The sequence below is a fragment of the Gopherus evgoodei genome, chromosome 5 (assembly GCF_007399415.2).
Source record: "Gopherus evgoodei ecotype Sinaloan lineage chromosome 5, rGopEvg1_v1.p, whole genome shotgun sequence".
NCBI classification, from domain to species: Eukaryota; Metazoa; Chordata; order Testudines; family Testudinidae; genus Gopherus; species Gopherus evgoodei.
Window position 1 is genome coordinate 83,392,380 of NC_044326.1, and position 274,496 is coordinate 83,666,875.

The window sequence follows — 274,496 nt, forward strand, 5'->3', positions numbered from 1 at the left end:
TTTTCCCCTAGATCTTCTTTTCATGGGACATTACCTACCAGTTCTCGGAGTTTGTTAAAGACTGCTTTATTGAAATCCAAAGTCCTTCTGCTGCTGCTCTCATTACTTCCTTTCCTTAGAATTATGTAATCGATCATGTCATGATCACATTCACCCAAATTGCCTTCAACCTTTAGATTTGTAACAAATTCCTCCATGTTGGTCAGACTGAAGTCTAAAATGTTTATGCTCCCCCCCTCCCCATTTCCTCCAGTTTCTGAAACAAAAACCTCCCCATTACATTCTAGGAACTTATTCCAATAATACTGATTAGGAAAGAAACTTACCTTGAACGTTGATATTAAAACTCTTGTTAAAGATACTAGATGCAAAAGGAAGGTATTTTGCCTCTGACAGTGACCAGGATGCTGAGGTGGCATTTAATCTTGGGTACATATCATTACTGTATCCACAACAAGGCTTCCCTGTAATACAATAAGGCTGATGCTCTAACCTTTTGCATCTGAAAATAGAAGGCAGAATCAGTGTACGGAATCTCTTTTTTAGACAATATTGCAAGCACTTTGGGGCAAAGACTATCTTCCAATATTTTTGTATTACATTTAGCACAACAGGGATCTTATCCTGATTGGGACCTGAATGCTACTTAAATAAAATATTAAATAATCTTGCAATTACGGTAAGAGAGACACAGAAATAGAAGAAATTTTATTTTGTTTAATAGACTCTTCTGTTTGACTAAGTCATATCAGGAACTCAAAATCCTGTCCTTATTTCTTAGACAAAGTGTATAATACAATGAGAGTGGCAATACACCAGACATTAGATCAGCTGTTCATCACCCATCATCAAGTGGGTTAGCAGAACATTTTCTGTGTAGACACTCTAAAGGACATTAGAAAATAATGAGGGTAGAGCCTGGCAACATTGTATGGCACATTTTCTTGTATTATAAGATCACAGACCTGCCTCACAGAACACTCCAGTAAAGTTATTTAGTTTATATAAGAATTAGATGTGATTTGACAAGATTTAGCCAAAAGATAAGGTGAATGAATATACAACAGAGTAAGAAACCCATGACATAAATCTCCTGGGTTTTTATTCCTGAAGCCCAAGGCATTGATTTGAAATTACAGAGGAAGAGAATAGAATATAGGCGCTACAAGAGAGGTATCAGGGTCTGTGACATACCTGACTCAGATAAATGGAGAAAGAAATAGACAAACAAATAAATGTATTGATCATTGATAAATAAAGGTTCAACTCAACAGGGAATTTAAATGGACACTATGGCATTATTAAGAGAGAAAATTGTTTTATTTTTCATTGTGAATTGATTATTGCAATGACAGCATTTCTATAGAAACTGAGTTGAAAAATAAAGAGGTTATTGCAGAAACTGATTCTCTAAAGGTAAATGATGAAAAAGGAACAGCTGCTCTTCCTGACTGGCATCTGTGGAAAAAAAAAGAGAATCAAGGACTACCCAAAAGACTAAAATCTCTAAGTTATAAAATGACAGGGGGAAAGTGTGCCATATGGAACTTTTGTGACTTTGGGGGAATCACGCTTCAGACCTGGAACATTCTGGATACAGAATTCAAAAGAAAGATGTTGGTTGGAGACAATTGCAGCTGGAGGTAGTTGAAACAGACAAAGCCCAACAGTGAACTAAAGCTGAATGTAGCTTGTAAGCAAGCACTCCCCTCACTGTGCTAACTTGATTGGTTTGTTACTTTTATTTCCTTTTCTCTGACCAAATTAAAGTCTCATCTGTGGTTAAATTAAAAGGCATAATTGGCCAATTGGGTTTTGAGGAAGATAATTGCTTGAGAATTATAGTAGTTTTACAATAGTATTTCCTGTTTTTCTTTCCCAGGTTGTCGGGGTGGTTCTTTCATGTAACAACGTGGAAACTGACTATACTGAAGAAAACAGTGAAACTGACTGTACACAAAGTAAACCGAATAGAGAACAAAGTCCGCCCTTCTCTCAGATAATAATCTTAGGTGTTACATGTAAAAATAGAAAGTTTAAAAATTCAGGGAAAAAAGTGGTTTTTAAGTTGGTAATGTCTTTTTTAAACATAAATAGATATAGGGATGTACTACTTCTTAAACAGTGGACCCAATAATGGTTTTAAAATTACTGTAGGCCCTTCCCACTGAGACAAAACTAATTTGTATCTCTGGGTTTGCAAATGAAAGCATCTGAAGTGTCTGATCATGTATGAATGGAACAGGGATATCTTGTGATCCTTGAATAAGTTGCCTCATCACCAGCACAGCTGAACTTTCAGGTAACTAATACAATGGCATGGGGGGGCAGGGGGAACATTTCTTGGTAACCTGGGACAACCAAAAACTTGGTCCCAACAAATGAAATGTACTTACTGCCCACCAAACTAGGACTTACCTGCAGCACAACTTAATTAAAAAATATATTTTGGTTACAAAACTAATTTACTAAACAAAATCCTAGTTTCATGGTAGACACTCAGAACTGAGACCTAAGTTGTCTTTGGCACAAGTGCTTTCAACAACAAATATTTTCCTAGACTTCAGAGTAAACATTTTGCTAGCCTTGAGGCTTTTAGAGAAAACATTGAATTGAAAAAATCCACAACATTAAGCAAACAAATACTTGATACTACCAACCTGATGATCTACTCTAGCTGGAATGGAGGCAGAAATCCCAGAGTCCTTGCAACTCCCCTTATGCATACAGGTGAGGAGTCATTTCATGGTGCTGAGGACTACAGAACATGTAATTCCAGCCTCTAGCCAGCTGAAACAGCACAGCACTGCAGTTATCTGTTGGAAGGGCCTGCCACACCATTAGGTCATTCTTTACAATGGTGGGGATCAAAAGCAGATTACTGCCAGTAGTATCTCAACCCACCCTAATGATGAAGAAAATCAGAAACATCTCCTAGAAGTGGAAGACCCACACCTGAATTGGATAGCGTCTTTGTTCCTTAGTTTTAAAAATCCATCATGAGAGTTTTTACAACAAGTATGCGGTCATCAATACCTAAAAAACTCCTGTCAATCCCAGACTCTCATTAAGTCTCACTAGATGAAAACAGAAGGAAAGCTACTTGTCAGTATTCCCTCCAAGTGCTCCGCACTGGCAGTAGGCTGTGTAAGCCAGCAGAGCTACAAAGGGAAGAGACATTACTTCTGTAAGAACAGAAGGGCCTATCATGGATAGGTCTGGGAATCTGTGCCCTAGGCAGGTATAGGGAAAAGCATTTTGCCAGTAGCTTGAAGCCTGGAAACTTGTTTCCAAAGTAGAATCTTTCTTCCTCTGTCTTTGCTCTACTTTGCCTTTTCCTTTCATTTTTGTTGCTTCCATCATGGAGGGCTGGAGAGAAGAAAGAAATGGGGAACTAAGGCATGCACATGCTGTATGGTTACAGGTTGAAAGAAGCAAAAGAAACTTAAGAAATAGGTACAAGCCAGCCTTAAACAAAGTAGGTAATGCTACACTTCGTATTTTCATGAAGTCTTTCTTCCAGCAATCTCTAAGTCCTTCATAATTAATCAGGAAGGTATTTTCTGTTTTTTTTCCCACAAAGTAAATTAAGGGGCAGTATCCAAGATAACACAGAAAGTAATGTGCAGAACTGGAAAGATAATCTAATAGTCCTGACTACCAGGCCCAGGCTCTAGCCACCAGACTTGGAGATATTAGGGCACCTGAAAGATGGAAGGAATAAATATTCCACCTTGCTTCTTTGTAGGATATGAACAGAGGCAGTGGATGAAAAAGTCAGTCCAATCAGGTTTTGATCCATTTGAATAGATTCCAAAATCTAGCCAGCCTGAAGACACAGACAGCCATTTTACAGAAGTGTTGCTTTTTCTATTAGGCTAATTTTTTGAATCAAGTTTTTCCTTCAGTGCCTTCTAGAGCACTCAGATCTGGCACAAACGCTGTTTAATTTTAGTAAGGACTTAATCATCTGTCCTAACACCTCTTTGATAGCTCAGAGGAAAGAGGATAAAAGATTAGTCTTCCAATTCACTTTGGCTCAGTGTCTAACAAAAAATGGAAGGCACTGAAACACAGTATTGAAAAACATCTTCACACATATATACATGCTGTTATGAAAAAGGTTTCTGTTAGGGTTTCTCTCTATATTTAACATATAAGCATGTTCTGCGTTTAACGAATTTTTAAATGGTTGTTCATCTAGTTACATATCAGTTAATTACCCAGAAAATTAATATTACAGTGTAATTACTTATCAATCAATTGCCACAGGAGAGCACTGGCTAGAAATGTTGTGTCACAGACAGTAGGACCCTCTCTCAAAGTGCCAGAATAAAGAACCACTATTTATATATAGATCTAAACATAACTCTTGCTGATGTTCCTTAAACAGAGACTATTTCTTGCAAAGATCTTTATCAATCAGGGAGGGGAAAATGCCAACTACTAAAAAAGAAAAAGAAAAAAGAAAAGAAAAGAAATCACTGCCATTTCATACAGGCTCTGAGACACACAAACCAAAATGTGAGGAAGGTGGAAGGTGTTGGAATGAATGAAAGGGCGGTGCTTGTTCAGGGTATATGACACATTTGAGTAACATTTTAGTTGTAGTTCTTGGATCTCAGTACAAACAGAGCTCAGACAATTTCATTACACTGTTTCATGAATGAGGTGCTAACAGCTAAAACATCAGCTCAAAACAGGAGCAAGATTTGAAATTAAATTCCTTTTTTATCACCTCCTAAATTGTCATCAAGTTAGATGCAGAGTTTGTGCAGTAGTAGCAGAATGTAGGATATGCATGAATGGAACATTGTATGAGAATCACAGTTTGTATTATTAGAGAAACAGTATAAAAAGGATGAAAAGAGGATGCGTAGTCTAAAAATTCAGCAAACGAGAGGATGGAGAAGGACCAATAACAGTTTAATCTCTTACAAGGGGGCATGGTCTAATGGTCCTAAGTACAAAACCAGGAGCTAAGAACTATCAAATTCTAAACCTGGGTCTAGAAGAGGCTTTCTTTGTTGTCACAGGCAAATCACTCAACCTCTCATCTTCAGCTTCCCTATTTTTGAGGGCACTACTATTTACCTGTCTCCAAAGAGAGCTAAGAAAATTAATTAGGGGGTGCAAAATTCTTTGAAGAGGTAAAGTGCCAAATAAAAATGTTAAGAGTGGGTTTTTTTAAACTGCCTTTACTCCTCCTCTGGTCTTGGAGACCCTCATGTTTACTGTACAGTAAGAGATGATGCCAGGGTCCCTTTATTCTATCCCCAGGCCACCCAGCATCCTTGGCGCAAAGAGATTGAGAGAACGTGGGATGACATATATAGAGCTGGTTCCTTCCCTCCTCAAAAATAAAAAGTGGCGATAATTGTATATGAAAGCTCAATACACCACCTCTTCCAGACCAACACCGTGGGTGCCTTACTGAAATTTCACAATTATGGCACAATTGGAGCTGTTTGAGAAAAGACCCTAAACAGCTTTTTTGCTACAGCCTTAAAAGCAATCTAGAAGAAGCAACTAGATGTGGTTGGACATTTATTCTAAGTTGTCCACAGCAGTTAACCTGCTGAGTCAGGAAAACCAATGAATCTGTTGAAATGGAATAGGTGTAAGGGATCATTTGCTCTGTGGATAAAGGTGAGAAAAGAAATCTTCTAAAGCACCAAAACAAACTAATAAAGGCTTCATCTACTGATAAACTCAAGGAGCTAAAACACTTGGATGGTTTATGGACATTTCAAGATGGAGGGATTCCATCAACTAGATTTCCTTTCACAAAAGGGTTACCTACATTCTCAGTGCCAATGCAGAAACAGCAGAAAAGCTTAGTTTCCTTTTGGAAAGGCAGTTTACCAGTCCGCACCCTAAAGGGTTGTCACTGCTCGTATTGCCAACATGAGTAATGGCTATGCTTGGGCTAGAGGCCTCAGTAATTATTTTATTTGTCAAGCATCTATCATCCTGCTCAGACAAACAACTGAAAATACAATAACACTGTAGAGAACAGCATGAAAGCAGATAAAATACTTCAAAAAGCCAATGGATGGTGTGTCATTGCCCTCTTGGTATAAAACGTGCTTGCCTCGCCATTAAACAAGTATCTTACAGTTTTCAGAGGCAAGTGTCTGAAATGACATGTTTAAAAATTCCTTCCCTTGTGTTTTTTTCCTCTTGAAGAAAATACAGTAGTGGGTCTCAAGTCCCTCAGTACTCAAGGATTCCCCTTCTACTTGTACCCCTTTCTCTAGTCTCCATTTTCAGAAGGTCCCTAAATTGCAGCATCACTCCAATCAGACAAAGAGAATGTGTTTCCTCTCAGAGTCAGGTGATGCTACTCAAGTCAGGTGAAAAACAAAAATCACTAGACTGTCTCATTGTTTTGTTCTTTCCCCATCATCTCAGGTGATGAACATACTGCCAGCCCATGTCCTCCCATAAGTGGCAACGTTTGAGTGCTGAATTCCTATACCCTGCTTGGCCATGCATTCTATTCCCAGTAGATTCTCTCCCCACTCCTTCCCCGCAATGATTTCTGCATTTATCCAAAACAAAATAGACCCTTGATTTGAAGAAAAAAAGAAGATTTCAAAGCTTCAATAATCAATTTGAATAAAGTTAAGGTTGATCAGAGCTGTGAGATTTTTAATCCCCTTCAGTCCAGGGAGCGAGCAGAGTCCATGAACCAGTATTTTCAGAATATATTTATTTGAAAGGACTACAAAACAGTTTGTATGGAATTCTAAGTCAGATTTGTCATTGAATAAACTCCCAACACACGCATCATGTGAGTAAGGTGCAAACACCTGTGCATAAAATTGCTAATTTGACTGAAAACTCTTGATATCATAACTTTTCCGGATAGATGGAACAGATGATGCAGTTGCTTTCTATACAGAGGACTCTGGTGATTAATCTCCAAGTGAAACCAGTGCATCAATGAAAGAACCAAATAAAGCTTCTGATTTCTGTTTTCCACAAACTGAAAACTATAAAATTTTACACCAATCTCCTCCTCAAAGCTATATTCCAGATTCCTTTCCCAAACAGATTTGATACCAAATGACCTTATCTGTTGGATAAGACACAAACGTTATAAAACCTAGATATTTTTTGTTTCTCTTAAACACTACAGAAATGTCAGATGTTACATATCAATGCTCTCTTGTTTGACCTAGAATGAACTTCAAACTGCAAATAAGTACACAGAAAAGTTATTTATTATGCTTCCCAGGCATCCTTGATCAACTCAAAAAAATTCCTATAATTCAGGTGTTCTTTTTACAAAGTATAGTGAATCACAATCATACAACAGATAAGAAAAATCCTTAACTGAAATTACTGGTGGAGAACAAACTACAAAATCATCCTTCATCTGCCTTAAAAAAAAAAAAAATCTAATGTGACATGTCTAATGCTGATATTTTGCATGGCTTGTAGGGTTGAAGTATAAGTCTATATTTTTGAATTTTTTGGAACAGATAATGAGAATGCAAGCAACAAACACCTGTCTCCATTAAAAATTGAGTTATCCTTCAAGATACTCTAGTAAACAGAAAACCACAACTCTTGCATCTCTATTAAAAAAAAAAAATCTCTTTTACCAGTCTTCAAAACTGCCAGATGCTCAGTTACCACAGGGCCGCATAAGTAGTTAGAAACAGTTAGGTAGACGAGAAGTTTCAGTATTAAGAAACTTAAAAAGAGATGCACCTCAACTTTTGACATCTTATCAATGGTAAATTCAGAGCCTCAGAATGGAGTCTATGTTCAGACCACTTTCACTTCCAAAACACCTCCCCTTTCCCCAAAAAAGCTACCCATGTTTTTTTATATACCATAAGCCCCCACTAATCTTTTACATCTTTTCCCCAAAATATCATGAGCTTCATGACAGAGCTTTATCATGTTTCATAAAACACAGAGTAGGCCCTTAAAACTGGAGCTCTACAAGCCATCACATTAGAGCTGGTCAAAACATTTAAATCACAACTTTTTTTCCCCTCCAACAGAAAATGAGGTTTCAACTACATGAAAATGTTCACAGAAACTATTTGCTTTCCTCAAAAATATCGGATTCTTTTGTTGGAAAGCTGAAAACCAAAAGCTGCCTGGTGAAAAAATTTAGGTGAGAGGGGCGCAAGGGGGCAAAAATAAAAAAAAATTCTGACCCGTTCTACCTTATAGTATTTGGTCAGCATGTCACTGCTTCATATACAAAGAAAAGACTACATTCATTTGTTCAGGGAGCATGTCAAGGTTTTTAAGAGACCTTGTACAGAGCAGTGAGTATGTGTGTTTGTTTTCTCAGCTGCTCTCATACATCCGCCCTGCTTTACCAAGTTTCTAGCTGATCTCTAGCCTTCCTGACATATAACCTTCTGTATATACAATTTTAAGAGACTAATTTTATTTTTGCATGTACTGTGTCCTAGTCTGTGTCACTATCATTTCTACTGAATCCAATATGTTGCTGCTTCAGCCTACTAAGGGTATTCAATTCCTGGTAAGTAAAACAGAGAGAAAGGGAAGAGAAAGCAAAAGGAGGGAGGAGGGGAAAAGTAAAAGGGAGAGAAAAGGGAAAAAAAGAGGCGGCAGAATGAGTAGGAAGATGAGGAAAAGAGAAGGGAGAAAGAGTGCAGCTTGTAATGGCACAATCCCATAAACTCATGAATATTTGAGGGAATATTATACCCCGCTAGTCATAGCAGGGGCTGCTTATAAATTCTGAAGAATCCAGTGGTTTGGGGGGGATTTAACATTAGCCCATATATCTGTACAAGCTGAGCAAATGAGCTAGTCCTGGTATACTCTGTAGGGTTGTTTGTAAAACCATGTATAAACTTACAGTGCTATCAAGTTACTGTATAATAACGAAAGTAACAAGTGGTCAGTTCGCCTCCATTCTTAGAAATACCCTTTGGATGAGTCGGAGGGCAGAAAACTCGATAAGAATATCCTCAGCCATCTTCCATAAATGATTCCATGCTAGAGAGTGTACAGCCTTTGAAAAATGAGCCATAGTTTTCTCATGGGCTTCATCTCCAACTCTGCTACTGATTTACCACATGACTAGGGACAAGCCCTGCCTTCCTGTGCTTCAGTTTCCCCATCTGTAAAATGGGGACTATTACAAGCTTTGTAAGGGGCTTTGACATCTACATCACAGTATATATATAATTAATAATAAAAATTAAAAAGGAAATTAATACATTTACCTAAACATGCATTTATCTCACAGTATCCAGCCCTGTTTTCCGTACTCAGGCCAATCCCTTTGATTAAAATATTTTGATGCATGCTGGGGGAAGGTTTCCTGTAGTAGGACTGCAAAATCCAAGCTCAGAACTGTGCAAAGACTCTGTGTAATACCCTGAAAAGAAAATCTGCAGAAGCACAGATGATTTCACTGACAGCATGAGAAGACAACATTTTTAGCTGGAGAAGTCTATGGGAACAGCAACTTTAAAAAAAACAATGTATTCTGTACCTGGTTTTGCCTCAAAGTGTCTGTTAAAACTCAACGTGAAGTAGGTTTACCATAAGTCTGTATCTCCTTTTGCACTAAATTGTCATCGAGCTTTACTTTGAAAGGCTGACCCAACATTACTACAGAGGTGTGTAAATGTGATTTTAAGCACTGATGAAAACACATTTGCTTCTTACATGTTAGTGCCAATAGCTGTTTAATTTTAAACCTGAATCACAGTAAGGGCTTGACCTGCTGACTTTACTACAGCAGCTCAAAATATTTACCTTACATGGGCAAAGAAACCTACAGTGCAATTTAAAAAAAAAAAAAAAAAAAAAAGGAAGACATACCCAGTACAGCAAGTGACAGAACCACAACGGTGACTGCAGGAGTGAGTCTCTTTTTCACTTTCCTCTTATGTTAAACTGTTTGTTTAAAAAACCCTAGACACTCTCTTAGAAAATCTAAAGGAATCTAACTGGAACTCAGGATTGCAACTGCCTTCTTGTGCTAATTTTTATTATGAATACAATTAATATAGTCCAAAACCCTTTTTCTTTTCTTTTTTTTTGAGGGGGGGGGGAAAGGAAAGGAGGAAATAATTGTAATTATGGTATGTTCAGTGATTTTCAATCATCAGAATACAAAATCATCAAATATCCTTTAGAAAATGTTCACTTTCCACAATGCCCTTCCTCTAGTTCACATAGTCATCATTCAGACATTAATGTGATTTACAAGCTGACTGCCGCTCTAACAAGAGCACTTTCCAAATGTGAGCAGAAACAGTATTACCTCAAGTATGTAACCAGTTTGGGACAAGTGAGAGGTGTAAATTATCCATTCATCCCAAGCAGGTTTTGATTGACTTGTATTACTGAAAGGTACTTACATCAGAAATGCAGATCACAGAAAAATAGTTACTTGCGCCAAAGAAATGAGCATTTTAATTTCCTGCATGTATAATTTGTCCCCTTTTTTTTAGGTCTTTGTCACACTTTGCATCCCATATTTGGGCATGGGCTAGTTGAGTGGTGTGCTTCCTCCCTTCTTCTCTACCCTCACAACTTTGTCTTGTTCAATAGTAGGTTAGAAACAGGTCTCACGCTGCCTGTAACTATCTATCCACTACTATATCTCAACTTCTCAAGCTTGCACCACTTGAACAAAGCCTTGCATGCACTGCACATGCAACAGCTGCCCTTGATATCTAACAAGCACTGGTTGTAATGGCAGACTCAGAGTAAGCTTTTATCCTGAATACAGTTAAGCCGATGCAATCTTGTAATGATTTCAACCCCTCCCCCAACAGGAAACCACAAAGCATTGTGGTTGCATCCATTCTGCTGGACTTCCTAAATTTCTTCTTGAACTTGGAAATTACCCAAAAGCACCGCAATTATTTAAAAGTCCCTGTTCCAAGCAACTGTGCAAGGCATTATGCGATAGCGGCTTCAGGTGTCCCAAAAAGTTCTTGCACAACAGGTTACAAGCCATGTGGATGCACTGAAACTGCCGAAGTAAGGGCATTGGTGTGTTCAAACTAGACTACTGTACAGATAAGCAATGTAAAAATCAACATCCCTTAGTGCCATGGCTCCCCCTTAAAAAAAAAAAAAAAAAAAAAAAAAAAAAGCGTGTCTCCCTGACAGATATTTTAAAGCTTCATGGCTTCTCACAACCAAATACCTCTTTTTAAACCAACAAACAAAAAACTGACTCATGACAGATTCAAGAGGGACACAAGAGTTTGGACAATCCTGTGACTTTATTCAAATACACAGTTTGTTTAATTATGTAATGTGATCTAATCTAGGTTTTTAAAACTTAGACAAGTGAATTTTTATTAATGCAAAAGTACAGTAACATCTTAACATATTACATTTTAAATTACTTATTCAGGATCAGGTTAATATTCAAAAGAACCTGGCTAAAGATTCTGACTTACTGGATTTTTTGACATGTTTGGACACAGTCAAAGATTTTAGCAAGAAGAACAGGCTTGTTTCTAACTGCATAGCTTCACAATGTTTGGTGGAATCTCTGAGAGTGCCAGACAAATTGTTTTCCAGCATGATTTTTAGTTTTCACAGAAATCAGTGCTGAAAACTAAGACTCAAAGAGACAACTGGAAGTGAATGGATGCAGTACTTCCATAGTTTCATCACTGAATTCTCCCTACTCTCCTTTAACAGTAATCCAGAATTCCTAGTTGGTTAAATTTGAAAATTCGGTCTTGTGTGTAATCACTTAACAGTTTTAAGAGATTTTCATGAGCCAAGATACTTAAGGTTGGAACAGCATCAATGGTTACCGAGAACAGGTTTTGATCTGACACCTGAAGATTCACATTCAAACTCCAGAAACATATTAATCAAGATGAGACTATAACTCAGGCAAATGAGTTAATATTTGTTCTTTAACAGCATTTTGAACACTTTCACTCTGTTCTTTGAAAAAAGTCTGATAACGCCGGAAACATCTTGTTAATCCCTTTTCAACATGGCATCTCCAAAGACAAAGCTTCTTCATAAATCCCTCCATTTTCTCTTTCATATCTGTATTCCTACCTTGAAGTTCAGTGCATTAAATTTGCCAAATATGTTCACTAGGTAAGCTAATGTAGAGAAGAAGTCCACATTACACATGTAATCTGCAAAGTTTGTTTTCCCAAGGAGGAACATTGTCATCCAATTCAAAGACATGTAACACTTTCCCATATGACAGCCACCTGACTTCACTGTCAAACATAAGTGGAGTGTGGTCAGATCCCATCTCTCTTCACCCAGTATACTAAAACAATGCATGTTCACTGCTTGGGATTTTATAAAATTAACAAATTTAAGAACAATATTGAAGGCCTCCTATACTTCAAGTTGCAATTTCTTTGATGCCAAAACTTGGCAACGAATTTTGCAGTGAGCCCTCATTGCTGCTGCTGTCACTTTCTTTCTATCTGCTGCAACCCCACTGTTCTTTCTGGGCAGGGCTGCTGCCCCAGCAGTGCACAGCCCCACTTACAAAGCCTAGTTAAGACCTTCCTCCACTATGAAGTGAGGATTATTACCATTTCCTCAACAGTTGTTTGGGTTGGGATTTTTTTTGCAAAGTAAAAGTTCTTCACCTATTGTACCTGCTTTGACAAATCTCTCAAAACACAGAAGCTGAGTCATGTTGGCTATGTCTATGGATTCCTCAAGCTGCAATACTAAACACTGACTTTTCTTAAATTGTCAGCTGATCCTAGACGTTTTCTGCAAGGTCATCAGTGTGTCAGCGGATGGCATTATTTGACAGAGGAACATTGTCAGTGCTATGACTGCTTGTTCTCCAATTACAGTTCTGGATGTCTATTGCTGCTGGAAGTAGCAGTGTCTCACCAATGGTGATTGCTTGTTTGCATTTTGCAATTAGCATGGCCACAACATAAGCTGCATCTAAGGCTTTATGAGAAACAGTTGCTTCTTTAGACATGCCTGGTTTATTTGCTGCTTTAGTTTGTCTTGTTTCTGAATGAAAAAATGCAGCTCTTGTTTACAAATCCCAGAAGTTTGGTTTCCAAATGTCACAGTCATTTCCCTGGCCTCATTTACTAACATTTCCAAACAAATGAAATTATGGCTGTGGACTTTCCACAGTAACAAGACGACACAAAAACCTGAACATAATGTAACCACCATCATGTTGTCTACTGTCCTTCCTTTTCTGTTTATCCTTATTAAAATCATCATTTCTTCAGATGCATGTTGGCTACATGTAGGCTTAGCACTTGCTAAAACTCGTTTCATTAGAAAAATAAGACAACTGTGTCTCCCTCAGCCTTCATCCCTTATCTGCAAGTGCCACTGCTGCTGGCACTGGGAGCCTCTCTTTGCCATCTGCTCCAGCAGGGGGCCTTCAACAGAGACTTCCTGATGAGGTAAACATTCAGCAGGAAGCCTCTCTGCTGAGGGCTCTGTGCAGAAGTAGAGGGCACAGAGAGGCTTCCAATCCTGGGTGCAGCAGCAGCAGGACAAGATGTCAATGATTTCTAGGCCTAATTTAATAGTTTCTTAATTAGGAAAAAAGTTAATATCAATTAATTCTTGTCCCTAGACACTCATAGCTTCCCTCTGAGCCCCCTGTGACTCCCAAGGGAGCCATGGCTCTCAGTTTGGGAAGCACTGCCTCAATAAACACAGATCTTTTGAGCCATCATTCATGTGGCAGATAAGTGCTCTTAATTGGAATTATGACAAACAACTGTGACACCACTTAGGTTTAGCAGCAGAGAACAGTCTTACATCAAATGTTGACATTTCTCCAGTAAGGATGTCACCTCTAAGATAAATTCATTAAAGAGTAGGTAAGAAAAATAGCTCTTAATCTCTCAGTGTCCCACAGCACAAGGCAAAACCCAAGAAAAAGGAGAATCACTCAAAGCCCTGTAGACACAAACTGTGTGTCATCATTTTGTTTTCGCATCATTTAGTCATGATCGATAGCATGACACTTATGGGCCTATATCCAAGCCTGGAGAGAGCAATTGCAACTCCAATCAAGTCAACTGTCCTTGCCTTATACCAAGGCTGAATTTGGCCCAATGTAATTAATAGGAAAAGTTTTACCTACTAATTACATTAATAATAAAATCCAATCTTTTCAATTTTAAGCTAATGGAGAAAAATGTTCTCCTCCATTTTTAACTTTAATTAATCGCCAGATTTAGGTGACATTGTCAATTTAGAAATCACACTTCTGTCTGAAAATTTCCCAGTCTTGTCGCTTATCACACAAAGTTACAATAACTGAACAATTTTTCCCAGATTTTTTTACTTTGTGCTTTTGACTACACTTGGATTCAAATTAATTTCAGTGTTTTGCTGTAGTTGGTTTTGCCCAGTTTGTCCAAGTTTTCCACACAGCAACAGGGAGAATTTAAAAACACACACATAATGACCAAAACAATTGCCAGAGACCTTAGGGGCAGATGTACAACTGGGCATTACACATAACTGCTTTTTTTTTTTCTTTTTTAAACTGTTAGTTAACAGCATTTCTAAATTACACAGGAAATACACACAAGTGTTATGTGAACTAGAATGCTGCAAGGAAACTGCAAATGGACATAACAGAAAATGCATTTTTGCTTATTATACATTTTTTATAGATCCATTTTTCACTCATGTACAAGAACTCCTGTATTACTTAACTTCTCAAACTGATTGAGAACTTTGTTGAACCCCAATTTTAGCTCCCAAAAATACCAGACTATTAAAGAATAACTACAACCAAAAAAAGTCTTTATATTTTTAATTTAATACATTTCTAGCCAGAGCTTCTTTGTTAAGGAAGATTTGAGAATAAACATGATCATATAGCTAATAAAAGAGGAAACAAAATGAGAAATCTATATAAGGGCACTCAAAAGTCTGGTCTTCAAAGAATATTCAGATAGATGCCTCAATTTAACATTTTAAGCAAAAAGTGCTGATACAGTGACATTCACTGTATGTCATATCACATAACAATTGAAAAACCAAGCACGAGAGCCCATGTCCAGACTACGAAAATGATGCTTGTCCCTAGGTTCAATTGTCAAGATACTTGCATGAGAGATCAGATCCTCCCTCTAGGGAAGTGACACACCAAGTCCGAAAACCACGTTTGCAAGCTCATCAGACTCTAGAGAGTATAAACTACTAATCCTCGAATGGGACTAACAGTTGACTTAGTCCCACTATGCTCCTCTGTGGGTAACCTGCTCAGAAATACATAGAAAAGGAACTGGATCATCCTTTGATTCAAGTTGGTCCTCCCTCAAAACAGAGTCCAATCAGAGTTTCAACTACAGGGCCCCATCACTGACATCACACTGTTTGTTTCAAGCAATGCTGACATTTTCTCTGATTAATACTCAGAGTTCTGGGGAGATGCCAGTAAGTTTTTGGCTCAGGCTGTGGCACAACAGGGCACTTGCTTAACCTGCTGCAAGGGTTATTGATATGTGTTTGGGAGACTTACCACTGACTTGGAAAAAACGGTTAAAAGATTTGTGCCTCTAGGTCATTATTTTGTGCTGCAGAAACATGTGCAAATGTTAACTGTGCTCCCTATTTTCTATCAAAGGTGCAACTGGGATATAAGGAACACCCAATTATTGTTGCACTTGCCAGGAAGGATGTGTGAAGGGATGTCCACAAAAATTAGAATCTACCCCTGGAATTTTAAACACCTGCACTTGGGCATAAGTGGACACTGAACCTTTTGCGCCTCACTTTGCGCTGCATAGCCCCATTAACCATCATGTTTGAAGGAGCAAATGGAGGGACCCCAGCATTCACTGTTGCTTCACTGATGCACTGCACTGGGTTTATTACATGACAGTATGGGGTCATTCACAGTGCAGCTATATCTGGTACCATAAATGGCTATGGAAGAGAGAGAGAGAGGAAGAAAAAAGGTGTCCTCTGCCCCCCAAGGCCCAGACCTCCTGCAGGATTAGGCTTGCCACAAGGCCTATAGGCTACAAGTGGGGTTCATGGAGTTAATAGAGACAAATTACTCTTCAGGTTCAGATTTAATTTAATTTAATTCTCAAACCAGCTACACTTCAGAGGAGGATTTGAAAGAGCCAGACACAGAGGAGTTGTGTCCTAACCATGTCACCACCACCCTGGGGTCCATGGCAACAGGAAGCTTTCAGAGTTCTGAGGGTTACCACATGGATCAGACAAGTCTGCCACCTCCAGCTCTATTAAGCATTTCTCCATGGTATCTTCAGGAAAGGGTAGTAACCCTCTCTGGGAAAGGCTGCAGCACCAATAAGTCAACAAGAGAGTTCTTTGACACTGCAGTTTCTATATCTCCTGTATCAGTGACTGTATACATATTGTCCTTAGGCCAGGGTATGCTCAGCCAGCAAGGTCACCTATAGGAAGAAAAAAAGGTTCCAATCCAATTAAGATATATAATATATATATTAAAAAAAACCTCTCACCCCTATGGGTGGTATGTGTCTTCCTCAAACTCGGGTCCTCTACCAGAGGCCTGGGAGTTTGAGGGTTCTTCACAGTATCTTAGCTGTTCCTAGCACTGCACTCTTCTGGACAGAGAGCTCTGATGTTGTTCCTGGGATCTGTTGGAGCCACTCACCCAGTTTAGGAGTCACAGCCCCGAGTGCTCCTACCATCACTGGGACCACTTTGGCCTTCACTTTCCACATCCTCTCTAGTTCCTCTTTCAGGCCCTGGTACTTCTCCAGCTTCTCATATTCCTTCTTCCTGATGTTGCTGTCACTTGGCACTGCTATATCTATCACCATCGCTGTCTTCTGGTCCTTATCTATGACCACGATGTCTGGTTGATTGGCCAGTACCTGCTTGTCCATCTGGATCTGGAAGTCCCACAGAATCTTAGCCCTCCACAACGTTCTGTGGAATCTCCCATCTGGTCTTGGGAGGATCTAGCCCATATGCTGTGCAGATGTTCCTGTACACAATGCCAGCCACTTGGTTGTGCCGTTCAGTGTATGCTGTTCCTGCCTGCATCTTACATCCTGCCACTATGTGTTGGACTGTCTCTGAGGCCTCTCTGCACAGTCTGCACCTTGGGTCCTCTCCAGTGTGGTAGAACCCTGCTTCAATGGATCTGGTGCTCAGTGCCTGTTCCTGTGCTGCTATGATCAGTGCCTCAGTGCTGTCTTTTAGTCCAGCCCTTTCCAGCCTCTGGTAGGATTTCCCAATGTCAGCCACCTCAGCTATCTGTCGATGGTACATCCCATGCAGGATCTTGTCTTGCCATGGCACTTCTTCTGCTTGGTCTTCCTCCCATGTCTGCTGCTGCCTCAAGCATTCTCTCAGCAGCTCATCTTTGGGGGCCGTCTTACTGATGTACTCCTGGATGCTTCGGGTTTCATCCAGGACAGTGGCTTTGACGCTCACCAAGCCCTGCCCACCTTCTTTCCGGCTGGTATACAGTCTCTGGGTGTTGGATTTGGGGTGGAAACCTCCATGCATTGTGAGGAGCTTCCGGGTCTTCACATCGGCAGCCTCCATGTCCTCCTTTGGCCAGCTCACTATACCGGCAGGGTATCTGATAACCAGCAGGGCGTATCTGTTAATGGCGTGGATCTTGTTTTTCCCACTGAGCTGGCTCTTCAGGACCTGTCTTATCCTTTGATGATACTTGGATGTTGCTGACTTCCTTGCCTCCTCATCGTGGTTTCCATGTGACTGTGGGACACCAAGGTACTTGTAGTTGGTCTGTATGTCTGCTATGTGGCCCGCTGGTAGTTCCACCCCATCAGTCTTGACTACCTTCCCTCTCTTCACTACCATCCGGCCACACTTCTCCAGTCCGAATGACATCCCGATATCCTCACTGTAAATCCGCGTCAGGTGGATTAGCGAGTCGATGTCTCGTTCATTCTTAGCATACAGCTTGATGTCATCCATGTAGAGGAGGTGGCTGATGGTAGTTCCATTCCTAAACCCATACCCGTATCCAGTCCTTGTAATTATCTGGCTGAGGGGGTTTAAGCCTATACAGAACAGCAGTGGAGACAGTGCATCACCTTGGTATATGCCGCACTTGATGGCCACTTGTGCAAGCTGCCTTGAGTTGATTTCCAGTGTTGTCTTCCATAGTCCCACTGAGTTCTTGAGGAAGGTCCTTAGTATCCTATTGACTTTGTATAGCAGCAGGCATTCACAGATCCACATGTGCGGCATTGAGTCGTAGGCTTTCCTGTAATCAATCCAGGCTGTGCTCAGATTGGTCTGTCTAGACCTTGAGTCTTGGGTGACTGCTCTATCTATGAGCAACTGGTGTTTTGAGCCTCTGGTGTTGTTCCCAAGGCCCTTCTGAGCTGTGCTCATGTACTGGCCCATATGGTCCTGTAGCTTGGCGGCTAGGATACCTGATAGGATTTTCCATGTTGTGGGGAGGCAGGTTATTGGCCGGTAGTTGGATGGTTTTATTCCCTTGCAGGGGTCTTTCATGATCAGCACTGTCCTTCCTTGTGTTAGCCAGTTTGGGTGGGAGCTTGCTGCCAGCAGCTGGTTCATCTGTGCTGCTAGGCGTTCATGCACTGCTGTTAGTTTCTTTAGCCAGTAGGTGTGGATCATGTCTGGTCCAGGTGCTGTCCAGAGCTGAGATCCTGGCCAGCGGCCACCAGTCTTCAGCTGCTCAGCTCTGAAGGCAGAGCTGCCATCAGCACCAGCGCAGAAGTAAGGGTAGCTGTACCACATCCCCCCATACAATAACCTTGCGCCCTCCCCACAACTCCTTTTTAGGTCAGGACCCCTACAATTACAACACCATGAAATTTCAGATTTAAATAGCTGAAATCATGACATTTACAATTTTAAAAATCCTATGACCATGAAATTGACAAAAATGGATGGTTAATTTGATAGGGCCCTACACATCATTTTAGACAAAGTTGCCCAATACCCAGGTACATGTCTTAAATCTTTCAGTTCTCAGATACTCTTGGCTGTTTGGGAACATTGACTGGACAGATCGCCACAGACTGGCTTCTGAGCAAGTACCCAGATTAACATCACTTTTCCAGTAGAACTCTTGCTAAAGTTGGCAAGTTAACCAAGGTGGAGACAAAGAAGGCACGTTGGCCTAATTCTCACACTGTTTGCTTGTAGCAGGCAGAACCTATCTTCTGAAAACTTGGCTCATGATCTCTGTGGCAAACTCCCAATAATTTCCAAGAGTTAAATTGTAGTGCTGCCCATCAGGGTACCAGTTCAATCACAGATATCTTTCAGCATCCTGAAACTGAGATTCATATGTCTAGATACTCATGTGGCATGTTGCTTTACAAGACAGTAACAATGTGAAACACCATTTTGGGCTTGCTGCTTCCTGCATATTGCCTTAGGGTGCAGGATGCCATTGCCAGGGGGCTAGAAGTGGAAAATCATGAAGTCCTATCCCAGAGAGAGATTTTCAGATGACTCCCACACTCCTGGATACTGATCAAACAAGATTTCTGAAGTGAGTTACTAAAGAGATATTCAGGCTTACCAATAATGCTCTCACACATTCAGACAAAAAAAGAAGGGGTGACAGAGGAAAGGACACAGATGCTGCAGTTAATTGAAAGTTACCTTAACACCATGGACACTTGCTACAAGTAGTGAGAAGTAGATGTAGGTAAGGCCTGAATTTAGATCCATGTAGACAGATGGAAGAACAAACAAAGTGCTAACAATGTATTAGTCTGCCAAAGCAAAAATCGCTATGAGACTTGTAGTAAAAGCCATCAGAATGGCATATACAGAAACATATGGTTCACAAAGTTTATTTAGGTGTTGGCAAGGAGACTGTTCTCCCAGTACCCAGGGAAAGCTACACAAAATAGAAAGGAAGGGAATGACAAAAATAGTTGTTTGTATTTCCTTAAGCTTTCCACCCCTGCCTCTCATTCTTTTATTTTATATTTGATGCTGAGGTCTCTGAAAAAGCCATTCTGAAATTGGCTACTTCACTCACTCTCAACGTGTTGCATTGGCTCCTATGGGGCATGTGAGGCATCCCCTACAGCTGATGCTGCACCAAGATATTAATACACTTGACTCATGAGGGTAACCATCATGGAAACACATGACCTTACAATCAGTAGCACATCTGATGGTCTGGGATCAATCCTTTTTTTGTGGCCAAGCAATGATGCATCCAGTGGTCTATCACCAAGCTCATGGGTTGTTCGATATTTCACGTGCTGCTTCCTCTCAAGTCTTTTCAACAGCTTGTGCCCGTCACATTTCAGGAAGCAAGTCTACTCCCCAATCTGTTTGTCTCAAGGACTATTCATTGTCCCTTACCAGTTCCACCCTTCCTCCTACTTATTTCCCACAATCAGCCCCCGAATGTTGTCCACCTTCTCTACCTCTGGGATGATTAGCAGTTTTGGTCATTATTTCTTATGATGGTGTCATTATCCAGATCAACCTGTCTACCCTCTGCGACTTAATTATCCTGATTCACACTTTGGGATGCTGGACTAAGTCTTCTACAGAGTATGTGACTGAAGCGTCAACAAGGTCAGGTGGACATGTATTGGTTGACTGATGGTTTGTTCTCATCCAGATCAGTGGAAACCTTCTTACTTCCAAGTCCTCAATGTTATTCCCATTCCACAGACTCTTCAGCAGAGTCAAACTGCTGAACATGCCTAGATGGGAACTTCTTGGAGATTTTGGCTTCCTCTTGATTGGGCTCCTCCTGGTTCTTATAACAAGCAACCAGAAGCATGAAGACCAGGACCTTATGACAACTATCCTGCACAGCCTTCCTTAATACTTGGGCTGTCTCACTCTGGCACTGAGTGATTTTGAGTTCTGGAAGTAATGTGGGAGGGGGAAACAAAACTGACAATGTATTGTTTACATTTTATTAACATTAATGAAAAGCGCAACTAATACAAGGAGTGTTTATGTTGGTTTGGTTTTGAAAAGCAACACAGACAAATGTCAGCTGAGCAATATTAAATAAGATATGTACATTTGTGTCAGTATCACATTAATCAATATAGTCAAAGTCTTCTGGAATCCCAAAACTTTTGTCAATTCTGTTCTCTTCAAATCCAAATTTCCGTTTGGCCCAAGATTTTATTGCGAAGATATTATCTGTGAACAGAGTGAAAATGTTTCAGTTCACAAGCAGAGTGGGGGCACTAGATTCCTCACTACCGTAAACGCTTCACAATCTCTGGAAACATCCAAAAAAGCACAGAGCTGCAAAGCTTCTGAATATAATTTACTAGGTAGGGCTAAGAGGGGAAAGAGGAATCAATTAACTGAGCACTGCTACAAATGCTAATGAGGCAAATAGGGTTGGTAAAAATGTGTGCATAAAAATTATACTCAAAATGAGTTTTTAGTCACTATTATGTCCTTAGCTACAAATTCTGTAGCTATTTCATTTTATATAGTTAAAATATTACTTAACAGATTAGAAAAATTGGGTTTATGCAGTTATTTTGGGGGAGCTTCTTCATGGTTTATGAACAGAAACTTGAAAAGGTGTATGCTTTTAAAAAATATTCCTATCTGATTATTTTCACCCAAGAAATATTAGCAATATCAAATCTGTTCTTCCCTGATTATGCTGAGGACCTGCTGAACATCCTAAAGAATGTGCATTTTCTGTGAACTCTCACAGCTTAATTTGTTAAAGTGTTAATAATTGAAGCCAAATAGATGTAATAAAACCAAACTGAAGTGTTTCAGTCTGATAAAGAATCCTTTCTCCTCTCAATTATCCAAACGTCTCTTGCCTCTGATGAGGTCAAAATTTTACTTGCTCTCCACTCATTTTAGGACTGGTGTAGTCTAGCTTGTAACTGAGCCAGCTGTACTGCACTGGTATAAAGGTAAAAGTTCAGTACATCCACACTGAATCATGTTAACAACCTTCACAAGTTTTGCCATGCACCTGTAATGTGCTGTTCTAAAAAATTACAACTGCAATTCCATGAGGGTAGCTACTTCACAGTTCCCAATGCAGCTTCCAGAGGCAGTGTATTCTGGGTGACTTTTCAAAAGGCCACCAGTACACTGTGGGGCACTAATCAGAGGACTAGTTTAGTGGGCTTTTGGAGTCACTGAATACATTCTCCCACTACTACTGAACAGTTGAATAAGGGCTACTCTACAGTGGCAACGTTAAAGCGCTGCCACTGCAGCACTTTAACGTGGCTTGTGTAGTCACGGCACAGCATTGGGAGAGAGCTCTCCAAGTGCTGTAAAAACACACAAACACACACAAACAAACCTCAACGAGAGGCACGGCTCCCAGCGCTGGTGCACTGTCTACACTAGCACTTTACAGCGCTGAAACTTGCTGCGCTTGGCGGGGTGGGGAGGTCACACCCTTGAGTGAGAAAGTTGCAGCGCTGTAAAGTGCCAGTGTAGACAAGCCCTAAGTTAGCTAACATGAACCTGAACATGATTTGCCCTGCTACATGTTGACTGCTAAGTCCTGGTCTGTTGTATCATCTAGCTTGACAGAAGACAGCTGTGAACAAATACAGTAAAATTCTGTAACGCAGAAAACGCATATACTGTCATAAAGTAACAAAGAAGTGTCCAAGGTTTTTCCCTATTTAGAATTTTAAGTAAACTCCTGGAGTCAAAACTATGTAATTCTTTATTACATGTATTTTAACCATCAAAGAATGTGGTGCTAGTGTTCTATAAGTTAGTTAATTTTAGAATTAATGATAAATCTACTTGCTGCTAAAGCCATTATTTTAATTTCAGCAAAGTAAGACATTTTTTTTTTTTGGGTTGCATAATATGGATTTAGTTTGAAAAATTTGGGAAAAATCAAACTTCAAAATACTTAAGCTTCAGTAAGTGGTTTTATTTTGTATTAGATTATTTTATCATAATTATTCATTATCCTTTAATTATATTTTACATTACATCTTAGATTAATATAAAACTGATGATTTGATTGTTATGCTAACCTCTGTAATTTAGCAATTGCTTAGGTTAAGGGGAATTATCTATCAAGCTGTTCCATGACTATGTATCTTTGAAGTCAAGTTTTCACCAGCAGATATTTGATTATAAAATTGCTCTTGAGCACAGATATGCTACAATATGGAAGCAGGTTTACAGATTAGAGAGCGAAGTACAATCTCTCAAACACCTCTCAGAAACACTTAATACCCACACAGAACTGATCTTTAAAAATAAATACTTTTTCCTGTTTCACAATGGGGCAGTAATAACAACAATTCTGTTCAAATATAAGATACAAACGACAAGAAGAAATAACCATTAAAAGATTCTTCTTTTTCTATAAAATCTGGAATACAATTTATCGCCTACCACTTCTCTGTTTCTAGAAAAGATTGGGCTATTCACTTACTATACAGTGAACAGGGACAAATTCTGAAAAAATGTAATTTACAAAACACAATATTCCCATCAATTAAAACTCAAATGAAAAATACACATTGTTTGCTCTGCAAAAGGGCAATATGTAACACAAATCACCTGCAGAGCAAAAGAGAGGGGAAAATAATGGGTAAAATATTTCCATAAGAACATAATGCAGTAATCTTCTTCAAAACTGCAACAGCTTATAGATTTCATCTGTGACTCTGAGCAAATGAACTACATACTCTAAGCAAGAATAATTACTTTATCACGCCACATATATTTGCATCTGAATACACACCAGCGACAACAAAACCTCTATATAGCACTGTAAATTTAAAATGCATTAAAAAATGTAAATTAAGATTACATTCATAAAATAAGCCATGTAATTTTCTATGCCAGTGCCACCCACATCAACAACATTAAAGGACTCCTGCTATTGAAGTCTCCTGATATCAACTGTAGAAATTAGCTCCAGACTGAAATCTGGCAAACCAAGTTTCTACTAGGAGAGTAAGTCTTTTGTGCATTTAAAAAAAAATTAACCTGGTAGGTTGTGAATTATATACATGAAACACACATCTATCCACATGACAGTACATTTTTCTAGGGGAGTTATTTCCCTGCACTTCCAAAATCAAGGCTCATCTTAACTGAAAAATTACATATAATTTAAAAGCCCTATAAGTCACTGAGCAGAACTCCGAGTTGAGTTTCGCTACACTCCAGTGCCATAATTAGGATTGTCGTTGAACACTATAAATGCATACCCACCAGTCCATCTGTTGGCTGCTTCCTTGGCAACTTTGTTTGCTTGACCTGAAAGTGAGGAAAACCGTGTACAGTCACATAATTTAACAAGTGCAAAACAGTGAGATGATGTTTGTATTGACACAGTTCCTATGAATCCACTGACCATAATGAAGATACTCATCTGTGGCTTTCAAATATGTCTTTTTTAAGATTCAGCCATGCCCCAAAACTAGTTTAATGAAAAATCATTAACAAAGGACCATAAAAGATACCATTTGAAGTGTCAAAAGTATTTTTAAGAATGTATTTTAAAAGAAAATATTCTAGTTGAGCCTGCTTGGTGGCTCAGCAATAGTGCTCTGCATAGCTATGTGGGAGATCTGAATTAGGTCCATGGGCTGGAAATGCTGCAGGAACAGCTGCCTCTTCTCTGAGAGAGAATGCTTCGCATTACTCAGGAGCAATCTCGCTCACCTGTAAATATTCTTATTTCACAGGTGTGCATGATTCTTTAGAGAAAAAGCACATAGGAATGGTAGTGGCCTGTGAGGTAAATCCAGTTGTGTATCATGTACCTTAGAAGAGGGAACCAGAAAGGTTCTCAGGACTTCAAAGATACTAAGAGGTCTTTGATAAGACAGATAGAATAACGTTTCTGGATAACAAATGCAAAAATAAAGTTTAACACACTTTTTAAAAAACCCATCTCCACTGCAAGTAGCTTTTAAAGAGTTTTTATGACACAAACCAGTTTCTAAGAAAGTTTGTTAAATCTTCTTGTCCCCATTGGTGTAAATGCTGTATCAGCCTGGAAACTTAGATAATAGTAAAATGTAGTGGTGAAAGCTCTGAATTCTTAAAGATGGCTTAAAAAGGTGGGGGGGGGGGAATTGGACTTTGCCCTTTTTGCTTCTTTGTGATGTATGAAGGCAAAGAGAGAGTATGTTGTTTATTTTTTATATTGGAAATTCAGGTCATGTCTGTCCTGAGAGACACTATACTCTTCTCTGCACTGGCATTTGTTCCGAAAATTTTCCATTGTTGCTTCCACTGGTTCAGCAGCTCCATCAATGGGAATGCTAGCACTGACAATGTATTGGCAACATCAGCATTTTAAGCACTGTATGGCCTAACTCTGCTCAGAGCAGGTCTACAAAATAAGGGCTTGTGTAGTCTAATATAAAATGTTAATTTTTAAAATGTGTTCACTAAACCATTTTAGCTAGCATGTTTTAAACCCTAGCATAGATAGGGAAAGTTGTATCTGAATCTAGGGCTTATCTATACTTGCTTGTGTGTGCCAAAATATATATACACAACTTGCCCAGCCAACACCAGGGTTTTAAAACACATTAGCTAAAATATTTCAAAAATACACTTTTTCTCCAAGCCTAAACAAGAGCATATTGTATAGGATCCACTGTGAGCAGGGTTAGACAGTGTAGTACATAAAATGATGGTAGCCAATTACATTCTCAGCAACTAGAGGATAAATAGGCACATATATTTAATTACTATTTATTCAATACCAAGAAAAAGTACATTCACCTGTAAAAATCACAACACACCAGTCCAATTTCTTTTACATATTAACATTTGATAGACATGCTTGGTTTGTCAAATACGTGCAGAGATTTTACTTATTTTAATAATATCACCAGAAGCATATTATGGGTAATATAAAGATTCTGACTCTGTAATCTGGTAACACTCTGTTAAATGGAGAGATCTGATGATTATATTGCTGTTTTACTATATTAATATTTCTCTAAACAAATCTCACTGTGGTAACAATTATTGTTTTGTCTCTGATATTTACATGGCATGGATCTGTAAACCTGATAAAACTTCCTAAATAAAATAGTTTAAAAAAAAAGCTGGTAGCTGCCTGGAGCCTTGCCTTTGCTAGCACTCCCATTGCTGGAGCTGAAACATTGGTAGGTAGCACCTTCTGATAAGCGCTTAAATTGTAATGAAAGAGGTGCTGGAGCTCAAGCAAATTTTTTACTTTCATAACTGATGTGGCAAGCCCAGAGATGCCAGAGCTGTGACCGACAAGCTCAGAGGAGCCAGGGCTCAGCCCTGGCACAAATTAAGCATTGCTTCTGGATTGTAGAAGTAGAGAAATGACATCACAAGAGCTGGAAAGTGAAGGTTTAACAGTTAAGATGAGAAAGGACTTTTAGCCATGCTTTCTAACTTTGTTTTGCTAAAAAGTCTATTCAACTTCTATGAATGGTAACACTGTATAGAAAACTAATCTTGTCAAAGATTAAACAGTTAAGGTGTGTGAAATCATAATGTACATGTTCCAAGACATACATTAGGTCACTCCAGCAGAAGTAGAATTGACAATGACATTCTTGATGTTTTCATGGTAAAAAACCAACAGATCTTTTTAAAAGCCACTTTCAGGCTCTCTTTAGACATAAAGCAGCAAAAAAGGACAAGCCACTTTTTGTTTTAAATCAGTCATTGTTCATCTCTAACGGGTTACTGTAGAAACAATGACCCAATAATCAGTCCCAGCAATGTTACTAATAAATGCTGAAAACTCTCAGCATCCAGAACCTGCATACTGATTTTCCTTCTTCAAGTTCTTAAGGTGGCAAAGAAAGAATTGTACTGAATTCCCTTTCTTACCCTGACTACTTTATCTTATCAGGCCACCCTTAAGGCTTATCTTAACATTTTTATGTACAAAATAAGATCTCCAAAAACAGGAACCTCAAGATCTTGCCCATGAGAATAATGAAATGCCAAGTGTCCCACGACAAAGTAGCTAAATTTACAAAACAAGTAGCAGCTGGTGACGGTGTGAGCTACCATACTAACTCAGCAGGCATGTTTTATGGATTTCTTCACTGAAAGGATCAGAGATTGCAGAGAAAACTGGCAACTTTTCAAGGATATAGTCAGCAGTGGCCCCAGGCACCAGCTCAGCAAGCACATGCCTGGGGCGGCAAGCCGGCGGGGGTGGGGCGGGGGGCAGCGTGCCAGTCATCATGAGGGCTGCAGTCAGGGAGCCTTCGGCGGCATTTCTGTGGGAGGTCCACTGCTCCCGCGACTTCAGCGGCAAGTACATCGAAGGCGCGGGACCAGTAGATCACCCGCAGAAACGCTACCAAATCCACGAGACCGGTGGACCTTCTGCAGAACCACCGCTGAAGGCTCCCTTACTGCTATGCTTGGGGCGGCAAAAAAAAAAAAAGAGCTGCCCCTGGATATACTTAACAATCAGCCTGCAGAACTGTTACCAGTAATGCAAAATATAACTAACATCTTAAATATTTTTCGGGTAAAGTAACTTTTACATCATGAAGTGTAATTCTGTTGTATGGATCAACAGCAGGTGCAATTATTCTCACAGGCTAACAAGCACTGTTAGTTGTGGGCTTCCTAGTACCGCTCATGCAGGGAGGTCTCAGTGAATAAGAACCCTATAGTTACAGAAATGGAATTCATTCTGACGAGTCTCCCTTCCTATACAGTTGCATTTAAATATCAAAACAGTAGCTATAGTAAGAATTATCTATGAACTTTAATCTTCTATATTTCTTCCTACTGACAGAAACAATTTTGTATAGAAAATTTTCTACTTCCCTTGGTCCAAGGCCTCTGCTGTTGAGAAATTACACAAACATTTCCCTTACCCCCTCTAAGCACAATAGGCCAGATCTTCCTCTCACACTAATTCTTGACCTCTCTTGGAGAAGCCTCTTTAGGCTATTCCTGGGAGTTGTGTGACATAAGAAGATGCCTACTAATGAAAGCGTGCTCATGCAATCAAGTTCTGAGTTCACGTTTATTAGGAATGCCACTTTCAAGACCACTGGTCATAGTGCATTGCAGAACTTACACACTTGGCATACAGGACAGCACACTGCTAATTTGGGGTATGTCTACACTACAGAATTACTCCGATTTTATAGAATTCCATTTTTGGCAACAGATTGTATAAAGTCAAGTGCATGCGGCCACACTAAGCACATTAATTCGGCGGTGTGCGTCCATAGTACCGAAGCTAGCATTGACTTCCGGAGTGTTGCACTGTAGGTAGCTATCCCATAGTTCCCGCCGTCTCCCCCGCCCATTGGAATTCTGGGTTGAGATCCCAAAGCCTGATGGGGCAAAAAACATTGTCGCGGGTAGTTCTAGGTACATGTCGTCAGTCCCCCCTCTCCCTTCCTCCCTCTGTGAAAGCAACGGCAGACAACCATTTCACGCCCTTTTTCCTGGTTACCTGTGCAGACGCCATACCACGGCAAGCAGGGGGCCCACTCAGCTCAATGCAGCAGTCATGAACATTGTAAACATCTCGCGCATTATCGTGCAGTTTTTGCTGAACCAGAACCTGCAAAGCCAGGCGAGGAGGCAGCAGCAGTGTGGCGACAAGAGTGATGAGGACATGGACACAGAATTCTCTCAAATGCTGGCCCTGGCGCTTTTGGAGATCATGGTGCTTATGGGGCAGGTTCATTCCATGGAACACCAATTCTGGGCCCGGAAAACAAGCACAGACTGGTGGGATTGCATAGTGTTGCAGCTGTGGGATGATTCACAGTGATTGCGAAACTTTCATATGCGTAGGGCCACTTTCATGGAACTTTGTGACTTGCTTTCCCCTACCCTGAAGCGCCAGAATACCAAGACGAGAGCAGCCCTCACAGTTGAGAAGTGAGTGGCAATAGCCCTGTGGAAGCTTGCAAAGCCAGACAGCTACCAGTCAGTCGGGCATCAATTTGGAGTGGGCAAATCTACTGTGAGGGCTGCTGTGATGCAGGTAGCCAAAGCAATCACTGAGCTGCTGCTACCAAAGATAGTGACTCTGGGACATGTGCAGGTCATATTGGATGGCTTTGCTGCAATGGGATTCCCTAACTGTGGTGGGGCAACAGACGGAACCCATATCCCTATCTTGGCATCGGAGCACCAGGGCAGCCAGTACATAAACCACAAGAGGTTTTCAATGGTGCTGCGAGCACTGGTGGATCACAAGGGATGTTTCACCAACATCAACGTGGGATGGCCGGGAAGGGTTCATGACACTTGCGTCTTCAGGAACACTAATCTGTTTAAACGGTTGCAGGAAGGGATTTACTTCCCAGATCAGAAAATAACCGTTGGGGGTGTTGAAATGCCTATAGTTATCCTTGGGGACCCAGCCTACCCCTTAATGCCATGGCTCATGAAGCCATAAACAGGCAGCCTGGAAAGTAGTCAGGAGCTGTTCAACTATAGGCTGAGCAAGTGCAGAATGGTGGTAGAATGTGCATTTGGACGTTTAAAGGGACGCTGGAGCACTTTACTGACTCGCTCAGACCTCAGCCAAACCAATATTCCCATTGTTATTGCTGCTTGTTGTGTGCTCCACAATCTCTGTGAGAGTAAGGGGGAGACATTTATGGCGGGGTGGGAGGTTGAGGCAAATCACCTGGCCGCTGATTACGTGCAGCAAGACACCAGGACAATTAGAAGAGCACACCAGGAAGCAGTGCACATCAGAGAAGCTTTGAAAACCAGTTTCATGACTGGCCAGGCTATGGTGTGACAGTTCTCTTTGTTTCTCCTTGATGAAAACCCGCCCCCTTGGTTGACTCATTCCCTGTAAGCCACCCACCCTCCCCCCTTTGATCACAGCTTGCTTGCAAAGGAAATAAAGTCACTATTGTTTAAAAACCATGTATTCTTTATTAATTAATTATAAAAATAGAGAGAGAACTGACAAGGTAGCCCGGTGGAGTGTGGGAGGAGGGAAGGAAAAGGCCACTTCAAAACTTGTTGAATGCCAGCCTTCTGTTGCTTGGGCTGTCCATGGGGTGGAGTGGCGGGGTGCACGGAGCCTCACCCCTGCCCCGCGTTCTTGGGCATCTGGGTGAGCAGGCTATGGAACTTGGGCAGAGGGGAGGGCGGTTAAACAGGGGCTGCAGCAGCACTCTGTGATCCTGCTGCCGTTCCTGAAGCTCCACCAGATGCCGGAGCACGTCCGTTTGATCCTACAGTAGCCCCAGCGTTGCATCCTGCCTCCTCTGATCTTCCTGCCAACACCTCTCATCTTGATCATCCCTCCTGTCTTCACGTTCCTCCCTCCTGTTCTCATGTTCATTGGCCGCTTTCCTGTACTGTGATACTGTGTCCTTCCACTCATACAGATGAGCTCTTTCATTGCGGTTCAACTGCATGATCTCAGAGACCATTTCAGCACATGTGCATTTTTTTTTGCCACCTTATCTGAAATAGCCTTCGGGATGGAGAAAAGAGGCTTGAAAAATTTGCAGCTGCGGGAGGGAAAAAAGGGAGAGAAGATATATTTTACAGAACAATGGGTATACTCTTTCACAGTGAACAACACTATTCACATTACTTGGCACGTGTGATGTCGGTACAAGGTCGCATTTTGTATCTTAATATTGAGTGCCTGCGGCTTTGGTGTTAGAGATCGCAGACGCAGGGCCGGGCAACAGAATTCAGCTTGCATGCGGCCATGATAAGCCATACTCTTTCGGCTTCTGCAACCTTCATAAAAGCAGCGCCTTCCTTTCCCATACCAAGCAAAGCCCGTTGAGTGCTGCAGTTTTCATGTTAACGTGCAGCAGCAGAAACCAAACGAAACCACCCCCCCACCCATCCAATTCTCTGGTATGATCGCTTTACCCCTCCCTCCCCACGTGGCTGGTATCGGGGAAGATCCCTGCTAGCCAAACGCAAACAGCTCAGCACCAATGCCCGCCCCCCCGACTGCTTGGCTAACTGCAGGGAGGATTTCTTTTGAGCCACAGGCAAACAGCCCAATAGGAATGGCCACCTCTGAATGTCCCCTTAATTAAATTCCCGTATTTCAACCAGGTTACCATGAACGATATCACTCTCCTGAGGATAACACAGCGAGATAAAGAATGGATGTTGCTTGAATGCCAGCAAACACCGGGACCATCGCTTTCAAGCTTTGTCATGCAATGATACCAGATTACTTGCTAATAGCATGGTATGGTAAAGTGTCCTATCATGGAGGACGGAATAAGGCTGCCCTGCCCAGAAACCTTCTGCAAAGGCTTTTGGAGTACCTCCAGGACAGCTTCATGGAGATGTCCCTGGAGGATTTCTGCTCCATCCCCAGACACGTTAACAGACTTTTCCAGTAGCTGTACTGGCCGTGAATGCATCCCAAGTCCTCAGGGCAAATTAATCTTTAAAAAACACTTGCTTTTAAACCATGTTTTATATTTACAAAGGTACACTCACCAGAGCTCCCTTCTCCGGCTTCATGGTCGGGGATACCGGCTTGGGAGGGTATTTCAGTCAGGGTGAGAAAAAGATTCTGGCTGTTGGGGAGAATGGTGTGCTGTGTACTCTCCTCAAGCTCGTCCTCCTCCTCCTCATTTTCCCCGTCCACAAAATCCTCAGGCATGGCTGTGAATACCCCCTCCTCAGAATCCACGGTCAAGGGTGGGGGCGGCCCCTTCTAGAATTGCATGCAGCTCAGCGTAAAAGCGGCATGTCTTTGGCTCTGCCCCAGAGCGTCCGTTTGCTTCTTTGGATTTCTGGAAGTCTTGTCTGAGCTCCTTAACTTTCACGCAGCACTGTATTGAGTCCCTATTGTGGCCTCACTCCAGCATGCCCTCAGAGATTTTTTTCAAATGTTTTGGCATTTCATCTTTTGGAACGTAGTTCTGCTAGCACGGAATTGCCTCCTTATACAGCAATCAGATCCAGTACCTCTCATATAGTCCATGCTGGAGCTCTTTTTCGATTCTCGGACTGCATGGTTACCTGTGCTGATGAGCTCTGCATGGTCACCTATGCTGATCAGCTCTCCAGGCTGGGCAAACAGGAAATGAAATTCAAAAGTTTGCGGCGCTTTTCCTGTCTACCTGGCCAATGCATCCGAGTTCAGATTGCTGTCCAGAGCAGTCACAATGGTGCATTGTGGGATAGCTCCCGGAGGCCAATACCATCGAATTGCATCCACACTACCCCACATTCAACCTGGCGATGTCAATTTCAGTGCTACTCCCCTCGTCGGGAAGGAGTACAGAAATCGATTTTAAGAGCCCTTTATGTCGAAGTAAATGACTTCGTTGTGTGCCGGGTGCAGGGTTAATTCATTTTAACATTGCTAAATTCGACCTAAACTCTTAATGTAGACTAGGCCTTGATTGCCTAGCAATTATTGCTGACTCATCCATAGATCAACACTGACAGTGGTCTTGGACAAGGTTCTGCATTTTGCCATCAGGGACTATTTATAGCAATGAGAGGGAGATCAAAAAAGTTAATGGAAGAGGCAGTGATCATGAAACAGAAAGCAGGACAACAGCTCTTAAGTGAATGCCTATGCAAGTTGGGGTCCACAAAACTATCAGCAGACTCTATCAAACGCTGAAGAAATAAAAATCTAATTGTTTGATAGCATTGGGGAAGAAATGGATGTTCATAAGAAGCTTCCATCATATTCAGAGTGCAGAACATGACCCATGACCCCAATGCTCTGCTTTACCAGAATTCTTTGCACTGTTTCAGCCAAAATATCAAATATGCTGTAATACTTTTAAAGTTCACCACACCATAACTGGATTCAATGTACACATTTGATTTGTCATTTAAATTATGCATTAAATATCTTATTTAGTGTAGCTATTTACATTGAGAATGCTATCTTCACAACAAGGGCTAGAAATGTTTGAGTCTAGATACTGTAGAAAATTTTGCAATTACTAGGAAATTCACCTGGGAGTCACAACTCCTAGCTTAAGATCCACTGCATGTTAGAATGGTTTTGAAAGACATGGAGCAAGACATAGTGCAAGCCATCGGCAGTTCAAACCACCATGTATATGAATTATATTAGCATTGCTTTCTCAAAAAATGAAGAACTTATGCCTGAAAATAACCCCTGTGCAAATGCATACAATAGTTCCACCTCTGTCTCTATAGTGAGACACAGTAGCACATACTAAATTATTGGGAAGCTAATCCCCCTCTCTAGGAGTGTATTTTTTAAAGTGTCTAGGAGCTTTGTCAGCCTAATTTAAAAAAAAAAAAAAAGTCCATTAGTACATGCTCCCTATGTCCTTTATGAAAAGGTTAGACTGTCAAGTCTCATCAGTACATATGTAATGTGTCATTGAAAAATGTCTCTCATGTTTTGTCAGGACCGGTAACAAAAAATTTCTACAACCCACACATAACATGCAATGTACAGTGTCATGTACTCACACATACCACATTGTGCATGAGCACTCAAGCATGCGCCCGTGCACGCGCGTGCGCGCGCACACACACACACTTAGCTTTAAAGATATTTTTTCTTAAAATCCCACTCCTTAATTCTTGGTCTCATAACTCTTATAGCCAAAGCTACACCTCTTCTATTGCCCAAGCAGACAAGAGCTAATGCAAACAGGAAATAGTCCCCCTAACAAGGAGAAAGTGACCACACTGGCTTAGGGTATGATCAGTGAACACTGAAGTCAGTGGGAGTATTTCCCTTGAGTTCAATGGACTCCAAAAACAAAAACGAAAACATTCACTCATGATATGTCTACACTGCAATTAAAAATCCATGTCTGGCTTGCGCCAACTAACTCAGGCTAACAGGCTGTAGATTTTTGGGCTCAAGCTGCAGCTCAAGCTCTGAGACCATCCCACCTCTCAGGACCCTAGAGCCCAGGCTCCAGTCCGAACTTCTACACCACAATTAAACAGCCCCTTAGCCCGAGAACCACGAGGCAGAGTCAGCTGGCACAGGCTAGTCACGGTGTAGACATATCTACAGTTGTGATGTCTCAGGCACATCATCTCCCCACATAGGCAATTCCTTACTGCCCTCAGAGACCATCAATATTTGTATTAAATTATTGCATCTAATATGTATTTGTCCCCCAATATTTTCGTAAGTTACCTGCATTTGATGTTACCTGCTCCCTCCCACGTGTACTTTGCAGCCATGACACTAGTCAAGGGGAACATCAAGACTTTTATTCTGCTATACTGTATTTAGAAACTTCCATAGAGCCTCAAAGTTCTTCCGTATCCCTACATTTTGGGGTGTCACAAATCTAATATCCTGATCATTCAAGTAAAGTTGATCTACAAAGGAGGGAGGGAGAAATTACATCAATCCACCACATGCAAGATAGGACTTGCATCAATATAATCTGTCCTGGTACTTTACTGGTGTAAGCTGCACAGCACAGTGTGCCCACATTATGGGTTTGCCCTGGTATGTAACAATAAATTTCCCTCATCCAGACAACGCCATAGTTATAGCACATCTAGCTATAGTGAAGACATGACAAAGCTCTTAATATACATGAGACTGTTGACACATTTTCTATGGGAAGAGGAGACTTGAAAAATCCTGATATTTTAATGTAAAAGCAGAAAGAAGAATTTAAAAATCCAAAATACATTTCCAGGTCTACTTTGTACAGCATGAAACAGCAAAAAGGGCACAAAACCAATATTTTATATTTTCCTTTGCAGATCACCTTTAAACAACAGTCAACAATATCTGCATCAAAGAGCTGAGTGAGCTGTTTAGTGGAAAGCCAAGTAATCAAGGTTGTTCCATTCCTTTGTTTAACAGTGGGACAGTACAAGTGATGCAACTAGTCTCTCTCTCAAAGTAGTCTCAAACATCATCTCTCATTTCCTTAGCTTTTTTCTGGTAAATGCTGCTTCCATGTAATCTTTTTAAGACACTACCAAGTGAACTGCTGCTTATTCTGTGACTGAGAAGTGACTGCAAATTGTGATGCTCCCCATTTAGTCACCTGTAGCCATTTGCCCACATCACAAAACCGATCACATGTTCACCTAACCATTATATCAGCTCCACAAGATTGTTATGAAGATTTACCAGCTTAGGCACTAACCTACTTACGCTAATTTCATTCCCCATCTTCCTCTTCCATCCCTCCCCTCCAACATTTTTTTCCTCTTAAAATATAACAGTAATTTAAAACCAAAAAACTAATGATCCTTCCCCTTCCTGTCCAAAAACAGTTAAATACCAGGGCAAGTACAATTATTCAGGGTTGAAACAGAGAGTGTTGCAGGTGCTAGTTAAACATCTGATCCTGGAATTGGACCCATGAAGGTGAACCCCTATCCTGTGCTGAATCTTTTGAAATGCCTGTGTTGAACCCCATGGACAAGATGATTGCAAGATCTGTACCTAAAAGTCTGAATGACCTATTCCATTATAAACCCTTGTTTTCAATTGCTCTTACAATTTTTGTAAAGATATTCCTTACAGGATTAAAATTCTCCTTCCTTCTCTCAAAACAAAAAGAAAAACGGTTTTTGGTTATTTTTCCTCCTCTAAAGCTGGAACAAAATATAGTTAGCCAGTCATTGGATATATCAGTGTGGAAGAAAACATGCGTTCAAGCTTTAAAAACTGGTTTTTTGCTTAGTTAATTAAAACAGCTTCATTTTAAAATAAACTTGGCAGAGATACAAGTTCTCAGAGAGGATTAATATCACTTTGACTTGTTTGAATTTGTCTGAAGTGTAAATACCATGTATGCATCTATACACTCAGATTCACAGTATTTGTCACATTAGTTTCTACTCCAGATTGACTGGAGCAGACGTGAAACGTTCTCTAGCCCCTGAATGTGTACAAAAAATCAGACCGCAGTAGTTTAAGGTTCTCCACTTCTGTGAAGAATTTCTCTATTTATTCAAACTTGACTTCTCTGCTGAGTGTGCCAACAAAAACTGCAATTACTTGTGATCTATAATCTTCACCCAGTTTTTCAAATATTAAAAACTAGTGCATTCATGTGCAATTATACTCAGAAATGAGATTAACTAAAAATGACACCTGCTTACCAAATTGGTCTGTTCCCTATATATGTTCAGTGACATCTGCTTATTTCACTCACAGAACAAGACTTCAGTTAACCAGTAAAGCCAGTAACAATGTGTTTAGGTTACTTAACACTCTTGATTATAAAATAAAATGTCAGAAGAATTTGTAGAGCTTTTACAACTCTTTGGTTTGCAGCAGCAACTTGAAATTTGGCAGAGGGAAGTCTGCCTTTTGTGCCCATATGAAAATCCATTCAGCTGTGCCTGAGTTATGAGCTGTTGAAAAGCATCATTTTTCCTTCTGTGAAATTTTAACACATTAAAGCTACACAATATACAACTTACGGATTTCTTCAACAACATCTGGATCACATTCTTTGTATTTCTCTATTTCTGCCATTAGGTGCTCTTTTTTCTGCCGGAGAGCAGCAAGTTCCTTTGTTAGGGCAGCACGTTCTGTCTGGGTTCAGAGCATTTTGGGAGAAACCAACAGGAAATAAAATTAAATAGGCAGTGATTATACTTCTACTACTACCACCACCACGACCACCACCACCACCACTACATTTATGCAAAATGCAAATATCATTTTACTCTCCAAAACTATCAGATAGACTGTTGGGTGCTCCATTTCCTACTATTTTAAGGTAGGCAAACCAATCCTGCACTTTATGCACATTCAGAATGCCCTGTTTCAAAGTGGGTCTTCAGTGCATAATGAATGCAAGATCAAGGCAAAGTGGTTAAACAAATCAAAATTATTGTAAGTAATCAAACTGTTATTTGTTCCTAGTTATATACATGGGTAAATAAGGATTGGGACCACATCTCAGATCCTCACCACACTACCTATACACATTATGATATTCATAATCAATAACTAGCAATTGTTTCTTTAGTGTACTTCACTGCTTTCACTGAGCCCTTACTGTACTGTAAACACACTATTATAAGTAATCTTGATAACTATTTAACAACCAAAAACATGCCAGCACATGTATACCAACAGTGAAACAGTCAGTTTCCAGTTTAGATTAACTTGTGAGGCAGAAATATAAATATAGTGAATTAAATGCAATACTCTGTGACTTGAACTTGAACTTTATTGTGATAGTTGAGACTAGTGTAAATGAGAAAGATAATTCTAGCTGAAAGTTAAAATAAAAACACATAATATTAGAAGAGCCACACTTTTCCATTCTAAACACTTTAATGCAGGGGTTCTCAAACTGGGAGTTGGGACCCCTCAGGGGGTCATGAGGCTATTACATGAGGGTTCGTGGGCTGTCAGCCTCCACCCCAAACCCCACTTTACCTCCAGCATTTATAATGGTGTTAAATATATTTTTAAAAGTGTTTAATTGATAAGGGGGGAGTTGCCTAGAGAGGCTTGCTATGTGAAAGGAGTCACTAGTACAAAAGTTTGAGAACCACTGCTTTAACGTGTGTGGATATAGCATCTCTTTGAGAGAGTCTCTTTCTCACTACAGTAATTGATTACTCAGAGTACTGAATGAATAATAATAAAATGAAAAATACAGTCCATTTTAAAGAAGAGACGTGACATAAAATTATAATGTCACTAACGGTACCATACAGTAGACCACTTAGTGAGAATAACAAAAATCTATTACAAAGTTATACACATATATTGTAGAGTGTAGAAAAAATGTATGGTGTTATTTGAGAACTAGTATGCAGTCATGTAAGTCAAGATTGTATCATAACACATTAATCCTTAACTTTCACATTTTCTGATACCTAGATACTTGATTGTGCAATACTAATGTTCTCTTGACAGTTTTTTTAATGGAATTATTTTTTCCATAACAAAAGCCTTACCTCTGTTTCACATCATTTTAGGGCAGCAGCAATCTCCAAAGTACAAAAACTAATTCAAATATTTCAGATCTATACTGTCCCTCCAAAGAACATCATCTACTTCAAACATACTACTGATCAGTAAGAATCTAGATTTACCTGCCCCAATGCTGTTTAGGATACTGTATGAAAGACATTTCCACCTAACATGCCTATGAAGTGGCATGTTTTAAGTTTCGTTTGACTGTGCTCTTTCAACAGTTTCAACACAGAAAGGATCTTTGTTAAATTTAGCCAGATTAAAATCAAGATCCAAATTTTAAACAACCACCTAAATTCACAGATAGCTGGGTTCATTTGACTATTCAGCAGTATCTGGGCATTTCAGCACGTACCTACGATTAGTTTAGTTTGGGGGTTAGTTTGTTTTGTTTTCAGTCTGATCCAGGTTTACAAAGAGCAGCTCTCAAGCAATCACAAGATTTCTCACCCTGTGAAACACCCACCTGCTAGTCACCACAGATCAAAATCAGCTATGCATCAGCAAGTCTGATATTTTTCCATTCTGTTAAGATTTTCAATGATTTTATATAAAACTGTAACATGTTAACATCTACAGATTGTACATCCTCACAGATTCTTCAATGAAAAAATGAACAAAAACTTACAGTCTCTTTGCGTCCGATTTTTGATTTCTCAATGCTTTGCTGTAGCCTCTCTTTCTTCTGACTACTTTCAGCCAACTGAGGAAGGAAAAACAGAATCCAATCAACATATTTTATTAGGTATTTAAAGGTTGTATTTTATAAACATCTTCATAGACCAGGTGTATATATTGAGTTTTTCCCTTCATGGCACATCATTCTGCTACCTCAATCCAATCCATCACCAACAACAGCCCTGTTTCATATCAAAACCAAGAAGCCAACCTTGGTATAAGAGGTTTCATGATATAGAAACATAATGCTGCTGCTACCTCTCCCCCTACTGCATCCCTACTCCATGCGAGCAATGACTAATGTGTGCACATTTTGACAGATCCACCTGGTGTCTATGAACCTTCCCAAAGTCTGGTAAGCCCTGTACACTGCCCCAACCACCTGGTTTGTAGTAAGCCCAAAATCCTGCTCCCCTGTTCTGCTAAATTGCATTGATGATGCTACAGCTGGAGCCATCTGCCTGTATGCGTGTGGGAAGCTGCACAACTACTCACTTATTTATATAGCATTCACTTTCAAATATTACTTCCTATTCTGTACAAGATTTACCAATATACTGAGCAACTGTAATCACGCTCTGAAAGAATGGAAGATTCCCCCACTCCCATTAACAGTGATCAATTTATATAGAAGTTACACTAACAAGTAAGGCATATAAATTTTGGGTGAATTAAGTCCAACTATTCCCTCACTGCTGTCAGTGAAAATAACCACAAGCTCAGTGAAGACCTGGAAGAAAATTATTTTCAGTGCTTATGGATCAATGTCCTAATAGCAAAAGCACATAATGGGGTACTTGTTGGTGTCTGCTACAGTCCACCAAATCACATTAGGGAACAGGATGACCAGCCCCTGAAGCACTTATCTATACTGTTTATGAAAAAAGGCTGCATGATCATGCAGGGACTTCAGTCTGAGTCACATATGCTGGAGGGCTCAGGCTGCCAGTACTAAAACGTCCTCAGAATTTCTAGAAATTACAGATGACAATTTGCTAATTTAAGAAGTGTTGAATACAACATGGAAGAATTCTATAGGAGACCTCAAACTAAAATTTGGTGCTAGCTTAGGTACAAGTGATCATGACTTGATCAAATTTGTCATGTGCGAACAGTATTAAGTCCAAATAAGTACTTACACACACACTCTGAAGAAGAGCTCTGTGTGGCTTCAAAGCTTGTCTCTCTTACCAACAGAAGTTGGTCCAATAAAAGATATTACCTCACCCACCTCATCTCTCCGGTACCCTGGGACAAACACAGCTACAACTACACAGTGTGCTCGCACCTCCTCCTCCCCTAAACACACACAGAGCTATAAAACTGCCAATTTCTCAAAACTGAAAACAATTATGAACCAAATCAGGTGGAAAAATTTAAATAGAAAAATATGAATTATAATTGGGAATTTTAAGAACATTTTGCTACGTGTCCAAAAAGCCACAATTGAGAAAGGAGGCCACACTGGTTAGAAAAACAGCTGTCTTAGAGGAGTAGTGAAAGCAACAAGAAAAATAAATTATATAACAACTATAAGAAGCTAGAAATTGTAAGAAATGGATAAGGTAAACAAAAGGATACAGGGAGAAATCTATGGCCACCAGCAGTAAAGACAATAAGGAGGAGATTTTTTAATTAAAATTTGGCTATTTGACAGTGAGGAATCATCATCAGATAATATGTTTCTAGTGGGGTCCCACAGGGATCAATTCTTAGCCCTTTGCTACTTAATATTTTTATCAATAATCTGGGGAAAAAATCAAATCAATTGATAATATTTGCAGATGACAAAAAGTTGGAGGAGTTGCAAATAATTAACAGGACAGGTCACTGACACAGAGCAATCTGGATTGCCTGGTAAATTTGGGGCAAGCAAATATTTTGTATTTCAATAAAGCCAAATATAAAAAAATCATACATCTAGGAACAAAGAATATAGACCATACTTACAGGATAAGGGACTATCTTGGGAAGCAGGGATTCTGAAAATGACTTGGGAGGGTCAGGGTGGTAATCAGTTGAATAAGTTGTCCCAGTGCAACCACTGGGGCCAAAAGGGCTACTGTGATCCGTGGATACATAAACAGGGTAGTAGTAAATAGGAGCCGGGAGGTTATTTTACCTCTGTATTTGGCACTGGTGCAATTGCTGGTCTGTTCTGATGCCCACAATTCAAGAAAGATGTTGATAAATTGAAGAGGGTTCAGAAAATAGCCATAAGAACGATCTTCAAGGAGCTTAATCTGTTTAGTTTAACCCAAAGATGGTTATGGGGTGATTTGAACAGAGTCTATAAGTATCTACAAGAGTAACAAATATTTAATAATGTGCTCTTCAGTCTAGCAGACAAAGATATAACAAGACCCAATGGCTGGAAATGGAAGATAAACAAATTCAGATGGAAAAAAAGATGTAACATTTTTATCAGTAAGGGTAATGAATAACTGGAACAATTTACTAAGGACTGCCAAGTGATTCCCCATCACTGGCCATTTTTAAACCAATATTCAAAAAAATATGCTCTAGTTCAAATTATTTTGAGGAAGTTCTATAGCCTGAGTTATACAGTTGTTCAGACCACCGACCTTAGAATCTATGAACATGTACTGTCAGCACACTCAGGGTATATCTACCCTGCAAAAAAAGATGTATTCTTAACTAGAGGTTAGGTAACTTGGATTAAAAATAGCAGCAATGATACAGCAACTCAGTCTTTACCTCACACTGGCAGCTTGAGGTAAAGTCTAAAGCAGTGGTTCCTAAACTGGGGTTTGAGAAATGTTATGGGGGGTTCTCTAGAAAAAAATTTCTAATGGCAGACAGAGCTGTCCCTAGGGACCCCACAGGAAGCACAGGGCCAGCAGCACAGGGCACCTGGACTTCCAAGAGCTAAGCAGATCAAAGCAAGCATATGTGTCACACTGAGGAGATTTAAACTTCAAGACTCCTTATAAGAAATGGAAAGGGAGGAGGATTTTTTTTTGATGTTTTTAAAATTAAATAGGCAGCTAGTCTTGTTTTTAAAATTATTATGAAGAACAAGTTTAAGCTTTGTTGTAACATGCATTGTTTGCCTGGACTGCTCAAGACCTGAATGCTTGTGTACGAGGAATTCTTTGAGTTGGCTTCTTAAATACCTTCATGTTGTTTCATATTGATATTTCTTGATGAAACATAGGAGACTTGTCTTATAGCAGGCTTATTCAAAGTGATACAAGCTACAAAAGTGAGATCTTGGAAGAGTGTTGCCGTTTTCATAATGTAATAAAAATACTGTAATGATAAATAATAATTAATAATAAATAGTGTATAATAAGATTGTCATAAAAACAAATTTTATATTTTCAAGATCACTGCTTTTATAATTTATATTCAGGTAAAGAAGAAAATCCCTGGAAATTCCTTTTTAGGAGGGGGTTCGTGAGACTTGACATTTTAGTGAAAGGGGTTCACAGGTTGTTAAAGTTTGGGAAACAAAGGAAAGCCTAGGGTTGAACTCGAACTGATGACATGAGTTGACATGTCTTCACTGCTATTTTAACCCAAATTAGCTAACCTGAGTTTAGTACACACCTTTTTTTTTGGGGGGGGGGGGGAGGAACCACAGAAATATCCTCATTACTGTGACTGGCCACTGGGCTAGTGCCTTAAGCATCTCAATATATTCAATTAAAAGTTTGATAAAGCAACAGTAATCCCGGCCTTGCAGGGAGTGTTGGGGTGACCAATTACATCATGTTTGTTCAGCACTTTGGAAGAAGTACTATTGTCTACCTTCCAGTTCAGTTTATAATAAAGGATAAAAAAATAAATGGACAGTGAAGATTTACAATATACTGTATAAAGGTCATTGCTAGGATTCCACTGAGTCAATTGATATATGCTTTGAAAAGGAACATTTATACATTCCCCCTGCACAAGAACAGTAGTTTTCACAGTTTCACATCCCTTGCTCTTCCTTATAGTGCAGCCAAAGACCAAAACCTTCCTGAAATCTAGTTTAGTTTGAACAATATATGCATTATCTTAAAGTGCTGATCTCTCATTTTTCAGAGCAACAGTGAATTTTTTTCTTGAATATCTTCCTTCTAGAGCCCAAATTCTCAACCCCGCTAACCACTAATATCCCTCCAACCATGTAACCTGCCTATCACATTAAAACAGCTATAAATCTGCCATAAGTCATACAAACATAGACCCCAGTATGTATACTGGACGGGAATCAAACCAAAGGTCCCATATGCCAACCACCAAGAGTATTTTTCAGCTGTTACACTGGTATCATTTTGGTCTTTAAAAGAAATATTATCATAGTTGGTTTTCTTTTAGTCAAGAAACCTAACCAAAGATGGTAACACAACATAACTACCACAGCAGGTGGAGATAGTGCACATGATAGTTACCAAGTTCCAACAACCATCCAACATCCCTTTTTCAGATGCTCATAATTTAGTCAAATTAATTCCTTCTGGGTTTAAATTCTTCATGCTTTGTCTCAGTCCAGAGGTTAGCACTGGTATGCTTTTTAGTTTGAACAAAAAGCAGACCAATTTTTTTTATACACGCAGTTTCTTATACAAAACACTCTCCTTTCTATATTACAGAAACTTTGCTCATCACTGAAGAGATAAGATAAACTGGATCTCAGAAGGTATGGAGAAGAGGGTAATTTTACAGCATTTATTACACTATATTTTGTTCTGATCAGCAATTATATGCAAGAGTGACTCATCAGTTGAAGCTAGAAAGCAGTCTAACAAAATATAGATATACAGAACAGAGTGGAATCTAGTGAAATTCATCTAATAAAACATTAAAAATAAACCCATTAAGTTAAAAATCATAATCTTTGCACTAAAACAAAGTGCATACAACACTACAAAAACAGAACTCTCCAACTACACCTCTACCCCAATATAACACTCTCCTCGGGAGCCAAAAAATCTTACCGTGTTATAGGTGAAACCGTATTATATTGAATGTGCCTTGATCTGCCCTCCCCTCCGAAGCAATGCTTTACCACATTATATCCGAATTCATGTTATATCGGGTCAAGTTATATCGGGGTAGAGATGTATTATTAACTAAAGCAATAAGCCTATTTATAAAGTAGATAAAAGTCTGTAAGCCAAGTCACTATACTGAATTGGTTTCTGCTGTACTACTCAGAGTTACACTGAGCTGCAGACTCAAAGGCCTGTTGATAACAATTATTTCTCTTAGCCACATATAGTTCCAATCACACACTTGCTGATTACAGCAGGGTACAGATACTTAAGATATAAGTTTGCTTGTTAATTTCACTGCCAGGAAACTCACAACAGAAACAGTGTGTATCAGTGATAGAAAGTGTACCAGATAGCAGTTTTGCTCTGCTCTCCAGAGATCACTGATACCAAAGGCATTATCATCATTCATAAAGTGCCACTGCGGTACATAACACGCACAATAACTAAACTGAACCCAAGTAGGAACAGGTTCCATAATGACACACTGGATACAGAAAAAACAGTTTCAGGGAAGGTCAGACAAAGAATGGGACATGTTTATTATATACCACATAATGTCAAAAAATAGGTTCTTAAAGAAGTTTCTGAAATGGGAAGGAAAAGGAGAAACCTGAAATACATTAATTGGGCAGTTGTTCCAAGCCTGCTGAGCAGCATGAAAGAAGGGATGGAATCTGGACCTGGTAAAAGAGTCAAAGAAAGCAAGCAAAATAGTGAAGCATAGGAAGTATAAGATAAGATGAAGGCAGAGCTATAAGAAGAATCCTTGACTCCAGACAATGGAGTATACATAATAGGCTTCCATAGAAGGGGAAAAAATCATTAGAGGGATGACGAGTAGAATGGAAGAATGGAGAACAACAAGAGTAAGAAAAAAGAAACCAGTTCCACTACATTTCTAGACTCCTGAGGGAAGCCTCTTCTTTTGGGGGATGGGAGAGAGAGAGAGAGAGAACATTTAGTACAAAAGCTCTTTTCTTTTTGCATGTGTCTAATTGTACCATAAAAAGACAGATTAGCTCAGTTGAATGTAATCTTTGAAATGATTAATTTAAAAATCTGGAGAAAAATAATCAATGCACCTGTAGCAAAAATTTCATACTAAAAAGTTTTCTTACACTGCTCATAGCGGTACACAAAACAATTTCTCCTGAACATTATTTTTAAAACTGAACACAATGTATTTCTTTCCCAGCACCAGTAAGATTTGTTACTATTGAACTGCAAAGGATTTTTATAAATTTCTCAATGATAAAAAGTGAATGCTTTGGACAATTTAAGGATAATTAATCATATTTAAAACACCTATTTTGTTCTGTGATGTTTTACCTTAGGCATTTCAAATAAAGCCAGCAGGGAACAAGGGGAATGGGTCAAGTTGGAAAGTAATATTTGTTGTTTTCAGTAGTTCTCCATTAAATATTTTTGCAATGATGCTTTTAGTCAGTTTCATTTTGTTCTCTGTTCTTAATACTAGTTCCTAGAAAAGCAAATATCACACTCTTTGAAAAATATATGACAACTGACTAAAGAGCTGCATTTTATATCTGAACACCTATTACTTTCCTCATACATTGATTATGAGTTGGAAGTGTGCACTTTTCCATCAACAGCAATCCTTGAGTTAAATACTGCAATGCCAAATTCAATAAGAATTTAGCTGTCATTAGTAAATAGTGAAATAGCAGGCAACAAGTTTGAAGAGGCTTTCACTTAAACAGCACAGGTTAAAAAAAATTAAAAAAATAAAGTAATTAATAGCACTACTTAGCAGAACTGGAATTAATGACTTGGAAAATAATGAATGAAGAAATATTCATGCTAGCAGGAATTCCTGAATAAAGGAAGATATTTTTGCAGGGAATCATGATTGGAAAAATACATTGACTCCTTTTACAAATATATGATGGAGAGTTGTCAAGACCATACAACTAGGTGCCTAAAAGTTAGGCTCCTAAAACTGTAAGTGACCTGAATTTCAATAGCACTGAGCAGCCATGAACTCTTATTGAAGTCAATATAATTAGTACTACTGAAAATCAGGCCCCTTATATAGCCATCTAATGATGACTTAGGACTCTAATATTAAGTATCCGTTTTTGAAATTTTTGACCTCTCTCTCTCTCTCTCCTTGCCATAGATACAACAACCCTCACACTATTAACTGAATTCCAGTACTTGAAAGGAAGCAGTTTTTAATACTGTCATTTTAATCTGGGATTAATTCTTCTAACACTTAATCACTAATGCTTCTTCAGAGAAAATATTTTATATTATTTATTTTGCTATCTATCTGTAATGCTAGTTGTAAACTCTACAGTTTGGAAACAGAAAATAATAAATCCAGACCAAGGTTTTTTTTAATTTGACAAAAGATAGAGACCGTGAACTTGCACATGATTAAGTGGAAAAATTAAGTTTCTCGGACTGTTTTCAGAGTTGGTGTAATTGGCAAGACCTGAGGGACAGATGGTTGTCTACTCAGATATCAAGTATGCCAAATCAACCTGAACAAAAATGAGAACAAGCAGAAATGCCTCATTCCTTATCCTCGCTTCACAACTGCAAGCAATCTTACAGTAAGAGCTGAAACAGCAAACAGCCACCAGACACATCTGACAAAACAGTGCAAATTTTTAACATGTGCAATACCCCAGAAACTTGTGTCACTGTTTTTCTTAGTGTACAACTTAGAATTTGCTGAACTGGGAAATAAGAGAACAAGTGGGGATTAATAGTTACCAGGTCAGTGGACAGCAGAAAGAATGCTGAGGCACATTACCATTAAAAAAAATTAAAGTCTTCTTTTGACAACTTTTACGTAAAAGGCTTTTCAATGATTGCTGTTTCTAACCAGCTAGGACACATACTGCCAGAAAGTTTCAGGGAGAAAACACGGACAATCCCAGACACTGTATGTGTTACCCAAAAGGGACTATCTGATATAATTATACTTTATATCCAATTACTCTCTAAAGAGAGCACAAAAATAATTCAGGTTATTATTCTGGAAGCTGAATGCATAATAAATCCAAGGTACATATTTACATATTATAAGCGTATTAGAAATCTTGGAGTGGAACTCACACAGAGACTAAATCTCAACCTGAAGCAGATACTCATCAGCAACTACACACCACACAACAAAAAACATTAACCCAGGAACCAAATCCTGCAACAAACACTGGTGCCAACTCTGTCTGCATATCTACTCAAGGGACACATCACAGGACCTAACCACATCAGCCACACCATCAGGGGCTCGTTCACCTGCACATCTACCAGCAATGCCCTTCTGGCATGTACATTGGCCAAGCTGGACAGTCTCTATGTAAAAGAATAAATGGACATAAATCTGACATCAGGAATTATAACATTCAAAAACCAGATGAACACTTCAATCTCCCTGATCACTCAATAACAGACTTAAAAGCAGCAATTCCTCAACAAAAAAAACTTCAAAAAGAGACTCCACCGAGAAACTGCAAAACTGGAATTAATTTGCCAACTGCACACCATCAAATTAGGGCTGAATAAAGACTGGGAGTGGATGGGTCATTACAAAAACTAATTTCCCCATACTAATTTTTCCCCCTGCTGTTACTCACACCTTCTTGTCAACTGTTTGAAATGGGCCACCCTCATTACCACTACAAAAGTGATTTTTCCTCCCTCAGTATTCTTCTATTAATTGAACTGTATCATTAGCACTGACTCTCCAGCCAACTTGGTAAGGCAACCCCCATCTTTTCATGTACGGTGTATATATATATACACACCCCTATCTACTGTATTTTCCACTCCATGCATCTGATGAAGTGGGTTTTAGCCCACGAAAGCTTATGCACAAATAAATTTGTTAGTCTCTAAGGTGCCACAAGGACTCCTCGTTGTTTAGACTAAATCTGGCAATTTGACAGCAGCCTTTCACATCTGCATTTGTTACTCTATTTTATGTTGATTTCATAAACTAGAAGTAATGTTCAGTCAGTCAAGTCACTTCTAAAGTCACCTCTGATTCGAAGTACAAGGTACAAACTGTAAAGGAACTACATGTAGTGTAACAATTAGCTGTCCTATTATGAATGTATGCAGCATGCAGGAGGCTTTCTTAAAATAAGCATTTCTGCTTCAAACCAAGTTTTTGAAATTTAACTTTACTCAAGTTGGAGGATGCTTTATTCACAGATAGACAAGTGAATGTCCCTAAATCCTCCTGTGTGAACTTTTCATGTTGCACTCATTCCAAAGAGGGGACCTCTATCCTGTGAGCTTCCAAATAAAAACAGATATAATAATTGTATTAAAGCTAATGTTAAAAAATTATATAATACACAGGTTAAGAAAAAAGTGTCTGTATATCTGGGTACAGTGCTCAGATTATCCACACAATATAAAGTTTGTTTTTAAAAAGTCATAAGATACATATAGTGCATAATCAGCAATAACCCAAATTTAGGTGAATAAATTTAAGACTACAGTTTAGATATTAGCATCCAAGTATTCAGGTACATCACTCATGAAAAGTTATACAGAAAGTTGGTTGTGGAAAGCAAATATAGCAATGAGTGAAGACTGTCCCTTTTTAATTAAGAATTTAGGATAGGTTGTCCATTTAGAAAGTACAATCCATGAGGAAAGTATTTCAGTTATTTTCCCGACTGCGCTTCTCATCGGCACTCTACCTCATCCCTCCTGGTATTGCCAATGTCCAGTGATGTGTTCTATGTAGATGTCCCTCAACCACCTGATGGTGTCTGACACCATAAGTTGCTGCATCAGCCCGAACATAGTATTGACCAATTCCACATTCTCTCAACACTCGCTCGTTACTGGGGTCCCATGTGCCCAGGGCTCCGATAATCAGCATGTGCGTCTGAACCTGGTAACCCTTAGCTCTCAGGGTTTCGGCCAGAGGGATGTATTTCTCCACCTTTCGAACTCAGGCATCATGGAAAGCCAGGGTTCTGTTCTCAAAAGGCACTGTGATGTCCACCATCATGATCTTCTTCTAGTCCCTATTGGTGATGATGATGTCTGGTCGCAGTTGGCTGTCGGTTCCGGGGATGGCAGAGTGCACAGCCATCTTCCCTATGAGTGGCTGGACGGCTCTGACTAGGCAATTTTGGATGGCATTATGTTGCAGCTGCCAGGCTCTGGAATGGGGCTTGCAGCTACCTAGCACGTGGGGTACTGTCTCGCCGTTATAGTCACACTTCTTGATTCCCGTGCTGGATGGCCCTGTTCAGCGGAACGCATTTGAGCCGGGCCCGGTGGATGAACCTCCAGTTGGCAAATTGGGTGAAGCTGCTCCTAGGGAGGAAGTGGTTGCTGGCATCCCACTTGCACGTCACCTCGAAGGCCTAAAGTACCATTACATTTGTTAGAATACTAGGAGTTCCTCACTCAGGACCAGATTTTATCATCCTTAGTGGCATCACCTTACTCCACTGATTATTAAAATCTGCTTATTCAGTGGGACTTCACTCATGAAGTAAAGTACTATTTAATGCAAGTTGCAGAATCTGACCCTAAATAAGTTTTCCCACTATCAGTTCACATTGAAGTCAGGGGGACTTTTGCTTCGACTTCAGCATTAGCCGACGAGGCACATGTTTGGGCCAGTAATTCTTCGAAAGAGGTAAAAAAGAGATGTGTCATTATGTTAAAAACTCTGAATTCAGTTTCAGAGTCTCTCAAAGGCTAATATTTTTCAATGCAAAAATAAGGTAATGCACCTCTTTAACTTTAAACAAAAAAGAAAAAAACTTGCCCATAATCCCTCTATAATCTACATAAAACCAACTTTTAAAAAAAAAGTTACTATGAAATCACTCCAATTCTATTTTACGTCAACTGGTGGTGTGGGAATCCATACTTCACAGACACCCCATCAATTCTGGTTACATATTAACAGCTACTAAAAGTGTAAGCATGAAATTCCATTAATTAAACAGAATTAGTAGTTTGTGTAATTCTAATTAAAAAAAAAAATCTCCAGAGTACCACATTTTCAGAAGATCTGCCCATGAAGGCCATTATGAAGTGTTCTATCCAAAGTGTCAAAGCATGTCATTAGCTATCATGACAGAAGTCTGCAGTGATAAATTATAATATTAAAGGCTGTTCCCTACTAGTCATTCTGAGACTTACTAAATTCAGAGTCATTTTAAGCACATGTATTTTAAAATCTAAGATGCAAAAAGGTAACAAAATATTGGAAGACAATAGTTTAACTTTAAACAAAAGCAGTCTTACCATCTTGTAGGAAACGATTCCAGAGGAGTGAATTATACAGAACTTTATAAACACACTAATGTCAACATAAGAAAGATACCATCAAGTATATTCATAGCCCTAGTATCACCATAGGACAGCCAATAGTTACAGTACACGTAATTCCATTACTGGCCCAAACATGTGCCTAAGCTGCTCACACTGAAGTTGAGGCAAAAGTTTTAATACATTTAATATGTGCAATGTTAATTTTGTATCATTCTAATCATGTGGTACCAACTTAAATGCCTTACAAAAGTCTAAATATATTACTTCAACATTATTACCTTTATCAGCCAAACTTACAATCGCATACAAAAATACCAGATTAGTTTGACAAGATGTATTTTCCATAAACTTTTGCTGATTGGCATTAATTATATTAACATCCTTTTAATTCTTTATCAACTAAGTCCCATATCAGCTATTCCACTATTTTGCTCTGGATCAATATCAAGTTGACAGATTTATATTTATTCAGGTTGTTCCATTTATTCTTTTTAAATATTGACATATTAGCCTTCGTCCAGTTCCCGGCACTTCCCCAGTGTTCCAAGACTTACTGAAAACCAACAATGATTCAGAGAACTGCTTGGTCAACGCTTTTAAAACTCTTGCATGCAAGTTATTTGCACCTGCTACTGGGAAAAGTTTGGAAGAGAATAAAAAACTTTGTCTATTCCTATCAAAAAGAAATTGTTTAGAAAAACCAGTTGTTCAACTCTGTCAGTAATGTTTCTCTTGGCAGAGAGAGAGAGAGAGAGAGAGGGGGGTTGGTACTTCTTATGGTACTTCATTTGGTACTTCTTATTCTATGTGCTATTGGAAACAAGACTTGTTGCAGAAATCATGTGATTGAAGATGTTTGCCAACTTTACTATTCTCACTTCTTCCTGTGGTTCTCAAGAGGGAAGCTGGGTTAGAAAGAAGTGGTAAAATCCTGACCTTACTTAAGTCAGTGGGAGTTTTGCCAGGGACTTTAACGGGGCCAGGATTCTACCCTGGGTGTTTAGCAGAAAACCAAGAGCAAGACGGGAAACCAAAAAACAAAAACACACAAACAACAGTGACATCCACAATGAAAAGGGAATTAAAACCAAGGTTAATTGCCATGTCGCTGATTGCACAACAGGATCACTGCCTAGAATGAATTCAAACTGTTCACTAAGAACTGAGAAAAAAGGATGGGAAAGCATCTACTAAGTGACCAAATGCATCACTTTTGATAATCCAATGGAGTTTTCCTGAAAAACAAGCGTATACATAGCTGTAATGAAAGCTGAACCACAACACTGCAATATCCAAGAATAAAGTTTTGTATTTTCTTGGTTCTGAATAGATGAGTCACACTCCAAAGCTAGTGAGCAGCTGAATAATTCGGGTGTGGTTTAGTAATTCCTAAAAGACTGAATCAAGTGTTAAATTGCAAAAGCAGTTGTTAAACTGACTGTCCCTAGGCTTGTCTTCACCAGGATTTCAGTGTGTTAGAACATGTTAGCAAACACCTATTCTAAAACTCTAGTGTAGACTTTAACATATGCTAGTTGGTCAGGCAGAAGCATAGGCTTAATTGTGGACTTACACCAGGGAAGAATTTAGCCCACTGTTTCACATTTACAGACATGTCTGTGTCACAACTCAGTGTTTGTTTTGACTAATAGAAAAGTGTGTTACATCATCCTAGTTAACACATTCTAAAGCTGAAGAAAGAGGTTTAGGCCAGGTTTACAGTACAGACCTATACAGGCGTGAAAAGTCCACACACTTGAGCTAAGTAATTGTACCAACCTGCCCCACCTCATGTCCTCCTCCCCCAGAGACAGTGCCATGTTGGCGGAAAAGCATCTTCCGCCAACATAGCTACCATCTCTTGGGGAGGTTGATTAACTATGCCAACAGGAGAGCTTCTCCCGTCTGAGTGTCTTCGCTATAGGCTGCACTACAGCTGTAGCGCTGTGTGTGAGGAAAAGCCCTTAAGCTCACCACTTGAAAAACAAGTAGTTAAATCCTGCAAGCCTTCAGAGTTAACACTTCACTGAAGTAACTGGGGGTGAAAGAGTTCACCCCTCTCATACAACTATTTATTCAGCCTCTCTGCAAACAGTAAGAACACTAGAATACAAAGCTCTTAGAGTCCTATCTTCCCTACAACCAGATTTGTCACTACCAGGAAAAAATACAAGTCCTAAATACAATTTTCATAGCACTGACACAACCACAGACTGCATAGGGTCAGTTAAATTCAGTACACATGAGAAAGGTTCACCCTCTACCAAACCACTAAATATATTTTTTCTCCATAATGAAAGCCTACATTTTGCAGATTCTGAAACAGATGAAGGGAGGGGACAACAAATATACCATACAAATGGACCTGGACAAGACAGACAAAAGGGAAACATATCACACTGCACATTGTAGGCTGTAGGACTATAATCAAAAGTGTGTGATGTGCTAAAGAAGTGGGATGAGAACTTAAAATTATTTGCAGCTTTACATATGACATGAGAGACTTGCTGACTGGATTTGGAAAGCATTAAGAAAAACGTATGCAAGTGCTCATGTAAGGAAGAATATAAACACTTAGATGTAACTTATTGTTTTAAGTCTGTAACCATAGACAGAACATATCATCTAGTAAAAATAATTGTCCAAATTTTCTTTAGAAAGGCCTACTTACAGAATAGTGAAGATCCATAAGGAAACAAGCAAGTCCACTTGTCTTTTCTTACTAAGTACTATACAATTCCCTTCCCCTTCAATAATTCAGAATAATGGGTCCAAGAAACCTAAAGAATGTCTTGGGCCCAGCCTGTGCAGTTTTTGGACCAATATAATTGCATCAGTTGGGGTGTGATTTTTCTCCTGAAGTAGTTACACCAGTACAACCCTTATTGTGAATGCAGGTATACTTATATAAAGGGGCTCATACCAGTATAGTTTATTACCCTTCCCATACAAGACTAGCCATACTGATCTAAAGCACCTTTGTATTACTAGGTCAAATTGACATGCATCCGACAAAGTGAGTATTCACCCACGAAAGCTCATGCTCCAATACGTCTGCTAGTCTATAAGGTGCCACAGGACTCTCTGCTGCTTTTACAGATCCAGACTAACACGCCTACCCCTCTGATATTTGTATTACTATAACTGCATAGACACTAGGGTGGCAATACCACTTTAACTATACCAGTAGAGTATAAGCAGTATATGTAGATAAAATCTTAAATAATAAGTGTGATTTTAATGCAACTACTGCAGGATATTCCAGGAAAATATTCATCAATATGAGAGAGGGTTTATGATAAGATATGCCAGAGAGCAAAATAATGACTATAGCATATCAATTTCATTGTCCAGCTAGCAGGCTACATGTTCTTTTAAATAAACTACATTCAGTCAGACTTGTAATGATTTGTTTTTGGGTGAACAAGGCTGGAGTTTTGGCACACACTGATTTGGTTGCTCAGCTGCTTATTTACATTGTGGCAGGTTTTTTAATTGGCCATTCTGCAGATCTCCCAAGTTGCCTTGTCTCTATCTTATCTGGACACTCTAATGAGATGATAAATTTTACTACTTTCGCTAGGAAAGTAATTCAAGAATAGGTCAGTAGAGGAGAGTTAGACTGATCTAGTCTTTCAAAGAATTAAAAATCATGTTAAAACATCAAACAGGAACCAGCACAGCAATACTGCCATGTGGCAAAAATGGATTTAATTTCCATCCCCCGAAGACACTCAACCTGACACTGTGCCTGGAAATGCTGTAAGATCATCCTGCTGAGCATATGAAGCAGTTCATGTTATAATTTGCACTCACATAGTGCCTTTCATTTGACAGTCTCAGATGTCACACAAGGGTGTTGTGCGGCCTCACAACATATCCATGAGGGAGCTGTTGTTTAAACTTACTATAAAAATTGGTGATCTGAGGCACGAAGTGTGTAAGTGACGTGCCCTGCAAGAGATGAGGACAATAATTCTGACTCTGTAGCCATACAGTGTCATTGTCATTTTAACATCTCTTCCAACTCATCCAAAGCACCTGCCTACATGACTGCCAATACATCTGGAACACCGTGCTCCTATTAGTGATGGTCAGGATTGCAGTGCTTCCTCCATGCTGTCTCACAGCACTTTGAAAATTGTGCTGGCTTGTGAAAACCAGAGGAATTATGGGATACTAGAAAGGAATCATGGGAGCTTGTGAATCTGACCCAAAATCTCAGTAGGTTCCAACAGCTACCCTACAATGTATCAAAAGAAAAATCCCAGAATACATAGAGCCTGGCAGTAAAACACTGGACCCAGGGGCACCTGCCCAGAATGTGGTGTACCTATTTAAAGAAAAAGAGCAGTATTGTGTGGAAGTTGTGATTCACAAGGGAACAGCTTAAACCAGTTTACACAAAGCCATGTGGATGCAGAACTACACTGAGAAAACTCTCGCATAGACAAGGCCTCAGCTCATCCCACCTTTTGTTAAATAAGTAACATGCTCTGAAGCAAATAAATCCTCCTGGACAGAAAAATGACAAGGGACTAACTGGAGTCAGCGATGCAAAGTCAGGGTGAAATGAAGATTTCCAAGAGGAATGCAAAGGAAAACATAGGGGGATGGGGAAATAGTATTTAAGTATTGAAGATAAAACAAAAAGATCTGCAGATTAACACTGAACATGTACTGCTCAGGCAAAACAGGCACCCTTTAGTGCTTAGTTATTATGGTACCAAAAGAATGTGAGATCTTTGAAACTGAAACACCAGTTTATAGTGAGCAGTCATATTTCAAAAATAAGCCTTTGGATTCTTTAAAATTAAAAAAAAAAAAATTCAAACCCCCCAAAACACTGTAACAAGATCTGAAAATGTTTCATCAAAACCATTCAAGCCTTTTCTTTTTAAGTGGTTTTCTCTGAACACCAATGATAAGGAAGTCTCAGAAAAGAGCAGCAAAATTTAATTAAGCCTTGTGCAACTGACAATCGAGATTTTACTTGAATATTCTGCAGCAAGGAAATTAGAACAATTCCATCATCTTCAGATACTGTTGCAAAAAGAATCCCTGAACTGACAAGAAATATTTACAGTAGAATCTCGGAGTTATGAACACCTCATAACTCTGAACAAAACGTTATGGTTGTTCTTTCAAAAGTTTACAACTGAACATTGACTTAATACAGCTTTGAAACTTGACTATATAGAAGAAAAATGCTGCTTTCCCTTTTTTTTTTTTAGTAGTTTACATTTAACACAGTACCATGCTGCTTTCTATCCCCTCCGTGCTGCTGCCTGATTGTGTACTTCCAGTTCACAATGAGGTGTGTGGTTGACTGGTCAGGTCATAACTCTGAGGTTCTACTCTATGAGGAACTAATTATAATATGGACTACTCAACAGATGTGCCATCTGCTGCACAGCTAATTGCATTTATTTGGTACGGATTTTATGACTGTTTATAAAGACAAATGTGAAAATTGCTTTTCATTTCATACAAGTAAAGCACATTTTTAAATTTAATGTGGGTCTCAAAAAAGATAACTTCGTTTGGCAACACTTCAAATTGTACTGATGATGCAAGAGCCATGACTGAGAAATAAGTCTGTAAATATTTCCCATAAGTCGGGAATAAGAATTTTGTATTCATAATACATTCACTGAAGAATCAGTTAATTGTGCCAAATCAGGGAAAGATCAGATGAAAAGAAATGTCATGTGATCAGACCATGAAGTTGCTTATAAAAAGTTGCCCTCTGAGTTTTGGTTATTTTTATATTCTGAATAAACAAAACTGATGAGTAGAAGTGAACAGCGAACAGCAATTCAAACAAACAAGTAGAATGATTTGGTTTATTTAAAAAACAAATAGAATTAATACTGAAGATATAGAATAACAATGTTGGATCAAAAGAGTCATGCTCTCATCTGAAACATTGTGACCAATTTGGTCGACTCCCCTAAACAGGAGTGCAGGGTTGGTTTGACAGTGTACCTGAGGACTAAAGCTGCCAGACAGAAACAGATGCCCAAGTTAAGGCAGCACTCTGCTGGGATGCCCATTTTAGTCCTCAGAACAGGCAGACACTTTAGAACATCACCCAGCCACAACAAACAGTGGCAGACAAAGGAAAATGCATACTGCCCAATAATTTAAAGTTAATTCCCCAGGTAAAAATGTTTTGAATCAAAAGCAAATGGGCCACAATTTTTTCCTGCATCAATGGACCAGACAAAACAAAACAAAAATCTTCTCAACCATGGGCAATATTTTTTAAAGAATCTGTGATTCTGGTGGTGTGACCATGGCTCACGAACAGGCACTTTTGATGAAACAGTAAAATAGCAGAAAAAAAAACAACTTTATTAGCTAGGTGCCAATGGACCTGCTGGTAGCATTTCCTGTAACAAAACTGAGATAGATATGGCAAGGGCTGTAGGAAAACAGAATGCTAATACCATTCAGACAAACAAGTGCTTTTCTCAACACAAATATACCTGAGTCTCCAGTGCTTCCAATTGACGCTTCCTGGCATGAAGAGCTTTACTTGGAAAAGCCCAAAAATAATTGGAAGTTCCAATCCTATCAGTGTCCACCATACCATCATCAACTAAGCTTTGCAGGATCTCCTTTACCGACATGGCAGCTAACAAAGAAAAAAGAAAAAAAGGCACTTTTTCTTCAGTGTATGTGTTAGGCAGTTATACTTTATTTTAAAATGTGACTGAGTAGCAAATATGACAATGTACTACATCTGTTTTCATTTTCACTGCAGATTGCTTAGAACTACAGCAACATAAATAAAGCAGATAATCCACACATACATGTTTCTGAAAAGCTTATTCCTTTTTCATAGGCTATCTGGAAGACACCAAAAATAAAAATCTTGCGCCACAGCCACTCCATGCAGAGAATCCCTTTGAAGTCAATGGCAGTATCAGTTGCAAGTGAGGTTTTTTACCCACGAAAGCTTATGCCCAAATAAAACTGTTAGTCTTTAAGGTGCCACCGGACTCCTTGTCGTTAACATTGCATTAGTTTATATTCAGTTCACATACGGAAGGTTATCCTCCATAATCAAAAGGGCCAGAAACATTTAAGTCAATTCATGTTTATTCTTGAAAAGCTGATAACTTATGCCCCACACTTGGCAGGGAAAGCTTCCCACTCATCATAGGAAAGTGTTTTTTTTCAAGTATTATTTTATATTTACAATTAAGCTAACAAGTAATCTTCTATAGACTTGAAATTGCATTGTGTCAGCTTCCACGATTCTATTGGCAAAGTATTCAGTTACAGGTGTACAATAAGGGATTACAAAAGAAAGTGTCTACAGCAATATTTTTAAAAATTGTATTTAAAAATTCTGTGAATACAAATGAACTTTTTTTGCTCTATATTTAATATTGTTTTGCATTCCTTAAAATAGGAACTGCAAGTATGTTGAAAAACCAACTGAAACCCTATCTTGTCTCTATAGAGCTTTTGCAAGTGCCTCTATTCTCTGCTGAAATTTTTAAAAAATGTATTTCACCACTAAATATTTTTCAAGTTATAGCTGAGCTCCCTGCAGCTCTTACAAAAAAAACTACTTTTTTTTTAAAAATCCATTATTGGAGCATGATTATGTCACAAAGATGTGCTGATCAAGGAGGTGAACGTTTGTAAACCAGTACTAAAACACAGATCTAAAGAGGAGAAAACATACAATGAACATAGGAGCAACACTGGAAGTGAACAAAACATATAAAGTCATCTTGGTCCTGATCCAAAGACTTCTGTTGAATTCCATGGACTTTCCACCAGACCTTTGTTGCATAGAACAGTCTTGCAGCTTTGTTGGAGAAATACAACAGAGAGTTTGATTGTGTACACGTATGTACCAAAATTTTAAGATGTGGGTGACTGAAGTTGGACACCTAAATCCTTAGTTAAGCATCTAAACATATGGCATGATTCTCAGAGATGAAAGCTGTGGGTGCTCAGCAATGACTTCAGTAGGTGCTCAGCTCCTTTGAGAATCATGCCATGTATTTAGGTAGTTAACTAGGGATACAGGTTCTAGATTTTAGACATCAGCACTTGAAAATGTTGGCCTTAATGCCCAAAATTAGTTACAGCTACTAGTAACATAGGGTTGGGATGTGTGTGCATAAAACATACAGTTTCCAAAGTTACACTTGGCTAGGCCACCATGACAAACCAGTACCACGTGCAGCTAGGTATTTTTTCTTTTGTTTAACATTATTGTTATAAAGATCATAAAGTCAGTGTTATGTGAAAACATAAAAATTCACACAGTGTGACGGATCCACAAACAATTCTCAATGTCTAAACAAGTTTTAGGGAGAAAAAGCGTTTATACTCACTAATTCCTTTCTCTTTCGGAGCAATCTTCTCCATATCCTTTAACTGGAACACATCTTTCTGTTCAAAATACAAAAGGCACGTCACCTCTGAATGACAGTCTCATTTAAGTCATGTCTACATTCTTTACTAAATTAATCCCAACAAATACACAAGTAGCCGGGGGCGGCTCCAGACCCCAGCACGCCAAGCATGTGCTTGGGGCGGCATGTCGGGGGGGCACTCTGTCGGTTGCCGGGAGGGCGGCAGGCAGGCCACCTCCTGCGCCATGCCTGCAGAGGGTCCGCTGGTCCCGCGGTTTCGGTGGCATGCCTGCAGGAGGTCCACTGGAGCCGCGGGACTGGCAACCAGCAGAGCGCCTCCCGCGGCATGCCGCCCTGCTTGCGGCAGCGAAATGTCTAGAGCCGCCCCTGCAAGTAGCATATCTAATGTATTTTTTCATTTCTCCAGGAAAAATATTGCACGCTCCTCAAGATAGAGCTACAGTATTTGAAAATAAAAAGTGATTTTATTTTGTTGTAGGCTTTGTTATTTCCTCCAGTGTTTCTTTATTACTCAAATTAATTGCTTCATGCCTAAATTTAGACTGCTAGCTCCTCAGGGCAAAGAGCGCTGTGGCCAGATCCTCAGCTCCTAGTCTAGCTGCTTTTGCACTGCAGAATCACTATAAATTTATTTTAACAAACAAAAAAAATAATATTTCAGTTATGTCACAAACACAAAGGTGTCTCTGAGTTGGAGCTCCATTTCTCTTCCACTTCCATTGCTCTCTTTTAGGTGCATTCTCATCCTTCCCTTTCCTATTTCCCAGTTTCATCCCTCTCCCATACTGTCAAATTTGAGCATCCCTAACGACTCTCTCTGCCTTCTGTGGCAGCAAAGTGAAACTGACGAGATATGGAATCTGAGGAACAAAGCGAATACTGAAAATGTTCCAAATTCCTATTTAATTTTACTTTGCTCCTCCCTCGCATATGGACTAGAGGTTATTAAGGTACCAGGTCAGAAGGCTTTGTGTATCCATCTCTACTACACATGCCAGCACCTTTACAGGAAAAGGTTTGAGAAGTACTACACAGAAGTACATAAAGCACAAGCCGGTCCGCAGCAATTACTGCTGTTATGGGAAATCTAACTTTGGATTTCCTGACTATGTACCTAAATGTGAAAATGTTGCACTAAACAAAAAATAAACCTTTTTGGTTTTCCACTTAACTGTCAATAACTTATCCACTGCTGACAAAGGAAGCAACAAAAGTTCAGTTGAACTCATGTCAAACAATCTAACTAAAAGAGTATCCAAAACTCTACTTAGCACAAGCTCATCCGTACCTCTCACTAACACCTTCGATCAACAACTGATAGTTTCACAAATGCAAGTAAGGCCAATGTGTTCTAGGAAAAATGAAGCTGGCTAAAATATTTTACAGTTTGATGGAATCAAAAGGTATTTTCCCCTATGGTGCGTTAATAAAGAATAGTAACACAGTAACTCCTCACTTAACGTTGTAGTTATGTTCCCAAAAAATGCAACTTTAAGTGAAACAATGTTAAATGAATCCAATTGTCCAGTAAGATTTAATGTAAACGTGGGGGGGGGGTTAGGTTCCACGGAAATTTTTGGGTGTCAGAAAAAAGGTATTATACTGTACAGTACTGTACTGTGGTTGGGAAGTGCCCCGGCTGACCCCACATAGGCACAGCCCACTGCAGGCAAGGACGCTAGGAAGCACCCTTGCAGCACCAGCGGTAGCTTCCCCAGAGAACAGGCTCAGATTTTGCCAGTAATGCTCCAGGCCCGCCTCTTCCTGTCCTCGCTCCACTCCAGGCCTACCTCTTCCCACCCCCACTCCACCTCCTCTCTAGAGCACGCCACATCCCTCCTCCCCGCCCGCAAAGTCCTAAGGGGGAAGCGCTGAGAGGGAGGGGGAGGAGGCAGAAAAGCAGAACTTGTGCAATGCTCCCTTGTAAAGTTGCTGCACTTTCACAGAATCTTACAAGCAACCAGCCAAACGACATTATAAGGGAACACTGCACAACTTTAAAGGAGCATGTTCCCTAACTGAGCAGGGACGTAACATTGAAACAATGTTAAATGAGGAGTTACTGTATAGCACTTTTCATTTAGTCACACTCAAAGTACTGTATAAAGGAGAACAGTATCATTATTTGCATGTTACACATGAGGAAACTGAGGCACAGAGCAGGAACTGACTTCCCAAGGTCACCCAGCAGGACAGTGGCAGAGCCAGGAACTGAACCCAAGACTCCAGAATCACAGTCCCTTACCTGGGCCACTCAGCCTCTCTGGCTCCTTATGGATGCTCCCAGTGGCCAGGAAATATATGATAATTAAAACACTTACTTACTGTTTCAAAAAATATTTCCATCATACGAGTTCTCTTCTCTTCAACACTCAGTCCCTTTTTCTTGGACTACAATAGAACATGTATTCAGTACTTTAATACTATCTTTAGAATTAACATTTCATTCAGAATTCACATCTAGAAGAAGCATTTCCTGGACATCTCCCTTAATACTCTACTATACCACAATGCTTCCTAAAACAGGACTTCTTCACAAAGGAAAACCATGCCAGGCTAATCCATTCAAAATATATCAATTGTTTCAAAGATATTAAGTTTGGGATGGATTTGTTGTATAATCTAGTTCATCCCCTACCTCACTTCACTGCAAGGTAGTTTTCAATGCATTTTACTACATCCCTATAGTTCCTTGTCTGTCTTGCCTTACTAACTCTAGAAATGGCAGTTCCAGTCTCTTGGTAGTTGGTACCAATGCCCAATTGTCCTTAAAGTAGTTGAAAGAGTGATTTCTACTATTTAGGCTATAGTGTGAGACTTATGCTTTTTGTCTGACTCATTTACTGCCATGAATATTGTTCTTTCCTTCTTGTTAAAATGACATAGCCAATATGAAATTTAGGCCATTTTAAAATACAAGTTACAGTATCTGAAGACTACTCTATCTCCCTTCAAATCACCTTTCCAATGTTGTGGTTTAACAATCACATTATCTTTATTAAAAACATAAGAACAGCCATACTGGGTCAGACCAAAGGTCCATCTAGCCCAGTATCCTGTCTTCCGACTGTGGTGCATGCCAGTGCTCCAGAGGGAATGAACAGAACAAGTAATCATTAAGGGATCAATCCCGTCACCCATTCCCAGCTTCTGGCAAATAGAGGCTAATAGCCATTGATGGACCTATCCTCCATGAATTTATCTAGTTCTTCTTTGAACCCTCTTATAGTCTTGGCCTTCACAACATCCTCTGGCAAGGAGTTCCACAGGTTGACTGTGCACTGTATGAAAAAATACTTCCTTTTGTTCGTTTTAAACCTATAAATTTAATTTGGTGACCCCTAGTTCTTGTGTTATGAGGAGTAAATAATACTTGCTTATTTATTTTCTCCACACCAGTCATGATTTCATAGACCTCTATCATATCGCCCCTTAGTCGTCTCTTTTCCAAGCTGAAAATTCCTAGTCTTATTAATCTTTCCTAATATGGAAGCCGCTCCATACCCCTAATCATTTTTGTTGCCATTTTCTGAACCTTTTCCAATTCCAATATATCTTTTTTGAGATGCGGTGACCACATCTGCACACGGTATTCAAGATGTGGGAATAGCATGGATTTATACAGAGGCAATGCGCTATTTTCTGTCTTATCTATTCCTTTCTTAACGAGTCCCAACATTCTGTTGGCTTTTTTGACTGCCGCTGCACATTGAGTGGATGTTTTCAGAGAACTATCCACAAGGATTCCAAGATCTCTTTCTTGAGTGGTAACAGCTAATTTAGACTGCATCATTTTATATGTATAGTTGGGGTTATGTTTTCCAACATGCATTACTTTGCATTTATCAACAATGAATTTCGTCTGTCGTTTTGTTGTCCGGTCACCCAGTTTTGTGAGGTCCTTTTAACTATCTTGAGTAGCTTTGTATCATCTGCAAATTTTGCCCCCTCATTGTTTACCTCTTTTTCCAGATGAATCTATTGAATAGTACTTGTTCCAGTACTGAGCACTGGGGGACACCACTATTTACCTCTCTGCATTCTGAAAACTGACCATTTATTCCTACCCTTTGTTTCCTATCTCTTAATCCATGAGATGACCTTCCCTCTTATCTCAGGACAGCTTACTTTGCTTAAGAGCCTTTGGTGAAGGCCCTTGTCAAAGGCTTTCTGAAACTAAGTACACTATATACAATGGATCACCCTTATCCACGTTTGTTAACTCCCTCAAAGAATACTAGTAGATTGGTGAGGCATGATTTCCCTTTACAAAAACCACATTTGCTGTTTCCTAACAAATTATGTTCATCTGTGTCTCTAACAATTCTGTTCTTTACGATAGTTTCAACCAATTTGTCCAGTACTGAAGTTAGCCTTACAGGCCTGCAATTTCCAGGATCACCCTGGAGCCCTTTTTAAAAATTGGCGTTACATTAGTTATCCTCCAGTCATTTGGTACAGAAGCTCATTTAAATGATAGGTTAAATATCACAGTTAGAAGTTCTGCAATTTCACATTTGAGTTCCTTCAGAACTCTTGGGTCAACACCATGTGGTCCTGGTGACTTATTACTGTATAGTTATCAATTTGTTCCAAAACCTCCTCTAATGACACCTCAGTCAGGACCATTTCTCAGATGTGTCACCTAGAAAGACTGTCTTAGGTTTGGGAATCTCCCTCATATCCTCAACCATGAAGACTGAAGCAAAGAATTCATTTAGTTTCTTGGCAATGGCCTTATCGCCCTTAAGTGCTCCTTTAGCATCTCAATCATCCAGTGGCCCCCTTGGCTGATTAGCAGAATTGCTGCTTCTGATGTACTTAAAAAAAATGCTATTACTTTATGAGTCTAGCTAGTCTTCAAATTCTTTTTTGGCCTTCCTAATTATATTTTTACATTTCATTTGCTAGGATTTAACTTCCACTTTTTAAAGGATGCCTTTTTGCTTCTCACTGCTTCTTTTACTTTGTTGTTTAGCCACGGTGGCACTTTTTTGGTTCTCTCTGTTTTTTTAATTTGGGGTGTACATTTAAGTTGAGCCTCTATTATGATATCTTTAAAAAGTTTCCATGAAGCTTGTAGGGATTTGACTTTTGGCACTGTACCTTTTAATCTCTGTTTAACTACCTTCCTCATTTTTGTGTAGTCCCCTTTCTGAAATCAAATGCTACCATGGTGGGCTGCTGTGGTGTTTTCCCCACCATAGGGATGTTCCATTTAATTATATTATAGTCACTATTACCAAGAGGTTCACCTCTTGGAACAGATCCTGTGCTCCATTTTTCAAATATTTTTCTTTTCATCATGCTGTGTCAAACAATTAGCAGGGGAAACTGATTGAATATATAGGGACACACTGGAACTGATTATATACAAAGTGCTGTATAATACACAAAAGTAAAACTGAAAAGTATTTTCTTCTCCAATCTCTTTCAATTACATTAATTACTAGGATATAAAATATTTCTAAACAGAAATGTGACTTTTTAAGTTGATAGCATCCCTTTAAAGCCCATAAGAAAAACATGGTAGCTCATCACTTGCATCAGATTATATACTGGAAAATATTCTGCATAATCTTTATAAACACTCATCAGTGGGAAAGTGAATTTGGTGAGTTCCTAGAAAAGGTAGGTAGCATTCAGGGCACACAGGACTTTGGCAGGGGAGGATCACGCCTTGCCTCAGCTACCCATATCATATCAAAGCTTCAGTAGAGTTAAAGTGATGGAATTCTTGTCAGTTTCACAGTTTTTTCACTTTGAAACAGGTAATATGAAAGAGCAACAAATGTTTGAATTTATCATCTGTAGTCATGGACAAGGGCAAGACTGCTTTGGATTTTTTTTTAATTATATTGTACAAAATCTTAATTTTGGAAGTTAGTTTATTCAGCAGTCACTTATGCATCCAGCTAAAACAATATAATTCATTGTAATAAAAGTTTATTTGACTAAAGCCTTTGTTAAATTGTGTATATTTTTTTACATAAACTCCTCCCATCTGATTTATTCATCCCTGCCACATACTTATATTGGTGATATCACAACTAATTATTATGAAAGAAGCTGGAATTGCCATGCATAAGGAATTGCCATACTGACTAATCAGTCCATTTACTCCAGTATCCTGTCTTTGGCAGGGCAGGACACCAAATACAGACACAAAAAACCCCAGTAATGGACAATCATGGGATAATCTGCTCATTGTGGATGTTTCTTCCCAACCTCTGGAAAGTGGTGGCTATTTCATCCCCTACATAACATAACCGGGGTGGGGATACGCCTTATCCCAATAAATGGGGAGCCCCTTTTTTCCCCCCATCTTGTTCAGCTATGGGCCTCAATGAGATCTTGTGGTAGTGAGTTCCACAAGTTAATTATATCCCATGAAATCCCATTAAAAGTCCGCATTTTATAGATTCATAGATTCATAGACTCTAGGACTGGAAGGGACCTCGAGAGGTCATCAAGTCCAGTCCCCTGCCCTCATGGCAGGACCAAATATTGTCTAGACTATCCCTAATAGACATTTATCTAACCTACTCTTAAATATCTCCAGAGATGGAGATTCCATAACTTCCCTAGGCAATCTATTCCAGTGTTTAACTACCCTGACAGAAACTTTTTCCTAATGTCCAACCTAAATCTCCCTTGCTGCAGTTTAAGCCCACTGCTTCTTGTTCTATCATTGGAGGCTAAGGTGAACAAGTTTTCTCCCTCCTCCTGATGACACCCTTTTAGATACCTGAAAACTGCTATCACGTCCCCTCTCAGTCTTCTCTTTTCCAAACTAAACAAACCCAATTCCTTCAGCCTTCCTTCATAGGTCATGTTCTCAAGACCTTCAATCATTCTTGTTGCTCTTCTCTGGACCCTCTCCAATTTCTCCACATCTTTCTTGAAATGCGGTGCCCAGAACTGGACACAATACTCCAGCTGAGGCCTGACCAGCGCAGAGTAAAGCGGAAGAATGACTTCTCGTGTCTTGTTTATAACACACCTGTTAATGCATCCCAGAATCACGTTTGCTTTTTTTGCAACAGTATCACACTGTTGACTCATATTAAGCTTGCGATCTACTATGATCCCTAGATCTCTTTCTGCCATACTCCTTCCTAGACAGTCTCTTCCCATTCTGTATGTGTGAAACTGATTGTTCCTTCCTAAGTGGAGCACTTTGCATTTATCTTTATTGAACTTCATCCTGTTTACCTCAGACCATTTCTCCAATTTGTCCAGATCATTTTGAATTTTGACCCTGTCCTCCAAAGCAGTTGCAATCCCTCCCAGTTTGGTATCGTCCGCAAACTTAATAAGCGTACTTTCTATGCCAACATCTAAATCGTTGATGAAGATATTGAACAGAACCGGTCCCAAAACAGACCCCTGCAGAACCCCACTTGTTATACCTTTCCAGCAGGATTGGGAGCCATTAACTACTCTCTGAGTACGGTTATCCAGCCAGTTATGCACCCACCTTATAGTAGCCCCATATAAATTGTACTTTCCTAGTTTATCTATAAGAATATCATGCGAGACCATATCAAATGCCTTACTAAAGTCTAGGTATATCACATCCACTGCTTCTCCCTTATCCACAAGGCTCATTATCCTATCAAAGAACGCTATCAGATTAGTTTGACACGATTTGTTCTTTACAAATCCATGCTGGCTATTCCCTATCACCTTACCACCTTCCAAGTGTTTGCAGATGATTTCTTTAATTACCTGCGCCATTATCTTCCCTGGCACAGAAGTTAAACTAACTGGTCTGTAGTTTCCTGGGTTGTTTTTATTTCCCTTTTTATAGATGGGCACTATATTTGCCCCCTTCCAGTCTTCTGGAATCTCCCCCGTCTCCCATGATTTCCCAAAGATAATAGCTAGAGGCTCAGATACCTCTTCTATTAACTCCTTGAGTATTCTAGGATGCATTTCATCAGGCCCTGGTGACTTGCAGGCATCTAACTTTTCTAAGTGATTTTTTATTTGCTCTTTTTTTATTTTCTCTTCTAAACCTACCCTCTTCCCGTAAGCATTCACTATATTAGACATTCCTTCAGACTTCTCAGTGAAGACTGAAACAAAGAAGTCATTAAGCATCTCTGCCATTTCCAAGTCTTCCGTTACTGTTTCCCCCTCCTCACTGAGCAGTGGGCCTACCCTGTCCTTGGTCTTCCTCTTGCTTCTAATGTATTGATAAAAAGTCTTCTTGTTTCCCTTTATTCCCATAGCTAGTGAGAGTACATTTTGTGCCTTTGCCTTTCTAATCTTGCCTCTGCATTCCTGTGTTATTTGCCTATATTCATCCTTTGTAATCTGACCTAGTTTCCATTTTTTATATGACGCCTTTTTATTTTGTAGGTCACGCAAGATCTCGTGATTAAGCCAAGGTGGTCTTTTGCCACATTTTCTGTCTTTCCTACCCATCGGAGTAGCTTGCTTTTGGGCCCTTAATAGCGTCCCTTTGAAAAACTGCCAACTCTCCTCAGTTGTTTTTCCCCTCAGTCTTGATTCCGATGGGACCTTACCTATCAGCTCTCTGAGCTTACCAAAATCCGCCTTCCTGAAATCCATTGTCTCTATTCTGTGTGCTCCCTTCTACCCTTCCTTAGAATTGCAAATTCTATGATTTCATGATCACTTTCACCCAAGCTTCCTTCTACTTTCAAATTCTCAACATTTTCTCCTCCAGTAGGACGCCTGGTGTTTAGAATTGGGTTACACTAAACTTGTAACGACCTGGTTCTTGTCCGACTGCGCCCCCGCCGACATAAGACGACTAAAGAAGCTGGTCTGGAGCCCCTAAGAGTGCGTGTGGGGGCTGCACGCTCCGCCCGCGGACAGTACACGCCGGGCCAGGGCCAGGGCCAGGGCTAGGGCTGTGGCCCGGGTTTGACTCCGAGAGGCGCAGCAGGAGCCGGGGGAGGCCGTTTCTAGCACAGCTCAGCACAGACAAGGCGGCTCCGGGCGCACCCCGTCTGTCCACTGCACGGGGCGGCCCAGGCGGCCACGGGCTCCCCAATCATCCCCTCGGCGCACCCAGGCCATAACCCGAGCAGCGCCTCGGGCAGCCTCAGTCCCCGCCCACCCGCGCTAGCGGCTGAGCGCGGTTCCCGCAGGGACGCCCCGGCAGTCGCCCGCTGAGGGTCCGCGGCTCCCGGGCGGGAGGAGCCGGACCGAACGCCGCTTACCATGTCGCCTCCTTCCCGCTGGAGCTGGGAGTCAGGCCCGGGGAGGGGTGGCGGCGGCGGCGGCGGCGGCGCTGACGGCCCGGCCAGGCGCCGAAATTTGATTTCCGCGCCGCCGCTGCCGGGAGGCAAAGGGCAGCTGGAAGCTAAGGTGGGGGTGGCTCCGCTTCCGCGGCTCACAGCGCCGCCTGCCGCCTCCAGAGGAGGAGCGGGTGCAGGCCGGACCCTTTTCCCTTTGCTCCCTCTGCGTCTTCCTGCCTCGTTTAACCTCCCTGCTCCTCCTCTTCTCTCCCTCCCAGCCCCGGGTGCAGCCGCACAATCAGATTTTTACATACTCCAATTCAAAACGTACATCACGTGAAAATTGCCAGAATTAATTTCCCTGACTTATCTGGGGCTGCTTGTTCTCCCTATAGGTTTCCAAAAATGACACACACCTCCCTCAGGGTGCCTCTGATTTTCATAGCCAAGCATAGGAAAGTGCCTACAGTAAACCTTATTAAAGCTAATTTTGAAATTATCTAATACCCACATTAAAGAAAGCGTGCCTATACATCTGGGTATAATACTTAAATGATCCAAAAGTACAAAGTTAGGTTTTAAAGTCATAAAATACATAGGGAACATAATCTGCCATATCCCAAATTAAGGTTAATAATTTAACAATACAATTAAAATATTAGCATCCAAATATTCAGATATGTCACTCATAAAAATGTATACTCAGAGTACTAGTTTGTGGAAAGCTGAGTTCTTTAATTAGCCACACAGTAGAAAGTGACCAACCAAGCTTCCACATATTGCCCGATTACATGTAGTGGTTCTGGCCTGCAAGGTGTCCAGAACATGAGCCTTTCAGATATCCAGAGTAGCACCCCTATTATAGCTACAACAAGAAAAAGCCATAGGAGCTTTAAACTACTGTACCAAACTTTGGTTTTATCTCATCTAACACAGTGGTTCTCAGGCTTTACAGTCCACTGTACCCTTTTGAGGAGTCTGATTTGCCTTGTGTAGCCCAATTTTCACCTCACATGACCTGACTGAGCAGCTCTTTCTTTGGAATTACTCTTAGCAGCTGCTGAGAGCTACTATTATGTCAGGCACAGGAACTAAGAGCAGGGAGACTGTCTTTCCTATGCTCTCAGCCTCTTCCTGCTGGTGCCCAGGCAGCACAGAGGAGAATAGCTTGACTTGGATGCAGAGGATGTGTAAAGTCAGGCTTTGGGGCAGGGATAGGGGACTGTGGGGCAGAGAAAGATTGCACAGATGCATGCTAGGGCCCAGAAGCAGAAAAGGATAGGGGATGGGGAAAGAAAGATATGTAATAACTAGAGTACACTTCCCTCCAGCACCAGAAATATTCTCTCTGCTGTCAGAGGATAGCTGTGAAACCCACCAGCAAAAGTATGTCTTATATTTCTCAGTGGTGGTTGGTCCACACATTACCCTATTTACATCCATTAGCTCAAACGCTGTGGATGTAAATGCACCAAACTTGCTGATGATCCACATTGGGGGAATAATATACATGACAATTCATTTTATCAGTACTAAAAAAAAACAAAAAAAACCACACACACACACACACACCCACCCCCAGAAGGTTATATACAAAGCCACATTAAAAGGTTGCAAAGTCAAACACTCAAAAGTTAGGAAATACCAGAATTAAAGTTGCATTATGATTTAGATATGCACTAAAGTATGTGTTGTGATACAGTCTTTAATTACATAATCACATACAGCACTGTCAATTCTGTGCACTGAATGAGGAAGGTGTCATGTGGAAAAGAGTACAGTATGTAATCATGTAGTTAAATATCATAGTGCATAGTCACAGGAGAGTAGAGTAAAGTTTGCACAGGCAACCTTGATTGGAAGTTTCTTGAGACAGGGACCATCTTTTTGTATATTACCTCGCATGGTGGAGTTCTGCTCCATGAGCAGGGTTCCTATGTGCTACTGTAATACAAATAATAAATAATCTTAATTCTGGCAGTTCTTGTCTTTTAAGTGCTTTGCTTTGCAACTTTGTTAAAAATAGTTTTTGTATGTGAAAAAATTTTTTCATAAAGTATTTGGTAAAAGTTCCCCTAAAGGAGAAATTTTGGATACAGAATAAACCAATAGTTACACTATTTAAAAGTATTCAGTTTAGTGGAGTAAGGGCATTTGGTCTTCGTGGAAAGACTAATAAGAGTATTAGAAAAAGTTGCCCATGTTTGCAGAGGACTAACAGGTGGAACAGTTAATATAAAATAATGTACTAGTACTAAACAACGTATTATAATGAATAGCAAAGTAAGGTACTGAAGGACCCGGACATTGTCATTTAGGCAAATATTTCATTAAGCACTTTTCTGTTATTTAGAAATGCTAGTGCAAAAATTAAGAACGTTTTGAATAGGTCTCTGGTTTCTTTGAACAGATTTCTTGACTAAATTCTTCCCTCCCACCTCCAAAAGTTGTGTGTTCTCTCCTCTTTTCCTTTTCATGTTCTCTCTCCTCCTCCTCCACGGGAGTAGCAAGTGCTCAGCATCTCTGAAATTCCGGCTCTGCGTCATTGTGTTTTGTTCTAGCTGGCAGCCAAACAGAACGGATTGTGTACTGCCAAAACTTCAAAACAGATAGAGTGCTCTGGCAAGTTCAGTGTTGCACTGTTCTTCATAGCCATATATATATTAATTAATGTGAGACTTGATTAATAAGAACAAAGCCTTACAGATCCATTACACTAGTAAATTTTGTGTTAGGAAGAAAAACTGGAGGCCCTGAAATATGTCATCTGACACATTCTGAGATGTGCAGTAAAGAAAGGGAAAATGATGCCTACTTAGTGCTGGCCAAAGACAAGAGAAACTGGGTGACTGCTTCTGTCCTTCGAGGTGCTCTGCACTTTTGAGTGTCCTGCTATCAACACACTAGGCCTGACTCCCCATAAGCCTGTGCAACCCAGCTGTCTCCAAGCCATCCCTGCTGCACCAAAAGAACCCATGCTATTTGTTAAGTGGGTTGTTGGGCCAAACTGACTTTTCACAGGATCCAGCTTTCGGTGATTTCACCAGAGACTAAGAAGGAATCCCAAGTATTATCCAAAGAGAAAGGTAACATAGGCCAATAAGATGTAGGCATTGCGAGGGAGTCTGATTGAACTGGTCCATTATGCCAACTCTGTGCCTTTCTAATACTGTTATTTTTCTAAAATGTTGGCTGCAGTAGACAAAGTCAGTGTTAACAGAGCATACAGAACAAGTGGAAGTATGGATCTTAAAAGACTACTGAATAGGTACCACATTTTAATGACTTAAAGGAACAAGGCCTACAGTTCTTAATCATATTCCTGCTAATCAATAAAAACCATTCAAAAACAGAGGACAAGAGAAAAAAAAATCCTATTCTTCCTCTGTGTATGTGATAAGGACCAAAATACATATGAAACAGTTTTCCTGCCTAGTGATCTGTGGCAAGAGGTTCTCCTTTTAAAACAATTGCCCCTTTCTCAGTACAGTGTGGATATCTGTGAGAACAAGGAATATAATACACTGACAAATAAGTCCAACTCTGAAAATAAACAGAGGAAGCAAGCTTTATTTTTATTATTTGAAATTTTTGCGTGTGGTAAAATACAACATGTGAGTGATTTTTCCTAGGTTTCCAAGATGGATTAAATTTTATAAGTTTTTATTGTAGGCTAAAGCATCAAAAATACCACGGCACACATGAAGCTAAAACTACACACATACAAACGCTTTTTGACGCACATCTTTCATCCTCGACCTTAAGCAAACGGTTTGTATTTTGTCCTCGAGGAGGATGGGGGGAGAGTAGAGAAGAACAAATGGCTAGAATATTTCAATATCAGTTTGAGAATACAAGACTTTATATGTTCTATACACAAAACATATGAAACTGATTTACAAAAATGGAATGTACAAAACTTAAAATGTATATTCACTTCTAGGGCTGGAAAGGTATAATGTATTCAGTGATACGGATTTCTAGCACAGGGAATTGCTGTATGCTATGCAAAATATGGAACATTCCCATGTCATAAAGCAAAAGCATCAGGGTTAAGGCTGTTTTGCTCACAAACATTAACTGAAGTGCTGTAAATTCATCAGAAATATCATAACCAAATTTAGGATCATCCTACTCTAAGTACAAATATCTTTCATATAATCTCCACAAACAGACCAAATAATCACTGCTCACAATTCATCTTCAAGAAAGTTCTGAATGTATATCATGACTTCATAACTTGTCGTCATCCATAAACAAAAATAATTTCCTTATAACATAAAACTTACTGGGCACTTATAGTTTTCATTATGGCAACACTAGATCCTTATAGTTATAAAAAAATATTAACACAATTATAAAGTTGAAAGCCCTGTAACTTTTACAGAACATACCAGCATTTACTAATTAACAAGTCTCCAAACACCATTAGACAATGTTTGCCTCAAACCATCTTCATTTTCCTTTTCAGTTACATTGCTGAAACTTAATCAATGTAAAAAAATGCATTAGTGTTTGTTCAGGATTTAACTGAACAGATAATTTTTGAAATGGAAGAAAAAGTAATAAATATATAGTCCACTAGTTTGTCCTAAAATACTGCAGATAACATAACTCCCAGAAAACCATCTGACATTACTTTCATAGTTTAAACAGAACTCATACCTCCATCACTCCTCTGCTGTGTTGCCAATCTCCTAGCATTCCACTGAAGTCAATGGAACAGTTAGGGTGTACATAGCAGTACAGGAGGCGTGTTCTACCTGGAGCCTTTGATAGATGCTAATAGCTCAGTAGACCTAATAGTGCAATTCTGGCAGTTACTTAATTGGAAGAGAAAAGAATCTGTCACCATAAAATATTACTAAATTTCTACCATGATTGCTGTCTTTAGGGTCTTTTATCCAAGTGTTTTAGCTGACCAGGTTTCAAAAGCACACTGTGAAAACAACACGTTTCTCAGTTGTCTTGTTCTGAGAAGATAAGGTTGGCAGTGTAAAGGGACTGCATGATATCTATCACTGAATTTAAAACTGCAATTGGGAAGTATTTGCTGTGTAAGCTGAATTCAGATTAGGGGCAGTTGCCAGCACTGGTCAGCATCAGTGGGTGCTGCATTGATCACAGGTTCTGAAAACTCAACAAAAAAAATGAACAAGGATCTAGAAGGAGAAGGCCACATCCCTTTAATGTGTTAGTAAATGGATTATGTAAGAGTTCCATATTTCATCAAGATATGACAGATTGACATAGATAAATTAAAGCCTTATTTATTAATTAATATCAGATCAAAAGAACTCTTATTTTCTGAACATCTTTAGAGGAACAATGTACATACATATGAAATGGTATCTTGAGTATGTGTTTTATAGAACTTTTTCAACACACTGTTTAAGGACTGATCTCTGTGGGCCTCAGAATTTCTGTGTCAATGGAGGATTTGGACTGTACTGATTCCCCTCCCCACTTTCCCTTCTTTCCATGAAAACTCTTCCATTTATCTAAACGTTAGTAAAAATATTTTTTACAAAAATCTAAATTTTGGGTTAAATTAATACCGTCCTTTAAAAATAACCTACAGCAATAGATGTAAAATTTTATTCAAGGCCTTAACAGAGAAAATAGATGGAACTTTTTTTTTGGTTAATAAATACAGTTGAAATGTTACATATAGAATATTCTTTTTCCTTAGTATGTTAATAGTTTTCCAAGTGCTCCAATGACAGAGTGATTGTGTGTCAGTGTTGGCTAGAAGGATCCTTCTAGAAGGATCTAGAAGTTTAAGAGGATAATTCATAGTGAAATAATGGATGGAACTCTAGCCTTCTTGCAGAATTTTAGGACAAACTAAGTTCAAACACAAAATACCTTGCCCTCTTGATAATACTTGCTTGGTTTTTAAAATTTAGAAAATGTTATTACCGATTTTCAAGGTCTGCTTCTTTATGGAAAATTGATGTTATGCACATTTCTCAAGAAAGCTTGAAACAACAGATTTAACTTGTTAGAAACAAAATAATACAAGTAATTTAACAAAAATCAACTTCAATTTTGCCGACATACTTAAGATGGTCCCCCATCTACTTTCCTCTTTTAACAAAATAAAAAATTCCTAAATAAAGAAAAGGTACTACTCCAAGATTATTTCAGCCATTGGCACCATACTGACCACAGCCTCTCTGCAAAGGGTCAAGAGAGGGCATGACCCTGTATTCCTGAACAGTATCAACATCTTTTGAGACTCGACTTTACAATTCCTTATAAAATTAGTGCTTCTTAAAATGGGCAGGTTCACATTATACACAGGAAAATACAAAATTTGGCTTTATTTAAATAAGTCATATGACTAAGCATTTTAAATTAAATTGGAGTTTCAGAAGTATAGTAGAGATTGTGAGGGGGACCCGTTTTTAGAGTGTTGCCATCCTCAAATGGCTTGCTGAAATCACTGACACTTACTTTCTTTATTCCTGTGTCAAACAAACACACACACATACATACATAATGGGACAAATCCTGCAGTCCTTATTTTGTCTTCAGAAAAACACCTCATTGACTAAGGACTTCGGAAATTGGTTCAATTCACTCTTATTTGTAATGTACTTTTCTTGAGTTAAATAGCTTTGATAACCCTTGGCTATCACCATACAACATTTGTTAGCCACAGTTCCTTTGGTTGTACAATGTAGGTCCTCCAAAGGAGTACCTGTGTGGCTGTCTGTCCTGTGTGATATGTTGATGAATATACGGAGTTGCCTTTAGAAAGTATGCCAAAGAACATGTATGGAAGAATTGCATACATGAGGATATGACACTATAATGACCCTGATTCTAATGACTTTGTTTGGTGTTAATGGATCTGTCATTCTACAGAAAGTCAGCAGTAACTAATGTATCATTACAGTGCACTTTTTCCAAAGCTGTGGAAATGTTAGGTCTCTAGAAAGAGCTTACAACACACTGAGCAGTAGGAGGGGTTGGAGACAAGCACATGAAACAATCCTTCATTAATCTCACAAAGAGTAAGACATTTGCGTTGATTGGTATAATACTAAAAGTTGAGCTGTGTTAGGTCTGGCAAATAGAGCTGGAAGGATTTTGCATGACTTAACCTTGTATCTTTACTAACAGAGCCTATTTGTTATAGTTACTAAGACTGAAGAATGTTACATGTGCAATACCTACCATGATAATGAGATCTAAAAGACTCCCAGTCTTCACTGTTGGGCTAAATAATGCATAACAATGACACTTTTCAAATTTGGAAGTTCTGAATGGGAGCTACCCTTCACAGGTTAAATAAACCCCTTCAAATAGTTTAGATATTTTCATTTTATTTTATTTGCAAAATTAGTCAACTACTTAAATTTCTGTTCCACAAGCTGCAGTTCACATGTTTAATATTTTGTTGTCCTAATGAATTCAGCAAAGGAGGGTTTTGTTTATTAACCCGTACAATAAATTCAATGAGGAACATAAGAAGTGCAAGTCCTATGTAAACAAGGTAAGTTTGGAAATAAACATGAAAAGTCCACTGGAGACTCCTTCAGCATTAAAAAATAATTAAAGTACACATCCCCCACAGAGAGATCGATTAAACCAGTCGTTTGTTAAGGGCCAGGCAGCTCCAGAGCCCACTGTTACTGTAAGTATCGATAGACCTTGAAGCAGTGATTTCCAGAGTCTGCAACTACAACATGGCCATCTGAAGTTAGCGCCAGACCTTGGGGACCATAAAGTGGGTCAGCAGATGTGTTAATGTAGGATAAAAAAGATCCACTTCCATCAAAAACCTTTAAGGAGAGAAAACACATAAGTAATGTTATCTGTATTAATAGGGATAAAAATAATGGAGCAAATTATGCTCTCAGCTGGACAAGTGTAGATCTGTAATATTTCCACAGATTTCAGGAACTCTGGATTTCTACCAATGTAAATGGGAACAGAACTTGACCTCCTATTCTCAAATATAAAAATTCACATTTAAAAATACTTATTTTTACTTATAATAAATTAGAAAGCCTATCTATGGCTGTAGGTGCCTTTGCCAAAAAACAAACATATAATCAAATTAAAAATAAAACCAGCAGCTGTTCCTCATTCCAAAAATAACTATCCCCGATAAATCAAACCACCACTACCCACCTCCCTCCCCTAAAAGTATCAGCCTTCATCACACTTCTCTCAAATCCTAGCAGATCGGTCCTCAGGGTGCAGCAAAAGCAAGGAATAGATTACAAAATTGAAGGCCTTTCACAGAGAATTTCCTGCCAGCATCTTTCTTTTTTTATATCACATGAACTCCAGCTGAAGCATCTCTGCTGATACATATATTTAGTTGCTTATTAGATATTCTTTGGCAAGGGAGAGTATAAATGGAGAAAGGACTGTGATTCATACTAGAAACAGAGCAGTGCAACTTTCATCACAAATGCAGAATATTTTCTCAATAGGTGAAAAAAATATATAACAATAAAAAGCTACTGGAGATTTGTCTCAGTGCCTGAACAGAATATTTTATTTTTTCTGTTATTTAAGTATGTCCCCTACCGCCAGTTACAGGGGCTATCCTTTATTAGTACCTGTACAGTACTGTATAAACTCCCTTTGGGCAGTAGTTGTATATCATTTCTCATCTGACTTCAACTGATTTGTATAGTCCAGTGCATTATGGAGTATCTCAGCCCTAGTATTAAAAGGACCAGTATACACCAGTGGTGGCAGAAGCAGAGTAGGGTTTTCAGTCTGCTGTTGCAGAAAGTAGGAGCAACCAATCTACTCATCTCCGAGGAGGCAGATTAGGAGGAGCAGGCTCCCAAGTCACTAACTGAAGAGTCAGGATGGAGGAAATGGGTCTGCCAGAAATCCACGAGAAAGCCTAGGTGGAGACAGACTAGAAGGTTACTGTGCCTTTCTCTCAGAAGACAAGTTAAAAATAAAATGAGAGGCCCAGGCTATGAGAAGAAAAAGAATCTTAGGGAACATAGGCCAGTCCTATTGGAGGAAATGAAGGTCTCTGGCCACTCACATCTTCACCTTGTAGCCCCTTTAAGGCCCCCAAAGCACCATTTCATTCTTTTTGTCCTCCTCATGGAGGCTAGCTGATGATTTCTACTCCTTCCTTCACTGCTTTGATCAGGAAGAGAGTAGAATCCCTGCTTCGGCAGATGACTGAAAGGTTGTCAGCTAGGCCCTGCAGGCAGAACTAGAAGTGCTTCTTGGCAAAATAAAATATCTGGCAGCCCAGTATTTCTTGTGAGATATTAAAAAGTTATTTGGCTGCTCAAATAGCACCAATACCTGCGCCATTCAGCAATTTCATTGTTCAGTTTTCCCTACCCTGAATACTGCAATATGTCTGTGTCCCAGTTCTGAGGTACATAACATACGAAGATTAGTGTGAAATATCAAAGGGATAGGGTTGGTATTCATTCGAGAGAGCCATAAATCTTCAGATTGCTGTCAAAGTGTGGCCTATGTAAAATACACTGGAGTTGTTGTGGTAAAGACTCTTATTCTCTAAAGTGGACAAAAGAGCACCAGCCGCCTTGTTAGCAGTCATAGCAAAGATTCTAAGGACTGAAAGAGCATGGAGTTTGTCTATCCTACCACTCCTAAAAGTGCTCCTGCAGGTCAGCACTGAGGCATAATAAAACTTGTGCCTGTTTTGTGAGAAACAGAGGGCTTCATTGTCCAGGACTATCAATCCAGAAAGCGCTGTAATAATTATAAAAAATATATAACATTTTGTCTACCTGTATTCGACTGTTTCCCCAATCTGCTACAATAATATTTCCATTAGAATCCACAGCTACTCCTGTTGGAGCATTAAACTGTCCATTGCCTTCTCCATTAGATCCAAACTTCAACATGAATTCTCCTTCCTGGTTATATACCTATATGAAGTTTAAAAAAAAAACAAAAAGGCATTAGGTCAAATATTACTTAAACTCTAGCTAACCTGAGCAGTTTTGGTTGTCCAGTTCACTGCCACTGGAATGAGCTGAGAACAACTTTACTTACAAAGTACAAGACTGGGTATTAACCAGCACACAAGAATCTCTACCCCACTTGATAAGCCTGTCTTTTCTGTACTCCCTGATAATTCTGTAGGTAATTATTATGTTTCTCATTTTATTTTCTAGGGAAGTTTTGCCCTCATTTAGAAGCATTATATTTACCTTACCAAAAGGCATTAGAGTACATGCCATATGGTCAGAGTAATGCTTATATGTATCTAATTTTTAAATAGCCAGTGTTTTTTTATTATATCTACATTTCATTGTGTTCAGATGGTTAAATCGTTAACATTTCATTTTTTGGGTTTAGAGAAGAGGGGAAAGTCAGCCAAGAATGAAGTTATTGTTGTAATCACTGCCAATACCCAAACTAGCCTACACCCTGAGTAACTAGTTTATTAAAAATAAGTACCCCCTTCCCACAGAATCAAATATGAGCCAAAACCTTTCTAAAAACCACACATTTTCTGATCTTTAAAGATAGGACCCACCTTCACTCTCTTCTCTCTCCAATATGAAAATACATGGGAGAAGAGAGATTCTGCCTTTCTGCCTCGCACCAATCCTGTGATCTACTGACATACCTCCTCTTCTCACTTTAAGTCTGATCTACTATGAGTGTACAGGAGAAGGGCACATGGATCCTACACTAGGAGCTAGTGAGTGCAAACAAACGAGCAGTGGGATGAAGCAGGGACATAGCTGGTATGGATGTTCTGCATGGCCTTCAATCAGAGCTGGCTAGCCGTGGAGAACAAAGCATGCTGCACCCTCTGTATGGGTAGCACAGCAACTGTTCACTGTGAAGATGTGCATACTGTTTCTTTAAATCTATGGCTTCTTCCAACTGCCTGGGTCTCTGGTTGGGACTATAAATTCCCAGCATGATCCCAGACAAACCAGGACAGTTGCAAACTAAGAAAAATGATCCCTCTTCAGTATCACTCAACCCAAAGTGATGTCTCCTCATCACATCAAGATTAGTGATAGGACCTTTCCAGGTCTCTGTTTCATGGGTGGGGAAATCCCAATAACCTATGTGAGGGAGGAGGAGGAAAGCAGACCAGCTAAATGTAGAAAAGAAACAATCCCGTCTGCAAATGAGGTGCTTAGCTAATAAATAAAACAAGTCAGAAAAGATGACAGAGCGGAATGAAAGAAAAAGGTTGGACAAGAGACTTCTCTCAGACAGGTGGCAAAAGAAAACACCTGGAGCGGTGGAAGAAGAAAAGAGAAAACAATTAATGGGGGATGGAGATGAATTAGTATGCAAGGTTGGCTCCTGAGATGATTAAAAAAAAAAGTGGAGGGAGAAAGGGAGAGCGAGAAATCAATTGATGGCAAGAGAAAATGAGAAAAAAAAAGAGGCAGAGGTGTGTTTATTTCTGGTGAGGAACGGGACATCATTGAGAGGAAGTAGTCATGGTCAAATGGGGTGCTATGCAGGAGAGAAGAAAGAAAACAGAGATCCATGGGGGGATATGAGGGACAATTATTGTCAAGGGATGATTTTTCACTTAAGCTGTGGGGGCGGAGGCACTAGGGGAGGGTTTTTGGTGAATTTTATGGATTTACTCTCTGCTTTTCTCTCACCTTTTAAGAAGAAAACTTAAATATCACCAGAATGCACAGAACTTTCCAATATGTTGACAATTATATACACAAAAAAAGAATAAAAGGGTCAATGTTTTAATTTTGTTTTAATACCACCAAGATAGAACAAACAATATCGTTATGCACTGAATTACATCAGGGCTGAAAGGAACTCTTTAATCTAACAAGGAAGACAGTAATGTGTGCATTTTAAATTCATATTTAATCAATGAGATGCCATATTTCTTACTTCTCTTTTGACTAGCTTTTGGGTCTCGTAAGCTGCCACTAGTTTCTGAAGCTTTCTGCAGTCACCCCTATTACTGCAGTAAGCCCTGCTGGTGAAGATATAATTTATCAAATCAGAGCCCTCCTGCTGCTATACCATGTAACTAATCTGCTTTTTGGTTCCTGAAGTGCTCTTGCTTTTTCTGTTGTAATCCAAACCACTTGAGTTGCTATTGCCTCTCCAATTCCAAAAAAACTCACCCCACAAACATATGAAAAGTCACAATTGAAAAGCTAGAGGTTTAGTACCAGGTTAAAGACAGTAAATTACAGTACCTTTTATTATTCATGTGACAATAATCAGTAACATTTTTGAAGTACAATGTTAAAATCTGTGGCTCTACAATGTGAATATTGATCAAGACAACTAAATCTTGATATTCAGCAGAACAGGGAAGTTAATGGATGAAATCCCAGCTGCATTAAAAGTCAGTATCAAAACTTCCACTGACTTCACTGGAGTCTGGATTTCACCCAAATATATTTAATTTCATACCTCTGAGAACTTCTTGAAGCATAGCAGCATTCTTTTTGGGTGTGTGGGAGTGGTGGAGTGTGTTTGATTTATGTTTTTTTGCAGGAGAGAAGAGAAAAAACTAGCATTCCAAATTGGAGAGGAAGCTTGAAGTCCAGAAAAAAAAAATTATGCAGGGGAGTAATAGCTTCTTCCAAACTCAGTGGTCTCCCACCCAGCATACACCATCTCCGATATGCTACCTGAATGGTAACCATCATTCCTGCCCTATATATTACTAACCTGAGGCAACAGAAATGTAATGACTTGTCATAGGACTTTTTAACCAGTCATGAACCAGGACTCTTCTTAGGGCTGCAGTAGACATCACCAACCCAGTGACCAATCCTACTCAATGCAGGAATTACTGAGTGAAATTCTATGGCTTGTGTTATACGGGGCATAACACAATATGGTCACAAATGGTCCCTCCGGTTTTAAAACCTATGTATCTATGACAAATGAGATATACATTTAACATGTGGCCTCCTTTTACTATTCTTTGTTATACTAGTTTTAATCTAGAAGTGAGGGAAACATGTATTGAGAATACCTCAAGGAAGGGGGGCGGGGTGGGAAATCTTTCACAAAATAAACAGAATACAACATATAAGAAATTGTTTGACAGGAGGGCGAAATAACAAAACATTTGATAGATGTAAAAAAATTTTTTTTTATAACTTGTGTTTAAATGTTATTTCATTAGGGAAAAAAATCAAAATTACCCTAATCCAAGGAATCAACTCTATCTAGAAGAAATTATTTGTTAAATATCTCTAGATTCCTAGTCCTTAATGAAGCCCTTCTTTCTTATCCAACGTTGTGAATTAGACCTTGGACCAACAACTTCATTGTATTATAATAGGGCCTAATTTTTATTTTAGTTTAGGAGGGAAGATGTTAAAAGCTAATATGAACTGCCAGAATAGCAAATGCATTAATTGACAGTACCTTGACAGAATGGTTATGGAAATCTGTAACAATGATTTCATTGTTGCTGTTTACAGCTGCAAAATGAGGACCTGAAATACAGAAGAGGTAAAATAAATAAAATAATAAGAAGTAGTAAACTTCAAAAGTAAGGATTTTTATTTACTGGTTTAAGTTATGACAAAAATCCATTGCACTCTTTAAAAAATTAAGGTTGGCTTCTGAGCAATCGCTAGTCAAGTGGGAGGGAACAACAATTTAAAATCTTTTCATTTTCCAAGTAAGATAGAACATTATTTTTAAATTGGCATATGCTCTGTCCTCCATCCACTCATCTTTTATAGTTATCTATCAGTAATGCCTAATGCCCTCCCAGTTACACAATGATTATTATATGGGGTTATAAATCATTAACGAGCACTAGTACTTAAGGACACTAATGTTCAGGGATAGAGCAAGGTATAGAATGCAGAAAGGTTTCTGAAATATTGACACACATTTTTAATTGAAATCACCCATATACTTTGTGTTCACCCTTCACAAAACATTTGAGTCATCTAAATTTAGATGAAACACAAAACTGATGTTATAAGTAAAGCAAATTCACTTAAATATATGAATATTATCAGAAAAAAAAACAACACATTTTTCACCCAGCTCCATATATCAAAATTGCACATGCAAGTTTTGATTGAAACCAATTTGTTAAATCCAAAACACACAAATATTTGGGCTAGAAGATCTCAGTGCCATGCTACTTAAGTAATTAAAACAAGTCAACACAATACAAAGTTCCAGTTTTGTGATCAATTCATAAAGTAAATGTGAAAATATACACAATGCGTAAATTCAAATAAAAACTGAATTCAAGTAACTTGTGATCTGCTATGGATATTCCACCAGTGGAAAGAGAATGTTAATTGATCAAATAAATTGTTAGAGATTACTTGTTCAGCTGTACTCAGGAATTCATACCTACACATTTTAAAAAGAAAGGAAAACAGCATATCCAGAAAATTTTGGTAACAATATTTAGTAGAGATAGAGCCAAAACTCCAGTGAATAATATGCAGTTGTAAGTGTACCATAAAGTATTATTAGAATAGGGAATCTAATAAAGCCAAAACACATTCAGCTACCTACTCTACTAGAAAGGCAACTTTTGACAAGATTGTAACAGTGTACAATTTAAGACAGTATTCCTCCCATTCTGCACGCTTATTGAGCTCCAGTCTAACATTGGGAACTGTGACAGAGTCTGCTTACCCTGCACTAGCCCAGACAGGGTTAAGCCCGTGGTATTGACAGCGGAAGTCATGCCTGCCTGGCAAAACTGGGCATGCTTCAAGTGCTCTAGTAGTAAAGGGAGGGAGACCAGCTCATTCTGGGCTGCAGGGGAAGGACCTGCCTGGGAAGCTCCTGCGGAGGGCCAGCCACAGCCTCTGACTGCACCGGGAAAAGAAGCTGTCCATGGCCCACCTGCACCCCGGCAACTGGAGAAAATCCTGAAGATGACTGGCCCTGCCGAACACAGAGGACCTGACATCTCATGGGAAACCCCAACACAGGCTCTGGTAGGAAGTGACCCAGGGAGGGTGACGGAGTGGTAACTCCCATCCGGGGAAACTCAGTGTGTTTTGGTAGGACCCCCCACTGAGTCAGTGGCAAGCCGCTACACCACTGTTAGGGCCCTGGGTTGGGGCCTGGTGGAGTCAGGTGGGCCCAGACCCCCCTACTAGGGCTGCCCCACCCCATAAGGGGCATCCCAACACTTTGTAGACTCTGGCCGCTAGGCCACACTGCCCTGCACTGAAAGGCTGCTTCATAGACTGACAGATAGGCCATGCGGCCCCGACCCTAGGGGCATGGATCGTCACATGGACATTATCCAAAGTGACCAAACACCTGCAAAATGATCTAGACAAGTCACTTGGAGTTGCAAAGTTAGGTATGCACAAAAGTGCATGCCTAATTTTCACAACTATATGTGCAAACTGGATAATGGCATGTGCAAATGGCCAATTAGACATGTAACTGGCATTTTTCCTAAAGTAGACATTTCCTGTCACATGATTAAGTGCAAATTTAGGCATGGACAAAGTCTCTATGCCCATTTTCAAAGTGTCAAGAAGGGGAAAAAATTATTTACTCATTTATCTACATAGGATTAGTTAATAGTTGCATGGTTCTTTGATGAATGTAAAATGCTGTATAAACGTTAATTATCAGCAGCTGAGTGTAGACATTACAAGGCATTCATCAAATGTCTGTTATGATCTATCTTCCCTAGGTCATTAGCCTGAAACATAGCCAGGCAAAGGGAGTAGCTAATAAGAACTGGTTACAATTATTGGCGAAGAACAAATTTTTTAATTTTCCGGACTGATTAAACTAACTGCAGAATAGTATGTTAAAATGTGAACCCAACAAGGTGTAATAGTAATATTTCAGAGCTGTTTTTCAAAGATGGATTTACCTTTTGAAAAAGATTAAGATGAAGTTCCTAGAATGTAGCACCAATTAAGAAAATTAGCACGATGAATTTCTGAACAAACTTCCAGGTTTAAGAAAAGAGTCTCAAAGACCTTTCCTTTTCCTGGTGCAACTGCTGAAAGCTGAAGATCATACTTTGGCTTTTCTTCCCATCCATTTTTTAAATGACAAGGAAAAATAATTCAGATCTAGCGTCTTCCACATGCTCAAACATCATGCAAAATGTGAGCAGAAGCAGCAAGAAAAGGGGATTTACATATTACCGTCAAGTGTACCTGCAAACTGTTTGTCCCCATTTCCTCGGCTACCAAACCTGGTTACTATTTTTCCATTTGGCTGGAAGATAAATACACAGCATGCTTTGTTGTCCACAACAATGATGTGCCCATTACGATCCACGGAAACACCTTTTGGTCCCATAAGTTTTCCAGATCCAATTTTTGCCTGCAAGAGAAAAGAAGGAAAAAATGATTGAATTTGTGAGATACACATAGAATATCAGGCTTGGAAGAGACCTCAGGTGGTCATCTAGTCCAACTCCCTGCTCAAAGCAAGACCAATCCCCAGACAGGTTTTTGCCCCAGATTCCTAAATGGCCCCCTCAAGGATTGAGCTCAACCCTGGGTTTAGCGGACGGCCAATGCTCAAACCACTGAGCCATCCCTCCCAACATAAGCAAGTACAATTCAGGGATCTACTGTAATATATAATCTTTTTATAAACAGTGTGCCAAGTGAAACTTAATCCTCTAAAATTTACCAGACAGTTTAACTGCAGCCAGAAGATTTATTACAAACATTTTCATTACTTTTTTCATTTTAAGAAAAGTTGCTGAAATATAGCCCTTTCTAGCATGGAAAGCTATCAGCATTGAAGGCATAAGTAAGCAAACTTAACCTTGCATATACTAAATTCTTTGCACGCTGTGCCGCGTCAGCAAGTGTAGAAGCCAAGCACATATGAAGCCAAACACCAAGCTCGATATCAAATGCAAATACAGTAGAATCACAGAGTTAGACACCTCGGGAATGGAGATTATCCGAAAAACACTGAAATGCTCATAACTCTGAACAAAGTGCAGTTTGGGCTCCAGATCGAGCAGCTCATACTCCAGGCCAGGATTCAACAGAAGCTGAGCTCCCTACTCAGAGGAGGGTGGGGGTAAAAGCAGCAAGGCCCCTGGGGTGAACGCTGCACAGAATGCAGTGCTGCTCTTGCTCTGCTGGCTCCGGCTGCCTTGTTCTGGCTACCTCTGCATCTTGCTGTAAGTGGCTGTCCAGGGGCAGGGGTGGGTACAGACAGTGCAGATGTGCCCACCTTTAAGATGCAATCAAGGCACAGTATAGTATTTGCCTTTTGGGGGGGGGGGGGGCGGGGAGAGGGGTCTCTGCTGCTGCCTGATTGGTTACTTCTGGTTTCACATGGTGTCCGGTTGACCAGTCAGTCTGTGACTATGGTGTTCGTATCTTTGAGGTTCTACTGTATGTCAAATTTTATGTTGTCAATGAAACTGGAGTATCTTGGAGGAAAAATTGTGAGCCAGACTGTTGCCAACCCTTGTTCAGATGCAGGGGTGGGAGGAAAGTACAAAAGGACCTCTACCTTTTGGGCACCTGCTCCAAGTCCAGTTACCTGAAAGGAGTAGAGAAGGGCAGGGCCAGGACCTGATCCCCCCACCATCAGAGCTGGCTGGGAATATGGAGTGCGAAGAATCATGCTGCAGCCTCTCCTAGTGCCTGTTAGCACAGCAAAGGAATTCTGATGGAGTCAAAGCCCAATCTAGCTTCAAATATACTGTACTGGGCATCTGACGCTATCCTGCTCACAGCTTAGAAATGTGGGGTTACATTTGAAGTGTGCAAGAGAGACAGAGATCTTGATGGAAAAATTACAAATAAGTCACTGAAACACTGAATTACATACACGATCTGTTCCTGTCATACATGCAGTGAACATTTCAAACACAGTAAATATGTCTTGTGACAAAACAGTTACCAATAGAACTAAAAACTGCAAGGCAAATAATATTGTGACACTGGAAGGATGCTTCCACTCCTGTGCAGGCAATATAGATCAACTCTCACAGGCTGCAGGTGATGAGAAAGTGGCATAGAGTGCTCAAAATAAAAAGAAATAATGTGATCAAGGCACTGGAATAGGGTTAAAGAATATATTTTTATTTTGTGTGTTATAATGGGGAGACTGACAGGAGATAGCAGGTTAGACTCTTTTTTATCCTTCTTCCTCTTCCCCTTCTTCCTCCTGTCCTCTCCTGCTTTCCATGCTGCACTCCACACCAGCCAATGGAAGGGAACACCTCTGTTCTAACTCTGGTTTGCAGCTGCTTTCTGCACTGATCCTGCCATCTCCAGACTTGGAGAGCTGCAGAAATACTCTAGGCTCCACCTATATGGTTAGGGCCACTATAGGTGTCCTCTGGGAGCAGAGAGACCCCAGTCAGGAGGAGAAACGTGACAGATGTTAATTGCATTGCTTACTTCTGGAAGGTGCCCAGCTACTACAGTAATGAGTACCATATACAAGCCTATACAGAATAGAATATAAACTGTAACCATAGAGACACAGTATGGTCCTCCCCCCCCCCAAGTCACACGGCAACAGACTCAGAGATATGGCACAGTGGCATAGCATAACAAGTTAATCATGTCTTCTTGGCCGCAGGGCCTGCAAACAATAGCCAGGGAACAGCAACCACAGTCAGAACCCCTCCGCCTGCTAGGGAGCAAGTGGTAGAGAGCTGTCAGAGAAGGGCACCCAGCTAGGGGCCAGCAGCCCATCTATACCCCCTTACCAGTTCAGAAAAAGCTGCAGTCAGGCCCAGGGGATCCAGCAATCTAACCACAGCGTTTCACCCAGTCCAGGACAAGGAAAAACTAGGCCAGCACCTCAAGGAGCCATCTGGACATCAACCCAGGGCAATGCCAGGGCCATGCAGGAGCACAGCAACTCCCATGTTTCTAAAGCTTGGTCCATGCTTTCTCCTTCTTAGGCAGAAATTCTGATAATTAGGACTTCTGCTATCATTTTTATAATGAAGGCAATGTGTATTAATCAAAGACGCAAATTTGAGCATTGACTCATTTGCATAAAATCTCAAGATTTTGGAACCTTCAACTATTGCTGGTCAAAAAAATTCTGAAGAAAGATTTTTTTCATCAGAATTTGCCAATTCATTGAAATTGAAATATTGTGTGAAAACAATTCCATGTTGATTAAGTTCCATTGAGGACTGCCTGGTTTCCCTCCAGCTCTCCTGCCTGGCTCTTTAGCAACCTGACATGTGGACTGCCTCCGAGTTAGGGAACCCAGTGCTTCCAGGTTCCACAGGTCTGGGGAAGCCCTGCCATACAGATTGAAAGGGAATGGAGCCCTGCTGCTGGGGCAATGAGAATTCCAAAATTTTGAGAGTTTGTTCCAAATAGGGATGAAACTATTTCAAAATAGAAAATTCTGTTTCACAGATGATTTTGATTTCTCCATACAGCTCTACCATGTTAAGATTGACAGGTATGGAATGGGACAGACATACAACCTGCAAATATTGGAGTAAACAGTGCTTCTGTAGTATAATCCCCACAGGCCTCTTCCTTAGATCCCACAGGAGCAGCTGGGGATCTGTGGGTCTGGGAGCAGCCGTACCAGGATGGTAGGAAGTAGAGGCAGGGAGAAGGTGCTTTATACAGTATGTTTCCCTCAACTACCAGAGGATTTAGAAGCAGACATCCTTATGGTAGTTTGAGGGGAAGTAAAGACTACATTAAAAAGCCCATTTGCGTATACATGTGGCGTTGCTAGGGCACAGATGCAGAAGAAGAGGGGCAATCCCTTATGAACCATCCTGAATGGTAGTGAGTGAAGTGGAAGATGCTGAAGCTACCCTATACTCTGAGATAATGGAACCTACATTTCCCCAGGGAGCCTCAACCTCTACATGATTGCCTGAACCTCTCTCTCTTGAAGGGAGCATATGGAGAAAACTCCATAAGGTGAACCCTGCAGCATCCCTCCATACTTTTTTCATTTCTAGTGGGTTTTCTCACCACACAAGGAACACATGGCCTTGTATTTGTATGCTGTTAAAATTTTTTCTTAGATCATTCCACTGTAAATTTCTATTAGAAAAAAAGACCAATGATATTGCACTGAAAATAATTTCAATGAACATTTTTAAAAATAAGATTGTTTTGGCAATAGGGGGAAAAGTGAACATAGTCATAGCCTACTTGTGAAACGTATTAGGGTTTGCAGAGTGACAAACAAGCAAAGACATCAACTAAACCTTGTGCCTTTAGGGCGGCAGGCGCATTTCCACGGCAGCGGCAATTTGGCAGCAGCAGCTTCTATGTTTAGTTGAAGCCGCTGTGGACAGCTAAACATAGAAGCTGCTGCCGAATTGCCACCACCGTGGAAACGCACCTGCTGCCCTAAGGGCACACGGACTGCTCCCGCCGTCTGCAGCGGCAATTCGGTGTGATGCTTGGGAGCAAAACAACAGGGATTGCCGCCCCTCACAGATTGCCGCCCCAAGCACCAGCTTGGAATGCTGGTGCCTGGAGCCGGCCCTGCCCACTCTGCAGGATTTCCAGGATTCCTATGGAAAAATTATTCATTCCCATGAATACAACATCTTCCTGCCCATATTACGTCATATAAAATAACGAATAAAAACACAGTGTAGTTACTAACAGGCACTCAAAGAGTGAAGTAATGAAATAATTAACCTTGGGTCAGGATTTTGAAAATAAATTTGCAGACAGCACACAAGTTAAAACCAGCTATGGTTTGTAGTGCTTGCTGCTAGAAATACAGTTTTACGCTAAATATACTGGTGACATCATTATTCTGGAGCAACATACTTTGTGTGTGTTTGTGCTTCTTGAAGGTGTCAGAATTACAGGCTTGATTATTTAAAACTGAGCAGTATGAAATCTAGGCACTCCTGTTAATGATGGTACTGGAAGTATTCTCAGAGTTTTCTGCCACTAGGAAAGATAAAAGTGTAAGGACTCCTCTAATCCTTTCACACAAATGATGTGTTAAAATGGATTCTGTCAAGTACATTATGTTCCTCATTTTATATGCTATTATGAATTTAAGTTATTGATTTTCCTTTTTTCCTGAATTCCAAATTTCATGTGTTCTACAATCTCCCTGCTTATGTAGAAAATGCCCTACGAAGGGATGTGTGTGCACCTGAAACCATTAGTTGCTTTATATCTAAAGCTCAAAGACTTACCTCTAACAGTGTTCAATTTGTTAGTTTTTAATTTTTTTAAGATTTAATTTTGCTGATCATGTTGCTGTAAAGGGTCATAATACAGAGAATTAATTCAGTGTCCTTAGCTTTGTGGGTGCATGTGTGTACTGCTTTGTTTTTGTCTGATAACCATTTTTTTCAGTTACTCAAAGCAAGGAGACAGACAGCTGCGTAGCAAACTGCATATCATGCACCTCACTCACACTTTGCCCATTTCTCTTTACCCTCCCCCTTGCCCAGGATTATTTCTAACTATCCAAACCTCCTAGTAACTTCAAACGGCTTCCACTTTTTCTTGTTATTTAAAAAAAAATAAAACAATCCCCCCAACCCTGCCAGATACGTTTCCTTCTATCCCTCTTCACCCTTCTAATACCATCCTGACCTGAGAGGCCCATGGTGACAATATGCCATCCTAGACCAGTGATATCTTTAAGGACTGTTACCGTATGACCCAGCAGGGCTGGAAGTGAAGGGGAAAAAAATTTTTTCCCCCTCAGAGAGCCAGAAATCCCTCTTTTATTTAGCCTTAGAGTAGGATATCGAGGGATCTTCTAAGTCATGGCATTGCTATGCATAGAAAAGCTATTTTTGATAATCTTCAGCGGTATCTAAAATATTTGTCCATTTTTTCATCTCCTTCACATAGCATGAGTCCTTTACAGTTGGACTCATGGCACATAGAAAGGTTGGCTCTAGAGCAGAGAAATAAATAAAAACAGTATTAAATCAACATTTCTAAAACTCTCAAATATTTACTATATGTATACCCAGGTAAATGCTGGTGAAATATAAAGGCTTCACTGCCACTTGTTCGTAAGTAATGAAGATAATCCCATGTTGCTTCACCGTTTTTGAGTCATATGGCCATGCTAATACTACATCTGCATGTATTCCCTCTGTCTGAAATACCTAGCTCTTAGACAGTGCTTCTCATAATTAGATTTCAAAGCACTTTACAAACGGACACAAATGTCATTTCCCCTGCTTACAGAGAGGAAACCAAGGTACATGGAAGCAAAGTGACTTACCCAAGATTACCCAGTGGCCGAGTACACAGAACAAGTTTCCCAAGACCTAATCCAGCACTCTATCCACTAGGCCGCACCATCTCCCACTATAAGAAATTCAGGGTCTGTTGTTGTGTTACAGTAGTATTTTGCTAAGTTCTACTTTATGCGATATTCAAGTTTCACGCCCTTGAGAAAACTTCAGACTCTGTCCTTATAGCTAGTGGAGACAAACCATCAGGAAAGTGAAACTTTTCTCCTTACCATGGGAGTCAACTACAATAAACCAGCCGCGTCCTGTAATTATGGAAATGCTTGGCCATAGCTCCAAAGAAATTTGCTTACTGGCTCTCATGGCTGTTAAAATGGTGCAAAGGGAGGAGTGACTGGAATGGGGGGAAAAGAGTGATTAAAAATGACATACAGAATAAGATCAGAACAAAACTCTGATGTGACCGTCAATGGTGCAGCCTAACAACTAGCAGACTTCTTGCATCAGATAAGCTGCCCAGTATTTCATGCCCTTCTTCAAATCAAAATCATCATTAATATCTTGTATGTTTATCTACAGTCTCAAAGCGCTTGGCAAACATTGCTGACTTTAACCTCACAAAACCCCAGTGAAGGAGGGAAGTATTTTTGTTCCTATTTTACAGATAGGAAACAGACATAAGAGATGAAGCAATTTGCTCAAATTCCATAGCAAGTCTAGCAGAGCTAGAAATATATAACAGATCTTCTAAATCCTCATTCTGTGTTTCAACCATCAGACCAAGCCTGCCCACTATATGTAGAATACTTATGTAATAGTCTTGAATTTCTCTCAAATACAGTCCATTGTGTTTACATATAAAAAGTGTTTTACATTATAATCAAGTTTTCCTCTCCCATTTAATCATTCTGACTACTAGGACCATAAAGTCTGATGTATTGACTTGTACTAGATACACAAAGATATTGCCAACTTTTTTTTTCCCCCTTTGCAGAGCTCCTATAGTCCAACAAAAACACTTACTAAACCAAACAAAGCTGGTCTGTATATCATGTTAATGTCCTTAATATTAACATTTTGAATACTTGTCTCTGTTTTAGCAGGGAACACTGCACAGGATACTGATTCCCAGGATAACCATCCAGTTTGCTTAATTTATGTTCAGTCTAGGGGAACTAAAGAAAATGACACTCCAGCATCTTCCTCCAATCCAAGCCAGTTTACATGGAAGATTTTAATTTTTTATACAATGTTCCAATTACTCCAAAGGTTTGAATCTGATCCCAGTTGCACCTGTTTTACACCAGTCTATCTTCAGTTTGTTCATTGACTTCAATGGAGTAATTTGCCCTAGTCAGAGAGGAGAACCAGATCCCTTGAGTATCTGAACATTTTGGAAGCTATTTTACCTTTATAAGGGAAGTACCTTGTGTTTCATGCACACACCTGAGACATTCTATATTTTTTTAAAACAACAATTGGTTAATTACTGACCTTCAGGTAAAAAGTAGAACAAGTAGGAAATACAGCTGCACACACCTTAACACTATATGACTACACAATTTACTAAAAGGGGTGTCATTAAAGAGATAATAACTCATTCTATAGCAGACAGTTATATAGTAAATAGCAGCCAAAGGGAAGGCATTTCCTCCCTGTTAATAGCCACCTGGAGCAGCTCAGGCCTGAGATTTTGGGTTGTTAATTGCCAGAAAATGCCAACTAGAAAATTATGGTCCAAAACCAGACTCTGTGAATGAGAAAGTATGTTGGTAGTTTCTCAGCAGGTCTTTTATGTGACTGAATAGCATATTGCCATTTTACTCAATCCTGCAGCCTCTGTCTCAGACTTAGGGACACTGCTGTAATTCTCTCCAATTCTACCTGACCCTCACTACAATGCCTGCTAAGCTGCAGGTTGGTGAACGTCAATGGTCAACAAAGATGCTTGGTTCTAATTCCTCTAGCAAACAGCCCCTTGTTTTCTAAAGTGTTAGCTGACTTTTTACTCTGTTCCTTTTAAGAGCACAATAACCTATATGAACAGCAGGTTCATCAAACTCAGAGGTAATTATTGCTATGTCAAACCTAACAGTTTTCTCTGCCTTTTATTTTTCCTATGTCTGCTATGTTTCTGTGCTGCATTTAAAGACATTGTAATAAGTATGATCTACAGACAATCGTGTCTGTGATTTACTGTGGGTCAAATTCTGCCACCATTACCCCTGATGAGTAGTAACCTTAGTTCTTAAATAGCTCTTTGAAATCAACAGGGCTTTGTCTAAACTATGGCTTAAGATGTGATGTAGCACATTAGCTAACACATGCTAACTAATGTGTATTAGAAATCTAATACAGACAAGGCACACTGCCTTTAACATGTGCTAAACTGGCCAAGTTGAACTCTAGTGGGAGCCTACTCACATGAGTAAAGAACTACTTAATATGAGTAATGATTGCAGAATCAGGCCTTACATAACATTCACAGGAAAGTGGGACAAGAACACAGCCTTTTTTGCTTTAAGGAGAACACCTCTGTCTAACACTAATAGTACGTCTTATTCTTTAATGGTCAGCACATGGAAAGAATAAACAGCATGCACTCACATACAAAGTCAGTACATTACTGTAAACTTCATTTCACTGAGAATGAAGAAAAAAATCACATGCAGAAAGTTTTTCTTAAGCAATTAAGTACATGATCCAAAAGAGATTTTCTTGGTCACATCAAATTTTAAGGCCCAGTTTGTCTTGCCATGTGTGGGTGGCACATAGCTGGCATGGGTAAAATCTGTCAAGAACTAGAGGTTCTTCCTGACCACAAAGAACTGTGGGACAAGGGAGAATATCGATGTGTTTCTAGCAAGTTCATAACTTTTATAGCGTTTGCCCCTCTCTCTAGTGGAGATCTCTTTAGGTCCTGTTTTATTGCTACTTGAATAATGTAATTCTCTCTACTCTGAGATGCCTGCAAGTCAACCAGCACACAATATGGCAGCCCATAATACAGCACTCGGGTGATCTTTGGTGAAAATAATAAACCTGCCTTGCTGTCTTTGCATTGGCTGCCAATAGGACAATGGGTGAATTACAAACGTGCTTTGCTGACATGCATGTAGTAAACAGAGTAGGACACACCTTTCTGGGGAACCAATTATCAGTTTGGTATCCTTTTAAGACACTATGTTCTTTCTTTAACTGCCATTTGAAGGTCTCAACTCATTTTAAGTCATGGCCTCCAGGATACGAAATGGGCTACCACTAGAGGATCTGTTTCAGAGTGGTAGACATGTTAGTATCAGCAAAAACAACAAGGAGTACTTGTGGCTCCTCAGAGACTAAGATTTATTTGGGCATAAGCTTTCGTGGGCTAAAACCCACTTCATCAGATGCATGGAGTGGAAAATACAGTAGGCAGGTATAAATACACAGTACATGAAAAGATGGAAGATCTGCTAATCTTCCTGCCTAGTCTTAAAGTACTGAAGACTACTTAATGATCTGTCTATGGAACTGTCTGGAGTTTGACACTGTGTATTATTGTTGGGTGTTTTGCAATTCGAAGTTGTAGTGCGGCACCCAAGCACCTAGCTGATAAAAATTTTATTAAAAATATAATTCATATACTCTTGGTATCTCAGTTTTGACATTTTCCTATTTATTATTAAACTTGGTTTTAGGTGCATCATGGTTTTCCACAAGAAAAGAATGCATTTATTAATCTGTTTCACATCTCCAGTTCTCTTTCTCAAAACAAAACAAATGTATTCCCTTGTTAAATGGTCAAAGCTTCATATTATAGCCTTACCTTAAATTTTCCATCTGATGAAAATATGCTAACCCATTTGTTATCATAGTCTGCAATAATGATGTCACCACTAGGATGCACAGCCACTCCTGTGGGCCTCTGCAACTGGCCAGGAGACCTTCCTCTTATACCAAAACGACTTTTGAATTGGCCATCATTGGAAAATATCTGTGATAAAAAATATTTTTAAAAGTAATTGTACATTAATCACAGTAATCTATTTCTCATGACATGGTCTTTGGCAAACAGGAAAATAATTAAAGCACTGGAAATATTAAATTGTTACAGTTTCTTATCTGACTGCAATAACAAAACAATGTTACTGCACATATTTGAAACCTTTGGGCCCAATTTACAGAGAAGCTCAACCAGGACCCTAGCTTTACTATAAACAAGTACTTTGCATTTACATAGCACCATGCTTGCAATAATCGCAAAATGCTTTACAAACATTAGTGAATTAATCTTCACAACATCTCTCTGAGGTAAGAAAGCATTGTGATTCCCATATTATAAATGAAGAAAGTGAGGCACATAGACACTTAGCCAAGGCTGCACAAGAAGTCTGTGGAAGAGACAAGAATAGAACATAGAACAGAATTTCAACATCTAATTACCTGAGTTAGGGATAAATATTAGGCAATATCCTGGGAGGTGTTAAGGTGCTTATCACCTCTTAGAATTTAGCCCACTGGCTATGTCTTTAAGACAGGTAATTAGATATTGAAATTCCATTTGTGGCTGCAAATACATGAAGTGTGAGTGCAAAATTTTAAGAGCATGTTTAGAAGCAGGGGCGGCTGTAGGTATTTTGCCGCCCCAAGTACGGCAGGCAGGTTGCCTTCGACGGCTTGCCTGCGGGAGGTCCGTCGAAGCCATGGGACCAGCGGACCCTGTGCAGACATGCTGCCGAAGGCAACCTGCCTGCTGCCTTCGTGGCGACCAGCAGAGCGCCCCTCCATGGCTTGCCGCCCCAGGCACGCGCTGGTGCCTGGAGCTCCCCCTGTTTAGAAGCGACTGATGAAAATTTTATCCCATGTCTCTTTGAAAACGTGTTTAGTTTACTAATAAAAACAAGTTTTTACTGCAGTTGACTCTGCAAGTCCAATATTCTTAGGGAAGAGGAAACTATCACATTCATCTCCAACCATATGTGCAGTCAGAATGGAGCTGATAAATCCTTAATGGTGAAGATGATACATGATAGAACGGAGGGAAAAACCACCCATCCATCTTGATCTTCACACAGGAAATTGAATCTGAACACCTAAAGCCAGGCTATTGTGGTCATTGGGGCTGCTGCTATAGAAATCAACATTTGGATCATAATATCAGAGAGAAGAGTAAATTAGACTGATGTGAAACTAAAAGATATTTGAAAATGAAACCTACATTAGTTTCTTTTTTGTCAAAAAATCAGATTATGCAACAGAGTTTGGGCACTGAATTCTGGATTTTATTTGGGAACACTGATCGAAGTAATAAAACTTGTAATGCAAAGTCAATATTTTTCTAATATGACTGCTGATCAATCTCATCTTTACATTCAAATATAATAAAAAAGGAAGCAATTCTAGCACATGTTGTAGCAGATCTGATATGAATCTGAAACAGCTACAATATTTCAAAAAAATCAGTGATCCTGAATGCTGAGCAGAGCAGGCTTCTCTATATTTTCTAGCCATGCTTGTATCTTGCAAGATTTATCTTTAATACAGTAAAATACTGATATTAAAAGAGAGACATAATACCTGTACACACTGGTTGTTACTGTCTGCAATTAATATTTTTCCATTTGTAGATGCAGCTACCCCCTGAAGATTTGTAAATTCTCCTTTGTTTCTTCCTTTTGTACCTAAAATTGGATATAAAGCACATAATAAATCAGGTTTCAGAGAGGTGGCCATGTTAGTCTGTATCAGCAAAAACAAGGAATCCTTGTGGCACCTTAGAGACTAACAAATTTATTGTTAAACTTATGCCCAAATAAATGTGTTAGTCTCTAAAGTGCCATAACAAATCAGATTACACAGATCAGTTAGGGCTTTTTTAATTCTAACACTTAAATTAGGTTTTATTTTATCCTTGTACCCTAGTCACCAATCAAAAGGAACATGTATCCTAAAGCAACAAATCTCAGTAAAAGACAGAGGCATTGTCTTCTTTACTCCTCAGTCTGACTGCCATTTTAATCCCCTTCATGTAGTAATCCGTTTTCCCTTTCAGAAATTATGGTATCTTCATATTTTACATCTTTCTGCAACAGGAAAATGCTTCTCAAAAGAATAATGGCTATTAGACTTCACATTAGTTCAGACATACGATAATGATGTGTATTAAAATAAGAACCTGGACAGATGAACAAGTGTATAATATGAGCCTACAATGTCTGGACCAGTGAAATTAGAAGTTTAGTTAGAACATATCTGAAAGTGTGGTTGTGAGAGAGCTTTCCAGCCATTTCAAAACGGGAAGCTTGCCAGTCATCTGTACATATAATTTCCAGTTTATATAAGGTTTTCCAGACCTTATTTAGATGGTAAATCCTTTCAGGCAGGGACTGTTTTCTCTTAAGGATTTGTTCTGCATCTAGGACAACAGGGACCTAATTCTGATTGGGGTCTCTAATGCTACTGCAGTATAAATATTAAACAAACAAACAAACAAACAAACAAACAAACGATATAGAGCAATACATGTAACACCACCACCTTACAAATGCCTTGTAAAAATCAACAGAAATTCTCACAAATAGTGCTGTGATGTAATTAGGTACTATCCTGATTTTACTGGGGAAACTGAGAAATTAGAACAATATTTTCAGAAGTGTTCACTAATTTTAGGTATCCATTTTGAGACATGTAAGGGTCCATTCAAAATAAGTGGACACTTTTGAAAATGTTGATCCTACGTGATTTATCTAAGGCCACAGAGGGAGTCAAAGTTGTGAGCACAAGCCTCAGGATTCTCAGGGTGCCTACGTGGGTACTGAGGGATTCTCAGTGTCCTCATCCCACCTTGTACAAACATGCAGGAATGGCGAGAATTTGCACCAAGGTGACCTGTAGCTCTTAGCAATGAGCTTCTTTTCAAACAAAAAGATTCTATGCAATTTACTAAAAACTGGCCGTAATACTATTTCCACTGGGCAAGTATTTTTACAAACATTCATTGGCCACATCTACCTTAGATATTTCAATACAATTTTTCAATTAAAACAATATATTTTGTTTTAGTCAACCCAAAATATCCCTTAGCGCAATTCAAAATGTTCTGGCTAGGATTCAGATACAGGAGTGATGTATTAACCCTACCTTATCTTTGGCTCTCATTAGGGATGCACATTCAAGAGCAATGCATTTGGCACTACTCCTCCTCCCTTCAATGACATTTTCCGTTGGGAAGCATGGATGTTGAGTGCACAGCTCCAGTTATTGGTCAAAATGAACATCTAATTCCTCTGCATTTCCTGCTGAAACTGTATCTCTGTTTCTCTCAGTCTGTTCTTCCAACTACTGGGCACTTTCATTCTCTCAATAGGACACACTTTTTTTATAATTATGGCATTAGAAAAGTAAAGTAAATGTTATGAGAACAGTCACCAATACACCATTCATGCTATCCCCACTGGACTCATTGCTGTGTACTCTTTTAACGAGTGACACCCATAGGCATGCATACTGATATCATTTGCACATGCAGGAAGAAAATTACTAACTTGCTGTTGTGCCCTCCAGCCAAAGGATAAGTGATAAGCATTCCTTTTAACACTGGCAGAAGGAGGAAACCATTTGTCATAAAACGAGAAGGCCTAAGTTATAGCATCTGGAAACAGCTAACATGAATATTATAGAGCACACACTCTTTCCCTCAAAAAGAATGCTCTTGAAAGTTCAGGAATTTTCATTTTTGAGGTAACAGAGTATATAACAAAAGGGTACTTAGAATGCTTTTCAATGTGACCCTGTAAATATTCATGAGAGGAAAAAGAATGGCCATTGCAGTAGGAGTTATGAATGGCAATTTATTAAGCCAGTTCACAGGAGGTGAAATTCAACTCACAAAAAGCCTGCGAAACGCACATTGCAGCACGCAAGCCCTTCATGTGGGGCTTAAGTTGCACATGGGGCTTTGTTCAGTTCTTTTGTTCTGGGGTAAATTGCCATCAGGAAAAAAATTATGCTTAAGTAACATTAATTTCTAATTTACATTCAACAGGAAAATGAACAACAACTTTTAGGATAGTTATCTTAGTATTACAGCTCGCTGGCAAATTCTGACAAAATATTTGCTATGGGAATTTGCAGACTGGTTTGTTTAGAGCAAAATGGTTTGTGGAGACTATTTGATTTTGTTGAAGTTCTGATGGAAAACAGACATCTCTAGAAACTTGCCTGCCAGGCAGCTTTCTGTTGGAAATCTGCCTATTTTCCTGATGGCTGGCTGCAGGGGAATCCAGGCTTCCAGGGTCCACTAATCCAAGAGACATCCGCTCACCATGCAGACTTCCCTGGAACCAGAGACCCCAGGGCTTCCAGCATCCCTGACACTGGGACAGCTAGCTAAGCAGACTGCCCTGGAGTCCTGAACCTAGGGCTTTCCCTTTTGTAGAATTTCAAAATTTGGAGGTTTTTTCCCTAGACAAAATTTCAAAATATTGAAATCCACCAAAAAATGGAATTTCCTTTCTTAACACAGCTCGAATTTTGAGTGTTTCCTTTGGATCTGATGCACGTGGGAAGAAATAAAAGAAGATCCTGGAGAATCTCTTAAAAGTATAACTAATAATTTGGTATTTTCACAGCTGTTAAGTTTAATTATTTGTCAAACGTATACCCTTATCCATTCCATTGTGAAATTATTTGTCCGTACGATCAATTATCTAGGTAAACAATGCTCTGATGGTTCCAATCAGCATTTCACATTCAAATAAATTCTTAATAAGCCCCCCAGTAGCTTTCAATACATGTGAGGAATCAAAAGATCAGATATGTTCCTCAGTAGAAGGTGGAAACCAAAGCATGTGAGTTTTTAAATAAATCAATGTGATTACACATGCAAAAGCATCTACTTACACATTCAATTAGGCAACTAATCACAATCTGGGTAAGCTGAAAATTTCATATTTAAGCAGACACCCAGCCCACACTCTCATTCAGGGGACCAATAGTTTTTGCTACCTAATATTGCCTCTGGAAACTGCAAGTGCACATTTGTTGTGCAACCTGAAACCTACATGTATATTACTGAATATTTAGCCTTAAGAGTTAAAAGGAAGGATTTTTACAATGCTAGTAATATGCTCACTCGTTTTCACTGCTGTAATGCAGCAAGTTCCACTTCCCATTAGTGTTATCTGGTAAGGGATTTACAATAGAATTACATATTTGCTAAAATAACGTTTTGCTATTTTGAGCATTTTTGCACTCTGTAGCGTTTAGAACGCTCAAAATGTGTGCATGTTTCTAAAGCAAGCTAATCCATAGGCATAGAAAAATTAGCAAGAAATTTCACATGCAACTTCCCATGGACAGAGCGTTAATTAATACCACATTTGTATTAAGTTAATGGCCAGCACAAAAGCAGTCTTCTACCAGATTTTGATGAGTTTTCTTTTGTATAAAAAACTCAAATCCTGGTTGTAAACAAAATATCCACATGCTCCATTATGGTTCTCCAACAGAGCTGTATGAACCTTTGGCCTCAAAAGCCAGAACTCTGCTAAACTTGCCTAGTTTTAAATTACAAACCCCAAACTCAACCCAGGATTGTCAAAGGGTTTACACAAACCTTTTCCCTCTTAATGAATTCAAGAAACAGATATATGGTTTTATTAAAAACCATGCAAAACTTCTTTTCTATCACAACTAGATAAAATTCAGAATTTTCAAATGAGTTTGGAATTTGAAACTGAAACGTAAGTTTAAAAAAAAAACACTTAGAATAATGGGGCTGCAGGTTAAAATAGTAGGTAAAACTTTATATATGCTAATTAATTAAGGCCATTGAGTTGTGGCTGCAAGACCATTCAGTTAGTACTTTTGTTGTTTTGGAGCTCTCTAATGGACTTTACACATCTAGTACACATTATAGTCCAGTGGTCAGCAAAGCAGCTACTTCTCCATAGATTCTTTATCTGGAAGAGCTATTCTGTTACATAAAGAGATATGAATTCTCCCTAGAATGGGATGAAGTGATCCATGTATCCCAGTGGGGGAAACTCCAATGTTAGTAGACAAAGCTTCAAGTTCTAAATTTATTTTTTCAAGCAATCAAAACACAAAACAAAACCATCACATTATGTTGTTTCTGTTATAACAGAACGAAGCTGTGCTCCAACTTTCAAAATACATTTGGGTTATAAGTGAGGCCTGCAGTATATAGATAGGGCTGTGAAAAATTGGGACTGTTCCATGAATTGCAATCCAACCAGATATCAGGTTCATGGTACAAGCTGCTCACTTGAACCAAGATATGCTGCAGTGCTAACAGACACTATTGGTAGAAATGTGAATCTACAGAGATTTTTTAAAATAAATAAATAAAATCCAAGATATCTTGCAAATTATCTGCAAGGTATCATCTATTTTAGTATTTTAAAAAATATATTGAGCTTATCTGACACTCTAGAAAATAATTCATTTTAAGGATTGTCCAAATTCTTCCCTGGGTAAATCTACTGATTTACATCAGGGATGAATTTGGCCTTCCCGTTGTGTGCAGGTGAGTGAACATGCATGCATGCAGGAGCAACAGAGAAACTAGTGCTCATGAAAGATGTCAGATTGTTACGATAACTGTCAGAGGTCCCCTGTTTATTCTCAGAACTGGCACATCTCTGATAGGGAAAGCTATGTTGCCACTCTGCTAGGCCTCAACAATGACCCAGAGGGACATCCCTAGGGCCTTGTGTGCTCTAGGAAAGTTAGGACACAGCTGCAACAGCGAGAAACTTCTGCCACTGTATTTTTTAACCTTACTGCTAGTAGGGCTGGATGACTGTTAAAAATGTCTGAGACATGTCTACACTAACCCCTCTGTTGTTGCTTCCACCAATGGAAACTGCATTGGTGGAGAATTACAGATCCTGTAATTATCTAGGGCAGACAGCCTAGATGGAGGGAGGGGAAGGAGGTTTAATCTTCACAGCCCTTTAAATAACCAGTCTCTCTGATGAGACTACTAGTAAGAGTTGCATTGGTGTTAGTGTGGTAGTATTTTTTGTGAGAAGGATACATGCCCACTAACACTGGAGAACATCCAATAGGAACTAAATGCATTTCACTGAGGACAAACCATCAACAGGATACAAAGTTTGGCCACTACTGAAATAGGCTGAATTGAACCAGTGACCTAAATGTGAAGGGCTATGCATCTCATTTCCAATTTTCTGAGACTGCATGCCCCACAAAACAAACATTATTGCCTATAAAACGGAGCACCATCCTCTCCCTGAAAAGACTCCTTAATATATATTGAATCTGTTATATTCACAAGGTCATTTATTTCACACTGCAATATACTGGTCTGTTTCTTTACCCTTCTTTTAGGAAAGACTGGTGATCGTTAGGTCCATTTTCAGAAAGAGAATGTTAATTTTACCTACGTACGATGGTAATGAACATATTAAAAATATAGATAGATTACATACGTAAAACAAACAGACATGGATAATCACATGCAAAGAAATCATTTGTGACTGTATGTCCAACACAATTCTTAATGTATTCTGGTCTTTACCATTTGTTCAATCACTCTTCAGTGACTGGGCATGTTGTCTCATTAGCAAATTCCATACATGAACTTCTGTAGACTTGATTTTTTTAAATATTGTAAATCTTGCTATTTTTTCCCCTCCCCAAGTCCTAGGGAAATTTATAGATTTAGTATTTAGTTACATTGTATTATTTTAAGATACAGTAAAATAATTTATAGGCCTTTTTAGTTAGTGAGTTGTTATATTCACAGGCACTATATTAAAGACGAATTAAGACAGTAATTGTAAATGAGACTGAGATGATGCATTTATTTCCAAAACAAGCATTGTAAGCCCAGGAATTCAGAGATAAAGGTTAAACTAATAAAATAAATAATAATAATAATAGTCCAAATATATGTTAAAGTATAGGTGTCTTAACTGCACATTTCCAAACAGGTTTAACCTCTGCCCTTCAGTGACATCAAGAAATACTAAGAGTATATGATTAAGGCATTTAGCTTTTGTAGTCCCAGATTAGTTAAAAAATGTTTAAAGACACATAGGAGTCTTTTCTTTTCTCTTTCTGCTACTTACGATGTGAGAGAAATTTTAACAATGATGTTTAATCTAAGACCATGTAATCACGCAGTTACTGCAGGATGTCACTATAGCAAGGTTAAGTAATAGTTAAGACTGTAGCATACTTTATCCTAAATCATGATATATATTTTCTCAACCAGTCCCATTTTAACAGTTTTTGTCTCAACATTTCCCTTTATAAAAACAATTAACATTTTCACACAATAATAATAAAACAAGAAAACCAAAGAGATTACCACCGTGAGCTATTTCTAATGTCCTAAAGATATGTAATATCAATCTTAAATTTTAACTTTTGGGGCCAAATTCAGCAGTACACTCTGGGTGCTTACCCTGTTCTGGAGCAGCATGAAACAGCCGGTGTACACATCATCAATTCTGTCCTCTTTCCAGAGTTTTCTCCTCTCCTGCACCCTATATTCTCCTGCTCATACACCCCCGTTTCCCCTTTCTTCTGGCATCTCATTTTCCCTGCTCAGACATAAGACAGTTTCTACTGCCCTGTATTTCCCTAGACACACACATCACATTTCCCCCTTGAATCAAAAGCTTCTCTCCTTCCTGCAGATCTGATGCAATGGTTAGTTGTTGGGTTTTTGTTGTTGTTTTTTTGGGGAGAGGGGAGAATTAGGGTTAATGATCATTTTTGTGTCATTTTTCATAGCTTGAAGTTAATCTGGTTAGTAGAGGCTGAAGAATAAAATCTTCTATTTAAGAAAAACTCATGAAGACAGACTTGTCCTCCCAAAATGATTATCATATCTCATTGTATACAGTGGAACAGGGGCCATAGACTGACCTCAGTTAATACGCCTTCCTTCAAAATAACCACTACCTTCCATTGTTCTCAGTTTGGTGAGGGTGCGGGGAAGGAAGGAGTTAAGCTTTCTGCACAGAACATGGCAGCCTCCTTTGGTGTCAGGGAGGTGGAAAGGAACATTGTGAGAAGGCAAATTGAGGCTTTAGCTAGATAGTGACTGTCTTTTTTGTCATGCATCCGATGAAGTAGGTGAGCTCATGCCCCAATACTTCTGTTAGTCTATAAGGTGCCACAGGACTCTTTGATGTCTTTTGAGAAGGACATGTAAATGGAGAGCAGTATTTAGATGCATCCCTATTGAGAACAATAGAAAATCAAAGCCATTTTGAAAGAGGGGAATTATTCTTCAAATACTCTGAAAAAGAATTTGCTACTCAGCTCTGTTTTAAGGAGAACTTGAAAGGGACAGATTTTTAAAGATATTTAGGTGCCAGTGGGAGTTAGGCACTGAGATAATTAAAAAAACCTGGCCCTAAGTGTTTTATCCTGTAGGACTATAACTTCCTGCCTTTAAACCTCAAATCCCACTTACATCACTTAAAACCCCTCTCCCCAAACTTCAGATTATTTTTTTGGCATCAGTTAAATGTACTATTCACCTCACAGTACACAAGAGCCAATAAATTATGTTCTAAACCCAACAGTAAATATTAGTCACAGGAGAATTTCTATCCTTTCCCTTCTTTCTCTCTCCAGTTGTCACAGAGACAAACACATTGGGTAGAAATTCCAAGAACAACAGAGCTGGGGATTTTTTCCTTTAGGGACATATGGAATGAAATCCCATGCAACTCCTCATTTACTATTCTAACAACTTCAAAAACCTAGACCAGCATTAAATTTCACTTGTGTGTTGACAATAATTTAAAATTAGCTTTCTACCAAGTTTTCCTGAAGTGTACTTAATTACAATTTGAATGTCATGACCCTAGTTCCAATAGATAGAAAGTAATTTCCTTACCCACTCTGAAGATCAAGTCATCTTCAATAGGATTCTCTTTTCTTTTGCCAGTGCTGTACATACTAGCAGGCCTTTTCACAGCTTTCTGCTTCACATGGCCACTGCCAGGAGACTTAACACGCCTCTTAACTCCTTCGGTAGTAGGGGACACATCTGCTGATCTGATCACTTTAAGTTTAAATGGACTGCCCCTGATATGCTGATCATAAAGTCTCAGTGCGAGAGTAAAGTCCCCTTCTTTCTGAACAGTATACAAAAATTCGTAAGTGCCGTTTTTATTGTCAAGTATTTCTCCATCCGCCACACTCCCATCAGGTGTGCTCAGTTCAGCAGTGAGGTAAGCATTCCCAGATTTACACAGCTCCCCATCTTTGTCCTTGGTTGTTATGGTAACTGACATAGGCTGTCCAATCACAGTTTGCCTCAGCCCCTCACCTGTGGCAACTGTTTCAGATGCTACGGCATTAGTGGTTAAAATAGTACCCAGGTTGTGAATGGATTTCTTCAATCCTTCTGTTTCTACTATGAAGTCCAGCTGGTCATTTTCACGGGGCTGCAGAGGGAAGTCCTGGTCAGCCAGCTCATTCAGCTTGTCACTCATTTGCTTCTTAACCAGTAAAACTTCAGTTTCAGTACCATGGTTGAGTGCTTGGGCTGTAAAGTTGCTGCAACTCTTAATACTCTCTTGTCCTTCCAGCAGGGTATCCAGCTGTGTCTGTAGGACCTGAAAGTAATATGAAACACCTGGTTCAAGTCATGTCAGGATGAGATTGGGTGACAATCTGGAAATGCAAACTTATAGCTATGCAAATCCTTAAAGCACAACCTACTGTGTCATATGTTAAAAGGGTCAACTTTTAAAAAAGTGCAGTGTCTATTCCCTGGAACCCACCAGTAAGCTACGGCAAGATTCATGGAGCACCAGGACTCAGTCTGGTGTGGACCTCCTAATGTGAAACCCCACAGCACTGGCTTCAGAGGTCCACCAATAGCAAATTGTTACATTACCGCTCCATCTGCCTCACTACTGAATGTGCTGGTAGAGCTGCCATCCCTCTGTCTGACAGCAGTCATAGATTGTTTCACAACAATGTGGACAATGAGCTCTGCACACAGGGACGCTGGTATTTTGGAGTCACCAGACATCCCCCTATTTACACGGGAGGCTGCAGCAAGTTGCCCCAGAGATTTCCTCTTCTCCCACATTTACAGTGGGGAGACCCCTCTCCTCTGTAATACAAGAAGCACGGTTGTGGGGGGCGGGGGTCTCAGAATGGCTGAATGGAGAGATTGGCCCTCAACCAAAAGAAGAGAGAAAAGGAAAGAGTCTCCTTATGAGAGGGGTGGGCAAAATACGGCCTGGGGGCAGCATCAGGCACTTCAGATGTTTTAATCCAGCCCTCAAGCTCCCGCTGGGCAGCAGGGTCTGGGACTTGCCCTGTTCTGGTGCTCCAGCTGGTGGCTTGCCCCGCTCTGTGCAGCTCCTGGAAGAGCAGCATGTCCCCTGTCAAGCTCCTACATATAGGAACAGCTAGGGGGCACTGCACACTGCCCTCACCCCAAGTGCTGCTCCCACAGCTCCCATTGGCTGGGAACCACGGCCAATGGGATCTGCAGGGGCAGCACCTGTGGACAGGGCAGTGTGACAAGCTGCCTGGCTGTGCCTCCATGGAAGAGCCAGAGGGGGAACATGCTGCTGCTCCTGGGAGCTACTGGAGGTAAGTGCCACATGGAGTTTGCACCCGACTCCCTCCTGTGCCCTGACTCCCTGCCCCAGCCCTGATCCCCCTCTTGCCCTCCGAACCCCTTGGTCCCCACCCAGAGCACCCTCCTGCACCACCAACCCCTCATCCCCAGCTCCACCCCAGAGCCTAGGCTGTACCCTTAGCCAGAGCCCTCACACCCTACCCTCTGCCTAGCCCAGAGCCCCCTCCTGCACCCTGAACTAATTTCTGGTCCCACCCTTGAGCCCTCACCCCAACCCCCAAATTTTGTGAGCATTTGTGGCCCACCATACAATTTCCCTTGGGCCAAAAAGTTTGCGCACCCCTGCTCGATCAGGAACCAGAGAGGGAAGTCTACTCCCCAGTTTTCAACAGCCAGGAAGGTGGGGGCTAATAGGATAGTAGGAAGAATTGTTAGGGTGGGCAGGTAAGGTAGCCTGAAATTTTGGTGGATTCTAAATAGCCACTTCATATTTAAGGTTGCAACAGAGTATCGATTATACACTCAATTTTAACCTTTGCTCTAAAATCCACAAAGTCATATCAACCTCAGAATTGGTAAGTGAGGTCTGGAAACAAGGTAGAAATATTATATTTTACAAATTTGAAATGAATTGGAAAAGGATTCCTGAATTATGACACCCTAAAAAGAGGGATTTACTCAAATACAGAATGTCCAACTTTTTGATATTGTAGTGAAAATGTATGAAATATTGAAAATGTGCAGTTTACTACTACAAAGATGGGACTATAGCAGGCTGGCATCTCTACAAGGGCAGAATTAAGGTAATTTGTCTACCATTGGTGTGAATGTTTATACTTACAAATGTTATAGCTTCTTGTACATCTAGTCTAAATTTAGAATGAGTCTGACTTTATATACCTACTTCTATACCATATTCTTTTAAGAATTGTTACCTTTAAATTATTGACATGTACCATTAATCTTAACTTCACTTTGAAGTATTTTGTCCAGGAATTTTACATAGTTTACTGCTGTTCCCCACCCACTGCACAAAATTCAGGAATATTTGCTATGGATATGAACAGGCAGCAAAACAATTACAAAGCATTTTGTGATCTTAAAATTCTTTACTTACTTACAAAAAACTCCACATATTTTTTCTGTCTAGCCTTTATTCTAGGACATGCTGAGCTAAACAGATATTATAGCTAACAATCAGTCCCAATCTGACTAGGAGCCACATGTGGCTGTAACTTGCTGCACAGTAACAGGAACAATCCACAACTATGGAGAAAATCAATTTGCATCTATAGCTTTAAATTATTATATTCCAAATATTTTTCTGTCATTACATAGAAGTAAAATATTCAACCTCACCATAACTCATATTTATAACATATTTCAAATATTTAAAAAGAAATATGACTGTCAGCTTGGATAACTGCAATATACTGGTCAATTCACTTTTGTTTATAGTGTACTTGTAGTCAGTTTCATTTTTAATATTCATACTGTACATTAGCAGGATGCTGGAATATTTGGGTTTAAAATGAATAATGCTTCCCTGCAGTGTTTCAAAGTAAACTGTTTCTAGTCACTGTTTTAAAATAAATTTCATTAAAACATTTCTTCTAGTGTTTGCTTATACAAAAAAAACCCTAGATTTTACAAAATCTAAAATGACCTGAAAGTATACTTTTAAAGGAAAGTATGATAATATATGCTCTGTGGAAACTTTCCAAACTAAAGAAAATGTGATATCAGACATAATGGCTGCATTGCACATACGGGCCACGTCCAGACTAGGGTATTAAAATCGCTTTTAGATACGCAACTTCAGCTACGTGAACAACGTAGCTGAAGTCGAATTTCTAAAATCGAGGTACTCACCCGTCCAGACGGCGCGGCATCGATGTCCGCGGCTCTCCATGTCGATTCCAGAACTCCGTTCGGGTTGATGGAGTTCCGGAATCGATGTAAGCGCACTCGGGGATCGGTACATCGCGTCCAGACTAGACACGATATATCGATCCCCGCGCAATCGATTTTAACCCGCCGATGCCGCGGGTTAGTCTGGACGTGGGCTAAGTGGTGAAGGGCCATTGTCTAGCTTGCTGGAGAAAGGTATGTACCTCTTTGAGTGACAGAAAGAGATACAGACTAATTATGCAGCCTCAAAGCAGGTCAGAGTGAGGACACTGACCCATTCTCCCCCATTGACCAGAAGAGAGGGAAGATTATATAAGGACACGCTGAGTAGAAGTCCTCTTTTACCAGGAGCAGGTGGAGCAGTACCCACATTCCCACCCGTGGAAGTGGCAAAATACCAGGTTTGGTCAGGATTCACTGTGAACACTGCGCTAGTTGTTCTTTTCCTTGGGGGTGGGGGGCAGGGCAGCACTGGGAAGGAATTCTTCCCTCACTGCCAGATTGGCAAAGGCAAAGTATGTGTGTGCACGCGTGGGGGGGAAAGGGGTGTTTGCCTTCCCCACAGTGGGTTGTGGGAGGGGGAAGTTAGCTGGGAGTGAACACAGGAGTTAGGCTATGATGTTGCAACTCATTATGCTCACATGGGGCACTACTCTATAGGGAAGGGATACAGTGATCAGAAAAATGGACTGGTAAAGGGTTTAAAGAAGGTATTTGTTAAGAGCAGAAATAGGGGAGGTTGGGGCTCTTATGACTGACAACAGGGAGCCAATACCCTATTTCTTTTATAGCCTACCTTAACCCTCATTCGTGAAGCGAGAGCAGATGAGAGGGTAAGGTTCCAGCAGACGGGGGGTTGATAGAAGCCCCTGGGTATAAATTGAAATGATCATAGAATTACCTGCACAGTATGCTTTTACCTGAGAGGAATTCCCAGACAGTTAAGAATAAAGTTGCAGCTGCATTAAACCACATACAGTGTCTCCTGTCCTTCTTTCAGCATAACTGGACAATAAATTTTACCTGTTGGCATCATGTAGCCATTATAAGAATTGTTTTATTAAATTAATAACTGTCACTGGAAAAAGAACACCTCTCTTACTTTGTGTTTAAGGCCATAATTCACTTCCAGTTCCATAAGCAACACACTCTTTCGCACATTTAAAGTCTTCTGTAGTTCATCAAAAGTGGAATGAATGTCATCTACAATGCTAGCCTTTTGGTTGGCTAACTGACATATAATTTCGGATATGAAGTGAAGTGCAGAATCTATCTCTGGAAGTCTGTGGAGGAAATAAATTACAATGACTGGCATCTCAAAAAACAGTCTTGTCCCTTGTTCCTAAAATCCTGTGATGAAACAATCCCATTCCCAAGTGTTTTTTAAAGGCAGTATTTTTCAACAACAAAATTCTGCTCCTTTTATTACAATTAGGGCTGCCAATTTGGGTTCGATGTATTCCTGAGGTTTCATCACATAATATTAAAGATTCATCTTTAATTCCTGCAGACTACAGGACAATCCTTGAAGGTTGGCAACCCTACTTACAGTATAGTCGTTTAAACTTTTTTAAAGAAAACCAAAAGATTGGTGCATTATCAATGACATTCTAGGGCCAAACTCCTCTCTGGTAGAACTCCTCTGAAACCGATGGAGTTCCACTAGGGAGGACTTTTAAAGATAAACAGTCATTCATGCTTCTGTAGGGGTGCGGAAGGAGGAAATTGGAACTTTCCCACATCTTCCACTATTTTCCAAAAAGTTCTAATATATTTTTAAAGATCAAGTATCATTCATGTGTTCTGTGTCTAAATGTGCATACCAAATATTTTTCTCCCCAGCATTCTACATCGCTTCCTTAGGGTGTATAAACAAGACCCAGCCTCTACCATGCAGAAGATACCTAGTTATTTTTTTGATCCTCTTTGCTAAAATATTAATATTTTAAAATGTTAGTTAAAACCACATTGTAAAGGAAAACAAGTCAGGGGATCATGTTAGATGACCTAACAGTTCCACAAGGGGCAGCGTGAACTGATTAAGACAGCAATTTCAATAATAGCTTGACCAGTCACCTAATGCACAGCAGTATGTCATGGTGAAGCCAGAATAACTTGTGTACCTTTTGTTGACAGCATCCAGCTGGACTTGTAGTGAAGCCTTGTGTTGTTCTACCACATCCTTCAGAGGTACAGTGGGGTGTTCTGCATGTTCTCCCTCTGTACATTCCCGGCACATGGCTGTTTCACAAGATTGGCAGTAAAATTCCATCACCTGGTACAAGAGAGTGCAGTTCTAAATTTAACATTACAGCAACAGCATCACTTGCAGCATCTCTTAGGCTACAGGAAGGATGTTTTGAATATATTACCCAAATCCTGAGACTATAGCCTGGCACAAAGCATAAGTGTTTAAGAAAGTGGCTGTTTTAAAATTTGTGATACTCCTTAAAAGCTGATATTGCCATTGATTTATTTGAAACTACCAAATGCAACTGCTTTAAATGAATTTAGTAAGAAACATAAGATCAGCTCTAGAAACTGAGTACCAATACAGCAGCAGCAGCTAGCCATAACACTCTCCAGACACTGTGCAACAATAGATAACAATCTATCTCCATTCAGTGATGGAATGAACGGCCACTGAAGACCAGGTCACTTTAGTCTTGGTGCTAAGTCATCCATAGCCTCTTTCCTGAGACTGCCAAGCAGGGTTTTTCATAATGTCACTACATGAACTGGAGACTGAGATCACCAAACATGACCATCATTTGCACTGACCTGGATCATATCTGAACCAATGATCGAAAAGGGAAAAAGCTCCATATCCCATTTCCAATCCCCATAAAACAATCTCAGGTGGAGATCTGACTGAAGTAGTGATCTACATTTATAAAGGGAAAGAACATTTCAACCTGTTACACTGCCAGTGCAATATTTGCATTCTATTTAGAGACAAACCTGATTGTTACATTTGCTAGGATATGCACCAAAAGCTGCATACATTCACAAAAGAACAAGGAACAGATAAGTCCTACATATAAAACCCATAGGTTAGTTGAAATATTACCACTTCCAAACAGAGAGTGAGTATGGTATTACATATACAAGGAATGTCAGATTTATTAAAAAATAAAGACACTCATAGAATGTGTCTCAAAGGGAGAAGCTGGCAGCACACTCGTGAATTCCAAACAGAGTCAGCTTCACATGCAATTAGGCCCATGTTTTTGGCACTCAGAACTCTTAAACAGAGCCATCTGCACTGAGTATGTTGACACCAAGAAGTCTGTGAGAGGAAGAGTGAGTCAGCTATGTTCACATGAGCCAAAAACATTCTATAGGAGCTGCACAAAATAACTAGCAAGACCAAGAAGTTTCTGAGAAGTAGTGAGGTAAAAGACAAAAGATTTTTATCTGGTAAGTGTGACAAAGTTCCTCCCCTACTTTGTGGGTCCTGCGCTTATTGGCAGATTTGCTCACCTCAGTGATCTTCCCCACAGTCTGGATCAACTCCTCCTGTGTCTGATTAGAAGTTGGGAGGAACCCGGGCCCGCCTTCTACTCCGGGTTCCAGCCCAGGGCCCTGTGGATTGCAGCTGTCTATAGTGCATCTTTTAACAGCTGAATGATAGTTACAACTCCCTGGCCTACTTCCCCATGGCCTCCTCCAAACACCTTCTTTATCCTGACCACAGGACCTTCCTCCTGCTGTCTGATAACACTTGTACTCCGTAGTCCTCCAGCAGCACACCTTCTCACTCTCAGCTCCTTGTGCCTCTTGCTCCCAGCTCCTCACACACACTTCCTCTCCTCTAACTCCTCCCTCCCTGACTGGAGTGAGCTCCTTTTTAAACCCAGGTGCCCTGATTAGCCTGCTTTGATTGATTGACTGCAGGTGTTCTAATCAGCCTGTCTGCCTTAATTGGTTCTAGCAGGTTCCTGATTACTCCAGTGCAGCCCCTACTCTCATCACTCAGGGAACAGAAAACTACTCAGCTAGTGACTAGTATATTTGCCCTCTACCAGACTCCTGTACCACACTGGCCTGGGTCTGTCACATAAGAGAATTAGTCAGTATTTTCCTTTAATAAGCTTCTCTCATCTCCACCCCAAAGATGTGGCCAACACAGATAAGGATTTATTTATTTGTTGGTAGCTCATGGAAACTATTTTACAGAAAAAAGAAGACAAAGGAGCAGCTGGAGAAGAGAGTATCAGGTAGAGTATAAAAGCAGAGGAAAAAAATATGTAAAATTTACAAATTAAGGTTCAGTCATGCAAACCTGAAAGGTAGTGAGCATCATCAGCCCACAATGAATTCACTGGGAATTCAGGGAGCTCAGCACCTCACAGGATGAGGCCCTTTGAATCTCGATGGTGTTTCTTCACACATGGAGAACTGCCACTTTACTGATAAACATCAGCAAGACGTTCAGTCTCAAGGTGACAATAGAATTAAGACAAAATAAATGTAACAAAGCTGGAGACATTCATGGATGTAAAGTAACTGAAATTAACAACAAAGAAGAAAAATAAATATCAGACTTTAGACAACTCTGAAAGTCTTTGTCATATGGTCATGCACTTCATTTCCTTTGTCTTATTCTACATCACCGTCAAGATGTTGTTAACTCTGTTTCTTACTTATTTGACTATTATATTTAAGAGACTTTACAAAACTCTTTAGTGAAGTGATGTAATTTTTGTGTAATTAGATACAATTATTAAAATTAGTGCTGTTGATCAATCACAGTTAACTCATGCAATTAACTCAAAAAATAAATCACAATTAATCACAGTGTTAAACTGTTAAAACCTAGACTACAATTTGAAATTAAATATTTGGATGTTTTTATACATTTCAATTACAACACAGAATGTAAAGTGTACAGTACTCACTTTATATTTATTACAAATAAATGGCATACAAAAAGTATTTCAATTCACTTCATGCAAGTACTGTAGTGCAATCTCTTTATCATGAAAGTGCAACTTACAAATGTAAAAATTGTGCGTGTTACGTAACTGCACTCAAAAACAAAACAATGTAAAAAACTTTAGATTCTGTAAGTCCACTTAGTCTACTTCTTGTTCAGCTAATCATTAAGACAAACAAGTTTCTTTACATTTATGGGAGATAACGCTGCCTGCTTCCTATTTACAATGTCACCTGAAAGTGAGAACAGGCATTCACATGGCACTTTTATAGCCGGCATTGCAAGGTATTTACGTGCCGGATATGCTAAACATTCATATGCCACTTCATGCTTTGGCCAGCATTCCAGAGGACTTGCTTCCATGCTGATGATGCTTGTTAAAAAAAAAAAATTTCATTAATTAAATTTGTGACTGAACTCTTTGGGGAAAATTGTATGTCTCCTGCTCTGTTTTACCTGCATTCTGCAATATATTTCATGTTATAGCAGTCTCGGATGATGACCCAACACATGTTGTTCATTTTAAGAACACTTTCATTGCAGTTTTGACAAAAACACAAAGAAAGTACCAATGTGAGATTTCTAAAAATGGCTACAGCACACAACCCAAGGTTTAAAAATCTGAAGTGCTTTCCAAAAACCCAAAAGGGACGGGGTGTGAAGCATGCTTTCAGAAGTCTTAAAAGAGCAACACTCCAATGCAGAAACTATAGAACCTCAGCCACCAAAGAAAAATCAGCTTTCTGCTGGTTGCATCTGACTCAGATGATGAAAATGTACACACATTGGTCCACACTACTTTGGATCGTTATTGAGCAGAACCCATCATCAGCATGGATGCATGTCCTCTGGAATGGTGGGGTTGAAGCATGAAGGGACATATGAATCTTTAGCACGTAAATATCCTGTGATGCCAGCTACAACAGTGCCATGCTAATATCTGTTCTCATTTTCAGGTGACATTGTAAATAAGAAGTGGGCAGCATTATCTCCTGCTCATGTAAACAAACTGGTTTGTCTGAGCGATTGGCTGACCAAGAAGTGGGACAGAGTGGACTTGTAGGCTTTAAAGTTTTAAATGGTTTTACTTCTGAGTCCAGTTAATTCAGTTAATTCTACATTTGTAAGTTTAACTTTTATGATAAAGAGAGATTGCACTGAGGTACTTGTATTAAGTGAATTGAAAAATAATATTTGATTTTACAGTGGCAAATATTTGTAATAAATATTATAAAGTGCACTGTACACTTTGTATTCTGTGTTGTAAATGAAATATATTTGAAAATGTAGAAAATATCCAAAAATATTTAAATAAATGGCATTCTATTATTAACAGTGCAATTGTGATTTTTTAAATTCCTTGACAGCCCTAATTAAAATACAAATTTTTACTGCACTACATTGAATTATCCCTTTCTGAATACAGTATAATGCACCCTGATGTGCTGCTGCAAACATACATTTGAGACCTTGACTGGAACAATTTAGAACATATGCTCCAGTTTGTCCAAAAACCTCTTTCTGGCATATAGAAAAAAAATCAGTCTTGGATAATCTTCTCTCTCCTTGTTCCAATACCAACAAATCACATACAACCTGAACAGCAAGAGTGGCTGTGTTCTAAAGAGAACATCTATATGGCTCCCTAGGAGCAATCCCCTTTCCCGCAGACATATTTTAATTTTTTTTCACTGAATCTTTTTTCATTTTGATATGACACAATCTAGACAGTTTCACGGCATGAAAGGGGGAAAAAAAAGTTATTCTATGCAATTTAGGCTTAGTTTAAAGTCAATCCTGCCTAGAAACTGATTTCCCCAGATTTTGTCTAGCATCTCTTAACCTGCTAATACTTTTAATATTTTGTTCTTTTGTATTTAGTTCTAACTACAGACATATGCTACTGCAATGGCTCTCAACCTTTCCATACTACTGTACTCCTTTCAGGAGTCTGATTTGTCTTGCATACCCACAAGTTTCACCTCACTTAAACGACTTGCTTTCAAAATCAGACCAAAAAAATACAAAGTGTCTCAGCACATTATTACTGAAAAATAGCTTACATTCTCATTTTTACCACATACTTAAAAATTAAATCAATTGGAATACAAATATTGTACTTACTTTTTAGTGTATAGTATATAGAACAGTACAAACAAGTCATTGTCCATATGAAATTTTAGATTGTACTCACTTCACTAGTGCTTTTTCTGTAGCCTGTTGTAAAACTAGACAAATATCTAGTTGAGTTTATATACCCCTTGGAAGACCTCTGGGTATCCTCAGGTATAAACATACCCCTAGTTGAGAACCACTGTGCTGTTGGATGGGTTTTTTTTTCTGAACAGGATATTACATGTGCTTTTTTGCTGATGACAACTTTGCATTCTGAAAGTTCTTGCAAAATATACTGAGAAAACGTGATCAAACCTCTGATTTCCAGGTGGAAGCAATCCTGAATTGATCTTACTGGGCTGGATATTCTAAAGCAATCAGGAAGGTTCTCTGTACCTTGAAGTCTTTAAACCATGATTTGAGGACTTCAATGGTTCAGACACAGGTTTGATACAGGAGTGAGTGGGTGAGATTCTGTGGCCTGCATTGTGCAGGAGATCAGACTAGATGATCACAATGGTCCCTTCTCACCTTAAAGTCTATGATTCTATGATCAGCCCAACTCTGCTTTCACTGAAGTAAGTGAGTTTTTACCATTGGCTGTAATGAGATCAGAGTTAAACCAATGTTAAGTGCTTTTGAAAGACTCACCCACTGACTCCACCTTAAAACCATCCAATCTTATGCCAGCACAATGAGGTGCTTTTAAGCCTCCGAGTATGTTGTCTACCACCATTTGACACTTATAGCAACATGTTAATCTGTACAGTGAAGTATATATGTACTCAAGATAAATAATTTCTTACAGTAAGACCACATTTATCCCAAGCTCCCAGTTATTATGCCACCTGACGTCTGTTATATGGAAAAGATGGTCAGAAGTCACAAAATTCATTTCTCCACATTTATATTAGGATAATCAAAGTTGTACTGCGCTTAATTTCTTCCATTCACTGATCTTGTGTACAGTTGAATTAAAGCAGCAATACACCATACAGCAAACCTACCAGTACTAACTTTTGTTCTACCAACATTGAGCTATTATTCCACATACGGAGTAGGTAAAGCTTTAAATAATTTTTAAAAAGGTTTACAAAGGTTACAGTGGAGTTTTAAAAAAAAACAAATATGCAACGCACAAACACACCAAAATGTTACATATCTTTTCAATTCAACCAGACAAAGGTATCTGAATCCTAATATTGTGTCTCTCCAGCTAAGTTAAATATCAGCTAGTATCCTAAAAGCTCCCCTTGAGACAAAAAGCTCTTACCTCTCAGTAATGACCTCAGCTGTTTAGATTCTTCATAAGAGTGGTAACCTGACATACACTATTTCTTTAGCCTCAACAATGCACTTGTCAGGGTTCCCTCCCCAAGGCCAGTGCAACCATTTAGGTGACCTAGGTGGTTGCCTAGGGTGCTAGGATTTGAGGGGTGCCATTTTCTTCAGCAGATCTTCGGCCACCCCAGTTACTGCCGGCATTTAGGCAGAGGGGGCTGGGGCAGGGGAGCGCGGGGAGGGCCACCTGCAGTAATTAAGGTGGGCGGGGGCGGCACGCAGGGGCACTCCCCGCTCCAGCTCACCCCTGCCCCACCTCCTCCCCGAGCATGCCGTGGCTGCTTCACTTCTCCCACTTCCCAGGCTTGCGGCGCCTAAGCTGATTGGCGCTGCAAGCCTGGGAGGCGGGAGAAGTGAAGCAGCCACGGTGTGCTCAGGGAGGCGGTGGGGCAGGGGTGAGCTGGGACGTGGGCGGGGGTGCCTCAGGGCAGAGGGTGGGGAGCTGCCGCAAGGGGGGGTGCCTCAGGGCAGAGCTGCCGCGGGGTGGGGGGCGCCTCAGGGCAGGGGAACGTAAGGCGGAAGTTTTGCCTAGGGCGCGAAACATCCTTGCACCAGCCCTGTCCCTCCCCACTCTGAACTCTGGGGTACAGATGTAAAGACCTGCATGAAAGACCCCTTAAGCTTATTTCTACCAGCTTAGGTTAAAACCTCCCCAAGGCACAAATTCCTTTCCTTGGACGGTATTGCTGCCACTACCAAGTGATTTAAACAAACATTCAGGGAGGGGCCACTTGGAGCCCTATCTGCACCACCACCACCCGCAAATATCCCCCCAAGCCCTTTCACCCCCTTTCCTAGGGAGGCTTGAGAATAATATGCCAACCAATAGGTTAACAGAGTGAGGACAGACCAGACCCTTGGGTTTTTAGGATACTAAAAACCAATCAGGTTCTTAAAAGAAGAACTTTATAATTAATAAATAAATACATAAATAAAATAAATAAGTAAAAGAAGCACCTCTGTAAAATCAGGATGGAAGGTAATTTTACAGAGTAATAAAAAGATTGAAAACACAGAGGATTCCCCTCTAGGTTCAATTTCAAAGTTACAAAATAGGAATAAATCTCCCTCTTAGCATAGGGAAAATCCACAAGCTAAAACAAAAGATAATCTAGTGCATTTCCTTGCTATTACTTACAATTTCTGTAATTTTAGATAGATCATTTCAGTAGGAGCTGGGTTGCCTGCTTGGTCTCTCTCTTTGTCCCAAGAGGGAACAAAACAAAGAACACAAACAAAACCTTCCTCCCCTCCTTCCCCCCCCCCCCCGATTTGAAAGTATCGTTTTTCCCCTTTGGTCCTTCTGGTCAGGTGCCAGCTAGGTTAATTGAACTGATTAACCCCTTACAGGTAAGTCATTCTGTACCTCTGGCCAGGAAGGATTTGATATTACTGCATACATAAAGGTTGTTACCTTTTCCTTTATATTTATGACAGTACTGAACACTGGATAGTACACAATAGAGATTACAGTCTACTGAAATACATAAGTAAGTAGCATACTGCGAAGTACAAAAGATGGTGGAATGACAAGGATTTTAATGTTACACTAAACACTTCTTGTGAGCATCAAAAGATAAGTGAATTTTCAAGTGGACAGTACAGTAGCAAGTTGCATTCACACAAGTTTACAATAAATTCTTCAGTTCTAGATAGGCCCTGGTACATGCACATTAACATGTCACTTCCTTTTGGTCTTCTATGTAAACAGCAAGTGCAGTATCAATTTAACAGCTCACATTCTCTAGCGTAGGACTATATGCTGCAGTTGCAAGAAAATGAATTTGATGATCTAATAATTCTCTCTCATTTCTAACTTCTATGATTCTAGGTCAAAATCTTCAAACCTTAGTGCCTGAAGTTTGACTTCTATTCTCAACGGAAGCTGCAGGTGCTCAGCACCTTTGAAATAAAGCCACTCTTATCTCAGTGCCTAACTACAATGTAAGAGTCAAACTTTATGCACTCAGATTTGAAAGTTTTACAGTATATATGACCTATCATCCTAAATGTAAAGGAAAAAAGTGTGAGGAAGCACCTATTCATAGTTCAAACACAGGAAATAGTCTCTGACATATAAGACTGAGTTTCTCTTATCACAAGAGAGCACATGACAAAGATGTCACGTCAAAGGATTTGTTTTAAAAAAATTAATAGAGGGATATAAATAAATTGCGAAATGAGAGGGGTTAGATTAAGTGGCACACAGGCAGAGAGATCATAGAATTTACAAGGACTGAAGAAGGTTAAACTAAAATCAGGCACCAAGCCAGTGAAACAGTTTTGACCTCCCTCCCACACACCAGTATTTATCCGATTTTAGTCAAGGGGATTTTTATTCACTTAATCCAGCATCACTGGAAGGATGAAAAATTACTTCCATAAAATAAAAATATATTTTATTTCCAAACCAAAAATACATTGTATTTAAATATTACCAGGCTTTGTATCAAATGTGCGTTTTCCTGCCCACTTGATAATAAAAACACAAGGGTATGACCTGCAATGCAATATCCAAACTAGAATGAAAAAGGTAATAAACAGTAGGAAGAGAGGGGTTAATGGAGACGTGACTGCCCATTCCTACAACTGTGGCACAAATACATAACCATGTTTACTTAATGTGTCCCTGCCTTCCCCCCCGCCCAAAGTCCCATCTTCTCTCAAATCTCACATTTAGCCCTCAGCATGTTTCTCTACAGCTGTCAAATGCACTTTCAGTTCCCTGTAACAGCACCTGACTGTCACAGATTCACTCCATTCGTTCTCATCTAGCCTAAAGTAGACCGTTCACAGAAGTCTTTACCAGTTTTCATGGGTTCGAGCTGTTACCAATGGAGAATGAAGAAATGAAGTGGTCTGTGAAGCAGGAGCAACATCTGTTTGGGAGCAAGAGAGTACAGAACATCTGGGACTCTGATCTACTAACAGATATTTTCCCATCTAAAATGAGGTATGGACATTTAACAAACATCCCCCATCCCACCCCGCCATTCCTGGACACACGCAATAAACTAATCAATGCTAAAAAAGAGTCCATTATTCAATACTAGAGACTGTGCAAATTACTGCCCAGCATCTAAACTTCCCTTTTGTAAGCCAGTTAAATGAGAGACTAGAAAAAAAAACAGCCAATATCCTGGATTTGTCTCAGTCAGGGCATGACAGAGCACTTTTTGTTCTGCTGGATGAGCTCTTGCTGTTCATAGATAAGGGGAAAGCAGCCACACTCATTCTGTTGCACCTCTCTGCAGCAAATGATACATTTTATCACTATATATTCTTGTACCTTCTCACAGAAGACACATCGGTGAATGGAAATGCTTTAAAACGGCTGAGGTCCTTCCCTTTAGACTGAATTCAGGTGGTCATTATGGCAACTATCAAATAGTGTTTCCAACACTCCAGGATTGTCCTGGAGTCTCCAAAAATTAAAGATTAACATTTAATTAAAGATAATGTCATGTGATGAAACCTCCAGGAATCCTACCCAACCCTACTGCCAAAGGCCTAGCATATGGACTCCCACAAAGCTCAGTCCTCCTCCCCATATCATTTAACATTTATATAAAGCCTCTGGGATAGCAGGTGAAACAACATAGGCTGAAATGCCAACAGAATGCAGATGATAGCCAGTTCCTGATCACTGCTCTCCAATGTGAGCATCACCCCATAATTTACTCACTGGCTACCTGAAGTCAGCACTCAAATGAAGAGCAGTTTGCTAAAGCTGAGCCCAGAAAACGGAGAGCTGTTGCTGGTAGAAAGAGAAGCATTCTGGAAAGTATACTCTCGCTGAAACATTCTGAACCATCTAGGGCATTTACACTCACATAGTTATGTTATGTTGGTTGGCAGCCCTCAAAAGTCTTTGGGACTGCTCAATGCATTTGGATACACTGGATACCTAAACTAGCAATGGCAGCACAAAATGCTCACTTCCATCTGCAATTAGCCACAGATCTCACCATAGTGATCCAAGTAATCATAAGATCTAGGTTCATTTATAGGAACTTATGCCCAAAAGCTAACATCCTGGAAAAGCTCCAAATGCAACAAAATGCAGCAACTTATTTGCTTAGCAAAACAGATTACAGTGGACACATCACTTTGGTGTGCTGCTTTCAAGTCTGGCTTTTCAGTTATTAGCCTTGTTCAGGATCTCTCTTCTGACAGAGTCCATCGTGGGATTGGCCCTACCACCTGACCACTCATCACAGTTACCAGTATGTTTCCATGGACCAGTGGAATAATTAGCTAATAGGAGGTGCCTCATGAACGCCAGAGCCAGAACTTTTACAGTATCTGGACCTAGATTATAGAACTTACTCCCACAAGAGGTAAAAATAACTACAGAAATCGAATTTAGATGTTGAGCTCTTTGGAACAGGGATTGTCTTGTTTGTACAGCATCTAACACAATGGGATCCTGGTCCATAACTGGGATTCCAATGGGTGATTACAATACTGAAATAATAATAAATCACACAAACACACACACACACACACACACACACCAATAATGGAAGGGTAAGCAACTGTTATTTTATTTGATGGATGCTGGTATTATAGAGCAACTGTTTCTATTATACCAGTACCAAAACTGAGTCACATAAAAAAAATTGCCTTGAAAATTTGTCACAAATTTCTTGGCTTATAGAACAAACACAGCACTCATCTTAGAACACAAGGAGGGCAAGTTTTGCAACATGGCCTGCTTTATATGCTTTAGAAACAGGCGAAGAAATAAGAAGAGCTGGAACATTCATGTTCCAAATCAGGTTCAATGAAACATTTGGAAATTGTATGACAGACATGGACTCAGAGTTGCTCTGTAGTAGTTTATGAAAACTGTGTGTTGACACTATTCCTGGAATGTTTCCTGAATGAATTTTAATAGGGGATTGTAAGGAAAAAACAAGATAAGCCACTTTTCTGCAAACCCTTGAGGGTTGGTGTACTGGGTACTGTATCCCAGGGCGGAGCCTAAGAGTGGCGGATTTGCAGAATTCTACCCTGGAAGAGGTAAAGCCACAAGATCTAACACCTGAAGGAGGGCATTCAAAGAGATCAGAAAGGGGACATTGGCACAACAGACCCTGTAAATTTGACAGTGTTCTTACTGTGCTCTAGAAAAGAAGCAGGTAAGCAAGTATAGAGACAATAGCAACTGAGCTGAGCAGTAAGAAAAGAATATCCTGAATATTATAAGATGCTTTAACCCACCTATTAATGAATAGGCGGTCTGCTCTAGTATTTTCCTTTAAAACAAGTTTTAACCTTGTTGAGATAGATATCAGAGAGAGAGAGAGAGAGAGAGAGAACTGCTGTGGTTCTCATTATCCCTGCTATCTGAAAAACCACCATTGTTATAAGCTAGGGTGATTAGTTTAGCATGCATTACCTGAAATCATTTCACTTACATTTCCATCATGGTTGGGGCAGGAGAGAGGTTTTCCTGCAGCAACAGCTGTGACAGTCTCCAAGATGGAGGACTCTTCGATGCTGTTGTCTGGCGTTCGCTGCAGGACATCCATCAGGTTAGTGATAAAGAAGTTGTTCTGGAGTGCAGAAACCCCTTTCTCTGGCAGAATGGAGGTCTGCCGGCACACTGGGCAAGAAAGGGTTAAACTGTGGGCTGGAATGTAATTCTGCAAGCACCTGTTGGGAGGAAAGATTGAAAACAGAGAGTAGCATCAAAACCCAAGAGCTCTTAGAAATACTTTGTTTTTTTAAAGAAAATCATTTTTAACCAGCAACAGCTGTAGTTTGCATAGCAAGGGTGAAAGCGAGCCATCATGAAGGTCAGGAAGGAATTTCTTCTCTAATCTTTCCTCCCACTCATACATCCTACTCCTACGCACAAAGAATGCAGGAGACTAGATTTGATGTACCCAATATCTGATCTGATAGGACAAATATAAGTTCCTTCAAGAGTTTGTGTCTCTTTAATCCATTGGTTAAGCTGCTGTCTTTCCCAAACAATTCTCCTTGTTTAATTTTAATCTTTGGTTTTAATATTTTAGGGCCAAATCCAGTTCCCAATAAAACCAATGGGAGCTTTGGCATTGATTTCTGTGAAGCCAGGATTTCATGCTATGTGCCTTCTACAAAGGCCCTCAGCCATTTTATTTGGCTCACTGTGGAAAGCAACCACTATGTGCCAGAAACCATTTTGCTCTTCACCCACACAAAACTGAAATTATTATACTTCAGTGTTATTGGTAATACCCACTGCAAATCGAGCTAGAAAGTGATGTTTAACACCTGAACTATACATTCACATGAAGAACCATTTGACTTTAATTCTCCAGTACTTCTGTATGTAAAATAAGAAAGTCTACCACAAGCTAAATCTCCTGGGTCAAACAAAGGATTCTAAACTGTATTTTTTAGACTGACTTTTCAAAAACCACTTTTTCCTTCTCTCCACAATTTGGTGTAAAATATAATTCTAAAATATTGCTAGCTGCATTGGAGAGACAGTCAGACCAAAAGTGGAAATCAGATATATTTTCAGATTTCCTTTCTGAGGGAATTTTTTTTACATACCATGCATTACCTACACTGTGAAAGAATGATCGTTAATTACAAGTCAATATTTTAATATGGCATGTCGAAAAGTTGGACATTCAAGAATTATTTCTCTACTTAATAAAAACAACATTTTTTATTGCTTCTAACAGTGGACTGATCAGTATAAAACTGACAGTCTAAAGGCTTGATTCTGATTGCACACCATTTTCATGTTGGTGTAACTCCCTTTATTAGCTTTATTGATTTACTTCTAATTTACAGTGGTATAAATTAGACTGAAGGCAGGCTTTAAGGTCTCTAAATTCTATGACAGGCTAGGAGATACAGAACTTTCAGTACTGTTACAAGCAAAGGCCATTCCACTCCCAATACATTTGTCATTCAGAAATAACATCTTATAGAACCACAGTAAATGAAAAGGACAATGGATTTTAATATATCATTGACCTGATTCTCATCTCATTCCTATGTAAATCAAAAAAGGTCATGGACTTTAACAGAGAGAGTTACTCATCATTGTAAAGCCATTGAAAATATAGAATCAGGCCCACTGTATCTCTGAAGAATCTCTAAGATTCCTTCAGGAACAGTTCTTCGCCATTAACCAGAAGCCTTTTACAAGCAGGTATTTCAGCTGGATTTAGAGAGCTAAATACAGCCCTATAGACCTGAACTCAAGCTGCTAACCCAAGTTGCTACGTCTTCTCTGATATTTTAACCCAAGCTAGACAACGCTGGTTAGCTGACCCCCGTTAAGAACACACTTGTTTTTGAAGTTTAGACATACTCTAACTTACAGAGCAATAACTATGTTTGGTCCTGGCTCTTTCTAACAAGGCAAAACCAGAAGGGGACGGTGGAGTGAAAGAAGGGAAAAGCATACAACATTCACTTATAAACATAAAAATCTGGGACTCCAGATACTCTGTTGCTGTCTCCTGCTTACTGCCCAATATGAATAATGGCAGTTCACCTCCCTAATCTTGAATTTAGAAGCATGCTTCAGGATGACCTAGACAGACAGAAGGTATATGGTTGAAGATAATCGTAGGTTTGCGGGTATGCACTGTGATAACTAAATGAATGAAAAACCATGAACCAAAAACATGGAAAAAAATAGCTCTTACCTCTCACAGAAAGTGTGCAGACAGGGAAGTACTTTGGGGTTCTTGTAACGTTCCAGGCATATGCTGCAAATCAGAAACTGTTTGTCAATCTGTCGCACCACAGGACTTGGGATGTTGGAGCCTTCACTGGCCATCCTAGACCATTGACATATGGGTCCTGATCCCTTCTACCCTGCACACTGCTGAAACAGAGGGAGGGAGGGGAAGTTTTAATCAGCTTGAAATGCCCATTTTAATAGCCAGTTCTCCAATACACTTCATCCTGATTTAGAGGGTAATATTTCCATTTAGATCAAAATACAGAAGGAAAACTTTCAAAATGCCATATCACCACCTACAGCCTGGAAATGGTCAGCCATTTCTATCACACTATATAATAAAAACCTGTGTCTCTGTGGGTTCTCTGGAAAAGTATGTTGCAGTTGCATTGTAAGAGTTACAGGGCTGCCTGTGCTGCAGCCATTGTCAATTCTTCCATATTCTGTGATTCAAATATGTCTAGGACTCTGTCTACCCTGGCAATAGAACCATTTTTAAACATGGACCTTTTTAAAAATAGCTTCACATCAGTTTCTCCAGCCAGAGCTTCACAAACAGAACCATTTTCTAGAGTGTGGAAGACAGTTTGTGGAATGCTTGCACTGGGATGGCACAAGCCAGCTAAATGACTTTAGTATAAATCAAATTTTAAAGTCAGTTGCCTAACATAGTTTCCGTGCTAGTGCAGATGGAGCCAAAGATGGGACATGTTTGGTTTCTGGCAGGGAAAGGAGCCTCAGCTTCAGAACCAACTGAGTGCTGAGAAGGAGAAGGTGATCAGATACTACATGAATGGGTTCAGTAAAGTAGCCTAGGTTAGGTAACTAGGAGACCCAAAACTAACACATCATCCTGCCCATCACAGCAGTTGGCACCAGCAGCAGTTGACAGAGAAGGAAGAAGGAGATCCAGGAAACAGTCAGAGAATAGCTGTAAGAAATAGAACATCCCCAAAAATGAACATCCCCATATTTCTGTGACTGAAGTCTGCTCATCCCACCATGGCAAAAATAATGTAAAGGGGGAGAACTATGTGACAATCTGGAGACACAGCAGCAAGTTTTTACTCCTCAAGAAATAGGGGTCAGAAACAGAATTGGAAATCCTGCTCCTCAGATAAGACAATGGCCACAAAACAGGGTCATCATAAGGAGAAAAACCTGTCTCTGAGTCAGTGGAATAATACAGAAATGATAGACGTACATAAAACAGGTAATAGTTAAAGAGAGAAAATGTGGGGAAGAAAAAAGAAGCAGCAGCATCCAACAAAAGGACCTGAAAACTACATGTTAAAATGTGTTAGGAAATGCTAGCAAAACACGCGCAGCAAAATTGCAGGCACAAAAGAAGTGTTGTAGGAAGTCAAATGCAGTAATTTATTTTCCTTCTAACCAATAAACACAGCACTATTCCTGCACTAGAGATATTCTTGGTTTGGCAAACTTCTTGCACTGGCTTTTTAAAGAAGCTGGAGTCCTCTAGGGATCACCTTGTAATGAGCAAAGAGTCATAAAATTATTCACAATTAAAACATTAAGCAGTATGAATTGAAGAGAACATATGAAATTTATATGGGGGGGGGGGAACTGGTCACTGTGTTTCCCTTGTTTTATTATTTCAGCTCTAACATTAGTGTTACAGTATTAAATCTTATACTATATTTTTGGTTCCTGTATAAATGTGTTTTAAAAATGTATTTTTTTATTGTCACTGTTCTGTTTCAGTTTTCTCCATAACAATATAAATGCACTTAATTGTATACGTGAACTTATACCAGGTGCATGTGCATAATACACACACAGTTGATTATGTGATCCTGTTACATGTTAAATGTTTGAGTTAAAAAAATAGCTTCCAAAAATAAAAAAGCCAAACCAACCAGCTTCTGAAAGCGAGATCAAAAATGGAGTATTAGACAAATATTAAAATGCATCAGTCCACTGGGATGGAAGGCTTGGGGAGTTTCAAAGATGTGATTGGAAGGAAACATATTTGATCATTAATTCACAGTTCCATTTGCTCCCCACTCTGTACTAACCTGAAATTAAAAAAAAAAAAAAAAGAAAACAAGAGTGAAAAACAGAAAGACTGCCTGCATGCACTAAAAAGCAGGTTACAACCAGGATATGGGTGTCAAATGTAAAAAGTAACACCCTCAGCCATTTCATGTCTGTAATATAAAGAGCATTCATCATAGTAAATGAAATTCTTAAAAGAAAAATATTCCTCAAGTCCATTGCTGCAGTTATTACTCAGGCAAAAACTCTCACTATTTGAATGGGAATTTTGTCTCATTAAAGATTTCAGGATCTTTACAGCTAAAATGTTTAAGTGAATGCAGAGACTTATTTACAGTCAAAGATCTTTCAGCTGTCTGATCAATTACAGTTCCGAATCTCTTTGTAAATCGAATATTGTATACAGATCTCATCCTATCCACTTTAGGTTTAAGATATTAATCATCCAAAGAAACCATGTACAAGAGTTTAATAATAACTAGAACACAGCAAGTCCGGATTGTGTCACTCTGCTGAAATGAATGGGTTTCCAAATGTGCAACTTAAGGCAGAATTTGGTCCAGTTAGGGTTTTTATTTTTACGGAAGCTTGTTTCGCTGGTTCTCTTCCCTCTGTGACGCTGCCCCCTCATGTATACTTTTAGGAGACAGACTATGGATTTCAGACAAACTGATATATCATGGGGTATACAGACTGAAGTTATTTCTGATTAAACCAAACAAATGTGAGTGTCTTCATGCTACAAGCTTTTTCTTTTCTTCTTTTTTTTTTAAAAAACAAAACAAAAACTATAGTGAGCACCTGTCATTGCATATAACCAGACTGAAATAGCTCAACAAATTACAATCTTAGTCCTTGATTCTGCAAACACTTATGTATGAAATTTCATACATACCAGTCGTTCCAGAGAATAGTTTAATATGTAAGTGTTTGCGGGATTGGAGATTAAATGTCTGATCCTGCAACCCTCACTTGTGCAAGTATCCCACTGAACCAAATTCATCCTGAGTGTAATTCTACTAAATCAATGGCGTTATGCCAGGGTGGAATTTTACCCACTGACTACTAAAGGAGTAATCAAGGACTACTTGTTTAAGAGCTGCCTCTCTTAAATAACCCTCCTAGAAATTGGTTAAAAGACAATTTTTATTTTGTTTTATGGCAGCAGCAGCACTACACAGTGTTAAAATAGCCTTGAAATATAGGATAATTAAGGATCTAGCCGGAGTAACAGTAATTTTTAAAAAGGACAACATTATATAATCCCACCTTTTGATTGTCACATTTAGCCAAAACTTCTTGAACTCTTTATGTGGTTTAAATTTAAATTTTTAACTTCCAAATATCCTCACTGCAGAAAAGCCATTTGGCTAACATTTGGGTGCAGACTACTGCTTTGTTTTACAGAACACAGGACCAACTTTTCCTCTATTAAAGGCATTAGAGACACAAGGTAGGTGATGCAATATCTTCAGGTCTGCTGAAGAAGAGCGCAGTGTGACTCAAAAGCTTGTCTCTTTCACAATCTGAAGTTGGTCCAATAAAAGATATTACCTCACCCAACTTGTCTCTCTAATATCCTGGGACCAACATGGCTAAAACTACACAGCATGTTAATTTAGTTGCCAACTCTCCAAGATTGGCCTGGAGTCTCCAGGAATTAAAAGTTGACCTAATCTTCAATTAAAGATTATGTCATGTGATGAAATCTCCAGGAATACATCTAACTAAAATTGGCAGCCCTACATGTTAATGGCATTATAATCTAGCTTCTCAACCAGGTGGAATAAGAATGGCCCTCAGTGTTTAAAATTAATGTAAGACCTTGGGAGTCTCAACATATATATTACAGATCTCTCTCTCTCTCTCTCTGTAGAACTCTCTCTCTAAAGCTGAAGGTGTGTGGACTATCACATAAAAATACATCAAAAACCCCATCCTCTGATTTTATGAGCATGCCGCTTTGGAAACCCAGTTGATCTTAGCTAAACCAATTCCAGAATAAGAGCTCATAGAAAAAAGTAGTATTCTTTGTCACCCACCCAGTGCTCAATGATTACATTTTGTCTCTTTTATCTATCTGTATGGAAATATTTATCAATTTTCACTCAAAATATATCCTTTAAAGCTCAAAAGAAAAAAAACCAGTTCTAATAGTTTAAAAAAATCCCAATCCTAACAAATGTACACAAATTCAGTAAGAAATGTCAGCATGCAGCCCCACCCTTATGGAAAAGAACATCCAGTAGAATTTCATAGCGATAAAACCCATTAGGGTTCTATAAATGACATCCTATAAGACTTATTCTAAAAAAACCTGTACAGTTTAATAGAAAATAAATATTCTTCCTACAGCTCTTTTCTGAAAAACAAAAACAAAACAAACAAAAAACCACATAACCTTTAGACTTTCAATAGATTCATACGTTCCAAGATCAGAAGGCTCCACTGTGATCGTCTAGTCTAGCCTCCTTTAGAACATAGGCTATAACACTTCCCAAAAATATTTCCTAGACCATATCTTTTAGAAAAACATGCAGTCTTGATTTTAAAAAAATCGTCAATGTTGGAAAATCCACCACAACTTGTGGTAAGTGGTTGCAATGGTTAAATACTCTCACATTAAGAATTTATGTCTTATTCTCCCTTTGCTTCTACAACAGGAATTTAATTATCTATAAAGTCCTGTAAGATTGTCCACATACAAAAAAATTATAATTATAATTGCTTGTTAAATTCCATAGTTCTTTTTCATAAAATGGGAGAACTCTCCCTCCTTGAAGACAGTGCTATCAAGGAACTCCACCCACTCAGAACTGCAACTAGACTGAAAGGCTATCAGAATAAACCAAATAATTTGTTGTTTCCTTGTCTGCTGCTTATCAATGATATACAGAACCTAGGTCTATTCATGTATTATGAATGAATAGGTTTTCAATGGCAACATTTACAATGGAATGTCAGAAAGATCTGTAGGAAAGGATGGGTGGGTCTAAATCATGCTGCTTCAGAGATAGCATTATACACGGGTAAACTTCCATCAACCAGATATTATGCCTACCTGTCTACCTGCACAGGAATAAAATGAGGAATTCAATCCAGTTACAGCCGCAGCTACAAAACTGGTCTCAGAACACAAAGTCAAAATACAGAATAAATTAGTCACTCTCATCAACATACAGAAATCTAGTACACTTGTGTAAAAACTCATTTTTGCATTCCGGTCTCTCCCACCCTTGTAATCAGTTTGGTGCCACTGTTTAAAAGATAGAGCAAGCATCTTCATTTACTACAGCATGCAGCATCATAAAGAACAAACAAACAGAGTGCCAGAACAGAAGGGGTGACCCAATAGTAGTCACCAGGCATAATACTGAGCAAATGAACATTTCAGACCTACCCATTTTTGAAGATAAATAGCTTAATCAGTGCGTGCTGAGGATAAAATCCTTTCAGGGATGGAGCTGCAGTTCCTCAGTAATCCAAACAAGCAAAACATTATTCTGTAAATATTTCAACTTTAAGAGTCTCAAGCATGAAACTGTTTAACAACCCCTGACAGCACAGTCATTATTAGAGGCACAGCATATTTTTTGCTCTATGTGGTGATGCTCCATTCCACAGAGAAGACAGGTGTAAAGAAAAATGGAAGAAATAAGAGGAGGCCCAGTGAAGTCATCATGAATTTTTTTCCTCCCTGGGTCATTAACAAGTGGGAGACCCTTTCAGGATTCAGACCAATCAATCTTTATTTAGCATATCTTTCTTTCACGCAGCCTGTGTTGAAAGACTGCAGCAAACTGTGCAAGGGATTGTGGGATAGGGATGCAGCAGAGAGCTGCAATGAGATTCGCTGTTTTCTTTTCCCCCCCTTCCTCCCTCCCACCCCCTCTTCCCTAGTCAGCAATCAGCTGTTTCAAGGCTCAGGCAGAGCCATTGAATTTGGTCACTAGAATGTTATTACAGGATTAGCAGGCGGAGACAGCTACCACTGTGCATCTGATGTGCCAGTGCAGCTAAGAAATACATATGCAAATATTACTCAGATCAGAATAAGGATTTAATTTAGAGAGGGGGAGTGAATATTACAGAACATCAATTATCAGGACAGTCACCACAGATAAAATGAACACAACATATATAAAGAAGATAAAAGCTTAAGACTAATGCACTTCACTCTGATTTTCCAGTCTTTAGAGCCCTGTGAAAAATATATCTTCCTTACCCCAACTTTAAGATAGGAGAGAAAAGTGTTCTGTGATTTCCCCAGATGTATAAAAGCAGAACAAGAGAATTGCTTAAAAAAATAAAATAAAAATAAAAAAATTGTACTTCTGGCACATAAGCCAACAGAAATTTCATGCACAACAAACGGGGTATTTCAGCTTACTCAGACACAAGCAAAATGATAATAAGGCAGCAATTATTATCCTTATTATCACCTTAAATGCGAACAATGAAAGCACAGCTGACAATCTGCTGAGGTATTTTTTCCAATCAATCAGTTTTGTGCCTCACTCCCCTATTCCATTTACCTGTCAAAAATGAATAAATAAAAAAATAAAAGCTTGTTTTCAATTTTATGTCCTCAGGTGTGCAAAACAGGTCATTGATCCAATCAGAAAGATGTTGAGTACACAGAAACTACTGAAGTCAAGCAAAATAAAATTAGCTTTGTCCTCTAATATAACAAACAGCCATGATCTTTTTGCATACATCTCTAAATATATGAGTCTATGTTTCTCTTATGCAAGTGTGCTAGCTACCAGGTGTTATTAAAGTTCCAACACACACAAAGACTCTAAGGATCCATCCACATTAAAAAGATGAAAGATTATTTATCACTTAATTGGACCAGGCAAAATGCTCTTAGAAATCAGAATTAAAAACCTTGGTTCTAGACTCTTTAAACACAGTTTGTAGAATATAGTTATTCCCCCTCTGCACTGACCAGGCAAACAGCATGCAAGTCATATTAGAATACATCAAACTTAAGCTCATTAATATTGTTTTTTCTCAAGTGTAGGCAGGCTCTCAAAAGTTTGTCAAAGTTTTCTATAATCTATTACAAGCTCACCCTGTGCCTTAAGATATAAGCAGAGCTAGTCAAAGAACAGAATTCCCAATTCATTGGAAATTCTGAGATTTCTAAAGTTTGTTTTGTCCCAAATCAAGACCAAAAACATAACATAAAATAAAAAAGTTGAAATAGCAAAATTTTTCTTGAATTGAGACATTCCAAATCATTGTTTTGACCTTATCAATATGTTTATTTCATCTTTATCATTTTGACTTTAATATTATGTGATAAGTCTAAACTAGTCTAAATGAAATATTTCAACCTTATCAAGTATTTAATTTCTATAATTTCCTGTCAAAAATGTAGACAAAATCTGTTTGTTCCTACAGAATTAGGGTGACCAGATGATTGTCTCTTTAAAAAACTGGACAGTCCTGTTTTGGGGGACTTTTTCTTATATATGCACCTATTACCTTGCACCCCCTGTCCTGATTTTTCCAAGTTGCTATCTGGTAACCCTATATGGAATGCTTTGATTTTGTAGAATCAGCTTTTTACAATAGAGAAGAAGTCTTCCATCAGAAAACTTTTGAGCACCTCTGAGCCAAGTTTTATCCTGACAAAATACTTTGAAACAAAGACACAGTTATAAAGTGCTCCAGACATTATTTAAAACTACTGTTCATTTGCGTCAGCCACACTGGTTTTAAACATAAGATTCCAACATGATTTTCCAGGCCAACATAGATGGGGCTGAAGCATGTTGTAAACCAGTTTGACACGAGGGGCTAGGGTTTCCAGCCTCTGGTATCAAATACAGCTCCTTCACTTCCTGCATCCAGTGCTGAACTATGATTGAATCAATTATATTTCTTTTCAGTTTCAGCAGAATTCTTTATTCTCACAATAAGGAAATCCCAGGGACATTGTTCAACTGGCAGAAACAAAAAGCACATTTAAAACAAAAAGCATGTAAAAATTCATAACTAGTGATCCCTGAGCAGAAATAGAAACATTCAGCCATATACATGCAAGCAGGTATCATTTAGCTACCTATCATCACAGACTAGTACAAGATATACATGTACTGATAGTGCCAGTATAAACACAGCTATTTACAATGTACAGTAATGACTACGCACCCCTGGAGTCACAACTGATACCACAACATACCACATGGACGGAGGAAATTGCAAGAGAGTCACTGGGGTAATCACTCTCACTAGGAGCTATTACCATGTGTCACCAGCTTAAAATAAGTGTGTGTGTTAAAGTTCAGTTCTCTTATAATTCCCAGAAGCTGCCAGCCAGCAATGATTTTACATTCTACACATAATAATTCTTCTTTGAAAAAATCAAAATGTGGGAACAGTACCAACAGAAGTGAGACAGAGAATGGCTGCAGCACTTTCCTTGACTCTTTTGTTCTTGCATGTTTAATGTTTGACATGTAGGTTTCTTTTCCCCAGTGGACAGGAAATGGATTTACAGTTCACTGAACAACCCTGCTGCACTTTATCAGCACACCAGTTACTAGCTGGCTGCTTTCAATAGGTTTTTTTTCTCTTTTTTTTTCAATAAAATACTCTCCCTTGGGGACTTCCTGCACCCTCCTTTTCTGCTGTGCAGTTAGTGAAATTAGTTCTGAGCAGAAAAATGTGCTATAGCACATGCTACCTTCACTATGTGTGGGAGGGGGAAATCCCCACTCTGCTATTACAACAAGAGTGTCTGCTGCTATTTACTATTCTCTTTCTCTACTCCCTGCCGCCCATGCTCAAAACTCCCAATTCATGTTCCCACTCCTGGAGATCCTATGAGCAAGAGGAGGGGAAAGAAACCCTATCTGTCAAACTGAAGTGGGTCTAAATTTCTGCACTAATAATGTATGTATCAAAATACTCTGGATTCAGATTAGCTGATTTTGTTCAACATTTATAGTTACACACGCCTTCAAAAGAGAACAACAAGTGCTTTGATAAGTGGGTTGAAATGTTGGCTCATTTTACTGTAACTCCTATAAGCACGTCTGCTGAAATGATTTTTTGTACAGTAATGGGAGTTTGGCACACAGTGGGATTTTCAAGAGTGCCTAGGTACCTAAATACCTTTGCAATCTGTCCCTTTAGGACCTGCTTTTCAAAGGTGCTGAGCACCTGCAAGTTGAAATAAGTGGGAGATGTAAATGCTCTGTTCTTCTGATGATGGTCCCCACAGAGAGGATTAAACCTTTTAAAGAATCCACCTTGAGTCTTTCTATAAGCATCCCTCATTATCCTCCTGTCTCTATATACAAACACACACCTGTGCCCCACCACTGCACCAGCCAACGCAGGATTTGTCCTGCCAGTTTTTCAGTTCTTCTTTCAGAAAGGATGAAACATACAATAAATTAATATTAGGGGGTTAGTCAAAGGTTCCTTATCCATGCATTGCTCCTCTCTTCCTCACCCCACTTCAATTCCTATTTAATTTTGATCGGATTTTGTTGGTTGAACATACCATTCAGCTCAGCAAGACCCAATGTAGCATCCAGTAATCACTACTTGTCATCTGATCTCTGAACAAGATGAACTCATCAATACCTGCTAGTCCCTCCAGGATTGCCTCTTGCAACAATAATTACCTTCCAGCTATAAAAGAATTGATCTAACATATGTCACAATCTAATTTGCTTTTAAAAAAGTGTAAAAGCATCCCACTAAGTCCAAACCAGATTATTTTACCTCTAAAATACTTTCCAGTTACTGCAGTGATCTTGTGACTGGTTGAATCTGCTATTTTGTTGGGTTGTAATAAAGTTTTTGTTTCACACGGTCAATATACTTGCTTAGTATTGTAGAAGAGACAAAGATAAAGCTATTTAAGGCCCCAAATTGTTTATAGTCTAAAGAGATAATAGCATTATTTCTGAGTGACTTTCCTCATTTGAAACTGGAACAAATACATTTAACCTCCTTAGGGTTGCCATTCCTCCAAGATTGTCCAGGAGTCTCCAGGAAATTAAAAGTCAATCTCTAAAGATTATGTCAGGTGATGAACCGTCCACGAACACGTCCAACCAAAATTGGTAATCCGACACCTCCTCCTGATGTCATTTTTCACGATAGGTAGGCTATATGCTGTCCAAGCAGAAGTCATGCTCTTAGAGTGGTATGGCAGGATTTGCAGGTGTGCAGATTTTAAATTCTGACTGAAGATACTTCAGAAAGTATCTTCCATGCATTCAAATGCACATAGAAAAGGATGTTCAAAACAAACAGGAATTTGACATGAACATACCAAAACAACAAAAAAGGCAAATATGTTCATTAATGCTAAGAGTTCATCTGTAATTACTTAGTCCTTATGTACTTCATGAACCACTATGTAAAATCATTCATTTACTATTTGTGATCTCTTGCATTAGGTATCATGTTATTTTGTCACATTAGTCACAGAGAGGAGATTCAAAGGGGAAAAAAAATTACATGAGAATTAGAACTAAAGTATTGGAGAACTCAATATGACAGATACACAGTTCTCTTGCAGTGTAGACAGGATGGAACCATAGTTTCAATTATGCTACAGCTCTGCAAAATCCAAAGCTGAAGCATTTCATGGTTAGAACACTTGCTTTGGACCCAACTATACAATGGAGTAGTGTTTATAGTAGGGGCTTTTAGCAAAAAAAGGTATTCCCAACCATGCTAGCATTGATTCAACAGTTCCACTGGCAGCCGTAGCATAGAAAAACATTGGTAAGAGCATGTCCATTAGATCTACTTTTGATCTTCCCCAGAGGGAATATTCTGAGAAACTAAACATTTCTTAGAGTGGACAGGATCTAAAACAGAACCCATTTTTAACCCATGTTTGAGGATTGCTGTATGCTGTTAGTAGGTACTCTAAAATAATGGGAATTGTAATGTAGATGAGAGAGAAGAAAAGACAGATAAAGCAGCCTTGCATATTTCAGAACAATAAAAATAGACTGTTTGGCCCAGATTTTAAAAAGGTATTTAGACATTGTGATTCTCAGCACTGCAACATTTACTAATCTAGGAGCCCAAATTCCATTGGGATTTAGGGTCCTAAATGTCTTTATAACTTTTGGAAATGAGACTCAGTGTATATCTACATTACAGCCGTTACAGTGTTGTCACTGAATTGCCCTAATGTAGAGGTTGCCTTCATCGATGGAAGGAGTTTTTCCATCAATGGCATTAATCCACCTATCCAAGAGGTGGAGAGTAGGCCAACAGAAAAATTCTTGTGTCGATCTACGTATGTCTACACTGGAAGTTAGGTTGACCCATCAGGGCATACACTTTTTCATAAGACAAAGCGACAAAGCTTGATGGATCTAATTTTTAAGCATAGACCAGGCTTTAGATGTTGCAACGATGACTACCACAGAGACTAAATACCTTTAAAAATCTAGGTCTTAAACCTATGAAAATAAAATGTTAATTAAGCTACATTAAATATTAATGGGCTGGAGATGGTCTCTCCAGTCTAAAACATTGGCTCAAAAGCTAGTTTTGAACAACAGGTGGCTGGTTCAAAGTACCAAAAAAATAAAGGAAACTAACGGGGGGCTGGTCTACACTAACAAGTTATATCGGCGTAGCGACGTCTCTCAGGGTTGTGAATTCTTCCATTGACCTAGTTACTACTTCCTGGAGAGGTGGATTACCTATGACAATTGGAGAACCCCTCCTGTCACAACAGTGTCTACAATGAAGCGCGGCTGCAGCATTTTAAATGTAGACATAGCCTCACTTTAACAATGGATTATCCTAAGCGGCATTTGTCACCTCACTGGAAAAGTGTGGAGAAAACCAGCCCCAATACACTGAAATAAATGTGATTCACAACAAGATATAATAAATGGAAATTAAAAATATAAAAAACTAAACAGAAACTGGGGAAGCGGATCATCTTTTGTGTGCAGCCTGAAGTAAACACTCTTTGCTAGTAACACAGCAAGGATACGGGGCAGAGTCCACCTGCCATTTAGTGGGCAGGCTGGATTTCAGCACAACCCCTCTGCAGCAGCTAGTCCAGCCCAAAGATGAAATCGTGGCTGCTGCCCCTCCATACCTTTATCTGAGCCTTTGCCACCAAATCACCCAGTTCCCTTCTCCACAGTCCAGCACCAGAGGCATCCTCCATGCCTGCCAATTCAGCACAGAGTCTCCTTCAAAAGTGCACAAAAATACCCCATATACCTTTCTTCTATATGTGCCCATAAATGGTCATTGTGGGATCAAGTGGCACAGAAAGGTTTGGCCAGGCCCTCTGTGCTGGATCAACTTTCACTGTAAATGCACCAACTTACCCTGTGAGCATATGCATGCACATGTATGCATGCAACCTGGGAGCATTATATTGAGGAATAAACTCCATCAGAGTAACCTTGGCAATGAAAATTACTAATGGCTTTTAAGAGAACTGGACACACAGGACCCACTTCCAATGGGTAAAAACAGCCACAACTCTCAATTAAATCACTGAGTTTTGAATACTTAGCAGCTGTCAGGATTGGAGTCTATATCCTCACCCACCATATTCACCAAGTTCATTCTATTTGATTTAACATTATCCATCTTCAGCACATCCAAAGCAGGAAACACATAAGAGTTTAATTTTGTCCAGCTCAACAGGCCTTTCTGGGCAAGCAGAGGCATTTTATTTTGTTCCCTTTTCTTTTCTGTTTATTATGGGAAAAGGCTGACACTTCATTAACCAGAACAGATCAGAACAAGTGTTTCCCATAACTTATGAAGTATCAGCTTCATCTGCAGAAATGCATAAATTCCCAAAGCTCATTTATACAATCAATCAATGGCCAGCCTGCCTCACTATGGCTGAATCAGTATGCTGGTTGCCTGCCTGTAAGCACAAGACCCTGTGTGGTGTTGAATTCACAGACAACTAAAGTTAGATCCTCTCTCTCACTCTGGGCCACTCATAAGCAAAAGCACAGACATGGTCAGATACTGATATAGCCAGATCTCACATAAGAATTACACATTATCAAGTGCATCTGACTTCCAAGCAGATGTTACTTATGTTACTGGAGCAAGGAAAAATAAAGGGGAAAAAAATCCCTGACTGTATCTGGCCTATGGTACAAATATGATTCTTAGAAATAAACAATCTTCTATTACATAACTCACTTTGAGGTTCTATATTACGCAGAAAATCAATTTATCCTTGCTAATGACTGTGGGACTCACTGCAAAAGATTAAATTTTGTGAATGAGTGAGGAATTTTTTTTAAAAGACTCAAAATGATCACATTGTGAAATGAAATATTCAATGGTGCATGACACAATCAGTTTTGCTCTAATTATTTCAGATATATTCTAGCAGATTTGCTATTTTGCTATGAACTATTTGATAAAAAAAAATGAACAGTACAAATTATTCAACTTCACTTCAGCTCTTTGCTATAAAACCTTTATTGAGAAGTGGAGAAAGATTACGGATTTCCATGCGTGTATGATTGATGGGATTTGCAGAGTAGAAGAATACAAATTACTGAGGCTCTACTATATAAGTGCAGTTATTTGGATTCTAAAATAGCAAATGAGGCTTGTGGCTAAAAAAATTTTTTTAAAGCTTTGGTAATTTGTCTAGTGTGAGCTAATCCAATAAAGATTTTCACCATCACAACGTGTGGGGATCAGGAGAGAGAGTTGCAGTGTCCATACTGATCTGACATTTCACAAGTAATACTTCCATTTCTATGCCAAGTCCTGCACAAATGTACGCTTCTCTGAAGCAACTTTTCCCTTCAGCCGTTTCACAGCACAGGATAAAGTGTAGTTCTCCATTCCTGAGTTGTCATTGATAAGGTAATATTAGTAGTCAAAGTTACTAGAATGGCAGCAAACAGCATGATGACATTCACTGAGCGCATGTAGATTAAATAGTTCTCAAAATTCCAAGCTTTGGTGTTAGAGGCACCTGCCACGTATATCTGCACTTTGGGGAGTTTTGTATTCCACAAAGCACATTAAATTCTCTAACAATAAATACAGTAACTCCTCATTTAACGTCCTCCTGCTTCACGTTGTTTCGAAGTTACATCGCTGCTCCATTAAGGAACATACTCGTTTAAAGTTGTGCAATGCTCCCTTATAATGTCGTTTGGCTGACTTTACAAGGAAGCATTGCATAAATTCCGCTTCTTTGCCTCCTCCTCCTCCCCCTCCCTACCTCCCAGTGCAGTTGTTCGGTGGCGCTTTAGGGGCTGCAGAGCCCTGTGCTAAGGGGGCCCCGGGGCCCTGGCCTGCAGCTCTAAAGCTCCTTTCGGAATGCAGCCCTGCAAGCACGGACCAGAGGACTCAGGAGGAGCAGGGGCAGCCACCAAGCCAGTGTCTGGAAAGAAGCGGTGCTTTCCCCTTCAGAGCCGTCCAGAGAGAAGTGGTGCTTTGAAGGGGAAAGCGCTGCTTCTCTCCGACCGCTGGCTGCACGGCTGCCCCTGCTCCTCCTGAGTCCTCCGGCCCATGCTTGCAGGGCCGCATTCCAAAAGGGGCTTTAGAGCTGCAGGCCAGGGCCCCAGAGCCCCCTTAGCCCAGGGCCCCTACAACCCCTAAAGCCCTTGCGTTCCGGGTGGCCCGGGGGGGGAGGAAGAGGGAGCTCCCAGAATCATGGCCATGGGGGCAGTGTCGTGCTGTGCAGAGCCACCTGCACACCCCCTGCACCAAGCAGGAGCTGCCCCAGCCTGCACCTCCTGCCTGCCCCAGCCCGAGTCTCCTCCCACACCCCTACCCTGAGCATCCTCCTGCACCCTAACTCCCTCCCAGACCCCATCAGCCCAAGCTGAGCATGTTCTCGCACTATAACTCCCTCACACACCCTGCACCCCCAGCCCTGAGCCCCAGGGGTAAGCCAGGGTCACCTCCCCACCACAGTACAATACTGTACAGTATATAATGCCTTTTGTTTGCCCCCCCCAAAAAAATTCCTTGGTACCTAACCCCCTGCATTTACATTAAATCTTATGGGAAAATTGGATTTGTTTAATATCATTTCACTTAAAGTTGCATTTTTCAGGAACGTAACTACGTTAAGTGAGGAGTTACTGTACTGTGGCCCAAATTATTGAAGGGGTCAAACAGTGCAGTACCTATTCCATCCTTGAGGTGACTAGGTACAACAAGGATGAGTACATTAGGGACAGACAACTGTATTTTTAATCAGGACTTTGGTTTTTCCCAGAATATTTTAAAAGTGGAATGTTTATAATACACCATCTTCTTTCTTTATGTGTCTCTAAACAGTGATGTCAATTGTATTTCATAACAATCCTAAACATTCACTACTAGCTTTTTTGTTTGTTTGTTTTTTGAGTATGCAGACAAAGTCTGGGAGCATACTTGCATATGAATATTTCCATACTGCTCACCGATAAGTAGGTCAGAGTAACTCAGCCCAAAGCCATCATTCTTTTCTTGTTAAAATCAACTACTATACAGTAGTACAGCAAAATTTCAAGCTTTTGATTAAAAAATTAGTTCCAATAATCCTTGACAATGAAACAAGCACTGTATAAACATCTGCAAAGATTAAAGATTCACATTACATTCTTTTAAGCCATCATCCTGCACAATGCCACTCTTTTGAGTCAACTGACATGTTCAATCACTGAAGGAAAACATTGTCCCCAAAGCACACTAGCCAGCAACGACTTTAGCCCTCAGAACTAATGAAAAAGAATGGATTCTGATTCCAAACTTCCAGGATGGAAAGAAACAATCAAGAAGCACATCTTTTGATTTTTATATCTATATTAACTAGATCACCACGTAGAGAAGTAAGTGCCAGAATACATGCTGTTAACATTTTTCACATCTGAGATTAGTCTCCTTCTTAAATTAGCTGCGCTTCATTTAACTTTACTAGTGCTAACTAGCACTAAGACAGATACAGCTGATCAGTGCTCATCCATCCACCTTTGTATTCATCACATCATCTAGTCTAGGTTTTTAGAACTACAACTCTTCCTTCTTATTTGGCATCCATTCAGGAGTTGTTTCCTCAGCTGCCTGGGTGTCCTACCAGTGAACAGGCAAGTAGCCCAGCTCCCCTGGCTAGCTGGATCCCTGTCTCTCAGACATGATCTATTCCATTATGATGTGGCAGGTCATGTTATAGTATAAAAATAAATAATGATTCCAATAGGAAATAACCAGCTACCAAGTCAATCATCAATTACAAATGACCACTAATGACAGTTACCAATGAAGAAACTAAGTACCAATTATCAAACTAATAGTAAGTACTAATTGCCAGATAACGGTATAAAATTGGTGATTGGCATTCTATTTCATAGATTATAATAGCAAAGTAATTAAACACCAATTTTAAAAATATATAATAGAAACATTTAGACAATTGTATTATGTCATAATATAATACGATATGACATGGCAAATCATGTCATGACAATATAATTAAAATACTTTGACTTTTATAGTCTACTGTATTAGAATTTATAATATAACAAAAAGTCAGTAACTTTGCAATGAAATAATTTCAACTTATTTTTGGATAATATTACAAGTTGGATTGAAAAAGGTAATAGTGTTGATGTAACATTTTAGACTCCTATAAAGCATTTGACTTGGTACTGCATGACATTTTAATTAAAAAACTGGAGTGATACAAAATTAACATGGCTCATATTAAGTATGTAATGGATAGTTCTCAAAATTTAATTATAAAATTAAGAAACGTCATTGAGCAGGTGTGTTTCTCGCTGGTCCCAAAGGGATTGGTTCTTGGCCCTATATTATTTAACATTTTTATCAATGATCTGAAAGAAAACATAAAATTACGGATAAAGTTTGTAGATGACACAAAAATTGAGGGAGTGGTAAATAATGAAGAGGACAGGTCACCAATACAGAATGATCTGGGCCACTTGGTAAACTGAGTGCAAACAAACAATATGTATTTTAATAATGCTAAATGTACACATCTAGGAACAAAGGACTTGGACCATACTTACAGGATGGGGAATGCTATCCAGGGAAACTGACTCTGAAAAAGATTTGGGGTTGAGGTGGATGCTTCCAGTGCAACAACCTGGTCAAAAAAGTTAATATGATCTTTGGATATATAAACAGGGGAATCTTAAATACGCATTGACAGGTTATTTTACCTCTGTATTTGGTACTGGTGCGACCACTTCTGCAATACTGTTGCCAATTGAAGAAGAATGTTGATAAACTGGAGAGGGTAAGATTGGAGCCATAAGAATGATTAAAGGATTAGAAAATATGCCTTATAGTGATTGAGCTCCTTTAGTCTATCTATTTAACTTAAAGAGAAAGATAAGAGATACCTGTGATCAAGCTATCAGTACCTACACAAGAAACAAATATTTGCTAATGGGCTCTTTAGCAGAGAAAGATACACCACCCAATGGCTGGAAGTTGAAACTAGACAATTTACCAAATGTTGTGGTTGATTCTCCATCACTTGCAATTTCTAAATCAAGACTATGTGTTTCTAAGAGGCTTTAATTCAAAAAGAATTATTCTGGGGAAGTTCTATGGCCTGTTTTATACAGGAGTCAGACTAGATCAGGGTAGGCAACCTATGGCACGCATGCCAAAGGCAGCATGCGAGCTGATTTTCAGTGGCACTCACACTGCACGGGTCCTGGCCACTGGTCCGGGGGGCTCTGCATTTTAATTTAAATTTAAAATGAAGCTTCTTAAACATTTAAAAACCTTATTTACTTTACATACAACAATAGTTTAGTTATATATTACAGACTTATAGAAAGAGACCTTCTAAAAACGTTAAAATGTATTACTGGCACACAAAACCTTAAATTAGAGTGAATAAATGAAGACTCAGCACATCACTTCTGAAAGGTTTCCAACCCCTGGACTAGATGATCACAATAGTCCCTTCTGGCCCTGAAATCTATGAAAATAATTCAATAAGGCTGAAAGAAAATGTTCCTAATTTTTCCTAAAGAAAACTGCAGAAGGAAATTCTGCAGGAAATTTTTATTTTTTGTTCCAGTTCAGTATAAAACTATTTGAAATTTCCTGCAGAACAGGATTTCCAGGTACTGATCACCATTAAGTTTATATAACTAGAACCTCAGCATCGCAGTTTCATAGCTATTTACACCAGTTCACTGATTAAATGCTTCTCCACTCCATGTATGGCTTGTCTAAAATAAATAACAGGGTTGTCTCAATTCTAACTAGAGAAGCATAAGTAAACATAGTTAATTCAACATATTAAGCATTACATGATAAAAATTAAGCACATGGAAGGCTTTAAATAGGATACCATCAAGTTTTATATCTTAAAAATCTGTATTTAGCTGACCTATTTTCTCTTCATTATCTGTCATTTTTCTTAGAATTGTGAAAATGAACTTTAATTCCTTTTTTATTTCTCTTCCCTTTAGCAAACAGTGACCTGGTTTCAGTGATTCTGTAGAATGAACTGTCATGTCTTCATGTTTCTTGCTTCCTTGTTTAAGCACAAGCATTGTTAATAATGGAACAGGACTGTGCACATCACCTTGAGATTTAGTAACAAAGAGAGCTTGGTATTATTAGGCCTTTGTCTGGAAATAGTACATCTAATTTCTGCCAAAGGGCCAGCAAAGCATAAGAGACCAGAATTTAGAATCCATATGTAGATCCATCAATATTAGTGGCTATTGTATTTGTTATAGAGTGCTGCATGTTCCCTAAAAAAATATTCAAACCAGAAGAACTAATTCCACCACAATATAATCATTTTAAAGGTAAATTAAGTTCTGGGCCCTAATTACTCTATGTCCCTTTTTATTGCTCTGACAAATCTGTATGAAATTTTGCTGCTGCAGAAACATAAGCAAATAGTGCTAATCAGCTACATTCATTTCCCAAGGTTAGGCATATTTTATTTTGAAGAGTTGATAAACTTGGTGAATGATTAAGTACAGTCCTTTAAAATTAGGTTCAAGGACAAATCCTAATTCACCATACCAAGCATTTCTTTTTGTGCAAGACACAATACAGCATGTTTACACAAAACAGTGTATATTTAAAGTCCCAAGCAGCTGGACAAATTTCAGCTTTCAAGTGGGAACACATGACACTGTTCTCAGAGTTAGGACACCCTGGACTTAAGTGGTTCATTTTATTCATTATTTCCCCAAGAAGGAATCAGTGGTAACAGAAAAATATTTACATAAGCCACTGAGTCAGAAATTTGTTATGAATTAACAAAATTTCCTGATCAGGCAAGGACATACCCAGTATGTCTTTGTGATCATTTTAAGCACTGATCATCCAGAGCAATCCAATCGTCCAGCTAAAAATGAGATCACTAGACCAGGAGTATTCCTCCAGGCCGTGTCTGGAATAGCCCCAGACAGCTTGGCCAGATTCACCCAATTAAGACCAAAACCTACAAATCATTTTTCCTACCAGATCTGCTTAGTAGGCAACCAGACAACCGGGGGTTAAATGGCTGGTGAATCAAAACAAGATTAAGCCTTCGAAAGGGAAGAAGAGCATTATGTTAGTTGCCCCTCGAAGACATAAACACTCAGTTGATACCTTCACAATTTTAGTACTAAAAAAAAAAAGTGAAGCCATCACTCCAGTCTGCTCACGTTACTGTTCCCCATCACTGCTGTCTATAAAACCATGCAACCAGCCTGCAAACACACAACTATCTAGTGTATTAACTGAACAAGTGAAAAATACTTGCACAAAAATGACAGCAAGTGCTGTTTAGAGCAGAAAATTAGTAATTTTTTGACATTTAATAATTTGATTTTCAAAATTATGCACATGCAGCTGTGCGCAGCAAAATTCACACCGCATTCACAGCTAGGCAGCATGCACAAATGGCTAGTGCACCTGAAAGTCAGGCCCTAACTGTTTAATGTCAGTTAACTATCTGAATTAATGCAATATGGTCGGTTCATGGAAAAGAATTTCCATTTAAAAAGTCAATATTCAGAACGAAACTATTTATCCACCACCAATTCTCATCAGTGAATGGAGTACAGGGCACATGAATATAGCATCAAATATCATGGTTTCAAAATGCTATTTAAAAACAGCTGTGAGGACCACCCATAACATAGGCCAGAACCAGACAGACAGAGTGCAGTGGGTTTTTTCATAAACCCCAAACTTGCTGAAGTTTATGAAAAGGTTTGCTGGGGTTCAATGAATGCTTCAGTGTATCTTAGGGGGTTTGAGTAGGCCTGAGCCAGACAATTTTTTTGGGGGGGGAGGCAGGGGAGGAAATCAGCCATGTGCTCCCAGAAAAGAGGGCCTGCAATTCTTTATCTTTAGCTGTCCTCTAGCTTGGCGCAGGAGTCCTGATGGACTTCTACCCCACCTTCTCCCAATGTGTTCAGCAGTAGCTGGATGCTCTCTTCTCAGTGTTCCCAACTTCAGGAATTTAATTCATTTTGTCTGTTTGTTTTTTTTAAGTCTCTCCCCCAACCCCCCGCCCCCGCCACTGGCTTAAAAATGAGAATTTTTTTTTAATCATAATACATTTTGGGTTCTTTTCATTTGCCTCTGATTTTTTAAAGACTTTAGGGTTAATGTTTCCAAGCTCTTCGCCACAACCACGAGAGTTAGAAGCTTTCATTTAAATATATATGTTGAGATTCCCATAGAGATCACTTGACTCCAGGAGCTGGGACGTTAGGAAAAATGTCAACTATTATGAGACCCACGATAAAATTATGAGATGGCAACACTGTCTTCTCAGCTCTTCAAGGGGTTACCCAAAAGGTAGCCCACTGCCCTCAAATTCCACATTCCAGAATCTTCAGGGGGAGAGGAAGAGATCTCCCCTCCCCCTTTCTTTTGAGCCTGGTTGTGATGGAAAGGCTCCAACAGTGCCCACTACATATAGGGCATCCCCCAGCCTACAGATCCCTTTAATAAGTATTTATTTAGCGACTATGTTAGACTCTTCACTTCAGTCTTCTGATTTGCCCACAGAAAGTTCAGTATACCTATACATGGTTTTTGCCTGCTGCACCTGTTAAAAGTTTGACCCCAAAGCTATGGCTTTCCTTGTTTCACAAGCTGATATTGGAGCATATTTCAAGGATGAAATGTTTGGGAGCGGGGGTTGGGTTGTTTGTTTCATATTGGGAAGCATCAGATTCAAGGATACAGTATCTAAATTGATAAGGCACAGAATTGTCACATGACCTTGGTCTCTCTTGTATCTATCCACAAATTGTCTGAAGCTCCTTGTGCTCTGTATGATCAAGAGAAATAATAAAAAAACAATCCTGATCCATCAGTATCAGCAGACAAGCAGCAGTTAACCTTGCAATGAGAAACTAGCCTGAGTCTGTATGAAGAACAATTGGTAAGGCAATGGAATTTAGTTCCAAGCTTCCAAGGGTTAACTAACTACTGGGGGTGGGGGTAAGAAACGGGAGAACTATTTTAAAAGTTCCTAAATGTACCTTGATATTGTCCTGTCAAGGGCAGAGAGTCATGTTCTTTTGTTGAATAAACAGCTTTGCATTTGTTTCACATGGAAGCTCCTGGGCTTTACCTCAGTTTTTTTCTTTTAACATTAAGTAGCAGAAAACATTGTTTTCCTAGTCACGTCCTGTTTATGCAGCGTCACACAATCTCTCTTTGAAAAGCTCACTCTTCCAGCACTCAACACACATAGTTGGTCAAAACATTCGCTGTTGTCTTTTTGCCAAGTCCCAAACAGTTTCTGCACAAATGCAGCAAAGGTTCTGCCAGAAAGGATAACAGCACCTAAACTTCCAAAATCATATTGACATGCCCATCAACAGAAGGGGTGTCAAACTGCCAATACTTAACTGTCTACAATGCCCCAAAAGAGGAGAAACAACACAAGCTGATTCCTTCTGTCTCACACACACAGCAGAATCCCTGACAAAAATCACAGCAACCAAGAGTGGATTCTCACCACTTCCAGAAAATATCTGAGTGCAAATTAACACAAGGATAGTAGCAAACAACTAATAACTTACAGTATTTAGAAAGACAATAGGAGAGGGCTGTTGCTACTTCTCCTTCTTTTAAATGGCTGTCAGCTGAGCAGGAAACCACAGGAAAGGCTTTTTGTTTCCCTCCCCCTTCTCACTTCATTTATTCCTGTAGCTCTGCAGTCTGAAGAGATCTGAAAGTCAAAACTTCATCCCTTTGTATTTCCAAATGGTATGTCTGATTGTCTTTGGGGCCATACCAATGATGTAATAAAAATAAACAAAGGAAAAACAATCTAGCTTGAGCTGAATCTTCTTTACCCAGGATTTTTTGTCAAAGCTGTTCTTATGTCAGTCACTTTCACTTCCAGAGTATTAAGTCATCTGTTTTTCATAAGCTGAAAATTGCTGCTAAAGCTGGATGGAATATACTGCCTGCCTTGCTTGCATTCTCCAAGTACTGGCCCTGCAACTAATCCAAGGTACAAAGACTGAAAAGCAACAGCCAGCTTCATGAGCTATTCCAAAATGGTCTCATGAGGGCAGAAGACTAAATGTTCCTATAGGCATCCTCCAAAAGCAGATCCACACAATCATGAATGAATTTATAAGGCATTGGCCCATTTTCCCCTCTGCAACACTAAACAAATCTTCCAGCCCCATCAACATAAACATAAGTAGCCCTTCCAGAGGAAAAAAAATGCTAGTCTGCTGACAGACTGATTGGCAATTTGGAAAAATAGCTCATTATTTACAAATGGAGAAGTGAATACTGATCTACTTACATCCTTTAAGTGTTTGGGGGTCAACCTGGAGGTCCTTCTTGGTCAGGCAACCCCCCCCCCCCGAAAGTCTAAGGAGGAACCCTAGGATTTAGCCCAGCAGCTAGAAATCATTAGGCTGGGTACCTCTTACAAAGGCAACAAAGCAGTAAAATTTTGAAAAGCACCTAAATCCTGTTCAAAGTCAATAGAAGGCTGAATGACTTACACATTTTTCAAAAAGTTACCCCACATCATCAATCCCTCAAAGGTTCAGTTAACATATGTCCAAAAGTTTGAGTACTTATCTACATTTTCTGATACTTTAGAGCTTACATATAATCTGCAAAAGATTTTTAATGGAGTTCTGCTACTCTATGATGGATAAAGGCGGCTCGAAAGTGGCATAGCTGCTTTTGATTTAGGTGGGGTTTTCCCCTTGCTTGTTTTTTAAGTTAGAAATATTAGGAATGCAAGGTCTGGTCTAGTTTTTCTGGAAGACCTGCAAAGGATATTAGAGAATGTGTATTAGGAGTACAGTATTCAAACCCTAATTGAAGGGGCAAATGTAAAACCTTTAACAGAAACATTCTTCTTCCAAAGCATCAGACATTGCAAGTAAACAAAACAAAACAAACCACTTTAAACAGTTTACCTAAAAACTCCTTCCCCTCCCATTTGCTCAACTTTCCATCTTTTGTGATGTTATAATTACACTAGTCATCATGAACTTTTCTAATATAGATGAAACATAAATTCCTAGTGTAAAAAAACCAATCAAATCTAAAAATAAACCAAAACACAACAACAATAAAAATCAGGTAAAACAAGCAATCAAAAAGAGCACAAGCCTTCTTCTCCCCCCTTTTTATCCCTTCACATTTTTTTAATCGACCTTTAAATACATTTCATTTAAAAAAAAACAAACAGCCCCACAAAAACAAAACAAGCTCTCCTTTAAATGTATTGCAATTAAAAACCACCACCAACAAAAAAAACAAAAACAAAACAAAAAGCCCTACCATATCCAGATACTATGACACCAAGAAATCACCAAACCATCTGTACAAAATGTAGAAGAGGCTCTGACAGGATCTTTTTGGTGCAGTCAAAAGCCCTGATCCTGCTGTAGTGATTTGTAGGACAGAAAGGATTTCATTTTGTAGGTAGAATATGAAGTACCATACTCCTTTCAGCATGGCTTGCTGGGCAAGGAAGGGCATCCTGGTTGTGATGGTACAGGGCAAGTTCAGTGATTGTTACTTTCAGTGATTTCCCTTTTTATGGTCTCACAAACTTTCACTGACATTTGCAGTGCTATTGTACCTGCACTGGTCCTAGGATAAAAGCGAAACAAGGTGGGAGAGGAAATATTGTCCAGTAAGAGATAAAACAAGATATTACCTTACCCACCTTATGTCTCAAACTTTCACTGAGACATTAAAGTGAATGCAATCAACCCTTTCAGTCTGAAGCTGTAGCATCAGCTGAGATTTTTTTTTTCCCCCTTGCAAGGAAGACTGGGAAAATATAGCTAGTTTAGGCTTTTTTCAAGATTAAGAAATACCTATTATGTATGTTCTCTTAAGGAAGACTCCAGTGTGTTTACATTAAAGGCTCTGTAGAGAAAGAACTGTGATGAAAGATTGCCTCATTAATATTCAAAACCGGAACATACTGGTTTAGAAAAACTTTTGAAATCTCACATGTCTGTTTGATAGCTCTTATTTTACAGCTTGGAGGCCACCATTTTTATTGGAAAAAAATAGTGCTTCTTTTATTTCTCTCTCTTCTCCCCAGAACTCTATCACACCACACACTGACTACCCAGAATGCAATATGGCATAGGCCTGGCCTACCCTGCATGGTTAGGTCAACATAGGCTGCCTTGCGTTGACCTAGCTGTGGAAGCATCTTCACTTAAATTTGTCTCCCACCAACATAAGTGCCTCTATATGCCAATTTAGTAACACTACCACTCCAAAAGTTGTAGAGACACGGTCAATATTTTCAGGATGATGCAGTGCCAATGTAGACACTGCGTTGCTCACATGGACTGTTATTGGCCTCCAGGAGCCATCCCAGTGCCCAACACTGACAATACAATTGATATAAGCATTCTTGGTGAGGACATGCACCACCAACACAAGGAGCCTAGGGTGCACATAAATGTTGCAGTATACTGACATAAGTTACCTTGACATCATTTTGTAGTGTAGACATGCTCATAGTTTCTCTTTACCCACCCAGGCCTAAGTCAGCCATTGGTGAACATCTCACCTCCAGACTGATCTTGGATCATATCTACTCCCCACCGGTACCTCTCCTCTGGACATTGCTATGTAGGGTTGCCAATTGTCTAATCTCACAAACCCAAACACCCTTGCCCTGCCGTGCCCCTTCTCCAAGGCCCCACCCCACTCACTCCATCTCCCCTCCCTACATCACTCACTCTCCCCGGACTAGGGCAGGGGGTTGGGGTATGGGAGGGAGTGTGAGCTCTGGGCTGGGGAGCCTTCTGTGCCCCCCAGGCCTGCAGGGACATACCAGCCACTTCTGGGAGTGGCGCGGGGCCAGGGAAGGCATGGAGCCTGCCTTAGCCCCACTGCGCTGCCGGACTTTCAATGCCTAAAAATCTCCCGATTTGGCTTCAGTAGCCTCCAAGAGATAGGGTGTGATTCCGGGAGGGCTGGCAACCTACACTATGCTATAGGCTTGCTGCCTGGTTTCTCTCTCCCTCTCTCCGCCACCCAAGTGTCTCTAGGCCTTCCTTGGAAACTCCCTTCCCACCTCACTTTCTACTGGTTCTTTCCTCTCAAAGATGCCTTTCTTTCTGTTCTCTGGAGGAATTAGATGGGAAGTGTTTACTAATGCACTAGTAGGAGAGAATTAGTTGTGGAAAGCTACATACAGGAAACCTTGAAGCATAAAAAAAAGAGCAGATAAACCATTTTCTTCCTGTCAAAATAATGGCATTTTACATATATTATGTTTTATCCTTTAAATTGACCTTCTCATAGTTAGCAAAGAAAAACAATTATTTGCATGGCAGAGTGGTGCTCACTAGAATAGGCCAAATACTTACAGACTTTATTCACTAACACAGGTTCAAGCAAAACCTGTAAATTCACCTCAGTGTCCCCAACACTTTTTATTTTTTCACAGACTTTCAATTTTTTATTTGAAAGAGTGTTTACAGAAAGTAAAACAAATATTCAAATTCAATTCAGAGGGTGAAATTTGTTCACAAACTATTTGTTGAATAATGTTCAATAACTGACAATCAAGGGTTCTTCCATTGCTGTTGTATAGTAAAGACTTGCATTGACTAGTGATGTCTACAGGGCGGGGCTCTAGGTTTTTTGCTGCCCCAAGCAAAAAAATTTTTGTCTACCCCCCAGCCCAGCCTGGGCTCTCACTCCCCCCCCCCCACTGCCCCTGCCACCCCAGCCCTAGGCTCTCTCTCCCCCACCACCCACACTCCCTGCTGCCCCAGCCATGGGCTCCCCCTCCCACCAGTGCTGACTCCGCCTGCTCCCCCCTCACCTCCAGCCGGTCTGGCACTGGCAGGGTTGGGGTAAGCAGCCCAGGGTCCCTCCAGCCAGGGCTCCTGACTCCAGGACTTGGGAGGGCAGAGCCCAGGAACCACCCTGGCAGAGGGCTGAGGAGCCAGGGCAGGGTAGCCCCACAGGGAGCAGAGCCTCAGAGGGCGGGACGCCTCGCCCTCTATGGCCCCGCCGCTGCTGCTTCTGGCCGCCCTGCTGCAGTCCCTGGGTGGCTCGGGCCGCTTCTCCCAGCCCCAGCTGTGGTGCTGGGGAGTGGCCACCCTGTAGCACCTGCAGGCCCTGCGAAATGGCCCCCAGCCCGAGTGTTCCCTGCTCAGAGCCTGCCCGGCCCAGTCACAAGGTACGGGTGCTGCTCCCCTATGGTGCAAACCTCAGCGGCCCCAGGAAGCCCCCTGCACACAACACACTGCCCTGAAGCAAAAAATAAATAAATTAAAATTTAAAAAAAAGATGGCTGGAATGCCACTCCTGAAAATGTGCCGCCCCAAGTACATGCTTGGTTTGCTGGTGCCTAGAGCCAGCCCTGTTTACAGAATGGCTTAGGTCAGCTTAATTACATTGCACAGGGTCAGCTTAATTACATTTTCACAGCCCTGGACCAAGTAGTTAAGCCAATCTAACTCTGTAGTGTAGATCAGCCCGAGGGATGAGTTTCCAAAACAAAAGTGAAAGAATTGGAACAGTACATGGCAGGAGATATTATATTATCTTGGAGTTACACATTGCAGTCCTGTCTCAGTCTATAAACAACTGTACTCCTGTTGATTTTAACAGGATTCTTTTCTGAATAAAGCTTGCAGAATTTCAGCCCATGAGATTACTGAGACATTCTTTAACATTTGACTAACATCTAGAGAACCTGGGCAATCAAGTTTGATCTATGTGTTTTCAGGTTCTGGGAGCCTCAGCACAGAACGGAGCCTCATAGCTATTTGATTTAATGTAGCAAATGGTAGCATGAGTCTTACAACTTAACGGGCATTACACAGCTTGTGTTTTTCAAATACGCACACAGGGAAATAGCGACAAGGGGGGGGAACCTGAACACAGGTTTGATAATTCTTTCAGACATTAGGAACCAGGAGAGAATGCAGAGAGCTGGCTGCTCAATTAAGGACATTTTCTTCTAGGAGATTAAACTGCTGTTTTCCCTTGACCTCTGACCCAGCTCCCAGGCAAGGAGGAAGGAGATGGTAATATTTTAAAGCTCCCTTCTGGATGAAGGAGCAGAGGCATCCATAAAATTTCCTGCCTAGTTTAGAATCACCGATGCTGGGACTGGATTTTATTTTCTGGGGTTGGTGTTGGGATAGTTGCTTCCTACTGAAATTCTGAGGGGAGACCCTGAGTGGCTGCCTGTAAGTTACAGTAAAGAAAAGCACTTTTAACTTTACACCATTTCTGTTGGCTTAAACACAGAAGAAGCTGACTCTTTGTATTGTATGTTTAACACTGTATGAACTATCATTAATTTGCATTAATGGAGCGCAGTCCTGCAACATGCCGATTTCAAAAGGAACTGAGAGCACTAGAGGACTGAGTCTGGTTCCACCCTAGCCCCTTGTAAACTGTTGTGGTATCATAGAGGGACACGGGAAAATTCCTCCAGCTCAGCAACAGTGTATAGCCAATAGAAGTGGCCTTATGCTGCTACTGCCCCCCCCCCCGCCCTTTGGAATATCTGGCATATGGGGCATCAGGAGCGGCGCCAGGGTTTTTGGTGCCCTAGGCGGGGGTTCTTCCGCGCTCCCGGTCGTTGGCGGCAATTCTGCGGCGGGGGTGGAGGGGGTCCTTCCACAGCTCCCAGTCTTCGGGGCACTTTGGCGGCAGGTCCCGGAGCAAGTGAAGGACCCGCCGCAGAATTGCCGCCAAAGACCTGGAGCACGGAAGGACCCCCCGCCGCCGAATTGCTGCCGAGGGTGGCAAAATGCTGCCCCCCCAAATCCTAGCGCCCTAGGCAACCGCCTAGGTTGCCTAAATGGAAGCGCCGGCCCTGGGGAGCATGCCAGAGCACAGCCAGATAGGAGGGAGAGAAGCCATAGCAGCCAATGTTGTGGAGGTTCTGGCAGCCTTGGGGAGGCTGCTGTAAGTGTGAGCAGTCCCATGCTGTTCTAATTTATGCCAGGGGCCATGTGAGCCAAGAATTCAGGCAGTGCAAAGATGACATAACACCGCTTTTGCTCTCCTTCCCCCTACAGCCTGCTGCATCTCTCCGGAGTTTAGCTGTGTGAATAGCCAATTTTTCAGTTTCGTGGCTGAACTTAAAAAGAAAAGAAAAAAATTGTTTTGAGTCAACCTAAAACAAAAGATTTTCAAATTTTTCGGTGATATGAGAAAGTTTAAAAAAAAAAGTGTTGGGTTGGACAAAATGTCATTTCATTTGATGTTTTTTACCTTTTTAAAAATAAAATTGAAACAAAATTCAAAATGTCGAGTAAATTTTTCTGATTCCCCCCCCCAAACAATTCCGCAAATTTGACACAAATTTGCAAAATATTTTTGTTGATCAGAATCTGTTTGGGGGTGTGTGTGGGGGGGGGAGAGGGACGGGAGTTTTGTTCAAAAACTTTTGCCCGGCAAACAATTTCAGATCAGGCCCAGAGTGAATACCAATTTGAGACTCTCTCTTCTGTTTTTGCGGCCAGCATAACTGGCTGTCAATTAAAGGAAGGCCACTTATTCTTGCTGTATCAATGCCAGCTGAGCACTACACACAGTGCTTTAAAAAAAAAGAACAAGAAAAAGAAAAGATCATATGCTTAGGATGCCTTTAGGTTTTTTTATAATGGCAAAGGCACTTCCCATCTGATCAACAGCAGCATCCATTCCCAGTATAGTTTAGTAATTCCTGTGTTCCTATGTCTGCTGTGTTGTTTCCATTTAGGAACCAGGAACATAGATCCAGAAAAGAAAAGAAGTTTTAGACAATCCTAAAGGCTGAAAAGAGCAGATTCAGGTCAACTAAAACATTTTAGACAAAGGCTTTCAAAACTTTACTGAACTTGAGTGAAAGCTCAGATTAGTTCCAAGTCAATTTGTCTTTCCTTGGTTCTAATGTTCAGCACTATGAACTAGGGCTGGGTGGACAATGGCTGTCTTTCCAGTCACTGCACTGCCAATATTTAACTCCTTACTTTCTAATGTGCCTTTTGATAGTGTGGTTGGATTATAAAAGGGCCTAAGCATATTCTATTCCTGACATCCTGTGCAATATAGCTGCACATTTCCTTTGCTCAGCAATGGCTAGTTGGGTATTGGGACTGAACTTGCATCCTTTCCACACCTATAAATCCCAGTGTGAAAGCAGGAGTCAGGTCATTGACAAAAAAATACTAGTGAGAGAAACAGTATGGCCTGCAGAAATGAGCAGATGGGTGAGACTCAGGAACTCTGTCACTGACTTGCAGTCACTTTACCAGTCTCTCTCAGTTTCCCCCATCTGCAAAATGTTCAGTTCTTACAGGGAGACGTGAAGCTTAATTAGTTAATGCTTGTACAGTTGTAAAGCAGTTGTAAAATACAATGTCAACACAAACTATTATTTTAGGACTAGCCTCCTCTTTCCACCCCAGGCAAACAATTGGAAGAAGTTCCCATGAGTGCAAGCCTCATCTCCTCTATCCCAGACCCTCTATTAAAAAAAGTTCTTCATGCTGTTTCTCTAGTTACTTTGCTGCATCGCACAAAGAAAGCAGATAGGTGAGTGCTGATGTGTCCAGGATGAAATTTGGGGAAATCCTAAACTGCCACTTTTTTAGTGCACAATTTCTTTTGGGCACTCAAAGTTCTCTGGGTCTCTCATTAAGTCAATTTTCCAGTTATCCTTGGTCATTTTGGTGAGACCCTTTGATACCTGGGCAGGTCAAGTATTTCACTCCCAACCCAGCTCAGATTTTAAATTTAACTGAAAAAGGATAAAAGTGCCTTGTTTCAAAATCTGAACCATCAACACTTGCACTGCATGTGTTAAGGGGCTGGTCCTGCAAGGTGATGAGCATCCTCAAATCCCTGCTTTCACTGCACATTGAGAGAGCTCAGCATGCCACCAGTTCTAGATCCAACAAATCAAATTAAAAATTGCCTCCTGTTCTTCACAAGAATATCATTTTCCAAGAGTACTGCAAATGGCTTCTAAGCCTGGGAGCTGGTCTGACATTCATTTTGTCAAGAGCTGGCCAGGGGGAAATGTATTAGATCAGACTCAGCTTTACAGACTATGTATTCAGGCATTGGTAAGGATATTTAGAAGGCAGCAGTTAAATAGTCAGAGTTACCGTTAACCCCAAATTAATACTTTCCATTAATTTTGAGTTATTCACAATACAGAAAAAGTTGCTACCTTGCAAATATACTTAAAGGCAAATACAGAACCAGAAAAAGAAAGCTCTGTGGCAGACACAGCCGTTGGAGACAGGAGAGTTTGATTCTACTCTCAGTTCTGCTGCAGACTTCTCTGCACCTCATTTTCCCATTTTGTAGAATGGATTGATAAGAGTTATAGGCTTTATAGGGTATTTGAAGGCTCAGTTCATTAATATTTGTTACACACTTTGTTTTCACAGAGTGTCTATCATCTAAGGATAATATGTCGTATACCGTGGTCAGTTCTTTCTATGGCGGATGTTGGTGCAATGCTCTGATTTATCAATCTCTTTGAATATATCTGGAAAATGGTCTCCCTGTAAGGGAGAGAGACAAAGAAATCCATTTTAATCTGCTGTTTCGTTAGACTGAGGTAAATTAAACAAGTACAATTAGCTCCTATTGAGCAAGCCATGTTGTGCTGCACTCCAGATACACACAGCATTTCTTTCAATAGTCAGACACAATACAATGAGCTTATATATTATTAGGAATAAGAAAGACAGTGGGATCCGGTCCGGTCGCTTTGACTTATCCACAACAACAAAAATCCATTTTCATATTTGTATCAAGCCTGCTATTCAACCTGCAATATCCAAGCACTGCTTATATGGAATCACATCAAAACTTATGCCATACAATAGCTGGCCTGACATAGAAACACCATATTTCTGTAGTTCGCATTGGTTCGTTATTATAATTGCTCCTTCCATGTACGTGAGTTAATATTTGCTTTAGCATTTCAACAATAAAACCTAGTTTCTTGAACATCAGATCACATCCAGCTAAAACATACTAAATGAGATGGTAACCCACAATTTGACAATTTTTATTTTAAACCAAGGGTTTATATTTAATTGAATGAATAGTAATTTAGCCACTATTTTACATAGATTGAAGCTTAGATGACCCTGCACAACCCAAGCTCCTTGCATTAAATATTCTTAAATGCCACATGGAAGTGCACAAAGAACCTGAGCTAAAGGTGTCAGGCCTGATTCTGAGGTATGGTCAAGCTGTCCTGGCACAGAATCCAAGTAGTATGGCAAAAATGGCTATATGCTGATGCTACCGTCCCTAGAGAATCTCCCACATTAGGTGACATTTCAGCTGGCTAGTTAGGAAACTGCAAGCCATACTAGTGAGAACTGGACCCCCAGCCTTCCTTGAGAATGTCCTTGTACTGGTTGGTTTGTGACTCAAACTTCATAATAATTTAAATCAAACAAAGTAAAAGTACCTCTGATCTCTGGCTTAAAAAATGTTTAGTTTTAAATATGGTGAACATATTAATTTACAATAAGAGTCTTTCTTGCCTGGAAACCTTTTACCCGAAACCTGAACTGATCTTTGTTCTGCAGATCTCCGCACTTCCAGTTTCAAAGTGGTGACTGAAAGAGGAAAAGCTAAAAGGCAGCAGGAGAGGCTATCCTGGAAGTATTAAGTGCTGTCAGTGTAACATATGGAATATTTCCAGCCAGTCCAGATAAAGAAAGCACTAAAAATATTGCAGGAATCTGCTCTCCTGAGGTTTCCAGCCCACTGCAGATCTGAAGAGTTTGTGTCATTTGGATAAGTAGCCAAACATGTGGGTGTTTCTCTTAACCAAACTCAACCTCTGGGGTTCACTCATCATCACTTCAAATTCTGCTATCTGATGAGATTTTGCAAAAAAAGAGAGAGACTAGTCTAGTGAACTGAGTACCAGACAGAGAGCCAGTCTAAGTTGTAATACTTGCTTTTTCAATGATTTGCTGTGTGGCCTTGGAAAGTAATTTAGCATCACTGGGTATCTTTACACATAGGTGCTGGAACTAGGGCTGCGGGGTTGTTGCTGCACCCTCTGGCTTGAAGCTGTTTCCATCTTATACAGGATTTACTCTTTGGTTCATTGGCTCTTAGCACCACCACTATACAAATCATTCCAGCACTCCTGTGTCTACAGAGCATTTTGGAGTGAGTGGGAGTAAACTTCTGAGACACAGGCTAGTGCACTTCACCTAGTGCTCCAAAAAACAACTATATAGGCAACACTTTGAGTTATGGCTCACGCTGTAGCTTGGTTCAGAACCCCTCCATGCCAAGCCACAACTTCAAAGCTTTATCTATGCAGCTATTTTTAGAGCGTTAGCCCAAGCTCTGTTAGCCCAAGTCTGTCTACCCAGGCTGGGAGCTTGCTTCTGCTCACACCAAAATGTTGTGTAGCCCTATACCCATTGTGTCTCAGTTTTCTACATTTACATATGGTTTCAAGCCACAAACTTAAATCCAGATGTAGGCTCATCTAAAGTTCAGAGAGTGTTGGTCTGTACTCGTCTCTAAAGGGATGAGAATATTTACCTCGCAAGCATTTTTTAGGAGTAGCTAGTTAATCTTTTCAGAACACTTTAAAGATGTGAAGAACTGGCTAAGCACTCAGGATTATTTTTTAGCATATTGAAAACCAGAAAAGATACACTTGGGGATCCAGAAGGCTAAACCCATCCCCACTCTGAGGTCTCCAGGTTCATGGAACTGCGCACATTTCGTAACAGCAGGCAGCTAAGAATGTTAAAATTGCTGAGCCTGGATCCTTTTTTTAGTTAGCAGGAATATATCTTAGAATACAACACCTTTCAGCACTTAATTTTACAGTATCTCATATCTAACTCTTTCACACTTGTCTGAAGTCCTGTATTTGTGACTATAAAAACTGCCACAATATTGTAAATTTGTGACAGAGAACTAGATGCTTGATAACTTAAGCCCCATATAAACACTGACCTCCCCCCAAAAAAAACAACACACACACACACCACAAAGCAAGTTTAAATAGCTTGTGTCCCATTAACTTCATCCTGTTATCTCCCTATTTTATCCAAGAAGATCTCATTCTCATTTGAAATTAAATAGACTGTTTTTTTAATACAAAGCAGCTGTTCTTTCACTTTCTACAGAAGGATATAATTTATTTTAACAACTGCAAATCTGAATTGCAATTTCTTACTAGTTCTGCTAAATGAGGATTATCCATAGCCTCATGATAAAACCTATAATGGCACAGTTAGAAGCCTACTTACTAGCGTTCCATAATGTCCATTCAGGAGCATCAGAGGCTGAAATACAGTCTCTGTGATCAGGAGATTCAGTTCCCTGTAGCATTCAGACAATTGGTCCCATTATGATCATCAGGCGGCTGAGTTAAAGGGTGGCCTTGCAAAAACATAAACAGCTTGTCAGCACAAGCGAAAGAGGCAGGACTGCAGTATCAGGGGACAATGTGAGCCAATGATTAGCCTCTATAGGTTCTGTTTGTTTAAGATATTGTGTTTCATTCTTAAGAAGGGGAAAGTAGGGGAGTAAGAGGAGCTGACTAGGAAGAAACAATGAGTGCTGTGCTGTTTACAACTAACCATAAAAAGGCTTAGAGCAGAAGGGGTGGGGGGGAATCAATAAGTCATTTCAGGAAAAACACATTTGCTTCACTTACATATAATCATTTTTAGAAATCTCACAGGCATCTGCATTGCATTTAGCCTGGTCCTGCTTTTAGATCAATAAAAAAAACACTAGGAGCACAGCTGTGGCCCATGTTCACTGTAGAATTTTTTTTTCCTCTTGCCCACATTCTTACAGATGTTTCCAGAGAAAAGAATTGACAAAATTCACTGTGATCTTCCTCCTCTCACCTCTTCCCAGCACACTCTCCTTCTGTCACCTTCTTTCCCCTGACAGGGGTTTCTCACTTGCTGTCTAACACCCCACACTGCCCTCTTGGCCCTATCCATTCCCCTAACGTCCCTCAGCTTCACTCTAATCTCTTTCCTCTCCCTTGTCCTCAATACCAGTAGGGTGACCAGATAGTAAGTGTAAAAAATCAGGATAGGGTGGGGAGTAATAGGAGCCCCTATTTAAAAAAGCCCCAAATATCGGGATAGTCCCTATAAAATCGAGACAGCTCATCACCCTAAATACCAAGCCCTTTTGGTCCTTTATTCATGCTACCACCTTGGTCTCATCAAGTCTCTAATGACCTCTCCCTGGCTAAATCTCAAGTTCTATACTCCAGCCTCACACAAAACCAGCAGAACATCACTTCTTAAAAATCAAGTGCTCTGTTGGCTTTCACCTGGTTCTCCTCTTACCTTTCTGATTAATTGAGCCTTCAACATCTCGTCCAGAGTGTCTGCCACTCTCCATGGTTGTGCCACAGGCTATGGTCTTAGTTACCCTCCTATTCTCTGTCTAGGTAGTATGCAACTTCTTCTAACACTTTTGTGTCAAATGACTCAGTTATGCCCTTCCACTCCTCACTTATTTTAGACTGTTATTTGAATATCTCCTCCAAGATGTCTTGTTAATTGTAATTTAACCTAGCCCCATCTGATCTCCTGATCTTTCCTTCAAATTCCTTGTTCAGGGTCAGATTAGGTAATCCACTGCCCTATTCACACCATGACACAAGGTCCCTTGAGGCGCCACCCTCAGGACCCTCTGTCAGAGCCATGGCCCACCATTCCCTTCCCAAGAGGGCCTTCTCCCCTCAGTCTCGCAGCAGGCCCTTCTGAATCTCAGGAACAATAAGGATAGCATTAGGAGTCCCCTTTCCCACCTGGACAGTTGGGGTGGCAGCAGGGTCCCCCAGCATTTACTCCAGCAGCCAGGGCATAGTTGCTTAGGTGCGGAAGTGGAGTCCCCCGCAAAGGTGAGTGCTAGCCTCAAACAATAGTTCTGAGAGGTGTGAACTACCCTATCTTTCTCAATGAGGTGTTAATACTATCTGCAGACTCAGGCATACCTATTAGATAAGCTTGAGTCACATTTTCATTTTCCTTCACAATCAGGAGGGATAGAATATTTTTTTTTTAAATGAACACTGGGATTCTGGTGCAATCACATGACTCAGCAGCTGGGTCCTAAAACATGGGCCTATAGTGCCTATACCCTAATCCAGCTCCGTCCTCTCCACTACCTCTATGCTCTGTTATTTTTGTCATCATCATCATTTCACCAGGCCCACACAACCAGGCTGTGATAAAATCTTACTGTATCTTCCTCATAGCAGTTCTACAACCCATCCTTTCTTTTCTGTCCAGTCAGCTAATATCATCATCTACACCCTCATCATCTCTAGTTTTGGTTATTGCAGCTTCCCTTGCTCGGGACTCCCTAATGCACATATTGTTCCTATCTCATCCTTAGAAAAGCTGCTACTAAGATAATCTTTGCTCATCATTCTGACCACATCACCCTCCTTGTTGGAATCCCTCTGCTCATAACAAGCTCAAGATTTTTGTTGTAACCTTCAAAGCCCTTCACAACTCTGTCCTTCCCCATTTATCCCCTCTACTTCTTGCATTGTCCCCATCCTTTCCACTCCTCCAAAAGTGTTGGTCTTGAATGTTGCGTACTTGTTTACTCCTCCCACAAACTTTTTCATTTCACTCTGCCTCTTGTGAATGAAATGCCCTCCTAGAACAGCTCTAGAAGACACAGATCGCTCAGTGGTTTGAGCATTGGCCTGCTCAACCCAGTGGTGTGAGTTCAATCCTTGAGGGGGCCATTTAGGGAACTGGGGCAAAAATCTCTTGGGGGTTTGGTCCCTTCTTTGAGCAGTGGGTTGGACTACATGACTTCCTGAGGTCCCTTCCAACTCCTGGTATTCTATGATTCTTTCAAAACCATTTGCATGAGTCATTTCTGCCACAATACTTACAAGAAATGGGTCATAGCTGAACTGGGAAGGGGCAGCAGAGGGAGGTGGATGAGGGACAGTTGTAGAAATTGATATTTATTTATGTAATTACAAAGCAATATAAAAAATTATACCAATATACAATTGTTCCATACATAACTATTTTATGTATTTGCTTATCTCCCTCTCATCCATTCGGCATACTTTGCTTATTCTCTTCTACTATTAGATATTAGGGGTAGGGACTGGCAATAAATATCCGCGATGGATTTGTACAAGGTGCACGAACACTACCTGTGGCAGACCTGTGAATAGCTATGGAAAGACAGTTTGTAGCTATCTCATCTCTGATTTCTTTAAGATGCTAATGCAGTGTAGCCACAAATAAAGAAACAAAGGAGAGTGCAAGAACAAGCTGATTGAGTGGACTATGCTGAAAAGGCTCACTCATCAGGAAAATTCATTCTCAGTAGAATTCCTTCAACACCAATGGAGTTATGCTAAGGATGAATTTGGCTCCTTGTCCTTAGGGCCTTGTCTACCCGAGGAAATTTGTTACTGGTGCTACCAACAGTGTAAGCTCAAGTGTGGACTGGGTGCTTGTGTTTTTACTGGCTAAGCCTCTGCTGAGTCCCCTGGAAGATATCACTCTTTAAACATGTGATCCGAAAGCTACTGACCCCATGGCAGCAACCACTAGTGCAAACCTTTAAATCTAAGCTTTTTTTTTGTTTAAATATTTTCTCACTTGAAATTGGCTTTTTGATTAAATGGACATTTTTGAAAGAAAAAACTGTCATAAAAATTGTTTAATTTCTCAATAAAAAAAAAAGAAAATATTTTGGTTTTCTGCAACTGAAACCAAAAAATATTTGGTTAAAATCCTAAAAACCTCATTCTACACCCCTTCCTGGCCTTCGGGTTTAATCTAGTTTCACCTATGTTCCTTACCCCTTCCCAGACCTCAGAACATGCAGTTTAACTCTACTCCCTCCTTAGTCGTCACCCTGGAACCAGAGTCTCCCTTTTCTGTTTCCAGGCCTCAGTCCAGCCTGCCTCACTGTTCCCCTGTGCCCTCTTCTCAGACTGCAACCCCATTTCAGCATCATTTCCCTTGTATTCTCAGACCTCAGCCCAATCCAGACCCCACCTCAGTTTAAATCTCGGTTTAAATCCTCATGGTTTCAATCTCGCCTGTTTCCCCATGAATAGCTGTCATGCATATATCTCAGTACTTTTCTTTTCAGGTTGCCCATGCTGAACAAAGCACAGTTTGTAGTTTAACATTTTATTGGCATGCTTTCAATTGTAAAGTGGATCACAAGTTACTTCTTTACAACTAAAGAACTTGGGGCGGGGGGGGGAGAAGAGGGCAGACTCCAGAAGTGAAGTGATTTGATTATTTTTATTTTGTAGAAGAAAACAAAGGCATATGGCAGAAATTGAAAAGGAGATCACATGCAGATTCAGTGCACTGAAATATAGGATCACAATCAATGGAAAACTGGGCTGAGTCTCAGTTCAGATCATGTGTATTTTGAACATAGAACCTTTGGACCATTTCCTAATTCAAGAGAGAACTACCTATTATGAAAATATTTAACCCCCTTAGGATACCTCCCAAAGTACAGCAAGTGCCAAGTAAGACTCTGGGGATGTGCCTGTATCTTCTGAAGCCTCATATGAAAAAAGAAAATGTTCCCCCATTCCCTTTCATTTAGCAAATTTTTTTTACCACAATCTCCTCTTTAGGCATCCAAGCATGGATGTATTATAGCTATATACATCTGTTACTCCTGAGGGAATTCTGCACCTAAATATTCCACACACAATTTTAAAATTCTGTATATTTTGTCAAAATTACACAACATAATCACACCATATTTAATTATTTGTTGACAAGAATTTTGAAATAAGTTACCAAAATAAATGAAAATGGTATGGTTATATTGTTATTGTGTTTCTGTATTATTTTGACAATAAAATAGGCAGAAGTTTGCAGAATTTTAATTTTTTGGTGCAGAATTCCCTCAAGAGTACTAGGGTTCTGTGTAGTGCAATCTGGGTGTGGGTAGCTTGGTGTGGGCTCTGGGTGTGGGGGAATGATTCTGAAGGGGAGTGCAAATTAGGGCTCAGTGGGTTGGGTTGGGGGAGTGGGGCTTGGTGGGGGAGCAGGGTGTAGCTGGTTGGGCTCAGTGGGGTGAGGGTCTGCGTGTGGGGGGGCCCTGATGCAGGGGGTGAGGCTCAGCAGGCTAGTGGTTTGGAGGGCTCACTGTGGAGGTTCTGGGTGTTGGAGGGCTCCTGATGCAGAGAGAGCTCTGGGTGCACGGGTGGAGGGAAGGGTCACTGTACAGGACGTTGCTTCCCCTGTCCGCCCAAACCCTGTGCATCCTGATTCCCCACTGCACCCAACCCCACCCCTGTACCCAGACAACACCACCCCCTCCCCCTGGCAATGCAGAGCTTCCTCCAGCGAGGGAAAGTTTGTGGGGCTTGATCTGACCCAGCCCCGGCTGCTCAGTGCAGGGAAGGGGAGCTCCATTTCCATCCTCCTCTCCTCTCCCCCAGCTGGGACTAACGTCCCTGAGGGCATTATCAGCAAAACACTGTAGTCAGTATACTTCTAAGGCCCCCCTAGTCTGTTATCAAAGAAGGGAAAAAATGTGCTAGTTACCTAGCATGTGGACACATGTAAATAATTAAACATTTTAACTGGAATCACCTGGCTATAACAAAGGACAATCGTTTACTTAAATATAAACACAGCCGTCCTAGTGTGCCAGGCAAACCCTATTTTAAAAGCTGTGTAAGGAATGGAAGAAAAATAGGTTCAACGTCAGACATGAAACAACAATATGAAGATTTCCACAAATTAGGGCCCCACCTATACTACAGTTGTAGCCAAATAACAGAATTCAGTCAAAAGGTAATTGTCTCTTGACCAAACTCTGTTCCTAAGGTCAGAATAAAGCTTTGGCCTATACAGGATCTAAATCCACTTATTGTGACCTGGCAAGGTCTATCTGTACTACAACTTTTCACCATGTTGTATCAAATTATAGTTGCAGCACAGACAAGTTCTAAAAAACAGGGTTGAAAATACTCACACAGTAATTTATCAAATAATTGAATATATAAAGAACCTGAAAATTAGAGATCAGGCCATATCAGCAGACTGAGCAACCAAAGGTCCATTAGTTCTTATAACAGGCAATGACACAAAGAATTAATGGATCAGTGAAGAATCACGGAACTGTTCTGTCATAAATTCCTACCCACGTCTACTAAATCCAATAATAATGACCAAATTAATGCAGACTGATAAGACTTTATGTTCTACTAACACTGTCTCATTTATACGAAAAACTAAATAATTTTTTTAATTCCTTAAACATTTTTGAAAGTTACTAGTAAAGTTGCAATTGTTTAGGTGCATTTTAAACAAGTTCTCCATTAAAATCATTTGTCAAAGATTGTATGTTTAATGATGAAGTTACTAGTTGTGAAAATACAATATATTCCCACAAGAAAACATTTAACTGCTGTACATCTATATTTTAAAAATGAAATACAAAGGACAAGAATGGAAATAAAAAGCATGGTATTTAATTTTGCTTTTAATCTGAGGGTAATTGTAATTCAATTTATTAGTTTTTAAACTGAAAATTAAGATGCCTAGATGGCTTTTTTGCAAATTTTATCACTGGGTTACATTTAATGTGTTTTTAAATATTGCCTACCCCCCCCACACACACACGTTAGATTTCCCCCCCGAATCCCCAAACATTCTGGAAGAGACTCATTGTCTCTTCACAACTAATAGGTTATCTATGCAGATCCTGTTTCTTTTGCTGGCTCTCTAACCAACTCACTTTAAACAATCACATTTTAGCTTCTGAGCCTCCTGTCTGGAGCATGCTCACTCATTCTTCCTGTCCTGTGTACTCACCATCCCTACCTTATGAATATACTGTAACCTACAGACTTCACTTCTGCTTCTGTATGTGGCATATACTCAGGCCTTGGCTACACTTGAGAGTTACAGCGCTGGTGGTGGCTTTACAGTGCTGTAACTCACTCCCCGTCCACACTGGCAAGGCACATACAGCGCTCTATCTCCCTGGCTACAGTGCTGGTTGTACTCCACCTTGACGAGAGGAATAAAGAGAATAGCGCTGGTGCTGCAGCGCTGGGGTACCAGTGTAAACAGAGAATAATCTTACTACGCTGTAACTGACCTCCAGAAGCTTCCCATAATGCTTTTAAGTAAAGATTACTCTCTTTGTTTTGTTGTGATGCCTCTGTTTGTTTTGTTATTACCTCCGGGCTCCCGAAGCTGCTCATCAAAAAAACAAACACAGCTCCTGTTTGCTGTGAATGAGCTCCCTTTGGAACGCCCACAGCTAGTGTTTGCTTGAAGAGAGGGGGCTTGAGGAGAGACGCAGCACGCGTGCAGGAGGGAGGGAGGGACAAGGGGTGGTCAGTTTCGGGGAGGCTGCTTATCTGGTGCTTTCAGTGAGTGAGAGAGGGGTGAGGGAGGGGGTCGGAACTTGCAGTTGCTGACAGAATGTCGGTTCCAAAAATCCACTCTCTCTCTCCCCCACGCTCCCTGTCACACTCCACCCCACCCCACCCCTTTTGAAAAGCACATTGCAGCCACTTGAACGCTGGGATAGCGGCCCAAAATGCACCTCTCCCAATGCTGCTGCAGATGCTGCAAATGTGGCCACGACAGCGCGCTGGTAGCTGTCAATGTGGCCAGATTGCAGCGCTTTCCCTATTCAGCTGTACGAAGACAGGTTTAACTCCCAGCGCTGTACAGCTGCAAGTGTAGCCATACCCTCAGTTGTAAAGCAGAACCATGTTTGACCTCTTTCCAGTTTTCCACCTGTTAGGTAAGCCGCGTGCCATCAGAATTCTTATTTGTTTGCTTGTGTGTTTCTCTGGGCTCATCTACACTTACTGCACTGCTGTAGCACTTAGTAAAGACATTACTTAGGCAGGTCCTCCACCTCCCTGAGAGGCAATAGCTATGTCGACAGGAGAAGCCCTCTCGATGACAAAGTGCTGTCTAGACCAGAAGTTAGGTCGGTATAAGTGTGTCACACCCTTAAGTGATGTAGTTATATCAACATAAGCTGGGTGCATAAACCAAGCCTCAATTGCTTATGAACATGAATACTCATCTCTGAGATGTAATAGGTTTTTAATAAAAATAAATAAATATATAAATAAATAAAAGAGGCTTCTTACTCTGGTCACTGAATTAATTACTCTTCTTTTAAATGCTGTTTGACTCCAGCTGTAAATGAAAGGTACAGAGAGTTCAGGCCAAGAGACAGTCTAATAGTGTTTGACTAAGTAAGAACTGCTGCTCTGGAAATTACCACGGTAATGAGAGCTGCTTGAATTAATTTAATAGTTTTTATGCTATATTTCTTGGTCACAGACTGGTATCTTTTACCTCTCCTGACAGCACAAGTCAACCAGGATAGAAGCTTAATTTGCACTCAGCCCTTTGGCACTTTTATATAGGATGGTGCCTAATGGAGAGCATATTTGAATCTGCTGGTGTTACACAGGAGGTAAAAGCTTAGATTAATGGACTGAAGAAGAGAGTCATGAATCTGCACAAAGCATAATTTAAAACCACACAAATGAGTAAATCGCAACAATTCAGAGTAACAGGAGACAGACAACTAATGCCTTAGCAAGCAAATTTCTCAGGAAAATACTAGGTATTACATTAAATGGATTTATAACAAGTGCCAAGATGTGTCAGAAAACAACTTCTTATCTCTAAAGTTATTCTGAAAAGAAGATGGAAATATCTAGGACGTGTGTTAAGAAGGAAGGCAGAGCATCTGCCACAGCAGCTGTCCCTTTGAGCAGCTGGAGAAACATGTAAATGGGGCCAACTGAAGGAATCCCTCTTTCAAACAGTACTTAGGTAAAATGTAATGAGACTTAGCAACATAGGGGACATGCAAAGAGGAGCCCAGGATAGGCAGGAACATTGGAGCTTTGTTTGTGTCCTAACAACATTTGAAGGCATGAGAGAGATTCAGTTTCAACACTAATTAACATGGGATCCAGTTGAAACTTTTCTGAGAGAACATTTTTCCATTTGTCAAAAATCAAAATATTCCACATCAATATCAGTGAAATTTATTTAAAAAAATAAGTAAAAATAATTTTTAAAAGTATGAAAATTAAAATATGCAATTTGAAAAAATATTAAATAATTTTTTATTCAATTTTATTGAAACAAAACATTTTAATTGACCCAGAGTGAATTATTTTTGAAAATTTCATTTTGTGAGAAATTTCAAAATTCAACATCTCATTCTAATTCAGAGTGAATTTTGTTGAAATTGTGGAATTTCCCACAAAATGGAAATTAGAGCTTTATTGGGAACTGGAATTAATATTCAGATTTCTTCTGAAACATCTTTAAGAGCTAGGCTTAGGAAGCTCTTTTCAGAACACAACAATTTTATTGAACCCACTAACTTGAAGATATCATAGAAATGTAGGGCTGGAAGGAATCTTGAGAAGTCATCAAACAGGAGGGGAGCACGGGGACTAGTTGGGGAAGGAGACTGGGACGGGGAACATGTCTGGTGGGAAGAAGGCGGTGGTAAGGTGTGATGGAACATAACCCATTCCACTAAACGCAAGCCTAACAAGCATCTCTGTATTCAGGCCATGCCAATTAGGCACACCTTCAGAGCACGCTCTACCTGGAGAAGGAGAATTTAAAAAGGTGAAGCTGATCACAAAGCAGCGGGAGTGGTTTTCCCAAGAAGAGAGGCTGCTAGAAAGTCCAGCCACCAGGGAAGCCCAGCCTGAGACTCCCTCCCCAACTTGTTTAGGGCAGACAGACACTGCAGCCCTGAGAGGGGCTCTGGATGTCTGCTATTCATCAGTGCCCTGTAGCTGGTCCTAAGGAGCAGCACCAGGGACTGGATGTAAAAAGACCCAGAAAAAATCCTAGGAGTGGACTTTTAACTCCCATGGGGAACAGTGAGCTTGCCCAGGAGTGGGGATTCCTGAAGGGGACTCAGGGACAAGACTGGAAGAGACTACAGCCAAACTCAGGCTGAGTGTCAGTTCACTACAATTGGTGGAGAATGCAGGTGCCTGTTACAAGGCCCTGAGACAGAAACAGGCTCCACACCAGTCCAATGAGAGGAAGCTTCTACCAAGATGGACCCTGAGCACTGGTGTAAGTGGGTGGCAGAGTGGCAGCATCAGCAGGCCAACCAGCATCAGCAATTCCAGCAGCAGATGTTGCAGCAGTGTATGGCCCAGCAGCAGATCCAAGTAGTGCAGCAACAGCAGCTGCTGAAGGAAGTTGTGTCCCAGCAGCAATAACTCCAGAGAAACTTCCTTCAACAGTTAAGACCACCATCCCCTGCCCAGGGAGACCCTGCAGGCCCAATACCAGGGAAAGCTCTGACACCTGTGCCAGTGAAATTAACTAAGATGGGTCCAGCTGATGCTTGGAGGCATTCCTTGCCATCTTTGAGAGGGTGGCACTGGCCTCTCAGTAACCCCCAGAGCATTGGGCTTTAGTTTCAGCTCTATATCTGATGGGACAGGCACAGCTGACCTGCTTTGGCTCAAGGCTACATTTGGTGAAGGCCACTATTTTAGATTTCCTGGCTTTAAGCAAGGAGACATTGGTAGTGCTTTAGAGCAAAGACCTACCCCAAGGGCCATGCCCCCAGGTGCTGGCACAATGATGAAAAGAGCATTGCTGGTGGTAGCTTCATGCAGGGGAGCACTCCAGGGCCCAAGTTACGGAGTTGGTCTTAACAAAGTGGTTTGTATCCATGCTTCCAGGAGGGGGTGCTCCACCATAATTCCGAGTCATTGTTGGATGCGGTGCAGCTGATGGAGAATTTTCTCATAGCCGATTGGTCACTATTGATGGACTATGCACAGCCTCTGCCTATTCATCGGCTAGGGCCACTGACAGGATAGGATACCTGCCAGCAGACACTGAACCCCAGGCGTGATGAAAAACATGAACAAACCCCATCCCAGCAACCCAAGCTACCCATACAGAGAGGAGAAAACCTCAGCAAGTCTCAGTGCCAAGCTTGGATGAGGTGTCTGACACAAACAACTAGGGCAGAGCCATTGAGGTCAGATTTGGGTCCCGTTCATAATTTAAACCTACTCCCTGATGGGGAGGAACCCATAGGAATGAGCTCAGTAACCTGATACTCTGTGGGCAACAGGGGCACATGGGGAAAGAGTGCCCATGGATGGAATGTGAATATGCAGAGATTGGACAGCAGAAGAGAGGGCCCCTGGGACTTCGTCCATGTTGACTGTTCCAGTATGGGTCCAAGGGAAGGATTTACTGGGACTTGTAGACTTGGGGTGTAGTCAAACTGTGATGCAAGCCACCCTAGCGGGTGAGACAATCCTCATGGCTCCTTGTCCCCAGTCTCCTTGCCCATACCATTCCAGTTCCTCTCTTCCAGCTCCAATTCTGATCTGTGTCTTTCCTCTCCTCAGGGCCAATCGGGGTGGGTGGGGTGTATCTGGAGGAGGGTCATTTGGCTTGGGCCTCAAGCTCAAAAGGGGCCTCAAATTTAGACACTTGTTAATTTTTTTGGTATTTAATAAGTTTCACAACTTGTTTTTATGCACATCCCTATGAGGACAAAAAGTGACACTCTCTCAGCTTAGAGCTGCAAATAAGAGAAATATTCAAATTATGTCTCACTTTTTTTGGGCGCCTTATTTTGTTTTCATGTGTTGTCATTTTTTTATTTTCATTATGGTTAGGGGCCTGGGCCTCTCTGGACCTCTGAGAGGGCCTGTCCCTCCTAGAACTCCACCACCTGGCCTCCAGGTGCCTCTCACAATTCCCAGTCCCAATGGCTGCCAGCCCCAATCACCTTTCCTTGGCTCCTTGTCCAATTTCAGCGTTCCCCACCCTTTGTCCCAGTCTCTTTGCCTGGCTAGTCACTAGTCTCCTGCTGCATCCAGGTTTCTCATCAGATCTACTTTTTTCCCTTGTGCAGCTGGCTGACCCTCAGCCTGGGATTGGCTGTAGTCTCTTCCAGTCTCTTGGATCCCCTACAAGAATCTACACTCCTGGGCAAGTTCACTGTTCCCTGGGGGACTTAAGCCTGCTCCTGTGGTCCTTTCTGGGTGTAATTACCTTCAGTCCCTGGTGCTGCTCCTCAGATCCAGCTACAGGGCACTGACAGAGAGCAGACATCCAGAGCCCCTCTCAGGGCTGCAGTGTCAATCTGCCCTAAACAAGGGAAGGTGGGGAAGGGAAGGGTAGCCACTGCCCTGGGCCAGGCTTCTCTGGCTACTAGGTCCCTACCATCCTCTCCTCATGGGCTAACTTGCGCTTCCCCTTCCTATCCCCATGACCAGCTTTTTGTGCATAATATTCATTATCAATACCTACACAGATATCATTTTTATATGGCACTCCGGTAACAGAATTCACCAGTATCTGAAGGGGGCTTGCCTCAAAATGTTCTCTCTGAACCTATCTGATTGGGTGGTCTTGTTCTACAGTGAGTATTTGTGCCTATTTAATCTCATCTGCTCCTTCCAATACTGTGGAGAAGAAAATAGCTCTCATGGAAAAGAGCAAGTCTAAAAAGGATGATGGTATCATAGTGTAATAAGAATGAGCACAAAGCCAAAATGAAGATAAGTTGATTATAGAAAGCTTCTGATGTTAAGAAGTTAGAGAGCTATAAACATGGAGAAAGGGAGAAATCTAAATCATATGCTACCTGGTCATACATCAATATACCGTCTTTAATCACCAGTTTGCTGGGAAACATTGTACCTTTCTCCCAGACTTGACCACAAAGCTCCAAGCATCTGTCACCTCCAGGCTGGATTACTGTAATTCACGGTTATCTGAAGCTGAATGGGAAGACTATTCACATGGTCCAGAATGTGGCTGCCTACCTTATGCATTATTCTGCCACAAGTTCATCAGGTCTGTGCTCAAGTCCCTCCACTGAATCGCACTCAGCTTCTGATGCCAGTTTTCAAAGCAATTGAGGGATCAAGCTCCAGATACAGTGACAAGCAAATTTTCATCTATGAAACACCATGACAGCTGTGCTCCTCTGGGACAATGCAGATGACAAAACTCAGGACTAAGCCTTTGAGAGTGGAGAATGAAGCATTCTCTGTTGAGGGGACCCAGCTATGGCAGAGGATATTAGATGAGAACAGAGTCTGCCATCTTCAGGAAACAGTGTAAAACTTTACACTTTGAAAGGAGTTAGGGGTGAGGGTAGTTTCTGTCAGGCAATGGCAGTTTTAAGCACCAAATAGGGCTGTATAGAGGCCCAAAACAAGGAGTATCAGCCTACTTCTGTTGCCTCTTGGGCTGGCTCCACTCAGTTTTGGGGCTGTGTTAACATATGTTAGACCCCCCTGGAGACAAGAGATGGTGGGCAGTTTGTGCCATTGAATCCCGAGTGCGCTCACCAATGGAGCCTGGGTTCAGTGGAAACCAGTGAAACCTAGGGAGTGAATCGGGCCTGCTGAATGGAAAAAGACTCCACTGTCACTGTATTTTCCTATCTTAGCTCGTAGTTTGTCTGTCATGCATAAAACAGTCAGCAACTGTTAGCAGCAACAATTGAGTTATTCAGCATGTATTTTGGAAAACGATGGATGGAGTTACTTGTATCCCCCAGACCCCAGCTCTTTATCAATTCCTCTTTAGTTAAAGTTGTGTTCCTGCAGCATCTGTTCTGTGTATGTAACTAAAACTATAATGGAATTATTCTTATATTTAGCCATTGATTGCCCTGCGTATAGATAGGCAGACACTTCCAAAATACAGACAACAATCTATTGACTCAAAGAACTATATCTCCAGTATAACAGAGAGCCCTGTATCTATTCTTAATTTTTATAGCTTAGCATGGTAATAATTTAAAGCAGGGGTGAGGAACCTTTTTTCTATCAGGGGCCACTGACTCATAGAAAAAGAAATCAGTCATGGGCCACACAGAGCCGTGGGGGGGGGGTAGACATGGAAACTCGGGGCTTCCTCCCACAGCAGGACAAGCCGGTGCTCATGGCTCCATTCCCATGGGAGGATGGAGAGGCTCGGGGCTTCTCCCAGGCTCTTGGATGGGGCCAGAAATGAAGGGTTCAGGATGTGGAAAGAGGCTTCCGGATGGAGCAAAGGGTTGAGGTCTGGGAGGAAGTTAGGGTGCAGGAGGGGGTTCTGACCTGGGGCAGGGGGTGCAGGCTCTGGCCGGGCAGTGCTTACCTCAGGTGGCTCTCAGCTGGTGGTGCAGTGGGCTAAGGCAGTCTCCCTGTCCAGCTCCACACTACTCCCAGAAGCAGTTGCCATGTCTGCCCCCTAAGCAGAAGGGCTCTTGTGCACCTCTAACTTGTGCCAGGGCTATGTGACTGAGCATCAAGAAGAGACAACTGATTCTCTTCAGTCTTCACTCTCCACTATGCCTGAACTCAGATGGAAGGCAGAATCTGCCCCTCAGTGTCTATTTATCCTCCCCTCTTCCAACTTAAAGCATAGCAAAAATGTTCAGAAATTGTTTTAAAAGGGCAGAACTATTTTTAAATGGACATGAGCCAGAAAAGAATGCCATAACCACTCTCTGCCATCCAGTGATAAATTATGGCCTTCCCTGATGTAGAAACAGTGATTTGTGCACTATTTCCTCTGTGTTTACATTTTCTGAGACAGGCTATTTGGAATAATGAATTAGCAGCAATTATTTAATTTTCAGTGTATGAAGTGTCAAGATCAGAGCCTAACCAACCCATCACTAGCATCCCACTAATTACAATGAAAATAATTGTTTCTTTTCTCATCAATAACTATTGATTTCTAAGAGTGCAGGATTTTACATGGGTCCATGCAGTGGTGTTCATAATGAGCACTACACCAAGCTAGCCATGTCACAAGCATGAGTTTGTTACTTGAAAACTGCTCTTTAATGATTAAACAATAAATTAAAATACACTGAAAAAAATTCTTACTTACACATTCTGAAAACTACATCAACCAATCTCCATTTTGGTGAGAAAAGAGAGGCCATTGGCCATCCCACTGTTTGGATCAGTATGTTAGGTTTGGACTATAATAGGGCAAAGTTTCTGCCTTGACAATTTTCAGTATGAAAATTGTTTATATACAAGGACAAAATTTGGCCGATAGTTAATAAACACATATTAGCATGTCTGCTGTTCCTGAGGCTATAAGTTTGGCATTAGCTGATTTAACTCTTTAACCAATTTTCAGGCTCATTGCTCTACCTTTTACTTAGTAATTTCCTAATGCCTAAGAATTTACTAATGACTGAATTTGTCTGTGGGCTAAATATATTGTAACAAATCTATGACCACCTAGAGTTTCACATTTGTCACTAGACTGCACACCACTGGCATTTAGATTTTCAAGTCAATAGAACTCAAATCCTCCAACTCATAAAACAGGTCCCCAGAACTAATGAGGAATCACTGTCTGCGGAATAGCACTTATGACACATTCTAGCAGTTCAGATTCAATCCAGTGAGGGGCCTACATACTAGTCAATTAATTAGAATACTTTTTATAGAAAAAGTTCACTAAGTTTTTCAGTATAGAGACTCTCACTTCAGTCTTTAAAAAACTCTTAAATTAATGGGCAACATTGTGGCCCCACTGAAGTCAATGGCAAAAAACTAACCATCAGGGTAGCTAAACCCTGGAATAACATACCTAGGGTTCTGGTGAATTCTCCATCACTTAAAGTCTTCCAGTCATGACTGGATAACTTTCTATATGCTGTAACTCCAACAAAAGTTATAGGATTGACATAGAAATTACTTAGTGATGCTTTTTGACCTGTGCTATTAGAGTTGATCGGAACATTTTTATTAAAACAGGTTTTTGTTGGAAAAAGCTGTTTTGATTAAACCATTTTTGGACAAATTTTGACAAAGTTTCTCATGACAGAAAAACATTTAGAAACTTTTTTTTTCAATTTTGGGGAAAAAAATAAAAAATGTCCAAGTTTGGTTTCAATTTTTATTTTTTTATCATGTACATATGATTTTTATTACTCTTGCATTGTTTCATGACATGTCAGCATGATTAGTCTTGACATACCATAATATGACATAATAGTTGAAATAATATAAGTGTCATACTGTTTCATTACAACAGGATACACTGATCTAGAAAAGAGTGCTAAGTAGCAGCTGCCTTTAATGATTTTAGAAACAAAATAAATTAAAAATAGTACAATGTTTCAACTATTATATCATGTTATGACATCAGTAGCACATGTATATTATGCAAGACAACTATTGACGTGTCATGAATAATGTAAAGATAATAAAACTGATATGAAAAACCCCAAATAAAACTTCTAAATTTCAACCAGCTCTACGTGTTATGCAAGAAGTCAGACTAGATAATCAAAATGGACCCTTCTGGCCTTAAAACAAACAAAGAAAAACAAAAAACCACTATGCATCTATGACTTCAGTGGGAGCGGTATTTCACCCAATAAATCTCTCAGTGATGAGAAATCATGTATTAGACTTTTCTTTTACTGGTCCATAGCACTGATTATACTCTCAAGGAAATTCTCAGCCAGGCAAACCATGGAGCTGTATCGCCACATTACAACTTCAGAACATAACTGCTTGGATGACACCTTGTTCCCTGCTTGTTCAGTACATTCCACTCCTCTCCCACCCCAGATCCTTGATTCCACTTTTTAGAACTGAATTAGAGGAATGTGAAATAGACTAAGTCTAACCTTTTCTTGTGTATCTTACTCTGTTTGTGGCCCTAACCAACAATTACAATCCATAGATTTCCAGGTCAGCATCACTTAAAGTAGAAGACGTACTGAATTGCAAGGAGCTGACAACTAGACTCAGCACTAGGGAGTGGCAAGCACAAAGGCTGAACAAGCACACATGGGGTTCATTCTAGTTTATAGTGTATTTTTAATTGGGTTAGGGTGTGTAATGGTGCTGTATATGGAGAATGATTGAAGAGGACACCCTGACCTTCTTGGTAATAAGCAAGATCTCTCATGGGGGATAAATTATTTGGCCTTTGGCCTTCTAGTTTGTCCATTTGGAACCATATTACTGCCTCATAAAAAGAGGCACCTGTCCTATTATCCCTTAACTAATAAGAACTGCAAAATCCTTTTCAAACTACTAACCAGCCAGCTTGATAAAATACCGCTTCATCCATCCAGATCAAGCTGGATGTATGAGGATTTACATGCCCTCAAGTAATCTTTCAAAACCATTTTGTTCATTGTTCTCTGTAATATAAGAAAAACTCCACTAGAGCAGAGTTCCTCCCAGCTTCCCTGATGGGGAGAGGAGCCTCTGGTAGCCCCTCCGAGCATGGTGATAACAGACCCAACACCCACTTCAGTTTCTTCCCTCCGGCAAGGTCTCTTCCCTCAGCCCTCTGGGGCCCAGAAGGAGCATCCACCACATTGAGCAGAGATTCTCCTGCCCTTCACCTCTGTGGTTTCTCTCCTGGTGCTTGTCAGCATCTGGACTGCCCAGCTCTCCAGTAGCTCACCTTCTTCCCTCAGCTCCTATCACATGCCCCTATCTGGCTAGAGGGGAAGCTTTTAACAGGTTCTGGCAGGCCCTTGATTGACCCCAGGTGTCCTAATTAAACTAGAGTAACCTCTGTTCAGTTACCAAGGGAAAAGGGACCTGCTTATCCTGGGGCTAATATACCTGCCTTCCGCCACTCTCCTGTAGCTGTCTGGCCTGACCCCGTCACACCTAATAAAAACCAGTGCTAGAAGTCATAGTGATGGGTATAACATAAATGTCTAGGTAGAGGGAACATATATGAAATATGCAGAGTTATGTTATCCCATTTATTCAGTTTGTCCAACCTCTCCAGGATGATGATGATGATGATGATCGGGAGAGTATGTACAAATTGAGTAAATGGGATAACACAAACTTCAGAACTGAAGATCATATTATATGATGGTTTTGCAAGTCATTGGGAGTTTTGTCTGAGACTGGATGGCAGGTTCAGCCCTAACTTATGTACATGATAAACCCCGCCTAGTTCACACACTGGCTTTAAAAAAAAAATGAGCGCAAAAGGCAGTGTTTACAACTGTGCGATGTATTACTGTATAGAGCTAATTGGGAATTTTTCACTGAAATGTTTGTCTGTTGGAAAAGGCTGATTAATCAAACCAAAACCTTTTGTGGAAGCATACTGCTTTTGACAGGATGATTTCTCAAGTCCAGGAAGAAATCTCTGTCAAAACCAGCAAAGGGAGAAGGGGACCACAGAATAGCCAATAACCCAGTGATTGGGGTACTTATCTAGGTTCTGGGAGATCTAGGTTCAACTCCCTTCTCTGCCTAATTCAGTGCTCTAACCACCAGGCTACAGTCTCAGGCCCTCTCTCTGGCCCAGTGAATATTTAATAATTTACACAGAGTGGTTGAGATACAGAGAGTCAGTGCAGGGACTTGAAATTGTATTTTTTACATCCCAGGGGAGTGCCCTAACCAGTGTCCTACTGGCCATCCCAGAGTCTCCTGCTCCCTGGTTCTTTAATGGAAAAGTTCCAAGGGTCTCAGTTTTGTACCAATGTAGAACAAAACCAAATGCCAAAACCTCAGAAGTTTTCAGGAAACGGAATTATTGTTTTCCAGCCAACACTTCTACTGAAATCTACAGCTGAGATGGGAGAGGAGCAAAGGGATAGGTTTTATCAGATAGTACTAACTAAGGCACCGTGACGCATGCTGATAGCCTGCTGCTCCTGTACAGAGATACCTTGTCCACATGCATGGATCACAGTGCAGGATCAGAACTTGCATGAATGAATGTGTGAAATTACTCTTTGATGGGAATGAACTATGCTATAGCTAACAAATTTACTTAGGCATAAGCTTTCGTGGGCTAATGTCCAAATAAATTTGTTAGTCTCTAACGTGCCACAAGGACTCCTCGTTGTTTTTGCTGATACAGACTAACATGGCTACCACTCTGAAACCTATGCTATAGCTGTTACATGGGAGTTTTTAATTTTAATGTTTTGGTGATGTGATTAAATGTAGGTGAATATGCTCCATTAAGTTAATGACTCTATACTAATGGGCTTAAAGGAATCATTATCAATGGCCCACAACTGTTTCATAATTAACGTTTATGTTTTGGTGAGGTAATTCAATTTAGATGAATACACTTCATTAAATTAATAGCTGGATATTAAAAACCTTAAGGGAAACATTACCGGTGGGTCAGGACTACTTTGAATCAGGTCACAGAAAGTTTTATGCCATTTTATTATTATTTTTAATTACATACCTACAAAAAAATATCTAAATGGATTTTGGCATCCTCCTGAATGACTCATGAACGACTACTTGCTATATATAAACAAAAAAAAATATTGAACTCAGATTCAAATAGCAAACAAGAAAACATCCGACGAAGTGGGTATTCACCCACAAAAGCTCATGCTCCAAAACGTCTGTTAGTCTATAAGGTGCCACAAGACTCTTTGTTGCTTTTACAGATCCAGACTAACATGGCTACCCCTTTGATAAGAAAACTGGGTAAACTGTAATTTAACAGTGCAGTAAGGAGATGTGCAGTTTTAATGGAAGCGTATGCTTTCTTGACAATTACTGTCTCCTTTCACATTTGAAAATAAGAAGAGAGAGAGAGCTTCAAGTTTTCTGAACGTGCTTTAAACAATCATCTTGTCAAACAATGAAATAGGTTCTGCAGTCTCTTGCCACAGGAGGACAACAACAGCCAAATAGAGTTTCATTTATGCAACTTCAATTATTAAAGCAATTATTTATCAGGATTTAACAAGCAACCTGTTTTGGGAGCAGAAGAGATCCGATGTGTTCTGTGATCTGAGATGTCAAATACAAGAGTATCTGGTCTGTATGGAACCATAATAAGGGCCTGATCCAAAGCCCATTCAACTCAATGGAAATACTTTCATTTACTTTAAAGGACTTAGTATCAGGCTTAACTCATTACTTATTGTAATTGAGTTCTAACCGTCTTCATTTTTCATCAAGGTTTTTAATGAAAAGAATGTTCCAATTCCATTTCTGGTTTGCATAATGTGCCTAAATCTATTTTATAGTGGTTCAAGATCATCATCAGTCAGTGTTTCATTCTGGCGCTCTTGCTAATGCCAGTTTAAATCAGGAATAACTCCATTGACTCATTTTCCTGTTTGTTTGTTTAAAAATATTTTCCTCCCTCCAGTGCTGTGTGAAAGACCCATGTAGACAACAGTTGAGATTAACTAACTGATTAATTATACAGGGGAAACAGTGAACCTGATAACAAACAGGGTGCTGTTACAACACAACTGCGAAGTGTATGCCATGTCCACCTCCAGTGGCTAGTCCATATAGAGCAGAGGTGGGCAAACTTTTTGGCCTGAGGGTCACATTGGGGTTGCAAAACTGTATGGAGGGCTGGGTAGGGAAGGTGCCTCCCCAAACAGCCTGCCCCCGCTCCCTATCTGACCCCTCGCACTTCCCGCCCCCCGTATACCCCCCTCAGAACCCCTGACCCATCCAACCCCCCCTGTTCCTTGTGACCTAACAACCCCCCTCCTGGGACCCCCGCCCCTAATCACTCCCAGGACCCCATCCCCTATCCCCTGACTGCCCCAACCCCTATCCACACCCCCACCACTTGACAGGTCCCCTGGGACTCCCACAATTATCCAATCCCCATCCCGACTGTCCCCCAGAACCTTTGCCCTATCCAACCACCCCTTGCTCCCTGTCCCCTGACTGCCCCCTGGGACCCTCTGCACCTTATCCAACCCCCGGCCCCAGCCCCCTTACCATGCCACTCAGAACAGCATGTCTGGCAGCAGTGCTGCCCAGACAAAGCCAGACATGCTGCAGCTCTGCACGGCAGGAGCACGCAACCCCACCACCCAGAGCGCTGCCCATGCAGCGGCATGGCTGCAGGGGAGGAGGGACAGCAGGGGAGGGGCCAGGGGCCAGCCTCCCTGGCCGGAAGCTCAGTCAGCTTGGGGCACAAAGTTTGTTCTAGTTTTAGGGCCATACGCACTAAGAAAATAGGAAGGGTAATATTCTTTGTGGGGAGGAGTAACTGGGAGGGAGGCAGGGCCCTGGTCTGGGGGGAAAAAAAACAAGGAAACTACAGAGAAGAGGATCTTCTTCATCTTCAGTACCTCAGAGCATAATGAAGATGCTTATGGATTTACCATAATTAATATTTTGCCATTTATTACACCTCAGCCTTTATCTCCATTTAGAATGGAAAATACCAAAAAATCCAGGACAAATGTCACTACTGCAATAGTAAATGTCAAGAGTGGACTGTATTCCCCGTTAGTACTCTAAGGACGAGGCCAACCTTAAAATAATAGGTTAGCCCATAGCTCAGCCAAATAGTCTAGGTACCTTTTCCATACCATACCAAGGTAGCAAATCTGGCAGTTTCACACCCATCCAAAGTATTTTGCAGAAAAAAACAAACAAACCAGTTTAGTTCCATTAGTGCCCCCTATATTGGAGGGCTGCTTATGTACTCTCTCTCTCAATCAAGGGAAAAAATTATCTGCAAAGAGGTAGGACACTGTAGCACACACAAGGATGTTCAGACTCCAGTGCTTTAAAAATAAAAAAAGTCTAATATCATTAATGTGCATAATAGAAAGTGAAGCTCTGTCTCTGGGATGCAGCACCAGGAACTGCAGGGGTTGTTTAACATTCAGTGAGCATATGCCTAAAAAGTCAGTGCACACATTTGCAAATTTCACTGCATATCTGTGCATCACTGAACTTTGTTTAGGCACCATCAGTTCTGAGCAGAGATGAAATTTTTTGGATGAAATCTGGTACAATGTGAAGCACAACTGCAAGAGAAAACAGTTTTTTTTTACTCTGCCTCCCCCCATTTTTCGTGTGTGTGTGAAAGAGAGAGAGAGAGAGAGAGAGACAATAACCTTGGATTCTGAAGGGAAGCACAGCAGACAGAAAGATCCTGCACAGATTTTTAAGCCCTGTTCCAAATTCTCCTGGAAGAACTTTTGAATAGATTCAGGGAAGTCATAGATAATTTCTCTGCATTCAAGGGACTTATTTTTGGCTTTCAGCATTTATTGAATAAGCTGCCATTAGATTAATGTCATCTCCAGCCGGCAACCTTTCCCTAGCCCCACTATCCTTGATGCCTGCTATTTTAATCTTTTTTACATTTTTCTGATAGACATAGTCCTTAGAGGTCACCACTTGTTTCAGCAGTTGGCTTGCTGCCAATCTGCCTGGGGAAACCTAACTCTACCAATTGTAATCAAAGGTGACCATTTTCATAATAGCTAATGGTGAAGGAACGTGTATCACCATATATAAGTAGGGAGGGACGCATAAGTAGCTGCAATGGAGAGAGACATCTACATGTTCACTGGTGCCTGAATTTCAGCAAAAGCAGCCAAATGCATCCTTGGCGCAACTACAGTGACATCACAGGAGTTACACCAGGGATGCATTTGGCCCTTTATTTGCCATACAGTAACACATGAAACAAATACAATCTTCATAATCACTTCAAATCTTCATAACCACTTCATGCTGGTCACCTGTTTAAAAGAACTGCAGTAATTAAATTTTTGCATGGGTCAAAAAAGGGTTCACAGTACTGTGACAGCCCCTAGTAAATGACAAACCCGGTAAAGAAATAAACATGACATGACAACTCGAACAAACTGGACATGGCAGGCATTTCTGATGCAGTTATCTGAAATTTGTATGCTGTACTGGTTCCAGATTTCATTCATAGCATATTAAGAGTTCACCAACTATAAACTGAAATTCACTGCAGTGGAGTAACCACACTATAAAATGCTTGCATTATATAGGAGATTGTAAACCAAGATGCTATTATCTTTGATGCTACGATCACGTTATAAAAAGCACAAAACATACCAACCAACTCCTGTGATCTTGTTTACAATCCCTGTCTGCAGCGCTGAGAAACCTGCAACTCCTCTGCTTCCTAACCACCACGTTATTCTGTATTCATGCCTTACAACAAACAAAGCTCATCTCCCACTACATAGAGTGAAAGATTTGGTGAAAAACATGCACTGCTCACCCTGCTATTTTCATTGTTCTTATCAGTTCAGAAGCAAGCTAAATAGTGCCCCGATGATGGAGATTTGGATTTTCTTCTATAATAAGTTACTGTAGAATTTCTTAATCAGAAGTCCAATTCTATGTTGTTTGTTTGTATGTTGCTTTTTTTAAATAAAAATAAAAATAAAAAAAGGATTCCTGGTGAAAAATGGCAGGAGAAATTCCTTTCCTTTTTGCTTGCAAATAGTCTCTTTATGCAGAGGTATCTTTCTCTTTCTACCTCAGATACTATCTAATAGCATTTCTATCAGGCTTCTGCCTCTTCCCGTCACAAACAAAGCAGTACAGACATCCTAAAAATCAACTAACACAACTGTAACCTGTTTGTCCTGTAAATCTACCAAGTATCTCCTTCTCTCTCTAGCATTTTCACTGAAAACCATTACAATACTGCAGAGAAACGTTCTCACTGGGGATGCTTTTGGCTTTCATCTCACTGCTTTTTCAGCCAGGACACTGGAGTTAGAAACCTTAATTAGCAATCTGAAAGCAGCACACAGGCCAGGAATACTTACATTTGCAATTGTGTTTGCGATATTTGTGCACTGATCCAGCACAAAGAAGAGAAAGAGCTTTTTTATAGCCTGCCTTTCAAGCCTGGTAGCAGTGAAAAGAAGGCTGCTATCTGAAAGCTACTCATTTTCTATATGCTCTGCTCTACTTGCTTCCTACGTGCATGCAGCTCAGCTGCCAGATTTAATAACCATGTCAGCCTCTTTCCCTCATAAAGAGGCAGAGAGATGATAGGATGAAGATGAGGCAGCCAGCATGTTAATCTGTAGTTAAGGCTACATTAACCCTTGAACAAATGTCATGGTGTTATTGTCCTTGAAGAAATAAAATAAATCAGCACTATTTCTTCTGAAGAAAAGGATTTTGGAAATAGTATTCAATGCTTTTTCACGATGACATTAAGCAGCAAAATCTGAAAACAAAGTTCATTTGTCTTTTACTATTATCTAACCTTTCACCAGACACTTTCCTAAGAAGGCATGTCTACCCTCAAACAAGAACAAAACCCACCTTCTTCAGAATTAATAAAGAATTACTCCTCCCCTCCCTTTCTTCATTTTAAAAGGAAATGTTTCCATATCCAGCTTTGTTGAATTTTTCAGACAAAATAAAAAGAAAGCTCTCATTTACCATTTAAATGTTCCCATGCAGTGATTCTTAGAGCCCTGGACCTTAACGTCTGATGTAATCAGTTTCAGTTCTCTGCAGGCATGGAACATTTCCAAATCACAGGCCACAAACCCAGCTCCATGGAGGTGAGGGATTGGCAAATCAGAGTTTTCATGATTGGAGAATAGGGAAGCTGGTATTGCAACGAAAAACTACAAACTAAAAACATAAAAAAAAATATGACTGACTTTGTTACAGTGTATAGATGCTGCAGAGATCATATGACATCGCTCTGTGTGTGTGTGTCTTTTTGTCTCTCTCATTTATATTCTCATCCCTTCCCTTCAAGGCACCTTTCTCAGCAGGGAGTGGTTTCTGTGGAAACTACAGACAGCCAGTTTTCCCCTCAGAGAAACTGTTACTATGGTAACCTTACATAATGTATATGGCCTAGATTATCATTCTTTTTTAAAATGAAAGTTATATTGAAATTATTAATCTTAAAACTGGAGCTAAGCATGTTGGGGGGGTGAGATATAGAATAATAGCATCACAAAAAAACACATTGTCACCAATAAAATTACAGTTTAACGAGCACTATCATAGCATCACCCGCAGAGATTAAATTGTTTCTAAATAGAACTAAATGAGGCGTGTTGTTTAGCCTTTTGTACTGAAAAGCGGACGTTTATTTTTCTGTTTACCTTAGCGTTCATTACAGCACCCAGGACTGAATTATCAAAATGCTGAGATTTGTTTAATTTGTGAATTATAATATTACCAGCCATGAACAGCATATTTAGTAACCCAGACGCAGCTACAAAACATATATGTGATATTCAAAATTGAAAGATCACATTACAAAGCCTCACTATCTACTCAGAAATAATTTAAAAGAAAACCTTAGAATGTGTTGAACTGCCTGAAAGAAATTGTATTAGTCAGTGAGGCATGGCTCCCAGTGGAACATGAACAATGAAGACACATTATGGTTTGCTCTTCCTTCATCTTTTCAACAAATTCAGAGGAGTTTACCCTGTCTGAATCCATGGTAGAGAGGATTTGATCAGATTATAAAACAAAGTATTAGGAAGATGGGATGGTTCGGTGCTTGATAATGGGATTATGGATTCTTTCATTTCTACAGCAGCAGTTCAAAATCCATCCCCAATTGGTACTGACAAAGTGGTAATCTACCAATTGGTGTTCAGTGACCTATCTGAAATGACTTTGTGTGCTCAGTCTAATTTCTAGTGGACAGGTGTCCACATCACACACACCTTACCACAACCTACATTTTAGCACCTTTGTTTTCCGTCTGAGCAGAAAATGATTAAGGTTGGACTACACATTCACCTCTATGGGTGATCATTTGTGGACAGGTTTGAAAAATATTGCTTTAAAATATATTACCTCAGCTGCCTTCTCTCTCTAAGATCCTTGTACCAACATAGCTAAAACAACACTGCATACAACATGGGATTAGAATATAAGAATGGCCATACTGGGTCAGACCAAAGGTCCATCTAGTCCAGTCTCCTGACTTCCGACAGTGGCCAATGCCAAGTGCTTTAGAGGGAGTGAACAGAACAGTTAATCATCAAGTGATCCATCCCCTGTCGCTCATGCCCAGCTTCTGGCAAACAGAAGATATAGACACCATCCCTGCCCATCCTGGCTCATAGCCATTGATGGACCTATACTCCATGAATTTATCCAGTTCTTTTTTGAACTCTTTTATAGTTTTGGCCTTTACAACATCATCTGGCAAAGAGATCCACAGGATGACTGTGTGAAGAAATACTTTTTTGTTTGTTTTAAATCCACTGCCTATTAATTTCACTTGGTCCTAGGATCTTGTGCTGTGAGAAGGAGTAAAATAACACTTCCTTATTTACTTTCTCCACACCAGTTATGATTTCATAGAGCTCTGTCATATCCCCCCTTAGTCATATCTTTTCCAAGCTGAAAAGTCCAAGTCTTATTAATCTCTCCTTATATGGAAGCTGTCCCATACCCCTAATCATTTTTGTTGCCTTTTTCTGTACCTTTTACAATACCAATATATGTTTTTTAGATGGGGTGACCACATCTGCAAACAGTATTCAAGATCTGGGAATAGCATGGATTTATACAGAGTCAATATGATATTTTCTGTCTTATTAGCTATCCCTTTCTTAATGATTCCCTACATCGTGTTGGCTTTTTTGACTGCTGCTGCACATTGAGTGGATGTTTTCAGAGAACTATCCACAAGGACTCCAAGATCTCTTTCTTGAGTGGTAACAGCTAATTTAGACCCCATCATTTTATATGTATAGTTGGGATTATGTTTCCAAATGTACATTACTTTGCATTTATCAACACTGAATTTCATCTGCCATTTTGTTGCCCAATCACCAAATTTTGTGAGGTCCCTTTGTAACTCTACAGTCTGCTTTGGACTTAACTATCTTGAATAGTTTCGTATCATCTGAAAATTTTACCACCTTATTGTTTACCTCTTTTTCTACGTCACTTATGAATATGTTGAACAGTACTGATCCCAGTACAGACCCATGACGGACACCACTATTTACCTCTCTCCATTCTGAAAAATGACCATTTATTCCTACCTTGTTTCCTATCTTTTAACCAGTTACCTTCCCTCTTATCCCAGGACAGCTTACTTTGCTTAAGAGCCTATAGTGAAGGACCTTGTCAAAGGCTTTCTGAAACTCTAAGTACACTATATCCACTGGATCACCTGTATTCACATATTTGTTAAGCTACTCAGAGAATTCTAGTAGATTGGTGAGGCATGATTTCCCTTTACAAAAAACATGTTGACTCTTCCCCAACAAATTGTGTTCATCTATGTATCTTACAATTCTTTTCTTTACTATAGTTTCAACCAGTTTGCCCATTACTGAAGTTAGTCTTACTGGACTGTAATTGCCGGGATCACCTCTGGAGCCTTTTAAAAAAATTGGCGTCACATTAGCTATCCTCCAGTCATCTAATGCAGAAGCTGATTTAAATGATAGGTTACATACCACAATTCGTAGTTCTGCAATTTCACATTTGAGTTCCTTCAGAACTCTTCGGTGAATAATATCTGGTCCAGGTGACTTATTACTGTTTATCAATTTATTCCAAAACCACCTCTAATGACACCTCAATCTGGGACAGTTCCTCAGATTTATCACCTACAAAGAATGGCTCAGGTTGGGGAATCTTCATCACATCCTCAGCTGTGAAGACTGATGCAAAGAATTCATTTAGTTTCTCCACAACCGTCTTATTCCCCTTGAGTGTTCCGTTAGCATCTCTATCGTCCAATGGCCCAACTGGTTGTTTAGCAAGTGTCTTACTTCTGATGTACTTTAAAAAAAATTGCTGTTACTTTTTGAGTCTTTGGCTAGCTGTTCTTAAAATTCTTGTTTGGCCTTCTTAATTATATTTTTAAACCTCACTTGCCAGAATTTATGCTCCTTTCTGTTTTCCTCAATAAGAAGGTTCAGATACCTATTGCAGCTACACCTTACCCATACTGATTATCAAGTACTTGAGCAGAATATTTATGGACGAACTGCCCCATTGTTAAACCTAATGGAACAGATTCTACAATCCACCAGTGTAGAAGGAAGCTCCACTATGCTAAATGTGGCCAAGACCCAATAACTACCCCCATACCAGATTCTCCACTCCCCCTTTACTCTCCCCTGCCCAAGGAGGAGGAAGGGTCAGTGTCAGAGATGTGATGGAGCCAAGTTCCATTATACTGAATCTCCCACTAGCATATTAGTTTATGACAGTAGCAGAAGCTAGGTTGGCCCCAAAGTCATAAAGCAGTGGCCATTTTCATACATTGGAGAAGCGACTAATAAAATAATAATAATACTTTGCTCTTATATATAGCACTTTTCATCAATAGATCTTCTTATACAGCTAGAGAATCCTATTCTAGGTAACTCCATCTAGAGATTGATTCAGATTGGACAGCAGGCCACCTGGCTAAGGAGACAACCAAGAAGATAGTTAAACTAAGAAAAAAGGGACTTATATTTGCGACAAAGTTAATACACACAGAGATTTTATAGAGCAGCTTTGGCTTGTCAACTTGCCATTCATTCGCCCCAGCAAGGAATTTGCTCACTCCAGGAGACCAAATCCTTCTTGGTAGCCCAAAATCTGAAACACTATTCTGTCAGTTAACAGACTCTGAGAATATGTAATCGAGCCATAATAACCTGAACTCTGTTTGATGCAGCTCACTAAACAACATGATGGCAATCCTACAGCCTACAATATAGCTAAGACAGTGGTCCCCAAACTTTTTATGGACAGTAGCACATTCGTGTTTTCAGAAGTGTGTGGCGGGTGCCAACAATTTTTCAAGGCTTATTTTGTATTTGTACATTAAATAATATGGAAAACATCATATTTAATATTACATAATATATGAATCCATAAGAGAAAAAGGGTAATTTTACATTAAAAGGTATTAATTAAATTATTCGGCAATTACTCTTTCACCTTACCCTGTGAATTTGCTCTTTTTTATCCACCTATAAGCAAAAGGAAGGAGCTTTTACAAAGTAAATATCATTAACAGTTTTCATCTTATTTATTTTTAAAAAGTAAAATATTGTTGAACTGCTCGTCCAAATATATTTATTATTCTTACTTTAACATAGAATGAAGCCTGCAGCCTAGAGAAGCCAGAGAGAAGCTGCGGCCCGGCTCCTGCTGGGGACAGAGAACACCGGGGCCCGCAGCCTGCACTCTGGAGTGCTCTGTCCCCGACAGGCACGGGGCTGTGGTTTCTCTCTGGCTTAAGGCGCGGCCCCGCACCTGCTGGGGACCGAGAACACCGGCGCCCGCAGCCCCAGAGAAGCTGTAGCCCTCGCCTGCCAGGGACAGAGAACACTGGCACCCGCAGCCTCCGGTCCCCAGAGTTCTTGGTCCCCAGCAGGCGTGGGGCCGCGGCTTCTCTCCCCTGCTGGGCACTAGGTAGGCGCACATAAAAGCCCAGGCGGGCACCATGGCACCTGAGGGCACCGCGTTAGGGACCACTGAGCTAAGAAAAGAAGAATCTGAAAGTTATACAAGGAAACATTCACCCCCCTGGGCATATTTGTGCTCAGTTCCTTATATTCTTTCCCATGTCATCATGATTATGAAAACTGTATTAAACACAGGATAGTACGCATGCATCTGCTCAGGGATAGAGAGAGGTATGGGATGAAACTTTTGAACAATGTTACCCATCCATTCCTGAAGAAATTTCTAGCCCTGTCTCCTTTCTCAGCTTCATCCGAGGCATCTTTGCAAACATGTTAGCTCTGTTTTTAAACAGTGTTTTCCCACTTGATTTTTGTTCTATTTCTGATACTACCATCTCTTTTCTTCCAAAGGCCTCATTATAATCCTTTCTGGAGACCATATCACTATCTCTGCCCGGCTTACCTTATTGTTTTAAATTACTGCTCTCCCCTATGACTACAGGCCTGCCTCTTTCTTTATTTATTTTTGATACAAAAATCTTTGTCAAGGCTCCAGCTGGGAGGTCAGAAAAGCCATCCCGCAAATTGTGTTAACTGATCTGGCAGGCTTCATTAAGGGCAGATTATGTGCCAGAGGTTTTTGCAATATAATTTCTTGAATAGGACCGATGAAATAATCACTCTCTAGGCTCACTTTAGATGCAAAGATGATGTTCTACTGTGTAGAGTGAGGAACATAGGCTATTTTATAAAATTACATATTATATACCCTAGATGTGAAGCACAATATATAGAATGATACTTCAAATCTAAATCAACCTGCACCACAACTATGTGGATAGCTAAATATTATTGTGCCTGTTTTACAGCTGGGGACGGTGAGGCAAAGAGAGTAAGTGACTTGCTGAAGGCCACAGTGGGAGTTGGTTCAGAGCCTGGAGATGAGCTGAAGAGTTCCTGACTCCCCCCAGTTCTATGCAAAAACCTCACCTCTAAGATTGTGTTCTCAAGAATGGTCTGAACTTGGCACCCAGTTTATTGTGGCACATAGTTACTATAGCAGAATCCATCTGCAATCTTCCTAGTAAATAGTGCTCTCTCATTTCTCTGTGCAGTAGCATAAGGCAATGCTGCTCTGTATTGTATCAAACCTCCCACAACTCTGGTGAGTTCAAACCCCAAGAAAGTTTCCGTGTTATAATCCAACAGTTTTGGTTAGCTCTCTGTGCTGACAAACCTTTAGATATTTCTCACAAAGACTGGATGACTTTAAAAACATTTCTAATTTCAATTGAAAATGTTCTAACGCTACATGTTATTTTCACTTACCTTAAGGAATCAAATAAAATGATCGAATCCAAAATTCTGTCACTAATCAGTGTTACTTTCTGGACCCTTTCCATTGAAATGAAATGCATATTGGCGCAAATAATCTGACACATGCTTTTCAAGAAATCTGCAGTGCTCACTGCAATTCAGTCTAGAGAAAATTTTAGATAACTGTGATGTTCCCCTCTGGTGTTGTCTGAATCAGTGATCTGTCACTCTAATCCTTGACTCTGGGAGCCTGCACTGCTGTGAGAACCCTCACTCCTGGGCTGTTCACACACAGCCTCTGGCATGTAAGCTGCTCCTTTGATTGTGCAACTGAATGACACTAGCCAATATGTCTGGTCCCAGACACAACCCTAGGAACCTCTGTCTTGCAGTGCCCAGTTACGCTCACTGGAAACTGCAAGCTTATATGAGTTCGTCAACTTAACAAAGAAATTGATATGTACCAGGCTTGTTATCCCAACGGGAGTCTCTGACACCCTTCAAACCAAATGCACTGCTTCAGGTAGAATAAACAAACAGATTTATTAACTACATAGATAGATTTTAAATGATTATAAATCAAAGCATAACAAGTCAAATTTGGTCAAATGAAATGAAAGCAAAACGCATTCTAAGCTGATCTTAACACTTTCAGTGACCTTACAAACTTATATGCTTCTCATCACAGGCTGACTGGTCGCCCTTCAGCCAGGCTCTCACCTTTCATCAGTGCTTCAGTCACTTGGTGTGGTGTCTGTAGATGCAGATGGAATAAAGAGGAAGAGCATGGCAAAATCTCTCCCTTTTATCATGTCCTTTCTTCTCTCTTGGCTTTGCCCCCACTGCTTCAGAGTCAGGTGAGCATTAGCTCCTTGCAGTACCAAACTGACCAAAGGAAGGGTCCAACAGATCCTTTGTCATTGTCTTGGCCGGTGTCCTTTGTTCCTGTGAGGCTGGGCTGGGTTTGTTCCACACATGCCTTAATGAGGCGTGAACTGCCCCTCTGCTTCTGAAGAGTTTTTGTCTGGGCTTGCTTTAAGCCATGAGGACACATTCGCAGCTTCATAACTATATACCTGAAATTACAACCTATAACATTATTATAACAAACAGTGCTCAGTGCATCATGAGCTTTCTGAAGACACCCGACATGACAAACTTCGCACTGGATACCACACAACCATATTATAAGGATGGACATGGTGGTGCTGGGTGTTCCCCCGAGGTATAGAATGTTACAATAACATCAAAAGAAAAATGTTAGCCAGTGACCTCAGTCTAATTTGGTAGACCAGAATGGAGATAATACAATTAAATTGTATTTGTTACTATCCTATTAGCGACAAACTGCATTGTATTATATGATCTCACATTCTATGAACATTAATAGCAGAAAAATAAAATTCATCTGTAACCATTATGGCTAGTAAAGTGAGAGTGTGTGTGTGTGTGTGTGTGTGTGTGTGTGTGTGTGTGTGAGAGAGAGAGAGAGAGAGAGAGAGAGGGGGCGGGGGAGAGAAAAAGACTCATCCATGTCTCATTGTTTTATCTAGAAAGGTAGGAATAATAAACAAGGCACTTCTGAAGCACAAAATCCAAGCAACCCCATTAGTTTTAGTGGGGTTAGAAGTACTGTGCAAGACTCCTTTGGGGCAGCATGCTTCCTACCCCCCACCTCCCCCACGCATCCAGCCATTACTCTACTGACTTTCTGCCATTTCTTGACAAAAGTTGCACCCAGGGAAAGCATCCTGGACAGAGCCCATGCCCATCCCTGAATTCCAGGGGACACAGTCTACCAAAACTATGAAATACAATTGTTTTTGTTTTTTTTACTACCAGGGAAAGCAGATGAGAGGCAGAGGTGCAGGTTGCTAAGGGTATTTTCATTTTGAACACAAGTTATTAATTGGTTCCAAGATTTGATTATTGCTCTGGCTTATGGCAGAGACATCTTTCCTCTTCTTCCTGCTTCTCAGTGCTGCCATCTATGAAACATTAAGCTGGCACACATCACCAAAGCCATTACCACAACTGGCGTTAACTAGCTCTCATTTTAGTACTTTAAGCAGGGAGGCCAAGGACAGAATGGGAAAGAATCACCCTTAGCTCTAAAAACTGTTCAAGTCAGTGCTGAGGCATATTGCTCAGGCAGCATAAGGAAACCTGCTGTGATCTTGCCTGACTGTATCAGTTCTGAGGTAAAATTAGATGGCTTCAGGCTCCATGGACATTTCCACAAGTACTTTCCACAAACTCTGGACTTAATTTTGTGGTGTAGTGAAAACTGTGTTAAAATTATAAGTTACCACTTTAAATTATCAGGAACTTTTCTGGTCCTGCATGCAGGGTAGGGGGATCTGTAGGGAAGCATGTGCTCCGAGTCTGCACAGAGCTTTCCTAGAGCAAGATAGGTTTGTTGCACATTTCTGCCTAAGGAAGCAGCCCGCATTCTCTTTCCCTCTGCTTTGGGTTCTTGTGTGTTAAAGTTCTGGATTTTAAGAAATAAAGTAGTATTATGTTGCAAGCATCCTGAAAGATTAAAACCATAAATACTCTAACTTCCCTGTTTGTGTGCCATGAACCCACAAATTTGAATGTCTTTATTTCTCTACCATAAGGAAACAAGTCAAACACAAACCAAAATTGTCCACAAAGAAAACTAGGTTCCAATATGACTAACATATTCAGCTTTGGTTAGACCTCTCTCGGGCTCAACCTCAAATAAAGAATGAGTAAAGTAATATTCTGGGAGGGAAGAGGTTTCAAGTGGAATGGACATGAGGAAAGCTCTTATTCAAAACATTCATTACTATTCTTTTCCAGAACGCTAGTCCAAAACAGCTATTTTAGCAGATTTACAATTTAAGAACCCCAGGCCATGTCATGCCTGCAAAAAAATCCCACAGGAAGCTAGAAAGAAGCAGAAATAACATTACATTGGAAGAGGTGTGTTTGTATGTTTTGCACTTAAGCAGTAGCATCTCTTCCTTTAGTTTGGTGGAAGTGTCTTTGCATGCATTGAGGGTTCCATGGTTTGTGGGGGCAGAAGGATCATGGCTGGGTCAGGAGACAGAGGCTGGGGATTGTTCATTGTACCAGACACCCCACCTAATGTTCTGGTAAGAAGGTACATTAGCCATCGAGAGTAGGCACTGGTTTATATAGATCTTTGACAAGCAGGGCCAGATTAACACAGGGGCTTTAGGGGCTGCAGCCCAGGGCCCCAGGCTAAGCGGGGCCCCAGTGCAGCAGGGCTCAGGCAGGCTGCCTGCATGCCGTGGTCCCAGACTGCTCCCGGAAGCGGCCAGCTGCTGGCATGTCTCTGCAGCCCCTGGCAGGAGGGAGGGAGGTGGCTCTGCACGCTGCACCTGCCCCCAGCACCATCCCCGCAGCTCCCATTGGCCAGTTCCCAGCCAATGGGAGCTGTGGGGGTGGCGCTTGTGACGCATGCAGAGATGTGCAGAGATATGCCAGCAGCCAGCTACTTCTGGGAGTAGCATGGGGCCATGTCATGCAGGCAGCCTGCCTGAGCCCTGCTGCACCACCGGCCAGGAGCTGCCTGTGGTAAGCGCCTCCCAACCGGAGCCTGCACTTCTCATCCCCTTCTGCATTCCAACCCCCTGCCACAGGTCAGAATCCCCTCCTGCACCCAAACTCCCTCCCAGAAAGAAGTAGGCTATTTTGAATTAACTTAACAATATTCTACATGTTTTAAGACTGAAATGTAACCACAGAATGGCTTTATGTTAATTAAAAGGCAAGTTTAGTATAGCGTTAATAGCCTCGATACCATAAGTGTGATCATTTTGTTTTAAATTAGGGAAAAGACTTGTATATAGGGGCCCCAGAAAATCTAATAGCCCAAGGCCAACAGGATAGTTAATCCAGCCCTGTTGACAAGCCAATGTGTGTGGCTGTCTGGAACTGGTCTTTCAGTCCAAGGAGCTATGGAGGTCTCTGCTATCCTGCAGCAAGCACTAGCTGGGAAGACTCCTAAGAAGTTTGCAGCCCAACGTTTCCCACCCATCCCTGAGATGGCCAACTTTCCAATGTCTGAAAACCACACATCCTGACCCACCTCTTCCCCCAAGGCTCCGACTCTGCTCCACCTCTTCCTTCAAGGCCCTGCCCCCATTTGCTCCTCTCCTCCTGTCTCCCGTTGCTCGCTGCTCTCCCTGCTCGACTTCAGTGTGAGCAGCCCCAAGGGACTTGCAAATCCCCAGCTCCAATAGGCCGCCTGGGAGTGCAGGTCAGAAAAGGGCTGCAGCCAGACAGGAGCAGCGCCACTGGCATGCTAAGATGCAGATCTCCTGCATGGCAGCCTCTCGCCCCACTCTGTGCTGCCTACTCAGCAGCCCCCTTCCCTGCCTGCTCAATCCCTCTCTGCCTCAGAGCTGTTTGAGAGGACAACCAGAGACAGGCCAAATGCTCAACCTTGTTTTTGGATACTCAGGTCACAGCTGGTTGGATTAATCTGTTAAAATTGGTTGGTGCTATCTTATACCTATATTAGCACTAGAGGCAGGTTATGTCATGCTGTCCTGGAGATTTAGCAATCGTGTGGATTTTAATAGTCTCTTCACTTGTGCCCTACTCTGAGGCACATCTTGTCAATTTGGTTTTTGATCAGCTCATTCACAGCCAGAATCAACTGGCTGTCTTTGGTGCTCATAGGCCATAGATTTCATTGGGTGCTCTAAGTGCAGGACATTTGTAATACGGAACCCCCATGGTATAGGAAGCTAAGAATCTAAGCTCTCTGCAGATTCACAGGGCCATTCCTATGTGAGGCAATGACAGCAGTGTCACTTAAATACTAATAGGGAATTAATGATCAGTCAGAGTCCTTGCAGATATGAAATGCAGCAGTGCTCACGCTTTCTCAGATCAAATTCAGTATCTAACATGTTCACATCTGTGCCCACACAAAGCTGGTACTAATTAGGGCCTGAATGATTCTGTTCATTCAAAGAACATCTTGTGTGCTTTATGCAAAATACATTTTTCAGGTTCCTCCAAAATCAATATTATGCCTACGCAGGCAGACACATGTAATTGATATAACAAGGCCCACTCTAAATGAAATGGGATAAAAATCTCTATTCTTGACTATAAATACAAACAAAGCAGATTATTAGTACCTCTCTTTTAGTGCTAGCATTTAATTTTGTTTTATGGTCCCGTAAAATGAAATGGTGTGAGTAGAGCCCACAGTTAACATATTTCTCATGCAACAGCCTGTTCTAAAACTATGTCCAAACAGCAAGCATGCTTATTTTTTTGTTTTTTTAATTAACTGAGTTTTAAAATGGTCTTCCACATATAAAATATGGTAATCATCATGTTGCTGTGAACTAAGTCACACCTTGCTATAAAATAATTTATTTGAGATGCACATTTTAGTAGACAGCGCATATTTCGGTCTAATTAAACATGTCACTCTAATTACAGCTTTGGTTGTTACAGACATTTCTGAAAACATGCAAGATATGTGAGAAGGATATTTCCATTTCATGCTCTCTCAACCCTTCATTAAGTTCTACACGTGCGCTCGTTCTGACACCTGCAGGCTCAATAGCTGCACTAGTGCTAATTAAGTTTGGCCATCATGATCTTAAGAAAAGTACTGCACACAAGAGAAGATTATAACTATTCCATGAGAAAACAGTGATTGTTGTGATTTTATCTAATGTATTTCACTCTTCATCTTTTGTTGCAGTACTCCTTCCTGGATAATGCAAATAACTGACTCTTATTTCAGCTACTCTCCCAGTCCTTCGTGGCTGGAATAGAAAATGTATTACTATCTTTTGACTAGCAGCAAAGAATCCTGTGGCACCTTATAGACTAACAGACATTTTGGAGCATGAGCTTTTGTGGGTGAATACCCACTTCGTCAGATGCATGTATTCACCCACGAAAGCTCATGCTCCAAAACATCTCTTAGTCTATAAAGTGCCACAGAATTCTTTGCTTCTTTTACAGATCCAGACTAACACGGCTACCCCTCTGATGCTATCTTTTGACTGTAAATAGAACTACACCTCTAGAGAGAGTCTCCTTCTGTACTAAGTCATTGAAACTATTGCTCTTTTTTAAATGAGTGAAAATAGCATAGTACGTCAATTTGAATATGTAGACATTAAATGGTAAGGTAAGCGTAAGAGCTTGGTCCTTTACAAAAACACTGAGCATTCCCAAAAGAATAATTACTAATTATTCTTGGACAATCATCAGTTCCACAGGAACACATTAGTAATCTTAATATGGCAGTAGCAATATATCCATATCATATAGGCCTAGTACACTGGAAGCATCTCCACTGCAGTATTATGGACTACACTCCTAATTATTCTAGCCTGCATCACTACATGAGGATTGGTTTCCTAGGAGCAGCACTCTCTTGTGGACATTGTGCAAGAATCAGATGCCAATATATTACCTGGTCTTTTCCGGACAAAATGTCTATTATTTATGAGGGAGTTGAGGAGTGACTAGATAATTCAGAGAGTTGATCATTCATGAGCTATAGACTCTTTCTCCTTCAGATCATTGGTTCCAATCGAGATCAGACCAGATTAGAAGTGTTTTCTGATATATGTAAAATAAATTGGTGGTTTCAGTTCAGTTCCTATATGGCAAGTGGCCATATAGAATTATAGTTGCTAGAGAATCACACACTTCATTGCTTCTTTTGGCTGAGCTCATTGCACATATCAGGGGCTCCTTGCTTCCCTCCATCCCTCCCCACAAGTTCCTAGTGAGCCATCCTCACATTCTCCTTGTTTCAGGGTTGTATGTAAACAGTTAAGCTTGTATAGTTTGTAATTTATTAAATTATTTATTTTAAGAAGTCATTCAGGGTATCAACATTTTAATCTCCATTGGGATGATGGACAGGGCTGAGACAGGGATGTTGTTATGGTGCAAGGTATTAATGGCTGGCTCAGCCAGTTCTTTGATCTAGAGAGATAATTACACAGTTTGTTAAAACTGAAAGGTGTGTTAACAAGAAGTAAGGGTCTCCATTTTTCACCCAGTTTCCTCTTTTGATTTTCACCAAAATCAATAGGGTTCTGCCCATTGATGTCTAGAACATTCCCTGAATATTTTGGTATGGAGCATTCACAAGTTATAATATTACATGCGGACAGACAGAGAGACAAACACAGGGAGAGAAATGCCATCAAGTTGAGTGTAGGGCCTTACTTCACATAACCAACCACTTGTTCAGAGTCTCAGCACAGATAATTAAACAGGGAGAACTTCTCCCTTTTTACTCCTAGGTGGGACCCCTCTGAAATTGGGCAGAGGCCAATTGGTGAGACAGGTTAACAAAGGTCTTCAGAGGCTGCCTACTCATATCACACTCACTTACAAAATATAGTATGGAAGTCATGCTAAACTGCAGAAATGTTTAGCTCAGTGGTTCTCATACTGGGGGTCATGACCCTTCAGGGGGTCATGAGGTATGGGGAAATCGTTCGCTGTCAGCCTCCATACCCAAACCCTGTTTCGCCTCCAGCATTTATAATAGTGTTAAATATAAAAAAGGTGTTTTAGTTTATAAGGGAGGGTCACACTCAGAGGCTTCCTGTGTGAAAGGGGTCACCAGTACAAAAGTTAGAGAACCACTGGGATAAACTGACATTTAATATGCTTCTTATGCGATTCCAAAAGAAACTCATGATTTCATTGCAGGCAGACTGATTACAAATCACTGAAAGTAGGCAAACAATAAAAAATCCAAAGATAGCACATAAAACTGTTCTTTTTTCATCTGACAAATGCAGTAGTTTTATTTTTTAATATTTCATAGCATATGAATAAAGGCTCTGTAGTATATTTCATAAAAGAAACATCTTAGTAAGCTGTTTGCTATTAAATCTGTGCCAAGAAGTGAAAAGAAACCACTAGAATGTTGGGGGTGAGTTATGGAAAGTGTAGATTTCCAATGTAACACAGTTTTATAAATGCAGGGTAAAATCCTGGCCTCACTAAAGTCAATGAAAGATTGGCTATTATCTTCAACAGAGCCAGGATTTCATGTACAGAATTTAAGAGTCGGGATGATCTTTTGGCCTGGAGTACAGCAGAGGATTAAAATATATACATTAGAATGTATTCAACAGTAAGCAGAAAGCAAGACAAAATAAGCTCTACATAGTATATGCAGCTGATGATCTGTCAAGTTTAATAAGCCTCGTCTTTAACCAGAATCAATTGCCCTATGCTGCTATCATACATTCTATTGCTGTTAAACAATCTTCATCTACAAAGACTATTTTTCAAATTCTCCTATTAGTAATATGGTGCAGTTCCATTGATTTAACTAGAATTGCACCCATTTTTTGAAAAAAATTCCTACAAAAGCAGAACCAGTCCCAGGGAAAATTGTGTTCATTGTAAAAATTGCAAAATTTCACAATTTTACAATTTCACAGCAGCAACTTCTCAGAGCCCTGGAATGTACAACGCTTCCATGTGTTTGCGCAGAAGGCTGTGAGCAAACTCATGAGATCCGGCTGCAGGCTACTATATGAACTGATGTTCTGAATCTGCACTGGCAGTATTTTCTTGCTAAATTCCAGGCAGCTCTCAGCAACGTGACAGACATCACCATTTCACCACATTTTGCTTCTAATACAGAATACTGCCCATTTTTTGTATATGTGTTTAAGTTCTTTCTTTGCAACTAACCACCTGCAACACAATATGACAGCACCAGGGGAAAACTAAACAAACGATTTAAAAACCACAATGAGCAGAGCTGATCGTATATGCTGGAAAATGCTTTGTGGAATAAATCCCAACTGGAAAGTTCCAAGATAAAATAACCCAGCTGCCTTCAAACACAAAAAGCACTTTTTAAAAGCTCCTAAAATTGCAGAAATGTCTGAAATTAACAAACATATCCTCCCACACCCCCACAAAAAAGAAACATGAAACTAAGCCCAGTTACTGTACAACCAAGACACACTTTAATCCTTGATCAAGTATTCATGCTCCAGCAGTTTGTCAAATAATATAGTCATACGCTACTAGGTCATAGGGGCGGAGGTTGTTATGAAGCCTTAGGCAGTTGCAAAAACATGCATAACATTACAGACAATGAGAGGACAGTACCCATTTTGCCCAGGGGTCTGCAGTGAGGAGCCAATGCTGAGTATGTATTGCGATTGAGATTCTTCTCAGTAGTGTTACTGGAGCCCCATATTCAGATAACGCTGTTGACTGCTAATTGTCTAAGGGCTTGATCTAATGCCTATTTAAATCAATGGGAGTCTTCCCATTAACTTCACAGGGCCTTGCATCAGACCCTAACAGCATAAAACAATTTGCCTTTGTATCTTAATTTCCTCTCTGTAAAGAAATAATAGCAGGAAATACCTTATTAGATTGGTCGTGCCTTTTCATGAGATCCAGGACATGTGGAAGAGAAGAATCCACAACATTTCCACTAGCAGAAATTTGGAATTTAGAAGAAGTTTACACTTGCTCGTTGGTCCTTCATTCAGGAGAGGGTCTAAAGGTTGCTCCTTCATCATAAAGTGTCCAGATACTTGCACAAAAATTTGGAGAAATGTCAAAAGTTTTGTCATCTTCACTTCACAAAGAATATGCACTTCTTCAGTGCCTAGAAAGTCTGCAAAAATTCTTTATAGAAACAAGAGGATTGAGAAGCTAACCACTGTTGATAATTAATCATAAAAGGTAATAATTTCATCCAAGGGAGATACAGCAGCAACCATTGTTTTTAAAGTTCCTTGCATATTTTCATTCTCAATGCCTTTTATCAGTCTCTTGTACATTTTTTCAAGCTCACCTTTCTAAAATTTTTCAGATTTTGTCTTTTTTTTTTTTTATATAGTCTTGTCTAACAAAAGACGTTCAGCTGCTTTTGAATGCGAGGGGAGTAGAAAAAAGTTCATACACACTTTCCTCTTTATAAATATCCTTTTAAAAAGCCCTTGAACTTTCTACCCCCAGCCCTGTGCAGGTTAGGCACAGAAAAACACGAGGTAGAGGAGAAATACCTTTGAGCTTGCCAGTTAAAATCACCTTTGCTTTGACTGTCCTGCTGAAAATGCAATCTTTATGTATTCAGAGTGTTTCACAGTTTTTTCCACTTGGCTACAAAGCAAGGAAGGGAAGAAAGCCGCACTGTTGTATGTACAATTAACCTATCTGAGCAATGGAAAGTTCAGTGCAGGTACAGGAGCCTTTTCTATTCTATTTAGGTTCTTAAACCATGTTTATATATCACTGCACATCTTGTATGGTAAAAGCAGCATAGGTCTTGAGGTCTGTTTATCTTTGTTGACTTAATTTTTCATACAATAAGTTATCTCTACAGTCTAATAAATACTACAAGAAGATACCCATGTATCTATAAGGTTGCAGTATCACAACAAGTTGCTTTTCACTTACTAATCACTGCAGGCATTATATGTTTATGATGAAATTCATCCCAGTGCCAAGGCCCACGTATTGCCCTCCACACCTCTTCAGCATGTTAAGAACTTAAGTTGCATGCAGGGTTGCAAGATGGCCCTCTGTAATGGAGTGAATTTCATCCTAATCCTGCTTCTGCACAGTATGCCTCTCCTTCATTTCAGGTGCTTGGAATCTAGGGTGACCAGATGTTAAGGGGAAAATATCAGGACTGCTGTGCGGGGGGGTGTCATTTGTTTTGTTTTGTTTTGTTTTTTTTAACATTCACCCGTCCGGGAGTTCGGTGGCAATTTGGCAGAGAGCCCTTCAGTCGCAGACAGCCTTTGGCAGTATTTTGGAGGGGGGTAATAAACCTTGCCACCAAAGACAGAAGCGCCCACCGCTGAAATACTGCCAAAGACCATCCAGGACTGAAGGACTCTCCGCTGAATTGCCACCGAAGACCAGGAAACAAAATATCGGGATAAATGGCATCCTGACCGTACTCTGCTCGGGACGTGGGACAAACTCCTCAAAATCAGGACAGTCCCAATTTTATCAGGACTTCTAGTCACCCTATTGCAATCCAATTGGGCAGCAACTGTTCTGCTAAAGAAAAAAACATAAGGTTTGTTTTGTTTATTAATGGTTGGTTTTGTTTTTTTGGACAGTTTGTCACATCACATTACTTGAGTGACAACATGTTATGCTGACAACATGTTATGCTGTCAAACTGACAGAACAAAACAACATAAACCATATTGAAGTAACTTTTGTCACTTAGTCTTAAATTGCTTGGGTCATAATGAGTTCTATCCTCGATGCCCCAGTACTTAGGGTGACCAAAAAGCAAATGTGAAAAATCGGGATGGGGGTGGGGGGTAATAGGAGCCTATATAAGAAAAAGAACCAAAAATCGGGACTGTCCCTATAAAATCAGGACATCTGATCACCCTACCAGTACTTGAACTACTGGATATTTGTGTCAGTTTGACTTTGCTGTTGGTATGAGACCGGAGGGCTTTAAATCACACTATGAGGATATTAGGCCCAATTCTCCACTGTTTTGCACCTTTTATAGTCATTTACATTTGTGCAAGGTAAGTGCAAAACACTGCCATTCTTATTTGCAATTTATACCCAATTTGCACAGTGTAAGCGACTACATTGATGCAACCTGGACCTGTGTCTTTTGACAATTGGTTTTACTGAATTGTCTCAGTCTTTCCATATAAGATCAAGTATAGTTTAGTATTTGCTTAATATCCGATATGGTCTCTAGAGGGGGACTGTATCCTGCACTTGCAGGGGAAGAGCTGCTGTGAGCTAGTAAGCCCCAGTATTGAATGTGGCTGAATATTACTTACGGGTTTAAACTAATTTTGGCCTAGTTTGATTCACAATCATTCATGCATCTTTCTTGCTTTCTGTAAATGTTATTACATCTATGTAAGTATTTGTCAAATAGTCTGGTTGCACATTTTTCAGTCTATGGGTATGGGTTGCTTATGAACACACCAACTATTTGTGATGTGTAAGTGTTTATATGATATTATTTCCAGACTGGATGACTTACTTTTTAATAGTGGAAATGCACTTCCATGACAAATATATGAAACTTTCAGGATTCACAAACATTTTCATGAATTCTTGAGCTGAACAGAAGAGAACAATTCCGTTTTGCAGCAACTTTTGAGGTTTCAAAAATTGTTTTGGTTTCACTTTTCTGTTTTCATGAAAAGGCACAATTGTGCTGGGAGTTAGAGAGGTGTGTATCCTGGCCAGGGTGAAGGAAGAGTCTGAACCCTGGCTTCCAGCAGCCAACTTACTCCTTGCAGGGTGACCTCAAGAACCCCCTTTGATCCTGAGTCCCCCTCAAAACCCTGTTCTGAATCAGAGCACAGTTTTTCCATCTCGCATCACTCCATCCCAGACAGAGCAGGGATTTGCACCTGAGTCTTCCATCTTACAGGCCAATGTCCTAACCACTGGGGAACAGAGTCAAGCTAGGAATTTACTTCAGTATAGCTACATCTCTCGGGCGTGAATAATCCACACCTCTGAGCAACAGCTATACCAACTTAACCCCCAGTGTAGACCAGTGCTACGTTGACAAGCACAGGTAATGTCTACACGGAAGCACTCCAGGGGTGCAGCGGTGCCAGTGCAGCACTTTAAGTGTAGACATATCCTTAGGCTATACTAGAGAGCTTACCAAGGCACAGCTGCAGCTGTAAGATCTCTAGTGAAGCTGCTTTAAGCTGACAGGAGAGAGCTCTCCCATCAGCCCCTGTGAGTGGCAGTATTGACAAGCTCTCCTACCAACGTAGCACTCTCCAAGCCGGCTCTTAAGTCAGCATCAATGATGTCGCTCAGGGTGGCTAAGGGCTTGTCTACACTAGCAATTTATAGCGCTGCAACTTTCTCGCTCAGGGATGTGAAAAAACACTGTCCTTAGGCATACGCGGCATACAAGGCTGCGTAAGGCATCTGAAAATTTGGGGCACCCCTGGGTCTTACTGTCCACCCTTCTACCTCTTCCTATCCCTGTTCAAACCCTTCCTAAAGGCTCCCACAGCTAGCTGCTGCAGCCTGGTGAGTCTTCCTCTGGAGGCGATCTAGTGTTTAAAAGTGAAAGAGCCTTCCAGCTTGCCAGACCTATTAACACAACATTGAAACTGTTAAAGAGCCATTCAAGGGGTAATGAAGTCATTTAACAGGCATTTACCAGTCCCCAGGTATATACTGTCAAGTTCCTGAATTTACTGACAAAAACAGTTGTGCATTACTCAGAACATGTTAGTCTAGAGGACCTTAGTTTAAAATTTGCTTTAAAAATATTTCATTAGTATGTTGTTGAAGATTATAAAATCACATCTCTAAAAAATCCTTGCATAGATTTTTAGATGCACAATCAGAGTATTCATCTTTAGCCTTCAATGCTTGGATCTTCAGACATATAGTTTTTTAAATAAATTCTTCAAAAGACCACCCTTGTCTAAAATACACATGCGAGCCCAGGCTGCTGTCGGGCATAGGGACACCAGTTTAATAATACTGCATAGGGCCCCATAAATCCTAAGGATGGTCTGCCAGCACCAAATCACTATTTCCCATCTGTAATTACTAAAATAATTCTAAATGGGAAAAGATCCCTTGTTTTGAGCTGGGGTCATATAGATTGGGTACAGGCTAGGGGATTCTATCCTGGGAAGCAGTGACTCTGAAAAAGATGTGGCGGTGAGGGTGGATAATCAGCTGATCATGAGCTCAAGTGAGATGCTGTGGCCAAAAGTGCTAATGAGATCTTGGGATGCATAAACGGGAATCTCAAATAGGAACAGACAGGTTATTTTACCTCTGTGTTTGGCACTGGGGCAACTATTGCTGGAATATTGTGTCCAGTTCTGTGACCCACAATTTAAGAAAGATGTTGAGAGATTGAAGAGGGCTCAGATAAGAGCCATGAGAATGATTAAAGGATTAGAAAACAAGCCTTAGAGTATGTCTACACTACCTGCCATATCGGCAGGTAGTGATCGATCTATCAGGGATCGATGTATTGTGTCTCATCTAGACACGATAAATTGATCCCCGAACGCGTTCCCCGGCAAATCTGGAACCCCACCAGGGCAAGAGGAAGAGGAGGAGTTGATGGGGGAGAGGTGGCCGTCGATCCTGCACCACGAGAACGCTAAGTAAGTCAGTCTAAGTTGATCTAAGATACATTGACTTCAGCTATGCTATTCTCGTAGCTGAAGTTGCATATCTTAGATCGTCCCTCCCCCCAACCCCCAGTGTAGACCAGGCTTTAAGGTGAGAGGCACAAGGAGCTCAATCTATTAAGCTTAACAAGCAGAAGATTAAGGGGTGACTTGATAACAGTCTATTGGTATCTATACAGATATGCCGTTTTGAGTATTATGACATTTTGGGGATCATCCAGACCAGTAAGGGATTCTGTTACCACCTGCCTTCTAATATTGGGTGCCTTAATGCTATGCTGCTATGGCTCAGAGCTCTGACGCCAGTAGCCAGCCTACAAGTATAAAAATCTTAACCTTGGCTTCCAGCAGCCTAGTTATTCCTTGCAGGGTAATCTCAGCAGCCCCCTCCAATCCAGGGTATCCACAAATCCCTCTCCTCGAGTTCTTAGTTACCCAACACTTGAACTTTTCGTAACCTCAAAAGGAGTGAAACCTGCCCCCAATCATCAGTTCACTTTGGCACACACTTCACACAGGTTGCACAGCAGAGACCTGCGTGCGGTAGAAATAAACAAATGTTTATTTAATAGAAAAATTGTAGATTCCAAGGTGGAATAGTGAGGAAAAGCAACTACATACAAGTTACGCAGAAAATAAACATAAAGACTCTCAGGCTTTACACTTCTTTTCTAATATAAGTTACCTATTGTCTCTGAACAGTTTCCGAGAGGACCCTCTGTCCTAGTGGGGATTCAGCCTTTCACAGACAGCACCCTGCTGACCCTCATTTCTGGAAGCCTTTACTTCAAAATCTCTTTCCTTTGAGCAGGGTTTGCAGGTCCCCCCGCCCCTTTCTCTCAGATGGATATTCATGTCTACACAGGGTGCTGGGAACTCGTTCCTTCCTTAGTTTTCAAAGACTAGGGTTTACTTTTTAGTTTCAATGTTTTTCCATACACTTCAGTGGTCCCCTGTCTTCCCCTAGGTTGTACAATGTTAGGCTTGCAATTAGTTTCATGTGAATAACTAGCCTGGGAGGTTATCTTCCCTGATTACTTCACTCCTTGTGAGGTGATGCTGCAGTTGACTCCTACTTACAATTACAATGTTCTACACACACATTCATAACTGTAACCTCTTAATGACCATCAAGTTCAGAACATTACAAGCTTTCATAAAAGACCTTACCAGACATATTTAGATACAATAACATTGTATAAACCAGTTGATTCAGATGTTTATATTGGGGGGTTCACCCTGTTCTCCCTGTAGGGAGTCTTGATTCTGATTGTCACAATGAGGAACAAATATTTGACAATGGGCTTGTCCATCTAGCAGAGAAAGGTATGACATGATTCTAAGGCTGAAGTTGAAGCTAGACATATTCAGACTGGAAATAAGGCATTAATTCTTAATATGAAGTATTTAACCACTGGAACAATTTACCTGTAGTTAGAAGGATTCTTTACCACTGACAATTTTTAAATTCAGATTGGATATTTTTCTAAAAGATATACTTTAGGAATTATTTTTGGGGAGTTCTATGCTCTATGTTACACAGGAGGTCAGACTAGATGATCACAGTGGTCCCTTCTGGCCTTGGAATCTATGAATCTGTAGCAACAATAGTGAGGAAAGCCTTTTTGTCCCACATCTAGCTAGTAATTAGCCAGGAAGTCACACCCATTCCTTTTGGATGAGGGCACTGTAATCCATGCTTTAGTCACTTCTAGGCTGGACTACAGCTACTGTCTCTCCCTGGAGACTGTTGAAGAGACTCACTCAGATTCCAACAGCCTGTCTTCTGAGCAAGAAATAATTATAACCCATTATATCAGTGCTCTCGGACTTCTGCTGGCTCCCCATCCATTGAAATCAGAACCATTTCAAAGTGCTGGTCACCACCTACAAGACACTAGGACCCTACAGTGTCTAAAATCTGGTGCCCAAAAATCGAAGCACTCAAAATTAGAAGTCACTCTTGAATATTAAGCCTTAGGCATCTCAAGGTCCAAGGTCGCACAGAAAGTCAGAAGCAAATCTTCTGACTCCTAAACTGCATTCCTTACTTCGTACCAAATGCAAAATTACATGCACTGCAACACAGGCACAATATACTGCATGACTTGTTTATTCAACAAGAAGGAATGCCCATGATATGTTTCTCCATGGACGAGGCTTATGTTTGTTTGACATGATGACAGAGAATGAGCTGTGTGCAAAAATATAAAAAGAAGAAGAACTGCAAGGCTTGCTATTATTATTGGGGCAATACTCCAGATTGCCCATTGAGTTTGGTGCTGTAGACATAGGACTGAGTAATGCTTTCTTCTAACCTTGTCAAGTCATAACAAAGGCTCTCATTACCAGAGCTACTCAGAAAATGTCTGGAACAACTGAAACAAATAAGTTTCAGAGTGGTAGCCATCCTAGTCTGTACCAGCAAAAACGAGGAGTCCTTGTGGCACCTTAGAGACTAACAAATTTATTTGGGCATAAACTTTTGTGGGCTCGAACCCACTTCATCAGATGCATGAGGTGAAAAATACAGGAGCAGGTATAAATACATGAAAGGATGGGGGTTGCTTTACCAAGGGTGAGGTCAGTCTAACGAGATAAATCAATTAACAGCAGGATACCAAGGGAGGAAAAATAACTTTTGAAGTGGTAAGAGACTGGCACATTACAGACAGTTGACAAGAAGGTGTGAGTAACAGTAGGGAGAAATTAGTATTGGAGAAATTAAGTTTAGGTTTTGTAATGACCCAATCACTCCCAGTCTTTATTCAGGCCTAATCTGATGTATCCAGTTTGCAAATTAATTCTAGTTCTGCAGCTTCACATTGGAGTCTGTTTTTGAAGGTTTTTTTGTTGAAGAATTGCCAATTTTAGGTCTGTTATTGAGTGACCAGAGAGATTGAAGTGTTCTTCTACTGTTCTCCAGTGCCTCATCAAGGATCTACAACCTATCCTGAAGGACAATCCCTCACTCTCACCTACCTTGGGAGACAAGCCAGTCCTCGCCTACAAACAGTCCCCCAACCTTAAGCAAATACTCACCAGCAACTACACACCACACAACAAAAACACCAACCCAGGAACCAAACCATGCTACAAACCCCGGTGCCAACTCTGTCCACATATCTATTCCAGGGACACCATCATGACCTGACCACATCAGCCAGACCATCCAGGGCTCATTCACCTGCACATCTACTAATGTGATATATGCCATCATGTGCCAGCAATGCCCGTCTGCCATGTACATTGGCCAAACCAGACAGTCTCTATGCAAAAGAATAAATGGACACAAACCTGACATCAGAAATCATAAGATTCAAAAACCAGTAGGAGAACACTTCAGTCTCTCTTGTCACTTGATAACAGACCTAAAAGTGGCAATTCTTCAACAAAAAAAAACTTCCAAAACAAACTCCAACGTGAAGCTGCAGAACTGAAATTAATTTGCAAACTGGATACCTTCAGATTAGGCCTGAATAAAGACTGGGAGTGGTTGGGTCATTACAAAACCTAAACTTAATTTCCCCAGTAGTAATTTCTCCCTACTGTCACTCACACCTTCTTGTCAACTGTCTGTAATGGGCCAGTCTCTTACCACTTCAAAAATTATTTTTCCTCCCTTGGTATCCTGCTGTTAATTGATTTATCTCTTTAGACTGACCTCACCCTTGGTAAAGCAACCTCCATCCTTTCATGTATTTATGCCTGCTCCTGTATTTTTCACTTCATACATCTGAGGAAGCGGGCTTTAGCCCACGAAAGCTTATGCCCAAATACATTTGTTAGTCTCTAAGGTGCCACAAGGACTCCTCGTTGTTTTTGCTGAAACAAATAAGTGTTGCACTTGACTTACTGGTCCTTTTGATCTTCTATAAGGCATTACCTCTAGAAAATCTACTAATTTGGGTTTAATTTTGCCCAGATTCACTGTCACATTGGGCTGGTCTACATTGGAGGGGGAAATCAATCTAAGATACACAACTTCAGCTACGTGAATAGCGTAGCTGAAGTCAAAGTATCTTAGATTGAGTTACCTACCGTCCTCACGGCGTGGGATCGACGTCTGCAGCTCCCCCTGTCGACTCCACTACCGCCGTTCTCGTTGGTGGAGTTCTGGAGTCGTTAGGAGCTCGTTCGGGGATCGATATATCTCGTCTAGATGAGACGCGATATATCGATCCCCGAGAAATCGATTGCTACCCACCGATACGGCCGGTAGTGAAGACGTACCCATTGTATAATAGCTTCACGATTCCCTCATCATCACTGTTCTGCTCTCTGCCCATTTTGTTTGTTTTTCTTACCATTTCCTAAGAGTTTTGAAATAAATATTTAGAAATAAGGTAACAAAGTGCCCAGGACAGGATTTTCTGCTTCAGAGAACTGGATGAAAATTGTGTGCAGGTATACAAAAGAAAAATTAACATAATCTTTACAAACTGTTACACAAAATAGCAGGCATGCAGTTCTTCTTGGCCAATAAGTAAGCTGCTTTGCATAAATTACAGAGATTCATTGCTGAGTCTGGTATAAAATAGCAATAGAAGAAAATACTTTAAGGAGGCAAACAATCACATCATACAGTATTTATGAAGTATGGGACTGCAGCTTTCCCTTGGGACTTTTTTAAAAAACTGTATTAAATTATACTGCAGCTCTAGTTTCAAGAAGATATTTTTAGAAGCAATTACACTAAAAGGTTTAAGCTTCACAGAAACTAATCTATGAGATTCTCTTGGTTTGAAACACCTCAAATAGCTGAGTAAGACAACTGATCTTCTAAATGAAAGAGAAATAAATCTGTGTGCTGGAAAAAAGTGTGGCCTATAACTAGAGATGGAGATAGCCATTACAGAAATGCTGGTGTATTTGCATGTACAGACACACAGTGTGTGGAGCGTAGAATGGGCATTTATAGCTCTTTGTGTTCTTCCTATTGGCCATTAATGGTTGGATGAGACAAACTATTTATTATCTATCTGAGGAGTTCAGTTTAACTTAAGGCGTCCTTTCCCTCAGGGGTTAGGCTCCTCCATCCCATGGTCTTTCCCATGATTTCCCAGCAGGCAATTTATATTGTAGCAATAAGTAAGGGTGGAAAAAACTAAATTCTATTCTTAAAGAAAGTTAAAAATCATTACAGAGGTTTTTGTCTATGCTTTACAGTTAAACCCTTATATGTAGGCAGAAAGCTTAATAATTACAGACCTTGGATAGCAGACTCTAGGGACTCGATTAATCATTGCCCTACTCCTTACGTAATTATTTGCACTGATATGAAGGAAGAAGTGGACTCTGTAAGTGCAAACTATTATCAATAAATCATTGTCTCTGAACTTACTCCTCAGGAAAAAAAGTATATATTGTATCATAACATCTGAGCAACAAACTTTTCATTAATGAATGTTAAAAATAACAAGTATTTGATTTGAAGTTCACTTTTTCTTTCCTTCTGTAGCACATGCTCCCTCTTTCCCTCTCTGCTTCTTTTTCGGGATCTGTGTTTTCCTTCAGACCTTTTATAATATCGACTAGTTTATAATTTTATTTTTTCATATTTCTGTCATACTGAGAAGACCTTTTACTCTTTAGCATCTCATTTTTCCTTTTGGAGTGGGTCTCTCTTTCTCTCAAGCTCATTTGTTTTATCCCTGTATTTTTTTTTCCTCCCTCTAGCTTTCTTATCTTTCCTTTAACCAAGTCTATTCCTTCTCTATTAAGCACTTCTCTGTTTCTTCCTTCATTCTCCCTCCAACCATCTGTCCTCCTCTCTGCATACTCCTCCAGTCCCTCCTTTCTCCAGTATATTCCTGTGTGTTTCTTTTTCACCCTTTCCTTCCAAAGCCTCACTTCACTTCCATAGGACCTGGCCTATCAACCCTCTCCTCCTCCTATCAGTAGGGTTGCAGTCAACCTACAGAATCCCTTCTAGTGCCCATATGGTGTGTAGATTACTGAGGAGCACTCATTCCTTCACATTTTGCAGTGCTTCTCAGGAGGAAGTGTATGTCACTACCACTCCCTGATGAGAAGAGCTTATCTGCATTAAGGATGGGAAGCTTCCATCTGAACTGCTAAAGGTCTGAAAAAGTACTACTATGTATTAGACTATTCTGCTGGGATCCCAGCACCCATGGAGATCTAAACTACAGTGGCATTGAGTCATTAAATTTGGCTCCAGATTGATTTTCAGAGGTGTTTGGAGCTGAAGTTTTTCAGCCGGGTGAGGGGGATTAGCAGAAGACTTCTTGAAGTCCATTAAGGCTCTCACTAGGCAGATCAAATCTACCTAGGAAGCACTTATGATACCTGTAGTAATGGACACTACAGAAAACCTTAAAAGAAAGATTTCTGAAGCTCATTAGTCAGGAGACAGAACTAAATTAAATATTGCTGGGGACCCTTATATGTGAGCATGTACAGTTTAGCAGCTGAGAATCTAAAGTATTAGGAGAAGTGACCCACCCTATTGTAGGTGATAGTCCCCAAATAAAAACAGACTTCCTTTAAAATTAAGAAAGCGTGTATTTTACCTGAGATAAATACAGATATTTTCCCTTGCCCATTTTTATGTGAACAGGTGTGTACACTGTGAGGGGTCATTTTTATATGTATCCATTTTTTCCTTGGCCAACTGCTTTCAGATCCGGGTTAGAACAAGAATTAATACAAACTTGTATAATTAACTTAAGTTTGAAGTTTTGCATTGCAGGTCTCTTTAAAAGCAAGAGTTGAGTTTCACATGTTTACGGGCCTTGTTCTGAACAAAGCATGCAAGGATTTAATGGGCCACATGCTGCATCTTTAGTATGAGGAGAAATGCCTGTGTGTTCCTTCAGCCAATAAACATATTAAATTTTGAAGTGTGGGGTTTTGTGGAACTGCACTTTTCTGATGGCTGCATTATCTTACCTGATGGTGTTGAAGAGAGTAATGAAATATTAAATTTGTGGTCTTCTTTGATTATGAGTCTCCTTCCTCAGGGTGATGCCCTGCTGAATGCATAGTACTTCTATTCTAAAGTATTTATATGGGCCCATCACTATGACCTCAAGCACCTCACAATCTTTAATGTATTTGTGAGGGGTTGGACCCCTTAGGATGCCACCTGATGTGCTAAGAGACAACTGAGCCCGCCTGTTATGCCAGCCTGGGACCCTTTTTAGCTGTCTTGCTGAGCCAGGCCATTAAGCCTCCTCCAGCAAACACACAGGCAGGTACACACCCAACTGCAGACCAAAACAGACACTGAGATCAGTTCTGAGAAGGCTCAGTTTAAGGGACTTGCCCCAGCACTCAGGTGTCCACCTCCCTTGGAGTGCAGACCCAAAGGAATATTATGAAATCTGCCCCTCCCTCAATGTGGAGGAAGATATGCACAACTTCTCCCCCCGCCACCCCTTGCAGTTAGAAATTACAGAAACAGGGTTTAATAAGAAACAAAAAATATTTATTAACTATAAAAGGCATATTTTAAGTGGTTAAAGGGGTAGCAAACAGAAAAGGCAGATTACTAAGCAAATAAAACCAAACACGCAAACTAAGCTTGTTTCACTTAAGAAATTGGTTACAAAAAGTAATATCTCACCCTAGATATTGTTGCAGGCAGATTAGAGAAACTCTTGAAAGGCAGATACACTGGTCTCCAGTTTGAAACCTCAGTTAGTATTACTCACAAGCTGGACACTCTTCCAGCTTGGGCTCAGTCCTTCTCTCTCCAATTCAGTTCTTGCTTCCAGGTCTTTCAGTGTCTCTTAGGCCATGTCTACATCTAAAATTTTGCAGCGCTGGTTGTTACAGCTGTATTAGTACAGCTGTATAGGGCCAGCGCTGCAGAGTGGCCACACTTACAGCAACCAGCGCTGCAAGTGGTGTTAGATGTGGCCACACTGCAGCGCTGTTGGGCGGCTTCAAGGGGGGTTCCGGGACGAGAGAGCAAACCGGGAAAGGAAACCAGCTTCCCCGCGGTTTGCTCTCTCGGTCCCGGAGCCAGCCAGCAAACCGCAGGGAAGGAGACCTGCTTGCTCGGGGTTCCGGGACCGAGAGAGCAAACCGGGAACGCCGCGGTTTGCTCTCTCGGTCCCGGAGCCAGCCAGCAAACCGCAGGGAAGGAGACCTGCTTGCTCGGGGTTCCGGGACCGAGAGAGCAAACCGGGAACGCCGCGGTTTGCTCTCTCGGTCCCGGAGCCACCCAGCAAACCGCAGGGAAGGAGACCTGCTTGCTCGGGGTTCCGGGACCGAGAGAGCAAACCGGGAACGCCGCGGTTTGCTCTCTCGGTCCCGGAGCCAGCCAGCAAACCGCAGGGAAGGAGACCTGCTTGCTCGGGGTTCCGGGACCGAGAGAGCAAACCGGGAACGCCGCGGTTTGCTCTCTCGGTCCCGGAGCCACCCAGCAAACCGCAGGGAAGGAGACCTGCTTGCTCGGGGTTCCGGGACCGAGAGAGCAAACCGCGGCGAAGCTGGTTTCCTTTCCCGGTTTGCTCTCTCGGTCCCGGAACCCCGAGCAAGCAGGTCTCCTTCCCTGCGGTTTGCTGGGTGGCTCCGGGACCGAGAGAGCAAACCGCGGCGTTCCCGGTTTGCTCTCTCGGTCCCGGAACCCCGAGCAAGCAGGTCTCCTTCCCTGCGGTTTGCTGGGTGGCTCCGGGACCGAGAGAGCAAACCGGGAAAGGAGACCAGCTTGATTACCAGAGGCTTCCTCCTTCCACGGAGGTCAAGAAAAGCGCTGGTAACTGTCTACATTGGATTACCAGCGCTGGATCACCAGCGCTGGATCCTCTACACCCGAGACAAAACGGGAGTATGGCCAGCGCTGCAAACAGGGAGTTGCAGCGCTGGTGGTGCCCTGCAGATGTGTACACCTTCAAAGTTGCAGCGCTGTAACTCCCTCACCAGCGCTGCAACTTTCTGATGTAGACAAGCCCTTAGGGTGGAGAGGAAGAGGAGAACCATGATGATGTCACTCCCCTGCCTAACATAGCTCTTGTGTAAGGCGGGAACCCTTTGTCTTCCAGCGGAAAACCACTGGCATTCCAAAAGGAGAGGAGAGGTATACAGTACCAGGCGACTCAGACTCATGTCTCTGCATGGCTGTGGCAGCCATTGCTTGTAGGCTGTCTCCAGCATTCACAGGAAGACTAGACCCTTTCATAGTCCATTGTCTCTGCTAATGGCCCATTAGCCCAGTCTGCCTTTTCCATTGTTGCACTTGAAGGGCTGGTTGGGGGTGACACCCAAAGTAACACATTTGAAATACAGATACATAATTAATATTCCTAACTTCAGATACAGAAATGATACAGGCATACAAATTGGATAATCACATTCAGTAAATCAGCACCTTTCCAATGATACCTTACATGAACCATCTTGTATAAAGTATATCTCAGTTATGTCATATTCATATCATAAGCATATTTTCATAGAGAATATGGAGTGAAACGTCACTGTTTTATCCTCACAAACCCCCATGAAGTAGGAATGTGCTTTTACCTCCATTTTATGGATAGGGAAGGGAGGCACAGAGAGGCTAAGTGACTTGTCCATGGTCCTACACGAAGTCTGTGGGGGAGCAAGAAATCAAATCCCAATCTCCCGAATTCTACACAAATGCCCTAATCACTGAACCATTCTTCTTCATGTCACATTGACATTGACTATAACTGGGGTAAAATGCAAGTGTTAATACAGTGCCTGCATTTTTCTGTTTAAAAATGTCAATACACGCAATGGAACTTGTCAAAACGTTTAGTTCAAAAACTGATTAAATGTGGCTTGTTTTTAAAAACAAATATTTTAGGGTTTTTTGCTTTTTTTAATTATTATTATTAAATTAAGCTTTTGAAAAACCAAGTCATCTGAAAACTGAATAATTTGTTTTTTTTGGTGAAAACCAAAAAAAGTCAATGAAAAATTAAAACAAAAACCTTTCCATCTTTTGAGCAAAATACCTATCACTTTACCCATTATATGGAGATATACCTATCTCATAGAACTGGAAGGGACCCTGAAAGGTCATTGAGTCCAGCCCCCCGCCTTCACTAGCAGGACCAAGCACTGATTTTTGCCCAGATCCCTAAGGGACCCCTTCAGGGATTGAACTCACAACCCGGGGTTTAGCAGGCCAGTGCTCAAACCACTGAGTTATCCTTCCCCTTTTCCAATCAGCTGTAATGTAATAATATTTTGTGATTACACTGCATTTCATCTGACAGTCTCCAAATGCTTTATAGCATTTATCCACCTTTATTAATCTCATTTCACAGAGGAAGAATTGAGGCCCAGATAGGTTTAAATGACTTGCCCGCGGTCACACAGCAAATGAGAGTTGGAGCTGGATTAATGAGGTCTGCTGTGACCTCATTGCTATGTGTCCCTCTTTCCTTTGAGTGACAGCATCAGTGGCCATCTGCACAAGTTCTGTTGACTGGGTGGTTCAGGACCATTTCCCTTTAGATAGGGCTAAGCCTCCTCTTTCCACACTGCCCACTTTTGTTCACAACATAAAGGGGTAGACGCTTTTTGATGAAAGCTCAGATTATGATTTCATCATGTGATTCCAGGAACTGGGACCTAAGGCATGGGCTCACAGTACCTATGCTTTCATCTAACACTGGGTAGAGGATCCTGGTCGTGTGAAGCCCAGTTCCTTGTTCGAACAGTTAAATAATGCCTACAGATTGTGGTGCTGGTTGCAAACAGCAGTATCAGGGCTTTGCTGTGTTATTCACATTCATTGTGCACTGTCTGAAAGTCCATTTCATTGCACATTCACACATCACTGAACTAATGGTTATATATTTTGGATTAAGTCTGAATACTTAGGGTTTCTATCGTTCAGGGTCTTTCAGATTATATCCTGTTATCTTTGTCTGTGTGCTAAGAAGATTTAAAGTCTCTGGACCATCCCTTAAGAGTCTAACAATAGGATTAGGAAGACCATTTGTAGGGTTGTACATAAAATATGCATCAGAAAGACTAGTGTGGGCTAGCCATCTCAATGTGTGGTGAAACTATCAAACTATGCATTATTTTCCAAGGGCTTTTTATAAATATAAACCTTACATGCATTTAATCCAATTCTTTAAAAATTATCTACACTGAAATAGTTATTTTTTAATTTTGGCAAATGAGCATAAAGCAGAAGAGACTTTTTTGTATATCTTGTATACAAACTATACATGTTGTGGATGTATAAATCAAAACCAATGATAAGTGAATACATAATACAATAAAAAACAGATACACAACATTTAAAACAGAGTGTAAAGGTTCCTTGTTATACCACTCATTTGCAGCGTGTTCATTACAAAACAGAAAGAATACATTTTAATATTTCATGTAAATATCACCCTGTGCTAAACAACCTTTCACATTAAAAAGGTTTTACTATTCTAGATCCACCCTCCCTTGAAACTGAGCAAAGCACCTATAGATAGAGAGAATATGCAAAGTGTAAATTGCCTCATCAAAGCTCATTTTTACAAACTGCCTGCTTGAAATATTTTTGCTTTCCAACTGCGACTGAATAAGCAGTTTTAACAGGAGAGCGAAGCCAATTTTTGACAAGTCATAAAATATCTTATATGACCCATTAAACAGAATGAAAAAAAAGATTGGTAAGCACCTACCTTGTCCTCATTTTCTTTGGGTTCAGCTTTTGTACCTTTTTCAGTCTTGCAGAACTCCCATGGTGCTGGCAGACCCACAGCACAGACCTGACTGATACATTGTGACAAACTCTCAGCCTCCCTTCTGTTTAGCATCAATGTAGATTGCTGACTTTATGTGTTTATTTCCAGACAGAGGCGTTATTGAGAGAAAAAAGAACCATAACGAGAAAAGATGGATCTGGTTAAGGCACGTTGTATTTTTCCAACATGTCGAAGAGAATTTGTCTATTCACCAACTATCGGTTTTGGCTGTAGGTCACTAGGGTGCTAACGCCAAGCAAGGCTAAAGCCTTCTGTCCTTTGATAGGATTTAGGGGGTAATCTTGGGAAGAAAGAGTGAGAACAGATATTAGCATTTGGGTAGGCAACTGCTAATCCAGCAATAAATACAATCTGGGTGGAACAGAAGACAGCACAAAACTGATTTATTAACCATTTCACTCACAAATACAAATGAAAGAAGTTTCTGCCAAGTGGCTCTCTTTTTCTATTGGAGACCATAATGGCCAAGTACCATTTCTACAGCAATGCCCTTGGGATGCAAAGTCTTTGTAATTCACATTGAGAGGGGAGTTTCTAATATATTCTCCCTGGACACACATTCCATGTTTTCCTCTCTCTCTCTAGGCATTTCTGTGTGTAGTTTTTCTAGCTCTCTCTAACATTATTTATCTCAATGGTAAGACTAGATCCTGTTCTTATTACAGGTAAGCAAGCAGCAAGAAAACACAAGAGTAAACCAACCATGCACAGAATATCCCCCAAATCCTAGTCCATATATTGCACTGCAAAAACGTCAACTAAACTGCATTTCATGGATTATTATTTATCAGTTGTTTTGCAGTAATGCTGAAAGGGCCTGGTGAGGACTGGAGCCCGATTGTGCTATGTTCTGTTCACACACAGCAAGACAGTCTCTGCCCTGAAATGCTTACAATCTAACCATACATTGCACTGGGAGAGCAGCATTGAAAGGTCAGTTCTGATCAAGTGGTTATAATTGTTTCAAGCACTGTACTGAATAGACTTAACTAGATCTGTAGGAACCTTCTGTTCCCACACAATCACACTTCTATATTTTCTACATCTGTAATTTAAAACAGGTTTATACTTCCTAAAAATGGAGATGGTGATCTATTTGTCTTCACTTGTATGGCAGGGCGATGGGAACATAACATTATGATTCACCACTCTTGAGTTATCACTGCTCACTATCCTCATGAAGATAACTGTCAGACAAAGATAGCTGTCATGGATTCCTCACAGATGCCAAGAACAGAAAAAAAAAATCAGAATTTAAAGACAGAAAGCCCATGTCTATGACTGAAAATGAGTGAGCTGCTCAAGGATTTCCTGGTTGTATGCCTGAGTGAGCAGAAATCATTCTGAAATTGCAGTTATTCAGGCCAAGGGAAAGATCTGAAAATGACACATGGTCATGTGTTGAACAATAGGTCTAGCTAGACTCAAGGCTAAATTTAAGCATTTGATGGTGATTCTAGGTGATGTGTCGCTGAGTACCAAGTAAAGAAATTACTCCAATTAGTCTCTCAAATGAGTTACATCATCCTAGTCTGACCAGACATCCCGATAAAATCGGGAATGTCCCGATTTTGAGGAGTTTGTCCCGCGTCCCGACCAGAGTATGGTCGGGATGCCATTTGTCCTGATATTTTGTTTCCTGGTCTTCAGCGGCAATTTGGTGGAGAGTCCCTCAGTCGCGGATGGTCTTCGGCGGTATTTTGGCTGCGGGTACTTCTGTCTTTGGTGGCAGGGTTTATTACCCACTGCCAAAATACCGCCGAAGACCATCCGTGACTGAAGGGCTCTCCGCCGAATTGCCGCTGAATTCCCAGACGGGTGAGTGTAAAAACAAACAAACAAAAAATGCCTTCCCTGCGGCAATCTCAATATTTTCCGCTTAACATCTGGTCACCCTACATCATTCTCACCAAAACTAACACTATCTGAGTACAGCCTTCATTATTCAGTACTCCCCATTGTCTAGATCAGGATCACATTCCCCAGAGTCTTAATTTGTTTCCAGAGACTCAGGCCTACAACTGTCTCAGCACATTCATTGTTGACTGTTCTGTAGACATCACAGCAAAGTTGAGTCTGAAGAAGGGGTTTTAAGGCAAACAGTCAGGTCCCATTGGCTTCAATGGCACCTCTGACCATCAGACTATTGTTATTTTTATGTCTAAGTATGGATTCAGGTGCCTAACATTAGGTGCTCAACTTGAAAGTTTTGCCATTATAATCTAAAATGTTGTAACTAAAGTTCCTGCTCCATTTGCATTTGGGTCCAATCCAAAGCCCCATTGAAATCAGTGAGAATCTTGCCACTGACTTGCATGGATTTTGGATTGAGTCCATGTAGCATATTCTTAAAATTTAAATAATCTTAAAATTTATTTGCTCATCTTTTATAAAAGAATTTAAAAAGAAACAATGTAAGGGACTTTGCCTTGAAGTTGATAACAAAAACATCTGGCTCACAACCAATTCAGAATACTTTCCAAGTATCAGTAACACCTTCATATCTTCCCAAAGGAGATCCACCCACATTTGGTCTAAGTCAACATCCTGTGTGGAATAAGGTCTAGTAATTTTTGAATAATTTCTTCACACCAGGAGCATTTATCTAGTTGAATTATCAGTTAATTTTTTGAGTTAATGAAATAATTATTAGTTATGTACTTCACAAAAACAATTAATGGCACATTCCATGAGTCAAACTATCTAAATTCGACATTACACAAGACAGACAATAAACAAAACCAAACCAGGCAGGTGTGAGGGGGAGAATGAGGGTAAAAATGATAAGATCTGAGGGTTATTCAGCAAGGCCATGATCCTGAAATCAGATCCATGCAAAAATATTTTTCCCATGCAAACCCCCATTGACTTCAGTTTGGCTCTGTAAGGGCTCAGCAGTTCAGCCACTGGAATATGATTGCAGGATTGTCACCCAAGGCATGTGAACATTATGATGATTCATTCTGCTGCTTTTTCATCCCCTCACAGGCTGGCAGCAGAAGCACATTTTTAAAGTTTAACAAAACAATAAGGGGCTGCCCAGAACAACAGGCAGGAAGGAAAAGAATCTTCCTAGACAGCTACCTCTCTGCCAATGCTCAAGAGCTATTAAGGGAGAATGCCAGAACAATTAGCTTTGTTGATTTTGCCTCTATCTCCAGCCAACCTACAAAACTGTTTTTGACCAGGTGAGGCTGCTAATGTAGTAAGAGTCAGGGCTTGGCTACACTGGCACTTTACAGCGCAGCAACTTTCGCGCTCAGGGGTGTGAAAAAACACCCCCCTGAGAGCTGCAAGATACAGTGCTGTAAAGCCTCAGTGTAATCAGTGCCGCAGTGCTGGGAGCGAGGCTCCCAGTGCTGCAAGCTACACTCGCAAGGGATGTGGTTTATGTGCAGCGCTGGGAGAGCTCTCTCCCAGTGCTGGCGCTCCGACCACACTCAAGTGTAGCCATACCCTCAAGTATTTCTAATTTAGTGAGAGTCAAATTTAGAGAAACAGATCAGTCCATTGTTTTCAAGACCTGCCACCCGAGAGCTGCAACTAGCTAATCATCAGGTTATACTCCGGGTCTGAAACCAACTTGAAAACAAGATAAATTGAGAAGGTTATCCCCCAACTGACCTGTCAGTTTTATGCCTCAGTAAAATCATGGAGCTTCAGGGCTTATCAGGCGTCTGACATAAATCTCAACAGCTCTGTAAACATCTGCATGATAGCTCTTCAATTATCTTTTCCTCCTTGCAGTCACAGACAAAGTTTCAGGAGAAATTCCTGAACAGATCTGCTAGTTTGTTTTCTTGCAAAGTGGCTTTTCCACAAATAAAACTCTACATCTGTTCTTTGTTCTAGGGCTAGAAACAGAATAAAGAAACCTAGCCAAAGGTTATTGATCAGATCACTTGATTGACCAGCTAAGATTTATATTAGTCATCTGGTGGAATGTGTTTTATTTTCACTGGCTCCTCAAGAAACCAAGTGATTTGTTTTCAGTTATTTTGCCACTTAAATCTTCTAGTGAGTAAGCTATCAGCCGGAGTCTAGTCTGTTACACAGGGCTGGCCTTACCATGAGGCAAACTGAGGCGACCACCTCAGGTGCCAGACTGGGGGCTGGTGCCACTAGGACTCAGAGTGTAGGAAATTGTGTCTGCTGCTGGTGCATATGAATTCTCTCTGCTCTAGATGCACAGAGATGGTGGAGTGTTGTGCTGGAGGAAGGAGGGCACAAGAGACATAACAGGCAGGATAAAGAAAAGGTGAGAGGGAATAACAGGAAGCAGCAGGAGCTCTCTAACATCCCCAGGAGCCTGGACTGATTAACACCAGCTTCTCAGGGAGCTGCCTGTTTCCTGCTGCTTCCCTGAACACACTGGAGGAGAACAGGCAGTCAATTGAAGTAGTAGGAGCCAGTTAGGCCCTTAAGACGCTGATTATCTTCCCTCACTCAGGCCCTGCTAACAGCCTGCTTATTTGTCTCCTTCAATTGAGTGTTGAGACCACTATAGCTGGCACAGAACAGCAGTTATGAGTGAAAGAAGAAGATGCCCCTCTGGGGCAGCATTCAGAAAAAGAAAGAAAGCAAAGGAAACTTTTCTATCTAAGCAGGAAGGAGCTCTGCTGAGATACATAGATACATAAATGTTCACAGTGAGCCTTCCGGTCCCACTGACGATGTGAGATGCCTGTACTTCCAGTTAGTCAGAGTGCAGATGACCTGGCAGCTACTTCAGCATCCATATCTCCATCTCAAATGGATGTAACCATGCACATTCCTGAAGAAAAGTGTAGATCAGAGAAGAGTCACAAGAAACAGCAGCTGCTGAGTTTAGTTCCTTAAGTCTAGATGATCCAAGACTGTGGACCCACTTGAGCAGTAGCCTGAGGGATTTCCTTGTACGGCATGGGCCACAGCAAGTGAAAAACTTCATGTTCTCCAAAGACAATGAAAATAGAAGTTTCCATCCAACACATTACTGACGTGAAATCCCCAGTGGTGACAAAGTGGAGAGGCCATGGCTAATGTACTCAAAAACCCAGAATGCTGCATACTGTTTTTGTTGCAAACTCTTCCAGTCGAATATTCCAGCCACATTGGGTTCTACTGGAACAAAGGACTGGAAAAATCTGGCATGCCATGAGAAGGCAGCAAATCACCAGAGAGCATTCCATAGGTGGAAAGAGTTTGAGATGAGACTAAGGTTAAAGGCCACCATAGATGATCAGCATCAAGAGAAGATTGCATCAGAGTCTCTTTACCGAGAGTTAAACCCTCAAGCTTTTTTTGTCCCATGCAGTTCTTATTCATTGAACTTGATGGTCAGTGATGCAGCATCAACTTCTTAATGAAATTCGAATCATATATGTATTTTTCTCTGCATCAACTCATCGATGGCAAGTTTTGAAGCAACACCTGGAAACATCCTTTCTGACACTGAAACCACAGAGTGCCACACAATGGGAAAGTCAAGTGGAAGCGATGAAGCCTATCAAACCCAAATTGGGAAGATAGATGATGCCATAGTTGCCATTGTGGAGGATAATGATATGACAGGAACTGTTCATGGGAGAACAGTGGCAGAGGGAAATGGAATCACCAAAAACATACATAACTTCAAATTTCTGTGTGGCTTAGTGTTGTGGCATGACATACTGTTTGTAAGCAAGAGAATCCAAAGTGTTGACCTTGATATAGCTGGAGCAATGGAACAACTGAGCAAAGCAAAGTCATATCTACAGTCTTACCCAGGAGAGGGCAAACTATGGCCCACAGCTGGATCTGGTCCCTCAGAGCTTTGGATCCGGCCTACGGGATTGCCCCTTGTGGCACTGCAGGCCCCGCGCCGCTCTCAGAAGTGGCTAGTACCACTTCCCTGTGGCCCCCAGCTGGGGGGGCAGAGGGCTCTGTGCATTGGCCTTGCCTCCAGGCACCACTACCTGTAGCTCTCATTAGCTGGGAACAGGGAACCACGGCCAATGGGACCTTCGGGGGAGGTACCTGGAGGTGCAGCAAGGGCAGAGTACATCGCACCCTCTGGCCCCCCTCCACTGGGGCCACAGCTCTTCCAGGAGCAGCGTGGGGCTGGGGACAGGGCAGGCATGCAGGGAACCTACCCTGGCCCCAGTGCGCGCTGCCACTACCCTGGAACTGCTTTAGGTAAGCAGCACCGGGCCAGAGCCCGAACCCCTCCTGTACCCCCCTCAACTCCCTGTCCTAAGCCCCCTCCCTGCACCTCACACTCCTATGCCCCAACTCCCTGCCCTGAGCCCCCTCATACACCCCACACCCCTTCTGCACCCCAACCCCCTTCCCTGAGCTCCCTGCTGCACCCCACGCCCCTGTGCACCTCAACCCCCTGCCCTGAGCCCCCTGCCACACCCCACACCCCTACTTCACCCCAACTCCCTTCCCTGAGCCGTATCCCACAGTCTGCACCCCTCCTGCACCCCAACTCCCTGCCCTGAGCCCCCTCCCTCAGTCTTCGCCCCTCTTGCGCCCCTTCCTCAAGACCCCTCCTGCACTCCACACCCCTCCTGCACCCCAACCCCCTTCCCTGAGCCCCCTCATACAACCTGCACCTCTCCTCTCCCCCAATCCCTTGCCCGGAGCCCCTTCCTGCACACCGCACCCACTCCTGCATCCCACCCCTCTGCCCCCGCATACAATTTCCCCACCCAGATGTGGCTCTTGGCCCAAAAAGTTTGCCCACCCCTGGTCTTACCAGTCAGATGAGGCATTTCAAAATGTTCTGAAGAGTGCATAGAAGTTGGCAGAGGAACTTCACACTGAAGCTATTTTTCCACCCATTCAAGAATACAAGTCACCCAAGAAGAAGACATTTTGATTACGAGGTATGGGATAATCCCATGAGACCCCCCAAATAACAATTCAAAGTTGAATTCTTTAACCAGGTGCTAGATTGTGCAATACAGTCAGTTGAAGAATGTTTCATGCAGCTCAAGGAACACAGCAGTCAGTATATTTGGGATGTTGTATGATATTCCAAAACTCCTCACTATACCTGAAGAAGACCTACCCAGCAATGCAAGGCACTAGAGACTGTGTTGACACATGGCGATATGCGTGATATTGATGCAAGTGATTTAGGTGATGAACTGAAAGCCCTTTCAAGATACATTTCAGCAGGATCAACTCCAAAGACTGTTCTGGAATATATGTGCACAAATAAGATGACCACCCTCTTTCCAAATGCTTCTGTTGCTCTGCGCATACTTCTAACACTTCCTGTAACAGTTGCCAGTGGAGAACACAGCCTCTCCAAGCTGAAGTTAATAAAAATACATCTATGCTCCATAATGACACAGGAGAGGCTGGTCGGCCTTGCAACCATCTCAGTAGAGCATGAGCTGGCCCAGACTGTGGACCTTCAGCAGGAAGCAGTTCAAATCTTTGCACCCAAAAAGGCTGGAAAGCACCACTTCGATTTTCGATTAGACAAAAATGCCAGTGTTTACTATGCAGACAAGAAAAGTTACATTTGCTGGTCAGGCATTTGAAAGTTAAGTGTTACTTAACATTTTTTAACAACGCATTTTAAGTTATTAGTTCTCCTTTACTGGGGTAGGTAGCAGAGCAGAAGAAGGCAGAATTGAGACCTTTCAAAGTTTTAGCCCAAGCAAGGGGGCATTGGGGCATCATTTGAGCTTCTCTCCTAAGGTGCCAAAAGGTTGTGGGCCGGCCCTGCTGTTACACCACCATAAAATCAGGAATATCAGTCTAAGATAAGATCTTCAGAAATAAGATCTTTAGCAGAGGCTGACGTATTTACCCTATCTCTAATGCAAATGTGCATGAAGTGAGTTAGCCCATGTGCCAGGCAAGGAGGTGATATATACATTACAAGTAGAGAGCATGACCTAGTATGTTTAGGGCATGTGCAGGGATGGTGGGGGGAGGGAGGCAGGGCTCCTTCACTCTACATTCCCACTTTACTGGGAGGGTGTCCTTGGGCAATGCAGCAAAGACAATGAAAAGTACTTTTTATCTGTAACCCTTATCTTCTCATAGCCTCCTGTCCTGGTTTGGTCTGCCAGCAACTGCTGTCCTTTGTCTAACTTTGACTGCAAGCTAGGCAGGGCAGGACCTGATCTTCATTCTTAAACCATTATGCACATCTGTGGCACTATATAAACAACAGTAATTCATCTGATCTCTCTATGCCTCAGTTTTTCCATCAGTAGCACAGGTATAACGCCTACCTCACAAAGTATTAGGAGGTATTACTAATTCACTAACATTAATAACACACTTGGAGAGCTTTTACTGAAAGGTATAAGTGTGAAGTATCATTACACAGCTTTTAATCTGCAAGAGTACCAAGTTCTCCCCTTCTTTTGACATAACTCACCTAATTCTACAATTGTTCCAGCCCTGCAGTGAATGCTTTTCAAATTCTAGTCATCTAACTTTTAAATTCAGCATAGTGTCTCCAAAATAATAAATATACCATAATAACCACTGTTTCTGTAGGACCTATGGCAAATCCCACTCTAATGCAAACAAGGCAACCACTGAAAGTCAAAGGGTGTCCCACCAATGTCTTAGGACAGAATTTAACCCAGATTGTTTTTTGTTGTGTTACAAGGATGGCACAAGTTAGCTAACAGACCATAGTCACAAAGCTTTGCTTATTTAATCAATGCACAAAAGCAGATGGTAAAGTAACAGCTCTGACAGCTTGTGCTTCCCAAAAAACTATGGGGGAAGGGTAGGTGAAAGACGATCAGGAAGAGGGCAATACTTAGGAAAGAGAAGTGTTAAAGAATTTAAGAGAGAACTTGAAAAAAATATTGGGGGAGGGGTTCTTACTTGATACTGGTTGAAGTTCTCATTCCAAATAACTAATTTAAAAAATATCTATTTTACCTGCTGATACATCATTGTCTATTTATTTATAAAGATCTACAGGTATAGGATGGGGAGAAGCAGTTTTCTTACAGATTTGCATATGCAACTCTCATTGAGTTTAATGAAAGCTGCACAGGGAAGGAAAGAGCCCACAGCGTCGACTGACTGGATAATCCTTACGGGCTCAATGAAAAGGTTTAGTTGGGGATGCTCATGTCCTCTGATGAGGGGAAAGATGATCATTTGTATCCTTTGCTACTGCTGATACAAAGCCAACAAGCTGCTGTTGCTGATGTCACTGTTCTAAATTAGGGCTTGTACTCTTAGTGATAGTTTAATCCTAGGAAATCTCTGGTGAATTAAAAACCAGGTCCCTGGATTCCGTAGCGAGTCCACTACTCATCAAGCTAAAAGAAGAGGGCCTCTTTCTGCTCAAGCCCAGGGAAATTCTACTATCAAAACCTGAAAATTTCATTCACCCCTGCTAAAGTCCAGAGCCTTCAAAGCAGTCATGTTTATATTATATTATATTTATAGATATTCAGGTCTGGATTAATGCAGGGTCTTTAGGGGCTGCAGCCAGCGATCTCCAACTCCAGGCTGCTAAAAATCCCACAGCACAACAGGGTGCTCAGGCAAGCTGCCTGCATGCCATTGCCCCACACCGCTCCCGGAAGTAGCTGGCTGCTAGCACATCTCTGCGGCCCCTGGCAGGGAGAGAGGCGGCTCTGCGCACTGCCAGAAACCTACCAATGGGAGCTATGGGGGCGGCACTTGCGGGCACAAGCAGTGCACTGAGACACGCTGTCCTCCTGCCCCCGAGCCGCAGAGACTTGTTAGGAGCCAGCCACTTCTGGGAGCAGTGTGGGGCTATGGCAGGCAGGCAGCCAGTCTGCCTGAGCCCTGCTGTGCCACTGGCCAGGAGCCGCCTGTGGTAAGCGCCTCCCAGCCACAGACTACATCTCGCTCCGCCCTCCTGCCCCAGCCCCCTCCTGCACCAAACTCCCTCTCAGGAAAAAGACTTGTATACAGGGGCCCCACAACATCTAATAGCCCCTGGCCCACAGGAGAGTTAATCCAGCCCTGGATGTATTGATGGCTAATCTAAAACAAATCAAAGAAATATACAGGACATGCCACAGGAGATCACAGAGACTCTGCTCCAATCATGTTGTACTGCAGCATAGATCTAATACTGGAACTGGTACCTTTTCAGGAATAGTCCCTCAGACACATATAGAGTTAGAGATCCAGATTGTCACGTTGGATTTTACAACAAGCAATGGGCACTAAAAAGTAAATTTTTCTGTCACAAATTTGAGAAAGTAGTTGTTAGGCCTTTGACACTAGAATACATATAATGTAGATTTTTTATCTTTAGGTTTTCTTTATCTCCTTGAAAAAAAACAACACTTTTTAAAGGGGAATTGAGATGTGGTGAACGGGAATGCTTTGACATCCCTGGAGCCAGGAGCCTTCTTTGCAGTCTCAGAACCAGCAGCAGCAGTGCAAGGCCTGCATGCTGCCTAGCCAGTCTGATTCATCCCAGATCAGGAGGGGGTCCCCTATGAATGAGGATAGTTCAGGCACTTAGGTGCCAAAAAGAAAATAGTTGTGATGCTGGCTTTTGCGTTAGACACACCTATCCATTAAGAACTGGACTGCAACCATGGAACCACCAAGTCAGTTCATGTGATCTACCCAGCCGCTTTCAAATGGTAACAACTTCCTGTCATTAGCAGACAGAGTTCAATTTGAACTTGTGGTGAAAGATGATATACCCCCAACTACTAGATCTGGACCAAAATTTTCAGGTTGATAGGGAAAATAAACCCCCCTCCATATTTGATCGGGGCTTTTGAATCAAGATTTTACAGATACAGGCCCTTGGCTGAAGTAATTTAACTTCCTTAAAACTTGTTTATCTGCTCTAGGACCACAAAGACATATTGTCTGGGATAGGGAACTGGTCTTGGGACAAAGGGCCCCCTGTGTGCCATTTCAGCTTCGGGTGATTATAGTGTGGCAACAATCTGCTTGTTCAAGGTAACCACAAGTAGGGGTAACAGAACAGTCAGGCCCACATGACTGCCAAAGAACTATAACAGGATGAAATGTATGAAATAACTCGCTGCAATATTTATGCCATATAAGGAAAATTATCAATTATGTTTTGCAGTGTTAGCAATGTAATTACCAAATAAGGATGTATCGCTGTGTGACGTTTTGCGGTTTTAGTCTTTATAAGCTTGGTAAAAATGTAAAGGGCAGAGCAGCCTACCCATTTCATGGGGAACCGCCATCTCTCCCTGTGTGCACACTTGTACTTTGATATATCAGTAAAGGAGCTTCAGACTGTCTGATCAAAATTAATAGAGTGGTGGTCTTTTCGCCAATAATTTGGTGCCGTGACTCGGATCCCACAGGTGGCTTTCCTGGAATGGAGGACTGCGGACAGTCTCCCCCCAAACCCTGGGCCTGCCTTAAAGGTAAGAGACCTTTTGAAATCTCTGTTGGGGTTTGGCAGAGGACTGGCCAGTAGGCTTCGGCTTGGGGTAAGACACAAGCTGGGTTCGAACTTTTATCCATCAGACAGACCTGACGCCCTTCTCTTAAGGTTCTGAGAAGGACTCGTCCGGATAGTAGTCCGGACCTTGAGTCCGAGAGTCAAGTTTAGAATCAAGGAGTCCCCGGGGAATGAGATAGCCAGCATCCCATGGACCTTGCTTCTTTCGGTCCAGAGAATTCTGATCCGCTCTTGGGCTAGAACGCCCTGGGAGTTGATCGCGGGGGGAGAAAGAGGGGGCCCCGACCGACCAGGATCAGTCGGGACCCGGGTCTAAGTTTCTTGTCCTGACGCCTGTGTTGGGAACTGTGCCTTATGTGTGAGTGGGCCGAGCGGCCGGTGTGAGTGACAGCTGCGGGAAGATGCCCCGAGCCTCCTGCGAAGTGAAAGCTCGTGACCGGGAGTGTCTCGAAAGCAAGCCCCACAGCTGAGCTTGGAGAGACTGTGAAGCTCCCCAGCTGGCAGGCCTTGGTAAGTGGCTATCCAGCTGAGGTGTGTGCATGTTTCTTCATCTTTTTTCCCTTCCTCTTCCATAACCTATGACCCTGTGACCGCTCCTCGAGTACTGTCCTTTAAGGACCGCAGGGTCCCTTTCTTTGCACCCAGAGCTATAAGTTCCCTTCCTTTCTCAGAGAGGAGGGAAGCCCCGGGAAACTGCACCACCGACCCAACAGCTGCAGAGGCACCGTTGGTCTGAAGGCTGGTTCTCTGGGCTGACGAAAGGTGTGCGGGGACCACGGGCATTCCGTTAAGATAAAAGTCCCTGAGGAGGCCCGCCCCCCCCACCTCTCTCCCTTGTAGGTCCCTGCCGTAGTGCAGGTAAGCAAAAACCTACTCCTATTTCCCCTGCCCAGGGCAGGTAGAGAGACCATAGGTGATAGAACTGTGGTAATCCTAAAAGCATTCCTTTGTGTGTGTGGCTCGCGCAAAAGTGGACAGAAAGCGAGAATGGGGGCTGGTGAATCCAAAGGGATTCCTATCCCGCCAAAAGGCACACCTGCTGCATATATGTATATATATCGTAGTCCATCGACGTGTAAATATTTTTAAAAATGGAATTGGTATACTAGGGATGACCCGAAACTGCAGTTTCCCTTAGAGGGAAGCTTCGACCTTGACAAGATTGTGCATCTGCAGGGTGCACTTCTTGCCAATGCCGTGCCTCAAGGACAGTTTGATGCATATTTTGAGTGGCATGATGAGATGGGAAAACGACGCCAGGAATCGCAAGTGAGGGGTCTTAAGGACACCCAAGAGAAACTAAAAATCCAACTGAAGGAGGCCCAGGAGAAATTGGGATGTGTTCAAGGATTGGTTCCCTTGTGCCCCTCTAGATTGTCTCAGACGGCCCCGGCCTCAAAGCCTGCCCCTACAGCCCCATCAGATGATTTAATTGATCTGTTTGTAGAATGCTGACACTGGCCCGGCAGCCCGCCTCCATATAATCCTCGGGAACCTCCCCAACAGAAACTTGAGGGGTCACTCCGAGATATCAGCCGGAGTTGGAAACCTCTACTGGTTCCTCCCCATCCCAAGAGGAATCCTGTCCCGTGCGTTCACTGGGATCTTCCCCGCATTCATCCCCAACCTCTGGGTCACACGGTCACCCAAATTTAACTCCCGAGCAACTAGAGGATTTCACTAGGTTGTCATTAGAGGCTGAAAGAATAATATTAGGCGGGAGGGGAGCGGAAGGAGATCTAGAGCTAAGCCCTGAGGAGGGACAGTCGCCGTTACGACAGCTGTCGGATAGGCTGTCCATTATAAGGGATATCATAATGTCGCCAGAGTACCAGGAGAATTTAATGTCACCAGACCAGGTCGCCCACCGCACTCGTCTCCAAACTATTTTAAGAAATAATCGAACATCACTCACTACGCCAAATACTGGCATATTTCCTCTGCGACAGTTACCCGGACCAGAGGGGTTGGTAACTGTGCATGCCCCTTGGTCACCAGGTGACCTATACAACCTAATAGATAAATTCCTGAAGATTAGAGAAGATCCAGTTAAATTCCAAGAACAATTGCGGATGGTAATAATGTGTTACAACCCTTCCTGGGCTGACATGGATCAGCTTCTGAGGGCCATGTTACCCAGAGAGACACTTAACTGCCTCTTCCAGAAGGCTGAATGGCCAGCCACTGGTGACAACCTGTCGCAGGAAGCCTTGGGGGAACGGAGAGATGCCCTGGTTAGGGAAGTCCTCTCCATTTGCCCCAAGAAAATGGACTGGACAAAAACAAATGCTTGTAAACAAAATAAGAGAGAAAACCCTGCAGATTATATGGAATGCCTTAAGCAAGTGTTTGAACGGTATTCGGGAATAGAGGATGCAGAAGGCACTGCTAGACAGGCTGACATAGCCGCCTTTGTGCAGGATCTCCTACCCAAGGTTGGTGAGCAACTGAGAATTAACGTTGTGGATTGGGAAGGAAAGGATTTAGAAAGTATTTTGGCTGTGGCATAACATTTCTATAGACAACTGGAAAGGAAAAAGGACGAGACAGAATCCAAACTTATGGCTCTGCAGATTCAAACCATGCAGGACCCTAGTAAAAGGTTGCCTAGACGAAAACAGGACCTCCCACCCAAATCAAATGCTTGCTTCATATGTGGACAGGAGGGACATTGGAGAGCTGATATCCCACGGAAAAGTTGTACCTACCGTAAGCAAGAGGGCCATCTCATCAGGAATTGCCCCATGCCCTCCTGGATGAAATCCTCGTCCAGGAGGAGCGCTGGAGCAACCTCTCCCTAATCCACCCCTTCCTACCCTTAATTGGTAGGATTGCCAGGAGACCAGTAACGTCGTCGCCCCACTCCTCTCGGTTGACCAAACCGGCCCTACAGTCTCTTGCTTAATAAATGGCGTTGTCACCCCTTGCTTAATAGACACTGGAGCTTCTCACTCTACCGTTAGAGCTCAGGAGTTCCCCTCTGTACCCCTTTCTTCTGATGTGGTTACAGCAATTGGTGTAGGTAACACTCCCATTCCCCACCCTGTCTCGTCCCCACTGTCGGTTTCTATCGGTCCTCTCTCAGCTCATCATGCATCTCTCCTTTGTCCATGTTCTCCTGTTAACCTTTTGGGAAAGGATTTGCTGTGTAAATTAAATTGTACAATCTTCTGCTCCCCTGATGGAGTGTTTTTGGAGGTACCCGATCCTGCTTACAATGAAGTTTTGGCCCTTCTCCAAACAGAACAAACCTCTTGTTGCAATAGGAACTGCTGGCGAAGGTTTACCCCATATTGTGGGCCGAGCATGCTAACCAGGTTGGGCGTATTGGTTCTGCCCAGCCGGTAAGTATTCGCCTAAACCCAGCAAAGCCTCTTCCAAAAATTAGGCAGTATCCTCTCTCTAAACAAGCAGAGGATGGGATTCGCCCTGTGATTACTGCATTACTTGAACAAGGAGTTATTATACCGACTGTTAGTGAATGTAATTTTCCGATTCTGCCAGTGCGGAAACCCAGTAAACAAACCTGGCAGTTTGTACAGGATCTTCGAGCTATAAATGCTGCTGTCCTCCCAACTTTTCCAGTAGTCCCGAACCCTACTACGATCCTCTCCTGCATTCCCCTGACTGCACATTATTTTTCAGTGATTGACCTGTGCTCTGCCTTCTTTTCTATCCTGATTCATAAAGATAGCCAATATCTATTCACTTTCACCTACCAGGGAGCCCAGTATACCTGGACTAGGTAACCGCAAGGCTACACTGAATCTCCCACCATTTTCTCTCAGATCTTAAAGAAGGACCTGGATGATATTCAGTTCCCTATGGGTTCCATTTTGGTCCAGTATGTAGATGACTTGTTGCTGGCCTCTAACTCCTTGGAAGCCTCCAAAACCGATACATTGGTTTTGCTTCAAGCCTTTGCTCAAAAGGGCCACAAGGTATCCAAAGCCAAATTACAGCTTTGTTCTCTCGCAGTACATTATCTGGGACATGATATTTCTGCAGGCAAGTGAGGCTTGGCTCCCTCGCGCGTCCAAGCTATTCTCCAAATCCCTAAACCATGCACAAAAAGGCAGATGCGAGGATTCCTTGATATGGCAGGCTACTGCCAACAATGGATCCCGGGCTATGCCTCTCTTGTTCGCCCCTTACAAGACTTAACCCTGAATAAAATCCCTGACCCCATTCCCTGGTCCGATGATGCCAAACAGGCTTTCCAATGGGTCAAAAGTGCCTTGGCTCAGGTTTCTGCTCTGGGCTTCCCTAATTATGAAAAACCTTTCACTCTGTATTGCCATGCGAAGGAGGGTTCGGCTCAGGGGGTCCTTACACAGCTGCATGGGGATAAGCACAGACCTGTTGCTTATTTTAGCTCCTCGCTGGATCCTGTGGCTGCGGGATTACCCCCATGCCTTAGATCCGTAGCTGCTGCTGCGATACTTGTGGAAGCTTCCGCCTCTCTTGTATTAGGAAGCCACTTAACCATGGCTGTCCCCCATGCTGTTACAGCCCTGCTCACTAAAGGCAAAACTCAGCATCTTTCCAATTCTCGGCTTACTAAGTATGAAATGCTTCTTTTAAATGCTGCTAATATTACTTTGGTTAGGTGCTCAGTGCTGAATCCCGCCTCCCTTCTACCCACAGTGGAGGATGGAGAGCTCCACGATTGCCTCTCCTTAACTGCTGAGTTATCTGCCCCTAGGTCTGATTTACAGGATGTTCCCCTGCTGAACCCTGAACTAATTTTCTTTGTAGATGGCTCATGCCTAAGGGATTCGGAGGGTCAGCTTGTGGTGGGCTATGCTGTTTGTGATCTACATGGCACTGTAGAAGCGTTTTCTCTTCCAACCGCCCGATCTGCTCAGGTTGCTGAATTATATGCCCTTACTAGAGCTTGTTGTTTGGCAGTGGGAACCTCTGTCACTATTTACACAGACTCAAGGTATGCTTTTGGAGTAGTGCATGATTATGGACAGCTGTGGAAATATAGGGGTTTTCTCACCTCTGATGGTGCGACCATTAGCCACAGTTCGTATGTTAATGCCCTTTTGTCAGCCCTTCAATCAGCTATTGCTGTAGTTAAGTGTTCAGCCCATCAGAAACCCTGCTACAATGTTACACGAGGAAACGCCCTGGCGGACGCTGCCGCCAGGCAGGCAGCCCTTTCCGGGTCTCCGGCTCCATTTAAGGAAATTCCCCTTTGTATACTTCCCCCCCCCCCCCCCCAGCCGATTCTCTGCAAGATCTGGTGCTCATGCAGAAATCGGCGACCGATGAGGAAAAGGATAGCTGGAAGCAGTCTGGATGCTCCATGCATTCGGAAGATGCCATGTGGCATGCCCCAGACGGTCGTCTGGTTGCGCCCTTGGCCTTACTTCCCTACCTTGCCCGGGCAGCCCATGGGTTAGCCCATGTGGGGAAGGAAGGAATGATTGCGTCTGTGGCCAAATACTGGTATGCTCCAAAATTCTCAGGTGTGGCCCAGCAATATTGTCGTTCCTGTTCTATTTGCCTGGCACATAACAGTGGACAACTGGTTCGAACTACCATGGCGGCACATCCCCCGCCATGAGGACCATAGGGTGGTGGTCTTTTCGCCAACAAGGTGAACAACTTTGCCAGAAAATGCAGTCTCTGCTGACTCAAAGCTATTTCTGAACTTGACCCTATTTGTTTATTCTGGGCAGAAGTTTTAGGGGACAGGCAGGAATGTGAGACACCCAGGTCAGAATCCCCAATCTGGAGCAGGGACTTGACCTCAGATCTCCCTTCTCCCAGATGATCATCCAAACCATCAGGCTACAGCTAGTGGGGGAGGAGGGGGAAGAGAATTGGGGTTGCTCTCAAAAACTGTCTTGTTGAAGATGTTCCACTTTGTATGAAACCAATTTTTCACCCAGCACTACTTACCATCTGGAGCTAGAGCCATCCAATTCCCTAAATAAACCTTTTAGAATCGTCTTTTGCCAACAAGTATTTTGTCACAGTAAAACCAGTCTTGGGTACTGAATAAAGGTATTTGGAATACAGAGCAATGGGTAAACTGCCATGTTATTCCAGCTTAGTTGGCACTGTCTGTAACAGGGTGCTCTACTCACCTCAGAGGTCCCTCCTTGTGGCTTATCTGGGGATTACCTCTTAGTCTGATGTGTCAGACTAAGAGGTCCCTCTTTCAGTTATTCTCTCCCATGGTTTCTCTATCCCTCTCTCTGATACTCCCTTTTCATGACATGGCCCTCCAGCCAGGTCACTATAGATTTCCCCTTTCAGAGGATCAAAGTCCCACTGGATAAATCATCTCAGGCAGTCTTCCAATTCCCCAACTGTGCTACTTTACCAGGGCAACCAACTGCTCCAGGTGCCAGCCCAGGGACCATATATCCAGCAACCACAGTCTGCTCCAGATCCTAGACCCTTTCACTGGACTCCTTCAGACTTTTCTTTGCTATGTTCTGCTTTTGCCCTCGCCTTGGGTACCACTGGAACTTCCTTTGCTTCCTGTGACTATTTCACCACCCTCTCCCTTGGATTCTTGCCAGAGTCTGCATTCCCAGGCAGGATCCCAGGGCTTACCTCCCCTGTCTTGCCAACTCCCTCTGCTTTAGGGAATGACTGCAGAGTTCCTTCCTGTAGATCCTTCTTGTTCTCTACTTTCTGGTTTTATTCAAGCTCAGCCTGCCCCTGCCCAGTTGGGCTTCTCCATCAGTTAGAGCTTATCAGCCCTGACTCTTCTCCAGATGCAACCTGTCAGGTGGTAACTGACCCTTTTTTCCTACTCAGGCCTGGTGAGTGGTAGACACCTCATGACACAGCTGAAAATAATTAAGATGCTAAAGAGAAGTCTGTTCAGCTTTCAATGTTTTCAGAGTCCCTTGTGAATACAGATATTTATATATAAATAGAACATTTGCTCATTGCTCATCTGTCTCTGTTATTGAGTAGACTTTCTAGTCCAATAACCAGATGTCCAGTCCCACATCTGTGCTAATAAATAATTGATGTCACTAGTTGCTTCAGCCAATGTCTTGGCTGTGCACATACAATATGTAGTTTTGTAAACATTATACCCTATCTGTGCAAAGAATGAAGGCTTGTTGCTCATGCTCTAGGTGGTAATCAACCTGATTAACCAAAGGAGCTAACCTTCCAGCAATGAAACCACCACCACAGATGCTTTTCCCCACTAACGTATTCTTTGGCTTTGGGGAAAAATGCACTACCCTGAAGAACCAAAAGGCCATGGTACTGATCCTGAGCTAATGTAAATTGGCATAGCTTCGTTGAAATATATAGAGCTGCACAATTTACTCCAGCTGAGTATCTGACCCCATGAATTCAAGTCACCTCTTCTACTGATTGGTGTTAATAATTCTATACACGTCACAATTTTCATTTTGAGTGAAGCATCCTACTCATATTCTAGAAGACTGGCAAGAATCCAGCTCCTCTGCCTTGATTTAGAGTTGGAATATCAAAGTGTCATATAAGACAGAGGCAGATGTGTATGGAAACAAATTAAATACATAGAAAGTCATCAGGAAAAAATGTAACGTTCCAGGTAAAGAGGATATGGGCATATCAGAATTCTCTTGCTCCCAAAAATGACTGAGGACAACCACCACTGGAATGAATTTCAAAACAGCAGACTGTTGGTAAGGGCAGATACATAATTTGTGTGCTCATTTCACTGGCACAAAGAACACACATACTTATTGTGCAGTACAAAAGGACTCGGCAGAACCAGTTCTGTACTCATAAATAGTAACAGCAGTGCCAGCTGTGAGGCATTACTTATAGACTTTAAGGCCAGAAGGGACCATCATGATAATCTAATCTGTCTTCCTGCACGTTGCAGGCCACAGAACCTCTCCTATAATGGGCTCATAACTTCTGTCTGAATTACTAAGGTCCTCAGGTAAATCTTGATTTAAGGACGTCAAGTTACAGAGAATCCACCAATTATTCTAATTCAAACCAGCAAGTGACCCATGCTCCATGCTGCAGGGGAAAGCAAGAAACCTCCAGGGTCTTTTCCAATCTGACTTGGGGGGAAATTCCTTCCTGACCACAGACATGGTGATCAGTTAGACCCTGAGCATGTGAGTGACACCCACCAGCCAGACACCTGGGAAAGAATTCTGTGTAGTAACTCAGAGCCCTCCCCACCTAGCATCCCATCTCAGGTCACTGGAGAGATTTGCTAATAATAGTCGTGGATGGGCCATATGCCATTGTAGGCAACCTCATTATACCACCCCCTCCATAAAATTACCAAGCTCAGTCTTGAAACAAATTAGGTTTTTGGCCCCACTAGTACCTTTGGAAGGCTGTTCCGGAGCTTCACTCCTCTGATGGCTAGAAACCTTCATCTAATTTCAGGCCTACACTTGTGGATAGCCAGTTTATATCCATTTGTTCTTGTGCCAACATTGGCTCATCACTTAAATAACTCCTCTCTCTCCCTGATGTTTATCTCTCTGCTGTATTTGTAGAGAACAATCATCTCTGCCCTCAAACTTTGTTTTGTTAGGCTAAACCAGCCATTCTTCTTAAGTATCCTCTCATGAATTAGGTTCCCCATACCTCTGATCATCCTAGTAGCCCTTCTCTACACCTCTTCTATTTTGAATTCATCTTTCTTAAACATGGGACAGGCAAACTGCACACAGAATTCCAGATGAGGTCTCATTGCCATTTATGCAAGGCATTAGTAACACTTTCGTGTCTCTACTGGAAATACCTCACCTACATCTTAGGATTGCATTAGTCTTTTTTACAACTATATCACTTTAGTGGCTCAGTCATCTCATGATCACCCAATACATCTAGGTCTTTCTCTATCACTTCCAGCTGATACAGCTTATAGAAAAAAAATATTGTTTTTAGTCCCTAAGTGCATGACCATGGTCCTCCTGCATACTGGCTATGACTCCTTTGTGTCTTCCATGGATTTTATTAGCACACTCTCACTTTTTGTGCCAAGGTCATTAATGAAAATATTAAATAAGATTGGCCCCAAGACTGATCCCTGAGGAACTCCACTAGCAACCTCCCTCTAGCCTGACAGTTCACCTTCCAGCATGATCCATTGTAGTTCCCTCTTTAACCTACCCACTTTCAATTCCTGTATTAATCCCCAGCTTTTCCAATTTAACGAATAAGTTTCCAGGTTGTGTAGTTCTACTACATATCCATTGTCTAGAAAATCAATTATCTTCTCAAAGAAAGAGATTAAGGTGGTCTATCACAATCTACTTCCAGTAAAACTATGTTGTATTTTATCCCAATTACTTCAATGTCCTTAACTACCCTCTCTTTCAAATTTTGTTCTTATGTATTTTACTGGATCAGGGTTTTCAACAACACAGGTAAAATTTCAGATAAGTGAAAATCTGCAAGTTCTTGTGATGTGATGATTACATGTGGGAGTTTACTAGGTCCCCCACACATGTAGTCTTGCCAGTTTCCTCTTCTTCCTGGCTGGACTATGAAGGGATTTTTTGTGGGGTTATTGTTTTGAGGGGAAATTTTCAGCAGTAACAAAGGGATTCAATATCACTAGCAAGTACCACTGACTTTGAAGGGGACCTGTATTCCTAAATCCTTCAGCTGCTTCTGAAAATGTTCTCCTTAAACCTTTAGAGCCACATTTGGTCTAATAATTAAATATTTCAAAGAAATAAGGTTCACATGGTTCCTTTTTAAAAATTAACATTTTGAACTTCCAAGGTGCCTTTCATCTGAAGCTTTCATGGTATTTTACAATTATTAACTAATTCAGCTTCACCTCTTGCCTATGTGGTTGGTAAAGAATCTAGCAAGGACCACTTCACCAACCACTGAAATACTGCCACCTCTAGAACAAAAGACAGCAGCTGTTTGACAAAGCACAACAACATTACACAACAGTTTCTCAGTCAGTGAAGAAGGGCACCATGTTGCAACTGAGACAGCATGGAATTTGATAAGGAAGAAAAGACTCAGTTACCCATGCATACTTTTATCACTGCTATTTCTGGGTTTCTGTCTCTCTGGAGAGAAAAATAGCGCACTCTGAAGTAGCAAAGAAAATATCCCAATTAATGCCCCTTTCTTCCATATGTCACACTGAGATACCCCTCTGGGGACCCCAGTTTTTAGAAAGAGACAAGTAATTGTAATTGGGGATTTGATTATTAGAAGTATAGCTAGCTGGATTTGTGATGACCAGGAAAACCACAAGGTGAATTGTCTGTCAGGTGCAAAGGTTGCAGCCTTTCAAGACATCTACGTGTAGGGCTGAGAAGGAAATGGTGGCCATGGTACCTGTAGGTACCAATGACACAGGGAAAGGTAGGACAAAGGTCCTGGCAACCAAATTTAGGCTGCTAGGTAAAACAAAGTCCAGGACCTCCATGGTAGCATTCTCTGAAATGCTTCCAGTCCCACTTGCAGGGCCAGTTAGAGTGGCAGAACTGCAGGATCTCAATGCGTAGATGAAATGATAGTGTTCAGAGGAGAAATTTAGGTTTATTAGAAACTGGGGAACCTTTTGGGAAAGGATGGGATCAACCTAAAGCAAAACAGAACCGGATTGCTGGCATGCAAAATTTTAAAGGTCATAGAGGAGTTTTTGAACTACGAGCTGGGGGAAATCTGGCAGGTGCAGAGGAGCACAATGTTCAGATAGACACATCCCTTAAGGGAGGATTTATTAAAGCAGATACTATACATCCTAGTAAAGAGGAGAGGAATGAAGCAAAAAAATAAACAGATAGGAACTGAAGATAAACAGTCAAATGAAGCAGATGACTAAATATTGACGCATTTTATAAGTGTTTGTATTCAAATGCAAGAAGTCTAAATACTAAGATTGGTGAACTTGAGTGCCTGGTATTAAATCAGAACATGATATAATAGGCATCACAGAAAGTTGGTGGAATGATGATAATCAATGGAACCCAGTAAATACCGGGGCACAAAATATATAGGAATGACAGAGCAGGTCACGCTCATGGGGGAGTGGCAATGTATATGAATGAAAGCATAGAGTCAAATATCGCAAACATCTTAAATGAATCAAACTGTACCATAGAATCTCTATGGATGGAAATTCCATGCTTGAATAATAAGAATATGGCAGTAGGAATATACTGCTGTCCACATGACCATGTTGGTGACCATGAAATGCTCAGGGAGATTAGAGAAGCTACAAAAAAACCCCTCAATAATAATGGAGGATTTCAACTATCTCATACTGACAGGGAACATACTGCAAGACAGGATGCAGAGGTAACATTTCTAGACACCATAAATGACCAGCTAGTCCTGGAACCCACAAGAGGAGAGGCAATTCTTGATTTAGTCCTAAGTGGCACATAGGATCTGGTCCATGAGGTGAATATAGCTGAACTGCTCAGTAAGAGCAACCATAACGTAATTAAATTTAACATCCGTGTGGATTGGAATATTCTAAAGAAATCCTCCACAGTAGCATTTAACTTCAAAAACGTGACCTATGCAAAAATAAGGAGGCTAATTAAACAGAAATTAGAAGGACCAATGTCAAGAGTGAAATGCCTACAAGTTCTATGGAAGTTTTTTAAAAAACACCTTAACATAAGCTCAAACTATATGTATACCCCAAATTAAAAACAGTAAGAGGATGACTAATAATAATAATAATAATGATAATAATAATAATAAAAAAGCTGCCATGGCTAAACAAAAGGGTAAAAGAGGTGATTAGAGACAAAAAGACATCCTTTAAAAATGTTAAGTCAAATCATACTGGAGAAAATAAAAAAGAACATAAACTCTGGCAAGTCAAGTGTAAAATTATAATTAGATTATAATAAATTGAAAAGCAACTAGCAAAAGACACAATTTTTTGAAGTACGTCAAAAGCAAGAAGCCTGCCAAACAATCAGGGGTGCCATTAGATGATCGAGGTTCTAGAGGAGCACTCAAGAAAGACACGGCCGTTGTGGAGAAGTTAAAAGAATTATTTTCATCACTATTCATTGCAAAGGATGTGAGGGAGATTCCTACTCATCAGTCATTCTTTTTAGAGGACAAATCTCAGGAACTGTCCCAGATTGAGGTTTCAATGGAAAAATAAATTGATAAATTAAACAGTAATAAGTCACCAGGATAAGAGAGTAGTCACCCAAGAGTTCTGGAGGAACCCAAATATAAAATTGCAGAACTACTAACTGTAGTGTGTAATCTAACACTAAAATCAAACTCTGTACCAGATGAATGGCATATAGCTAATGTGAGGCCAATTATTTTTTAAAAAGGCTGTAGAGATAATCCTGGCAATTACAGGCTAGTAAGTCTGACTTTAATACCAGGCAAATTGGTTGAAATTTCAGTAAAGAACAGAATTATCAGACACATCATATTCATCTACATGTTGGGGAAGAGTCAACACAGCTTTTATAGAGGGAAATCATGCCTCATCAATCTATTATAATTCTTTTTGGGGGTCAATTAACTTGTGGATGTAGTAGGAAGAGAGCTTGAGAAATAAGCCATTGTAGTAGAGGCCTGGTATGAGGCCTGAGCTAAAGTAGTGGTCAAAGCTTTGCTGATATAAAGCAATGTTCGCAGGAGGCAAGCCCTGCTGTAAAACATGCCAGACTGTAGGCTCATAGACTCTGATAAGAACAGAGCTGATAGGACAGAAAACACACATTCCTAAGAAGTGCTAGGCACATAACATTCACGCAAACACATTCCAGAAGGGCAGTACCAGAATACCCCGACACAAAGAATGGTACAAGCACGTTCCCCAAAGATAACAGAGGCATGGTAACCAATCTTAACAATAAGGTCAGGATGTCAGTCTGATGGATTGAGATGTTTTGATCGAACCAACAGGTATAAGGTTGTTAGCCGCATCAGAGGGGCAATATATAAATTGTTTGTATTGATGTATAAAATGAAGCCTCAGAAGGAGTGGCTCTGTCTGGCCTAGGGGGGAACGGAAAGTCCTGGCATTCATTAAGCTGGTCCATTGTAATGGGCATACATGTGTTAGTGGTCCTGTAGAGTCTGCAGGATACTAGGACCATGTCTCATTGACAATAAACCTGGCCTGGTGCCTTTGCTAAAATTCACGAGTGGATTTATTTGCAGTTTGATTAAGGTCTGCTATCTCCACTATCTGCGCAGAGCTGGGACAGCACACTGAATGAACACACACACAGCCAATATCTCACCACAGTGGACAAGGGTGATCCAGTGGCTATAGGGTGACCAGACAGCAAATGTGAAAAAATGGGACAGGGGGTGGGGAGTAATAGGAGCCTATATAAGAAAAAAAACCAAATATCAGGACTGTCCCTATAAAAATCGGGACATCTGGTCACCCTAAGTGGCTATAATGTACCTGAACTTTCAGAAAGCCTTTGACAAGGTCCCTCACCAAAGGCTCTTAAGCTAAGTAAGGAGTCAAAGGATAAAAGGAAAGGTTCACCCATGGATCAGTAACTGGTTAAAAGGTAGGAAACCAGGACAGAAATAAATAGTCAGTTTTCACATTGGAGAGAGGTAAGCAGCAAGGTCCCCCGAGGATCTGTACTGGGACTGGTGTTGTTCGACATTTTCATATATCAGCTGGAAAAAAGGGTAAACCGTGAGGTGACAAAATTTGCAGATTATACAAAATTACTCGAGGTAAATAAATCCAGAACTAACTGCAAAAAGTTACAAAGGGATCTCACAAAACTGGGTGACTGGGCAACAAAATGGCAAATGAAATCAATGCTGAAAAAATGCAAAGTAATGTATAGTGGAAGATATAATCCCAACTATACATACAAAATGAAGGGGTCTAAATTAGCTGTTTCCACTCAAAAAAAAGAGATCTTGGAGTCATTGTGGATAGTTCTCAGAAAACATCTGCTCAGTGTGCAGCAGTAGTCAAAAAAAAGCTAACAGAATGTTATGAACCTTTGAGAAAGGGCTAGATAATAAAAGACAAAAAATATCATAATGCCACTATATAAATGCATGGTACACCCACACCTTGAGTCCTGCATGCAGTTCTGGTCACCCCATCTCAGAAAAGATATTAGAATTAGAAAAAGTTTAAAGAAAGGCAACAAAAATGATCGGGGCTATGGAACAGCTTCCATATGAGGAGAGATTAAAAAGACTGGGACTGTTCAGCTTGGAAAAGAGATGACTGGGTGTGGGAGGTATGTTAGAGGTCTATAAAATCATGACTGGAGTGGAGGGGGAAAAAACGGTTATTTACCCCTTCACACAACACACAAACCAGGGGTCACCCAATGAAATTAATAGGCAGCACATTTAAAAACAAATATAAGGAAGTACATCTTCCCACAATGCTCGGTCAACCTGTTGAACTTATTGCTAGAGGATGTTGTGAAGGCCAAAAGTATTACTGGGCTCAAAAAAGAATTAGATAGGTTCATGGAGTATAGGTTCATCACTGTCTATTAGACAAGGTGGTCAGGGGAGACAACCTTTGGGTGTCCCTAACCCTCTGATTGCCAAAAGCTGGGACTGGATAGGGGATGGATCACTTGATAAATTGCCCTGTTGTGTTCACTCCCTCTGAAGCATTTGGCACCAGCCATTGTCAGAAGACAGGATTCTGAGCTAGATGGGGCATTGGTCTGACCCAATGCCTGTTCTTATGTTATCATTGTGGGGGCTCAATTTACACTGTGTCACTCCGCATCTCTCTTATGCTTTTTCACAGTGGCTAATACAAAGGAAATAAACAAATGGCTGCCTGGCCTGATAATTATGCTGTACTTAATCAGATTCATTGTTTATAATATGGTTAGAGATAGCTTGGTAAAATGATACAGTGGCCGAGTCACCCTTCCCAATCCATACTCGAAGATGAAGATAAACTCTTGAGAGTGAATATGGAGTTCTGATACACCATGGCAGGGGGAGGGTGAGTAAAGTGTGCCTCTGTAGTGTAAAGTATTAGTCATTGCAGAACGCAATTTTAGAGGCTAAATGTGCTGTATAAAATTAACAGGCACATACAGGTCAAATGGTAGATTTAATGTCAGAGAGGCAATCAGAGGGATCAATAAGCCTAAAGATACTTAATACAGCAGCACTAGGATCAACTATTTTGTTTGTCAAGGTCTGTGGCAGACAGCAGCTCCCGATGAGAGCTGATGTGCTGCAGTGAAATCCCACGAGACACCTCCTCTGATTATACTGAGGAGGGAGTCACCTTCAGAAAAACTGGGGAAACTCCAGGAGACTAGAGGAGCACTAATATTGTGATAGTAATCAAAAAGGGAAAGCAAATGACCTGGGAAACTACAGGCTAGTTAGTCTAATGTAAATCCAGGACAAGATTATGGAAAAGCTGATATCGGATTCAGTCAAGAATTAAAGATAGGAATATAATTAATGTCAGTCAACATGCTTTTGTGGAAAATAGGTCTCGTCAAACAAACCTGTTTTTAATCTTTAATGAGATACAGATGTTGTTGATAAAGGTATTTGTGTAGATGTAATTGACTTTTGTAAGATGTCTAAAATTTAGTTCCACATGACATTTTGATGAAAAATTTAGCACTATAAAATATCAATAAAGCACTCAGTGAATGGATTACAAAAACGGGCTAACTGATAGCTCTCAAAAAGTAGTTATCAATGGAGAGTCATCATCCAATGGAGGATTTCTATTGGGGTTGTGCAGGGATTAGTTCTAGCCCTGATGCTTTTTGATATTTTTATCAATAATCTGGAAGCAAATATAAAATCACTGCTAATAAAATGCATAGATGACAAAGACTGGTGGAGGGTAAATAGTGATGAGGGTATAGCTGTCATATACAGCATGATCTGGATTGTTCGGTATCTTAGGACCATCCAAACAAAATACTTCTTAATCATAGAATCATAGGGTTAGAAGGGACCGCAGTACAGCCAAATGCAAAGTTATACATCTAGGAACAAGAAATGCGAACCATAGCTAGAGAATGGGGGACTGTGTCCTGGCAAGTAGTGACATTGAGAAGAATGTAGGGGCCACAGTGGACCAGCAACTGAACATAAGCTCCCAGTGCAATGCCATGATCAAAAGGACTAAAGTGGTCGTCGGCTACATAAACCATGGAGTAGGAGTAGGAAGGCAATTTTACCACTGTATGCGGTACTGGTGAGGAAAAAACACTGCAATACTGCACATTGTTCTGGTGTCTGTATTTTTAAAAGGATGTTGAATAATGGGAGAGGAAGCAGAAAAACAGCCACAAAATTATTTGAGGGCTGAAGAAAATGCCTTACAGTGATTAAGTTCTTTAAGCCAATTTAATTATCAGAATGAAGACTTAGAAGTGACTTGATTACAGTGTATAAAAGTACCTATGTTGAGAGAGAGTACTTGGTGCTAAAAGTCTCTTTAACCGAGAAAGCCATAACAAGAACCAATGGCTGGAAGTTAAAGCCAGACAAATTCAAATTAGAAATTAGACAGTTTTAAAAAAACCAAAACACAGAGAGAGTGATTGTGACCTTCCCCTCCGGTGTTATCTGGACCGGTGGTCTGCTAGGCCTCTCCAGTCCTTGACTCTGGGAGCCAGCCTTACCCTGCTCTGCTTTGAGAACCCCCACTCCTGGGCTGTTCATGCACAGCCTCTGGCATGTAAGCTGCTCCCAGCTACTTGCAAGCGAATGACACTAGCCAATATCTCTGGTCCCAGAAACAACCCTAGGAACCTCCATCTTGCAGTGTCCAGTTATGCCGACTGGATGCTGCAAGCTTATATAAGTATCAGAGGGGTAGCCGTGTTAGTCTGGATCTGTAAAAGCAGCAAAGAGTCCTGTGGCACCTTATAGACTAACAGACGTTTTGGAGCATGAGCTTTCGTGGGTGAATACTCACTGACATGCATCTGACAAAGTGGGTATTCACCCATGAAAGCTCATGCTCCAAAACGTCTGTTAGTCTATAAGGTGCCACAGGACTCTTTGAAGCTTATATAAGTTTGTCAATTTAACAAAGAAATTGAAATGTACCAGGCTTGTTATCCCAAGAAGCACCTCTGACACTCTGCAAACCAAACGCACTGCTTCAGATAGAATAAACAAACTGATTTATTAACTATGAAGATCGATTTTTAGTGCTTATGAGTAAAAGCATAACAAGTTAGATTTGGTCAAATGAAATAAAAGCAAAACGCATTCTAAGCTGATCTTAACACTTTCAATGCCCTTAAAAACTTAGATGTTTCTCACCACAGGCTGGCTGGTTACTTTTTAGTCAGGCTTTCCCCTTTGATCAGCGTTTCAGTTGCTTGGTAGTGGTGGTGGTGTCTGTAGATGCAGGTGGAAGAGAGAGCATGGCAAAATGTCTTTCTCTTTTATCATGCATTATGAGCCTTCTGAAGACACCCAACATGACAAACTTTGCATTGGATACCACACAATCATTTTATAAAGATGAACATGTAGGTGTAGGTGTAGGGTGCCCCCTCCGCCCCCCGAGGTACAGAATGTCACAGTGATTAATCGTTGAAACAAAGACTCTCTTGATGTCTTTGAATCATGACCAGATGCCTTTCTGGAACATATGCTTTAGCCACACATAAGTTATTGGCCCAAAAGAGGAGAAACCAGATGAAATTCCATGACCTGTGTTATGCAGGAGGTCAGACTAGATCTTCTGGCCTTAAAACAGTGAATCTGGAGGAAAAAATTAAAACGAACAAAAACTGACAAGCATAAGAGTAAATACACTCTGCAGTCACCTTTTAAGCATCCTGAAAAAGTTTGGGCCATTTCTGGTATAACAGGTCAGCCATCCATCCCCTTTGCCCAGTTAATGACTTTAACGATTGTTTCCTCATGGCAGAATAAAATCAAGGATAGATAATCTAATAAAAATCCAAACGTGGAAACAAGAAAAGTGTGGGACAGGAAGAGCCCAAGTACACAGCCTATGTGTCTCCCACAGTATTAGAGGCACAGGAAGAGGCAGAAATAAAGAGAGCTATAAGCGATTCTGCAGTTTGGGTTTGCAGGGATTCTTCCCGACCTATTCTTTGGCTTCTCTTTATGAAGTTCTGCACTTCATAAGATTTTCACTGACTTTCAGATTCAGAACAAGACACAAAATCAAACTCAGCCCAAACTGCTAGATTTCATATGATAGTGCTCATACAAAATAAATGGTTGTCTCATTAAGTAGCCCCAAAAATGTGTGACCCTTTCAACAAAGCTGAGATTCAAGTTAGTGATGAAACACTTACAGCCAGTTGAGATTCTCTTTATGCCCTGCTTCCTTAGAAATATTTCACACGCCTCTAAGAATAACCCTGTCATAAAAATAAGAATACAAAAGATGCAGTGAAAACTACATATTACACCAAATTTTCAAAAGTGTATGTGTAATGTACACCGATAGAGGGTTGCGCATACAAATCCCCAACTGGTGCATGCAAGCTACATATTGTTGACACACTTTTCAAAGTTTTGACCATTAGGAATCCACATCTGGTCCTTGTCTCCACCTTCTCTCCTTAAAACACCCTTCTTCCCCCAGGCCTACATAGGCTACACTAGTGCCCTACCTCTTAAGAAGAACTAGCAAAACATATGATTAAATTATATTAACAAAAAAATCATGGAACTAATAAAGCCCATGGTAAAATTAATCACTTGCTTCTTGATACATCACATCCTTATCCACAATTCAGTCTTTGTCTCATGCTGGAGTAGGCGTCTGGCTTGGAAGGGGCATGATGCAGGATCTAGACCTGCAAATTCTTCAGGACAGGTACTCTATCTTCTTACTATTGGCAAAGCATCTTGCACATTTTCGGTGCTATTAGATAAATAAAATAATGTTCCTTAGAACACATTCTCTCAGATGGTGGCATAAATCTAAAGCACCCCATAAATCCTTCCACCTCACCTCAATAAATATGATGCAAGATTAAAGGGTAATTCTTGGAAACACTTTTGTGAAGAGCATTTTATTTTCATCAGACAGGAGAGCTGGGAAATAGTACTTCTTTGCTGGGTTATGGTTATGTTGGATTCAGCAAGAGCCTGAGTCAAAGTCCACTGAAGTCAGTAGAAGGACTTCCATTGACCTCAATGGACTTTGGATCTGGTCCCCTAATGAAGATCTGCCTTCTGAGAATTTAAATGAATATTCAGTGCTAGGTTCTGCAATACAGTTAACTGTAAAACAAAGAAAGGGAAACCGCTTTCCATGGGTTTCATTGATCCTCTGTGTGAAGACAGTAAGGGATCATGCCTGAAGGCCAGCCTCACCACAGGAGAGCTACTGACTTTGAGCAAGGGTTCTCAAACTGTGATCCAGAGGATAATTATTGGTGGTCAGAAGAGCCCTGGCAGATGTCTTCTCCTTGTTTCCAGCTGATACATTTTAGTTTAAAAAGCTAATATAAAATAATAATATCACCTAACTCACAGAGTCTATCAGTAGATCTCAAAGAGCTTCACAATCTTTAATGTATTTATAAATACTTTACTAATATGTCAATTTACCATGTAAGCAATTGCTGTAGTTGCCACAAGGATACTATATAATTACTAATGTGGAGGAAGGTGATTCACTCAATGATGACTTGAGAGTGGACGTGTCCACAAGACAATCTCTCTATCAAGATTTAGACCATGACATAAAAAGTTTGAGATCTTTTTATGCAGAATCCTATGGGGCCACCCAGTGGTTACTCAGTATAATCTTTTGCCAGAAATTTGGGGCATTCAAACACATCAGGGAAGAATGCAAAGAGACAGAAAGCCCTAGTTTTATAGACTAGAAACAAAGATTAAAATTAAAAATTAAGAAAATCATCTGGAATGAGTTATGACTTTGGAAAACACTGCAAATTATTAGAATGTGGGAGAGCTGAGTGAAAATGATTGATGATTCTCTCTCTCCTTTCAGAGACTGTGAGAGCAGCAAATAGTGAGCCCATTTTTGTGACATTCCCAAGAATATAAAACAGAGATTTTGCTTTCCACCGAAATGTTTCACAGTTTAAAACACATTCACTTAGGCATCAAATAGCTTAGGTACAGAATTAATGGAAAATTCTAATTTTTCTAGACTTTTTTTTTGTATCTGCTTATAGCATTTAATATACAGTTATAGCCCCGCTACTTAATTCTATGCAGAGGTTAAAAGAACAAATAGAAAGGACAGTATTTTCCCATTCAATTCTATTGGTTTTTGAATAGTTTCTAAAGACTACTCTCATGTTTCTATAAACCCCAATAGATTCACTTCCTATTAATATCTATAGGACTTTTCCATCAAGGTCCTAGAATTTTCAAGTGACAGAGTGAAAAAGTAGAAAAAGAAGACAGCAGCAGCCAGCAATGGGGAGTGATAAAGCAGTTGTTAGCAGTGCAGAAATGGTCTCATGAGACATTCAGATAAACAGAAATTTTTATTTATTTTTTAATTTCCTTTTACTTTCTATTTTATTTCTTTAAATTTTTGCACCATACAAATTTCCTACTGAGAAAGTGAATCAAATCCATTAAGTGTGTCTATGCCAAAAACACAGCCTTTTGCAGTCCTCTGAAATTTGGCAGCTTGAATAAAATAAAACATAAATCCTAAAGCAGACGTGCTTTAACGGGGCTTGCGTAGTCTTGGCAGAGTGCTGGGAGAGCCACCTCCATGAGGGGTGTAGCTACCAGTGCTGGGAGTGCAGCTCCCAGCTCTGGTGCACTGTCTACACTGCCACATTACAGCACTGAAACTTGCAGCGCTCAGGGGGTGTTTTTTCACACCCCTGAGCAAGACAGTTGTAGCACTGTAAAGTGCCAGTGTAGACAAGCCCAAACTGTCCCTGGTATTGGTCTTGAATTTTTAAAAGCAGATGGATGCAGTTTTGGAGAACTAAGATTTGGCCTAAAAATGAGACGTTGTGGGGAAAGGGGACCTGTTAGATCAGGGGTCGGCTATCTTTCAGAAGTGGTGTGCCGAGTCTTCATTTATTGACTGTAATTTAAGGTTTTGTGTGCCAGTACAGGTCTGTCACATATTAAGCTGGGGTTACGTTCCACAGTCAGTGTGTAAAGCAAAAATTGCGTATAGTCAAAATTACATTGAGTATAATGGCGGGCGGAAACGCCCGCACTGCAGGTACTGTACTAAAATTGTTATTTTTCTTTTTTTTTTTTTTTGCCGACTGCGTAAAGCTGAAATTGCGCATGTTAAATGTGCGTAAGATACGACAGACCTGTAATACATTTTAACCTTTTTAGAAGGGCTCTTTCTATGTCTGTCATATATAACTAAACTATTGTTGTATGTAATTTAAGAAGCTTCATTTAAAATTAAATTAAAATGCAGACCCCCCCGGACCAGTGGTCAGGACCCAGTTAATGTGAGTGCCACTGACAATCAGCTTATGTGCTGCCTTCGGCATATGTGCCGTAGGTTGCCTACCCCTGTGTTAGATCAAATAAACAAACAAACAAACAAGATTTCGCTCATTCTGTAGTACACTGCTAGCTTTTTCCTTTAGTTAATCCTCCCTTTTGACCATGGTGAAGCCCAAAAAATTTGTTTCATTACAAACCCAACACATTCCAGCTTCCTGATAACAAATGGCAAGGCAAAGCTTCAAAAGAGAGACAGATGGGAGAAGTGGCTTCCAGGAAGGCCTGCTGACTTTGATGAAGTCTGGGCAAGAGAAAACAATATTCAAGCACAAGCATCTCTGAGGGAAAAGGAAGTAAAGCCAAAGCACTTGATGCTGGAGAGAAAAGATGACAGACATGCCTGTGGCTGAAGTACCATGTCTGGCCCTCTTATAACTCGTACCTTTGATAAGTTTAACTGAAACTGGGTCCTTTGTCTCAGTTAATTGAAAGCAGATGGAAAACGCAATCAGTCACTCTTAGAAGAGTTCAGGGCATGACATTTTCTGATGGAAGGCAATGTGAGATTGGCTAGGGATAAAGAGGACTTGCTCAGTAAGCTTTTTTTTGGTGGTCATTTCCATTACCAGGGTTGAAATTGAGTCATGTGTAAGCTCTTCAGGGTAGGATCTGTTTCTTGCAGTGTGTTTGGACAGCAGTTAGCACAATAGGATCCTGATCTGATGCAGGCTTCTGGGCACTGCTGCAATATAAATTCTAATAATTTATTAATACTAGACCTATTCCACTACTATTAATGCCACCATATTCCATGTGGTGAGCAACCATGGCAAACTATGTACTTTTATAAGGCTGAGGACAGTTTCTAGGTTACATAAACACAGGCAAAGGAGAAGCAGATTGTTATATATACACACACTGTAGAGGGTTATTATGGAAATACCCATTTATTTTTGCATAAGAGACTGCTCACAGGCACATTATTTTATTTTTATGCTCAGCAGGTAAATTCTTGCCTATTACTAGATATAACTAGCAAAAATTAGTTCAGATTTTTTCCCTCAAATCAGAGGGATAATGAATTTCAACAAATATTTCCAGTTCTACAACATATCCCTTCCCTTTTCTCCACTTTGCTGTCAAAGGCTGCCCCTCTTCCCCAGCCGTGTGATCTAGACCTGCAAATGTGCCATAAAATTGAAAATATAATTTTATTCCAAGAGTGGCTGCCAAAGCTTAACTGGGGGACCACACCAGAAGTGGGAGTAACACAAAAATATATTAATCTTTCTTAGAATGTCATATGGACATATTGTCTAATTCAGCCAATTAATTTCTTCAATGGGCTAAATAAAAGCATTCCGTTCATATATAACAGAGCTACTTCTTATAAACAATTGAAAAGATGGAATTTTTTTTCAAATGTGAAAAGCCATGTCTTTTACACTCCTTGCTTTCTCTCCCAGCATATGCAGAAGCTGAGCTGTCTGATCTGATGGGGAGCTGCTGCCTGTAGATTTCAAATTAAATCCAATACTCAGAGTATAATCCAGACAACCTCCTTTTCTATCCATGATGGCATCCAAAATAAAAATGATCCAATGAAGTTTCCAAGCCAGTTTACACAGGAGTGCATCATGTTACATCACTATCCACTATGACAGAACAAACACAGGGAAATTTACCCAACTGCCTTCACTTCAGAGCTGATCTGTACCTGTCTCAATCAGCAGATCAACCTCTTCTATGCTCCCAAGTGCACATTCCCAGAAAGCACTCCCCCCTCAGCCCCATCCCTAAAGCCCCTCTCCTCCTGGTTTTTAGGGCTGTTCCCTGATTACCAACTCCCCCTCAAGAGATCCACATTCTCCTCTCTCTTTCTTGCCCCTTTGTTTTGATGAGTGGCTTTGCCCTCCCTCTTGCTCTCTGGAGTAGCATTTGTTTACCTGATGCTCTGACAGCAGGGCTGGTTATCAATTACAGGTGTGATAACACACAGGATTTTCAAGATTCTTTCCATATGGATTGTAGTCTGCACGATGCTGCTTTGCCCCTCTGAGAAGTTACTGGGCTAGATTGTTTGATAGAACTCTACATTTTGTTTGGACATTTTCAAGTACGTTTTTAATTATTTTTTTCCAGTAATTATAATACTTTTTCCAAAGCTTGAAAGGGGATTTTTATTTTTCTTGCCTTTTTCTCCCACATTTTTATTTTTCTTGCCTTTTTCTCTTTGTCTTCTGGACTTTACAAGCATTCTCTCTCCACACCCGCACAGGATGAGTCAGAACAAAAATTCCAGCTCCTAATTTCATATCTCTTCAGTGGTCAAAACCAGTTGCCCAGACCTGAACATTCCCACACTTTTGGATTTGAAATCTAGATCCAAATCTAAACTTCCCTAAGCGTCAAGTTGTTTGAATTTGACACATTTGAGGGAGAGATTCAAAATTAAATCTAAACCAGGACCCACATCTGGAGTTTAGATGCAAGGTTTTGGTTCAGGCAATTTCTCATGTCCACCATTACCGACACCCCAGATTTCCATTAAAGATTAAAAATTATGCAACTTTTCTTATTAGCTGATTGCATCAATGGTCCATCATTGAGTACTGTAGCAGAGCTGTGGCAAATAGGTTTGTTAATGAAACCACTGTTCTGCAAGTTACTTTGCAAGGGGAACAGACCCTGCAGCCACTAAGAACCCTACTGACTTCAATAGGGCTCAGTGTGGGTGGATACAGACCACAGGCCCTTATTTTGCAAATCCTTATGCAGTGAAGCTATCCAGCAGAACTGAATGCAAAAATGGACTTTTGGGTTCATTGACAATTTTGAAAATTTAGGACAAATCATTTCTGGTCAAATCATTTTGTTTCAGTCTGAAGCATTTTAAAATATTTTTGAAATTTTTAAAAATAAAATTAAAGGTAATTTTGAAATGAAAAGTTGTTTCAAATCAAAAAAAGAAAAATCAAAACATTTTGTTCTGAAAATGTCCAAACTGGTCATTTTGATTTTTTTTCTGAATTCTTAAATTTTTCTCCTAAACAAAAACATTGACAAAATTGACACATTCAAGAAATGTTTTGGTGTCACAGAATCGGCATTTTTTGCCTTAAAAAAGTTGTGCATGAAAAATTTTGCCAAGCTCTGTCCTCAAATATAAGATAAGTTAAGTGTTTGCAGGTTTGAGGCCTTTACTTCTATGCACTCTAATAGCAGAGCACAAAATACTGTAGGTCCTACATAAACAAGGTTGAGGAAAGGTTGTTTGTTCTGTATTTATTTTGAATCAAATTGGTGGAGATGTTTTAAAAGGCCTGATTTTCAGAGATGCTTACACCCACAATCACATCCAATACAGTTCTACAATATTACTTCCCAGAATTGATAGCCCTCATGAAGATCTCTGTGAAACTCGAAAGCTTGTCTCTTTCACCAACACAAGTTGAACCAATAAAAGATATTACCTCACCCACCTTGTCTCTTCCATATCCGTGGCCCAATATGGCTATAAGGACACTGCAAACAGCCCTCCACTCATCAGTCTCAAAGCCATTTCAGAGACTAGAATCAGGACCTTGATTTCTCTCCTTTTTTGCCATGGACTAAATGCCGTCTCTGTAGCAAACTTCTCAATCAACAAATACTCAGGAATAGGAAACAAGATGTGTCACGTGGTTTAGTCATATGTCAACTCCCCAACAAAAGGCAGCATGGCCATAGTTAATCTGAAACCGTGATTATGAGCCAAAGAGAACAGTTATATAACTCTGAAAACTGAACCTAAATAGAACAAAAACAAACACGTAAGTGCCACATTCACTTGAAAGAGCAATCACCCAACACTTACAAATTTATTACACTTGCCAGGCAATCAAGACCTTCATATAACTGATCTTTTTTTAAATTAAAAAAAATAATGGAGGGATTGTGCTAATTAAAATGTACATGCAAGATGCTGAGAGGCAATAGATTATTTAAATACACACAGTAACAAAGCAAAATATTTGCTTCACCTGTACTTACAGAATTAGCAGACTGAAGACAAACAGCCTGGTGCTGCGTTTACCAGCTGGAAATGGACAAAGACAAACAGAACACTTCACAAGAGATGAGCTGCCCTGGGAAGGAATGGAATCCACTGTCTCTAGGTCAAGGACAAAGGTTTACCATAGAGGCAGTCACCCTTTTAAGCCCCCCAGAAGAAATCAGCCCTATAGGTGAGGTGCCATTGAACAGTGATGAATTTCAAAGACAAAATCTACTGCATGGATCAGTGACCTGTTTACCCATTGGCATCATTTCCAAACCTAGAATAAAATGTTTTTTAAATGTCCATCAGCAATGTTTCTCCCACACAGTTGCAGGAAGTGATTGTGTAATTCCTGATCCTAATGTATGATTTCCCCCAGAGCACATAATAGAAATACATTCCCTCCTAAAGTCCCTCTCAATATGCCCTGGGAGGAAATGCCTCCTCAAGCCCAACATAGCATTCACTTTAATCACCTGTAAGTGGTCAGGTACTGTTGTAATCAAGCATGCATCACCTCCTGAGATATCATTTGTAACCAGTGTGCCATCCATTTTTTTTCTTAAATCCTAGTAAAGTGGATTCTGGAAGAAGAGAATTTAAACCAAATAGGAAAAAATTAAGAGGGGGGAGTAAAATTCACATCTGAAATGTGTCTCATTGCATAACATGCTAGCCCTTTAAATTACAAATTCCTGCCACTGCTGCGGGAGTGACTGGTGCTGTTCTTCACAGCCATGGGCAAATTCTTCATGCTGAGTACAATTATTAATAATAACATTAGCATTCATATAGTGTTCTGCATCTTCAAAGCACTGTGCAGACATTCATTTATTAAACTGGAAGAAATGCTTTTACTCTCAGCCTTCATGATTTAACAAATAGATCCATGTTTTTTACCATTGTATGTCAGTGCCAGTGCAGGGTCCTATAGAAAACCCTAGCACAGACAGACAGATGCCAAACCTCACTTGGTCTCAAAACTTGCACATGTTTACATATGACTGTAACATTCACTAGGCACATGAGCGGTCCAACTGAATTCAGACTGTAGACAATCTACAGCTCTCATATATTTAAAGAGAAAGCCAGTATGTTCAGTCCAAATTAACTTTACTTTGGATTGAGAGACTATGCAAAGACTCAAAGCAAGGTCTGTTTGAGACAGTACAGGAGCTGTGCGTCTATAATGTAGTGTTCTGCTCTGAACCAGCCCCAAATGGCTGCCTATTTCTGCAGGCAAATCCTTAGACATTTATGGGAGGCAGTGCTGCCCAAAGGCTTGGGTGATGGGCTGGAACTCAGGAAACATGAGTTCTATTCCTGACTCTGCTACTAACTTGCTTTTAGAAATTGGGTAAGTCATTTCACCTCCCCATGCCTAATTCCCTCCCATCCTTTTTGCGTCATGAAAAATGTAAGCGCTTCAGGGCAGGGACTGTCTCTCTCTATGGCCATGTCTATAAAAACGTAGGAATGGCCATACTGGGTCAAACCAAAGGTCCATCCAGCCCAGTATCCTGTCTACCGACAGTGGCCAATGCCAGGTGCCCAAGAGGGAATGAACCTAACAGGTAATGATCAAGTGATCACTCTCCTGCCATCCATCTCCACCCTCTGACAAACAGAGGCTCAAGACACCATTCCTTACCAATCCTGGCTAATAGCCATTAAGGAATGATACAACGACACGGCTCTGGGATTATAGCACAGTAGTGTAGACACTTCCTACAGTGACGGAAGAGGTTTTTCCATCATTGCAGTAACACCACCTCCTCAAGTGACGGTAGCTACATTGATGGAAGCATTCTTCTATTGACCTAGCTGCACTGACACCAGGGGTTTGGTCAGCACAGCGACAGCACTCAGGAGTATGGATTTTTCCCAACCCTTGAGCACCATAGCTATATCGACCTAACCTTAAGTGCCGATCAGGCCTTAGTGTATGCTCAACACAATAGGGCCCTGATCTCATTTGGCCTCTAGGCGCTATGTTAATAATAGAGTGGTACAAATAAATGAATAACAGTTACATAACTAAAACACAACACAAATGAGTTAATGTTTGTAAAACACTTGGAGGATGAAAAGTGCTACAGCATATAAGATCTAAGCATTGCCTACCTATGGATTTTTTGCTACTGAGGAATCAGAAGCCACTCAGAACATGCCTTTACTTAACAAAAACAGCATATGAATCACTATTACACACTGTCCTCCTCCAGCAACAAATAGTACTTCCAGAACTTCCCATAAAAGGACATTGTTTTTAAAGAAGTATTTTACATACATTGTAAATACATGTCCTCACCGGTATTTTAATACTTTTGAGTATTGAAGATGACCAACTCTCGGGGAAACAACCACATTTGCTTTTCACTATTAACCCTGACGCTTTCTTTACATTCACTTTTGTTATGAGTTCATTATGCTTTCCGGTTCTCCTGCAGTAGCAGAATGCTGCCTTGTTTGCATTGCAAAGGGAAACATTTAAATGCAAAGAGCAAAGTATTATTATTTGAATAATAATAAAAAATCCTGAGACATTTCCTGGAAACATTTCCACTGAACTTAGAATTTGTGAAACCTAAATTCTGAATTTAAATTGACTTTCCAGTGTCCCTTTAAATCAAAGTTCAGTCCCAGCCAGAATCAAGCTCCAAATTATGGCAAAGTTTAATTACCGGTCCAATTTTCATAGCTTGGCCCTATCCTATGATGCTCATGGGACCAAACTGAATCCCAATCCAAACACTCCCCAAACAGATTCCAGCTCCAAAATGCTGCTCAGGCTTATAGCTGCTTTAGTTGTTCTCATACACACAGTGTGAGCACATATTTATTTATTACTGTGATCATCATTATTTACTTTATTGCAGGAGCAGTGAGAGGTCTCAGGTTACTCAGGTGCTCTCCAAACAGATAGGAAGGCATGGCCCTGGGGCCCCACTCAGAGCTCCCATTCTGAAGACTCAACAACAACAGGAAGGAAAGGACCAGGGTAACAGGTGAATATATGATTACTTGGGTTACCTTTGTTCATAAGTTGGTGGTTCTTATTCATTTAAAGCAGGGATTGGCAACCTTTCAGAAGTGCCATGCCGAGTCTTCATTTATTCACTCTAATTTAAGGTTTCGTGTGCCAGTCATACATTTTAACGTTTTTAGAAGGTCTCTTCTATAAGTCGATAATATATAACTAAACTATTGTTGTATGTAAAGTAAATAAGGATTTTAAAATGTTTAAGAAGCATCATTTAAAATTAAATTAAAATGAGGAGCCCCCAGACTGGTGGCCAGGACCTGGGCAGTGTGAGTGTCACCTCACGTGCCGCCTTCAGCACCTGTGCCATAGGTTGCCTACCCCTAATTTAAAGTATGATTATAAAGAGAGAGAGAAGATACAATTAAACAAAACAGATCTCAGCCATCCCAACTCAACATCTACCTAGATAAAATTACAGGACTCACATTAACAGATAGTTCCACTAGGTGGAGCTGAGTAACAGGTCTCTCAGGCCACGTCTACACTTGCAATTTAAATTGCATTATCAATGATACATGCTGAAACATGCTCGTTCACCTGCACATCTACCAATGTGATATATGCCATCATGTGCCAGCAATGCCCCTCTGCCATATACCTTTGCCAAACCGGAGAGTCTCTACATAAAAGAATAAATGGACACAAATCAGATGTCAAGAATTATAACATTCAAAAACCAGTTGGAGAACACTTCAATCTCCCTGGTCACTTGATTACAGACCTAAAAGTCGCAATATTACAACAAAAAAACTTCAAAAACAGCCTCCAATGAGAGACTGCTGAATTGGAATTAATTTGCAAAATTGATACCATTAAATTAGGTTTGAATAAAGACTGGGAGTGGATGGGTCATTACACAAAGTAAAACTATTTCTCCATGTTTATTTCCCCACCCCCCACTGATCCTCACACCTTCTTGTCAACTGCTGCAAATGGACCGTTTTGATTACCACTACAAAAAGTTTTTTTTCCTCTCCTGCTGGTAATAGCTCACCTTAACTGATCACTCTCATTAGCTTGTGTATGGTAACACCCATTGTTTCATGTCATTTGTGTGTATATATCTTCCTACTGTATTTTCCACTGCATGCATCCGATGAAGTGGGCTGTAGCCCATGAAAGCTTATGCTCAAATAAATGTGTTAGTCTCTAAGGTGCCATAAGGACTCCTGTTCTTTTTGGATACAGACTAACACTGCTGCTATTCTGAAACATGTTGAAACAAGTTTCTTAGTTACAGGGTGCTCACATTGTTTCCTTTGCCAGTTTAGACAGGGCTGAGCTGTGGTGAACAGTCATAAACTGATTACCAAACTATGCTACGGGCTAGGCTGATTCACCCTTCACATGTGATGATGTCAGACTTCCCTTAGTAGATTTTGTAGTTAGAAATGCAGTCCAGGTGAGTTTGGGAGGAGAAGGGAGGAGCTAAATTAGCTAACAAATGGACAGCAGCTGTACAAGAGCCTTGTTCTTAATGGCTTCTTTTGTCACCCAGAAGACAGGAAACATTAAGCTTGCAGTCTTTAGGCAACTAAAATATTTCTAATCACTGGGAACTAGAGCTAGCTGGGAGCAAGGGGGAGAGAGCCAGAAAGCCTGTTGGGCCTAATCTAGATGCCAGTTCAAATCAGAAGTAACTCCACTGATATCAGTGGAATTAAGCCAGTGTAAATGAGAGCAGAATCAGACCTTAACTGTTTAATGGCTGCACTAATACAAGTATACAGCTTGCACAGGCAGATGAAAGGGAAAAAATGAAATTAGTAAATGCTCATCTGAATCTGAAATGTCAATTCCAAACACACTATCCAAAAAACAGTTCAGTCTAGTATTCAGCTTATTAAGCAGCTGCACCTATGGAGATATAGTATATCACCTTAAAACTTGTTTGATTGTTTTGTGGTATAATGAGGTATCCTGTGTTTAGACAACTGTAAAGTATATGCTGAAAGATCTTTTGACTAGGAGCTGTTAGTGGTTGGATACCATTAACACATCTCAGATGCACTATCCAGAAAGGGTCTGTGCACGAAGGGCAGATGTGTATTGTATGGCATCCATTAGCTGAACAGGGGAACATCTGTGACAGCATTGAGCTGCTTTTATGTCAAGTGGAGTTTGGAGCCTTCAGAAAGGGTGTGGTGTCTTTACTAAAGGATGGGGATGATCTTGGTGTCCTGTGGAATGCAGGTGTCACTGGTGTCACATTACTGACATCTCTATTACAGTCAGTGTTGTTGGGCTCTACGTTGTTATGAAATAAAATGATAGCAAGTCTGGGTTAGAAACTGTATGATATGCAAAACAGTGAATAAAGTGGGACATAATCACCCAGAAGATTAAAGGAAACACTAAACTGAAATCAATGGAGAGCCACCATTAATTTGCAGGATTGGGGTTCCAGTTGCTTATTCTGCAAACACATTCATATAAGTAATTCTCTCACCTTGTGAGAAATCTCAGGAATATCACTGTTCTGAAAGGCTCATCAATTCATTCATTGCCTGAAGCTGCGAATGGGAATATTTTATTTTCACCCTTTTAATCTGCTGTTAGCCTATTAAACATCTAATGGAGGGAATTCTGCTCTCACAGTTTATGGTGTATCCCCCAGATTTAGTTTTTATTTGTACTTTACAACTAAAAAAATAATTCCTCTCTTTTCCATCTTTGTGATAACTTCAGAGGGCCCGGTCCTCAGTCAGTGTAAATCAGGATTGTGCCTTTCACTTCTGTTGTGCTAGGGTGAGTTATGCCAGCTGAGACTGTGGCCTAGAAAGCGCTTATAGATCAGAAATATTAAAACCTTTTTTATATTGTGCTAAAAAACCCAATAACCCCTATAACTGAGCTTGTTAGGCTTTCTTGCAATTCAGTCAAGGGTGTAGAAAGAATAAAAACAGCACCCGCCTGAAATGAGAAACAAGAATATGATAAAATCATAGGCAGGGTCTGGACAGCCATACTCTAACCTGGGCCTGAACAATTGCTGTATGGAAGACAGCGGCCTCCTGTACAAGCAGCCTGCCTACACCAATGTTTCCATGCAAGCAATACTACTGTCCACTCTTCCAGGTTCTCTCTTCTCTTTAATACTCTCCTTGGAGTCCCTCTCCCAAACTCCACATCTGGTTCCTACGCTGAGCTCCTAGTTACTCCACTCTGCCTATGCTAGCAATAAAGTTATTTTCATTTGTGCCTTCAATTTAAAGAGCTCTGCTAGATTTAAGTAAATAGAGCATTTAAGATAGGGATTGATTTTGTGCCTTGGCTCAAGAGATTGTTAATGATAAATGTTTGGACTAGCATCACCAGGAGAATCACACCGAAAGCCTAGCAGTGAGACTGCCCATAGGATGTTTTGAATCAGTGCATCCACCTAATGTCCTGGCTATGCCCTCTCCATCAATTCCCAATGTATATGTTTGGAGCTGCCCTGATCAGCTGTAAATCCATGGGGGAGCTAAAATTACAAAAACTTTGTGCCACTGCAGATTCCAGACTTTCCACCACTGGGAGCAATGTGCCTTAAAAAAAAAAAAAAAAAAAAAAACATAACTTAAGGGTAGAATTGCACCCTGGGATGCAAATCTATTTAATGCTGCTATGAGTTCACACAGTGTGGAGCAGCCAAGGAGCTCAGTACAGGAAATGGAATTGGAGGAGGAAAAGACAGCGACTGGAAGGTTTTGGCACCTGGGATGGGGTTTTTGTCAGGGAATGATCAGGAGATTTTGGCAGCTGGTTTCAAACCTCCCCTTGTTTAAGCTGGAACCATGTGAGCTGTAACTCCCTAGAGTGGGATTTTTCTGTAAGAACAAACATAAATCAGCCCTTGCAATAATTTTTTGGTCCTGCACCATGGTGGGAAACTTGGACTCTGACAGAAGAAAATGGATGAGCAGTTTAACATGGCTGCGTAGGAGGGTTGTACAAGAATGGTGGAGACTACAGCCTGATCCTGCAACCCTACTCACTGGAAATTGCCAGAGAATGAACTACAGCATCTGGCCCTATTTAGTAACTGAACTATGGATTTCTTTCTTTCTCTGTCTCTCTCACCCCCTCCCCATTTTAGGGTTCAGAGAAAAGCATTGTCTGGGCTGAGAACTTATGGAAAGTTGTCCCTTTGGGAGAACTCCTCCTGCATAGCCAGTTCCCTGCCATTTGGCAGTCCTTGGCAAGACATCTCCAGGTTGGTCAGTGGGAAGGGGAGGAGCAGTGGTATCTGGAGCACCACCTACTGATAAGTGTGAGGTTCAGGCTTGGTTTGGTGGGTGGGTATATGTAATTAACTGTAACGTTCTTGCTTTTTGTTGTTCTCTCAGGAGTCTGGCATGTGGGAACTGATGTTAAGGCAACTCCCCAAGGAGCCTGCCAACCCCGGCCCACATTAAGGTATGTGGCTGCAATGGGATATCTGCCACTCTTTACCCTTCTTTTTTTCTTTTTCTTTTAAAGGGTGGAATCTTAGGCCCCTGTTTCTCTGCTGCATGCACTTGCTGCTGGGCATAGCAAAGTGGGGAGCTATGGCGGGGGGTGTTAGGAAGTTGGTTATGATTCCCTGATCCTCTGGCTTAGCTCTAGGCTCAGTAATGGCTCCCTAGAGGCCATTTGCCAGCTGGGGATACTAGAGCACAGTGACCTCCAGCCACACCTTTTCCCTGCTGCAATCCACCCTCTATGCTAAGAGCTGAGAGGTTGGGAGCACACATATCAGAGCTGATTATTCTGACTCTCTGCCTACTAGAGACTTCTAGCATGGGAACAAGATACTGGCAATTTCCACTCCCTTGTCACCACAGGACTGGCACAAAGGTAGCAGAGTGGGAGAGAAAATCTGACCGTAATTTCTTTGCAGGAGCTGATAGTCCCTTCACTTTTTTTCATTGCACAGATCCAGTCTTTGTTCTGAATGTTTTTTAAGCAGAGCTGAGGCAAACCAAGTGGGGTTAATATTTATTTTCTTTTTTAAAGAGCTTTGAGACCTACTGATGAACAGCACTATACACCACCTAGGTCAGGGATTCTCAAACTTTTTTTTTCTGAGCTCCACCTCCCCAATATGCTATAAAAACTCCATGGCCCACCTGTGCCACAGTAACTGCTTTTCTGCATATAAAAGCCAGGGCTGGCATTAGAGCAGGACAATTGCCTAGGGGTCACCACATTGCTACATTGGTCAGGTTTCGGCTTCTGCCCCGAGTGGCGGTGCTCAGGGCCCCAGACTTCAGCCCTGTTTGGAGGACCCCATGAAACCTGCTCATGGCCCCTCAGGGGGCCCCAGAATCCTGGTTGAGAACCAGCTACCTAGGTATTCGTGTGGGTGTGGACATTGTTTTACAATTATTTCAAGACCCAAACCTGTGGTGGCACTATATTATTCTCCTCCTTCTTTCTCTCTGTTGTCTTTGCTTACTCTGCCTGTGTAAGTGAGATGGACATTTTTAGTTTTATTGCCGTTCAGAACATAGAGATTGTTTTCAAGTCCGCCATCTGTTCTTTATTGTTTACAAGGACTGGTTCAGCTTTGAGCCAAGATCAATGGTATTGTTTTAACTGCTGGAGAAAGTGTTCAATTACCATAAATCTTTGACACTTTTTCATATTTCAGGGCTGCACGCTGAGGCTCCAGGGCACAATCTCTAGTCAAGTCTCCAGAGACCACTTGCAAAGGAGACATGAAAGACATAGGCCATGTCTACATCTAAAATTTTGCAGCGCTGGTTGTTACAGCTGTATTAGTACAGCTGTATAGGGCCAGCGCTGCAGAGTGGCCACACTTACAGCAACCAGCACTGCAAGTGGTGTTAGATGTGGCCACACTGCAGCGCTGTTGGGCGGCTTCAAGGGGGGTTCCGGGAACGCGAGAGCAAACCGGGAAAGGAGACCAGCTTCGCCGCGGTTTGCTCTCGCGTTCCCGGAGCCACCCTGCAAACCGCAGGGAAGGAGACCTGCTTGCTCGGGGAACGCGAGAGCAAACCGCGGCGAAGCTGGTCTCCTTTCCCGGTTTGCTCTCGCGTTCCCGAACCCCCCTGCAAACCGCAGGGAAGGAGACCTGCTTGCTCGGGGTTCCGGGAACGCGAGAGCAAGCTGGGGAAGGAGACCAGCTTGATTACCAGAGGCTTCCTCCTTCCACGGAGGTCAAGAAAAGCGCTGGTAAGTGTTTACATTGGATTACCAGCGCTGGATCACCAGCGCTGGATCCTCTACACCCGAGACAAAACGGGAGTACGGCCAGCGCTGCAAACAGGGAGTTGCAGCGCTGGTGATGCCCTGCAGATGTGTACACCTTCAAAGTTGCAGCGCTGTAACTCCCTCACCAGCGCTGCAACTTTCTGATGTAGACAAGCCCTCATAGTAAGATGGTGAGCTTTGTAGTTGCAAAGAGTTCTTTCAGAATTGATTCATAGGTTATAATCCAAAGTCTGTGTTCAGGGTCATTCCGGGTTAGGACTGGAGATCTCAATCTTAGGCTTCCCCTCCATGAAGCATCAAGCAGATCTGAAATCAAAAGGATTGGGACCCAAAGCATCTTTATATAGTTTCAGGCCTTCTTTTGACATCTTGGAGTCCTTAGGGGAACAATAGACACTCATGGGGACTTTGAAGTGGACCTATTTCCTAGGCATCACAGGAAATTATCTACACAGATTAATATAAAGCAATTGCTCATCTTCCATCATTTTCAGGTGATTTGCTGTGCATTTCAAAGAAAGATGAACACAGCTATATCCTATGTTAACAGTTCATTTAGATGTTAAGGTGTCCTTTTTATCTCTGAATTAACAGAATACAGCATAGACAGGGACTGTGATTACATTGTTAATCTCTACCAATATATATGTAAACACACAAAAACACAAACATTATCTGCCAATATGTTTTTAAAGGTTGAATTTGGGTCATTTATCCTGGAGGATGCTTAAGCCTTTCTGGTCATGTGTCACACTTTATGTAATTGCAACAAATCTTATATAACAGTGGTAGCAACAATGATTTGCATGGTCATACTCTAATCAGATAATGTCACAGGGGGAGAGGGGTGGTCTGAGGGTAGAGACTCAGGGGAAGTGGCAGCACTAGGGGGTGAGGCCACAATTCAGGCATCAGTGGCCCTCCCACTGTAGGAAGCTTCTATAGCCCCTGGTCATAGCATATCAGTGCGGGTTGCCTTAATTCAAGCCCTAGCTCCCCTTCTCTGAGTTCAACAGTGGCCTTTGGCATACCATTCTTTTTTGATTTATAAGCTTTTATCCAATATTCTGACTATTTTTTCCTTTAAGTTATTAACTAATCCTAGATTTACATATCTTGTGTGTGACCCTCCTTCAGGTACCGTGACTTCATACTTATCTGTAAAGCATTTAGTGAACTGTTGAATTAGACAACAAACAATAACAAAATACTATACACAGAGCCCTGATTAGTTTCATACATGTTTTGTTCCTTTTTGTTTGTTTGTTTTTTGTTTTAAGATGAAGCAGCCTAAACTGAATAAATTCCACACTAAGTGATAATTAAAAATATGAACATATTATGAGCTTGGTGAGGTTAGGGGTAGTTTGAAGGCCAAAACTGGAAGTGGAGAAAGATTTCTTTCAGGATGTGATTCCCATCAAGCATGGGTTGTAATAGTTTTTCTGAAGTCCTTCGGCAGAGCAACTCAGCATATTTGGAGTTGCATGAAGCAGTGTGAGGTGAGTTCTCGGGGACGATGTTTCTTGAATTTGCTCAGGAAATAGATGCTGCTATTAAGTTTGGCTTCCTTTTTCTTCATGTTGCAGAGTTTGCATGTCAGATGGCAAAATTCAATATCTACATCTTTCACAGAAGTATTGTGAGAATAAGCTAGTATTTATAAAACAATTGACATTCTTAGTATTTGTTTCTTATCAAGTACCAAGCCAACAAAAATAGAGTTGCTTTTTATAACATATGTATTTTAGATTATAGGGCCCAAAGAGGCGATATGTTAAACAATGATAGGTGTTTGCAACAGAGGTATAATGGATAGGCGACAAGTGACCTCAGATAGGATCAAATAAGCAAAGCTAACTTTCAACATAGACATCTTCCATAGTACAAACAAGTATCATAATTACTGAGAGGGGTGGACTGGCACAGATGGGAAAGTCCTCCAAGAGCCATTCCGGAGCCAGTGCTCCAGCATGGTACTGGCTGGTATTGTGCTGTGACAGATTGTGGAACAAATTCAGCCTTGCTGTAATTCCACTTACGATGGGAGACCACCAGGGTGAATTGGGCCTGATGTCTTTTGGCTGAGACAAAGCCCTTGTTTACTCACAGCCATTAGAGACTTGACCAAACTGTAAAATACTGTATCTGATGGCAAGATGTAGTATGGGGGCGGGGGGAATCTTGGGGGTTGAAAACCTAAATAGTAATAAACTACCTGGTTTTTTTTTAAAAAACAGACATAACATAGTCTGGTTTTAGGGAAAAGGGGAAATATAGGAAGAGCTAGGCAAGGAAGCCTAGAGCTTGCTGTTGTCCCTTGGGTCCAGAAATGCTCTAGGCTGCATACCATATAAGCTGCCAACATGCCACCAATATGCATCATGCTTGTGGTAACCCAGATAGTAACGTTGATTTGGTGTCTCATGTATTAAGGCTAAAGGATGCTTGGATGTGTATTTGGAGCCTCAAGTGTTTTTCTAAAGTGTCTTACATAAAACACTGCTCTTATGTGTTATATTTTCTGAAATATGTTACAGATCTCTTCAAAACTTAACTCCAGGAAGACTGGTTTTTCCTACCAGCAATAATTAAGTAATGACACCCCCCACCTCCATTTAAGCTAGGTAGTATCCCACACCAGATTATTTTATTTTTAAACAAACATCTATTTGGCAAATCCAGAGAAAGATTCAAAGCTGAAAGTCAGAATTACATTCGAATTAGGTTAAATGAGCAAGTTCCAGAAAGAGCCCTGTGGGTCAGCGATGATAATGTATTCATCTGTTAGACTGGAGAAGTTGATGGTAGAAATTTTCCTCTGGGTTATCAGCATAACATAGGACAAAATCCTCCTTCTTTGGTGTAGAACATTTATTGTAAATTTGTTGTGATCCTGCTTTTTTTTCCCCTCCCCTGTAAAAGCTTACAATGTGGTAAATTGAACAAAACAAATGAAATTATTGGATTAGCAGGAGTTAGACAGCTCTGCTTCTAACAGAGGCATTTGATCTTACCAGATATTTTATCACTTTAGAATAATTCACAAGAGAATCAAAGTAATTTTCCTGCCTCTGATCAATGCTAAGTTATAAGCCTTTTTTTCTGAAAAAAGCATAGTGTAGTACTATTCCACCCTCCCCCCTCCCCAAAAAAAAGTAACTTCAAGGAGTGTGGATTTCAAAAAATAATCACACCTGGGTGGGGGGGGAGAAATCAAGCCTGTGCATTTAAATTCGTAATACCCCAGGAACTGTTTATTGTAGGATGGCCATGCCGAGTATCTAATGCCACACCCTATAAATAGTATGATGCTCAGTAAGCAATCAGAAAAGTTCCTCCCTGAAAAATGTGAATCCACACATTTTAATTTAGACATTGGTAAAGTAGAAATTCAAAGCTCCAAATGTGGTGAAGTTAGAGAAGTGGGAGCAGGGTAGAGTCGGAGGTTACCCCTTCCTCTCTTGCCAATGGAGCAGACACTGCATGTGATTGTTTCCTCAACTGAGGGAACAATGTAGTCTTTCATATGATGCAGGTGGCTTGAAGCATAGCAGAAAAAGGACATTATGAATTACCATGATACTGTTGGTTGAAAGATTTGGATCCCATTATTCAAAAAGCCTTTGCTGAGAATTTTGCTGCTGCATTAAGTATCAATGAAAGCTGCATATCTGCTGGTATGATTGTGAACACCACAGAAAATGAGTGGAAAGTACTGAGTGACATACAGTATTTCAAACTGAAGTGAATGCCAGGACTAGGTCAGTGAAAGAACGGCTTTGCAGAAATAAGGAATGATCATGAGCAAACTGCAGCAGACATGAGAGGGGAAAAAACAACAAAACTCAATGAATGCAAGAATTCGTGAAAGCTGATAAAGACCAAATTTTGAATAAGGAGGCTGTTCGGACAGGAGCATGAAAGATATACAAGTTTATAAGGCAACAAATATAAAATCTTTCTACAATTCCTTGCCAGAATCAGTTTATGACCACAGGGCCATTCCAATAAGTTATGGGAAGTAAACTTCACTGTTGAAAAACAGACATCCTAAGGAGAAAACAGGAGCATTTTGGCTCTGATTTATCTGCCACCAAACATCAGGAATCAAGCATTAAAAACAACAATTCAATAAGCACAAGAGGTAGGAAAATATTGCCATTTTACAAGAAGGAAAACTGAGATGCAGAGAGGTGAACTAACTTGTCCAAGGTCACACAGGAGCCAGACATAGAATCCTGATCACTAGCCCCATGGCTTCACCAAATTCTACCCCTAGTTTACAAGTTGTTATGGCATTGAAAGTTATTAAACTGGAAAAACTCCAAGTCCTGAGTGAATTTCTTTGAGATCTACAACTACGTCAGTGCACGTATCAGCCAGCTACATATGCATCTCATTTAGAACAGTGTGTAAGTAGAGTTCTGTGGGACTATGCACAAGAGACTTTCACAATCATCATCATCATCTGTAACTGCAAAGGTGTGGGGGGAGCAATAGTGGCTACTGGAGTGGTATTCCCCTATTGTCACCTGCAGAAATAGAACTTTCTACAGTGTTTCTTGATGCTGATGATGTTGTAGCCGTGTTGGTCCTAGGATATTAGAGAGATAATACAGACCCTCTTTTCCCAATCCATGTATTATAATTTAACATAAGCTTTAATAAAAAATTTAAATTTTATTGGACCAAACTTCACCAAACTTGGTGAAAGCTTCTGAGTTAACACAGAACTCTTTTTCAGATCTGGGAAAGGTAGTACTCAGAATATCACAGCTAAATACAAGATGTAACAGACTACTTAGCATAGGGAGTGGCAGCCATGTTAGTCTGTATCCGCAAAAAGAACAGGAGTCCTTGTGGCACCTTAGAGATTAACAAATGTATTTGAGCATAAGCTTAGCATAGGTAGTTAACACATATTTCGAGGGACCACTCAGTGTGAAGTAGCCCTTAACACATTTCCAGTCATTGGGAGGAAAGAAACAAGGGGAAGGAAAAAGCAACGGGGAGAGAGGGGTGCTGTTAGTGGGTTACAGATAGTTGTAATAAGCATACATTTGGATTTAGGAACATGCAAATATTACAGATAAAGAATTATACTTGTCTTCTGAAGAATAGCTCAGTGTAAGCTCAAAAGCTTGTCTTATTCACCCACAAAAGTTGGTCCAAGAAAATATATTACCTCACCCACCTTGTCTCTCTTGATACGGATGACAATCATAGAATCTCAGGGTTGGAAGGGACCCCAGGAGGTCATCTAGTCCAACCCCTGCTCAAAGCAGGACCAATCCCCAGATTTTTACCCCAGTTCCCCAAATGGCCCCCTCAAGGATTGAACTCACAACCCTGGCTTTATCAGGCCAATGCTCAAACCACTGAGCTATCCTTCCCCCCAATAGTTAAAGCCCTGTCTACACTATCACTTATGTTGGCAAAACTTGTTACTCAGGGGTGTGAAAACACACACCCCTGAGCAATGTGAGTTTCACTAGCATACGTAGTAGTGTGCACAGTGCTACATAGCTACCGCCACTCATTGCGGGTGGTTTAATTATACCAACAGGAGAGCTCCCTCCCATCAGCATAGAGCAGCTACACAAGAGATCTTACAGAGGCGCAGCTACGCCAGTACAGCTTTGCCACTGTAAGGTCTCTAGTGTAGACATAGCTTGAGTCCTTCCAGAAATACAGTGCTGCTTCAGAGTAGAAAGAAGTGCTATTGGTTTTGAATGAGTTTGTTACTTGAGAATTACAGGAAACACATTGGGAATTAAACACAAGCTTGTCTACAGTTTTGCCCAAAGTTTTGATATTGTCAGCTGGTTAGAATTGAGCAAACTCCCCTCAGAGCATGAATTTCTCGAGGCCAGTCTGCCTGACAGAATTCTGGATGGAGTCTTTGTACATGTTGCTCTGCCTTGCCAATTGTAATAATAAACTTAATGGAGACAAGCAAGACTACGTTTTGGCCCGGAGTCACTTTGGACTCAACTTGGTAGCATAATTGATGATGCTATCAGAGATGTCATGATGTCACAACTGTGATGACAAGATATTGTATTAAATTTCAAACTTCTACCAGAGCAAATGTGAATGCCTATGAGAAGGTTATGCAGGTGATTGTGCACTTGTCACACATGCTCCAAAAATTAACCACCAACAAGCTTGCTAAAGCAGCTAAAAACTACAGACATCATTCTTAAGAAATCCTCAGCAATACACTAACTACACCTGAAAATGCAGCAGCACAAATAAATTTCACTGTGCCATATAGTAAGAGATCTCTGCCCTCTCAAACTGTTCTCATTAGCCAATAAATTAGTAGAGAGATGTTTGCTATAACTACCCCAAGGCTTCTCTTGAACAGACAGGGCCTTTAAACAAATTTCCCACCATTGCTGACACTAGAACAGTTACAGTGGTGTTAGCAGCTACCACCATTTTGAACACTAAACATGCTCAAAGCAGCATTACATGACCCGTTGGTTAAAATGGCAATGGGTGCCCATTCATACTAGAACTCCCAATGTTAGTAAGACTGGTGGAGCCAGTGGAATCAATATTAGCAATTAGGGAAATGTTTAGAAAGTTTCCCTTGCACAGAAGGAGCCAAAAGAGTTGGGTGGTATTAATTTATACTGCTAGAATAATTTAGACCATAGTTTAAACCATAGGTGTGGATAGTGCTTAGAAATATAAAAGATGACAAGATCCCTGCCCTGGGGATCTTACAGTCTAGTAGAAACAGGTAACAACAAGAAAACATATTAAAACTTGGGTAGGGAATAGGGACAGGTTGGGGGAGAATGTGGAGAAATTATCTCTGGCACATCAAAGAGCTGGGAAAAAAATCCATCAACAGAACCTTTGAGCTATTTATGTTTTTCAAGGAGCAAGATAAAATCATGACCGAGTTCCTGCAAAGACTTTGCAGAAACAGTACTGAGGCAATGCTTATAAAAGCACTCTTCTGCCTCAATGAGTCCTCTGCATGGTGGATACAAATCTAAAGTGTATGGAGAACTTTTGACCAAAAAAAGAGGCTGACAAATGTCCTGGGGCAAACAGGCGGGACCCATTGACACACTAACAACCCTGGGGATTTCGTTCCACGCCTACATGACAAGAGTCTGTATCCATGCAGCCTTCTTTGCAGCTCCTTTTGCCCTTGACTGTGTTCTCAAACTGTGTTGTCTCTACTCCTGATCCAAACTCCGGTGGGGTCAAAGTTCAGGTTCCTTTTCTCCTCCCAGCAGTGCTTCACCCCATTGTCTTTCTCCAAGTCCAATTCAAAATACATGTTAAGAGGAGAACATAAATACAACTAAACCTTACATTTAGCTGGATATTACTTAAACAAGATGGAGAGTTGCGTGTCTTCCTTCTTTTGTTTGACTCACTGTTCAAACACTGTCTGCATGTGATCTTCTCAACTTGTCAGCTGAAGAGAGGTGTTCATAGGTCTGATTTCACCAAGAACCTCGCTGCTTGTTTAGGACTTGCATTGGGTTGGCTTATTAGCCCTGTACCTTGTTCTGGTGCTGTCCTCACATGTTGCATTAACCAGAGTTTTATTTAAAAAAAAAAAAAAGAGAAGTAGTAGTTGTCATCTCCTATCCTGTGTTGCAGCTGAGAAGCATTCAGCCAGTTGACTACAGCCCAAGAGACTGAAATGGCATCTAGAAATCAGCAAAGCATATGCCACAATGCTTTCTTTTCCCTATATCAGCCACAGGGAGTGGAACAGCATAGGAGCTTTCATACAAGCTTTGTGCCACAAGAGGCTTCCCCTGCACTGGGATGATCCTAAAGTCATCAGCTACACTGGCTATAGGGATGCTTTGGCACAACCCTGTGTAAAGTAACCACAGCACAGCTCAGGATCTGGGTCTGGGTCTTATCCCTTACAATTACAGAGAAACCCTCCAATACGTAAATTGAGTATAAAACCAGTGCTGTTCAGACAAACAGAAATGGAACATGAACAGAAACAGTTCCCATTCATTTCAACTGCATGCAAAACAATGAAACCTACTGATGAAAGCATAACTGTCAACAATGTTAACTATTTCACTAAAACAACAAGGAGTCTGCGAGCACCCTAAAGACTAACAAGTCTATTTGGGCATAAGCTTTTGTGGGTAAAAACCCCACTTCTTCAGATGCAATAATTTGTTAGTCTTTAAGGTGCCACCGGACTCCTCGTTGTTTTAGTGGATATAGACTAACAAGGCTACCCCTCTGATAATGATTTCACTGCTGATCAAAGCACACAAAAAAGTGGGATAAACCAACTATGAAGTTCTGCACCATCTGTGTGTAGCATCTGTAACCTTTTTAGCTGGGAGATAAATTTTGAGTGATGTAGTTATACTGACCTAACCCACTGCCCCTTCTCCCCCCTGGTCCCATGTTTACTGCTCTATGTTGAAGGGAGGGCTTCTTCCATTGACATAGTTACTGCCTCGGGGGGAGGTGGATTAACTACGTCAATGGGAGAAGCTCTCCCATCAGCATAGTAGCATCTTCATTACAGCACAAGAGCAGCACAGCTACACTGTACATGAAGACAAGTCTTTAGTCTGCGAAAGGTACTCCCAGCATCATAGTAAAATGCAAGGTGGGACCAGGGGTGAAGGTAAGCTGGTACACTCCGGTACGCTGGACCGCACCAGCTTCCCCAGGTGGCAATTTAAAAGGCCTGGGGCTCCCAACAGAGCCAGGGTGGTGGCTGGAGCCCGGGCCCTTTAAATTTCCATCCGAGTCCTGCTGCCAGAGCCCTGGTGGCGGGGCGCCGGCAGCGATTTAAAGGACCCGAGGCTCTGGCCACCGCAACTGCCTGGGCCCCTTAAATCTCCGTGGGCTCCGGCAGTGCGGCTCGGGTAGCAACTTAAAGGGTGCGGGGCAGTAGTGGTGGCCGGAGCCCCAGGCCCTTTAAATCACCACTGGAGCCCCACTGCCAGAGCCCTGGGGTAGCGGTGGCAGCTGGGACTCCTGGGACTCTGTCGGCAATTTAAACTGGCTGGGTCTCTGTTGCAGTAGCAGTGGCTGGGAGCCCCAGGCCCTTTAAATCACTGCCAGAGCCCCTGGCCACTGCTGCTACCCTGGGGCTCTGGCAGCAGAGCTCAGGCAGTGATTTAAAGAGCCTAGGGCTGCACTCCGGTAGTGTCCCTTTTAATAGCCCCCAGAGCTCCCAGGCACCTCTGCATGTGGTAGCTCCGGCAGTGATTTAAAGGGCCCAGGGCTCCCAGCTGCCACTACTGTAGCCAGAGCCTGGGGCCCTTTAAATCTCAATTTAAAGGGCCTGGGGCTCCAAAGGCCCCGCCTCTTCCATTTGAGGACACACACCCTGCTTGGGACTCTGGAGTACCGGTAAATTCTTTAAGTTACTTTCACCCCTGGGTGGAACAGATTGTTTAGCATAAGTAATTGGCACATATTGTAAAGGACCATCCAAGGGAGAATGGCCCATAACACCTGACCTATCTCATCCCCAAGCATTCCCACCCACCTTCCCTGCAAGCAGCTTATGAGGCACCTGCTTCTGCCTGCTGACTTTTTACACCTTGACCAGTATTTCTTGGCCCTGCCTGTTTGCTGATTTATCACCTCATTATACATTACACTCTTCCCTGATTTTTTTATTTTTTTTTAAACAATGCTTCATTTTCCACCATTTGGAAATGAAAAGGTAACTTCCTCTTGAGAAAGTATCAATAGTCTACCACTTAGGGGTCAAGGGAATGTAGCTGAGACAGTATTTCAGCTCTGAAAAGCTTCGATTCCTCTCATTTATCATTACTTAACTCTACACTACAGAGTTAGGTCGATGTAAGGCAGCTTACATTGACCTAACTTTGAAGGTGTCTACATGACAGCGTTGCTCCAGCCAATGTAAGTCCCCCACTACGCTGACTTAGTAACTCCACCTCTACGAGAGCTGTAAAACTTCGGTTGATGTAGTTAGGGCGGCAGTGTAGACACTGCGTTACTTATATCGTCTGTCAGTGCTGGGCAGTTGGGATCCAAGCTCCCAGTGCCAGGAGCCCTGCACAGGGCTGACCACACTGCACCACTTAAGTCACTGGACACATACCACCGGCAGAAGGAGGGTAGTGTGAGCATGAAAAACCACAGTAATTACTGCAGTGGCTGTACACTGACCTAACATAGGTCAACTTAGTTGTGTAGTGTAGACAAGGCCTGAGAAAGTATCCTTGGACCTTTCTTCTCTGTATGGCATTTTGTATTTTATACAGCATAGAACATACGGCATAATTTCCTCCTCCTATAGTACCCCCAACACATAGGCTCATACTATAACCCACACAGAGAGAATTAAACAATTCTGCTTTGCATAAACTGGGCAGTTATAAATTATATGCATCACAATCTGGATTGTTAGTTAAAATTAAGTGTGCACAAGCATTTAGTTCTCATCTTTGTACAGATGCTACTCAGACACAAATGCCAAGATGATTATGAAGTCACAAGGACAAAGATTATTTCTAAGTTTAAATGATTAATTCTAGGGAAGCGTTTCTATGAATGTCTCCTGCACCCCAAAGATCTCCAGGGACCCCTCCCTTTGATACAGATTGGAGGCATATCACAAGAGGTAAGAAATTAAGACATATGGTCAAATTGAATGGAAGGGGAAAATTAAGTTTTCTGACCTGTAAATGGAGTTCTTAGAAATGACCTCATCACATTCCCACTGTAGGGTGCTGATGGTGCATCCCAGAAGTCACTCAGAACAGCCTAAGGTCCCCAGTCTTTGTCTTCTATTTTAAAAAAACTTGATGTCCCTCTTATTTTCTCACGGCACATTTGTGCAGCTTTTGTGACAAGTAAAGACTGGAGGGTTATATTTTGTTACTGATTGTTTTTATTTGGTACAAGATATACAGATGCTGTCATGATTAATATTTCAAAAAGCATATAATGTGATAAACACTTAAAAGAAGTCTAGAGAAAAAATGGGGCAAATGCATGTTGTGTGTTTCCATACACAGAGAAACTTCTGACTTTCACTATTTTCAGATTCAGGTTTAGATTAAGAAAAAACAAGCAATAACAAAAATTTAAATCTCCATGAGATAGAAGAGTGCATCTCCTCTCTATCAGGCAGCATCTGAAAGAAACATAAAATGGCAGATTCATGCCACATACTTCTACAACACAAATGTGCAGTAGCTAGAAAGTGAAATTGTATATAACAGAGCTACACACACTTCAGTAGGCAGAAGAGTCAAAACATGTACTGGTACTTTAGTGACAACTAGCCATTGTGGGTTACTGAACGAACATCCTTTGTATTAATAGCAGTACCATGTACTAACCCAGCCCCAGAGACTATGGGTGAAATCCTGGCCCCACTGAAGGCCATAGTAAAACTGCCTTTGACTTCATGAGGGTGAGGATTTTAACTTTATGTTGACCTGACAACTTTGTTTTCAGACTATGGCTACACTAGAGAGCTTATGGCTACCCTCTCACTATCACCTTTAACTTGCTCCTCCTATAACCCCTCTACTTGTCCTAGTGTCCCCATCCCATCTCCTGACCTTTCTGTGCCCATCCTCATCCCCTCTCTTACTCTTCTTCTTAGCTTTGCATTGTCTAGTTCTTCCCACTCACAAAACAAACATGCTCTCCCATATTAAAGCAACCCACCCTTGACCCCAATTGCCTCTCTGACTATCACCCCATCTCCCTTTCATTTGTTAGCTCATTGAACTCTCCACAATTAATCTTCTCCTCCAGTTCCCTAGGCCCGCTCAATGAGACTTCTTCCCCTTTCATTCAGCTGAAACTACTCTCACCAAAATCTTTAATGAACTCTTCCTAGAGAAAGTTCAGAACCAATACTCCATCCTCATCCTCCTTGACTTGTCAGCTACCTTCAACATTTTCAACCATGTTTCACATCGTGAAATCTTGTCCTCCATTAGCTTCTGTGTCTCTGTCCTCTCTGGTTCTCCGCCTACCTCTCAAACCACTCCTTCAACATGCTCTTTTGAAGGCTCCTCCTCATCCCCTCTCCAATTTTCTGTGGGCATTCCACTGGGCTCAATCCTTGGTTTCTGTGAATAATTTGAACAAGAGTATTGTCAAACCTGAAATGAACAATAGTATAGTCAGTGTTAGGCCTAAAAATTCCAGAAGTTTCACAAAGCGAGCCTTGTAAAATTAGCTTTAAAAAGCAAACTTTGCAAAAGGAAACAGACTTGTGGTCAAAATGCGCTGCAACTAGATAGCATTATGCTGATTTCTATAAAAGTGAGATAAGTTGTACCCCCCCAGGCACAGCTTGTCTAACCCACATTAACCATATTTAAAACAATCGGCTACAAGAAAACAAGTAAGCCTAAATTATACAGTCAAAGCAACAATGCTAACCACATTAGAGATTTGGCCTAACTTGATTGGTTGACCTCCTTCAAAACACGGCCAGTAAATACTCTATAAAAAAAGGTGTAAAGATGCAAGTGTTTGCGTGTATGTTGACCTAAAAGAGATCACTCATATACACACCCCCTGAACCAAAGGGACTTGCACTTCACCGACTAGCTGTGCTTGGCCAGTGCAGAAAGCGGTCGACTGAAGGTAACATATCTTTGGAAGAATGCAGGGTAAGGTTTCGGAGTGAAGAGGTCTGGTTGTGCTCGAGCTAGTTAATCTTAAGTCTGTATCACTACTATAACTTAATTATCTTGGTAAAGGTGTTTTAGAGTTGTTTAAAGATAATAATAGTCAATAGTTAATCAATATATAATAACTGTATATGTTCTTGTGCCTTGCTGGGAACGGGCACAATGCTGGTAAAGCTAGTAGTTTGTAAACAATAATAGCTTTGCATGTCGCTGTGCCTGTCTTCAGTATAACTTGCCATTTATATTAATCCTCACTCAGTGCTGGTCTTTAATTCTGTTTTTCTTATTCTGTCTGTGTTGTCTTTATAGTTGTAAGTCATTAAAAACCTTTCTTGAGGAATAATTATTTGTTTAGTTTCTCTTTTGCAGACACTACTCAACCTCATTACATCTGTGTTGGGTGGTGGGAAGTAGCGAACCCCAGACCCCCACCAGGGTCCTGACGTGTGCCTCCTCCTTCCATTAATCTCCACAGTTTCCTTCTCTTCGCCCTCGACACCTTACCTCTGGATAATCTCACACACAAACAATAATTCAGCTACCACCTCTCGGCGGATGATTCACCAAACTACCTTTCTACTCCTGACCAGTCTCCCTCTGTCAACTAAAATTTCAGTCTGTCTCCTTGTGAATGTCTAGCTGTCAGCTCAAACTCAACATGGATAAATCAGAGGTCTTAACCTTTTTCCCCAAGCCCTCTCTCCTACCTCCTTTCTTGAGCAGCAAACTCACCATCCTGCCTGTCACTGAGGCCCACAGCTTGTCATCATCTTTGATTTGGACCTGTTCCTTACATCCAGGTTGTATCCATTCATACAGCTGCCCTGCCTCATTCATCTAGCCTGTCACTTTGACCAGGACACCTCTCTCTTTACATCCCTCCATTGGCTCCCCCTCTTCTATCATGTCAAACAAAAGCGACTTATCTTAACTTTCAAGGCCCTTCATATCTTATCCCCACCCTACCAATTGCAACTCTTTCCTCCAACTGGCCCGTGATACCAGGCTCCATCATCCACTCTTTAGATTTTCAGACACCTTAATAATTTCTCCCATACAGTCCCTCACTCCTGAGAGAAGCTCCTCATAAACATACATAAAGCTACCTCATTATTTCCTTTCAGGTCTGACTTTTAACTTCTCCTTTTATATAATGTCTACAAAAAAGCTTGGCAACCGTTAAGGCTGCTGCCATGTTGAGACCACTGCTTCTCGTACAGAACAATACTGGCTGTCTTCTTGTACTTCCCCATCTGCCGCTCTTTTCTTAGATTGTAAACTCCTTGGGGCAGGGGCAGTCTTTTTGTTGTGTGTCTGTACAGCACCTACCACAATGGGGTCCTGATCCATGACTAGGGGCTTGATAATACATATCTACTATAATAATGTCACATTTCTTTTGGGCATTGACATGCTTCCAAATGCATTCACTTTTCACAGACTTTACCAGAGAAGATCTCAGCAATTTTCGTCCACCTAGATTTGGGATTCAAAGTCTCCATATACTTTAAGTAATTCACACAGCATTCCCTTCTGTTTGTGCCTCCCCAAACAGTCTGGCCCCCTCCCCCCATCTGCCCCTCCCACTTCCCGCCCCCGTTAGAACTTCCTACCCATCCAACCCACTCTGCTCCTTGTCCCCTGACTGCCCCCTCCTGGGATCCCCCTCCCCTAACCGCAGCCCCGGGACCTCATCCCATATCCAACCCCACCTCCCTGTTCCCTGGCTGCCCCAACCCCTATCCACACCCACAGGCCCCCCAGGACTCCCATGCCTATCCAACATCCCCTGCTCCATGTCTCCTGATCGCCTCCACTCCGAACCTCTGCCCCATCCAACCGCCCCCTGCTCCCTCTCCCCTGACTGCCTCCTGGGACCCCCTGCCCCTTATCCAACCCCCCCTGCACTCCTTCCCTTTACCATGCCGCTCAGCGCAGCAGGAGCTCGTAGCCCTGCCGTCCAGCCAGAGCCAGCCACGCCACCACACTGCCCGGCAGGAACTCGCAGCCCCACTGCCCAGAGCACTGGTGGCACGGCAAGCTGAGGCTGCAGGGGAGGAGAGCCAGCAGGAGAAGGGCCAGAGGCTAGCCTCCCTGGCCAGGAGCTCAAGGGCCAGACAGGACAGTCCCATGGACCATAGTTTGCCCTCCTCTGAGCTAGACAGAGCTCCTGCACTTCCAATAGTACCAACTATGAAATACAGCAGATTCTTTAGATTGTTCTCTCTTCAGGACAGGGATCAGGTCTTTCTCTGAACACGGAAAGCACCGTACACACTGTAGGTACTGCTGCTGGCCATAAATGTCTTCAGACGTTGCAAAAGTCTCTTTAAAAACATTAGACTGACCTACAAAGAGTTCAAAGGTCAGTGTGATTAAAGCATTAGTTGCAATTCACTTCTCAAAATAAAGACAAGTCAGAACAGAGCTGCTATTCAACACTTGGTGTGTACATAGTATATTCAGTATTCCTTGTTTTGCTCTAAGTGGTATTTTTAAATGCACATTAAAAACAAGTTTAGCTGTGCTCAAAGAGACATAGAAGAACATTTTACCTGATTATTTTGTCTGCAAAAGTGGATCATGCAATACATTGTTTGGGTTCACCCTTAGTGCACCATCCAAAGATCTGAAAGCACTTCTCCATTTTTAATTAAGTTTCTCAGTCTACCACTAAGGTAAATAACTGTTATATGCAGATGAAGGTGCTGAAGCAGACATAGGTAGACAGATTTTCACAAGTGGTGACCCACTTTGAGTGCTTTAAATTTTGGGTTATATACCTTGGGCCCATGTTCAATG

At 40.9% G+C, this 274,496-nt stretch overlaps 2 protein-coding genes and 2 long non-coding RNA genes across 25 annotated transcripts; 2 read left to right on the forward strand and 2 right to left on the reverse strand.

Annotated features, from left to right (window-relative positions):
• Positions 1 to 20,862: 20,862 nt before the first annotated feature.
• Positions 20,863 to 67,605, reverse strand: MND1 (meiotic nuclear divisions 1). The gene is made up of 8 exons (XM_030565203.1): positions 67,382 to 67,605; positions 60,510 to 60,575; positions 58,143 to 58,200; positions 56,271 to 56,419; positions 38,436 to 38,510; positions 36,292 to 36,406; positions 24,148 to 24,192; positions 20,863 to 21,108 (listed from the first exon to the last, which is right to left on the reverse strand). The coding sequence occupies exons 1-8, from the start codon at positions 67,382 to 67,384 to the stop codon at positions 21,002 to 21,004; spliced, it is 618 nt and encodes a 205-aa protein (XP_030421063.1). The 5' UTR covers positions 67,385 to 67,605; the 3' UTR covers positions 20,863 to 21,001.
• A 3,344-nt stretch (positions 67,606 to 70,949) lies between these two features.
• Positions 70,950 to 180,845, reverse strand: TRIM2 (tripartite motif containing 2). Of its 22 annotated transcripts, XM_030563501.1 has the most exons (13): positions 120,841 to 120,918; positions 118,224 to 118,296; positions 111,308 to 111,531; positions 109,804 to 109,906; positions 109,146 to 109,297; positions 108,125 to 108,305; positions 103,405 to 104,128; positions 95,076 to 95,179; positions 93,325 to 93,492; positions 83,500 to 83,680; positions 80,765 to 80,835; positions 77,155 to 77,295; positions 70,950 to 75,192 (listed from the first exon to the last, which is right to left on the reverse strand). In XM_030563501.1, exons 4-13 carry the CDS (start codon positions 109,846 to 109,848, stop codon positions 75,040 to 75,042), a joined length of 1,920 nt encoding a protein of 639 aa, XP_030419361.1. In that variant the 5' UTR covers positions 109,849 to 109,906; positions 111,308 to 111,531; positions 118,224 to 118,296; positions 120,841 to 120,918; the 3' UTR covers positions 70,950 to 75,039. The 22 variants fall into 22 exon arrangements, with proteins under 22 accessions (XP_030419361.1, XP_030419353.1, XP_030419356.1 ...); XM_030563493.1 differs by lacking the exons at positions 109,804 to 109,906; positions 111,308 to 111,531; positions 118,224 to 118,296 and adding exons at positions 123,082 to 123,263; positions 180,826 to 180,845 and having other exon boundaries at positions 120,841 to 121,078; XM_030563496.1 differs by lacking the exons at positions 109,804 to 109,906; positions 111,308 to 111,531; positions 118,224 to 118,296 and adding exons at positions 123,082 to 123,260; positions 180,198 to 180,310 and having other exon boundaries at positions 120,841 to 121,078.
• LOC115652032 lies at positions 105,080 to 106,228 on the forward strand. The gene is made up of 2 exons (XR_004000515.1): positions 105,080 to 105,122; positions 105,825 to 106,228. It is a non-coding gene; the product is annotated as an uncharacterized LOC115652032 (long non-coding RNA).
• A 71,836-nt stretch (positions 180,846 to 252,681) lies between the features above and the next one.
• Positions 252,682 to 258,527, forward strand: LOC115652594. The gene is made up of 4 exons (XR_004000693.1): positions 252,682 to 252,793; positions 256,913 to 257,029; positions 257,163 to 257,232; positions 258,449 to 258,527. It is a non-coding gene; the product is annotated as an uncharacterized LOC115652594 (long non-coding RNA).
• The last annotated feature ends 15,969 nt before the right edge of the window (positions 258,528 to 274,496 follow it).

Excerpts from the sequence above, each read along its gene's own strand:
- MND1 (XM_030565203.1), bottom strand. Across the intron at positions 58,201-60,509 it reads TGGAAATATTTTTTGAAACA|AAAGATGTGTTCCAGTTAAA; the intron begins GTAAGTAAGTGT and ends TATTTTGAACAG. Across the intron at positions 56,420-58,142 it reads TCCGAAAGAGAAAGGAATTA|CTGCCATGTCGGTAAAGGAG; the intron begins GTGAGTATAAAC and ends TTTCTTTGTTAG.
- TRIM2 (XM_030563493.1), bottom strand. The coding sequence starts at position 123,215 with ATGGCCAGTGAAGGCTCCAACATCCCAAGTCCTGTGGTGCGACAGATT. Across the intron at positions 109,298-120,840 it reads GCCCCAACCATGATGGAAAT|GTGATGGAATTTTACTGCCA; the intron begins GTAAGTGAAATG and ends CTCTTGTACCAG. Across the intron at positions 93,493-95,075 it reads GTAACAACCAGTGTGTACAG|ATATTTTCCAATGATGGCCA; the intron begins GTATTATGTCTC and ends TTTTTATCACAG.